At 36.0% G+C, this 288,358-nt stretch overlaps 1 pseudogene; it reads left to right on the plus strand.

Moving 5' to 3' along the window:
• The first annotated feature begins 36,332 nt into the window (after positions 1–36,332).
• LOC114116746 (U6 spliceosomal RNA) lies at positions 36,333–36,433 on the plus strand (annotated as a pseudogene).
• Positions 36,434–288,358: the final 251,925 nt, after the last annotated feature.

Genomic DNA, 288,358 nt, shown 5'->3' on the forward strand with positions numbered 1-288,358 from the left:
TGCTGACCATGTTCTCAGTTTTCTGCCTACAAACAGAATCACATCATTGTGTTAACAGATATCAGGCATGTCACTTACTTTATAGACTTGGTCAAATAGCATTAATGCTTCAGGTATAATATTTTTATAGCCAATTTCCTTGTAATCCCTGGGACGTACCCCATCTGGCCTTCCATATTTTTAGCCATACAATATTGTAGTATCAAATCCCTCTTCCTTTTACATGTTAGTGTCTGTAACAAACATATGCTACTATGCCTTTTGTTTTATATCAGTTGTTTGAGTATATTTAATAAAGCTTTACATGTGAATTTTTTGATAGAACTAAAATAGTGCTATATATTATATTACATATTAGAAATAATAATTTCTATATGAGCTATTTTAAATTTCATTTGAAAATTACCATTTTGTATTTAATCTGGGTTTTTTTCTTCCCTAATGTTCTTATCTATTTCATGTTTCCTAGCAAGAGTAAGTCTAAGACATTCTTACAATATGCTAGAATTAAATGCATACATAAGATGAGAAATTTTGTGTAAGTTTAATTTGTCAGTTTTTCTCATATGATTACTATAACATACTATTTGAATAAAATGAAAAACCTGGACATCTCCCAAAGCTGAAGTAATGCGCAACTGAAAAAAAACTCAACCCTATCAATGTTGTTGTATTAGTGGAATGTTCAATTTTATCCCTAAATATCATGATATAATCTTGGATTGGATTTACATAAAGACTGTGCATTGCCAAATAAAACATTTTAAACAATTCAGTTCATATTTTTAATAGAAAGGGACTGAACAATAGTAGTAAGTGCAGGTCTAGAATTCTGAGTCTTATAATACTGCTAATTTGGGCATACTTTTAAATCTTAGGGTATATAGTTATAAAAAAATGTTTTCTAATAAAACAAATAAATCACTACTACAGAAATTTGACCCCAGTGCTAGGAAATCTGTATCATTCAGTATTGACCAAAGATACAGTATGAAATGAAATAACATAGTAAAAAAAAATGCTAGGGAACACAAATAGTTAAGATGTGGCTGAAATGTAATGAATAAGTGGTATAATTACATCAACTTGGAAATATGTTCTTAAAACTAATGTTGGAATATAGCTAGCTTAAAATATTTTAAATAATTTTAAATATGTTCTTCTTTTTTTAAAGACGAGTAACATACATTAGTACTACGTTTGCGTCTTAGAGCTCACAGCCAGGAGAAGGATTCCTCTTCTGATGGCTGACTGTGAAAAAATTAATTGGAACATATCTGTAAGGGCTCAGCAGGAGAAAGATTGTGCATTCAAACTGGATTTTGATGAAAGTTTAATAAAGAGACTAATTTAAAAATGTGGGCAGAAGTTAGGGAATCCAGAAAGTTTAAGTGCAGCTGGAAACTGTCCAAACATGAAGGAGCTGCTGCTGCTGCTACTGCTAAGTCACTTCAGTCATGTCCAACTCTGTGAGACCCCATAGATGGCAGCCCACCAGGCTCCCCCGTCCCTGGGATTCTCCAGGCAAGAACACTGGAGTGGGTTGCTGTTTCCTTCTCCAATGCATGACAGTGAAAAGTCAAAGTGAAGTAGCTCAGTTGAGTAAGACTCTTCGAGACCACATGGACGACAGCCCACCAGTCTCCCCCATCCATGGGATTTTCCAGGCAAGAGTACTGGAATAGGGTGCCATTGCCTTCTCCAAACATGAAGGAGAGGGAATGTTAACTCAGAGAAGTAGTTGTATCAAGAAGGTCCCCAGGAGGCTATGACCTTTGGTAGAGGATGCAGTCACTCACAGGTGCTTTGCATTAAACAAGCTAGGTAATACTAATGAGCATCCTAAAGTTCCTTTTCTCCATCCTGGTTTCTCACACAATCACCTCCTATGGGTCAAAGTCAGTTGGAAGCTCTGGTGGAGAAAGCCTATTGACATAGTCTGTAAGGTCAGTCCATCAGAACACAGAACAGAGTGGACATGCAGAGATAAGACACATCAAAGATTTTAAAACAATAATGAAGATAAACCATCCATTATACCACTTATATGAAAGGTAAAACCAGAATATCCTTTAAATGATAATAAGATACAGCTGGAAATATAGTTTACACCTATGAATATTATATAGAAATCAAAATGTTGAGCTTGTATTTAAATCACATAACATAATTCTTTTGTAGTTGAGATCATATGTTGTGGACGACGGGAAGAGCCCTCTAACCCATATCAAAATTTTGTTCAAATGTTGCGTCTGTTGACAAACCAAGGGGATAGGCATGTAGGAAGAAATGTATTACTTATGTAATAAGGCTTTTGGGGTACAAGTAGGATCTCAAACAGGTTCAAAAATAGCTTTCTCTGAGAACATATCGTTAGTTTGGAGTTTTATAGAAGTTAGCTGGGGCAAAAAGCATCCATGCATATAGGCAGAATTTTCATGATTTGAACATTCTGCAGGAACCAAAGGAGAGAACATTGAAGCTTATAATCTTGCTCAAATATGGTGCAAAAGAGAAAGGTACAGTGGTGATGCTTAAGAGCTATCAGCAGTCAAACAACAAAAATGGAATCAAACTCTTTATTACCTTAAGGAAAATGAAAAGAAATTTATAGGAAAAACAATTAAAGTACAGGTTAACAGTTAAAAGACCCTACTGTGTGTCTGCTACTATATAGATGCTAATAATAAAGAATGCTAGTGAAAAAATAAAGAACATTTCCTAAAGGAACTTATTTTCCAGTTGTAATTCAAGATTACAATTTGAATTACAAAATATGTGAAGTTATTAGGACGCACAGTCTATTCTTTTGCCCTGATTTGTCTTTGTCTCACCAGCTAATTTATTGTTTTGCTTAGTTACATTACCTAAATCTTGAATTACAACTGGAAAATAAGTTCCTTTAGGAAATGTTCTTTATATTTTCACTAGCATTTTTTATTATTTGCGTCTATATAGTAGCAGACACAGTAAAACTTTTAAATAATTGATGGCTGAAAAAGTGACCATCTAGTTATCTCTCAAATTCTTGCACAGTTATCTAGATATGTGTGTAAGTTATTTTAAAGATAGCTTTCCTAAGGGATGGATAGTTGTTAATAGTGAAAGAAGAAATTTATCCTATATTTTAGTGTTGATTGATTTCAACTAAAATATTTAGTCATGTTTATCTTTGTAGTTAAACAGTTGGCTATTTTTAATTTGAGGGGTTGGTAAATTAATTGTTTGATAGAGCTGACCCTACAAGTTAATACAAGATCTCAGTACCATCCAAGTCAAACTCAGTCTCTATGGTCTCATATCCTGGTAATCTTAATAGAAGCTGTATGAGCCAGTCCATTCATATGCTGAAGTCAAAGTGATATGTCAGTAAAAATGGCAAGCAAGGCAGCAGTCTCTTGAAAATGTGTGCTCTTTGATTAAGGGAGCGTGTTGGATTCTCTTCAAATTCTCCTTCTTCCCTATACCCTGACTCCTGGATCTATCAGTTTAGAAAAGTCTAAGGGAAATATGGCATATGCCATTTCTAAGTACTTAACAGCAAGTCGAGCTTACACTTTTGTGCTTTCCATTGGAGAAGAAGCCGTGTTTGGTGGATTTGTTTCTTACTTTATGGAATGACTTCCTATGAATGTATGAATACATAAACAAGAGGTTTATTGTTAAATTGCTAAATCTGTTTTCATAAGACAGTACTTTATATGATGCATGCTTATAGTCCAATATTACATAGCTCATGACCTAATCATGTAGTACACAATTAGTTATGGTCTATGAGTCTGAGTAAAGCATATTTTTGTCAAACTCAGGGTAGTGTCCGTTATGGCTTGGAACTACACCTAAGTTCAAGTCCAGTGCTTAAAGCTTTCAGTGCTATAGGCTAGCAGTAGTTTATCAGCATTATGGCAGATAGCTTGTCATTACTTTGAATTTCCCAGACTTTCTTTTAATGGGACCAAGTCTTATAGATAAAGGCAATGCTTTACCAGTAGTTAGGAGAAAATAGTAGGTAAATAACTGTGTGTAATATATGACCATAAAAAATGGCTAATTTTATTAGATAATATATTTTTTGTAATTGACAGTGTAATTTCTCTATCATAGTAGAACTCCTGAGAGATTGTCTCACCTTGAATTTGGTTCAAACAAGCCCACTTGCAAAATAATTATGTAAGGTTTAAGGGACATACATTTTTCCCTTAGAATAAAGGTAAAATAATCTGTTTCCATTTGGCCCCACAAATGGGTTACATATTCATATTATATAAACAGTTGGCAGGAAGTTATTTAATACCAGAGCTCAGGGTGCCTCTGGGTATCAGTTAGAGTTTCCAATTCCAATAGGATCTTCTCACCAAAGATTCAATTTAGATGTGAAATTGGTCAGTTACTTTTAATTCCATGGGGTCCTGAGAGAGTAGAATTGTTCATGTCAAGGCTTGCTTTATTGCTACCTTGACTGTTTTTATGCTTTCCTTCTATAAAGGTTCCCATTCAGTTTTGGCTGTTTGTCTAATGACTTGGACAGTGACCAGAGTAAAATCTTCAGATGTAAAATATTCAATATCTATAAAAGCCATTCAGCATTGAGGGTTCTTTATTGTAGTTGGTAAATGCAGATCAACGTTTGTTGTTAATAAACTGTGAAATATTTCTATATGTTGCAAGATGCATTGATCTCAAGATAGGCCTGTAGAGGAAAAGACATTGATTATGTCCCCATTCTAGTTATATTGGGTTAGTAACAAAGTAATATGCAGCACAGGCAAGTTTTCTTTTTTCAGTGCAAACTCTTAGCAAACTATGATTATTGTAAATACAATACTTCATGTTATCCACCAGTTCACATTGAGTTGCAGCTCTTTCAATCCACAGGTGGGTATCTCTCATATATTCAGGAGAGTAAACACATACTGAGTGCTTTGCCTGAGTGGTATAGTAATGGTGTCATTTGCTAGCAGCAGACTTATATCTGTACTTCTTACTGCCTTATTATCATTATATCTTATTTAAATAAAAATGCACTTCTCTTTCACATTCTTCATTTGTTTGGAGATTTGGTGGCTAACAGACTTTTATTCTGCTCCTCATGCCTATAGGCCTGGAGCAGACATTTCTGAGGCTTCACTGGATCCTGTCCCAGCTAACTTCCCAAACCTCTGGAGGACTCAGCTCCTGGATTCCTCCGGCTGGAGGAGGAATCCTTCATACTTACTCATGGTTGGTATATCCCTGTTGGTGTGCCATGGGAGTTTGCAACTGGTGGTATGACCCAGTGTAGCTCTGCCTACACAGAGCATTAGATCTGAATGTGCTCACCACAAGGGGGGGGATATATATATATATATATATATATATATACACACATATATATATGATAGAGGTATTAGCAGCTAAAGCTATGATGGTAATCACATTGAAATACATAAATGAATGGAACCAATACCTTGTACACCTTCAGCTTGTACAACTTTATCAATTATACCTCCATTAAAACATAGAAAGTATCATGTAAAGCCATGTCTGCCTGTTTGTGACCCTGTGGACTGTATGTAGCCCAACAGGCTTCTCTGTCCATGGGATTTTCCAAGCAAGAATACTGGAGTTGGTTGCCATTTCCTTCTCCAGGGGATCTTTCTGACCCCGGGATCGAACCTGGGTGTCCAGCATTGCAGGCAGATTCTTTACTGTCTGAGCCATCAGGGAAGCTCCAAAACCATACAAACCATTGTTCATTATTCAATGAAGATATAGAGAACTAGAAAGAGTGATTTTTCTATCCTTATTTTGAAAAGGCAGAAAAAAGTACAAATTCAGAAACTGTCTTGGAATCAACCAGCTGAAGTCACAGGGTAGCAAAGCAGCCATGTCTAAGAAAGATGCACATTTGCAGGAAGTGATAGATGATATATTTGCTTACCTAAAGCAAACAGTTAATGATATAGCTTACATTTTGTATGTTAAACTTTATTTACATTATTCTACTATCTAGTTTGATTGTTTCCTTTGACTATGAACTATTTAGAAGTGCTTATTGTTTAGTGAATGAAATTTCTTTAATTAAATGTGTGACTTAATTGCACTGTGATCAGAAAATGGGTTTGTATAATGGTAATTCCTTAAAATTTGATTGTGATTGTTTTATAACCATTGTTGTCTGACATTTACTGTTAACAATCCTTTTATCTTTTGCTTTTTCTTTGGTACTTATTTTCTATTTGTTTCTCCCCCTCCTTCCTTATCTTTTCTTCTTTTGAGTTGATTGATTTTCTTGTTTTATAACAAATCATGTGTACTCAATGTTCATAAATGTTCTGGGCATATTTTAAAAGTTTTATGTCATCTTACTTCTGTAGCATATCATTCTGTAGGCTTCCATTAGATCAAACTTACTAACTGAATATGCCAAATATTAGCTGAATATACCAAATATGACTAACTGAATATGTCCTTACTGTTATTTTACATTTCACCCATTAAATAATAAAATAAAGCTATTCAATATGAGGCCTTCCCTTGTAGCTCAGTCGGTAAGGAATCTGCCTGCAATGCAGCAGACTCAGGTCTGATTCCTGGGTCAGGAAGATCCCCTGGAGAAGGAAACGGCAGCCTACTCCAGTATTCTTGCCTGGAGAATCCCATGGACAGAGGAGCCTGGCAGACATACGACTGAATGACTTTCACTTCACATGATCCAAGACATATAGCAATAACTGTTTGTGATGATAATTTTCACACATTTTCCCATTCTTATTTGATGTTAGTGTGTGCATGTGCACGTGTGTTAGTTGTTCAGCCGCGTCTGACTCTTCAAGATCGCATGGACTGTAGTCCTCCATGTTCCTCTGTTCATGAGATTTCCTTGGCAAGAACACTGGAGGACATTGCCATACCTTTCTCCATGGAAGGCATAATATAATAATATAAAATCCATTTATATTATTTTATTGGTTAACCCAGATTTTATATATACATATATGACAATATATACTCACATATGCTCTGAATTATGTGTATTTGAAGTTATGCTAAAATTATGCATATATTAGGAGGCTAAAATTTTATATTTGTAGCATATACCTGCTGAATTATACAGTATTTTTTTACTTTGTAATGACCATGTTTCCTCAAAAACTTTAATACTGTAATAGTTTCTTCATTTTATATGCTTAGTGCTATAAGTCTTCCAAGCTATTTGAATTTTACTTATTTATTTTTTGGTGTCTCTTTAAAATAGCTAGATTTTATAAAGTTTTTTTAAGTTCTAAATTATTTTCATCCTGTATTAATGTCCATTTATTTAAATTACTGACATTTATGGTTAACAACTATTTTATCTTTTGCTTCTGGTTTGGTACTTATTTTCCATTTGTTTATTCCCATCCTTCCTTATCTTTTCTTCTTTTGAGTTGCTTGATTTTCTTTCAAATATATTCTGTGTAATTTCTTTTAACTACATGAAAATCTATTTATGTTATTTATTGGTTAACCCAGAAATTTCAGTATGTGTACTTAAATGATCAAAATATGTAATGCAATTACTAACGTTACTGTCTTCTCATACAATATAAAAACCTTAGCACAATTTTTACAATCACTTCTTCTCAATTTTGGTATTGTTAGTTATTTTTACACTATTTTGGTCACACACTAGTTTATTGTTATAATATAAGCAGTTAATGATTTTCTATGTATTGAGAAAAGTGTGAAGCTAAAGAAAGCCAAACATTGGTCTTTTATTAATATATTAATGTTAAAAATATTCCAAGGATCACAAACAAATTGCAAATCCCATTTATCATTTTCACCACAAGAAGGGTTAATTGAAAATGAAGAGTGTAGAAAATGACATTGCTGTTGTTATAAGAGCAACAGTTTCAGTTATTGCATATCCTGGTGCTTCTGAAATTTTAATGTGCTTTGGAGTCACTGAACATCTTGTTAAAATGTAGATTCTGAATCGATTGGTCTGAGATGAGGCATGGCATTTTGCATATCACAGAAATGAGTATGTGATGCTGATAGTCACAGTCCATGAGTTACACTTTAATGCAAAGTGCATGACCCATTTAAACACTGTAATAAGAATATATTTCATACAGAGGATGAAATGGAATCTACTACTACTTTCTCCACTTAGAAAAATATTGATAAGTCTTTATCCCTTTTTGTTTCAATGTGAGCAAAATATAGTCTCATGATTGTTAAATCTAAAATATATGAGTTTACTCATTGACTGACAAACAATACACTCCAAAAACGATATGAAATGAAAAATAGGCTATTTATCTTTTCCTCACGACTGAGCGACTTCACTTTCACTTTTCACTTTCATGCATTGGAGAAGGAAATGGCAACCCACTCCAGTGTTCTTGCCTGGAGAATCCCAGGGACAGGGGAGCCTGGTGGGCTGCTGTCTCTGGGGTCGCACAGAGTCGGACACGACTGAAGTGACTTAGCAGCAGCAACTACTCATTTGACATATGGATGTCATTAATAAATAGATTAAAATAATCTATTCTGATGTATATTTGTTGCAGTGAATAATCAACAGTCTGATTAACTTATTGCTTATCATAAAAATAAACATCAAAAACATGTAAACATTTGCACACTTTGTTATACTAAATATTTTTAAATTTACAATTTATATTCTCTATTGGTAATTTTAAAGGAAATGTCACAACACATGTTGCTAAAATAATAATAAATTAAATCAGTGATGAACTGATGCCATTAGTAACTTCTGAAATGAAAACACTACGCAAATAACAAATATATATTTATGTATTAGCTATATATGATTATATTTTTATGTCCAATGTCTTTAAACCGTAAATCAATCTGTTGTTTTTTGTTGTTTTGCTGTTTTTCAAAATATAATTGACTATATCAATTTAGGTACATATCAGTCATGAGATATATACTAGTCATTTTCCAAATTAAAACACACAGTAAATACCTTTCAATTAACCTTTCCCATTTGGTTGCAAGCACGTATGCTCAGTTGCTGAGTCATGTCCAATTCTTTGGAATCCTACAGGCTGTAGCCTACCAGGCGCCTCTGTCCATGGGATTCTCCAGGCAAGAATACTGGAGTGGATTGCCATTTTCTCCTCCAGGGTATCTTCCCAAACCAGGAACTGAATCCATGCCTCCTGTGTCTCCTTCATTGGCAGGCAGATTCTTTACCATTGAGCCACCTAGGAAGCCTTCCCATTTGGTTATCCTGTTATATCCTAGAAATCATTTAATTCAGAGGAAAGTTAAATTTTTGTGTAGCCTAATTATCTAAAATTCTGCTTTCATTTTGTTTTGATTTAATATCTTTATTATTTATACTGCTTTACTGGTTTCTGTGCTCACAAATCTCCAATATATACCTTCTTAATTTATTGATTCTCAATATTTACCCAAAGCAAAAAGACATATTTTTTAAAATTATGTCCTAAATATGTCATGTATATTTAACTGTTAACTTTGTTTTCTGAAGAAAATATATCTTATATATGAGCTATGCTTATGGACAACATTGTCAATGTATAAGACAGAGCATAAGAAAATAGTACTTAAATGCATATGCAATATTTCATTTCAGAGAGAGATCAAGTTGAATTTTAAAAGATATGTTTATGCATAAGTAATCTTAACTCATTATTATCTATGTTTACTTTTTTCTTGGCATGACTTAATATTCCTCTTTATTTCTGCATTATTATAAGAAACAAAAAGGAAGTAACTGCACTTAACCAGAATGTACAAGAGAATAACACAATTCATGTGTAGCAACAGCATACCAGCAATGTACACTCAATGTATGGTTTGTTTTCCTTCAAAAATATGGTTTAACTTATATGTACACAGCTAAGGAATTCTGTTTTGAAATATTTAAAATAATCTTTATCATTATAATTATTAATAATTCCCACCCCTACTGTCTGGCCTGAAGTAGAAATGAATTAAGCCTCACCAGTGAAGATTATGTCAGCACATAGGACTAGATTAGGAATTCATAATTTTTATTTTATTTTTATTAAAATAAAACTAAAGACAGTTTTATCATGATTACAGTACAAATTAGAAAGATTTTCTTCATTATTTACTGATTTATAAGTTTAATTATAAGCTTCTCTGTTTGCATTGAACTGTCTTTATATGTAAACTGCCATAATTGGCATTAGGCACATCCATATCTAGAGCACAAAGTCATGTTACCTGGAGTCCATATTAATTAAAGGAAATATATGGAATTTTAATAACTTAGTTTCTGTGAATAGATTTGTATTTCAGACTCTACTTTCCTGTTTAGATAAAACACTTATTTGATAAAATTACCTAATCTTTGCATTGTTATATCAACAAAGAGAATAATAACTAGAACAAATAATTCTAAAATTTGTGTGGAAATACAAAAGCTCCTGAACAGCTAATACAATCTTGAGAAAGAAGAGTAAAGGTGGAGCTATCATGGTCTGTGATTTCAAATTATACTACAAAAGAACAGTAATCAAAACAATATGCTGCTAGCATAAAATAGACACATAGATGAGAGAACAGAATAGAGAGCCCAGAAATGAACCCCCACTTACATGGGCATCATTCTACACCAAAGGAGGCAAGAACATGCAATGGAGAAATGATAGTCTTTTCAATTTGTTTTGGAAACTGTACAGTTACATGGATAAGAATCCAACTGAACCATTTTCTCATGCCATATACAAAAGTAAACTCAAAATTTATTAAAGACTTATTTGTAGTTCTTAAAAACGTAAAAGCACGAGAATAAAACATAGACAGTGAGCTCTTTGATATTGGTCTTAGCAATACTTTTTGGATACATTCCCTCAGGAAAGGGAAATAAAAGAAAAAGGAAACAAATGAGACTACATCAAACTAAAAGGTTTTACACAGTTAAAATTGTCAACCAAACAAAAACGCTCCCTACCAAATGGGTGAAGATATTTGCTACAGTTATGTGAGATAAGGAGTTAATCCTGAAGATAAAAAAATAATTTATACACTCAACATCAAAAACAAACAGCAACAAAAACCCAGGTAAGAAAAATGAGCAGAGAACCTGAACAGACTTTTTTTTTTTTTTCAAAAAGACATGCAAATAGCCAACAGGCACCTGAAAAGACACTCAACATCTTTAATCCTCAGGGAAATGCAAGTCAAAATCATGATAAGTTATCACCTTACACCTGTCAAAATGGCTGCTATTCAAAAGACAACAATTAACAAGTGTTGATAAGGATGTGGAGAAAAAGGAATCCTCGGGCCCTGTTACTAGGACAGTAAATTGGTTCATCCTTTATGGAAAACTGTACTGAATTTCCTCAAAAAATTAAAAATAGAACTATGATACAATCCAGAAATTTTACTCCTGGATAGGTATTTTTAAAAAAGCAAATAAACAAATGAATATATACACTTCTATGTTCATTAGAACACTATAATATATAAATGGATAAGGATGTGGTATATACATGCAATGGAATATTAGTCATAAAAAAATGAAATTGTGCCATTTGCAACAACATGGATGGACTTAGAGGGTAATATGTGAAGTGAAATAAGTCAGAAAGATAAAGACAGATGCTTTATGATCCCATTTATATATAGAATCTAAAAAGCAAAATGAATGAGCAAACATAACAAAACAGAAACAGAATCATTAATACAGAGTACAAAATGGTGGTTGCCAGAGGGGAGAGGCGTGCGGGATGAGAATAATTGATGGAGATTAAGAAATGTGACTTCCAGTTATAAAATAAATGAGTCAAGAGTATAAAATGTACAATGTGAGGAACATAGACAATATTAAAGTCATGTATTTCTATGGTGATGGACAAAAAAAGATGAAAAACCCTTGGAATATGAACAGACGCTGTATTGGACAAGAATAATAACACTCAATATTTTAGTATGTCTTTAGTATGTGTTTAGTTAGTCTAAGTACTTTCTATATATTAAAAATATATATACGTTCTATATATCTGTAACAACTCTGATATGCATATAAGGAAATAGAGGCACTGAGAGATTGTATAACTTTGCTTACGTTCACACAAATGTTAAGTGGAGGAAGTGAAATCCAACTTGGACAACATTATAGGTGAATTATGTCCCTTCAAAAACATGTCTTGAAGTTTTAATTGCCGTTCCTCAAAATGTGAACTTATTTGGAATTAGATTTTTTGTTTGTGCATTTAACCAGGTTAAGATGAGGTCATTAGAGTGAGCGCTAAATCCAATATGAATAGTGTACTTATAAAATGGAGATATTTGGACATGGTCACATCCAGAGGAAAGATGATACGAAGACACAGAAGGAGAAGTGGAAGATTGGAGTAATGTATCTACAAAACCATGAATGACTGAAGCCACCAGAAATATGGAAAAATTTCTTTCCTGATTCCTTTAGAGGGAGTGTGGTCCTGCTGGCATATTTCAGACAATAAATTTTAATTATCACTCATCTGGTGCTGCTGCTAAGTCGCTTCATTTGTGTCCAACTCTATGCGACCCCATAGACGGCAGCCCACCAGGCTCCCCCGTCCCTGGGATTCTCCAGGCAAGAACACTGGAGTGGGTTGCCATTTCCTTCTCCAATGCATGAAAATGAAGTCGTTCAGTCGTGTACAACTCAGTGACCCCATGGAATGCAGCCCACCAGGCTCCTCCATCTATGGGATTTTCCAGGCAAGAGTACGGGAGTGGGCTGCCATTGCCTTCTCCATCTAGTGTGTGTTATTTTGTTATAGCAACTTAAAAACCAATGTTATCTCGAGAAAGTCATATAATAACACTGTCTACTTATGAGACACATAGCTTTGATTGAGGTTGATAAAAGAAAATTACAGTAAATATTTTGGATTCAGTTCAGTTCAGTCACTCAGTTGTGTCCAACTCTTTGAGACCCCATGAATCCCAGCACGCCAGGCTTCCCGGTCCATCACCAACTCCCGGAGTTCACTCAGATTCATGTCCATCGAGTCAGTGATGCCATCCAGCCATTTCATCCTCAGTCGTCCCCTTTTCCTCCTGCTCCTAATCCCTCCCAGCATAAAAGTTTTTTCCAATGAGTCAACTCTTCACTCAGAATGGACTGGTTGGATCTCCTTGCAGTCCAAGGGACTCTCAGGAGTCTTCTCCAACACCACAGTTCAAAAGCATCAAGTCTTTGGCGCTCAGCCTTCTTTACAGTCCAACTCTCACATCCATACATGACTACTGGAAAAACCATAGCCTTGACTAGACGGACCTTAGTCTGCAAAGTAATGTCTCTGCTTTTGAATATGCTGTCTAGGTTGGTCATAACTTTTCTTCCAAGGAGTAAGCGTCTTTTAATTTCATGGCTGCAATCACCATCTGCAGTGATTTTGGAGCCCCCAAAAATAAAGTCTGACACTGTTTCCACTGTTTATCCATCTATTTCCTATGGAGTGATGGGACCAGATGCCATGAGGAATTGATGCTTTTGAACTGTGGTGTTGGAGAAGACTCCTGAGAGTCCCTTGGACTGCAAGGAGATCCAGCCAGTCCATTCTGAAGGAGATCAACCCTGGGATTTCTTTGGAAGGAATGATACTAAAGCCACCTCATATTTTGGATTAGATTAATATATGTTAAAATATAAAAACACAGGCAACCAAGAAATAGCATAGTAGCAATCTTTTGGCTCCACTGTTTTTAAAATTGATGTCATTTATATTACTTTGTAAGATATTTAAATATACTATTACTGAAAATAGAGAGCTGAATCTGATAATATAAGTTTACAAGGGAAAGACTGTACTATCTTTCAAGCACAAAAGAAAATGGCTTCTACTATAGTCAATCAAAAAACTATCACATTAATCATTGAACCAAATACTTTGTAACTTGCTGTCTGCTGCCATGTCTTATATTTAACTGTTACCTTTTCATATTAAAAATAAATTTTTTGTAGCTTATCAGTAATTAGTTCTTACTTTGAAGAAAAATCTATTACTTTATCATCCAAATGTCTCTTTTCTAATGCATGTGTATTGAGATAGACCTTTTGTATTACGGCTTTCAAGACAAATGACTCAAGATTGTCATTACATTAGAGTTTGTATAATGTATTTTGGATTCTAGCAAGAGCCTTCTTTGTACTGATTATACAATCTATGGCTCTGCTCATTTTCTGTTTTATTGTACTGTCAAAAACATTTTATTTTCAAAAATTTCATTGACAATGAGAAACATACAGTTCATTCACACTACTGGAATGTCTATCAGCCTTGCAAAGTGTGAGCATACAAACATTTCTGACATTAATCATAGCAGTACACAATGGATGGCACATTGCATTTCAAGAAAATAATGTATAAAGATTAATACACTAAGTTTGTGCTTTACTGTATGGCATTTATTTTATCAAGTGGGGCCATCTCAATTAGTCCCTATAGTCTAAGAATTTTACTGTTGTGTTAAATTCTTCCACTAGTTTTCAAACTGCAATGCATCAGAAACACACATGAACGACCATAAGGCCCTACTACTTTAAAATGCTTACATTTTACATGTAAATAATACAAATTAAGAAAAGCTTTATTAAGGTATCCATATCTAACTTAACTTTTTAAAACATTTAGGCCCCAAATCAAAGCAATATTTTCAACCAAGCTGAGTAGACTAAAAATAGAAGAGAAAATAGAATTAATTTGAAGCAGCAGAGAAAACTTGGCTGAATAAAAATCTGCAGATTAGACTTAATGATGGCTACACCAAACAGAGAATAAAATTGTATGCAGTGGAGTTTTAAAGATAACGGAAGTTTGTAGATTAAAGATAACAAAATTGCATTGGATGAATATGTTGAACGGAGTGATGGCTATGAAAGTTTAGAGCCAATATTGTCAAATTGCATTACAGATATCCATGAATTTGAAGAAAATTCAAAATAAGGATATTTCTTATTGAAAGGAGTTAGACTAATGGTTCAGTTCAGTTCAGTTCATTCGCTCAGTCGTGTCCAACTCTTTGCAACTCCGTGAATCACAGCACGCCAGGCCTCCCTGTCCATCACCATCTCCCAGAGTTCACTCAAGACTCACATCCATCAAGTCCGTGATGCCATCCAGTCATCTCATCCTCTGTCGTCCCCTTCTCCTCCTGCCTCCAATCCCTCCCAGCATCAGAGTCTTTTCCAATGACTAATGGTTACTGAATGCCTATGTGCCACACGCTATTCAAAATGCTGGAGTTACAGTGATGAACAAAACAGACCTGTTGCCATACTATATTTTAGCAAAGGGAAGCAATGATACTAGACGTTGAACAGAGATAACAAGCGATAAAAGCAAAGTAACCTGTTCTGAAGCTGATAGTATAATACAGGTAAGAGATGACAGTGACTTGACAACTGAATGTAATGTGGTCTCCTAGGTAGAATCATGGAACAGAAAAAGAACACTAAATAAAAACTTAGAAGAACTGAATAAAGCAAGGGTTTTAGTTCATAACAGTGTATCGATATCAATAAAGGTTCAAAAATTGCACAAATGTACCTTACTAATGTAAGATGTTAGTAATAGGAGAAAGGGTTGAGATATACAGGAGCTCTGATCAATTTTTCTGTAACTCAAAAACTGTTCAAAACTTTAGGTTACTATTCATAAAAATAATAAAATACAATGACAATATCATAATAATAGAAATAAAAAGCTTAATGTTATCTTTGCTGTCATCTGTATGCTTCTTCCTTACTACTCTATTTTGCTAAGAGGTCTGTTGGCCTCTGGTTATCCTTCTTGGGGGTCATTTTTTTAACCCCATACTAAAAACTATTTTACTCATACCTTCTGAAATTTCACAAGACTTGTTATTATGCTTCCTTTTTTTAAGTCAGTACATCTCTGTGGGCTCTTATAACGTAACAACATCTGTCTATATTTTATTAAAGGACTTTTTTCCTATTATTTATTCAATTATTTCTCTCTCACCCCCCTATTGAGTTTTCTTATTTTGGCACTCTGATATGAGGGCAATTTTCCTTTTGTTATTTATTTTCCAGTGCTTTTTGTTTTAATTATGTCCCGCTTCTATCTTTATCATTTCCTTTCATGCTAAAAGATTTCATTTCATTTACTTCATACTGAATGTGAAAAAGACAAACTTATTTCGTGTTGTTTATTTTCAGTCTTCTCATTACAAATTTTTATGGCAGTAATTGTACTTTAATTTTCACAAACAATTTATTATTTTCTGCTTTTACCTGTGTGTGCTGTTTGCTTAGTTGCTCAGTCATGTCCAACTCTTTCCAGCCCCATGGACTGTAGCCCGCTAGGTCCTTCTATCCATGGGGATCCTCCAGGCAAGAATGGTGAAGTGGGTAGTCATTCCCTTCTCCAGGGGTTCTTCCTGAACCAGGGATTGAACCTGCATCTCCTCAGCTCTTGCATTGGCAGGAGGATTCTTTAGCATTAGGCCACCTGGGAGGCCCCTCAACTTAAATGTTTGATCACAAAATTCAAGTGGGTCCTTGGCCCTTCCTGGAAATCTACTACATATCTCTAATTATTTATTTCTTTGCCTCTTAAGCAAATTTTTCAAACATTCTTCAAAAAAGGTTCACCAACCCCTTACTTTTAACTAACGAGCTTAATTCTGATTTAATAAAATAAAAAATATATCAGTATAGAATTTTCTAATCCTACTACAACAAATCTGCCTCCACCTCTGTCCCTTTTTAATATAATAGCACTCTCTCCAACCTAACATCAGCCACTCCATCTTTGTGTAGATTACATCATGTCTTACTTCCTTAGGGTAGGTAAGTTGCTCAAATGTCTGGAGTTACTGCCTGTGCCCCTGGTTAAAGAATAGTCTCTTTATGGAAGAAAATTAAACTTTTGTAGAAGCATCTGCTGGGGGCCAGAGTGAGGAACTCCGCCCATGGCAAAGGTCATGAGGAAGGAGGCTTGGCATATGCAAAGGCGTGATCAAGCCTCAGGAAATCCCCTGTTCCCAAGCATCTACCCTAAAACCAGAGTCTGTTTTATGCTCTCACCTACACCTCTGACTTTACGGGGAGCTCTCCCCCATAACCATTTCTCTTAGAGAAGGAGTAAACGTGCAGCTCCAAGGCAATAAAAATTCCTGGGCGTGACAAAGTGTTTCAGCTTATGGACTCCTCTGAAGGTTATCTAGCCCACCTGTATAGGTTCGTCCGGCCACATGTGATTGTTTACAGCCTCCCAACCTGAGAGGCACGAGATGTTTTAGACTTACTAAAGGCAAATTCTTTTGGGGAGTTAGAAATTATTAGTATAGTGGGTTGGTTAGGAATTATATTGGTGAAGGGTTTTTCATTTGTTGCAGTCAATAATTGCTGCTAATTCCCTCCCCTGGGTGGGACAAGGATGTCTCAGGTCAAACCTCTCTGCTGACAGACTAGCTTGTGTGACAGGACTATCCATACTCCTGCCACTACCCACATGATTGTTTACTACCTCTTAACCTAAACAGCAGAGAGTTTTCAAGTATTTTGAGAGTCTTAATTAGCATAGGGCTTTTTCTTCTTGTTGAGTCAATGATTGCCGCCAGGCTTCCATATCCTTAGGCACCTGGGAATATATTAATCAATGTATTTGGAATATAGAAAAGGAAATATAGTAGTTTTTGATGTTAGCATTACTAGACTTTTTGAGTTAATGGATTTTCTCTTTTGTAATAGATCACTGTACTTTGTTAAAAATCACTGTGTCCTTGCTATGTAAAAATGTAACTTTATCACTATCTTAAGACTAAATAGATCTTAAGAGGAGCATTGGTAAAAGGATTTTTATTTGTTGGGCTGATGTTTGCTGCTAAGTCTCCATATTCCCTGCCCTTATAATGAATATAACCAGCATTTAGGAGAAATAAGTATTAACCTTTAAGATTAATCATGTTAACCTTGGGTTAAATAAATTCCTTTCTTGATTGTAACTCACTACACCCTCACCCTATAAGAATGCAACTTTATTTGGAGGGCGGTGCATGGTTTAAGAAAACACACCCTTGGAAGAAATAAGTTTTTGGTTATCAGAAACAAAGGATCATAAAATGTCAGCAGGTCTCACTCATGGCCAGAAGATGATGTAATATCCCTAAGACCTTTTTTTTATACATTTATGTGAAGCACCTGATTTTGATAAAAGGTCAGGACTGCTGACCCCCGTGTGACCCTGTATTCATCCCTATGTGTAACAAAAGGTATATAAGCAAACCTAGAAATAAAGAAAATGGGATCAGTTTCTGGAAAGACTGATTCCCCCATGTCGTTCTTTCTTGCTCCTTGTTTTTCTGGCTGAATTCCCATCTGAAGCATGGATGCTATTCCACATAATCCAAGTTATTCAGCCTCTTTTCTCCACTAATCTTCCTACTACACTATGCGTTTCTAATCTCTCTATATATCTGTAATTAAATATGTATTTTTCCAAAGACGCCGACGCCATCCCCCCACCTTCGAATCATCCTGGATCCACCGGGGCTGGACCCCAGCAAGCATCCACAAAAAAAGAAGACATCTGGCTTCCCAGCTGGTGCTAGTGGTAAGGAATCTGCTTGCAAAGAAGGAGCCACAGTTAAACGTGGGTTCTTGGGTCAGGAAGATCCCCTGAAGAAGGGAATGGCTACCCACCCCAGTTTTCTTGCCTAGAGAATCCCATAGATAGAGGAGCCTGGCAGGTTACACAGTCCATAGGGCTGCAAAGAGTCAGACAGGACTGAAACAATTTAGCACGCAAACAAAACAAAACAAAACAAAAAGATAGTCTTCTTTCATCTCATACCACCCTCTAAGGGCCATTTCTTTGTTACCCATTTTTGCCAGTGTCATCAAAGTAGTATTCCCAGCTTACAGATCCACTTCATTGTTGTTAGTAATCCAGTTAGTTAAACTAGGTTATTATTCCCAGCATTCATTTTAATATTTCAGTGCTCAGTTTAGTGGACACTCACTTTCATTGTGGTTAGCTGACTATTTATTCTTGAAGAATGAGTTTTACTATGCTTCCACTATTTTCTTGCTTTTCCTTCTACTTTACAGGCTCCTTGTTTAAGATAAAGTGAAAAGTGAAGTGAAAGTGAAGTCGCTCAGTCATGTCTGACTCTTTGCGACCCCATGGACTGTAGCCCACGAAGCTCCTCCATCCATGGGGTTCTCCAGGCAAGAATACTGGAGTGGGTTGCCATTTCCTTCTCCAGGGGATCTTCCCGATTCAGGAATCAAACCCATGTCTCCCGCATTGCAGGCAGATGCTTCAACCTCTGAGCCACCAGGGAAGCCCTTGTTTAAGGTAACCTACTGTTAAATCTTTATCTTCTAAATCACTGGATGATGGAAATGTTGGGGAAAGTTCTAAGGCTTTTTTGTAAGAGTGATTTGTAACTATGTAAGTAAAGAGAAGGGCTTTTGTGTTGTAGAAGGATTGACGAAAGAAAAAGAGGCGGCATGAAAGTGTGAAGGCCCTTACTTTGCAAATAATTTGATTCTAAATAATAGATTTAAAGGGACGAAAGTTAAAAAAATAAATTGCCAAGCAACCTCTCTCATTTTCATTCACTTTGACTTATGTTGTTATCCAGTGAACAGGTAATACCTCCTCTGAACTCCCATACCATTTCACATATGTCAAGATTAATTTTTCTTTCTTGAGGTTCTTAATGTTCTTATTTTCTCCCCTTAGTCCCTGCAATATATTAAAACTAATTTTCAAGATTAAGTTAATCTATTTCCCCTAAATTCTTCCTGGGAATATAAGAAGTTTGAATGTGTGACTTGCATCTTTTGAGGGCCTGATCTTGAATATAAAGCAGGCAAAGCTTCACAAGACATATTCATTCTCACAATCTGTCTGATGGGAACATAGGAATGAAATTGCAGTTTTACTTCTTGCACATTCTCCTTTCTTTACTAGTTAACAATGGGATTATTTAAGGATAAACTCTATCACTCCTCTATTTCATTCTCTTGAACTTGTGATTGAACATAATTTATATGCTCTTATCATAGAGCTGAGCTGATAATTTTATGCCTGTTTATATGATTTTTATTTTATGTGATTTTTATTTTATAATGTTGGTTTATGTGACTTTTCTTCTCATTTAAAAGCATTTTGAGAGAAGGGTAAGGGCTTCCTAGAATAGATTCTTTTATTCGTTTTAATAACAATGAAATAGAATGGTAGAAACTGAAGAGAAACAAAGTGTTCCATTGTTTTTATTAAAATATTATTAATGTTGTTTCCAGTCATCTGTCCATAGGTTAGAGTATACATCACTTTGATATTACAGACAGAAGTAGTGCTGACAGTTCATCATTTGGTATATGACAAGAAAGTCTATTGGCTCCCACAAAGCAGTCTCCATAGATAATTCATGTCTGGTGTTCTGAAAGAGAAGAGGTCCACTCAGCGTTTTGCTAGTCTTTTGGGGAAGATATTTGGGTCCATTTTGAATTCTGTCACAAGTGCTTTTTGTTTTATGTTAGCTAAAGAGATAAAATTATTTTTTAACTGTATGACAGAAATTATGAACCTTATTTGGAGATTGCTGATAGTTTTTCCTATAGCCAGCTAGAATTGGAATCAATAATCTTTTTTATATCCATTGCTAAATATGGCATGCACACATAAGCATTAATAAAGATTTTGTTGATTGAATAAATAAATGACTAAAAAATTAACAATTACAAACTGAACAATGGCTATGGTTACATAACTTTCTCTTGCAAGGTATTTCATATTTTACATATATTTATGTATGAATATTTAAACTTATGATCATGCTTAATAAAACAAGAGATAAATGATAATAGATGACGGATTTTAAATGAATAAACTCTTTACCAATCACAGTGAAAAGCTATGAAATTTTATTAAGCATTTGAAATTCAGTGCTATTTCAGCCACAATTAAGATATTAACTCAAACTTTTAAATCATAATTTTTCTATTGAATAGTTCAAATTATGAATCATTCTAATTTATAGTTCATTTTATATTTACATTTTTGAAATTTCAGAGAGTGAAACTTCACAAAATTGTTACAAATGCATAGCTTCAAAATGGACCTTATGAAAATATTCAGTAAAATGGAATTCTACTATGATTTATCACAAACTTCAATATATTTAAATATTTAATATATATGTATATATTTATGTGATATCTATCTTCTTTGACTGCTGTACTGGCTACTTGAGGCACAAGGAAATAAAACTGAATGGGAAGTTAGACTTATACAACTGTTGCTAGGGGTGCTTAGTCATTCAGTTGGGTTCGACTCTGTGACCCCATGAACTGTAGCCCACCAAGCTCCTCTGTCCACGGAATTTTTCAGGCAAGATTCTGGTGTGCGTTGCCTTTTCCTTCTCCAAGGGATCTTCCCAACATAGGATCAAACCCAGGTCCCCTGCATTGCAGATGGATTCTTTGCCTGCTGAGCCATTGGGGAAACCCTAAGATACAAATATTTAGGCATATATTTTCTTTCTTTGTAACTCTGTGAAAGAAATTTGACCTCTCTGGGATTATATGTAAAATCATATATTACCGAAAGATATGTAAATATTAAGGCTTTTAGTAAGTTCTATCTTATATAACTGAAGTACTTCCATGTCTCATATAGCCAAAGTAATGCAAACATAGGAAGATACTTTATGCAAAATTGGTCTCTAAGTTTTAAAAATTTCACTCATGTATTAAATAAAACATTGGGACTAGCTAACTCTTCTTTAAAAGTTGTTTTTTAACCAACTAAAATTTATGAATTGCATTCAAATTAAGCAAAATATACTTTTTCATTTTATAAAATATTTTTATCATTTATTTAACTTATACTGAACTTTATCTCGTTGTTGTTATTGTTCAGTCATTAAGTCATGTCCAACTCTTTGCAACCCTGTGGACTGCAGCACTCCAGGATTCCCTGCCCTTCACTATCTCCCAGAGTTTGCTCAAATTCATGTCCATTGATGAGTCAGTGATTTTATCTAACCATCTCATCCTCTGCCACTCTCTTTTCCTTTGCCTTCAATCTTTCCCAGCATCAGAGTCTTTTCCAATAAGTGGCTCTTTGCATCAGGTGGAAGTCACTCAGTCCTGTCCGACTCTTTGTGACCCCATGGACTGTAGCCTACCAGGCTCCTCTGTCCATGGGATTTTCCAGGCAATAGTACTGGAGTGGATTTGCATTTCCTTCTCCAGCGGATCTTCCTGACCCAGGTATTAAACCCAGGTCTCCTGCATTGTAGACAGACGCTTTTACCGCCTGAGCCACAGGGGAGGAGATCCTACCAGTCCATTCTGAAGGAGATCAGCCCTGGGATTTCTTTGGAAGGAATGATGCTAAAGCTGAAACTCCAGTACTTTGGCCACCTCATGCGAAAAGTTGACTCATTGGAATAGACTTTGATGCTGGGAGGGATTGGGGGCAGGAGGAGAAGGGGATGACCAAGGATGAGATGGCTGGATGGCATCACTGACTCGATGGACGTGAATCTGAGTGAACTCCGAGAGTTGGTGATGGACAGGTAGGCCTGGCCTGCTGTGATTCATGGGGTTGCAAAAAGTCGGACACGACTGAGCGACTGAACTGAACTGAACTGCATCAGGTGGCCAAAGTATTGTGGTTTCAGCATCAGCATCAGTCCTTCCAATGAATATTTAAAGTTGATTTCTGTTATGATTGATGGGTTTGATCTCCTTGCTGTCCAAAGGACTCTCAAGGTCTTCTCCAACACCACAAGTTGAAAGCATCATAAATTTGAAAGTATTTTACCTTATGCATTATCATTTGTTGTTGAACTTTCTTTTACTTTTTTTCATATAAAGCCACATTTGCTTCAGGAATGATTATCTTTCATGTATACAGAAGTCATATGACTATCTGATTTATTCTTTTGAGGGCCAGGATTAGCCTGTTAAGCTTATCGACTGGAATTCTAATGATTTTAGAATCACACAATATCAAAAGAGGAACCATTAACTTGAATAAATTGTGAAAATTCACATTTCAATATAAGTACTGTAATTTTTGCTCAATTGATTTACTTTTTGATTATTCAAACTAAACTATTTTCCACTTTTTGCAAATTCTATGAAAAATAGCAACATAATCCTAGGATGGATTTGCAATAATGTAATTTCTATTTTCTTTCTAAGTGAGAAAGTATTTTTCATGCTTTTTTCTTACTAATAAGCTATTGGCTACATTGATAATTGATTGGTGTTGCCTAATGATTCATCTCTAAGAAAGTAATACATTTCTTATTTATAGATATATTTTTCAATATTTTTAGCATAATACTACTTTTCAAAACATTTCTATATGTAATATTTAGCTGTTATTGATTTGGTTAAACTTTTCCACAGGGTACATTATGTATAGTTTATAACTAATAGTAACTTTATTAACAACATGTGTTTAAGGTAAATATTTTTAATACACTTAATGAATAATAATAATAAAAAAAAACTACATCTTTCTTTGTGTGGTGCACATTTACTTGGGCCAGATATGTGAATTGTACTTAACTCTTAGAAATGTTTCAAAATGAAGATTTTTCAAGGTACCTTTTCCCTTGTTCTTAAAACCCATTTAGAATTTCTTTGAGAAAATGTATTACAGCCTTAAGTAACCTTAGTGACTGCATCATAAACAATTTAAGTAAGGTGTGCTATTTCTCAGAAGTAAATCTTTCTTTGTAGTTGACACAATAATAGCTAACACTTTTATAGCTCTTACCATGTGCCAAATATTTCTAAGTACTTTGAGTATATTAACACACTTAATCTTCTTAATGACTGTATGAGTTAGTGGCCATTTTGAAGCTGAAAAAAAACGAAGGACAAAGTGGTGAAGTAACTCACTCAATATGTATTACAGAGTTAGTAAAGAGAAAAACCAGGATTCTAACCCAAGTACTTTGACGCATTCTTAAAGCTTGCTCTTAGTTGGTAGCTCTGTTAATATTTTTACTCCTTCTGTCTCATCAATATTTAAATCCATTATCTCCTTAGGATATAGAAAAGCAAAGAAACCTACCAGATATATTTTTTCAGATTTTTAATATTAAATAAGGAAAATGATATTTCTCTGCTACTAATGAAGGAATTGAGACATTTAGATTATGAGGTTAACACTAAAGATCTATCTACTCAAGGACAAATGCTTACCAAGAATTTTAAATTCTGGAGGGAAAACGGGTTTAAAATCATGAAAGTGCCAAAATAAGAAAACAATGTACTGATAGTGATGAATTTCAGAGATATTATGGGTTTATATGTTTTAAAGAATGGTAAAACAATTTCATTGAACAGCTGAACCATAAAACATATGTGCTTCAACATTTTGAAGGAAATCAATCTTTATTGAAATAGTTATCACTATATTTGAGTATATAAATTATATATACTTACCTATGCCCATATATGTATCATAAATATAGCAAATATTCTTTTTTCAACAATATAATAAAAATTTTATGTGATCACAGTGAATGTATTCATTTGGATAAATTTTTATCAAAACTCTTTCAGGTAGTTAAGTAAATTAATTGCTATGAAATGTCCTAAAACTTCTATATTTTACCTCCTAGTATTCTATATCAAATTTTAATATATAATTCCTTTGAAGATCAAGGTACTGAGCACAGCAAAAACAAGTGAGTAGTTAGCCCTTGATAAAATGATATAATTAATATAAAATAATTTTCCTTTGAAGTAGCAATATATCCAGATATGATTAAACTCTTCAAAAATAGTTCAAAATATTTAATTAGTTTTTTTCTTCTAATTATTGGTCAGCTTCCATTTGTCTCAAATTATTCATTTTCTGTGTGAATTTGTATGTCAAAGTGCAGGCAAAAACCACAGTGGTTATTTTAACTTAGAAAATTTAGTATTAACAATTCTAAATTTGATACAAGAGTTTATTTAGGTAACTGTAAAAGCAAATTAAAAATACTAAAGTGTTCCTTAGAAAACGGAGAACAAAAGGGAAGAAGTTGGGATTCTTAAAAGTTTGAAGTTTGAAAGGGAGGCCTTAAAGAACTGAAGCTCAGATCTGTCAGAAGTTGTATCTCTGCTTTGAGAAGCAGCTCCATGGCCCTGGTTCCAGACTTTTCAGATGGTTCTCCAACAGAGAGGTGAGAGTTATGTCCCCTTCCTTTAATTCACTATCATAATTCTAGCCAAGAAAATGCATCACAAGTGATGCTGTGTAATTTGAGTCCATGTCTGAAAATCTTCCTTTGTTTCTCATGGAACCCTTGTGGGGCAATCACTCGCTATGTAAAAAGTCTATCTGCCCTGACACTGCTGTGGTATAGAACCCATTTGTATGTATTGTATTAATAGTAAGTAGCCTAACTGAGCTACCAGTTGACAGCCAGCATCAACTGCTAGCAATGAAATGAATCATCCTGTATGAAGGACCAATTATGCCAGATGATGACTGCATGACTTCAATTTTAGTCAATAGCTAACTTCAGTGGCACAGGACACCCCAAGTCAAGCCCATACTGAGTCCTTGAACTACTAGTCTCTTATATCTTTAAAAATGGGAGTTCTATACCTACAGAATGTTACATTTTGGAGGTTGTTTGTTTTGTGGCAGTAAAAATTGGAGCAGAAGTAACAGTAAGCAACTAAAATGTATTATAAAATAACTGTATGCATTAAGAAAAAGTAAAAAGTAAAATTTCTTTATTCCTTCTCCAACCTTGCAGATTCAAGTGCTCACTATTGGCAATGCCTCGTTGGGTGGTAGCTGGCAAAACAGGAAAGCATTTTGCAGAATTTTAGTTTCTGCATCACAAAGAGGAATATAAAATAGCAGATTTAGAGCTGAGAGACAATAGTTTAATAGATGGTGCTGGATATTTATATAAAGGATGAAGATGATTTCAGGTTAAAACTGAAATTTTGATTACACATATTAATATCTACAGTATTACTTTTTTAGGTATTAAAAATAATCCCAAAGTAGAAAACTAGGATATGAGTTTGAAAAATGGTTAATGTGGGTTAATATTAAGTGAAACTAATCTACTTAATAGAGTCAGCATACATTAAATTCGATCTCAGTTACCACTGCCAAGAATAAAAAATAGCTGGTTATTAATACAGCTTTCAGATAAACTCATATTATCAGTAAAAAGACTAACACACATTTAACCTGCCTCTTGTCACTGTTGATACTCTGGCCACATTACCAGTGTAACTTCATGAGTTAAAAAGAAAAAAAATCCAAAAAATAAGAATCAAGAGACATTACTTATTTCCTTTTTGTTATTCCCTACTCAGACTGGTCTTATTATGGTGTATTTGCTCCTATTAATAGTATTTCTATCAAATACCAATAGCATTTTTCACAGAACTAGAACAGAAAAAAAATTAGATTTATATAGCAACACAAAAGGCTCCAAATAGCCAAGCAATCTTGAGAAAGAAAAATGAAACTGAGGAAGCGGACTTCCTGACTTCACTTCTGTAATATAAGTTTACAGTGATCAAAACAGTATGGTATTGGCAGAAAAACAGAAATATAGATCAATGAAACAGGATAGAAAGTCCAGAAATAAATTCATACATCTATGATGAACTAATCTACAACATAGGAGTCAAGAAAATATAATGAAGAAAAGAGAGTCTTTTAAATAAATGCTGCTGGGAGAACTAGACAGCTGCATGTAAAAAAATGAAACTAGAGCACTCTAACACCATTTACAAAAATAAACTCTAAATGGACCAAATCCCTAAATGTAATGATGGACAGTATAAAATTCTTAGAGGAAAACATAGGTAGAACTCTTTGACATTAATCACAATATGTTTTTGATCCACCCCCTTGAGTAATGAAAATAAAAACAAAGATAAACAAATGGGACCTAATTAAACTTAAAAGTTTCTGCACAGTAAAAGAAATCGTAAACAAAATCAAAAGACAACCCACAGAATGGGAGACGATATTTGCAAATGAAGAGACTGACAAGAAATTAATCTCCAAAACAGCTCATGCAGATCAATGGTAAAGGTTTTTTTTTTCTTTTTTTTTTTAATGGACAGGAGATCTAAATAGACATTTCTCCACACAAGATATGCAGATGGCTAAAAAGCACATGAAAAGATGCTCAGCATCAGTAAATATCAGAGTAATGTAACTCAAGCTGCTGTGAGGTAATTGGCCATCATTGAAAAGTCTACACACAATAAATTCTGCAGTGTGTGGAGAAAATGGAACCCTCCTACACTATAGGTGGGTATATAAATTGGTACAACCATTATGCAGAACACTACAAAATTTCCTTTAAAAAAATATAGAACTACCATATGATCCAACAATCCCACTCCTGGGCATATATATGAAGAATTCAATAATCCAAAAGGATACTTGCACTCCAGTGTTCATTATAGCACTGTTTACAATAGCCAAGATACGGAAGAAGCCTAAGTGCCCACTGACAGAGGAATGGATAAAGAAGATGTAGTGCATATATACAATGGATTATTACTGAGCCATAAAAAAGAATGAAACAATGTCATTTGCATTACATGGGTGGACTTAGAGATGATCATATTGAGTAAAGTCTGACAGAGAAAGACAAAACCATATGATATTGATACTATGTAGAATCTAAAAAAAAGAAAAGGTGCAAGTGAAAATATAAAATAAGAATAGAGTAACAGATGTACAGAACAAACTTATGGTTACCAAAGGGGAAAAAGGGAGAGAGACAAATTACGTGACTGGGATTGACATATACATATCACTATGTATAAAATAAATAACTAAAAAGACCTACGACTGTATAGCATGTGTTTCCCTGTGGCTCAGATGGTAAAAGAATCTGCCTGTGATGAAAGAGACTTGGATTCAAGCCTTGGGTCTGGAGGATCCTCTGGAAAAGGGAATGGCTACCCAGATTCTCTTTCCTAGAGAATCCCATGGACAGAGGAGCCTTGTGGATTATAGTCTATGGGTTTGCAAAGAGTCAGACATGACTGAGTGTGCACACACACACATACACACACAATGTATAACACAGTAAACTCTACTCAATGCTCTGTAATAATCTATATTGGGGAAAAATCTTTAAAAACTGTGGATATATGTATATGCATAACAGATTCAGTTTGCTGTATAGCAGAAACTAACACAAGATACTATAAATCAACCATACTTCATTAAAAATTTTTTAAATTAAATAAAACATACCAAGAAACCCATTCTTCTGAACAATATTAAAGAAAGTCTATAATTTACAACTTCTTAATGTTCTTTAGACCTTCCAAGTATTAATCTGTCAAGAACTCCTTTTAAATATGGATTTTTTATTACCTTAATAATACATTATCAGTTCAGTTCAGTCTATTAGTCATGTCCAACTCTTTGTGACCCCATGGACTGCAGCATACCAGGCTTCCCTGTCCATCACCAACTCCCGGAGTTTACCCAAACTCATGTCCATTGAGTCGGTGATGCAACCCAACTATCTTATCTTCTGTCATCACCTTCTCCTCCCACCTTCAATCTTTTCCCAACATCAGGGTCTTTTCCAATGAGTCAGTTCTTCACATCAGGTGGCCAAAGTATAGAAGTTTCAGCTTCAGCATCAATCCTTCCAATAAATATTCGGAACTGATTTCCTTTAGGATGGACTGGTGGGATCTTCTTGCTGTCCAAGGGACTCTCAAGAGTTTTCTCCAACACCGCAGTTCAAAAAATAAAATATTATTATTCCTGTTTTATACTGAGAAAATTGAATTATCGTTAAGATTACAAAGTTCCCTAATGTAACTCATCAGCAGAGGTGTGGATTGTCCCTGACCTGCTGCAGGGTCAGGGGCACTGAGTGAGGCAGTTGATGCATGGGACCTTTTGAAGTAGGTAATTATCTTCATTACTCCACCATAGTTTGGCCTCAGGTCAAGGGACAGGGAGCGGACACAGTCCCACCCATCAACAGAAAATTGGATTAAAGGTGTACTGAGCAAGGAGATCAACCCTGGGATTTCTTTGGAAGGAATGATGCTAAAGCTGAAACTCCAGTACTTTGGCCACCTCATGCGAAGAGTTGACTCATTGGAAAAGACTCTGATGCTGGGAGGGATTGAGGGCAGGAGGAGAAGGGGACGACCCAGGATGAGATGGCTGGATGGCATCACGGACTCGATGGACGTGAGTCTGAGTGAACTCCGGGAGATGGTGATGAACAGGGAGGCCTGGCATGCTATAATTCATGGGGTTGCAAAGAGTCAGACACAACTGAGTAAATGAACTGAACTGAACTGAGCGTGGCCCCACCCATCAGAACAAGACTCAGTTTCCCTGCAGTCAGTCTCTCTCATCAGGAAGCTTGCATAAGCCTCTTATTCTTATCCTCCAGACAGAATGAAAACCACAATCACAGAAAGCTAATAAAACTAATCATATGAACCACAGCCTTGTCTAACTCAATAAAACTATGAGCCATGTCCTATAGGGTCACCTAAGAAGGACAGGTCATGGTGGAGAGTTCTGACACACTTGGTCCACTGAAGAAGATAATGGAAAACCACTTCAGTATTCTTGCCTGAGAACCCCAAGAATAGTATGAAAAGACAAAGATATGACACTGAAAGATAAACTCCCCAGGTCCGTAGATGCCCAATATGTTACTGAACAAGAGTAAAGAAATAATTCCAGAAAGAATGAAGAAAAAACAACACCCAGTTGTGGATGTGACTGGTGATGGAAATAAGAGTCCAATTCTGTAAAGAGCAATAGGAACCTGGGATGTTAGGTCCATGAATCAAGGTAAATTAGAAGTGGGCAAGCAGGAGATAACAAGAGTGAACATTTACATTTTAGGAATCAGTGAACTAAAATGGATTGGAATGGGTGAATTTAATTCAAATGACCATTATATCTACTACTGTTGGCAAGAATCCCTTAGAAGAAATGGAGTAGCTCTCATAGTCAACAAAAAAAAGCTCTCAAAAACAACAAATGATCTCTGTTCGTTTCCATGGGAAACCATTCAGTATCACAGTAATTCAAGTCTATGCCCCAACCAGCAATGTTGAGGAAGCTGAAGTTGAAAGGTTCTATGAAGACCTAGACCTTCTAGAACTAACACCCATAAAAGATGTCCTTTTCATCATATGAGACTGGAATGCAAAAGTTGGAAGTCAAGAGATACCTGAAGTAACAAGCAAACTTGGCCTTAGAGAACAAAATGAAGCAGGGCAAAGGCTAACAGAGTTTTACCAAGAAAATACACTGGTCATAGGAAACACCTTCATCCAACAACACAAGAGAAAACTCTACACATGGACATCACCAGATGGTCAATACCTAAATCCGATTGATTAAATTCTTTGCAGTCAAAGATGGAGAAGCTCTATAGAGTCAGCAAAAACGAGATGGAGAGCTGACTGTGGCTCAGATCATGAACTCCTTATTGCCAAATTCAGACTTAAATTGAAGAAAGTAGGAAAAACCACTAGACCTTTCAGGTATGACCTAAATCAAAACCCTTATGATTATACAGTAGAAGTGACAAATATATTCAAGGGATTAGATCTAATAGACAGAGTGCCTGAAGAACTATGGACGGAGGTTCATGACATTGTACAGGAGGCAGTAATCAAGACCATCCCCAAGAAAAAGAAATGCAAAAACTCAAAATGATTTTCTGAGGAGGCCTTACAAATAACTGAGGAAAGAAGAGAAAGTAAAGGCAAAGGATAAAAAGAAAAGTATATCCATTTGAATGTAGCGTTCCCAAAAAAAAAAAAAAAACAAAGGAAAAATAGGAAAGTGTTCCTCAGTGATCAATGCAAAGAAATTGAGGAAAACAAAGGAATGGGAAAGACTAGATGTCTCTTCAAGAAAATTAGAGATACCAAGGGAACATTTCATGCAAAGGTCACAAAGGATAGAAATGGCATGGACGTAACAGAAGCAGAAGATACTAGAAGAGATGACAAGAATACACAGAAGAACTATATAAAAAGATCTTAATGACCTAGATAACCACAATGGTGTAATCACCCACCTAAAGTCAGATATCCTGGAATGCAAAGTCCAGGGGGCCTTAGGAAGAATCACCTGGAACAAAGCTAATGGAGGTGATGGAATTCCAGCTGAGCTATTTCAAGTCCTAAATGATGATGTTGTGAAAGTGCTGCATTCACTATACTATATACCAGCAAATTTGGCAAATTCAGCAGTGGCCACAGGATAGGAAATAATCAGTTTTCATTCTAACCCCAAAGAAGAGCAATGTCAAAGAATGTTCAAGCTACCACACAATTGCACTCATCTCACATGCTAGCAAAATAATGCTCAAAATTCTCCAAGCCAGGCTTCAATAGTACATAAACCATGAACTTCCACATGTTCAAGCTGGATTTAGAAAAGGCAGAAGAACCAGATTTTCAAATTGCCAGCATCTGTTGGAACATTGAAAAAGCAAGAGAATTCCAGAAAAACATATACTTCTGCTTTATTGATTACCCCAAAGCCTTATACTGTGTGCATACCAACAAACTGAAAAATTCTGAGAGATGGGAGTACCACCACCTGACCTGCCTCCTGAGATATCTGTACGCAGATCAAGAAACAACAGTTAGAACTGAACATGAAAAAATAGACTGGTTGCAAACTGGGAAAGGAGTCCCTCAAGGTTTTATATTGTCACCCTGCTTATTTAACTTATATGCCAAGTACGTCATGCAAACTGCAGGCTGGATGAAGCATAATCAAGATTTTGCCAGAAATATCAATAACCTCAGATATGCAGATAACACTACTCTTATGGCAGAAAGTGAAGAAGAACAAAAGAGCCTCTTGATGAAAATGAAAGAGGAGGGTGACATAGTTGGGTTAAAACTCAACATTCAGAAAACTAAGTTCATGGCATCCAGTCACATCACTGAATGGCAACTAGATGGGGAAACAGTGGAAACTATGAGAGACTTTATTTTCCCGGGCTTCAAAATCACTGCAGATAGTGACTGCAGCCATGAAATAAAAGACACTTGCTCTTTGAAAGAAATGCTATGACAAACCTAGACAGCATATTGAAAAGCAGAGACATTACTTTGCTGACAAAGGTCAGTCTAGTCAAAGCTATGATTTTTCCAGTAGTCACGTACAGATGTGAGATTTGTGCTCTAAAGAAAGCTGAGTGCTGAAAAATTCATACTTTTGAACCACGATGTTTCAGAAGACTCTTGAGAGTCCCTCGGACAGCAAGGAGATCCAACCAGTCCATCCTAAAGGAAATCAGTCCTGAATATTCATTGGAAAGACTGATGCTGAAGGTGAAGCTCCAATACTTTGTCCACCTAATGCAGAGAATGAACTCATTATAAAAGACCCTGATGCTTGGAAAGATGATTGCAGGCAGGAAGAGAAGGGGATGACAGAGGATGATATGGTTGGATGGCATCGCTGACTTGATGGACATGAATTTGAGCAAGCTCTAGGTGTTGGTGATGGACAGGGAATTCTGGCTTGCTGTAGTCCATGGGGTCACAGAGTCAGACACGACTGAGCAACTGAACTGAACTGAATGTAAGTCATCTAGCACGAAAGATTGATAGCAACTGAGATTTGATAAATGGAGAAGTAACCAAATTATATTTCCCAAAGTAAATATATACATACATATGTATATATATGTGTGCATATATATATATATATATATATATCCATTATGTTGCCTATCATAATCTGAGCTTGTTTGAAATATTTATCAATACATATATGTTTTATATATATCAAATGATTTTGTTACTTTTTTGGGGGGGGGTTCTATTTGAGACCAAAAATGATAGCATTTGACTAACAAATAATGTATAGCAGAATAAAATATTTTCTGCTTTCTAAACAAAAATAAAATATTAGGACATACAAAGAAAAAGGGACATCTATTATTTCGTGTGTTTGACTATAAAGAGAATGCTAAGTCCTGTCAGAAAGTGAAGGGCTGAAAAAATGATATTTCTTTTTAAAAATCGGTGTTAGTTTTAACTGTAGGAAAAAATACATATACAATGAATGAAGTTCAGTTCAGTTCAGTTGCTCAGTCATGCCCGACTCTTTGTGACCCCATGGACTTCACCAGCCAGGCTTTCCTGTCCATCACCAACTCCTGGAGCTTGCTAACCATGATTCCAGACATCACGCTGCAAAGGGTCCTTGGAGGGTCAGTGGCGCTGATATCATTTGAAATATGTTTAGAAGCAAAATGTCTCAAGTCTCACTAAAGATTTATGGAGTCAGAATCTTCAGAAGTACACCAGGGAAATTTTGTTAAAATGTTGACTGATTCAAATTCTAGGGATGAACTTTGGAACTAATAATTCAACTGTGAAGCTGCCAGGTGACACTAATGCTTCCTTTCCACTTTTAGAGTTGATTAACATTCTAAAGGAGATCAGCCCTGGGTGTTCTTTGTAAGGAATGATGCTAAAGCTGAAACTCCAATACTCTGGCCACCTCATCCAAAGAGTTGACTCATTGGAAAAGACTCTGATGCTGAGAGGGATTAGGGGCAGGAGGAGAATGGGACGACAGAGGATGAGATGGCTGGATGGCATCACCGACTCAATGGACGTGAGTTTGAGTGAACTCCAGGAGTTGGTGATGGACAGGGAGGCCTGGCATGCTGCAATTCATGGGGTTGCAAAGAGTCGGACACGACTGAGCAACTGAACTGAACATTTCTCAGCTATTAACCATATGTCCGTAGATAGAAACAAAACATGAAGCAACTAAATTCTGTGGCAAACCATATTGGTAGGGTAAATGGAAGAAAGATGCATGCTTGGATATGACGTAAGGAAGCTAACAGCTTTTTTTTGCACAGGTAACCGGGAGTTGGTGATAGACAGGGAGGCCTGGCGTGCTGCGATTCATGGGGTCGCAAAGAATCGGACACAACTCAGCGACTGAACTGAACTGAACTGAATAATCCATAATATTGATTATTAACTTAATATGTTTTTTCTAAAATATAGATATTGTATTATTAAGAATAAATATTACATGAAACACAGCCACCTTAAAGAGTTTATCTGAATTTCAATATAAATTTCAAAAATGTAATATATAAGTTATATTTTATATATTTTAAAAAATATTTATATTTAAATATTTTAAATATTTTATATTTATATAAACGATTTAAAAGTTCAAAAATCTGCCTCCATCACATTTTTGTCACAATTATTGGTTAAACAGAAAATTTATGTCATTAATACCTATAAAAGAGAAAGAATTGCTGGTCCATATAAATACATTTTAATTGCATATTCTAGATTGAAATGTCTCTAATAATGTGCATGCATGCATGCTAAGGCATTTCAGTCGTGTCTGACTCTGCAACTCTATGGACTCCTCTTTCAACTGGATCCTCTTTTAACTGGATTCTCCATGCAAGAATACTGGAGTGGGTTGCCATGCCCTCCTCCAGGGGATCTTTCCATCCCATGGATCAAACCTGAGTCTCTTTTGTGTCCTGCATTGTCAGGCGGTTCTTTACCACTCATGCCACCTGGGAAGTCCTGTCACTAATATAAACTAGTATAAATAACATTCTGTATTTTAGATTTACCTGGAATAAAAGGAGCCAGTAAAAAGGCAATTTTATTCTGTAAGTCCATATATCAAGAAAACAACTATTGGGCAGTTAAATCTGACTAAAACAAAATATGAATCCTGGGATATTAATATCATTAGTAGCCTTGGTTAAAAAGTATTAGCTATTAAATATTAGTAAAAATAGTTAATATTATGTAGTCATGTTTATCATCAAATATTTTCTTTTTTTTTCCTATTGTAAAGGGGAAAAAATTGCAATAGCTGAAGCAGAAAATATTTTTCTACTTATTGTTAGTCCTTTGGATTTCTACAGAGATATCCAAACATGTGTGACTTCTTTTCCTTGGCAAGAGAATAAGCAAAGTTTTAGTATGTTTTAAGACAAAGTTTTGTGTTGGTACAAATCCAAATTTTGGTGAGGTTCCAGATCTTTCAAATTAAGCATCCTTTAAACAACAACAAAAACAATATCCAATAAAGTAAAAACAAAAGCCACAAAAATCCATATGGTCCAGGATGGAGCAATAAAACTTTTCCTTCCAGCTTTGTTTGCTTTATATATCCATTAGCTAAATTCCTACCACACAAGAAGCACAATGCCTTTTTCATCTCTTTGTGCTGAGCAATGAGAGTAAAACTGAAAGATACACAGTATTCACCCTACATACTTTCTTTGACATTTCTGCATTAAGCCGAGATGAATATAAACAAAGACAGATGTCCATAATCATAATGTCAAGTTATGTTTTCATTAATTCTTCTCAAAGGCAAATAATGTTGCACATTATAGTGTGGGGATGATGAAAATTATACATTCCTTAAACATGTCATATAAAGGCCCATGGGCTCCAGTATGTTTTGAAATGAAGCATTATCTTAACAACATGACTTCCTATAAATAGTGTGACATAGAAACTTTTAAAATAAGTGATGAGATTTTTTTTTAAATAAAGTTTTAATCTAATCATTGACCTTGCTTAAAATTTAAGGATCTAAATATCTCTAGGTAAAGATCATGTAACAATCCATGGATACTAAGTCTCTTCAGGAATGTCCGATTCCTTGTGACCCCATGGACTGCAGCCCACCAGGCTCCTCTGTCCATGGGATTCTTGGAGTGGGTAGTCATTCCCTTCTCCAGGGGGGGTCTTCTCAACCCAGGGGTCAAACCAGTGTCTCTTAAGTCTCCTGCATTGGCAGGTGGGTTGTTTACCACTAGCGCCACCTGGGAAGCACCATGTACAAATACAAATTCTTTTCAATAGACATTTGTGGCATATAGTCATTTTGCATTCCCAATTGTAAAGGCTTTCAGATCTGTGAGTCGGCCTTGTATCTCTGACTGCTTCACAAGCTTCTATGAATAAGCTTCTAGTGACAAACATGATACTTTGTAATTTTGTAGTTGTTGATGCTATTGAAGGCTATTATTTTTCACTAAAAAATGGGAAACTGGGAGACCTAGTGTTTAACGAGTGTCAATTATCTACTATAATTTACACCTTGCTTGCAATATTTTCCAAATTCTTTTAATTAATTGTTTAATTAGTTACAGAGTATTAACAAGAGTGACTCAGCTGTCACTGTTATTCATAGTCATATTCATATTCATATCAATGATTAATTATGAACCACTTGTCTTTTATTTAACCTCAGTGAGCTTAGTTATTTTGGAGTCCATGGTAAAGCACTCTTTTAATTCCGATTCTCCTGCTCACTTCAACAGTACATATATGGTAAAATTGGAGTGATACAGAGAAGATTAGCATGGTCCCTGCACAAAGATGTCAAAAATTCATGAAATATTCCATATTTGAGGGCATATATTGAGATAAAACTAAAGAAGAAACATGTACCTCTATGTTCATAGCAGCACTATTCAAAACAGCCAAGACATGGAAACAAACTAAATGTCCATTGACAGATGACTGGATAAAGAAAATATGCTACATATATACATGGGTTACTATTTAGCCATTAAAAAAAATGACATAATGCTGTATGCAGTAATTCATGGACCTGGGGATTATCATCCTAAACGAAGTAAGTCAGAAAGATAAATGCAGTATGGTGTAACTTATAAAATATGACACAAGTGAACCGATCTCACTGACGCAGAGAACACCACTTGTGGTTGCCAAGTGGGAGGTAGGGGAAGGGGTGGATGAGAGTTTGGGGTTAGTAGATGCATGCTATTATATGTAGGATGAGTAAACAACAAGGTCCTGCTGTATAGCACACTGAACTGTATTCACTATCCTGTGATAAACCATAATAGAAAATAGCTTAAAAATAATCTAAATAGATGTAGAAGTGAGTTACTTTGCTATAACGCGGAAGTTAACACACCATTGTAAGTTAACTACAATTGAAAAATAATTCTGATCTCTGTCTTCATCTCATTGGTACACCATGTCCTCTGTTGCCAGGACTCTCTATGTCAATAGAGCACCATCAGATGTTATATTTCACTGCTATCACCAAAGCTCCACACCTCTGTCAGTAGAGAAAGGTTTTCTGCAGAACCCTGTCATACATGGCCACCTATGACCTAAATAGCAATGTTTATTCCAGGACCAGTACATGAAACCTATCAGCAAAGAAGATGAGACATTGGAAAGGGCATGGGAGGATAAAAATGGAGAGGCAATACAGATACAGATTATTAGATTTTACTGTTTACCTATTTACATCCATTTACTATACAAGGAAATAATGAATTAAAACTATAGAATAAAGATGCAGTGTTTAATTATGAGAATAACACTTGTGCAGGTTAACTCTGAGGCAATAAATTATTGTTAACTATCAATTTGCTCATTTAAGTGGGATTATCTTAACGAAATTGTCTTTCCAAATGATGCTTTCCCATTATGTTTAGGCATTATAATGAAGAAAATAAAGGATTTTTCTGTCTTTTCTATTATTTTTCCTTCATCTTGTTTCTCCTAGTCTCCAAGAGAAATGAATATAATTTTCTAAGATATTTCTCAGAATCAAATGGTAATGAAGACAAAAGTCAAACTTATCTTTTGAAATTTGAAAATAATACTTTTTTCTCTCCCTGAAACATTATCTTTTTTCTCCTTCCTCACAAAACAAGTAGGCAACAAATTTTATTAAGAGCATAGCTCTGTAAATCATCAATTTAGAAATTCAAGATTTATTGTCAAAGAATGTGGATAATAAAGTAACCATGAACTTCATTTAAAAAAATTTTATTTTATATTAGTAGCATAGTTGATTAACAATATGATGGGGGCAGTGGTGATGATAGCTATGATGGGTCTGGTGTTGGTGACATTGTTCGTGCTGTGGTGATGTGACACTGATGCAGTCCATGAGATGGAGAAATCTCTTCTCACAAAGGACTTCTTCCTTCAGTTCATGTCAGATTGTTAAATAGCTATTGAAGATTACATGATCTTTAAAAAAAAAGATTGAAAATAATACAAACAAGCAATTACCTCCAGATTTGCTCTATACAAATTAATATGCAGCAAATAAAATGTTTTAGAAAATTCTTATGATTATGAGGTGTCCAGAAATACGGAAATGTGTGTAGTATGGTACTTAGGAATTTGTACTAAAAGTAGAGTCTCTAATTAAAATTAAAATTTAAAATTAAAGTAGAACTAATTAAAATTAAATTCTAAAATTAAAAAAGAAAGAAAAAGTTGCATCACTTACATGCTTTGTGACTCCTAACAACAATGCTTAATCCAGACAAACTTAAGTTTTACCACCTCTGTAAAGTGTGTTATAACATTGACTTAATGATACAGTTATATAAAGGGGCTATGTAACAGGGTCTAACCCAGTTCCAAAATACATTAAATATTCAATACATATTATTGTAACTCTTCATAGTATTAATGCTGTATTGTTGTTATTTTATTGTTATTATTATTTTTTAAAGAATGAATTATAATGTTCAAAGACCAAAAGAATATATAAGTATTAGCCTCTTACTGGGAAGAATTTCTAATAGATGTAAAATGTTTGAAAGATATTCATTATCTCCCAAAACATGAGCAGAGACACCTGAAAATATGCAAACTGCAAAATATTTATTGTAGTTCAGATAGAGCATAGACTGTGGAAGTGGCATGGCTGTATGAAAACAGTGAAATAATGATAGAATGGGGGCATTGGAATGTGTTTGTGGTTGCCCTTTGTTTACAAAAGACTTGAGGGGAAAAATGTGGATGAAAACAAGAAAAATAGTAAGTAATATATTCATGACATGTTTAGTAGAAAAACACAGCATAATTCTGTAATCAAAACTTTGATTTTGAAAATTTGGTTAACAACTTATGAGTTAAATATTAAGCAATTTATTTGATTTTTCTGGTTAGATTGGCTAATATATCCGTATATATAAAATAAAATTTTCGTAGCTATCTGGCAGGATAACAATCAAGATTAAATAGGTTATATAATATTAAACTGATTTTACTGTCTCCTAGGAAAATAATTATGATTCATAATAATCCAAATAATATAATCACAGAAGTTTAAGAAAAATATGAATACACATCACTTTTCTAGATGGAAAATAACAAACTCAGAAATTCTAATGAAAGTAGTTAGAAGAAAGTGCTGATCCATTTCCACTCATGGATACACATGCCTATGCCTCCAAGAAGTTGGGCCATCTGTGTGCACTGCAACTTCATTGCTCTGTGAAAGCTTGCTACTAAGTGCAACACAGCTAAATCTAGAGCAAATTAAATAAGTATGTATTTATTTTCAAGTGCGTTAATCATTTATTTTACCGTCAGGAAATGCTTTTATTTGTTGTCTTTGAGTTTCATATCCCTTGTAATTTTACTGCATGTTTAAGCAAGAAATCAATAGCCACTCTTCTATATGGCTGAGTGACTTGGCAAACTCGAGCTTAAATATCATGTCATATTCTCTGAGTTATATATTCTGAACAATTCCTAACTGAAGGTATTCAAAAGAGGATTCATCATGTACAAAATTTGTTTAATAAATGGTTTATCTTTTAACCTAAGTAATGTGAAAGTTCTAGTTCTCTTTTTTTTTCTTTTTACTTCATAAATAAGTAATCAATATAGTAAGAAATCTCAAAACAGATGAAGATTTGTGTGGAATTTACTTCACAATTTAAAGATACAAATTTGTAAACTTAAGAGAAAGTTAAGCTTGTATTAAAAGACCTGTCTATCTTTTCTTTTTTTTTTCCCGTGGCTCTTCCCTGAAATTGCTCCATACTTCTCCTGATTTTTACCGGCTCTCACATCTGCCTTTTACCTCAGGTTCTTTCAAAGTGTATCCTAGCATCAAATTGAAACCTTTAAGGTGGGAGGAATATCAACAGCTTACTTAAGTTCACTTATAACATATCTCCTTGTGCTTAAAGTGGTGCTGCTGCTCACTGTCCTGCACAGAAACAAGACTCTCATACACACAAAATGTTCATGGTTGATATCCATCCAGTTTGATTTTCCTGTTATCTAAGTCGCTGTTGCTGCCATGAGTGTTTGCAACATTTTATTTTCCTCTGCTTATAAAAATGAATTCTTGTTACATTTTTTATACCTCTTCTTATATAATTTCTGTATTCAAGTAGTATGATGATGCTTTTATATAGGCTAAAGGATGCCCCAGATAACCTGTAAAACATTATTTCTGGGTGTGTCTGTGTGGGAGACTAGCATTTGAATTAGTAGAGTGAGTAAATAGATCCACCCTCACCAATCCTTTCAGGACCCTAATGGAATGTAAAGGTAGAGGAAGGGCCAGTTATCTCTCTTCTTGAGCTGGGACAGGGCATGTTCTCCTATCCACTGACTTGTGAGCTCCTGGTTCTTGGATCTTCAGATTTCTTTGTCCTTTGGATTTACCCTTTCCCAAATTCTCAGCCCTTTGCACTTGGACTGAAATATACCACCTGATTGTCTGATTCCTCATCTTATAGAGGACAAATAGTGGGATTTGTCCTCCACAATCACATGAGTAAGTTTCCATGATCTCCTCTTGCATGTCTTTTAGTCGCTCAGTCCATGAAACACCACAGACTGCAGCCAGCCAGGCTCCTCAGTCCATGGGATTCGCCAGGCAAGGATACTGGAGTGGGCTTCCAATCCCTTCTCCAGGGGATCTTCCTGATCCAGAGATCAAGCCTGGGTCTCCTGCACCGCAGGCAGATTCCTTACCATCTGAGCCACCAGGAAAGCCTATATTTCCTTTTATTCAACTCTTTATATCCTATTGATTCTTGTCTCTGGAGAACCCTGACTAATGCAGGGTTGTTCTCAGGCACCATGTACCCTTGCTTATGTCCCCTAGCTTCAAATACTTCTTGTACAGATTTCCTGTTACAACCACTTTCCTAAACATAATCATTTTATTACATGAATCCCCCCTTTGAGGGTTGTGACCTTTTGGGTTCTAGTCCACTCTAATCCACTCTAGCTAGTTTAAGTACAGTGAGATTTCCCAACTGTTGAAAAGATAAAAGACTTCATCTCTCAATATCAGTTAATAAAACTTTACTGATTTATTTTTAAATGTTTTTCATAGATTTTTACTCATATAAGCAGCCTTCATCCTGACCTTTAAAATCCATTTGCAGGTGTTAAAACACTTGTCAAATTGAACACTAGTTTTACCTATCTCCAAAGCATACTTCAAAATTTATAACTGACTATTATACTCGTGCTAGAAACACACACTGACACAGAATAATCTATTTTATATTCATTCCCTATTGAAATAAAGGTAATTCATTCAGTATCCAAAAAACTAGTCTCAAGACAAACATTCACATGAGCTCAAATCTGTACACAGAATTGCTTAAGATGTCCATCGGCAGATGAATAGATAGGAAGTTATGGTACATATACACAATGGATTACTCAGCTACAAATAGGAACACATTTGAGTCACTTCTAATGAGGTGGATGAACCTGGAGCCTATTATACAATGTGAAGTAAGTCAGAAAGAGAAAGACAAATACTGTGTAATAATGAATATATAGAGAGAATTTAGAAAGCTGGTACCAATGATCCTACATGCAGGGCAGCAAAGAAGACACAGATGTAAAGAACAGACTTTTGGACTATATGGGAAAAGGCAAAGGTGGGATCATTTGAGAGAATGGTATTGAAACATGTACATTACCATATGTAAAACAGATGACCAGTGCAAAGTCAGTGCATAAAGCAGGGCACCCAAAGCCAGTGCTCTAGGACAATCCAGAGGTATAGGTAGGGGAGGGAACTGGGACGGAGGTTCAAGATTATGGGGGGCACATGTATACCTGTGGCTGATTCACGTTGATGTATGGCAAAAACCACCACAATACTGTAATCATCCTCCAATTAAAATAAATTAATTAATCTTAATAATAAATTTAATTTTCATAATTTATCCAAAAATTGAAAATTTGATATCCTTATTTTGTAGTGACCCTAATACCTGCTTTTTCTGGTCATAGTAAATGGCACTGCCCCTTGTAAAAAGTGAGTCAACCTAGAATTATAAGAATTATTCCTGATACCTTCCTCTTCCAGACCCCTATCGATTCTACCTGAAAACTCAGGTACATGAGCAATCAATGTATAATCTATTTTTCATTGAACAATCTATCATAAAATGAAATACGGCAAAAGACATAACTGACAAGAAGGAACAGATCTGAAGGGTTTTATCTAATAAAGTATTGGGTACGATTTTTAAGTATGTGTGTGCATGTGTGTGTATACTTTACATATAGTGATAAAATATAAATTACAAACTTTTAAAAATGAGCAAAGAATCAGACCAGTAAAAGATCCCAGGAGAACTCATAGAAATGAAAATATCATTTTTGGAATTTAAATAATGCTGAGGAGGATTTCAACAGAAAATTAGATAAAGCTGAATACTTAAAAAGATAGATCATTGAAAATTATCCAGAATGCTTGAAGTGCAATGAAGTTAGGTGATGAAATATGTAAATATTTTCCTTAAGTGCCCACATTATTTGTTAAAGTCTATCAATCATTAATTATGCATGTGATAGTTACCTGATATAGCCTAGTTCTCAACTTTGTTCAGAATGCCACAGTTGATATGTTATAGGAAAAAAAAATACATAATAAAATGTTCAGGAACATACCAGCCCACAAAAACACTCTAAGAACAAAAAGCAGTTACATATGCTGTCTACATTGACAGAACTGATCATCTTAAATTTTTAACTTAAATATTTATAGATTTTAATTAAAAATTTAAATTTCTAGGCTTTAGGTTTTTTATGTTGATGAAAATGAAAACCATTTTAAAAATTAATTATGCATGAAAACATAACATATCTCAAAATAAAAGATATTGAAAACTCAAATTACAAATATTATTTGTTAATATCTTTTAAAAACTTGTGATGATTAAAAAAAAATCCAATATTATCTTGCTACCTATTTTCCTTAAATTGTCTAGAAACTAAGTAGTACTATTGGTATCTGTTAGTGTAGTATACATTTAACCATTTATTAAAATTGAGAATTAAGTTAATTATATATATATATATATTTAATTTATTTATATATATATTTTTCTTCATCAGTTGAGTTCAGTTCAGTCACTCAGTCTGTGCGACCCCATGGACTGCAGCATGCCAGGCTTCCCTGTCCATCACCAACTCCTGGAGCTTATTCAAATGCATGTCCACCGAGTCAGTGATGCCATCCAACCATCTCATCCTCTATAGTCCCCTTCTCCTCCTGCCTTCAATCTTTCACAGCATCAGGGTCTTTTCAAATGAGTCAGTTTTTCACATCAGATGAGGAAAATACTCTATTTTCAGCTTCAGCATCAGTCCTTCCATTGAATATTCAGGACTGATATCCTTTAGGGTGGACTGGTTGGATCTTCTTGCTGTCCAAGGGACTCTCAAGAGTCTTCTCCAATACCACAGTTCAAAAGCATCAATTCTTTGGTGCTCAGCTTTCTTGATACTCCAACTCTCACATCCCTACATGACTACTAGAAAAACCGTAGCTTTGACCAAATGGACCTTTGTTGACAAAGTAATGTCTCTGCTTTTTAAAATGCTATGTAGGTTGGTCATAGGTTTTTTCCAAGGAGCAAGTGTCTTTTAATTTCATGGCTGCAGTCACCATCTGTAGTGATTTGGGAGCCACAAAAATAGTCTCTAACTGTTTCCATTGTTTCCTATCTATTTGCCATGAAGTGATGGGAGTGGATGCCATGATCTTAGTTTTCTGAAAATATTGAGTTTTATACGTCAAGACTGTGTATTTTCACCCTGTTTATCTAAATTATATACAGAGTACATGATCCAAAATACTGAGCTGGATGAAGCACAAGCTGGAATCAAGATTTCCAGGAAAAATATCAATAACCTCAGATATGCAGATGACACCACCCTTTGGCAGAAAGCAAAGAAGACCCTCTTGATGCAAGTGAAAGAGGAGAGTGAAAAAAGCTGGTTTAAAACTCAACATTCAGAAAACAAAGATAAACACTGTAATAAAACACTATTTAAGGCAGTAAGAAATCCATTAAAGCAGGACATATTCACATCTCCAATTTTTGTTCTAGATTAAATTTATAAGCCATTGTCAGTTGGATACTCATGATAAAAACGTGTGTTCCTTTGCTGCTTTGCATCACTGTTATAACGTGGCTTTTGATTAGCTTTTCTGATTAGCAATCTGTGTCTTTTTGTAGCTTGGAATATTGCCTTAAACTCATGTTCACTTGGTTGTCTTTGACATGAGGATTTATTTAGTAAGTTCCTTCCTTGGAAACTTATTTTGCCATTTTTTCCCTTTCCCCTTCTCATACAGACAGCTGACTGAGCCTCTGCTGGAATTTTTTCCTGAACCACATCAACATAGCCTCACTAGCTATGTATTCACAAAACTGAAACAAATTTTCATGTCCAACTTTTTAAACTAGATCTCTCTGGATAGTTTTCTGACTGCGAATTGAAAGTTTAGTTTGCCATAAAATTGTGGGGAAAAATTTGCTAGACTACTGATATTTCCTTCAGCCCAAATCTATAAAAAGTTTGTTCCTTTAGTCTTGGACAGAGTTAGTAGCCATATGTGATATTTGTACTGGGTGCAATGAATGTTTCCAGTAAGTGAAGAAAATGGACACAATTTAGAGAAAGATGTCTAAAACAGGAGGAGATGGGAATGCTAGAATTCATATATTATGTAAGACCAGATAACCTACTCTCCAATTATGTTCTCTTTCAGTTCAGTTCAGTTCAGTTCAGTTACTCAGTTGTGTCTGACTCTACACGACCCCATGAATTACAGCAAGCCAGGCCTCCCTGTCCATCACCAACTCCTGGAATTCACTCAGACTCATGTCCATCGAGTCAGTGATGCCATCCAGCTGTCTCATCCTCTGTTGTTCCCTTCTCCACCTGCCCCCAATCCCTCCCAGCATCAGAGTCTTTTCCAACGAGTCAACTCTTCACATCAGGTGGCCAAAGTATTGGAGTTTCAGCTTTAGCATCAGTCCTTCCAAAGAACACCCAGAAATGATCTCCTTTAGAATGGACTAGTTGGATCTCCTTGTAGTCCAAGGGATTCTCAAGAGTCTTCTCCAACACCACAGTTCAAAAGCATCAATTCTTCAGTGCTCAGCTTTCTTCACAGTCCAATTCTCACATCCATACATGACTACTGGAAAAACCATAGCCTTGACTAGATGGACCTTTGTTGGCAAAGTAATGTCTCTGCTTTTGAATATGCTATCTAGGTTGGTCATAACTTTCCTTCCAAGGAGTAAGTGTCTTTTAATTTCATGGCAGCAGTCACCATGTGCAGTGATTTTGGAGCCCCCCAAAATAAAGTCTGACACTGTTTCCACTGTTTCCCTATCTATTTCCAATAAAGTGATGGGACCAGTTGCCATGATCTTCGTTTTCTGAATGTTGAGGTTTAAGCCAACTTTTTCACTCTCCTCTTTCACTTTCATCAAGAGGCTTTTAGTTCCTCTTCACTTTCTGCCATAAGGGTGGTGTCATCTGCATATCTGAGGTTATTCATATATCTCCCAGCAGTCTTGATTCCAGCTTGTGTTTCTTCCAGTCCAGCATTTCTCATGATGTACTCTGCATTTAAGTTAAATAAGCAGGGTGACAATATGCATCCTTGTACTCCTTTTCTTATTTGGAACCAGTCTATTGTTCCATATCCAGTTCTAACTGTTACTCCTGACCTGCATATAGGTTTCTCAAGAGGCAGGTCAGGTGGTCAGGTATTCCCATCTCGTTCAGAATTTTCCACAGTTTATTGTGATCCACACAGTCAAAGGCTTTGGCATACTCAATAAAGCAGAAATAGATGTTTTTCTGGAACTCTCTTGCTTTTTTGATGATCCAGCAGATGTTGGCAATTTGATCTCTGGTTCCTCTGCCTTTTCTAAAACCAGCTTGAACATCTGGAATTTCACCGTTCACATTGCTGAAGCCTGGCTTGGAGAATTTCGAGCATTACTTTACTAGTGTGTGAGATGAATGCAATTGTATGGTAGTTTGAGCATTCTTTGGCATTGCCTTTCTTTAAGTGTGTACAAAACACTATTTAAGGCAGTAAGAAATCAATTGATAAAGGACATACCCACATCTCTGAGAATCTTGATGGTGGATGTTCTCTGCATGTTGTGGTTGTCAATAGGGGTATAATGTACCACTTATTGATTAATGGTAAGGCGAGATTGTGAAATAAAAGGGACTAGGTGGCAGAAAGGAGAAGGCAACGGCAGTCCTCTCTAGTACTGTTGCCTGGAAAATCCCATGGATGGAGGAGCCTGGTAGGCTGCATTCCATGGGGTCTCCAAGTCGGACATGACTGAGCAACTTCACTTTTACTTTTCACTTTCATGCATTGGAGAAGGAAATGGCAACCCACTCCAGTGTTCTTGCCTGGAGAATCCCAGGGAACGGGGACCCTGTTGGGCTGCTGTCTATGGGGTCGCACAGAGTAGGACACAACTGAAGCGACTTAGCAGCAGCAGCAGCAGGTGGCAGAAAAACTAATATGTATATTGGTCAGCATGACCTGAGTGTCTGTCAGAATAACTTGATCTTCTGGACTCTGATGACTAAATAGAGCACAGTTTTCCTAGAAGAGAGATAGAGTCAACTATGGTGCATCTTGATTTGTATAAACAGCTCAAGGGCTGGTGAGCAGTTATGGCTTTGGAAAATAGTGATTGTTACCCCAGTCTCCAGATCTTATTATTGTCTTTCATTTGCTATACTGTGTCTGACTTTTTGTGACCCCACAGGCTACAGAACACCAGGGTCCTCTGTCCTATACTGCCTTGTAGAGTTTGCTGAAATTCATGTCCATTGAGTCAATGATGCTATTGCAACATCTCATCCTCTGCCACCTCCTTCCTCTTTGTCTTCAATCTTTCCTAGCATCAGGGTCTTTTCCAATGAGTTGACTCTTCACATCAGGTGGCCAAAGTATTGGAGCTTCAGTGTCAACATCAGTCCTTCCAAAGAATATTCAAGGTTTATTTCCTTTAGAATTGATTGGTTTGATCTTGCAATCCAAGGGATTTCTCCAGCACCACAATTTGAAAGCATCAGTTCTTCAGCACTCAGCCTTCTATATGGTTCAACTCACACATTCATACATGACTATTGAAAAAAGCATAGTTTTGTCTATGCTGACCTTTGTTGGCAACTTGATGTCTCTGCTTTTTAATATGCTGTCTAGGTTTATCAAAGCTTTCCTTCCAAGGATCAATAGTTCTTAAAACTAGGTCTGTTCAAAAATCCATAGCCTATTGTTTGAAGTTGATGCCAGGCCCCCACGAGGAAGAGTCGTCTTATACCAGGGAACATGCAGGCATTTACAGCATATCACTACAGAGAAAGAAAAATGCCAAGGCTTTCAATGATGTGTTTGATAGCTTTTGCTCACGCTAGTACAAAAGAAACGAGAAACACAATCACAATTCTCCAGTTAGAGTGGAAGCTCAAGAATAATATTTGAAAAAAAAAAGAATAATATTTGATAAAGATTTTGCCCTATTTATTTTTACAACTGGGCCAAAGAGGCCACCAATACAACTTTTGCTATTTCCCCTGGGCTGAAATTTAATTACTTGGAATTTATATTTTTGCAACTTCTAAAACCCTGTGCATGTGTGTGCTGAGTCATGTCCAACTCTTTGCAACCCTATCAACTATAACCCCAGGCTCCTGTGTCCATGGGAGAATACTGGAGCAGGCTACCATTTCTCCAGGCTACCATTTTCTTCTCTCAAGGCCCTTCCCCACCCAAGGATTGAACCCATGTCTCTTGTGACTACTGTATTGGCAGGCAGATTTTTGACCACTAGCACCATCTGGAACCCTCTTGGCCCCCTATTCCGAAGAGTAAGATGTATTAGGGTAAAAAGGGCTATATAAGAGCCTAATAAAATTCTCTTTGCTTCACCAACATAGTAAATCAGTAGCAATAACAACCCATGAGATCTTACAGTGATTAGTAACACTAACAAACACTTGACAGTTACTAGTATAACTGCCTGCCATACCTCCTGTTCAATTGCCAGTATGTTCTCTGCACAAGCCAGAAGGATTTTTCTAAACCTAATCAAATGTTAGCTGCAATGGCAGCTGCTATTTGAGGTATGGCAACTTTTACTGGAGTGTAACAGTAAAACTCCTGTTACTAACAAACTCTGGTATGTTAGTAGTGAATTATTGAATAACTACTTGGTATGCATCAGGAGGAAGAACCAAAAACAATTAATGGTCATCTCGAATGGGCTGTAGTACACATTCATTGTCTTGCCTCAAGGTTGTTAGTTCCTTTATTCTCTATCACAGCTTGGCTTGCAGGGGGTTTGATCATCTTGGCATTTCACAGGATTTTTCATTAGTCTAATATATTGATCACATCATGTTAATTGAATGCAGTAAATGGGAAGTGTCAAATCTTCTAAGTTGTCTAGATGAACGTTTGTCAGAAGGTGGCAGATAAACTTGGCAGAGATTTAATGGCCATTTGCAATGATGAAGTCTTTAGGAGTCCAGGGGTTGTGCTGTGCTAGAATATGCTCTCTATGATAAATGACAGTTTTTTTGCACCTTTCAGTTCCAGTGTCTCAGAACAAGGCACAATACTTGGTGAAGCTCTTTGGAGTTTGGAGACAAAGCATACCCCATTTGTGACTGAAACGAAGACTCAGTTAATGGATAACTCTGAAAGTAGTTGATTTGAGTGAGAATCAGAATCTCTAGTATATCAAAGCTGTCGGGGAAGTAGATCTGTCACTTGGTTCATATAACCCAGTGTATTTGATGATGCTTGAAGCATGTATAATGGACAAGATGCAATGTAGAGCCGTTGGAAATGCCTGAAAAGAGAATCACAGTATGAAATCTTAGAGTTCTGGAGTCCTAATGACTTTTATAGCCAAGAACTCTTCTCTTCAATAAACTTCCCATTATGCTGCTAGATGGTCATAAAGACAGTAAGTGACTGAAACTTAAGCTGTACATCTACCAATTCTTAACATTCGGCAGGGCCAACTACAACCTACTGTATGATGTAAGTGTCCATAAGGGCCCAGGCTCAAAAATATTTGGAAGCCTTAGTAAATTATATATGAATATACAGATTGGACTCCCATGTCACTTGCCTATGTTCCTCTTCTTCAGCTCAAATCCTGGGTCTCGTTGAGGATTTCCTATGACCAACAGGCATAGTCTAAAAAGTCCTTGGTGTTGGTTAAGTAGTAGGTTAGTGTAATAAGTGGGCATTAGCTGAAAAGAACAGCTGCCATTTTATAGCTTCTTTCATGGTTGGCACTAAAGGGCAGTGGTAAAGAGAAGTCGTTCCATGGAGAGAACTAGGAGTAGTATACTTACTCATCAAATTAGTATAAAGGAAGAGACAGGACAGATTGCAGATGTAGTTCAGTGGTAGAGTGAATGCTTTGCATATATGAGGCCACGGGTTCGATCCTTGGCATCTCCGTGACTAGTGGGTATATTGACTGTCAGGCAGTGACAAGTAGCCTGACCAGCTTACTTAGAAGACAGCAGAGAAAAATACTGGGAGATCTGATCAAAGAAGCTCTGGGTAAGGACTAGGTGGATGGACATATGGAAATAGTAATAAAATGTACATATCATTTTGTCTAACATTAATGATGGACCAAGAACATTCACTCTTACTAGAAAATCTTTAAAGCCAAGTAGGCAGGAACAGCACCAGCTTCGTTATATGTGATACCCATATAGCCACACCAGTCCTTCATTCGGAAGGTTCTACACTTGGTTTCAAGTTCTTTTGAGACTATCTTGAAATTCATAGGAATTTTTGAATAGAAGCCCTAAATACTCATTTTTTTTAGTAGGTCCCATGAATTATGTCACCAGTCTCAAACAGAATGACCTGCCCATGGATGACAACTACTGTCTACCATATGTAATTCTGGTATTTATCCCATGGATCTCATTAATATAATGTCCATTTTGACACTGGTAGGTGCTGTTAATGGTCTCTGAAGCCAGTACCCTATCACCAATGCTGATTTTACTACAGGAACTTTAGAATATCCAATCGTATAGCAATTAGAGTTGTCAGATAAATATAAGATGGTGATTTAAATTTGAGTTTTAAATAAACAACATTTTTAGCATAAATATACTCCAGATATTGCACTGGACATATTTATACTAAAAAAATATGTGGTGCGTGTCTGCAATTCAAATTGGACTGGGTATTCTACATTCTGATGTGTTAAATCTGTCAACCCCATCAGTATCAAGACAAACACAAAGTACTCACTTTCACACAATCCTTTGGTGATACCATCCAGCTTCCTAGTGTCTGGTCTATTAAATTAACCACTTTCCACACTGGAAGTGAAAACAATATATTCTTATAGAAATTAATGCATGTTCCTGCTATAGAATTTTTTCTTCCTTGTTTGAAATGTTTCTATTTGTAAGTATCATTATTATTCACAAAATGCCTGCTATTTTATTCAACAGATATGCTCAGTCTAAGTCACTGATTGTATTTCAAATTTAGTAAGACAATGAGCTCTTGATCACAGAAATCACTGATCTCCCTTTGTTCCCCAAAACAAAAAGGCAAACGTCCTGATTGATAGAAGTAATGGTGTAATAGCTCACTGAAGGCTCAGCTAAGATGGCAACTAGAGAGGTCTATACTTTGAGACTTGAATGCTGTCTTCTAGGATATGGCATAGGAATCAAACTATGCCAGGGTAGTCATGAAACACTATTTACTTAGTAGCTAGAATATACTGTCTAAAAGGAGGATAGAATTAATCTCTCTAATCATCACTTACATGAGTCACCTGTATTATCTGTGCTTTCTGCCCCCACAAACTTATGCTTTTTTTGATTTGGAGATCTTCATTTCCAGAAACTTAACTCACTTTCCAAGGGACACAGTAAAGGTTCCATTGAGCTGGAGATTTATCCTACTGTCTGGTCACTTTTTGAATTTGTTCTGTTAGCTGATATAATTAATTCTGACTATTAAGAAGAAAGATTGTTTCTATGCCATAAGTTTCTTGGAGAATTATGCCTATAAATAATAGAATTCATTCAGGCATTTATTTTTGTTTCTGTATTCAAACGACAAACATGATTTCAGCAAAAATTTCAATATCAGAGTCTGATTTTAAAAGAACAAAGACCTTGGAATATTCCTTGTGCAGGCCTGAAAGTATGGAGGATGGATTTTAACAAATTAGAGACAGACTTACAAGTTGCCAAAAAATACATGTCTGACTCTTTGCAACGCCATGGACTGTAGCCTGCCAGGCTCCTCTGTCCATGGAACTCTCCAAGCAAGAATACTGGAGGGGGTTGCCAATTCCTACTCCAAGGTATCTTCCTAACCCAAGGATCAAACCCATGTCTCTTGCATTTCCTGCAATGGCAAATGGATTCTTTACCACTGTACCACCTGGAGAACAAGTCTCACAAAATAGAGAGGGGAAAAATGACCTTGACACAAAGGATGTTGTAGTAGCTTAATCCTGAATCCCAAGTCCATTCTTCCTTTCAATAAAGACTTTAAATGATTTTATCATGATCAATTTACTTGCAAGAATATTATTCTCTTTAAGAACGATTTTTCTTTCTCATCACTGGGTCCAGGTAGTTTAATAAGATTTAAGCCCCACCATGATCCAGAGTGAGAATTTTAAATTTGACTTCCAAAGAAGACATGTCTACACTAAAAGATCTGATAGATCTTTCTAACTTGTAGTATCAGGTAATCTTAGAAGTAATAGTAGAAATGGATTCTAAAAGAATTATACAAAGAAAGACAAGTTAAGGTTGGAGAAAGTCGAATCTATTAAGTTGTGCATTTGGAATTTAATATGTAAGCATGAGTTTTTGGAGTCACTGCCTGGCTTCATTGTTTAATTGAAGTCGAGATTCAACACTGGCCTATGCTCAGTGAGGTTGAGGGGTAATATCAGTACAGAAGGAGTCTGAAGGTTTGGGGAAACAGTGTATTGAAATGGTTTTATTATTGGATGGCCAAAACGTTCATTCAGGTTTTTCCATAAAATCTTATAGAAAAACCTGAATGAACATTCTCACCAACTCCATATATGCAACATTCTCAGAAACTCCAAACACTCCTTTGGATGGTGTAGATAAATTCCAATTTAAAATATGTAAATAACTGAACATAGAAAATTGTAAATTCAATTAAGTGAAATGAAAGGAGTATAGTTTCTTCATTTATACCTGAGTTTCTATGTTTCGTTTGTTGTATATCTGCCCATATAGCAACAGCTATGCGTATCATATACAGCATAATAAATAGCTTATATTTATTATTTCACTAATTCATTCCCCATTCCCACCAGTTCTCTCTTGCTTGGTATGAAGCATTCTGGAGGTGGCTAATCTTACATTTTATATTTTAGAGGTGGCCTTATGACTTAATTTACATTATCTCATGGTGTGTAATAACATTAAAATTGTTTGCCTTCTGTTAAATATTCTTAATTTGAGAAAACAAAAGCAATAAAAACCTAAATGGTAAAAGGCACAGTTGAGTCTTTTACTTTTGCCCTCCTTTACATTTGTTTTCTACCTTTCTTTATGCCTAAGAGGTTGACCTCTGTGACTGCATCACTCATGCAGGTATGGGCTATATTCCAGTTAGCTGGGGTAAACAAGAGGCCTTAGGAGAGATGAGAGGGAAGGAGGAGGGACACCTCTCATCCACTCTCCTTGCTGTGGGGAGTGTTCTTGGGTTATGGCAGCGTCCACTCACCTTATAGCATTGCTTGGTTGACTCTTCTCTGATTCTCTCACTGGGCTTCAGTAGCATGATTTACTTCTGCAGAGTTTTTTTCTCTTGCCTTTTTTTTTTTCTTTTCTTTATTTGCTGTTGTTTTGTTTTGTTTTGGTAAGGCCAGTAAGGGCTTCCCTTGTGGCTCAGCTGGTAAAGAATCCGTCTGCAATGCAGGTGACCTGGGTTCAATTCCTGGGTTGGGAAGATCCCCTGGAGAAGGAAAGGCTACCCACTCCAGTATTCTGGCCTGGAGAATTCCATGTATAGTCTATAGGGCCACAAAGAGTCAGGACTGAGTGACTTTCACTTTCACTTTCATTAGGTCAAGGCAGTATTTAAAGAAGACATGGTTTTCATGTTGGGCTTCCCTGGTAGCTCAGACGGTAAAGCATCTGCCTATAACGCGGGAGACCTGGGTTTGATCCCTGGATTGGGAAGATTCCCTGGAGAAGGAAATGGCAACCCACTCCAGTATTCATGCCTGGAAAATCCCATGGACCAAGGAGCCTGATGGGCTACAGTCCATGGGGTCGCAAAGAGTTGGACATGACTGAGTGACTTCACTCACTCAAGGCCAATAAAGGCATATCAGTATCTGAGGAACTCAGTGCCCCTTGTTATTATTTCCCTTAACTCTACCTTTATTTCTGTAAATATTTTTTTTTGTTATAGACTCTTGAAAGAAAAAAATCTATGTGGAAATCTGTTTCCTTTCTGTTGGAACTGTGGCTGATAATTGCATCTACCATTTTCAGTAAGGTGTTTTTGGAATTGTACAGAAAAATGAGAGGCTGACGAGAATATAGAGATTGCATGTTTTATACTTTGTAACCTTAACCCTGACCATGGGAGAGGTTTCTTGTACATTGAGCTCTTCAAAAGAATCTATATAAATCCAAGGCTTCTCCTTATAATGCTTGTTTTCTTTGAACTTTCCAAAGTTTAAATCCCTGCAGCAGTGCCAGGCAGGGGGGCTCCAAACAGACCTCTGCTGTCTTAATAAAAGAAATTGAAAAAGGAGAAAAAAATAATGAAGTAAAAGGCCATGAAATGTGACTCAATTGTGAAATTCTGGGATGATTCAGGGAAAAAAATATCAGTAATAAAGAGAAGTAGTTACTGAAAACTTAGATTTTATTTAAAAAGTACAATCAGTGATGTTATTTGTTTGCAGCATTTATAGAAAATTAGATTTATAGATACATTGTTATTTATTTTTAAGAATTTATTTCTCAAATTTCATAATAGGGTAACACTGTGCTTTAAACTTGCACAATGCCAACTGTGAAATACAAGTGTTCTAATCTCTGTAGGAAATCACAAGAGCTGTAGGAGAATCATGTCATTATATAAAGTAATAGAAACCCTGGTCTTATTATTTCTAAAGCTTTGATCTATCTGGCCAAATAGGTTAATAAAATAAGGGACTCAGGGTGGCTATCTCTTCTAGTGAAAAGTCTGAAAACAGAGTAAAGATGTACAATTCTGAACCATTATAGATTAAAGAGCTAGCTGCAGCTTAAAGGCAAGTTTTATCCACATAAAGACCCACGAGGGTGGTGATGGATGCCTGACTTGTCATATTACTGCCATTTCTTGAAATAAAGGATTATGATTACAATATCTTGGTTGGATAGTTTTGGGAAGGGGAAGTTTCTGATAGTTTCACTTTTAAGAGCAAAGCTAATGATGGCTCGTTGAAATTAACCAGTGTAATGAGCTATCCACAGTACTCACCTGCAAATGAATGCCAGCCCCCTTTCTGTAATGATCTATCTACAATGAGTCTGCCCAGGTAGCTCAGTGGTAATGAACCTGCCTCCTAATGCAGGAGATGCAAGAGACCTAGGTTTAATCCTTGGGTCAGGAAGATCCTCTGGAGTAGGAAATGGCAACCCACTCCAGTATTGCCTGGAAAATTCCACAGACAAAGGAGCCTGGTGTGTTCCTTTGGGGTCACATGGGGTTACAAACAGACACATGCAACTGAGTTACTGAGTACAGCCCATCTATACATTAGATACTATTCAAACATAATGCTGGAAAAGCCTACCCAAAATTGGATTGAAGAACTTGAATTATGCATATGATATCCTACCATAAAACTTTAATCTAAACTTCTGGCTCTTCTATGTTGTCCTTTATAATGAAACCCATGACTTTAGGAAATATTTTTTCTTTTTTTCTACACATCCATTGTTTCAAAAGGATGAGGAAGAAATACCACGTGACATCAGGTTAATAACAGAGTACTGATCAACTAATAACATAAACTAAGGTAAAATATATCTTTAATATATTTTAAAGATATATAATATTTTGTTCTATACCTGATGTATTCTACTTCTAATCTTTTTTATAAATATTTACTTAATTTGTGCTAAAATACATCAACATACATAAAATTAGAATAATAAAGCGATAACTAGGATGTGGAACAATTCATCCTCATGTTCATCAAATGTAAAATACAGAAAATAATAGTGTTAAAGTTGTAGAGAGTAGGATAAAGTATATAATATATGAAAGTGAAAGACTTCATGTATGAGTAGGTCTGACTCTGTGACCCCATGGACTGCCTGCCAGGCTCCTCTGTTCATGGAATTCTCCAGGCAAGAATATTGGAGTGGGTTCCAGTCCTTTCTCCTGGGATTCTTCCCAACCTGGGGATCGAACACAGGTCTCCTGCATTGCAGGCAGATTCTTTACCATATGAGCCCTCAGGGAACCCAGTATGTATAATGCATATATACTGCTTAACCTATTGGTTGAAACACTCTGCTACAATTCAAAATTAGGGACAAAACTTAAGAAAAGTCCTGTGTTTCCTAGAGCAAGTGAAATCCCAAGAATTTCCTAAATTCTCAAAGTAAAATATCACTGCTTATCTTCTAATAGGATCTTCCAGCTATTTGAATTCTTTCATAGTTTTACTCCTAATGTCCTTGACCTCAGCCCCTCCACCTTATGCACTTTCCATGCTGGAATGCAAGTCCCTGATGATGAGAGATGGCAGTGACATGAACACCTTTATAGTCTATACTCATGGCAGAGTATGTCTTCCATATCTACCTCATTCAGGCAGGAAGAAATGTAGATTATTAATCTGAGATCGGCAACTAACTTGTAATACGAAAAGGCATGTTGACATTTCTTTTCCTGTGACACCCTAAACTTGAATGGTGAGGAAAACTTATCAAGTTTTAAAGTAATTATTTTATGACATAGCATCAAGTATTTTTTTTTTAAAGGACTAATCTCACATGCTAGTAAAGCAATGCTCAAAATTCTCCAAGCCAGGCTTCAGCAATACGTGAATTGTGAACTTCCTGATGTTCAAGCTGGTTTTAGAAAAGGCAGAGGAACCAGAAATCAAATTGCCAACATCCACTGGATCATGGAAAAGGCAAGAGAGTTCCAGAAAAACATCTGTTTCTGCTTTATTGACTATGCCAAAGCCTTTGACTGTGTGGATCACAAGAAAATGTGGAAAATTCTGAAAGAGATGGGCATACCAGACCACCTGACCTGCCTCTTGAGAAATCTGTATGCAGGTCAGGAAGCAACAGTTAGAACTGGACATGGAACAACAGACTGGTTCCAAATAGGAAAAGGAGTATGTCAAGGCTGTATATTGTCACCCTGCTTATTTAACTTATATGCAGAGTACATCATGAGAAACGCTGGACTGGAAGAAATACAAGCTGGAATCAAGATTGCCGGGAGAAATATCAATAACCTCAGATATGCAGATGACACCACCTGATGCCGGGGGCCAGCGTGAGGAATCCCACCCGTGACAAGGTCATGTGGAAGGAAGCCTGACAAAATGTGAGGACATGATCAGGCTTCAGGGGTTCCCCCTGGAATTTCCTGAGCATCCACCCCCTAGGACCAGAGTCTGCCTGCTTTACTGTGTTATGCTTTTCACCTACTCTTCTGTCTTTAACAGGGGGCTGTCCAACCACCTTTTTCTGGAAAAAATTAGAGCTTTTAGATAATAAACCTCCTGGGCATAATACAAGTGTTTCAATCCAAAAACCCCTCTGATGGCTTTCTAGCCTGCCTGCAGGACTCCTACAGCTGCACATGTGATTGTTTGAGGCTTCCTGACCACAGGAGGCACAGGAAGCTTAAAACATCCTAGGAATGTAGGGGCTTCCGAGGAGTCAAAATCATTAGAATAGGACTGATTAAAGGTTTCATTTGTTGAGCCAATACTTGCTGCCAAATTTTCATATCTTTTATTTGTAGAGATAGTTGGTATATAGAAAAACAGGTAGTAGACCTGGTATTAGCAACATTAGATCTTTGAGTTAAGTACTTTCTTTGTTATAACCCACTGCACCTTTGTTCTACAGGAATATAACTTTATTTAATACTTTGAGGGTGATGCAGAGTAAAGAAAAACTCAAAGGAGTTTTCTGGTTGATAGACAATTATGCAGGAAGAGAGCCATAAAAATGTTAACAGGCCTCTTGGCCAGAAGATAATGTAAACCACCTGAGACCTTTTGTATACTGGAGTGTATGCACAAAGAAAGCCTGGTTTGTGTCAGTGAGGGTCAGGACTGCTGCCCCTGCATAACTCTGCATATTCCACTATTTCTTTATGTACAACTTGGGGTATATAAGCTGATTTTGAAAAATAAAGTTTTTGGAGTCTTGCACCGACGCTGGGCTTCCCCATGTTGTTCTTTTCTCCCCTTTTTCGGCTGAATTCCCATCTGGAGCGGGGAGGCTCACCATGTCTACTTGCTTGGCTTGGCTGCTAAGATCCACGCGAAAGGGAGCCTAAGGCAGGACACCCTTCGATATTCAAGTGGATGCCAGTGGCCTAACGTAGATGGTACAAACCTCTTGTCTCGAGGTTTTATTGGTTTTCCCTGTAAACCAAGTTATTCAGCCTCATTTTCTCCATCTAAATTTCCTACTATACTATTTCTTCCTAATCTAATCTTATATCTGTAAATAAATAAGTTATCTTTGCCTATCCGTCTCCCCTTCAAATCACCCTGGATCCACGGGGGGTGGACCCCGGCAACCCTTATGGCAGAAAGTGAAGAGGAACTAAAAAGCCTTGATGAAAGTGAAAGTGGAGACCAAAAAGTTGGCCTGAAGCTCAACATTCAGAAAACAAAGATCATGGCATCCGGTCCCATCACTTCATGGGAAATGGATGGGGAAACAGTGGAAACAGTGTCAGACTTATTTTTAGGGCTCCAAAATCACTGCAGATGGTGACTGCAGCCATGAAATTAAAAGACGCTTACTCCTTGGAAGACCAACCTAGGTAGTATATTCAAAAGCAGAGACATTACTTTGCCGACTAAGGTCCATCTAGTCAAGGCTATGGTTTTCCCTGTGGTCATGTATGGATGTGAGAGTTGGACTGTGAAGAAGGCTGAGCAACGAAGAATTGATGCGTTTGAACTGCGGTGTTGGAGAAGACTCTTGAGAGTCCCTTGGACTGCAAGGAGATCCAACCAGTCCATTCTGAAGATCAACCCTGGGATTTCTTTGGAAGGAATGATGCTAAAGCTGAAACTCCAGTACTTTGGCCACCTCATGTGAAGAGTTGACTCATTGGAAAAGACTGTGATGCTGGGAGGGACTGGGGGCAGGAGGAGAAGGGGACGACCGAGGATGAGATGGCTGGATGGCATCACTGACTTGATGGACGTGAGTCTGAGTGAACTCCGGGAGTTGGTGATGGACAGGGAGGCCTGGTGTGCTGTGATTCATGGGGTCGCAAAGAGTCGGACACGACTGAGCGACTGAACTGAACTGAAGACATATTTTCAAATCACAGAATCTATTTTTCTCCCCAGTGTCTGGATGAGTTAAAGCTTAGAGAAAAAAGGGGAATAGAAGTAGAAAGATAGAGGTGAGAAGTTTCTTTATCTTTCTTTTTCTTTCTTTCTTTCTTTTTTTTTTTAACATAAAGAAAGACTACAAGTAAAGCACAGTGCAGGTTCTCCTTCCTCTGAATTTCAGTTCTCTGGTGCCACATGCACGTGCATGAGGACAAATATTTCCTGCAGGGATCCAATACCACTTTATCAAAATACTCTTGAAAAGAAAGCCTAGAGTTGGTGGAGCCAAGGCAGAAGGCAGAGACAGAGTTACACCTATGCAAAGCCACAGCAGTGTCTCTATAAAAGGTGGGCCATGCAGAAAAATGGGAGAGGTATACAAGAATTGTGTGATGCACTTGTAATGTTTCAGCTTCCCTGGACATTTTGGTTTCTCAGCGGTGCTGAGACGCTTCAACAAGTTTGTTCTCTGTGATCACTGGTCCTTGTGCTTAGAATGTTTTCCTTAAATGCCAGATAAGTAGATTTTCACTTATATTCAAGTTTCTGTTAAGAAAATACCCTCTTGTCTTTTCATATATGTATTCCCCTTATCTGTATGAGGGCTTCCCCAATGGCTCAGCAGCAAAGAATCTGCCTGCCAATCAGGAGATGCCAGTTCAATCTCTGGGTTGGAAATATCCCCTGGAGAAGGAAATGGCAATCCACTCCAGTATTCATGCCTGGGAAATCCCATGGACAGAGGAGCCTCAGGAGATACAGTCCATGGAGCTGCAAAGAGTCAGACATGACTGAAGCACATTATCTGTATGAAATTAGTGCTTTTATTACTCAGCATAGCACTCATCAATTTTTTACTTGTACATTGGTATAGTTTTTCTTATATTTTCTCTCTGTTTATTGAAAATTACCATAGCTCCCTGACTATCTTGTGTTCTCTACTATATCCCTGTCCTAAAACAATATGACATGACATATTCTTTCAATAATTATATTGCAAAGTAAATGCATAGGTGCATATTTTTCTAAATAGCAAGCTGTACATGTCTCCCTGCCAATATATTATTTGGAAAGAGAGTAATGATCTCAGGTGATGAGCAGCATGCTTAAAATATGAGGAGAGTCAGCAATGCCATGAAGGTTTGCAGAGTCTCAACCAGTCCTCATATTCAAGTCTTTCCCATGCTGGAAGTTTTGAAGAGTTGCCATGTCAACATCAGGAACCAACAGGGAAGCAGGGAGGAGACACTGGACCAGTGTGTAATCTCTTCTTCTAAAACTAATAATATGTGGCTACTCACTAACACATATGTGGCCATTCATGAAGAGGCTGTCAACTCCCTCCTGGTGCACTGATGTGCAGAAATTGTGTTTTCTAGTTTACAAACTGGAGAAGCTTAAAGAAAGCCTAAGGCACAATGTTTGAACTGTACTGGGACTGATTTATTTATCCAGAGTAAATAACTTTGAAATCATTCTGAAAATGAATGAATTGGTTAAATTTACGTTTTAAGAAGTCAGATTATTATAGCCAGTAGGAAAGATTGGGGAAAATGTTCAGACTCAGAAATTAATGCTAATTAAAAAAATTATTTATTTGACTGAACCAGGTCTTGATTGTGGCATGTGGGATCTAGTTCCCTCACCAGGGATCGAACCCAGGCCCCCCTCACTTGGAGTGTAGTCTTGGCCACTGGACCAACAGGGAAGTCCCAATGCTAATTGTTCTAAAGCAGTTCCTTTTAAAAATCTGAGGTTTATGGATTCTTGCAGATATTATGTATCACATATGTGAACTGATTTTCCCCACCTACATTCGTGTTAGTTTCTAGGCTAGAAAGTTAGACAGTTTTCTTTAATATTTTTCTAATGGGTGTAATTTATATCAGGAATAGGCCGTTCCTTGAGAAATTAGGAGTAAGTGGGCTATTAAGTGGAAACATTCAAACCTTATTAGTCATTGCCAGACATTTTTCTAGGTGCTGTTTAATAAAATCTTCAAAGAATCCATATATTAATTTAAAATATGGGCACCATTTAAGATCTAATTTTATATAATCCATTGATTTGTTATTTATAGTTACATATACAGTTTATCCCAGAAAAGGCAATGGCAACCCAATCCAGTACTCTTGCTGGAAAAGTCCCATGGACAGAGGAGCCTGGTGGGCTGCAGTCCATGGGTCACGAAGAGTCAGACACGACTGAGTGACTTCACTTTCACTTTTCACTTTCATGCATGGGAGAAGGAAATGGCAACCCACTCCAGTGTTCTTGCCTGGAGAAACCCAGAGACGGGGGAGCCTGGTGGGCTGCCATCTATGGGGTCGCACAGAGTCGGACACAACTGAAGTGACTTAGCAGCAGCAGCAGCAGCATATAGTTTATCCAACTAGGATATTATTACTGTTTTCTCTTCTTTCATGAAAAAAAGAAAAGAAAAAAAAAAAAAAACAGAAACAACTTCTAAGATCCTCTTACCACAGATCTTAACTCTATTTGTGGGGCAAAAAGAAACAACTTTATTCTTTGCAACAGATGTTTTGCTTTAATGCTAGGGCTGTGAGTCTATTTTTAGTGTCTGACATAATGGTGCAGGAAACACTTATCCAAAAATTGTTAAGACTACAGGAAAACAAGGTAAAGTGGGGACAGGTTGGCTGGAGTCAAATGTTCAAACAGAACTGAATGACTGAGGACACTGATCCTTCTGGATTTAGTAAAATCACTCTACCTGATAGACTACAGCTTCTCTCCACTACCTAAACAGCACTGGGTTTCTGATCTTGGCTTCCGCTTACCTACTTCAGTTTGTGCAGGCCCTCCCCTGATGCCCCTGCAGTCCCCATTCATCCTCTTCAGCTGGATAGCATCTCAGTTTAGATTTCAAAAGATTGTGAGAGTGTTCTCCTGTTTGGGATACAGAATGGCAGTATAGACTGGGCAAAATACTAACATGTCTGGTTTAAACTTTGTTAGTTTTAACTTTGACAAGTTTTCACACCTCACTATAACTCACCTACCTATTTTCTTTAAAGGATGCAATGAACATGATGATAGGTTTTCTTTTTACCTGAATAAATTAAAATTTTTTAAACATCCAAGAAAATTTGCAAATCAGTACATTCCAATATACAGATCTAATCAGTATATTCCAATCTATAGAATATTTTTTTCTGATTATTTGTTGATATTATACATAAAATACTGGAGTTTAATATTTGATTTAAAGTTTGAACTTAGTTGATATTGAATGATCTGAATGCCAAGACTAGCAAGGAAACAAGCATTCAGCTTTCTCAATAGAATAATCAAGAAAATGGGAAATGAGTTTCTGTAATGAAAGAACTTAGCCAGAGCAATTACTGAAGTAGATTTTCATAAATCGATAGCTGTAAGTTATGGTTACAAGGCTGTGTTTGAATCACTTTTGTTATCCCCAGAAATGTTATTATGTATAAATGCTTTTTGTACAGTTACTTCTTGTTCCTCTCCCTTATTAGGTATAAGGCTTAATAAAAAATGTAAAATTTTAAAAATTACTTATACTAGATAACAGTTTTTTCATTTATATTGTTATTTTCCTTGTTCATTTACTTAGTAACATTGATATTTTCTAAAATCAACATATTTCCAGAAGTCATTTGGACATTTTTCTACCACTCTCAATATGAGTAATAGCTTGATCATGTACATAGATTTTTAACAAATGGTGGGCTTCCCTGGTGGCTCAGCTGGTAAAAAATCCACCTGCAATGTGGGACCTGGATTCAGTCCCTGGGTTGGGAAGATCCCCTGGAGAAGGGAAAGACTACCCACTCCAGTATTCTGACCTGGAGCATTCCATGAACTGTATAGTCCGTGGGATCGCAAAGAGTCAGACACAACTGAGTGACTTTCACGTTAATAAATGGCAGTAATACTTTTAGTGATGTAACAGCACATCCTTTTCTTTGATTTAAATGTTATCACACAGCTAAGTATAAATAAATCTAGACATTTTTGATGCAGAAATCCTTATACAATTTGATTTAAGAAAAACATCCGTTATTCAGTTCAGTTCAGTCGCACAGTCGTGTCCGACTCTTTGCGACCCCATGAATCGCAGCACCCCAGGTCTCCCTGTCCGTCACCATCTCTTGGAGTTCACTCAGACTCACGTCCATCGAGTCCGTGATGCCATCCAGCCATCTCATCCTCAGTCGTCCCTTCCTCCTCCTTCCCCCAATCTCTCCCAGCATCAGAGTCTTTTCCAATGAGTCAACACTTCGCATGAGGTGGCCAAAGTACTGGAGCTTCAGCTTTAGCATCATTCCTTCCAAAGAAATCCCAGGGCTGATCTCCTTCAGAATGGACTGGTTGGATCTCCTTGCAGTCCAGGGGACTCTCAAGAGTCTTCTCCAACACCACAGTTCAAACGCATCAATTCTTCGTTGCTCAGCCTTCTTCACAGTCCAACTCTCACATCCATACATGACCACTGGAAAAACCATAGCCTTGACTAGATGGACCTTAGTCGGCAAAGTAATGTCTCTGCTTTTGAATATGCTATCTAGGTTGGTCATAACTTTTCTTCCAAGGAGTAAGCATCTTTTAATTTCATGGCTGCAGTCACCATCTGCAGTGATTTCGGAGCCCCCCAAAATAAAGTCTGACACTGTTTCTACTGTTTCCCTATCTATTTCCCATGAAGTGATGGGACCAGATGCCATGATCTTTGTTTTCTGAATGTTGAGCTTTAAGCCAACTTTTTCACTCTCCTCTTTCACTTTCATCAAGAGGCTTTTTAGTTCCTCTTCACTTTCTGCCATAAGGGTGGTGTCATCTGCATATCTGAGGTTATTGATATTTCTCCTGGCAATCTTGATTCCAGCTTGTTTCTTCCAGTCCAGTGTTTCTTATGATGTACTCTGCATATAAGTTAAATAAGCAGGGCGACAATATACAGCCTTGACATACTCCTTTCTTATTTGGAACCAGTCTGTTGTTCCATGTCCAGTTCTAACTGTTGCTTCCTGACCTGCATACAGATTTCTCAAGAGGCAGGTCAGGTGGTCCGGTATTCCATCTCTCTCAGAATTTTCCACAATTTGATTGTGATCCACACAGTCAAAGGCTTTGGCATAGTCAATAAAGCAGAAATAGATGTTTTTCTGGAACTCTCTTGCTTTTTCCATGATCCAGCAGATGTTGGCAATTTGATCTCTGGTTCCTCTGCCTTTTCAAAAACCAGCTTGAACATCAGAGAGTTCACGGTTCATGTATTGCTGAAGTCTGGCTTGGTCAATTTTGAGCATTACTTTACTAGCATGTGAGATGAGTGCAATTGTGTGGTAGTTTGAGCATTCTTTGGCATTGCCTTTCTTTAGGATTGGAATGAAAACACCTTTTCCAGTCCTGTGGCCACTGCTGAGTTTTCCAAACTTGCTGGCATATTGAGTGCAGCACTTTCACAGCATCATCTTTCAGGATTTGAAACAGCTCAACTGGAATTCCATCACCTCCACTAGCTTTGTTTGTAGTGATGCTTTCTAAGGCCCACTTGACTTCACATTCCAAGATGTCTGGCTCTAGATTAGTGATCACATCATCATGATTATCTGGGTTGTGAAGATCTTTTTTGTACAGTTCTTCCGTGTATTCTTGCCACCTCTTCTTAATATCTTCTGCTTCTTTTAGGTCCAGACCATTTCTGTCTTTTATTGAGCCCATCTTTGCATGAAATGTTCCCTTGGTATCTCTAATTTTCTCGAAGAGATCTCTAGTCTTTTTCCCATTCTGTTGTTTTCCTCTATTTATTTTTCTATTTCTTTCCCTTATTAAGGAATATAAATTACATCCTATAGTATAACATGGAGAAAGCAATGGCACCCCACTCCAGGACTCTTGCCTGGAAAATCCCATGGGTGGAGGAGCCTGGTGGGCTGCAGTCCATGGGGTTGCGAAGAGTCGGACACTACTGAGCGACTTCCCTTTCACTTTTCACTTTCATGCATTGGAGAAGGAAAGGGCAACCCACTCCAGTGTTCTTGCCTGGAGAATCCCAGGGACGGGGGAGCCTGGTGGGCTGCCATCTCTGGGGTCGCACAGAGTCGGACACGACTGAAGCAACTTAGCAGCAGCAGCAGCAGCAGTATAACATGGATTATAAAGAGCATATAGGACTTCCTGGGTGGCTCAGACGGTAAAGCGTCTGTCTACAATGCGGGAGACCTGGGTTTGATCCCTGGGTCGGGAAGATCCGCTGGAGAAGGAAATGGCAATCCACTCCAGTACTATTGCCTGGAAAATCCCATGGACAGAGGAGCCTGGTAGGCTACAGTCCATGGGGTCATAAAGAGTTGGACATGACTGAGCGAATTCACTCACTAAAGAGCATATACAAAAATCATGTGTATAACTTTAGCTGCTGCTGCTGCTGCTGTCACTTCAGTCGTGTCTGACTCTGTGCGACCCGAGAGACGTCAGCCCACCAGGCTCCCCAGTCCCTGGGATTATCCAGGCAAGAACACTGGAGTGGGTTGCCATTTCTTTCTCCAAGGCGTGAAAGTGAAGTCACTCATTCGTGTCCGACTCTTAGCGACCCCATGGACTGCAGCCTACCAGGCTCCTCAGTCCGTGGGATTTTCCAGGCAAGAGTACTGGAGTGGGTTGCCATGGCCTCCTCCCTAACTTTAGCTACTCATGCTATTATCTGAAGCTTTGGATTCTCTAATTACATATTTCCAGTCTCAGGAATGACCCTGTATTCTTCATGTGATTTTTAATTTATTCATTAAAAAATTTTTAAACATTGTGATTTATAAAGCATTTTGAGATAGTAAAAACTTAAAGAATCAAATTTGCATTCCAAGATTTTTTAACCCATTAATTACTGAAGATATGCTGAATGCATACAAGCCATATTTTTAAAATGAAATATTTAGAGAAATATTAAAAGTAAATCCCAAGCTATATACTTTTTTAAAAGAATTTTCAAACTATTCTAACACAATTTTATAAATTAACTATACTTCAATTTTTTAAAGGTTGGAAAAATAAAGAAAAAAATCAGTAAATCCCAAGTATCTTAATTAAGCATTTCCTTAATGTATTTCTTTTTCACTCTTCCTAAACAAACTTGGTAGACCCTTAGGATACTATTTCTAGTCCTAACTTAGTAAGGACTTAGGGTATAGTTATTTCATTTACCTTCTGTCTATATTCTTAAAGGTTTTTCAATACTGTTGCATTCTTGTTTTCATTCTTGAACATATTTTACCTTATACTAATATCAAGCATTAACTTCTTCTATTGCAATCGTGGAAGGGAAGCAATAAGACAAAGTGAAATGGCAATCATTTTCAGAATGAAAAATGTTTTAAAATGAAGGTAAGACTGGCATTTTCAAATGAAAATGTCATATAATTTAAGCCCATAAAGGATGAAGAAGTTCAATTAAGGCATTTAAGTTTACACTAAGGCATAAAACTTTACAAAATTTTATCATGATTACATGTTGAAGAATTCTAAAATAGTAACAAATAAAACAATAAAAAATTATCATTCTTGAACAAAAATATAACTAACTGGTAGGGAAAAACAAAATAAAACTGTGTTTAATGAGAAACTGTCCATTTCTACACGGACAGAAGCAAAAACTAGATCAACCAACATTTCAAAATTTTATTAAGAATAATAGAAGGAAATTCCCTGGTCGACCAGTGGTTAGGACTCTGCATTTCCACTGAAGGGAGACAACGTTCAATTCCTGGTCTGGGAATTAAGATCCCTTAAGTAATGTGGCATGGTAAAAAAAAAAAAAAGAAAAGAATAGAAAAAAATAAATAAAAACTAGAATAGGAAAAAAAATACTTCTCAAATAAGTACTTTACAAAAACCTATTTCATATGTATTGAAAAATAACAAGAAGAGAAGAATTAATTGACAGGCATTTTAAACTTTTTTTCTTAAAGGATACATTCCAGAAGCAGGTAGAGTGCTTGTTGCTGCAATTGCTATCATTGCCATTGTCAATGTGTTTGCCTGGGTGCATGCTAAGGCCCCTCAGTTATGCCTGACTCTTTGTGACCCTTTGGACTATAGTCAGACAGGTTCCTCTGTTCATGAGGTTCTCCAGGCAAGAATGCTGGAGTGGGTTGCCATGCCCTCCTTCAGGGAATCTTCCCCACCCAGGGATTGAGCTTATGTCTCCCAAATTACAGGCCTGTTCTTTATAATTTGAGCCACTAGGGAGTCTGAAACTTTCGTTAACACAATCTATGACAAACCTAGACAGCATAATTAAAAAGCAGAGACAGAATCCAGCACAGGTATACACGTGTTATGGCAAAACCATTACAATATTGTAAAGTAATTAACCTCCAATTAAAATAAATAAATTTATATTTTAAAAAAAGAAATTAAAAAAAAAAAGCAGAGACAGTAATTTTCCAACAAAGGTCCATAGAGTCAAAGTTATGGTTTTTACAGTAGTCATGTATGGATGTGAGAGTTGTACCATAAAGAAGGCTGAGCACTGAAGAACTGATTCTTTTGAACTGTGGTATTGGAGAAGACTATTGAGAGTCCCTTGATTTGCAAGGAGATCAAACCAGTCAATCTTAAAAGAAATCAGTCCTGAATAATCATTGGAAGGACTGATATAGAGGCTGAAGCTCCAATACTTTGGCCATCTGATGCAAAGACAAGACTCATTTGAGACGGGGATGACAGAGGACAGGATGACTGGATGGCATCCCTGACTCAGTGGACATGACTTTGAGCAAGCTCCGGGAGATGGTGAAGGACAGGGAAGTCTGGCGTGCTGTAGTCCACGGGGTCACAAACAGTTGGACACAACTGAGTGACTGAACAACCACAACAACTCCAATAGCCAATGGAATTTGCTGTATGCTCAGGGATTTCAAATGGGGCTCTGTAACAACCTAGAGGGCTGGGATGGGGAGGAAGGTGAAGGGAGGTTCAACTAGTGGGGGGCAGGGGCGCATATGTGTACCTATGGCTGATTCATGTTGATGGTTGGCAGAAACCAACACAATTCTGTAAGGCTGAAAAATTAGATAATAAAAAAAGAAGTTCAGAAAAAAAATTGCCATAGAAACCTATTCACACCTTTGGGAAGAAAGAAAAGGATAAAAACTAAAATCTATAGAATTTTGTGTGTCCATCGGTCAAGTTTTGGGTGGTTTACATATAGTCCCTCCATGTTGCCTCATTACTACTGCCAAAAATAATAAGATAATAAAATAGAAATTTGGAATAACCCAGATTGAAAAGTTATTCTAGGTTATGTTACTGATACTTTTAATTTCCCCTTTATTTTCAAAGAATATTAATTGTACTGTTACCTCACAGGGTTTAACTTATCAATATTGCTACAACCGGTAAAATGTTCCTATTTTTCTCCAACAATCAAATCTTTATTTGATCTTTCTAATTTTCTTCCTTTTATTTCTTCCATCATCATCACTTCATCTATGCTGCCAGGTTTCCATTACTTAAAGGCTGAAAATATACAGATGTTGTCAGCCAGGAGAAAGTCCTGTTTTTCAGCAGAAATAGCTGAGGAGCATTCCTTTTTGTTCTCTCCTCTCTATCCACAACTTACAATAAAAGTAAACAATCATTACTTATGGTTCTTTTTTGTTTTCTAGACTTCTCTGATTCCAATAAACAGTTGATCTTTAAACCTCATTTGCTATCTCCAAACTCTTTTTGTTAACTTCATTTCCTATGTACTTTTGGTTCTCATATACACAACGCTGTCCTTAGTGAACATTTTGTAATAATAGCACACACTGAGACCCACTCTGCTCAGAATTTATTATGTTTGAGCATAATATCTAACATAGCTGCTAGTTCTTTCTGTCCCTATGTCCCTCTCTTCTCTCTTTTCTCTACCATTCTTTCATTGCTTCCCTCTTTCCTCCTTCCCTTCCTCTTTCCTTTCCTCTCTTTCTCACTTCCTCCTCTCTGGTCTTATTTCCTTTCTCTTTGATATAAATATCTTTTAAAATATGCTGGAATAATATTTAGCTTTTATTCAGGAAACATCTCCTTTCACTCCTGTTTTACATTAAAGGAATATATAAAGGAGAATAAAAATAAATGATTTGATGACTCAATCAATTTCCATATCTGAAGAATCAGGGCTGTAGGGTTTAAATGGAATTCGTTTTTGCCTCTTGCCCCATTAAAACACCGATAAACACCCTAATGTGAAACAGATTAAAATATTTATAGAATTTTCTTTAGTTTGTTACAAAAGAAGGGATTTGCATGTCCTTCCAAGCAATGTTTTAGAAGGAAAAGAATATCAAAGCAAGAAAGAAAGCACTTGTGTACTAAGAAGCACATATTTTATAAAAATTTATATTTTATAAAATTCTGCCACTGCTTCCCAATCCTATAGTAAACATGGATTTATATCCTGAGATTTTTTTATGGCTAAGGTACACGTTGAAAGCCATATCATTCTGTAAACATCTGGACATATTTGCACTGGTGGCAATAAATTTGTGTTTGTGCCTATGAAATGAATATTAAAGAAAGCAATCTTTTTTTTAAATTTCTTTTTTGTAGTAGATTACTGTAAACAGAAGTATCAATCTTAATCTTCACTTTTACATGCTATATGCAGTTATTAAAATATATATCAAAGAATTGAAAAGTTTCTTTTGAGCTTTTGAAGGAAATAAATTGTATTGTCTGTGATCGAAAAAGCCTCTTTAAAAACATTTAATGGGTGTTTTCCATTTTTGCTGTTGATGGACCACAGGTTTATGAACCTTCATTAAAAACTTGTAGAAAATGTTGTGTTCTGTTTTCTTAGACTGTAAATCAAAGTAATTTGGCCCATTTCAATTCATTTATATTGCAACTGTCTTTAAATAATCTTTACCGTTATGAAATAAAGCTTTCCCCTACCTCACAAATAAGACCAACTCAATTATTTTTACTGTTAATAATTACACAGTTAAAGACTTAACTGTATAATGTAAGTTTCCCTGACCTGGATTTTGCCTGTAGGTATCTCTCATCTTGTCCTTCATAATAATTTAAACGTTCCTCTTGATAAATTATTTCTAGTTCCTGAAGCACTACTTTTACCCTATATACTTTTGAGATTTGAAAATGTCTGTCCTCTATGTGGGTTAGTCAGTGTCCCAGTGTTTGTGTGGAACTTTAGTAGTTCTTATTCTTATACACCCTTTGATTTCACACTCTGCCTGAGTCTTTACAATCTATTTGGATAGCATCATTGTCATTTTACTTTGTAGTTCTTTTATACTATATAGTCTACCGTACGATTTATAAGCATGCATTTAAAAATTATTATGTATAAATAATATAGTATTTTCTTTTGCCCTATTTGATAACAGGAGAGTATCATATTTTTTTTCTAAATTCACAATTTCTAGAATAAGGTCATTCAAATACTAGATGCTCAATATACATGTGTAAAAATGTACTTAACGTGTTAACAATGCAGAAAATTCTACTTTGAAACAAGAGGTATGTAAAAGTGAACAATATTTTAGGGCATTTCTGGATTCTCATTGAACTAACCATCATGGTAGGATTTTCACATATTTTTGAATCACTATTTTTGAGTCTTCTCTGGTGGCTCAGATGGTAAAGCATCTGCCCGCAATTCGGGAGACCTGGGTTCGATCCCTGGGTTGGGAAGATCTCCTGGAGAAGGCAATGGCAACCCACTCCAATACTCTTTCCTGGAGAATCCCATGGATGGAGGAGGGATGGCTACCATGGACTGGTAGGCTACAGTCCATGCGGTCGCAGAGTTGGACACGACTGAGCGACTTCAATTTCACTTTCACTTTCACTTTGAATCACTAAGGAAATTTTTTCCATATACTCATACATAATAATTTTTATGTCCTTCTATTTGTGGGAGTTTCCCACTCATTTTATAGTTCTGTATGTCTCTTTCTTGGGTTCCCTTTAATATGCCATGGCCAAAAACATTTTCCTGACATTTCCAATGCAGACAGAGTCCTTCTTTCTTTCTGCTTCTCCTGTCAATTATCTTTGCAGAAAAAAAGAATAAAGATTCGCTTTGAGTTGGCTGCATATTAAATTGCCTTACATTAAGAACTGTAAATTTCTACATAACTTAAAAATTCTATCAAATGTCTAACAGAAGCCAAGTATATAAAGATCCTGGTTAGCTAAGTATATACAGAGAGAATAGAACATGGGCATTCTTTGTTTTTTCTCAAGAGGAGAGGCTTTTTATCTTTTCCATTTCCTTTCTTGTAGATAACTTTACAGCTCAGGAGATTAATAATTTGTCATGTGCTTTCTTTTTCTACACAACCATAGGTGAAGCCGTTTCTTTAGCAGAGTTCTCTGAGAAAATTACATTTGCTAAAATTGTGAGACAACTGTTTTCAAGTTTGCAGGTCTCAAGGTGCGTGATTCCAAGTAAGGACAAAGTGGTAAACTTCACATGTTGTGAAGGGTTTAAAAAAAAACCTCTTCCCAATCCAATGCCCTCCATCCCCTGAGTGCTAGAATATCAAAAAAGAAATAGTCAAAATCAATGTCAATTTATACATAAAACAAATTAAAGACAGGAAAACTGAATTTCATATCTTCTCTTTTGTTTTCTTGTAATATATCCCTGCTGGTATAGATGTTTCACTATTAATTCCATTAATAATTCTGATACTTAAAAGAGCAATTCCATGGCATGTCATGTTATGGTGATATTATTTATTCCTTTCCTTACTCATCAATCTCCTTCAGTGTTTCAAGGTAACTGAATAATGAAATAGCCTTTCTCCTGCCTTCAAATACATTGAAATTCTTGAATTAAAGCATACATTTATCTCAAGCTTTTTGAATAAATTCAATGAAGAGAAAAATCATTTCTTATGCTTATATTGATATAGTAGTAATTGTACTATTATGAAATGGTATGGTATTGCTTCTTAGAGTCTATTCCATCACACAGGTCATAAATCTAGTGTCTGGCTACTTCTATTACCTAAAGCAAGATCACTATTTATATACACAATATGTCAGTGAAGAATTTTCAATTTCATCATCATGCTTATTAGATAACATAATTAGGATAGTTACTTGAATTCATTTTGCTTTACAAAAATGACAGTACATAAATTTATTTGGGTACTTAATAGGTGTCCATACAAATTTGTTTAACAATATGACTTTCTGAATTATATTTGGGTAATTTCTTTTTTTTCCTATTTTAAACTAAATATATAGTAATGCTGATCACTGATTCTACAACATTCAACATCAAAAGAACATATTTCTGTGACATAATGGAAAGGTATAAACATCAACACTTGGATGATAGATATTCAATATAGTTTCCACTTTATATTTTAACTTTTATAAAAAAGAAATAGGAAAGGTATATGTTGATGAAACTTCTAAAAAAATCATAAAAATAGTTAAGTTTTGATAGTTTAGTTTGATACTTTGATAATTAGGTCTAAATATCACCCATCAGTCCTGCCATTTTACATAGAGCACAAGTCATCCCCTTGGATAAAGATGATCTTGGGACTTTCATGGTGTTCCAGTTGTTAAGAATCCACCTGCCAATTCAGGGGACATGGGTTTGATCCCTGGTCTGGGAAGATCCCATATGCTGTAGAGCAACTAAGCTCATTAACCGCAACTACTGAGTCCATGCTCCAGAGCCTATGATCTGCAGCTACTGAACCCTGCACACAATTACTGAAGTCCATTTACTCTAGGGCCTGTGCTCCAAAACAAGAGAAGCACCCCAATGAGAAGCCCACACACACAAACTAGAGAAAGCCAATATGCAGCATCAAAGACCCAGCACAAAACAAACAAAAAAAAAACCCATTGATCTTGATCTTGTACTTCTTTGGATAAAAATGTATCAATGGCTGCCATTCATATTTTGAGTAGAGTGTAAATTATTCTCTGTGGCCTAAAATTTCTGCGTGATCGACAGCCTGCCCGGCTGGCAGCCTCCCCCCTTGACCGATTTCAGTCTTGCTCTTCCAAAGTGTCTTATGTACTAGGCCTGGACTCTGAATGCCTTCTCTCCCTACATCTTGTCTTCCATCCACCTAGCTTAACTTTAGCAATAACTCTGCTAAGTGACTTTAGTGAAATGTCCTTTACCTTTATCTGATCAAGTTCCTCATCCTAGATCTTTCTGGTGTTTTATATCAATACTCTCATTAGGTGAGCTTAGCAAGAATTCTCCTACCCCTGATTTGTTCTCTTAATGATTTTCCAATCCACTGACTCCCTCACTCTGCTCCTTGGCTATAAATTCTCAGTTGCCATTAACATATTGAGAGTTGAATGCAATCTCTCTTAGAGGTTTTGCAATATCTCTATTGTAGAAGTCTTTAAAAAGAGTCATTCTTACCATTTTTACAAAATGAGAGAATTATTTCTTTCGTAACACCTCCATCCAGTCAATGCTTGTCCCACTCTTTGTTCTCCTGTTCATTCTATTCTATCTAGACTGCTATCTGTATGCTTCTATAGCATACAGCAGTGTTTCCATTTGAAATACTACATGTGATAATTCCTCTTGTGTTGCTCTCAATCCACTCTTCAGATGACTAGGTTCTTTTAAAAATTCATCTTTTTACCTTCCAAGTCTGATTCTTAGAGAGTCATCCCTGACAATCTTTCATAAGCTCTCACCCCCAGATATACCCTGATTTTCTGTCTCAGAATTTTTCTTGCTTCATTCATAACATTAATAACAATGTATTGTTCAGTTCAGTTCAGTCGCTCAGTCGTGTCCAACTCTTGCAACCCCATGGACCGCAGCACGCCAGGCCTCCCTGTCCATCACCAACTCCCAGAGTTTACCCAAGCTCATGTCCATTGAGTCAGTGATGCTATCCAACCACCTCATCCTTTCTTCCCCTTCTCCTCCTGCCCTCAATCTTTCCCAGCATCAGGGTCTTTTCCAATGAGTCAGCTCTTCACAGCAGGTGGCCAAAGTATTGGAGTTTCAGCTTTAGCATCAGTCCTTCCAATGAACACTCAGGATTGATCTTTAGGATGGACTGGTTGGATCTCTTTGCAGTCCAGATGCATGATACTGGATGCTTGGGGCTGGTGCACTGAGACGACCCAGAGGGATGGTATGGGGAGGGAGAAAGGAGGGGGGGTTCAGGATGGGGAACACATGTATACCTGTGGCGGATTCATGTTGATGTATGGCAAAACCAATACAATATTGTAAAGTAAATAAATTTATATTTTAAAAAGTACAAAAACAAAAGAGTCTTTTCCAACACCACAGTTCAAAAAGCATCAATTTTTTGGCGCTCAGCTTTCTTTTTAGTCCAACTCTCACATCCACACACAACTACTGGAAAAATCATAACCTCGACTAGATGGACATTTGTTGGCAAATTAATGTCTCTGCTTGTTAATATGCTGTCTAGGTTAGTCATAACTTTCCTTCCAAGGAGTAAGCATCTTTTAATTCCATGGCTGCAGTCACCATCTGTAGTGATTTTGGAGCCCCCAAAATAAAAGTCTGTCACTGTTTCCACTGTTTCCCAATCTATTTGCCATGATGTAATGGGACCATATGCCATGATCTTAGTTTTCTTAATGTTGAATTTTAAACCAACTTTTTCACTCTACTCTTCACTTTCATCAGGAGGCTCTTTAGTTAATGAGTTTCTCTCTCTCTTTTTTTTCTTACTCAACATACTGTACTGTGATAGTCGTAATATATTCATAACACATTTTTCCAGTATATAACATATTTCACATTAAACAGCAAGTGCTTACTTACTATATATTGTTCAAAACTGTAACAGGTGAGGTATATATATATATGTATATATATATATATTTTTTTTTCCTGCCTAAAACCAAAACAAATTAACTTGCCACAGTTTCATGGATGCCAGCAGAAGACAGAAACTCCTGAGGTAGAAACGAAGGATTATTATAGTCCAGCCAGGAAGCATGAATATCATATTCACATCAGTTTCCCTTGTCCCCCATGTCTGATGAGAGAAACATAGATAGGCCTGAATTTCATATACAGTAGATTGCACTCCAAGAAAGATAGACTGATCTATGAGAACTCAAATCTGTGATGCATATTTTCCCAATGCACTTGGATAGAATATTTTATTTTGAGGATAGAGTTAGTCCTTTTTTTTGTTCCATGTATGAAGGTTTAGCTATAAAATGATATTTAATTAGGAAAATTGTCAGCATCTCTGCAAATTTATTTATGTGAACAAGTAAACTGGATTTTTCTCAGTTTTTTTTGTCTTAGAAGCCTATATACAGAATATCAGAAACTAAGGCCAAGATTTCACATAAATATGGAGATCAAAAACAAAAAATTAGAGTTATGAAACTATTTACAATCTATATTTTAAAATCCTAAAATTAATTACTGTAAGCATCTGTTTTAATAATTAAACTTTTTCTTGAAGCATAAAGGATCCACGTCTCTAAAATTTTTCTATATCTAATATGTAGTTACATCATGACATGTCTATGTTTGCATTCAATTACTGAACTTCCATTTCTTCAAAAAGAGCACACATTTTGAATCATAAATAATTTAAAAGTTAATGAGCTCATGTCTCTAATAACAGCAAAGTATTACAAAACATGACTACAGTTTTGAAAGATTGCAGTGTGCAATTTATTTTTTTTTTAAGTATCTGCTCTATGGAGGCGAAACTCATGATAAATAACACATATTTTTGATATGTGCTATTTTAATTTTTGTTTATTTTTAATAAGATAATACCTAACAGAAATGTTATTATTTTTGAAAAAGCAACATTTTTTTCATCATATTTTGGGCAGAGTAAAAGCAAGACATGATATAGTAAAGTTTTATGTTTTAAGCATTTTTCAGATTAGTTAAATGCATAAAACTCTACTTCAGTGAAAATGTTATCTAATTAAATAAGCACATATCTCTTAGAAATAATGTATATATATATATATCAATTTTTGCATTATTTAAAGAATAAAAATAGCAACAGAAATAAAATCTATACCAAAAACAGCAACTGTAGCAAAAGAGCAACTTCCCCCATCACTGTGAAGTCAGCCTGATAAACATCATCTGTAGTTTTTGAGTGGAAAGACAAGAACTGGGATTGTATAAAGTTCACCGAAAATTTATCTTAGAGGATATTTTCAGTGTCAGTACAGTGTAGATATAGCATACGCCGTAGCATTGTCTTGCTATTAAAATCAAACTCTGTTGGTAATTTGACTGTCTAGAAGTCAAACTCAGCAACTTTTAAAGAACAATATAATTGTTTATTTGTTTGTTTGTTTTACAATGTATCATTCTTGTTATTGTTATTTAGTCTCTAAGTCATGTCCTACTCTTTCACGACCTGGTGAACTTTAGCCCTCCAGACTCCTCTGACCCTGGGATTATCCCAGCAAAAATAGTGAAGTGGGTTGCCATTTCCTATTCCAGGGGATCTTCCTGACCCAGGGATAGAACCTGAGTCTCCTGCATTAGCAGGTGGATTATTTACCACTGAGCCACCTGGGAGGCTCATTACCTCTATTACACAGCATAAATTAAAGAATTAGTAGACAGCCCAGGAGAAAAATGTGACGTGTATTTTTTTTAAAGTGGAAAAGACCTCACTATGAGCCAAATTTAGGAAACAGCAGACAAGATCATCAAAATATCTTTTTTCAATTTACTCTTGAATTTAAAGCAAAAGGTTGGTCTAAATTGAAACTAAGGAAATTCATCATAGAAAAATAGAAACCAAGTATAAACTATAGAACTCAACATACAATATCTGATATGAAAATTGCACAAAGTAAAAATTAACAGAAACTAGAGACTGCATAAGAAATAATCAATGTCTTTAAACAGATAGAAAAATGAGTAATCCAACTGAAGAAAAGAGAGCAGGAACAAAGATAGCCAGATTTTTAAACACAAATTAAAAAAAGAATAGATTAATGAACTATAGGGAAATTATCAAGAGGGGTAAGAAATATGTAACTGGAGTCCCCCAAAGATAAAATGATATGTGTGTGTAATTTGAATAAATATATATGTATATGAATGACTAATGAGTGGGATGTCAGAAATTTAATGAAAAATATAAACTGTAAACATAAATTCAAGCAGAGTTTGTATAGATAATAGCAATCTAGAAACATTATTGACAAACTTAAATGTATATGTATAAATATATTTTTATAAAGGTAAAATCCTAGATACAATCAGGGAGAATAAGGTAAATTACTTGGAAGGTGACTTTATCATCTCATAATATATGGGATGATTGACTTCTGATTAGAAACAACAGAGGTCAAAAAGGATAATGGATGGAAAAAGGCACTTTGATATGATGAGTCTATTGAATTTTAGACTGGTATGATAATGACCCTAACTTGATAATTAAAGCATGTGTACTGTAATACACAGAACAACTACTATTAAAAACAAAGCAAAACAAACAAACAAAAATGAATTCTAGAGAAAAATAAACAGAAAAGCAAGCAATTGCATATGAGGATCTTAATATTGTAAGTGTAATATAGATAATATATATTACCCAGAAATAATCCTTTAAAAGAAACTTCTTTCCCTTTTTAGTTAATGTATATTTTCTCTAATTAGTTCCTTTTGAATAAGTGTATAACTATTCAGAAAAATACTCTATCTACGCAAAGGTGAGGAGGCTATAAGAGGTATGTTTGGTAAATCCTGCTAATTTTATGCCATCACTGAATCCTGCCATTCAGAGAACTATTGATTTTGTTAAGTAATAAAACAATCAAAGACTTGAGGGATTAGAATGAATTGATCTTGGAATTTGAGTAGCAAAAGGTAAAAAAAAAAAAAAAAAAAAAGGCAAAGTGTATCTTTTACTGTTTGAGAAATGAATATGACAAAAAACAAACAATTCCCAATCTCATTTATCCCAGTTACTTTGTGTTTATGTTTTTCTCTGGCAAGTGGAAACCAGTGTACTTTGAGTTCTTATTTGATTACCTGAAACTGCAGGGTAAATATCCGGCTATACATTTGTTTATGAAATGTTCTGAATTGCTTATCTAAACTTGAGTTAATTAAAATTCAATGATGAATTGGACAAGTCACTTGGTAAAACAATTTGGAAGAAATAATGAATGGAAAAAGGTGTCCCCAAATGCATGTTATATTTACAATTTCCTAAGGCACATGCTTTAGGCTTCCCAGTTGGCATGGTGGTAAAGAATCTGCTTACCTATGCAGCAGACACAAGAGATACAGGTACAATTCCTGGGACAGGAAGATCCCCTGGAGAAGGAAATTGTAAACCACTCCAGTATTCTTGCCTGGAGAACTGCATGGACAGAGGAGCCTGGTAGGCTACAGTCCATGGGGTCACACAGAGTCAAACATGACTGACCTACTAAGCACATGCACACATAGGCACGTGCTTTAGTTTTCTAGAGTTTTCATTTATCACAAGACCAATGAACATGGATTTAAAAGTTTACATTCATTTCTTATTTTCAAAAATATAAATTATGCTATAAAAATAGAAGACTGTTTACACACAACTTGAATAGAATCTAGATGAAATTTGGGTTAAATATAAAATAAACATGCACAAAAAAAGGAATGAATTTACTGTATAATTCAGATTAAAAAAAAAAAACTGAGCCTTAAACTTAAACTTTGTAAACAACTTCTTCAACTCTCTACTTCACTGCTGCTGCTAAGTCACTTCAGTCATGTCCAACTCTGTACGACCCCATAGACGGCAGCCCACCAGGCTCCCCTGTCCCTGGGATTCTCCAGGCAAGAACACTGGAGCGGGTTGCCATTTCCTTCTCCAATGCAGGAAAGTGAAAAGTGAAAGGGAAGTTGCTCAGTCCTGTCCCACTCTTCGCGACCCCATGGACTGCAGCCTACCAGGCTCCTCCGTCCATGGGATTTTCCAGGCAAGAATACTGGAATGGGGTGCAATCGCCTTCTCCGTCTAGGAATATGTAAACAAATTCACAGACAAAAGAAAGTAAATATATTTACAAAGTCATTCTGCTATATATATGTGTGTGTGTGTGAGATACATTCAGAAATTTATGAGATTTTTCAAATATGAACCATTTGATATTTCATTTCACATGCTAGCAAAATATAACTTCCTGGTTTAAATAAAATGGCTTATAAAGATGTTCAGAAATTCTGTGGACATCAAATACCTCCTAAAACACAGTACTTTTATGAGCTGAGTGTAAATGAATCAAAAACATATGGCAATCATTGCTTCTAAATGAAATGCACATGGCAAAAAAGACAAAAGAAGAAAGTCCTGGGCAGAATTCATGCAAACGTAGCCTTCGGATTTTTAAAGTTATTTTCCTGGTACTAAAAAAATATGCATAAAACAAATACTGCCACTCTTCCTATTTTTAAGATCTATTTGCTTAAGACTAGCAGAACATTGTATGTACATTTTCAGTATTTCCATTTTATCCAAGCACTTTGCTTTATAGGCTCTGCCTCTATAAAACAAGAGTTTCCAGTCATTTTCTTCCTCTAGAGTATAGCTTCAATTAGGACATAAAAAAAGATGTGCATGGTGTGAGCACTATTTGGTCTAAGAAGGACACAGACTAGGAAATGCCTTCAGTATTACAAGATACAAAATTTGGAACAATGTGCCATTATAAAATTCTTCCTGGGTTAAAAAAAAAAAAGAAAAAAGACTTGCATTTTGTGAAGCAGTTATCTCTATACATACACTCTCATTTATTCTTTCCTAAAATAAATGTTTTTGAGCTTTAGTAAAATCAAAATATGCATAAGTTCTTGAGACTCAGCACATGAAATTCCTTCCGATATATGTTGTAATCTCTGATGGACTAGTCATTAATTATTTTTGTTTTGTAAGACCTAAGGTACAAAACTAATTAGTGATTAATATTTCACAACTTTCCACCAATATATTTTTTCTTGAAGGAAGATTATAAATTAATCGTTATCTCAAGCCAGCCCTAAAAATTAAAGCTGTGCCAAATATAGTATTTTATTTTTGAGCTACAAAATTAAGAAGCAGGGAAGCATATATAATTCAAGTGGGACATTACAGGATAAAAATGTAGACCTTGGTAAAAAGTTGTTAAGATTTCAAGATGGTAGCAGCAGTATACTATATCAAGTATAGTATATTAATCATAAATTAATACCATAATTTATACCATAATGGCTTGACATGTTAATATTCCCCTAACTGATCCCCTAGCTTCAGAAGCTACACATATCCTGGATCATATAGATTGAGGAAACTTTGTTTGTTGAACAGTCTTCAGAATCCTAGCTGTATACTCATCAGTCTACCCTCATTTGAGAGTCACTCTTTTAGGCCAACAGTGGAATAGATCAGTGAATTTAGACATTTTAGATCTTAAATAAAGAAATCTGCTTAATATTCTTATATAAGCCAATAGAAGTGTTCCTGTATTATCCTGATATTTTCCAGACAAATTTCCCATATTGGTAATTGTTCCATTGATGTTTATTGATTGATATTGTTTTTGTTTAGTCAAGTCCAGTTTGATACTTTTTGTAACCCCATAGACTGTAGTCCCTCAGCTTCCTCTGTCCATGGGATTTCCCAGGTAAGAATACTGGAGGGGGTGGTCATTACTTTCTTCAGGGGATCTTCCTGACCCAGGGAGCAAACCTGTGTGTCCTACATTGACAGGTGGATTTTTTACCACTGAGCTACAAGGGAAACCGCATGTCTGTTGATTAGGTCACATATTAAATTAGATTCCTTTACTCTGGGTAAAAGCAAGCTTAATGTAACTATGCACAGTGTAGTTGATTGGAACCAAGAGAAAAATCTAGGTCAATGTATGCCCGAATTCTCATTATTTATTAATCTAATAGAATTTGAAGAAGTTAGTGGAAGATATTGTAAGATATATGTACTAGAATCTAATTATTGGAATTTGTGCCATTATAGATTTGTGGATAGAGGAAATTCAGGACCAATGTAGTTCAATTTTAACATACATTTTGATTACTTTGTGTATAAACTTCCTTGAAGGAATGATTTTGAGTCTTGGAAATATGGTGCTCAATGTCTCATAATTTATAATTCTTCTGGAAAAAATACATAGTGTGTTTTAGGGTGTAATATGTGCATTAGAAATACATATGGATATCTTTATATATATATTATTTCTTTAGATATAGAGATATATTTTTATTTCTAATGTATAGGAAAAGGAGTACATCAAGGCTGTATATTGTTACCCTGCTTATTTAACTTATATGCAGAGTACATCATGAGAAACCCTGGACTGGAAAAAGCACAAGCCGGAATCAAGATTGCCGGGAGAAATATCAATAACCTCAGATATGCAGATGACACCACCCTTATGGCAGAAAGTGAAGAGGAGCTAAAAAGCCTCTTGATGAAAGTGAAAGAGGAGAGTGAAAAAGTTGGCTTAAAGCTCAACATTCGGAAAACGAACACATTGGCATCCGGTCCCATCACTTCATGGGAAATAAATGGGGAAACAATGGAAACAGTGTCAGACTTTATTTTTTTGGGCTCCAAAATCACTGCAGATGGTGACTGCAGCCATGAAATTAAAAGATGCTTACTCCTTGGAAGAAAAGTTATGACCAACCTAGACAGTATTTTCAAAAGCAGAGACATTACTTTGCCGACTAAGGTCCGTCTAGTCAAGGCTATGGTTTTTCCTGTAGTCATGTATGGATGTGAGAGTTGGACTGTGAAGAAGGCTGAGCGCCGAAGAATTGATGCTTTTGAACTGTAGTGTTGGAAAAGACTCTTGAGAGTCCCTTGGACTGCAAGGAGATCCAACCAGTCCATTGTGAAGGAGATCAACCCTGGGATTTCTTTGGAAGGAATGATGCTAAAGCTGAAGTTCCAGTACTTTGGCCACCTCATGTGAAGAGTTGACTCATTGGAAAAGACTCTGATGCTGGGAGGGATTGGGGGCAGGAGGAGAAGGGGACGACCAAGGATGAGATGGCTGGATGGCATCACGTACTCGATGGATGAGAGTCTGAGTGAACTCCGGAAGTTGGTGATGAACAGGGAGGCCTGGCGTGCTGCGATTCATGGGGTCGCAAAGAGTTGGACACGACTGAGCGACTGAACTGAACTGAACTGATGCATATAAATATGCATGCTCAGTTACATCAGTCATGTCTGAGCCCTATGCTCTACTCCATCAGACTCCTCAGTCCAAGGGATTCTCCAGGCAAGGATACTGGAATGGGTTGCCATTTCCTTCCTCCAGGGGATCTTCCAGACCCAGGGATTGAACCCCGGTTCCCTGCATTTCCTGCATTACAGGCAGATTCTTTACCTCTGAACTAGGTGGCAACCCACTCCAATATTCTCCTCTAGGAAGTCCCATGGACATAGGATCTTGACAGGCTACAGTCCATGGGATTACAAAAGAGCTGGAGACAACCTAGTGACTAAACAACAACAACATATCGTGTATATATATATATATTTATGATAGTTGCATTTACCACGTGCAACCTTTGTAAAAAAAACGCTTTATTAGGTTTTGACACCTTTTATTTATTTCAATAAAGTAATTTCCATATTAATCATGTAAAGTTAAGAAGAATTGTCCCCTGTCATGCCATCTGACCTAGAAAAATAAGCTTATATGTTTTAAATATTGCACAGCTAGTTTTGGTAGATACTGTATTTAAGCACTGATCTTTTTTACAACAGGTGATTATTATCTGACAAACCATTTATTAACATGTTAATAAAAATGTGTCATGACAAGTCCATCATGCCATCATGGTGATTTGCCATCATTTATTTTAAAAATAGTAACTCTTCGTTATTCCATGGATTTACTCTATCAGAGGATCAATATCTCATTTTCAATTATAACTAATTTTTTGGATGATAAAGTTAGAATGCATAGAAGAATAAACTAAATGTACAGTGAAGTATCTTTCTTAATTAAATCCTTTGCTTTTTAAAATTCAGATTCAATTGGTATATGTTGATAAGTATTTTTTCAGGTATTCTGTTTTTGGAGAAGGAAATGGCAACCCACTCCAATATTCTTGCCTAGAGAATCCTGTGGAGAAGGCAATGGCACCCCACTCCAGTACTCTTGCCTGGAAAATCCCATGGATGGAGGAGCCTGGTGGGCTGCAGTCCATGGGGTCGCTAACAGTCGGACATGACTGAGCGACTTCATTTTCACTTTTCACTTTTATGTATTGGAGAAGGAAATGGCAACCCACTCCAGTGTTCTTGCCAGGAGAATCCCAGGGATGGGGAAGCCTGGTGGGCTGCCATCTTAAGGTGTCGCACAGAGGCGAACACGACTGAAGCGACTTAGCAGCAGGAGCAGAGAATCCCATGGACAGAGGTGCCTGGTGGGCTGCCATCTATGGGGTTGCACAGAGTCAGACACAACTGAAGCAACTTAGCAGCAGCAGCAGCAACTATGTTTTTACATTCATGATCTCTGCTATTTCTACCCATAACCCCAAAATGTCAATAAACAAATTTTCAGTGTAGTTTACAAAACTGAGCTTCAGATAGGTTACATGATATATCAAAGTTCGCATAAAATGAGTGAAGAGCAAGAATTCAAACTCTGGTGCTCTAATTGAAATATCCATGTTCATTTAAGATTCGTATTTTATAACACATGCAAGACAATCTGTAGAAAGAACATTGCCTTTCTAGTAGTTAGATTTTATTAAAGTGGAATTTTCTTTATCAAATATTTTGCTTTGTTAAAAATGTTTATTTAAATATTCTGAAAGTATAGTCTGTAAAATAGTACTAGTTTCACCCACAGAATAACCAAACTGTTTGAGTTTAAAAAAAAAAGAAAAACTAAAAAAGAAATTAAAATAAATGTTAATATAAAAAAAACCCTATTCAACACTGTTTTAAGTCACCTTAGAAAAAGAAAAATCATTGGCTTTTTTTTCCCCCCTGAGATCATGCTTTGTGAGGCATCTTCTCTTTATATTTTCTTATTTCAGTTGATTCACTTACCACACTTGAAATGTATATTTATGGTTTATCAATTGTGGATCAGAACTTGGGAACAGCAAAATTTTCTTGCAAGATAATCACATTTTAAAATCAGCATTTTAATGTCACTTTCAATAAATTTATATATCTAGTTATATATTTGTTTGAAATATTATTTGAAATGCATTAATTAGATATAATTTCAAGCATTGTTAGTGAGTATGTTTGCTCCTGTTGCTAAGTCGCTTCAGTCGCTTCTGACTCTGTGTGACCCCATAGACAGCAGCCCACCAGGCCCTGCCGTCCCTGGGGTTTTCCAGGCAAGAACACTGGAGTGGGTTGCCATTTCCTTCTCCAATGCATGAAAGTGAAAAGTGAAAGTGAAGTTGCTCAGTCGTGTCCAACTCAGCGACCCCATGGACTGCAGCCTACCAGGCTCCTCCATCCATGAGATTTTCCCGGCAAGAGTACTGGGGTGGGTTGCCATTGCCTTCTCCAGAGTGTGTTTATAGTTATTTATATTTTCCAACTGGATTTTCTGAAATACTCTGTTTGTATCAGTGATTTCCTATTTGAGAAACTACTATTTTAAAAGCTCTTTGCTAGACAATGGAGCTACAAATACATCATTTTATATGTATTATAAAATTAAAAAAATACAGTGTACTGCTTGTGGTAGGACAAAAATGGCAGGGGGTGGGGTGAGAGCAAAACAGTATTCCACGATGACTAGTAAATAACTAGACGGAATGACCCAAGACTTCAGAAAGAAGATGACTGTGTACCATCATTTCAGGTTTTACAATGGTCCAAGGGCATGGTTTAGAAATTAAGTCAGTGACGGGGGAGAATAGAACCTAGTTTTCCAGAGAGAGGAAACTGTATGAGTAAAAGTGAATGGTAGAATAGACTTGAAATTTCTGGACAGGGTGGGTGAATAAGACACATAGATATAAAGGTGTGTGCTGTTCTGTGCTGTGCTGCACTCAATTGTGTCCAACTCTTCGTGATCCCATGGAGTGTAGCCCTCCAGCATTCTCTGACCATGGCATTTTCCAGGCAAGAATACTGGAGTGGGTTGACATTTCCTACTCCAGGGGTTGAAACTCTGTCACTTGTGTCTCCTGCACTGACAGGCAGATTCTTTACCACTGTGCCACCCAGGATGTCCCTTCAAGCAAGATATTGGTCAGTAATAATGCAGAACTAATTCAGCACATAGGGAGGAGTCTTTTCAGACTAATGCTATCAGGATTGATTTTTAGGAAATTTGAAACTTGAAATATTATAAAAAGAGTGATATATTTGTATTATTCAAGACTGCTATTTTCGTAAACGAGTAATTGGTTAAAGGTGATATCTAAACTTATTATGGTAGTCGTTTTGAAATGCATAGAAATATATCAAATCACAATATTGTGTAATCAGTTCAGTTCAGTTGCTCGGTCGTGTCCGACTCTTTGCAACCCCATTGACTGCAGCACGCCAGGCCTCCCTGTCCATCACCAACTCCATAGGAAATAATATAGTGTTCTAGGTCAACTACACTTCAAAAACAAACTGATAGAAAAGAGATTTCATAGGCAGGGGATAGAGGGAGGGAAAATATGATGAAGGTGGGCAAAAGGTACACATTTCCAATTTAAAGATAAACAAATTTAAAAAGATAAAGTAATTCTTTACTGAGGTGGGTGTAGAAGAGAAAGTGCAGTGACGATGCTGCATCAGTTTTCCTTTAGGAAAAAGTCTAATGGAACAAAAAACTTAGAATGACCTGAGTACAGCTATAGACAAGAAGAGAGGATACAAAATAGGAAAGAAAATGGATAGTGAGTGATTAACAGAATATTATTAGCTAGAGATTTGGGGAACACGTTAGCCTGAGTGATGGGAAAAGTGTGATAGAGTTTCCTGACAAGAATATCCAGAATGGTGATTTATATCCCATTCTCTGCATCCCATCTTTAGCTTCTCCAGCTCATTTGGAATTCAAAGTGATAACGTTGTAAGGCAAGTTGGTAGGAAATGCTGAGGGTAGAATCATTCATGAATAAATTCCCCCGGAAGTGAAGTTATGCAACATGGGATACGCTTATCATTGATAATTGGAAACAGAAATCTGTATTATGCATCCAGAGCAATGAAACATGGCAAGCAAAGTAAAAGGAGAATAGGAAAGATATGTAGACATTATGAGGCAGCCTCTGGTGTCTGATTGACTGATTTCCAATTGGGACTCCATAATGTCTTTAGAATATGGCCATGTACAAATCATTCAACATTTGTGCATCAATATCATCTTTAAATTGAAGATACTCTTAGTAACTATCTCATGGGGTTTAAATTCACTAAAATACTTTGAATATATAAATGTTGTATATATATATATATATATATATATATATACACACACACTCAGAACAGAGCCATTGCTCATAAAACAAACAAACAAACAAAGGCTCAAGAAAGCTCCATTACCTGGAAATATAAGAGTTTCAAAATTGAAGGTGGACGTAATAAATACGGTAGTAAGGGAAAAATATATTCTTTCAAAATCATTATGTCACACTTCAGTCTTTTTTCATTGACCCTCAAAAAGATAGTAAGGAACAACTTTTACAAAGATCTTTTTCTATATGTTTCCATAGCACTATATTCTCAGCGCTATTGTATTGAACACAGGGTTGTTTTTTTTTTTTTTTTAGTTTTTATTTTTTAAATTTTAAAATCTTTAATTCTTACATGCATTCCCAAACATGAACCCCCCTCCCACCTCCCTCCCCATAACATCTTTCTGGGTCATCCCCATGCACCAGCCCCAAGCATGCTGCATCCTGCGTCAGACTGTGCATTTATTACTTCGGTGCTTCTCTGAATATTGTACTGTTAAATTTCCTGGTTTCAGCTTAGTAAACTGGTTGATCAAACTAAAAATATATTGATCTGATAAATACACTTGACATTCTTTATGTAAAGAATGATCCATCCATCTCCTACGGCAATTGATTCATGTTTTAAAATTCATCACTCAAGTCCCTCACAAAAATATCAAACCAGTAACCATTTATGCATACACACCATGGATAATTCATTAAATGAGTGTTCTAAAACAGAGAATTTTGCATTCCATCATGGCCAAAATATGTATTCCTATGGAAAGGCTAAATCATATCATATGAAATAAACATAAGAATTTGACATAAAGCTTGAAAACAATGATATATCTTCAAACATATACACAATGTATAAACAAATGGTTAAATAATGGAAAAAAAGAAGGAAATAGTTGATGTTCACAAGTGTGTTTAATTTATTTATTTTCTTATGGCTGTGTTGGGTCTTCCCTGATACACATGGCCTTTCTCTAGGTTCCGTGAGTGGGGTTTGGCTATTCTCTAGCTGTGGTGGGTGGGCTTCTCATTGTGGTGTCCTCTCTTCTTATGGAGCATGGGTTCTAGGGCACCTGGACTTCAGTAGTTGTAGTATGTGAGCTCAGTAGTCACAGCTGGTGGCCTCGAGAGTGCAGGCTCAATAGCTGTTGCACATAGGCTTATTTGCTCCATGGCCCGTGGGATCTTCCCCCATCAGGGATCAAACCATGTGCTCTGCATTGGCAGGCGGATTCTCAATCACTGGACCTCCAGGGAAGTCCCGAATATACTTTTGACAGAACAGTTGTATCTAGTTTGGCCTCTGAGGTAGGACTGGGTGTGATTGGACAGTGAGATGAAAAGGAGATGGCACAGCTGATAATCTAACACAAGATGATAGTCATGCATTTTTCAGAAGCATATTTTGCCAAGAATTGCCTTATCTCATTACAGAAATATCCACATATGCTTTAAAATTAGCACTACACCCCTTCTTCATCAAAGATCAAAATGATGGCATTTCATGATGCCTTTCATTTGTCTACAATTATTATTAAGTAAAAATAAAATACCTGTAAATACAGCATTAGCCATTTGTCTGAAAATGCCAAAAAGATAAAATAAAAATAAATTGTAAGGTATTGACTATTTAAACCTAGACACAGCCAAATTTCCACTTCACATGATCCTGAGAAAACCTAGCTTTTGTCACTTTGCAGTAACAGTAATAATGGCATATTCTCATCATTCACAAGTGAGATGAGTTGCTGCTGAACTCACTTGAATTTTAAAACTTTTTTAAACTAGCACTGGAAAAAATGTTTCTATTGTAATTTAAATCTAATGGAACGTAAACTCATTTAGTGCTGCCAAGGTCTCATTATTTGTCTTGTCAGACAAAAAGCTGGTGATTACCACTGAACATATTTGTATATTTTAATTGCTATTTATCTCAAAAGTTTCAACTGTGTATAGTAACAAAAGAAAGTAATTAAAGTATCAGGGGAGGTTGTTGGAGCAGAGTAGATAGCTATTGTCAGCAATAAACTATCAAACACAGTCAGTAATAAGAAAATGTGTCATGGTCCAGTAATCATTCCAGAGGACGGAATGAGTAATAACTTTGCTTAGGAGCTAAGATTGCAGAGAAATTTAATATTGTTTTCAATTTGCATAGTGTAAAATGTGCAGAGTCATATATACACAGGTGTGTACTTGCATACATAAAATATGTGTATGTATTTAAATATAGTGGTCTTTTAAATATTTTTAAGCAACTCATTTGGGATACTGTTTTATAATAGAAAATTTGCACAAATCCCAGAAAAAAACTCCTAAAGTCCTTCACTTAAAGAGGCTGAATATGTAGCACAGCATGATAGGATTTGGAAGGTTAAGAATATCTTCTGATTTCTGGTTCACACGTGTTTTGTTTATTGACATAAATTACCAGGGTTAAGATTTCTGAGTACCCTAGGGAACTGAAACCGTGTTGACAATTTCATTTACTCTTCTAAATATACATTTATATGCTCCTTTTTTTAAAAGTATGGTTGCTTTACACTGTTAATTTCTTCAGTATCCAGACTGGCAACTCAGTGATTTGTGAAAAGTTATGCTAACTAGTTGCTCATGATTATTGCAAAGTTTCTTGGAAAACACTAGTGACGCCAAAAGCACTTGATTTTTTTTCCCAGGGAAAGCAACATTGTGGTTCCCTTCCTTCCAGCTACAAAGTTTAGAGTGGTTAGTGGTAAAACTAAACCAAATGTCTTGTGTGGTTCCAGGTTTGGTGCACAGTAGGTACAAAATATTTGAATATTTGTGATAATAAGATTAAACTCAAGTGTGCTATAAAAATGATACCATAGGATAAATAGACTGACCTTATTTTATTGTGCTCAGCTTTATTGTACCTCACAGAAATTGTCGACTTGAGTTTTTTACAAATTGAGGGTTTGCGTTAACCTTGTATTGAGTGAATCTATAGGCACCATTTTTTCCAACAGTGTTTGCTCTATTTGTGTCTCTGGGTCACATTTTGGTAATTCTTGCAACATTTCAAACTTTTTCATTATTATTGTATGTGTTTTGGTGATCTGTGGTTGGTGATCTTTGACATTACTATTAAGACTTCCTATAGGCTCAGATGATGGTTAGAATTTCTTAGCAGTAAAGTATTTCTTAATTAAAGGATATATGTTTTTTAGACATAATGTTATTGCACATTGAATAGACCACAGTATGGTACAAATATAACTTGTATGTGTACTGGGAAATTAAAAAAGTAATGTGACTCACTTTACTGAAATGTTTGCTTTATTGTGGTGTTCTGAAACTAAACCCATAATATCTCTGAGGTGTGTCTGTAACTCTAATCTGTTATCCCAGTGAAATTGTATGTCCTGCATCTATTCATTTTTGTGGCTTTTGGAGCACTGCCATAGTTTCTATCTATGAGTTTCAGTGAATGATTAAAAAAAAAAAAAAACTAGTGCGGTTTAAATTTCAAGGAGTAGATCAATATATCAGAACTAGGGAAATTCTTAAGGCTGATCTCCCCTATGCCTCTGCCCTCCTCATTATCCATTGTAATTAGATAGTATTTTCAGTTATTACTGAAATGGAGTTAGGTCCTGTGGGATTACAGAAAAAATTAAACTGTTTACTGAAATCAGATATTAAGATGAGGACAGAGAAAGAGAATCATTATTTCCATTGAACAAATAAGGCAAATATGTGAATTCAGAATTGCCTGCAACACAGTGTCCAAGGAATTAAGAAATCCTTCATTACAGCATCATAGTAATTTTCATTAGTTTAATCCAGAAAAAAGTAAAAACATTTTATAAGTATTATGTGCAATTTCTGATAAAGTAAAAATTGAATGATTAAGAAAAACAAGAGGAAGAAAGATAAAATAAATAAGTCTAAAGACCAAGTGCAAGCCATAATAAAACTGAGACTTATTTTTGACTATTATTTACATTTGAGAAGATTACAGTGAGTTGTTTTTTGTGTTTTTTTTTTTTTGGCTTGGATTTGAATGATGCTGAGAACAGATTTATTCATTCATTTTATTCACTAATTCATTTATTCATTCATTTTATTCACTAATTCATTTATTCATTCATTTTATTCACTAATTCATTTATTCATTCATTTTATTCACTAATTCTTTTGTTAAACAAAGATAAGTTGAAAACCAAAGATATTTCTCTCATCTGTCTAAAGAAGGAATAGTACAAGACATAATGTAACATAATATTGTGAACAAAGCCCGGGAAATTATTCTTAGTTTCAAATTAATAACTAGCCCCATATAGCTCTTCCTTATAAATTTCATTCCTATGGAAAATGTCAATGCAGATATTATTCAATAAAAATAAATTATTACAGTGAGCTCTTTGATTCCAGGCTTCAGTTCAGTTCAGTCGCTCAGTCATGTCCAACTCTCTGTGGCCCTATGGACTCCAGTACCCCAGGCTTCCCTGTCCATCACCAGTTCCAGAAGTTTGCTCAAACTCACATCCGTTGAGTTGGTGATGCTATTCAACCATCTCATCCTCTGTTGTTCCCTTTTCCTTCTGTCTTCAATCTTTCCCAGTATCAGGGTTTTTGCCGATGAGTCAGTTCTTCACATCAGGTAGCCAAAGTATTGGAGCTTCAGCATCAATCTTTCCAATGAATATTCACGACTGATTTCCTTTAGGATTGACTGGTTTGATCTCCTTGCTGTCCAAGGGACTTTTCAAAGTCTTCTATAGGCTTTAAATTGCTATAATAATAGATGCCAGGATTTTTTTTTATCTCATGGAACTAATAACATCATATATAATAATGTAAGGATGCTATAGAGTGCCTTGAGTGGGGACACAAAAATATATCAAAACAAATTTTAGACCTAAGAGTCATCATCATTGCTTTAAAAATATGGAGATACCTTTATTATATTAATTATATTATTATTTCTACTTATTGACTTATTTGCTTTTATTTATTTTTTTTCTCAAAGTCAAATGAATTTATTCAGAAAAGGCCTCTGTACCAGAGTAAGAAAATGAGTGCCCCCTCCCACGACTTATTTGCTTTTAAATGATATGCTCCCCTCCATTACACGTCTTGATTTTTGCTTAATTTGTATTTTTATTTTTGTTTTATTTATAAAATCTAAAATTTTTTCTTTTCTATAAGATGATATTTTTGATAACTACTGATTGTTTTTTCCCAAACTTTAAACCTTTAATATTGTATTGGGGTATAGCCTATTAACAATATTGTGGTACTTTCAGATGAACAGCAAAGGGACTCAGCCAAACATGTACATGTATCCATTCTTCCTGAAAACCCCCTCCCACCCAGGGTGCCATATGATATTGAGTTGAATTCTATGTGCTGTACAATAGGTCCTTGTTGATTATCCATTTTAAATATAGCAGTGTGTTCCTTCCCAAAGTCCCTAATTTTCCCTTCCCCCACAACCATAAACTCATTTTTCTAAGTCTGTGAAAGTCTTTCTGTTTCATAATAAGTTCATTTGCACCGTTTTTTATAATTCCAAGTATAAGGGATATTTCTTCTTCTCTGTCTGACTTACCTCACTCAGTGTGGTTGACACTCTCTAGGTCCATCCATGTTGCTACAAATGGCATTATTTCAATTCTTAATGGTTGAGTAACATTCCATTGTATATGTGTACCACATCTTCTTTATCCATTCCTCTGTTGATGGGCATTTAGGTTGCTTCCATGTCTCGGCTAATATATAGCCAATAAATATTTTTCTTTCACATCTAGTATTATTTTATGACACTCCATTTTTTTCACATTTTCACTATGTTAAGATATTCTGTATTTTTTACTATTGACTAAGAAAAAAATAAAAAGCTTGTTAAAACTTTTCTTTAATATGAACATATTTATATTAAAATTTTCTATGTTTCTTATTTTTATTATACCTTGAATGCATAAATGTTCTTTCATGGATTGGGTCTGTTCCATGATTGCTTCAAAAACAGTAGATAGTGGAATGAATTACTGCACATCATTAACTTAATCCTCCATAAATATATTTATGTTAGCTGAGTTTTGATAACTATTGACCAGATATTAGTTCAAGATTTAATGCCATTTTTACAATTAACTGGTGGCCAGACAATCATCTTGCTTTATATGGAGATCAAACCAGTCAATCCTAAAGTAAATCAACTCTGAATATTCATTGAAAGGAATGATGCTGAAGTTGAGGCTCTAATACTTTGGTACCTGATGAGAAGAGCCAACTCATTGGAAAAGAGTCTGATGCAGGGAAATATTTAGGGCAGGAGGAGAAGAGGGTGCAGAGAATGAGATGGTTGGATGGCATGATTGACTCAATAGACATGAGTTTGAGCCAACTCCAAGAGATAGTAAAGGTCAGGGAAGGCTGGCATGCTGCAGTCCATGAGGTCACAGAGTCGGATGCAACTGAGTGACTGAACAACATTAATCAGTTCAGTTCAGTTCAGTCACACAGTCGTGTCCAACTCTTTGTGACCCTATGGATTGCAGCACACCAAGTCTCCCTGTCCATTACCAACTCCCGGAGTTTACTCAAACTCATGTCCATTGAGTTGGTGATGCCATCCAACCATCTTATCCTCTGTCTTCCTCTTCTCCTCCTGCCTTCAATCTTTCCCATCATCAGGGTCTTTTCAAATGAGTCAGTTCTTTGCATCAGGTGGCCAAAGTATTGGCATTTCAGATTCAACATCAGTCCTTCCAATGAGTATTCAGGACTGATTTCCATTAGGATGGACTGGTTGAATCTCCTTGCAGTCCAAGGGACTCTCAAGAGTCTTCTCCAACAGCACAGTTCAAAAGCATCAATCCTTCAGATCCCAGCTTTCTTTATAGTCCAACTCTCATATCCATATATGACTACTGGAAAAACCGTAATAGTAAACTCATATTAAAAAAATACCGGTCACTATCAGGATCATTTCTGAAAGTTTGAGGAAACTGTAAAGAATATGTGACTAACAAGAAGTAGTCATTGCACAAAGGTAGATTGTAGTAATAACACAAACAGAACTGAGGCCATCTTTGTCAAGTTACCTTGGATCCACTTTAAAACATACACAAAAAGACGACCAAGGTCCAAGAGGAAAACATGCTTCAATAAGCATTTACTATGCAATATTTTTCAAGCAGATGTAACCAAACTCTTCTCATTCATTAAACACAATCTCAAATAAAAACGACTCTGTAAGGAACCAGTAAAACATTCAATTTTGACTAATGTAACTTCCTGGTGTGTAAATTCAGATATAAGTGGGTTGGAAAATGTATAGTTATGTAACTGAACTCTGTGATTAACTCTATGATTTAAACGCTGGAGAAATCTTTACAAAGGGAGTTACCTAAAGATGTATGCAGTGAGGATATTTCTTTTTGATCTGGAATTGGTCTGATGCTAGAATGCTAGGTAAGTGCTTCTCTCACGAATATCTCACTGCCAAATCTTTAGAGGGCTGGTGTTTATTTTAAGTTTTTCCTCCAGGCTTAAAATCTGCAAAACACATGTTAACCAGGCATATTATGTTATTTGACCCAGACATCTATTTCCTCAGCAATTTAATTAGTCTTGAAGAAAACTGCAAGCACTCAAATTGAGCCTTGCTAAAAGGAAACCAAATCTGAATTGAAACAGAAAATGCAATCAGTCCATTTAAAAAGACCTCCAGAAAAAGAAAGAAAGAAAAGGGAATAGATGGACATTACATTTTTCCAACTCTAGCCACAATGACCAAAAGTACAGCTATTGCCTGAATCATATTTTATATTCTGACATCTGTCTAGATAACTGTCCACTTAACAGAACAGGCTCTCCATGCAGAGTGTGTCTCTCAATTCAGAGCTATTTAATTCTTTTACCTTTAATCAGTGATGGGAGAAGTGCTTAGACATTCAGGTCAGTTCCAACAAGTGCTTAGACATTCAGGTCTTGGTGACTCCATGACCTGCAGCATGCCAGACTTCCCTGTCCATCCTCAAATCCCGGAGCTTGCTCAAACTCCTGTCCACTGAGTCCATGATGCCATTCAACCATCTCATCCACTTTCAACCCCTTCTCCTCCTGCCTTCAATCTTTTCCAGCATCAGGTTCTTTTCCAATGAGTCAGGTGGGAAAGAATTGGAGCTTTAGCTTCAGCATCAGAACTGATGTCCTTTAGGATGGACTGGTTGGATCTCCTTGCAGTCCAAGGACTCTCAAGAGTCTTCTCCAACACCTTAGTTCAAAAGCATCAAGTCTTCAGCACTCAGCTTTCTTTATGGTTCAACTCTCACATCCATACATGACTAATGGAAAAACCATAGCTTTGACTAGATGGACCTTTGCCAGCAAAGTAACATCTCTGCTTTCAATATGCAATATCTAGGTTGGTCATAACTTTTCTTCCAAGGAGCAAGCGTCTTTTAATTCCATGGCTGCAGTGGAATCACCATCTGCGGTGACTTTGGAGCCCAAGCAAACAAAATCTGTAACTTTTTCCACTGTTTCCCCATCTAGTTGCCATGAATTAATGGGACTAGATGCCATGATCTTCTTTTTTTAAATGTTGAGTTAAGCCAGCATTTTCACTCTCCTCTTTCACTTTCAAGAGGCTCTTTAGTTCTTCTTTGCTTTCTGCCATAAAGGTGGTGTCATCTGCATATCTGAGGTTATTGATATTTCTACCAGCAATCTTAATTCTAGCTTGTGCTTCATCCAGCTGGCATTTTTCATGACATTCTCTGCATATAAGTTAAATAAGCAAGGTGACAATATACAGCCTTGAAGTACGCCTTTCCCAATTTGGAACCAGTCCATTGTTCCACGTATGGTTCTAACTGTTGCTTCTTGACCTGCATAAAGATTTCTCAGGAGGCGGGTAAAAGGTGGTCTGGTATTCCTATCTCTTGAAGAATTTTCCAGTTTGTTGTGATCCACACAGTCAAAAGCTTTAAGATAATCAATAAAACAGAAGTAGATGTTTTTTCTGGAATTCTCTTGCTTTTCCATGATCCAATGGATGTTGGCAATTTCATCTCTGGTTCCTCTACCTTTTTAAAATCCAGCATGACTATCTGGAAGTTCTCAGTTCACATACTGTTTAAACATAGCTTGAGTATTACTTTGATAGCTTGTGAGATAAGTGCAATCTTGCAGTAGTTTGAACATTCTTTGGCATTGCTTTTCTTTGGGATTGGAATGAAACTGACCTTTTCCAGTCCTGTGGCCACTGCTGAGTTTTCCAAATTTGCTGGCATATTGAATGCAGCATTTGAACAGCATCATCTTTTAGGATTTAAACTAGCTCAGCTGGAATTCCAGCACCTCCAGTAGCTTTATTTGTAGTGATGTTTCCTAAGACCCACTTGACTTCACACTCCAGGTATTTGTGCTAGATTATTGACAGATGTTTTTGAGACCAAGGATGCTACTATATCTGCCAAAATGCACTGTGGTTTAAACCTGGTACTGCATCTAGGTGAGTAATTTCTGGTATCTGAATCTTTATTCTTAAATATCTCTATCCTGATGAATTTTAAATTAGATTATTCACTTGCCTTCTTCATCTTGTCTCTCCTTTGAAAAGCACATAATTTGAGAAGCTTATATTCCTTCACATGTATTTGGGTTTTATATTTACATATTAATTACCCCTCAAAAACCTCCTATTTCCTTAAACAACATTTTTAAAAGATTGCAGTTTTCTCTGATAAAAGATGAATTTACTGTCTTAGCAAAAAGCTGGATTATACTTTTACTCTGTCACAGAGAAAACCTGTGCAAAAATAGAAAGATTGAGATTCAACAGCCCACTGGGGATTTGGTCTTCTGTGAATTTCTTATAACAAGTTATCCTTCCTTTTAATTCATTAGGAATGTGAATGAATATACATACACAGGCCTATGCCCATTAGTGCCAAGGATATGTTTATTAGAGATCATTCTATGTTTTTATTTTTATGCCATATTCATAAATACAGAAATCTATTATTTGGGATAATATAACATACTGATCTATTGTTAAGTATCTCAAACTAATTTTTATTCTGCTACATACCCTTCCAATTGCTCCCTGCAACTTAGGTAGGATTAAAGAGGATAATTTATTTCAATTTTTGGCTGGCAGAACAGGTTATAAATAAATGCATTGAGAAGTGGTAATCACATAGATTCCTAATGCTGCATGCATTTATATTTTATGAATTCCAAGAAAAACTTAATATATTGAAATAAGAGATTTTAAGTACTATATTTTTCATGGCAAATCTGAAAATTCATAAAATATATAGCTAGTGTACTTGCTCAAAACCTTAAAGTTTCTGCAGAAGCACATAACATTCTACAAAATAATTCCCAATTATGTTAGGCAAGCAATGAAATCACAGAATAAGCTTTAACTACACAGAGTACTTTTGCCCCAAAATAAGAATAAGCTCATGAAAATAAACTTGAATTGCTGACTAATTATCCCCTATAACTAGTTTCTCTCTAAAGAAATATGATTCTCTTATAAATGTTTCATATACAGTTTCTCTTTTCTTATATATCTGTATACAAATAGCATAAGCTACTATTTGATTCCTTCGGCTCTCACCTATGAAGAAATGTAAACATTACTGACAAAAAATTCAGTTAAAAATTTTAACTGGATGCCAACTCATGACCAAGTACTCTTATTCTACATGATATTATACCAAAACTAGCATGAGAAGTTTATTTAATGAAATCAGATATGGTTGATTTAGCCATATGATGAGGTGGTGAACTGGTACTAATAATTTTGGAGTCCTGGGTGCTTCCCTGGTGGTTCAGTGGTGAAGAGTCTGAGTGTTCACCGTGGCATGGGTTCAGTTCCTGTTTGCGGAATTTCCATGTCTGTGAGGTGCAATCAAAGAAGGAAAAAAAAAGAATAATTCTGAATCCTGACAATGGCCACAGTTTTTATGAAATGCGTAAGTTTACCAATGCATGAGTTTTCTCCATCTTCTGTTAATTGGTGTCAATGTAATAGAAGGGAAGATACTGATGAATATAATAAATGGCTTTCCGTTTATACTAATGTAAACATTACAGAAAACATAGATTCCCCGCCCCTCCCCCAGGCCCCTGCCACTCAGAACAAGCTTAACTTTGTGGGAGAAATGTATCAGAGCATATTTTGGCTAGATGGTTCTACAGAACCAGAACAAATATAGGAAAAAAAAACCCTGAGGTAAGCCAAAACAAACTTAAAATGTGTGTCTATTGATTCTGACTTAATATTTGCCTTTATGTATAACATAGAGAGCTCAGCTCGGTGCTCTGTGAAGACCTACAGAGGAGGGTTGAGAGTTGGAAGGGAGGCTCAAGAAGGAGGGAATATATGTATACTTATAGTTGATTCACATTGCTCTTGGCACAAACCAACACCACATTATAAAGCAATTATCCTCCAATTAAAAATATTTTAAATATTTGCATTTATTTTAGATGTAAAAGTCATATATACTTTCCCTCCTTGTTGACAACTTTTAGAAATCCAAGACACTGATAAAAGTTATATTATTGCTAAAGAATTCCAAATAATACCAAAAGCTTTTGCTATTAAAGTTTTACTCTGTTTAAAATTTTATTGCTTATAGGAAGTAACTTTGTAATAGGTAGGAATTTTTATGATAGTTCATAGTTCAGTCACTCAGTCGTGTCCGACTCTTTGCGACCCCTTGAATTGGCAGCACGCCAGGCCTCCCTGTCCATCACCAACTCCCGAAGTTCACTCAGACTCACGTCCATCCAGTCAGTGATGCCATCCAGCCATCTCATCCTCTGTCCTGCCCCCAATCCCTCCCAGCATCATGATAGATTAGCCTTTTATATTTTGCCCATATTTGTCCTATTAGCTTTTATTACCAACTTTGTAGAGGAAAGTGTCTTTAAGATTTAAACTTTATTGCCTCAATTTATATTTTATTTTCTCTCCTTATATTTAATAATAAACATAGAAAATTATATCATCCAAATTATTAAACTTCACCTATAGAATTAGTAGATCACAATTTCCTTAAAATAAGAAAGGAAAATGCCAAAACATTTTCTGAATATTTCATCTCTTCATCTTTATAAGCATAATAAATTTTTGAAAGCTTCCTTTGGCCTTATGTGTTTTATGGTTGAAACTTTCACATTTAAAATAAAATCTTCCAGATTTCATCTTCCTGAAACCACTTTTGATCTTAGTTATAGGGTAACTAATAATTGTGTGTAAAACATCACAAAAAGTTACCTATATATTTCTATGCAAAACTTTATCCTATTTGTGGCATATTATAAATAATTAGATGTTTGGTTACAGAAACATGACTAGGAAGCTAAGTAGGAAGAGAGAGAATGCCATGTCAAGACTCCATTAACTCAATGCTACCAAGTTCCATCCTTCAGGATGAAATCATTCCTAAATATATTTCTATAAGTTAAGAGCTATTAGATATAGTTTAAGGAGTAAATGATTCTCCCTAAAAAATATACAACTCAGTTTTTAAAATTTGGGGTGCAAATCCAGCATAATTTAATTTGTATTTTATGCAAATTATCAAGAAAGTTGTTGAGTTTTCACCTTACATTGTAACTATTAGACAAACTCTGTAAAAAGCATGTAGATTTCCAGTATAAATAGCAATTTCTGGTGTTTCCCTCCATTCTGTCACTAAAATGTACATAAAGAGAGGATAAGTTAAGACATTGTGGCAATATGGAATATTTACATTGACAGAAAGTTTATTTCTACTTTCTAAAAAGAGTTTCTCTAGCTCCATTCTTTGTTACACTAAATGAAAAATAAAATCACTGATCAAAGTAACCTTTGACAACTTCAAAAGAATAACTGCACAAAATTATTTTGATAACTAAAATTAAAAGAAAGAAAAAGTCCTGCAATAAAATGTAATAAAATTAGGAAATAAGATAGACAAAGTAATATTTAAGAATAAATAAAGCATTTATTTATTTAAGAATAAATAAATAAGTAAAGAATAATAAAACATTTTAAATATTAAAAATTAATAGGAACCATTGTTTTTGCTCAAAATCTTTTTTTTTATTTTATTTTATTTATTTTTTCTTTTTTTAGTTTTTTATTTTTTAAATTTTAAAATCTTTAATTCTTACATGCATTCCCAAACATGAACCCCCCTCCCACCTCCCTCCCCATAACATCTCTCTGGGTCATCCCCATGCACCAGCCCCAAGCATGCTGCATCCTGCGTCAGACATAGACTGGCGATTCAATTCACATGATAAAATCTAAGGCAAATTTTATTTTATTTAAATAAAAACACTGGAGAGAAAAATATGCTATTATCAAATGATTTGAGGATCCATCTAATGAAAGTAAAAGTGTTAGTCACTCAGTAGAGTCCAACTCTTTACAACCTCATGGACTGTAGCCCGCCAGGCTCCTCTATCCATGGAATTCTCCAGGCAAGAACACTGGAATGGGTTGTCATCCTTAAATTATACAATAAAAAATTCAGTTGGACAAAAAAAGAATTCATAAATCATATCACATATAATTAAGCTTTTTTCATTTTGTCTCTCATTGAGTTTTTAGAATGCTTTCCAAATATTATAGTAACAAAAATTTCAATAGAATTAACAAAGTGAAAAGGCTAAATATGAAAAACATAAAGATTGTAAAATATATTAAAACAGGAAATTTAGACAACATAATGCATAAAAATAAAAATAGAGAATTTTAGTTTATTAAATAACAGAACTTTAAAAGTTAATTAAGAATAAAAGCAGACAATACTTGCTTGCAGCTTTGTTAGTGACCAGTTTGCAAATAAAGTATAAACATGATGATAAACAAGAATAATAAGACAAAAAATAAAATGTCATTTATAGTCTATCTTCTAATGGACATTATAAAATTATAACACTCTACCTAGAGTCAGCTTGAAAATATATGTTATTACCCTTTAAATTAAAAGCTTCTGCACAACAAAGGAAAATATAAGCAAGGTGAAAAGACAGCCTTCTGAATGGGAGAAAATAATAGCAAATGAAGCAACTGACAAACAACTAATCTCAAAAATATACAAGCAACTTCTGCAGCTCAATTCCAGAAAAATAAACGACCCAATCAAAAAATGGGCCAAAGAACTAAATAGACATTTCTCCAAAGAGGACATACGGATGGCTAACAAACACATGAAAAGATGCTCAACATCACTCATTATTAGAGAAATGCAAATCAAAACCACAATGAGGTACCACTTCACACCAGTCAGAATGGCTGCGATCCAAAAATCTGCAAGCAATAAATGCTGGAGAGGGTGTGGAGAAAAGGGAACCCTCCTACACTGTTGGTGGGAATGCAAACTAGTACAGCCACTGTGGAGAACAGTGTGGAGATTCCTTAAAAAATTGTAAATAGAACTACCTTATGACCCAGCAATCCCACTGCTGGGCATACACACCGAGGAAACCAGAATTGAAAGAGACACATGTACCCCAATGTCCATCGCAGCACTGTTTATAATAGCCAGGACATGGAAACAACCTAGATGTCCATCAGCAGATGAATGGTTAAGAAAGCTGTGGTACATATACACAATGGAGTATTACTCAGCCGTTAAAAAGAATTCATTTGAATCAGTTCTGATGAGATGGATGAAACTGGAGCCGATTATACAGAGTGAAGTAAGCCAGAAAGAAAAACACCAATACAGTATACTAACACATATATATGGAATTTAGGAAGATGGCAATGACGACCCTGTATGCAAGACAGGGAAAGAGACACAGATGTGTATAACGGACTTTTGGACTCAGAGGGAGAGGGAGAGGGTGGGATGATTTGGGAGAATGACATTCTAACATGTATACTATCAAGTGAATTGAATCGCCAGTCTATGTCTGACGAAGGATGCAGCATGCTTGGGGCTGGTGCATGGGGATGACCAGAAAGATGTTATGGGGAGGGAGGTGGGAGGGGGGTTCATGTTTGGGAATGCATGTAAGAATTAAAGATTTTAAAATTTAAAAAATAAAAAACTAAAATTAAAAAAAAAAGAATCTTTTAAGGTGCTTATGTATTTTGAGTATGCCAGAAGGAAAAAAATCAAGGTTGCAGCCATTTTTTAAAATGTGTACCAGCAAAAATTGACACAATGCATCTAATTAAAGGAACAATTTCATTATAATGCATACTGTACAATATCATTTCAAACAATTTTCAGTAATACTGGATCATGTAAAATTATAAAATATGACTATGTGGAAAAAAATCAACCACTAAACTCATTCATCTTGGTTAAATATACAAATACAGGGAGAAAAAGAAATTATACCTTTGCGGATAGGCTCTGGTTGTGTGAATCTATAGCCAGGTAGAACGATGAGACTTCTAGTTGGAAGTAGACTTAGTTAGGCTAATATTAGATATACTTCTTAATAATTTGTGACAACTTTGTTAGGTCCAATACAGATTGCAATGAGTAGAAATTACCACTATGAGTTAAATTTCTTAAGATTTCTCGGAGTCCAGGAAGAACAGGGCAACTAAAGAGCATCTCAATTTCTAGATACTGCACTGGTGGCAGAGTTCAAAAGTCCTGCTGTAAGAATTAGGTACTTTCTTATCCTGGCTGCCCATTAGAATCACTTGAGCGCTTTTAAGAACTATTATGTTCTGACCCCATCTGAAACCAATTAATGTGGAACACTGGAGAGTGGGGCCAGGGCAAAAGGAGTTTCAAAATCTCCCAGGTGATTCTAATTTTCAATTAGGGTTAAAAAAATCTAACAGGGAGTTATATAACCTTCAGCTTTAACCTATGAACTTTTGGTCAGACCCAGAAGAGACAACATTAGTATAAAGATTTTTAAAACTTATATTTCAAGTCAAATCTCAGACATCATTTAAAGCCAAAGAATCCCTAAAGCTCCTGAGGGAAGAAGCAAAGACGGAAAGAGCAAACCTATATCCATTAATAGCTGCAGGGATGCAATTCCCAACACAGACGGCTCAAGGTTCAAGGCACCCACAGAAGAAGCCGAAGGCAACTTGAGCCAGAGGAAGCTTACAGTTAGGTGAGTCTTGTTTAGTTTTCCCTGTCCTCCTTCACTCAGGGACCCTTCACTACCCTAGTACTGATTTACGACCTAGCACAGCCAAGATAGCATTGCATCTACAATCCTACATGTTTCTCCTGAATTCCTCCGAATTCCTCACTGACCAGCACCAGTCAAGGTTGAAATGTAACCTAAATTCTTATCCCTCAAAAATTAACTTGAGTGCCAATGAAAGGTAACTGATACACTCATAGTTTAGCAATTTTGTGATCTAACAAAAAGTATCTAAAGTATACATATATTTTAAGAGGGAATAATGGGTCCTATAGGACTTTGAATCAATGAGACAGGTCTCGTATAAAGTTGACAAAATTAATAAGATATTAGAATTTTGTATCCTATTTTTTCCCATTCTAGAAAAAAAAACCTTTTAAAACAGCAGACTGCTTAGAGTATACTTAATTTTATTTGTCAGGGATCTCATTTTGCCTCAACTTTTACTTCCTTTATAGAAAAGCACTGTAACTTATCAGTGTGTGTGTGTGTGTGTGTAAGCTCTTTTAAAACTTCAGTAAAATTGATTAAAATAATGTTAAACATGTAACTTAAGAAACTTTCCTTCACATCAGGCCTGTATTTGCAAGGGTTATCACATTGTTTTTTCCTCAGTAATTAGTTAATTGCCCCATCAAAGATAAGCTGAAGGGTTGCTTTGTTGGTTGGTTTTTAGCAGCTATTGAGAACTTTGCTTTTTGTCCTCATGGGGTATGAATGCTAAAGCATTGTCTGTTGCTGACAACTATCTAGTGACAATAAGGGAAGACATCCTGAGCAAGATGCTGAAATGTGAAGGGGAGAGTAGCTAAGGGAATCTCAGAATGAAGCCAAAGAATGCAGTGGGTCCTGCCTGAAGCTAGTCCTACTTCTGACCCCTCAGATGAGTAAGTCAAAAAATTTATTTTAATGCTTAATCTGTTTATGTGTAATTTATTATTTATAAAAGTAAGCATTCTAAATTATAAATCCAGTGTAATCAGACATTCTCTTAGCCTTGTCCTCAGTTAAATTACAGAGTATGCGTTAGCTGGGAACCTTGGGGAAGCAAGGACAATTTTTAAGTGGGAAGAAATTATTAAAAATAATTATCATTATGCATCAATTCATGGTACTAAATCTTACACTAACTCTAACTTTGTTTCTTTGTTGGTAAAATGAAGGCAAAATTGTATTTATTTGGTGAAGTTGATTAGATGCATGTGTTTTCCAAGGCTAGTAATAGGTTTTAAGAGTAAGAAAACCTGGTTGATTCATTCTCATGGAGTGAGGTTCAAAATCATTTTCTAAGTAAACTGTCATTCATATGATTGAATTTGTATGCCAATAAATAGATATGCCTATTGTAGAAAAAGACTGTGGTTTAGGAACAGCTTGTTAACATGAATTTAAAATTTTTTAATTTAATAAGTATACACTTAAACTGGAAATAAAAAAGAGATAAACTGAAGCAATCTTGGGTTATCAAAAACTATTTATTTGGGAAAAGAAGAGGAACTGCAGTTCAGGACATACAAACTGTGGAAAACTACAGGTAAGTCCATTGATGGGGTGTGCTGTTTTATGAGTAAAGAGTATAAAGTAAGGGGAGACTACCCAGAGCACAAGCAGCAAGTCCATTGGCTTGAGGATGGGGAGAGGTTCTTGATGGATGTTCATTGATTGAGAAAGAAGTTTGGTCTTCTGTAAATTAGGCATTTGTGGAAAATCAGTCTCTCAGTTCTTGAGTTTAAATGGCTTTTGTGTTTCTTAATCCACCAATCAATGAGCAGCACTTCTCAAGGTGCAAGCAATGAAAGGGAAAAGAGCCATTATTGAAGATCTGCTTTAGCAAAATAAAGCAGCATTTTCAGAGATACAATTGAAATGAAGGCATAAATTATTTAGCGCGAAAGTCAGTGAAGGGGCAACTGTGCTATGAGGTACTAGTAGCTGGAAGAAGTCCATTTTGATAAATAACTTTGATGCCAGTGTTTTTAGAAGGTAATTCTGGAAACTGAGTCAATATAAACTATTGGTAAATATAATGAATGTTGCTGTTAGGAAGTTCACCCGTCCACAAACGTATTGTGTTCTTGAGATTTTTCAACTTGAATTAGCGATAGAAGATTAATTACTTGATAAGAATCGGTGAATTTTACCTAGGCAAGGAATAAAACACTGGTCACAATATTTGACATATATTAAAAACTCAATAGATTTTACCTACTCCTAGTTGCTACCATTATTTATTTAAGTTTACGTTTGTTCATTTCTCCTGCTAATAACCAGTCCAAACCAGCAAGCAAACTATTTGATCAAACTATTCTAAAAGCCTACTGAGACTGCTCCCCACTGTCCACAATTACATAGCTATTTTTGGCCTTTACTTTAGAGGCAGAACATTGATTTTTAAATTTCAATCCTTATTATTCCAATCCTCTTTTAAAAATCAATATATCTTTCTATCTTTAGTTCCAAATGTCACCTATTGGACACTCAATAGCCTCGATTTCCAATCTGTCTTTTGCCATCAGCTAAGTCTCTACTCTTATCTTGTCAATATTCTGTCTAGCATTTGTGGTTTTGTTTAATGTTATGCTGTTTCTGTTATTGGCCTTCTCAGTAGCAATTCCATCACCTAAAACTTATAATCTGTTTCTTTATCCCATCTCCATACAACTAACCCTTTATCCTTCAAGTCTGATCTTCACTTAGTCAAATCAGTCAGTTCAGTTCAGTCTCTCAGTTGTGTCTGACTCTTTGTGGCTCCATGAATCACAGCACGCCAGGCCTTCCTGTCCATCACCAACTCCCAGAGTTCACCAAACTCATGTGCATCCAGTCGGTAATGCCATCCAGCCATCTCATCCCCTGTTGTCCCCTTCTCCTCTTGCCCCCAATCCCTCCCAGCATCAGGGTCTTTTCCAATGAGTCAACTCTTTGCTTGAGGTGGCCAAAGTACTGGAGTTTCAGCTTCAGCATCAGTCCTTCCAATGAACACCCAGAATTGGTCTCCTTTAGGATGGATTGCTTGGATCTCTTTGCAGTCCAAGGGACTCGCAAGAGTCTCCTCCAACACCACAGTTCAAAAGCATCAATTCTTCTGCACTCAGCCTTCTTTACAGTCCAACTCTCACATCCATACATGATCACTGGAAAACCATAGCCTTGACTAGACGGACCTTTGTTGGCAAAGTAGTATCTCTGCTTTTTAATATGCTATCTAGGTTGGTTATAACTTTCATCCCTAAATACACAGTCCTAGTCCTTGAACAGTACTTGCACCTAAATTATCTATCCCTTTCTGACTCTATATATTTTGTAACACTCATCATACTTGTGTTTACTTATATACCATATATATCATCTTTATGAGACATGTGGTCTATTTTGGCCGATGGAATCAGTAACAAAGAAGTAAAGGCTTGATTATTGAATATATTACTGAGCATGTCCTCTTGAATTTGTGCCTTTTGCCTTGAAAATATCTTGCCTCGATTAGCCAAATGTTGAAAGATATGCATGACACTTGGAGCAAGATTGAGTTCAATGCAGAACTTGGAACCAATCTCTAACAAGGCCAGAAAATATGAGCTGAGTCTGAGGGGACTATGAGAAGGAGATTTAACAGGGAATGTTTACTGTAGTATGCCAATAAATTCTGAGTGGTTGGGTGTGCAAAATTATATATACACATATGTACACACACATATGTATATCAAAGGATGACCAGAATTTGGCTATTACAAATATATTTATTTTGATAAGAAATTATTTTCAGGAATTCATATATCCTAAGAAGATTTACTTTAGAAAATGTATATGAACTGAAACTCATTCTAGTCCTAATATGTTTATTTTCCCAGTCCAACCTCATAACCTTGAATTAAAGATAAAATAACCAATGCCGGTAGTGTAGTAACTAGTTTCTAAACTAGCCCTGTTAGAGCTATGATGCTGTATGGATCTTCTTAAATCATAGCAAACCTAATACTGTATTGAGTTCTTTCATCCTGAAGATTGCAGATTTAATCATTACATGAAAATTTACGTCATGCAACAAAACCAGGCATAGAATTTTCCACCTTCATTGAATTATGACTGGCATATATTCCAAGGAAGAGATCTAGAGGTTACAGAGCACCTACTTCCATATAAAGAATTAGAGTTCGTATTGACGTGATTTGTCATTCAGTTGCTAAGTCGTGTCGAACTCCTTGCAACCCCATGGACTACAACATGCCAGGCTTCCCTGCCTTCACCATCTTCTGAAATTTGCTCAAACTTATATCCATTAAGTCAGTGATGCCATCTAACCATCTCAAACTCTGTCATCCCCTTCTCTCCCTGCCTTCAATCTTTCACAGCATCAGGGTCTTTTCCAATGAGTCAGCTCTTTGAATCAGGTGGCCAAAATATTGGAGCTTCAACATCAGTCCTTCCAGTGAATATTCAGAGTTGATTTCTCTTACGATTGATTGGTTGATCTCTTTGTTGTACAAGGGACTCTCAAGAGTCTTCACCACCACCACAGTTCGAAAGCATCAATTCTTCAGTGCTCAGCCTTCTTTACAGTCTAACTCTAACATCCCTATGTGACTACTGGAAAAAACTATAGTTTTAACTATACAGACCTTGGTCGGCAAAGTGATGTCTCTGCTTTTTAATACCCTGTCTAGGTTTGTCACAGTTTTTCTTCCAAGGAGCAGGTGTCTTTTCATTTTACAGCTGAAGTCACCATCTGCAGTGATTTTGGAGCCCAAGTAAATAAAATCTGTCACTGTTTCCATTTTTTTCCCCTTCTATTTGCCATGAGGTGATGGGACCAGAAGCCGTGATCTTAGTTTCTTGAATGTTGAGTTTTAAGCCATATTTTTCACTCTCCTCTTTCACCTTTATCAAAAGCTGTTTAGTTCCTCTTCACTTTCTGCCATAAGGGTGGTGTCATCTGCATATCTGAGGTTATTGATATTTCTCCTGGCAGTCTTGGTTGTAGCCTATGATTCATCCAGCCCAGCATTTCAAAGACATACTCTGCATATAAGTTAACAAAGCAGGGTGGCAATATACAGCTTTGATTACTCCTATCCCAATTTTGAACCAGTCATTTTTCTATGTCTGATTCGAACTGTTGCTTCTTGATTTGCATACAGCTTTCTCAGGAGGTAGGTAAAATGGACTGGTATTCCCATCTCTTCATCAATTTTCTGCAGTTTGTTGAGATTCATATAGTCAAAGGCTTTAGCATAGTCAATAGAAGCAGATGTTTTTCAGTTTTTTGTTTTTTGTTTTTGTTTTTTTTTTTTGCTTTTTCTATGATCCAATGGACGTTGGCTATTTGATCTCTAGTTCCTTCTCCTGCCTTTTCTAGATCCAGATTGTACAGGTGAAATTTCTTGGTTCACATACTGTTCAAGCTTAGGTTGAAGGATTTTTGAGCATTACCTTGCTAACATGAATACAATCATACCGTAGTTTGAACATTCCTTGGCAGTGTACTTTTTGGGATTGGAATGAAAAGTGAACTGTTCCAGTCCTGTGGTCACTGCTAAGTTTCCAAATTTCTTGGCATATTGAGTGCAGCACTTTGACAGCATCATCTTTTAGGATTTGAAATAGCTCAGCTGGAATTCCATCACCTCCACTATAGTCACATACCAGACTCAAGTCTTCATAGGTTATAAGATAGTTTGTTAAACCTTATCTCTCACACACTATACACAAATGGGTTTTGTTTTTTGAGCTAATGGGTTTTTTTTTTTTTAAGCTAAGTGTATATGTTTATTCTAGTAATCTTTGCCGTTGTTTATTTAGCCTATTGTTTTAGGCAGTTTTGCTTTTTGTGTTGTGTGTTTGTGTGGATACAAACTCAGTATTTCTACTTTTCAATTTTATGATAATTCAATTAAATGTTTGATCAGCATGACATCAATGGCCCTCTTTAGAGTATCTCATAAAACTCTAATTTGGATAAATCTAAGCCTGAATTCCTTTACTACATAATAGCTGAAAATTATTAGATATTACTGATTTTAATTTTTCAAATAACTATTTTAATATTTTCCTCTACTTTGTTGCAAGAAACTATAGGCTGATCTTGATTGTTTAAAGATTTTTGCCAGCATTAACACTTAGAGGATATCCACATATTCTAAAAAATAAAATTTTCCTACTATACCCTTGAATGTTTCAAAACTAAAGTTAGGGGTTTTTATTATGAATTTAAGAGATAATGCTATATTATTTCTGTATGTCTTCACGTTGTCATTCTGCATTCAATAAAGAAAATGAGAATGTAGTTCTTATAATACAAAGTGGAATGGGTTGTTTCTCAGAATAGTAGAGTTCATAGTACTACTTTAAAATAGTACACAGTAGATATTTTAATTCCCTGTATTGATGCACACTAACTACACTTTATGAAAAATGAAATAACTATAACTCATTAAAGTGTTTTTGAGTGGACTAATGACTTTTCCTTTGTTTTCCACTGTTGTGACAGTTAGGAATGGTGAGGGAAATTGTTAGAATCACTCTGATTATTTTGATGGATTGAAAATGATGCCCAAATATTCCAACAAGTTATTTCGTGAACAATGATATATTCATAATTATAAATTCAGTTTAAACAGATATGTATTTTTAAACAATAAAACATTGTTCTATATTTTAGAATAAGGCTCAGCAAAGGTGTATACTTGATTCAACTAGAAACAATACTGATTTGAGGAACATTGATATACTCTTTGTCATAAAATAAGTATCAATTCTCTATTTAATATTGTGAATTAATTCAGTGATTAATATATGAAGTTACATATGAACAAACAGCTATTATTTATAAACCACTGTTTGAAAGATTTGCTAGCTTTTTGCTCTATTAAAATGTTTTTTAAAAGTTTGAAATCTCATTTATTGTCAAAGTAAACATCCATCATCAGAAGTAGAACTACAAACTCAGGAATATATTCTGATTTCTCAGTCTAACCTGCTGTGACATACTTCATAAAACTACTCTGTTCAAATACATATATTATCCTTGTGAAAATAGTAAAAAAACAATTCTTTCCACACTAAACATGAGTACTTGAGGAAGAGGTAAAATAACACATTATGGGTTAGCAGCTGCCAATAAAAGTGAAGTTAATCACAAATGAAATGCATTGTGCACTCTGCAAATGTGACAGACTAGAGGATATGGCAGCTTATGTTCTTAGTTTGTAATTGATATTCACTAATCTGTTTTAAGTAAAGCAGTTATTAACATCAAGGAACTGGCTTAAATGTTGATTGAACTCACAAAATATCTGAAATTCTTTAATTTTCATGAAGCAAAAAAAAAAAAAAAAATTAAGGGATACCAAGAGACAGCATGTTTACCCTGGAAAGAAAGAAAGCACTCTGGGAACTTAGATCTCCGAAAAAATATGATCTTGGGTTAGCTAGACCCAATAAAAATTAAACCTTTGAATACAAGTTTATCCAGCCTCAAAAGAACAGCATGCTTTAAGTAAGTGTAGTTAAAAAATAGATGAAAAATAAGAAAATACGTAGAAAACTAGGATATGTATAGAAATAAGTATTAATTTGAATAGTTTAAAATATATTTAATATATTAAAATTGCTATTGTGATTATTCTTCAAGTTCCTAAAGTATTCATAAATTGTTTGAATTTTTGATGTATTAAAAATGCATATGCATTAGAGAATGTGGGGCAATGACAGATGGTTAAAATGCGCTTATACTGCAGAAATCCCCATATAAGCAATTTCCTAAGTAATATTCCTTCTCCCATAAAAAGTCAGGGAAATGTTGCTCTTTCATTGGAGAGAAAATTAATGCCCCAGAGAGGTTATAGCATGATAAGAAAAAGGAATTTCCAAGAAAACCTATATCTCAAGGGAGTCAAATTAATTTAATAATATCCAGAGTGTTGGTACCAACTTTTTATTTGTAGCCCACTCTAGTGTATTACCGGAGAAGGCAATGACAACCCACTCCAGTACTCTTGCCTGGAAAACCCCATGGACGGAGGAGCCTGGTGGGCTGCCATCTATGGGGTGGCACAGAGTCAGACATGACTGAAGTGACTTAGCAGCAACAGCAGCAGCAGCTGGTGTATTACAGTCAATATGTGTACCATTAAATTATTTCATGGAGTATATGAAATGTCTTTTAGTAAACTAATCTTCACTAAATGACAACTGACAAAAATATACTGCCAAGGAATTACATACAAAATTTATTTATGCAATTTTTAACAAGGAAATGATAGATATTAGGATTTTCTATTTTTAGTACAAGTCCTTTGTCAACTGTATTCCAAATGCAGTCAACCATTTACATGATATTATCAAATAGAAATTTTAGAAATAAATGTAAAGTATATATTAACAGCAAGCATTTATGTACTGAATATTGTACCTTAAGATACTGAATATGCACAAAATTAAGCAATCATGATCATGTGACATAACAGCAATAATCTAAAAACCAAGAAATTCCTGTATATTTTCCAATAATTACAAAAGTTCTTTGTTGACAAATTGCGCTAAACTTATGATAAATTGTTATAAAATACCATTGAGTTTTCATAAAGGAGAAAGAAAAAATTCCATCAATTATCAGAGATAAAATTGTTGCTTTGAGTATGAATAAAATAAGGGATACAATACACAGGGAGCATTGAGCTGTACTTCTGTGCCAGCAAATGTAATTGAGTTAGGCATATAAAGTATGCTCAAATTATGAAAAAATTATTAGAATTGTAAATTGCCAAATTAATCCTAAAATAAGGGAAAAACATGTATAATACTAATTATACTCTCTGAATACCATAAAGTTGATTGTGATAGAATTTTCTTTAGCTTTTGTTTATTTTTTGATTTTTGTTGTTGTTTTTAGTTCTATTACCAGAATAACTTTATAAAATGTAAATATTCAAAAGATAACATATTTTTAATACTGTGAGAGAGACAATATTCTCTTTTGTTCTATCACTTCCTGAATAAATCAGAAATCTAAAGTAGTTGAAGTAGACTAAGATACTCTTTAGTTTGATGGACAATTTTTTTGTTGTTCTACATTCAGTTCTATTTATTTTAAGAATGTTTTATATTTGGGTTTATTTTAATGGTATTTCCATTTATTTTATGGTGTTATTGTTAAAATTTTAGGTGTATGGGTTTATTTCTAGACCTTCAATTCTGTTCCATTGATACATATTTCATTTTTGTGCCAGCACCATACCATAATGTTTTCATGACTATTGTTTTATAATATATTCTGAAATAAAAAATTTTAAATTATATTCAGTAAATTCACAGTTTGAATATGCAGCTTTAAGAATTTTGGCAAATGTGTATACTCATGTAACCACCATTATGATCAAATATAGAACTGTTTTATTCAGTTCAATTCAGTCATTCAGTTGTGTCTGACTCATTGTGATCCCATGAACTGTATCATCCCAGGCTTCTCTGTCCAGACCCTGCTCAAACTCATATCCATTGAGTCAGTGATACCATCCAACCATCTCATCCTCTGTCATCCCCATCTCCTCCCACCTTCAATCTTTCCCAGCATCTGGATCTTTTCCAAGGAGTCAGTTCTTTGCGTCAGGTGGCCAGTGTGTTGGAGTTTCAGCTTCAGCATCAGTCCTTCCAATGTACAGTCAGGACTGATCTCCTTTAGGATGGACAGGTTGGATCTCCTTGCAGTCCAAAGGACTCTCAAGAGACTTCTCCAACACCACAGTTCAAAAGCATCAATTCTTTGATACTCAGGTTTCTCTATGGTCCAACTCTCACATCCATATATGATTACTGGAAAAACCATAGCTTTGACTAGATGGACCTTTGTTCGCAAAGCAATGTCTCTGCTTTTTAGTATGCTGTCCAGCTTGGTCAAAACTTTTCTTCCAAGGAGTAAGTATCCTTTAATTTCATGGCTCCAGTCACCATCTGCAGTGATTTTGGATCCCCAAAATATAAGTCTCTCATCATTTCCAGTGTTTCCCCATCTATTTGCCATGGAGTGATGGGACTGGATGCCATGATCTTAGTTTTCTGAATGTTGAGTTTTAAGCCAACTTTTTCACTCTCCTCTTTCACTTTCATCAAGAGGCTGTTTAGTTCTTTGCTTTCTGCCATAAGGGTAGTGTCATCTGCATATCTGAGGTTATTAATATTTCTCCCAGCAATCTTGATTCCAGCTTGTGCTTCATCTGGCCCAGCATTTCGTATGTTCTACTCTGCATATAAGTTCAGTAAGTGGGGTGACATTCTACAGCCTTGACATACTCCTTTCCTGATTTGGAACTAGTCTGTCATTCCATGTCCAGTTCTAACTGTTACTTCTTGACCTGTGTACAGATTCCTCAGGAAGCAGGTAAGGGGGTCTGGTATTCCCATCTCTTTAAGAATTTTCCACAGTTTATTGAGATTTATACAATAAAAAGCATTGGCATAGTCAATAAAGCACAGTAGACTGTTTTCTGGAATTCTCTTGCTTTCTCAATGATCCAACCAATGTTGGCAATTTGATCCCTGGTTCCTCTGCCTTTTCTAAATCCAGCCTGAACATGGGAAGTTCAAAGTTTACATACTGTTGAAGCCTCACTTGGAAAATTTTTAGCATTACTTTGATAGTGTGTGAGATGAGTGCAATTGTGCAGCAGTTTGAACATTCCTTGGCAATAACTTTCTTTGGGATTGGAATGAAAACTGACCTTTTCCAGTCCTATGGCCACCTGAGTTTTCCAAATTTGCTGGCATACTGAGTGCAGCACATTCATAGCATCATCATTTAGGATTTGAAATAGCTCAACTGGAATTCCATCACCTCCACTAGCTTTATTCCTAGTGATGCTCCCTAAGGCCCACTTGACTTTGCATTCCAGGATGTCTGGCTCTAGGTGAGAGATCACACAATTATGGTTATCTGGGTCTTGAAGATTTTTTGGATAATGCTTATGTGTATTCTTGCCATCTCTTCTTAATATCTTCTGCTTCTGTTAGGTCCATACCATTTTTGTCCTTTATTGTGCCCATCTTTGCATGAAATTTTCCCTTGGTATATTTAATGTTTTATTACCCTTTCCTTTATTTGTCAAATTCCCCCTTTAGGGCAGTTGTAGCCACTGAACTATTTCATGTCCCTATAGTTCTGTCTTCTCAAGATTATGATATATAGAGAATCTCATATAGTATATATCCTTGGAAGCTCACCTTTCCTGCAGCTTAAGACATTTTAGATCCATCCATACTGTTAGAAGTAATGACGTCTTTTTCTTTGTATTGTTGAATGTTATCCATTAAATGAATTTGTCAAGGTTTGTATATCCATTCTCCACTTGAGGAACATTTGAGTAATTTCCAGACTGCAGCAGTTACAAACTGTTATTCATAATCAGTTCAATTTAGTTTTTCAGTCATGTCCAACTCTTTGCAACCCCATTGACCACAGCACACCAGGCCTCCCTGTCCATCACCAACTCCCAGAGTTTGCCTAAGCTCATGTCCATTAATTTGGTGGTGTCATCCAATCATCTCATCCTCTGTGCTCCCCTTCTCCTCCTGCCTTCAATCTTTCCCAGGGTCAGGGTCTTTTCAAATGAGTCTGCTCTTCACATTAGGTGGCCAAATATTGGAGTTTCAGTTTCAACATCAGTCTTTCCAATGAAAACTCTAACTGATCTCTTTTAGGATGAACTGGTTGGGACTCCTTGCAGTCCAAGGATCTCTGAAGAGTCCTCTCCAACACCACAGTTCAAAAGCATCAATTCTTCAGCGCTCAGCTTTCTTTATAGTCCAAGTCTCACATCCATACATGACTACAGGAAAAACCATAGCCTTGACTAGCCTTTGTTTGCAATGTAATGTTTCTGCTGTTTAATATTCAGTCTAGGTTGGTCATAACACTCCTTCCAAGGAGCAAGTGTCTTTTAATTTCGTGGCTGCAATCACCATCTGCAGTGATTTTGGATTTCCAAAAATAAAGCCTGATGCTGTTTCCACTCTTTTCCCATCTATTTGCCATGAAGTGATGGGATGCCATGATCTTTGTTGTCTGAATGTTGAGCTTTAAGCCAACTTTTACACTCTCCTCTTTCACTTTCCTCAAGACGCTCTTTAGTTCTTTTCACTGTCTGCCATGTGTGTTGTCATCTGCATATCTGAGGTTATAAATATTTTTTCCCAGCAATCTTGATTCCAGCATTCTGTCTATCAGATATAGTCCCTTAAATCTATTTCTCGTTTCTGCTGTATAATTGTTAGGGATTTGATTTAGGTCATACTTGAATGTCCTAGTGGTTTTCCCTACTTTCTTAAATTTAAGTCTGAACTTGGCAATAAGGAATTCGTGATCTGAGCCACTGTCAATTGCCAGTCTTATTTTTGCTGACTGTATAGGGCTTCTCCATGTTTGGCTGCAAAGAATATAATCAATCTGATTTCAGTGTTGGCCATCTCATGACGTCCATGTGTAGTCTTCTCTTGTGTTGTTGGAAGAGTGTGTTTGCCATGACCAGTGCGTTCTCTTGGCCAAACTCTATTAGCCTTTACCCTGCTTCATTCTGTACTCCAAGGCCAAATTTCCCTGTTACTCCAGGTGTTTCTTGACTTCCTGCTGTTGTGTTCCAGTGCTTTATAATGAAAAGGACATATTTTGGGGGTGTTAGTTCTAAAAGGTGTTGTAAGTCTTCATAGAACTGTTGAACTTCAGCTTTTTCAGCATTACTGGTCAGGGCATAGACTTGGATTGAGTGGCAAGTGGCAGTTGCCCCGTGCTGGAGTGCTGAACACCTGAGAGGAGATACCCCACATCCAAGGTCAGGAGTAGCAGCTGTGCTTTGCAGCCAAGAAGAGATACCCCATGTCCAAGGTAAGAGAAACCCCACTACGATGGTAGGCACTGAGAGAGGGCATCAGAAGGCAGACAGACTATAACCACAATCACAGAAGACTAACCAATCTAATCACATGGACCACAGCCTTGTCTAACTCAGTTAAACTAAGCCATGCCATGTAGGGCCACCCAGGGCAGACGGGTCATGGTGGAGAGTTCTGACAAAATGTGGTCCATTGGAGAAGGGAATGGCAAACCACTTCAGTGCTCTTGCCTTGAGAACCCCATGAACCCTATGAAAATCAAAAAGATAGGACACTGAAAGATGAACTCACCAGGATGGTAGGTACCCAATATGTTCCTGGAGATCAGTGGAGATAAAACACCAAAAAGAATGAAGAGACAGAGCCAAAGCAAAAACAACACACAGTTGTGGATGTGACTGGTGATAGAGGCAAGGTCCGATGCTGTAAAGAACACTATTGCATAGGAACCTGGAATGTGATGTCCATGAATCAAGGCAAACTGGAAGTGGTCAAACAGGAGATGGCAAAACTGAACATCAACGTTTTAGGAATCAGCGAACTAAAATGTACTAGAATGGGTTATTTAACTCAGATTACCGTTATTCATATTAATAGGTTTTTTGTGTGTAAATATAGATTTTCATTTTATTTGACTAAATACCAGAGTGGGTTTGCTTGTTGTTTTCTAAAGTATATGTTATTTTTATAAGAAATTGCCAATCTATTGTCCAAATTTATTGTAATGTTTTACATTTCTATCATCAGTGAATGACAGTCCCAGTTTTCGGACAGCCTCTGTAATATTTGGTAGTTTATCCTTATTTTAGACATTATAGTAGGTGCATATCCCATTTAACAGGTATAAAATCTAATTGTGTTTTTAGTTTGCATCAGTGACTAAAAATGTGGACTATATTTTCCTGTGCTTATTTGCATTCTCTGATTCTTCATTGGTGAAGTGTCCCTTTCTAATTATTTATCCAGTTTTGTAATTGTGCTATTTGGTTTTTGCTTGTTGAGAGTTTGTCTATATCTATATATCCTGGATACAAGTCTTCTTTCAGACATAACTTGCAAATATTTTCCAAAGTCTGTGGATTAATTTGTAATTTTCTTAATAATGTATTCACAGAACAGAATTTCCTTATATTGATAAAATCGAAAATGCTTTGTCTGACCCAAGATCCCAAATTTCTCCAGTGTTTTATTTGGTAAGACTTACTTTGCTGACTAAGGTCCGTCTAGTCAAGGCTATGGTTTTTCCAGTGGTCATGTGTGGATGTGAGAGTTGGACTGTGAAGAAGGCTGAGCGCCAAAGAATTGATGCTTTTGAACTGTGGTGATGGAGAAGACTCTTGAGAGTTCCTTGGACTGCAAGGAGATCCAACCAGTCCATTCTGAAGGAGATCAGCCCTGGGATTTCTTTGGAAGGAATGATGCTAAAGCTGAAGCTCCAGTACTTTGGCCACCTCATGCGAAGAGTTGACTCATTGGAAAAGACTCTGATGCTGGGAGGGACTGGGGGCAGGAAGAGAAGGGGACGATAGAATTGATGGCTGGATGGCATCACGGACTCTATGGACGTGAGTCTGAGTGAACTCCGGGAGTTGGTGATGGACAGGGAGGCCTGGCGTGCTGTGATTCATGGGGTCACAAAGAGTTGGACATGACTGAGCAACTGAACTGAACTGATGGTTATAATTTTTAGTTTGGCTCATGATCTATTTGTGTTAATTTTTATATGTGATGCAAATTTTAGATTTTTTTGTTTTGTTTTGTGAAGGGGCATCTGATTATTATAGCAACATTTCTTAAAAACATTTAACCTCTTAAAAAGTAGCTTTTGCAAAAATCAGTTGGCTGCATTGGGTTTAGTTCTAGACTCTTGTGTTTCATTCATTGGTAGTGTATGATTTCTTTACTATAACAATGTCATGATTACAGTAGCTTTGTATGTATGTTACAAATGTATATCATACAGCATGCAAATATGTTACATACATAAACATACATTTAATATACTAACTATATACATGTAACATACAAATCCGGAGAAGGCAATGGCAAACCCACTCCAGTACTCTTGCCTGGAAAATCCCATGGATGGAGGAGTCTGGTAGGCTGCAGTCCATGGGGTCGCTAAGAGTCGGGCACGACTGAGCAACTTCCCTTTCACTTTTCGCTTTCATGCATTGGAGAAGGAAATGGCAACCCACTCCAGTGTTCTTGCCTGGAGAATCCCGGGGATGGCGGAGCCTGGTGGGCTGCCATCTCTGGGGTCGCACAGAGTCGGACACGACTGGAGTGACTTAGCAGCAGGGGCAGCAGCAACAGCAGCAGCAGCAACATACAAATCATATGTTACATGATTATAGTAGCTAAGTATATATGTTAAGTAGTGAGACTTCCATTTTATTCCTCCTTTTAAAGTAATTGTGTACAGTTGAAATAAGCTGTCATGTTATATTTTAAAATCCTTACTAAGATTTTGACTTAAAATACATGGAGCCTATAGATCATTTTAGTGATAATTGATGTCTTGACAATATTAAGTCTTCTAATACATGCAAATACTATATTTTTCCATTTAATTAGATAGCCTTTGATTTCTTCTATAAGCACTTTTCTGTTTTTAGCACACAAATCTCGCATATGTTTTGTATTTTTGTGCTTAATAATTACATGAATGTACTTTTATAAATGGCACTTTTATGCCTCAATATCAAAATGTTAAATGCACTATAACATATGAGGGCTTCCCAGGTGGCATGAGTGGTAAAGAACATACCTGAAGAGACACAAATTCAATCCTTGGGTTGGGAAGATCCCCTGGAGGAGGGCATAAGAACCCACTCCAGTATTCTTGCCTGGAGAATCCCCATGGACAGAGGAGCCTGGGGTGCTACAATCCACAGGCTTGCTCAGAGTTGGACACGACTAAAGCGACAGCATGCATAAATGGACATATGATTGAATTTTCATATTGATCTTACCCTGAAATCTTGACAAATTATTTTGTTAAAGAATGCTTTTAAAATACTGATAAATGTCTGCCAATAATTAGACATAAAGAATAATTTCAGGAAAGTTGGAAATTTAATGATTAAAATTGTCAATTGATTAGTGGAATCAGTAAATTGGAAAACCTGTGAGCTAATAACATAAAGTTATGAATACACAATGCTATAGAGATTACTTGTAAATTTTGTATAAAATATCCAGTCAGGTGCTTGAAGATGATAAAAAAATATAAAAAAAATTTTTTTGTCCACCTTATGCCGCTTCATGTATACTACACAGATTCTTCAGTGGCTTATTTTGAGAGAGAATTATTTTGTACTAAATTCTGAGTGAGAGAATTAATTTTTCACTAACTGGGAGTTTAGGTATGAAGGAAATTTCCTCAGCAAGCTTACCTTCAGTATGGGTCTGAGTTAAAAATTCATTTTTGCCAGGGATTAAATAATTTTATAAAAATAAAGTCTCAAGCTTTTAAATATATCAGCAAGTATGTTTTCTATCTGAATTAATGGATCTTCAGATAGTCATAATCAGAGGCAGAGAAAATATCTCTCTCCAAAAAAAGTGTTTCTCTTCCAAAAATAAATTTAGGTAAGATTAATATTTTAATATTTTCAGTGAATATTTTTTGTCCTTGTAAGTAGCAATTGAGAATGTGTTGACCTAGCTGATTGGGTCAAGTAACTAGAATTGCACTGAATTTTGACTATTATGTAAATTCACTATGGTTAGAACACTAGTATAAAAGTTTGTCAAAATTACTTTTCAAAAAATTACAAGTCAAGGTAAAAGCTCTATCATCTCAGTGGCATCTGAGCCAAATCTGTCTGCAAAAGGACTTTTTTGTTGGAATAAGTTGTCACATGGCAATTATTGTCTGCAAGCATGAAGTTGTTCCCTATAGTTGGTAAATCTGTGTGTGTATTTACTTGTGAATCTTGGATTGAGGGCAGACCAGGAAGGGACTATATTGTGTCCTGGTTTGCTTTCCAATTTGGAAATTTAGACTTCTATTTTGGCATTTGTCATCTATAATTTGACTTATGCATAAATATGTGTGTATGACATGCTGTGCTTAGTCACTCAGTTGTGCCGCACTCTTTGCAACTCCATGACTGTACCTTCCCAGTATCCTCTGTTCATAGGCAAGAATACTGGAGTGGGTTTCCATGCCTACTTTCAGGGGATCTTCCAAACCCCTGGGTCACACCCAGGTCTTCTGCAATGCAGATGGATTCCTTACCATCTGAGCCACCAGGGAAGCCCCAAAATACTGGAGTGGGTAGCTTAACCCTTCTCCAGAGGAACTTCCTGACCCAGGAGTCAAACTGCAGTCTCCTGAATTGCAGGCAGATTCTTTACAAGCTGAGCTAAAAGGGAAGCCCATATATGTGTGTGTATGATAAATGCACAATTTATAACAGAAATCTTATATTAAGAAGCAATCTTTCTCCAAAAGAATAATTTGTATTATCTGTAGATTGGACATTAGTAATCTATATTGTGTACTAGTAGTCCCACAATTTGACTTGCCTAATTCTTGCCTGGAGAATCCCTAGATAGTGGAGCCTGGTGGGCTATAGTCCAACTCTCAAAGAGCTGGAGATGGGTGACTGACTAAGCAATTAATCACAAACACTAAATTAGGAGAATATTGTTGTTAAACATCTGCCTTCTCTAAATTCTAGCCTAATATGTAATTTGCCCTATGTCAACTTATAAAAAGTTTGGAAAACAAAATAACACGAATCAATATAATACTATTTAATTTCTTCTGTTAGAAAAACAAAATAAAATACCCTTTGTGTCACTGGGACAGCAATTAGATGAACTAATTTATATTCTTATCAGGATATAACACAAGTCTTATCTTAAAATATATTCTCAGACAGAAGTGTTATAAAATAATACTTGTACCAGTATTTAATATTCACCTCTTTTTATGTATAAATATTTTTATTTATTATCAGTTCAGTTCACATGCTCAGTCATGTCCAACTCTTTGTGACCCCTTGTACTACATACAGCACGCCTGGTGTCCCTGTTCATTACCAACTCCCAGAGTTTACTCAAACTCATGTCCATTGAGTCAGTGATGTCATCCAACAATCTCATCCTCTGTTATCCCCTTCTCCTCTTGCCTTCAATCTTTCCTAGCATCAGAGTCTTTTCAAATGAGTCAGCTCTTCACATCAGGTGGCCAAAGTATTGGAGTTTCAGCTTCAGCATCAGTCCTTCCAGTGAAGTCAGGACTGATCTCCTTTAGGATGGATAGGTTGGATCTCCTTGCAGGTCAAGGATCTCTCAAGAATCTTCTCCAACACTGCAGTTGAAAAACATCAATTCTTTGTCGCTCAGTTTTCTTTATAGTCCAAATCTCACATGCATACATGACTACTGGAAAAAAACATAGCTTTGACTAGACAGACTTTGTTGGCAAAGTAATGTCTCTGTTTTTTAATATGTGGTCTAGGTTAGTCATAACTTTTCTTCCAAGGAGCAAGTGTCTTTTAATTTCATGGCTTCAGTCACCATCTGCAGTGATTTTGGAGCCCAAAAAATAAAGTTTGTCACTTTCCACTGTTTCCACTCTTTCCCTGTCTATTTGCCATAAACTGATGGGACCAGACACCATGTTATTAGTTTCCTGAATGTTGAGTTTTAAGCCAGATTTTTCACTCTCCTCTTTCACTTTCATTAAGAGGCTCTTTAGTTCTTTTTGCTTTCTGCCATGTGTAGTGGCATCTGCATATCTGAGGTTATAAATATTTCTCCCAGCAATATTGATTCCAGCTTGCACTTCTTCCAGCCCAGCATTTCTCATGATGTACTGTGCATATAAGTTAAATAAGCAGGGTGACAATATACAGCCTTGATGTACTCCTTTTCCTATTTGGAACCAGTCTGTTGTTCCATGTCCAGTTCTAACTGTTACATCTTGACCTGCATACAGATTTCTCAGGAGGAAGATCAGGTGGTCTGGCATTCCCATCTCTTCAAGAATTTTCCACAGATTTTTGTGATCCACACAGTCAAAGGCTTTGGCTAGTCAATAAAGAAGAAATAGACATTTTTCTGCAACTCTTTTGCTTTTTGATGATCCAACAGATGTTGGCAATTTGATCTCTGATTCCTCTGCCTTTTCTAAAACCAGCTTGAACATCTGGAAGTTCACGGTTCACCTACTGTTGAAGCCTGGCTTGGAGAATTTTGAGCATTAGTTTGCTAGTGTGTGAGATGAGTGCAACTGTGCAATATTTTGAACATTCTTTGGCATTGCCTTTCTTTGGGATTGGAATGAAAACTGACCTTTTCCAGTCCTGTGGCCACTGCTGAGTTTTCCAAATTTGCTGGCATATTGAGTGCAGCACTTTCACAGCATCATCTTTCAGGATTTGAAATAGCTCAACTGGAATTCTATCACCTCCACTAGCTTTGTTTCTAGTGATGCTTCCTAAGGCTCACTTGACTTTACATTCCAGGATGTTTGGCTCTAGGTGCGTGATCACACCATGATTATCTGGCTCGTGAAGATCTTTTTTTGTATAGTTCTTCTGTGTATTCTTGCCACCTCTTCTTAATATCTTCTGCTTCTGTTAGGTCCATACCATTTATGTCCTTTATTGTGTCCATCTTTGCCTGAAATATTCCCTTGGTAGCTCTAATTTTCTCTAAGAGATCTCTAGTCTTTCCCATTCTATTGTTTCCTCTATTTCTTTGCACTGATCACTGAGGAAGGCTTTCTTTTCTCTTCTTGCTATTCTTTGGAACTCTGCATTCAAAAGGGTATATCTTTCCTTTTCTCCTTTGCCTTTCCCCTCTCTTCTTTTCATAGCTATTTAAGGCCTCCTCATACATTCATTTTGCCTTTTTTGCATTTCTTTTTCTTGGGGATGGTCTTGATCACTGCCTCCTGTAAAATATCAGGAACTTCCATCCATAGTTCTTCAGGCCTGCTTTCTATCTGATCTAGTCCCTTGAATCTATTTGTTACTTCCTCTGTATAATCATAAGGGGTTTGATTTAGGTCATACCTGAATGGTCTAGTGGTTTTCCCTACTTCAATTTAAATCTGAATTTGGCAATAAGGAGTTCATGATCTGAGCTACAGTCAGCTCCTGATCTTGTTTTTTCTGACTTTACAAAGCTTCTCTATCTTTGGCTGCTAAGAATATAATCAATCTGATTTTGGTATTGATCATCTGGTGATTTCCATGTGTAGAGTCTTCTCTTTTGTTATTGGAAGAGGGTGTTTGCTATTTATTTTAGGAGACCTCAAGTAATTGAGGGCTGTGTAAAAATGTGTGTCTTCTACCAGTTCAGTATGTATACATCTCATTTCACCTCATTTTGATGTGAGACTTTAAATTTTAAAACACAGAATCAGCGTTACATGTTTAATTTGGTTTAAAAAATACTTATATAAACTCTCAGGATTTCTTTTTCCTTGTGGGATGTTAGAGGTCCAATACTCTCTTACTCCTGCTCTATTTATAGCTACCCAGGTGGTCCTAGTTGTAAAGAACTGGCTTACCAATGCAGGAGACTAAGAGATGCAAGTTTGATCCCTGGGTTGGGAAGATTCCCTGGAGGAAGAAATGGCAACTCACTCCAGTGTTCTTGCTGGGAAAATTCATGGACACCAGAGCCTGGCAGGCTATATAGTCCATGGGGTCACAGAGAGTTGGACACAATAAGCGACTTATCATGCACCCAGTCTCTATATCCTCTCTTGTTAACAATGTGAGATTATTTTTTTCTTAATGTGTCAGATGATAACTTTAGGGAGAGCTAATATTTTAAAATTCTTTAACTTGAGTAAATGTGTTATGATTATTAGTAAAATTGCATTTGGAGGACAGGTCTTAAAAAATAATTTTTCAGCTTGAAAAAAACAAGCTTCACTGTTGAAAATGTGAAGACACAAATGAATTATTAAGATGACACTGGTGGTAAAAAAAAATCTGCCTGCCAATGCAGGAGACTGAAGAGACATCCCTGGTTGGGGAAGATGCTCTGGAGGGAGGCAGGGCAACCCACTCCAGTATTCTTGCCTGGAGAAGTCCATGGAGAATGGAGGCTACACTCCATAGAGTCACAAAGAGTTGGACATGACTGAAGTGACTTAGCATTCAAAAAGTGTGTATATGGTGGTGTTTTTAGTGACTGATGCTCTTCTGAGGTCTTTTATACCACAATTTAATTTATTTGTCTCATCACCTCATAGAATGGTTGTCTCCTTTTGAATCACTTGCCAAGATCTTGAGGTTAAAGTTAATGAAGAAAGGAATGGTCATGTGATACCACTCCAGATAACACCCTCTCTACAGCCAGTTCTATGTATTGATACAGAAAGCTAACAATTTTTACTTTTTAAAACGCAAGGTAACTCCTATTTAGTGAAACTAAAGTTATAAGCGGCATTTTAAACTAATTATCCTATTTTCCTACAGAATAACTTTTCTCTCTTTTGCATACAAATATAAAAGAAAAATGTAATTTTCATTTGAATAATTTTCATGTACCTCCTGAGTTTTGATCTTAACCAGAAGTGAATAAACAACAGGCTTTCTTTTCTTTCCTATTCTTTTTTTTTTGTTTCTCCTTTTAAGCATTCTCCTTTCTTTTTTCCTGAATTTTCAGTCTAGAGATAAGGGTCACACAATTTTTTAAACAAAAAGTAACTTCAAGATTTTACAGTTGGATATTGTGAACACTTTTCTATTAAGAGGAAGTTTTATTCAAAAGCTTTAAATTAAGAATTAGAGAATTCTAATCTTACATAAGACTGTATAATATCAAGATAATTGGATTTTAATCCAAAATTCACTTAATGCTTCTAGGTAAATTAAATTCCTCAGCAAATTGAATCCTTAATGGGCTTTAATTTAAGCATGACTGTATATTTTATTCCTATTGCAATAGTGCAGTTATTAGAACAAAATGGGTAATAACATGACAATTTATTCAGACACTAGGATTTCGCACATGTTCTAAAATGAGTAAAGCTTTTTAAAAGAGCATATATTTGCTTTGTAGACCACATGAGTTGATGTCTAAGCTCATATTTGGGAGAAAGATAAATGCATTTTTATAATTGTTACAATTTAGATAATCCATATCTTCTAAATAAGATCTAGCAAGACAGATAGTACAGAACATTATGTACATTTCTATAATCGTTATATATAAACAATTAAATATTCTGGATCTCCTTCATATATAAATGTATAATTTCTCATATGATATATTATAATAAAATGTTTTACAATTCATTCTAATAGTGATCTGAATATATTTTCTGGAAACCTAATTGTGTTTAAGAAATCTGGAAAAATACAATACCAAGATAACTCATGCTGACTGAGAAGAACAGTCTTGAAAAGATAAAATGTGTAGTTTTCCAACTCACTGTAAAAAAGTTATGCAGATAAGAGTAATAGATGTGTATGTGTGTGCATATGTGGATATGAAAATTAAAATATTAAGATATTTATAGATATTAAATATCAAATATCAAATAAACTGTAAAGGAAACTTGCTCTTAATGTCAGCTAGAGAATGACCTGTTTATTAATCAAGTCACCTAATGTTCTGAGTTATAATTTTCAATAAGAGATATTTATTAAATTCAAATGGAAAGATTTAATTTATAAACAGGTCTTTGAATCACTAGGCTAAAATGTACTGTCAGCAGTTATAAAACTGGTGCATACAGTTCTATCACTCTCACTATAATAAGAGCATCATAACTATAGATATATCAGTCAATGTAAGTAATAAATAAAATACATATTTAAAAATTATATTTATCTCATTTTCTTAAATTTTTATTTTTGTATGCTTCATCTTATATATTTATTTCGAGGAACACACTTTAAATAAATGTACACTATTTGCTCATTGGGCTTCCTTGGTGGCTCAGAAAATAAACAGTTCAGTTCAGTTCAGTCACTCAGTCATGTCCGACTCATTGAGACCCCATGAATCGCAGCATGCCAGGCCTCCCTGTCCATCACCATTTCCCGGAGTTCACTCAGACTCACGTCCATCGAGTCCATGATGCCATCCAGCCATCTCATCCTCGGTCGTCCCCTTCTCCTCCTGACCCTGATTCCTCCCAGCATCAGAGTCTTTTCCAATGAGTCAACTCTTTGCATGAGGTGGCCAAAGTACTGGAGCTTCAGCTTTAGCATCATTCCTTCCACAGAAATCCCAGGGTTAATCTCCTTCAGAATCCACCTGCAATGTGGGAGACCTGGATTGGACCCCTGTGTTGGAAAGATCCCGTTGAAGAAGGCTTGGCAACTGACTCCGTATTCTTGCCCGGAGAATCCCATGGACAGGGGAGGCTGGTAAGCTACAATCGCTAGGGTCACAAAGAGTCAAATGTGACTGAGCGACTAAGCACAGCACATTTGCATAATTATATGTACACTACTGAAAGAATTTAAAAATAATTAAACTTTGCATTCCTAAGCAACATTTTCTTATTCCTCTGGAGCTACATTTTGGTCTACAGCTCAAGAAAAGCAGCAGTTGTTCATGGTTTGTTCTCTGTGTGCTATGCGAAGTTGCTTCAGTCATGTCTCACTCTTTGTAGCACCATGGACTGTAGCCCACCAGGCTCCTCTGTCCATGGAATTCCCTGGCAAGAATACTGGGGTGAGTTGCCATTCCCTTCTCCAGGGAATCTTCCCAACCCAGGGATGGAACCCATATCTCTTATGTCTCCTGCATTGGCAAGTGGTTTCTTTACCACTATGCCACCTGGGGAACCCTTGGTTGGTTCTCTGGTATATCCTGAATATCTAGAAGATTGCTTGGCATATAATAATAGTAACTCAAAGTTTTTGTTGAAAAAGTAAATAAAATTATGCTTAGCACTTAGGAGATTCACAATAGTTTATGCTAGTCCATTTCCTTGATCAACTATAGTATTACATAATTAAAATTTATCTATTTTCATATTTGTCAGCATTTGAGTCATTCCATTTTTGCTATTACAATTAATGCTACTTTGAACATCTTTGTTCATGTATCCTTGAACAATCAGATGAATTTAAGAAAGCATAAGCATATATGTGTATGTATGTTTGTATGTGTGTATGCATTGCTTTATGGTAGTTACCTTATCAAATCAAAATACATGTATATTCCCATAAAAGTATACTCCTGCAATTCAAGCTACAACTGGCAAGATTTTTCTGATATGGGCAAATGAGCTTCAGACATATTCTCTCACTTTATAAGTAGTTATTTTGTCTTACAGACAATTTTGTTTGATGCCTCTTTCAATTGTCAGAAAATTTCTGGCCATAAAATAAGGACTTGTTCACTTCAGTTCAAGCGCTCAATTGTGTCCAACTCTTTGTGACCCCATGGACTGCAGCACGCAGGCCTCCCTGTCCATCACCAACTCCTGGAATTTACTCAAACTCGTGTCCATTGAGCTGGTGATGCCAGCCAACCATCTCATCCTCTGATGTCCTCTTCTCCTCCTGCCCTCAGTCTTTCCCAGCACCAGGGTCTTTTCAAATGAGTCAGCTCTTCACATTAGGTGGCCAAAGTATTGGAGTGTCAGCTTCCATATCAGTCCTTCCAATGAACACCCAGGACTGATCTCCTTTAGGATGGATGGGTTGGATCTCCTTGGAGTCCAAGGGACTCTCAAGAGTCTTCAACAATATGGTTCAAAAGCATCAATTATTTGCACTCAGCTTTCTTTATAGTCCAAATCTCACATCCATACATGACTACTGGAGAAACCATAGCATTGACTAGACAGACATTTGTTGGCAAAGTATCATCTCTGCTTTTTAATACGCTGTCTAGGTTGGCTGACTCACTTGAAAAAAAAAATTTTTCCTGATGCTGGGAAAAATTGAGGGCAAGAGGAGAAGGGGATGACAGAGGATGAGATGGTTGGATGGCATCACCAACTCGATGGACATGGGTTTGGGTGGACTCTGGGACTTGGAGATGGACAGGGAGGCCTGGCATGCTGTGGTTCATGGGATGCAGATTTGGACATGACTGAGCGACTGAACTGACTGACTGACTAGGTTGTCATAACTTTTCTTCCAAGGAGTAAATGTTTTTTAATTTCATGGCTGTAGTCACCATCTGCAATGATTTTGAAGCCCCAAATAATAAAGTCTCTCACTGTTTCCACTGTTTCCCCAACTATTTGCTGTGAACTGATGGGACCAGATGCCATGATCGTTGTTTTCTGAATGTTCAGCTCTAAGCCAACATTTTCACTCTGCTCTTTCACTTTCATCAAGAGGCTACTTAGTTCTTCTTCACTTTCTGCCTTAAGGGTGGTGTCATCTGTATATCTGAGGTTGTTGATATTTCTCCCAGCAATCTTGATTCCAGCTTGCGCTTCTTCCAGTCCAGCATTTCTCATGATGTACTATGCATATAAGTTAAATAAGCAGGGTGACAGTATACAGCCTTCACATACTCCTTTTCCTATTTGGAACCAGTCTTGTTCCATGTCTGGTTCTAACTGTTGCTTCCTGACCTGCGTACAGATTTCTCAGGAGGAAGGTCAGATGGACTGCTATTCCCATCTCTTGAAGAATTTTCTAGTTTGTTGTGATCCACACAGTCAAAGCTTTGGCATAATCAATAAAGCAGATACAGATGTTTTTCTGGAACTCTCTTGCTTTTTCCATGATCCAGTGGATGTTGGCAATTTGATCTCTGGTTCCTCTGCCTTTTCTAATTCCAGCTAGAACATCTGGAAGTTCATGGTTCATGTACTGTTGAAGCCTAATTTGGAGAATTTTGAGCATTACTTTACTAGCGTGTGAGATGAGTGCAATTGTGTGGTAGTTAGAACATTCTTTAGCATTGCCTTTCTTTGGGATTGGAATGAAACTGACCTTTCCCAGTCCTGTGGCCTTTTTCTCCCAATTTATTATTTCTGTGATCCTAGCATCTGATATATTTAATATGTGCTTCTATGTTCAGTCATTTCCAAATGGCTGAAATCATTCTAAAATCCCTGAAATCAAATCTGCCTTCAGTTGGAGTGAGATGTAAACTATTTCATACTATCATTTATGACATATATATAGGCTGTATATTTCCAATGAAGAAAGGGTAAATTATAGAAAAACAAAACTAGAAATTAAGAACATACGTATTAATGGGGCATTCAAAAATAATAGGCAAAACAGGTAAACAGCTTGAGAGATTTGCCTATTAAAATCAAAATCGGTCATGTATTTACACACATATATATATATATATAATTATTTGAGGAAAAGTGAATAGAACTATATGGAGGTTATAGACAGAGGTTTGTTTTCTTTAGATATTTTAAAATTTCATTAAACACTGGTTAATGTTGTTGTTGCTGCTTCTGAGGCAGCAGACTTCCATACCGCAAAGCATAAAAGAGCAAAATTTTCTCTGTGAGACATTTTAAAAGCAGATGTCACTAACACCTAACCATAAAAATATGGGTCCTCCAATCATTTCACATGGATTCATATTTTGTTACTGAATTGCACTTTGCATTTTATAATTCCAGTAGTAGACATACTTTTGGTTTATAATGTATAAAAATAATAGTATCATATATGAGTCCAACCATATACTGAAATATATAGTAAAAGTCTAAATATATAGGTATAGTTTTATATTTTTGTATCCCTTTGTATAAGATTTATATTAAATATTATCTCAATATGCCCTGGATTGTGGTTTGTCCTTTCTAGGAATCTATTGAGATAAACAAATTAGTTTAAAAAATAGAATGGTAGGCATTGATTGCTATAATTATAAGGTCAGCAGAAGTATTTCTTTGCTGGCATACCATCTGACAGAAAAGATAAATCACTCTCACCCCACATGGCAGCTCAAGCCGAGCTCAAGAGATTATTTCTATTTTACAAGGTTAATCATGACATTAGAGAAACCTTTGCTCTTTAACATATTTCTTCTCAAATTCTGGTTTAGTTTTATGAGTCCAGAAATCCATGCATATAAATCAGGATCAGAATAATATGAATGTAAAAGTAATTAAAAAACAACAATGTATATTTAGATAGATAAAGATGTATGATTAGCTATTCAATTTTTGTGAATCACTATTTGAAAATCAAAAAGTAAATTTCCTAGTATACATTCTATTTCTAATTAGAATTTTTAGATTTTTAAACATATATTTCCATTATAGCCATATTGATACTATAAAGTTATGAGACAGTCAGTTGTATTCTAGATATTTGAAGGAAAAGCAAATAGGCTGGATATTTGCATTAACACTTATCCATTCAGAACTTACCAATAATTTACCACTGATAGAGTAGAGGGTTTTACAAGTAATATTTCTTCTAATTCTACTTCCCAAATGTTAATGACTATAATGATTTTGCTTAATACAGATCATTACTGTTGTTCAGGCACTAAATCATGTTTAACTCTTTGTGATCCCGTGGACTGTAGTCCACCAGGCTCCTCTGTCCATTGGATTTCAAGATCACTAGAGGGGGTTGCTATTTCCTTTTCCAAGGGATCCTCCCAGATCAGGGATGGAATCCAAGCCTCCTGCATTGGCAGGCGGATTCTTTACCATTGAGCTACCTGGGAAATCCTTAACACAGATTAAATATATCTAATATTTATAAATTAAGATATGAAATATAGGAATGCAGTACAAATAAATTAACTATTAAAAATACTCTGAGGGCAAAGGTTCACTAGGGAGCAAAATTATTGGTCTAAACTTTGAGTCAGAGTGGAACTTCATTGTTATTGCTGATGAGGGACATTATTAGGATGTTTCACAGAAAATTTCTTGGGTGATTGTTCCACCGCCTAACGTTCTGATTTTAAGAAAGATATCTCAGTAATAGAAACTATGAAACATAAAGCAAGAGGCAAACTTTGGTCAATTATTGCAAGAGAACTGGCAGATCCACAAACCAAACCAGCATGTAGAAATTAATGAGAAAGTGATAAGAATTTTTAACATATATAAAAAATGGGGATAATCACAATGGAAATTAAAAAGATATGTATTATTAATTGCAAAGAAATAAGTATCTCTCCCCTATTCTGTATTTGAGCTACAGCCTTTCATTTTTAAAATTGATATATATTTTGAGTATATGTTATGGGATAAACATTAGACAGCAATAGAGTGTTATAAAGAATAAAAGAATCATATGAGTCAAGAGCAAGTATAATGATGCTCTAATTTGTTTCCTTTTGACAGTTATTCTGTAACTTCAAATTGAGTTATATTTATATTCCAGTTATCAGAATAAAAACTGGTCCTATTTTATACATTTCAGTGGCTATAAAAATTTAGGATTAATATATCTGTACCTACATTTATACTTTTACATCTTCATCTAAATATGAATATGTATCTCCAAAGTATTTATGAAATAGCTATAGAAATTGCAGTTAAAAAATACACTTTTCCAGAGATAAGAATTTTATTAACAACTATGTGTGTAATAGGCTGTTAACCAAAATAATACACAGATTATCATATAATCATTCATAATTTTTAATATGAAAAATCATAATGCATTATTTTGCTGAAGGTATATATTCTTTGCCCTAACATTCCCTATGAAAGTTTAATCCATCTGGCTTTCATGAATTCAGAAAATCAAATATATTTAATGTGAAAACAGACTTCTAAACTTTTTCACATTTAATTATGGCTACTTCTAAGAGAAGATTAAGTTCCACAGTAAAGCATGCACTTCTGGAAATTTAGTATTTTTGGCTACATCACTGGGTTTAGCTCCCTGACCAGGGATCAAACTGGAGTCCTTGGCAGTGAAAGCACAAAGTCCTAACCACTGGTCTGACAGGAAATTCCCAGCAATTTGCTTTTTCAATAAATGGATCAAAATAATTGCATATAATGTCATTTGTCAGACAAAATGGAAGGTGCCCCCCTCTTACCCCACCTCTGGTTATTCACACTTTTTGTGTGATCCTTCTCCTTAAGTATTCAGGACCTGCAATTTTCTTCTAGCCAATAGAATATGGCATAGGTAACACGATGTAATTTGCATAATTACATCACACAACACTCCATCTTGTTTGTGGACTCACAGTACTGACTTTCCTTGTTCACTTTGTCAGGGGAGTGTGTAATTTCCTCAGTTCTGTCTTGCTGCAGCAAAAATTTGAAATGGCAGACCAGTGTTACAGTTCAGATACAGCTCAGTTTTATTTGGCAAGCAAAGGAAGATACATCCCCAAGGTGTAAGGGGCAACGCAAAAGAAGAGAGAGGCTCAATTTTGGCTCCTCTTTTTATATATTTTGTCTCCTCCTCCTGAGCCTGCCCTGTGTAAACTTAGCTAGCCAGGAGGGCTGTTTGTTTTACCTGAGGTCCTCACTCCAGTCCTCAGATCTTCCTTTGTTCTGTTTTTATGGGCTTTTCCCTTCTTTTTCTTTTAGCCACCACCATTTTGGACTCCCTTTTCCTATTCTGACTACCTAACACTGTCATTCAGCCAATCATAATTCTAATACATTCATCTAGTGTGGATTGTCCCCAAACCTCACATGCCACACCCATCATCTCTTTTAGGGGAAAAAAAAAATCTTTCCACTTTTCAACATTGTGTCATTTTGTAATATTTTACTATATTCTATATTTTTTTGTTTAGCATTTTGAGATTCTTACAGGGATTTTATTCCTTCTTGGTAACTAACATACAAAATGTCTAGGATAATCATTAAAGATAATTTTTGTTTAATATTTTTGTGAAGGCATTTATTGAAAAGTATCAATATATCTGCTTAAAATATATACTTTAATGAAATTTGGCAATTCTGTCTTCTGACTGTATCACCATAATAACTAGTAGCATTTCAAATATCAAGGAATTATTTTATATTCTGCAACTTTACCAAATTTAATGATGAACTCTAGTAGTTTGCTGGTAGCATCTTTAGGATTTTCTATGTATAGAATTGTATCCAAATGGCTATTATCAAAAAATTAAGAAGGAGCAAGTGTTGGAGAGGACATAGAGAAGAAGGAATCCTCCTGCATTGTTGAAGAAAATGTAAATTGGTGCAGCAATTATGGAAAACAATATGCAGGTTTCTTAAAAAAAAAATCTAAAAACATTGCTACCATATGATTCAGTAATTTTACTTCTGAGTATTTATCCAAAGAAAACAAAATGACTACTTGAAAAGATAAGTGTAACCTTATGTTCTTTGCAATGCTATTTACAATAGGCAAGATATGGAAGCAATCTAAATGTCCACCAATAGATAAATGGATAAAGAATCTGTCTGTAATGCAGAAGAGCTGGATTCAGTCCCTGGGTTGGGAAGATCCCCTGGAAAAGGGAGAGAAGGGAATATTCAGTTCAGTATTCTTGCCTGGTGAATCCCAGGGACAGAGGAGCCTGGTGAGCTATAGTCCATAGGGTTGCAAAGAGTTGGACATGACTGAGTGACTAACACACACACACACGCGTACACACACACACATATATATATATATAAGAAAACATGAAATCTTGCCATTTGCAAACACTTGGATGGACCTGGAAGGTATCATGCTAAGTGAAATAAGTCAGACAGGGAAAAACAAATACCACATGATTTCACTTACATGTGGAATCTAAAACAAACAAACAAAAAGAATGAAACGGAAACAAACTCGTAGATATAAGGAACAAACTGGTGGTTTGCTGAGGGAAGTGGAGTTGGTGGACATATTGAATAAGTGAAGAGGATTAAGAGGTACTAACTTCCAGTTATGAATAAACCTTGAGGACATAATGTACAGCATAGGGAATATGGTGAATAATATTGTAATAACTTTATATGTTAGTGGATTATAACTGGACTTATGCTAGTGATCATTTCATAATGTGTAAAAATATTGAATCACTACATTGTATACCTGAAACTAATATAATACTCTATAACTCAATTAAAATCTTTTTAAATAAAATTCTTATTATTTTGAATAACTTTTGTATTCTTTACTTTCTCTATCATATTCCTTTTCTCCTTGAGTTTTACCAGGTATTTCTTTGATTTTCCAGATCATTTTTAATCCGTGTGTATGTGTTAGCCAGTTGTGTCATACTCTTTGCGACCCGATGGACATGTAGCCTGCCCGGTTCCTCTGTCCATGGAATTCTCCACGCAAGGATGTTGGAGTAGGTTGCCATTTCCTTCCCTATCTTCACCCCTAGAGACCACCTAAAATGAAGTCACCACAGATTCCAAACCAAAAGCACCTAACACATATATTGTAAAAATTTCAGATAAAATAAATCTTATCCTCCTCAAGTCTGGAGGGTTTCTACTTATTGTCCCTGAGAATGTTTTATAAGCAGCAACAGACTTGAAAGCTTATTAGCTGCTATGGTTGGTTTTCCTTCTAAAGTCCTGAGTCAACCAAAAGCCAAAACAAAATAAGTATACAAAAAAATTGGAGAGTATAGCTTTCCTATATCCCCCTAGCTGACCAATGGTAAATATAGGACACAAATTAGATTCCTGAATGAGCTTCAGTGCTTGCTCAGATAGTTCCTGGTATCAAACTCCCGTGATATTTCTTTGCCTGGTTCTTGAATTTTCCTTTAGAAAATGTGGAGGTTAAAATACATCAAAGTCCAGAAAGGGGATAGAATCTTTGTGATTTCTTCATTTAGAAATCTGATTGATGGGGGCTTGGTTGGATCATCTAGGATCTCAAAGACATTGAGTTTCAACTTTGAAACCCAACAGTCCACATTCAGAAGCAACATGATTCATCAAATCAACACCAACCAAAAGCAACATGAAATGAAGGTCACAGCTTTGGAACATGAAAAGAACACACACAGACCTCATCCACTAATCCCTGTGCTGCAAAAGCAAACATTTGCTTTGAAACTTTTCCAAAAGTTTGAATTACCAATTTTTAATCCATAAATGATGTTATTTAGTTTTGCATGCTTTTAAAGACTGCATGAAAAAATAAATGGTACACATATCTTTTGCTCTTTTTGCCTCTGATAGATGTTATTATGATTACTGCTTATTACATAGATATTTGTATTTTAAATATGCAGCTGAAACTTACTCCTATTCCATATGCCTATACTATATGGTTATAGCATAATGAATCCATTATGGGAAATATCTTAGAATTAACTTTCCTCCCATATTAGTTGCAATGGAAACAGAGCTCCTCATTGCCTTGGAAGAAGTGAGATGGGATGGCATGTTCTTCTACTGAATTTGAAGATTGAAAAATTACATCTGATCATGAATATCTAAAGTTCTTTCTTCTCCTCCCTGATGTTAGACAGTAGACAAAATTAATAGCATTCTGATATGCATGCCTAGTGTAAGGTTCAAAAAGTTATATACATCTAAGTTTTTCATTTAACATTCATGTATAACCAAAAATGCTGAGGCATCTTACTATACTCTCTGCTACAGCCTTTCTGTGAAAGGCACAGCTACCTCTGTTCTCAATGAAATATACTCACTTGCTTGCCAATTCAATACCATCATGGAGTGGACACTCAAAGGGGCAATTCATTTATTATAAAATTAATAATTAAATTGTTACCAAAGAATTCCAGATAACCAGAATCTTTTTGATGTACTAGAAAGGCTTTGAAAATGAAGAATCAAAAAACAGCTGGTCTTAGAAGAAAGCATAGGCAGGACACTCTTTGACATAAATCAGAGCAAGATCCTCTTTGACTCACCTCCTAGAATAATGGAAATAAAAACAAAAATAAATGGGACCTAATTAAACTTAAAAGTTTTGCGTAACAAAGGAAACCAGAAACAAGATTAAAAGACAGCCCTCATAATGGGGGGAAATAATTGCAAACAAGACAACTGACAAAAGATTAATTTCCAAAATATATAAGCAGCTCATACAGCTGAATATTAGAAAAACAAAGCACCCAATCAAAACATGGACAGAAGACCTAAACAGACGTTTCTCCAAAGAAGACATACAGATGGCTAAAAAACACATGAAAAGACATTCAACATCACTAATTATTAAAAAAAATTCAAATCAAAACTACACTGAGGTGTCACCTCACTCCAGTCAGAATGACCATCAAAAAATGTACAAACAATAAATGCTGGCGAGGATGTGGAGTAAAAGGAACCCTCCTACCCTGTTGGTGGGACTGTAAATTGATACCACCATTATGGAGAAAAATATGGAGATTCCTTAAAGAGGAAAAAATCTACCATATGACCCAGCAATCCCACTACTGGGCACCATGAAACAGTCAAAATTCTAAAAGAAACATGTACTCCAATGTTCACTGAAGCTCTATTTACATCAGTTCAGTTCAGTTCAGTCGCTCAGTGGTGTCCAACTCTTTGCGACCCCATGAATAGCAGCACGCCAGGCCTCCCTGTCCATCACCATCTCCTGAGTTCACTCAGACTCACGCCCATCGAGTCCATGATGCCATCCAGCCATCTCATCCTCAGTCGTCCCCTTCTTCTCCTGCCCCCAATCCCTCCCAGCATCAGAGTCTTCTCCAATGAGTCAACTCTTTTCTTGAGGTGGCCAAAGTACTGGAGTTTCAGCTTTAGCATCATTCCTTCCAAAGAACACCCAGGGCTGATCTCCTTCAGAATGGACTGGTTGGATCTCCTTGCAGTCCAAGGGACTCTCAAGAGTCTTCTCCAATACCACAGTTCAAAAGCATCAATTCTTTGGCGCTCAGCTTTCTTCACAGTCCAACTCTCACATCCATACATGACTACTGGAAAAACCATAGCCTTGACTAGACGGACCTTAGTTGGCAAAGTAATGTCTCTGCTTTTGAACATGCTATCTAGGTTGCTCATAACTTTTCTTCCAAGGAGTAAGCGTCTTTTAATTTCATGGCTGCAGTCACCATCTGCAGTGATTTTGGAGCCCCCAAAAATAAAGTCTGACACTGTTTCTACTGTTTCTCCATCTATTTCCCATGAAGTGTTGGGACTGGATGACATGATCTTCATTTTCTGAATGTTGAACTTTAAGCCAACTTTTTCACTCTCCTCTTTCACTTTCATCAAGAGGCTTTTTAGTTCCTCTTCACTTTTTGCCATAAGGGTGGTGTCATCTGCTTATCTGAGGTTACTGATATTTCTCCTGGCAATCTTGATTCCAGCTTGTGTTTCATCCAGTCCAATGTTTCTCATGATGTACTCTGCATAGAAGTTAAATAAGCAGGGTGACAATATACAGCCTTGACATACTCCTTTTCTTATTTGGAACCAGTCTGTTCCATGTCCAGTTCTAACTGTTGCTTCTTCGCCTACATACAAATTTCTCAAGAGGCAGGTCAGGTGGTCTGGTATTCCCATCTCTTTCAGAATTTTCCTCAGTTTATTGTGATCCACACAGTCAGAGGCTTTGGCATAGTCAATAAAGCAGAAATAGATGTTTTTCTGGAGCTCTCTAGCTTTTTCCATGATCCAGCGGATGTTGGCAATTTGATCTCTGGTTCCTCTGCCTTTTCTAAAACCAGCTTGAATATCAGGAAGTTCACAGTTCATGTATTGCTGAAGCCTAGCTTGGAGAATTTTGAGCATTACTAGCATGTGAGATGAGTGCAATTGTGTGGTAGTTTGAGCATTCTTTGGCAATGCCTTTCTTTGGAATTGGAATGAAAACTGACCTTTTCCAGTCCTGTGGCCACTGCTGAGTTTTCCAAACTTGCTGGCATATTGAGGGCAGCACTTTCACAGCATCATCTTTCAGGATTTGAAACAGCTCAACTGGAATTCCATCACCTCCATTAGCTTTGTTCATAGTGATGCTTTCTAAGGCCCACTTGACTTCACATGCCAAGATGTCTGGCTCTAGATGAGTGATCACTCCATCGTGATTATCCAGGTCGTGAAGATCCTTTTTGTACAGTTCTGTGTATTCTTGCCGTCTCTGTTTAATATCTTCTGCTTCTGTTAGGTCCATACCATTTCTATCCTTTATTGAGCCCATCTTTGCATGAAATGTTCCCTTGACATCTCTAATTTTCTTGAAGAGATCTCTAGTCTTTCCCATTCTGTTGTTTTCCTCTATTTCTTTGCATTGATCGCTGAAGAAGGCTTTCATATCTCTTCTTGCTATTCTTTGGAACTCTGCATTCAGATGCTTATATCTTTCCTTTTCTCCTTGGCTTTTCACTTCTCTTCTCTTCACAGATATTTGTAAGGCCTCCCCAGGCAGCCATTTTGCTCTTCTGCATTTCTTTTCCTTGGGATGGTCTTGATCTCTGTCTCCTGTACAATGTCATGAACCTCATTTCATAGTTCATCAGGCACTCTATTTTTCAGATCTAGTCCCATAAATCTATTTCTCACTTCCACTGTATAATCATAAGGGATTTGATTTAGGTCATACCTGAATGGTCTAGCGGTTTTCCCTGCTTTCTTCAATATAAGTCTGAATTTGGTAATAAGGAGTTCATGATCTGAGCCACAGTCAGCTCCTGGTCTTGTTTTTGTTGACTGTATAGAGCTTCTCCATCCTTGGCTGCAAAGAATATAATCAATCTGATTTCGATGTTGACCGTCTGGTGATGTCCATGTATAGAGTCTTCTCTTGTGTTGTTGGAAGAGGGTGTTTGCTATGACCAGTGCATTTTCTTGGCAAAACTCTATTAGCCTTTGCCCCTCTTCATTCTGTATTCCAAGGCCAAATTTGCCTGTTACTCCAGGTGTTTCTTGACTTCCTACTTTTGCATTCCAGTCCCCTATAATGAAAAGGACATCTTTTTTGGGTGTTAGTTCTAATAGGTCTTGTAGGTCTTCATAGAACCATTCATTTTCAGCTTCTTTAGCATTACTGGTTGGGGCATAGACTTGGATTACCGTGATATTGAATGGTTTGCCTTGGAAATGAACAGAGATCATTCTGTCGTTGTTGAGATTGCATCCAAGTACTGCATTTCGGACTCTTCTCTTAACCATGATGGCTACTCCATTTCTTCTGAGGGATTCCTGCCTGCAGTAATAGATATAATGGTCATCTGAGTTAAATTCACCCATTCCAGTCCATTTTAGTTCGCTGATTCCTATATATATATATATATATATATATATATATATATATATATATATACACACACACACACATACACACAAAAACACAATGGAATATTAGCCATAAAAAATAATGAAATTGAGTCAGCTCTGGTGAAGTGGATGAATCTAGAGCCTGTAATACAGGGTGAACTAAATCCGAAGAGAAAAACAAATATTGTATAGTAATACATATATATGGAATCCAGAAAAATGTTATTGATGAACCTATTGCAGGGAAGGAATGGAGATACAGATGTATAGAATGGACCTATGGACACAGTGAGGGAAGGAGAGAGTGGGATAAATGAAGAAAGTAGCATTGACCTATATATACTATCATGTGTAAAGTAGATAGCTGGTGAGAAGTTGCTTTATAACACATGGAGCCCAGCCTGGCACTCTCTGATGACCTAGAGGAATGAGATGGGGGGAGGCAAGGGAGACTCAAGAGGGAGTGGATATATGTACATTGTTGTTCAGTTTCTCATTCGTGTCTGACTCTTTGTGACCCCATGGATGGCAGCACACCAGGCATCTCTGTCCTTCACTATCTCCTGGAGTTTGCTCTGTCATGTTCATGGGGTTGATGACGCCATCCAACCATCTCATCCTCCGTTTTCCGCTTCTCCTGCCCATAATATATGTATAATTATGGCTGATTCTTGGATAAGGAAATGGCAACCCACTCAGTACTCTTGCCTGGAAAATCCCATGGACGGAGGAGCCTGGTAGGTTGCAGTCCATGGGGTTGCTAAGAGTCCGACACAACTGAGCGACTTCACTTTCACTTTTCACTTCCATGCATTGGAGAAGGAAATGGCAACCCACTCCAGTATTCTTACCTGGAGAATCCCAGGGACGGGGGAGCCTGGTGCGCTGCCGTCTATGCGGTCACACAGAGTTGGACACACTGAAGTAACTTAGCAGCATGGCTGATTCTTGTTGTTGTACAGCAGATACCAACACAACATTGTAAAGCAATTTTACTCAATTAAAAAATAAATTTAAAAATTTAAAAAGTCAGCTGGTCTAATATTTTGTCTTTGTAATGTTTATATTCTAATGACAGCAAAGTTACCTCCAAGTAACAACAAAAAAGGGGGCAAAATTTCATCACTGGTCCAATCCTTTAATCCAGAGGTATTCATTACTACAAATACCTGAGTCAAGTTCTCATACTTCTAACCAAAGGGTAGGGCACTGAATCTAAAATCCCACGTTGCTACATCATCACTAAAGTATGGAAACATTTCCTAAAAAGAAAGGGAAATTCTATTGGATTGCTGGACAGGAGCTAGGCTGTCATTTACCTTATGATTACAGTGTTATCCTGATCTCATAGCCTACTTCAAAGATGGAAAATATTTTGTCCAATTGAGTAAAGGATGTGAGACCATTGTAGCAGAATGTTCTCAGTTTACATTGTTTTGGTTTGTAAATTCTATTTTTCCAGTTTCTAGCAATAACCTTCTTTTGACTCATTTCCCAGTTGCAGGTGCTCTGGTCACATCTGTGAAGATGAAGACAGTATGGGATTTTCTTTTTAAATGTTTTCACTGTCTCTTCCTGTTACTGTTTATCCTGGAATACTGACCCTTGGATTCTGTATGATAAAGGTATCATTCATAGAAGCCCATTTTTAGACGTCATGTAGAGATGACGATTAACATAAAGAAGTGAAAGTGAAGGTTGCTCAGTCTTTGTGACCCCATGGACTATACAGTCCATGGAATTCTCCAGGCCAGAATACTTGTGTGGGTAGTCTTTCCTTCAATTTTAAAAGGACATTTTCAATCCTTTAAGCCAATATGACTGGCAACTCTTCATTCAGAGGTCCCTGGGTGATGGCACTGCAGATAAACACACCAGGGAAAGGATTGGGAGCTATTTTCTCTCCTGAGATTGGAGAAAATATGACTTTTTTCATGCCTATAAAATATTGTCTTAAAGATAAATAGAAACAAGCATAGCCATACCAATGTATCCTTATAAAATGAGGAACAGTCTCATAGACAAATGATATAATGCTGTCTGCTTATAGTAATTAGCTTGGGGAATAGGATCTGTTGACATAGTTTTTTCTTTTTCTTTTTTTTTTTTCCTCAATTCTTTTTATGTATTTATTTATTTATTTTTCTTTACAATATTGTATTGGTTTTGCCATACATCAACATGAATCTGCCGTGGGTGTACACGTGTTCCCATCCTGAACCCCCCTCCCACCTCCCTTCCCTTACCATCCCTCAGGGTCATCCCTATGCACCAGCCCCAAGCAACCTATATCCTGCATCGAACCTAGACTGGCAATTTGTTTCTTATATGATATTATACATATTTCAATGCCATTCTCCCAAATCATCCCACCCTCTCCCTCTCCCACAGAGTCCAAAAGACTCTTCTATACATCTGTGTCCTTTTGCTCTCTCACATACAGGGTTATCATTACCATCTTTCTAAATTCCATATATATGCGATAGTATACTGTATTGGTGTTTTTCTTTCTGGCTTACTTCACTCGGTATAATTGGCTCCAGTTTCATCCACCTCATTAGAACTGATTCAAATGTATTCTTTTTAGTGGCTGAGTAATACTCCATTGTGTATATATTTCTCTGCTGATGAACATCTAGGTTGCATCCATGTCCTGGCTATTATAAACAGTGCTGCGATGAACATTGGGCTACACGTGTCTCTTTCAATTCTGGTTTCCTCAGTGTGTATGCCCAGCAGTGGGATTACTGGGTCATAAGGCAGTTCTATTTCCAGTTTTTAAGGAATCTCCACACTGTTCTCCATAGTGGCTGTACTAGTTTGCATTCCCACCAACAGTGTAAGAGTGTTCCCTTTTCTCCACACCCTCTCCAGCATTTATTGCTTGCAGATTTTTGGATCGCAGCCATTCTGACTGGTGTGAAGTGGTACCTCATTGTGGTTTTGATTTGCATTTCTCTGGTAATGAGTATGTTGAGCATTTTTTCATGTGTTTGTTAGCCATCTGTATGTCTTCTTTGGAGAAATATCTATTTAGTTCTTTGGCCCATTTTTTGATTGAGTCATTTATTTTTCTGGAGTTGAGCTGCAGGAGTTGCTTATATATTTTTGAGATTAGTTGTTTGTCAGTTGCTTCATTTGCTATTATTTTCCCCCATTCCAAAGTCTGTCTTTTCATCTTGCTTATAGTTTCCTTTGTTGTGCAGAAGCTTTTAATTTTTATTAGGTCCCATATGTTTATTTTTGCTTTTATTTCCAATATTCTGGGAGGTGGATCATAGAGGATCCTGCTGTGATTTATGTCAGAGAGTGTTTTTCCTATGTTCTCCTCTAGGAGTTGTATAGTTTCTGGTCTTACATTTAGATCTTTAATCCATTTTGAGTTTATTTTTGTGTATGGTGTAGAAAGTGATCTAGTTTCATTCTTTTACAAGTGGTTGACCAGTTTTCCCAGCATCACTTATTAAAGAGACATAGTTTTTGATGACTTTTAAAATAGTCTTTCAGCCACCAGTCTGTTTAAATAAAAGTCTCTTCACTGACAGTGTCTGATCTTCCCACAGACTATTAATACCTATGTAGTGTGTATGACTTAGCGGGGAAGGCAATGGCACCCCACTCCAGTACTCTTGCCTGGAAAATCCCATGGGCGGAGGAGCCTGGTAGGTTGCAGTCCACGGGGTCGCTAAGAGTCGGACACGACTGAGCAATTTCTCTTTCACTTTTCACTTTCATGCATTGGAGAAGGAAATGGCAACCCCCTCAGTGTTCTTGCTTGGAGAATCCCAGTGATGGGGGAGCCTGGAGGGCTGCCGTCTCTGGGGTCGCACAGAGTCGGACACGACTGAAGCGACTTGGTGGCTGTGGTGTATGACTTATATCTAATATCCTGCCACAATTTAACTAACTGATGTCCAACAATTAATGTCCTCTTTTAGTATTATCCTTAAATTTTGCTTGCTGATTTCATTATATTCTTTAATAGAAGTATTGCAACATTCTCTGCATTCTATAATAAAATACTAGAGATAAATATTTCTGGACAAAATCATGTTGATTTCCCTCTCCATAAATATTCATGTGCAAATGCACACATACACACTCCACACACAAACTAGGATTTCAAAACGTATGTTTCATTCATTAAGGAAACTTTTAACAACTCAGGATTTTCTATATAAAGAATATGGTCTTAACTATAAAAGGCTTTCTTCTTCCAGTAATTAGTGGCTTTAGGCTTATTTTCTACCTCCCTGAATGCATTTTTGTTGCTTTGTTCTTAAAGTAATGAACTAGTCAAGTTTATTCCCTTATTGTTCTTTAATCTAAAATACTCTGAAAGATTTGCCATTTCATCCTTTTAATGTGAAGCTTAAATTGGGTGGAGAAAATGCTCCTGTTTTCATATATTATATAACCTAGCTCCTGATCCTCTTTAAAAAAAATGCCCTCACAGGCATGCTTTTAATTACCTGTTACCCTATGTTGTTTTTCTTGAAGGGATAAGCTCCCTTTATTCATTATTGAGAAATGTGCAAATGCACAAGTCACATTTTGTCCATTGTCTATTCCAGTAAAAAATGATGATTTGTGAAAACGCTGCTGTTTAACTCACAATTCAAACCATCATACAAGTTCTCTTGTTGTCAGTGAAAAGGTTTACCCAGACTTCTCCTTTTGACACAAAAAAATATGAAAACATTGTTTACCCAGGGATCAGGAATTAATGAAACTAAATAAAAGAATAATAGTTAACATATTTTCACTTAATAGATTTTTCACTAAGACCTCTCTCTTCAGTGAAACAAGAATTTTCCTCCTGGACAGCTGAAGAGAAAATAATACAATGGCTAGTATAAGAGTTTAGTTTCATGGGCTTAATACCTGCTAAGCTGCCTGCCAGCAGTTTTACCTTCCACTATTCATGCATAGTCAGTATAAATGTCAACAGTGGAAACAAAAATATTTTCTGACTATTGGAAGGAAAATAGTTTTGACCTCATACCCCTATGAGTGCCCAGTTGACAATTGGGGATTTGCAGATCGCATGCTAGGGATATCTGGTCTAGGGAACTTAACTCTATCTCTTGTTCTGCAGACTTATAATATTTGAATAGTGAGTGGTTTTTGTCCCTGAAGTGTTCTTTTCTTAGAACTATCTTGGCATAATAAAGCAGAATTTTTTTTCTTGCTGAATCCCTGTGTCTTATGAGATGTGTGAAACTTCAGGATCATCGTCCTCTATTTAGCAGCCGTTTTGGCTCCTTTGTTCATGTAATATATTCTCTCCACACATACAGGGGCAAAGAGAAACACCACAGGCAATGGCAATTGAAAGCCTTGCCCCAAATTGACCCTCAACATTTCTACTAATTCATTGGCTAGAGTCCATCACAGGACACACCTAACTTTGGAGGCATTGGGAATGTAAAGTTTGCAATGCCCAATCAGCAGGGAGAATCAATAACATTAAGAGGTTCTATTATACTTCATGTCACCATACGTTCTTTTGTTAAATGTTTTTGGTGTTCCAGTGTGTTCCAAGTGTGCACCAGGAATTTTTCTGGGTATTTTTGATAAGAGATTAAAAGAGGTAATACTTGGGCTTGCTCCAGGGAAATAGATATGAATAGATAATATAATAAAATGTGATATAGGTTCTAATATGGTAAAATATATGCAGCGTTTCACATGCTTATGAGATATGTATATAGACCACAAATATACCCCTTGGCTTTGACTACCTAGAGTGATGTCAACCTTCACATGAGCAATTTCTGTGGAACCATGGTGGTTAAATCTAATTCTAACAAATGAAGAATTTGAAAAAGTTATAAGAACTACCTATAGAGTAACTTTAAATGAGTTGAAGGGATAACTTGAAGAAAAGTTATCCTCAAAGAAATATCCTCAGAGATAATGAAGAAGCTGTATGTTTGATAAAGTCATGAGAAAGCAGGAATGGCAGAAAATAATTACAGGGGAGGTCAAAATAAAGCCTGCTTTTTTGCATTGTTGGACATTGACAACATAGTTTTTGGCGAAATACCAATTTCCAGATACTAATCAAATTATTTCTTCAGAATTAAAGTTTTTTTTTTCCTTTTCAATATCAGCTATGTATGCTGAACATGAACTTGAATGTCATGCCCTTGCTTTTCTTTGATCATGGATGAGGCATTGTTTGGCAAAGAGACTTGAAGTTTAAACTCTCAACAGAGTCTTTCTGCTGAAAGAGGAGATGTATGCTTCTCTGTCAGGCAAACAACAGAAGGGGTTTTGTGTAAGGCCACATAAGCATAAAAATGGCAGATGCCTTTACTTTCAGCAGCTTAAAATGTTCATTCTGAGCAAACCATTCATCACTGGGCATACAATGAAGACTTCTAGATGTCAAAGGAAGAGATGGTTGGATGATTAGGGTGTCATTTCATCAAACAATAGCATAGTTTGATTTCCTTTCAGTATAATTGTCCCTTTTTTCTTAAATTTCCTGAAACTATCTCTTCACTTTTAACAAAACAAAGAAGAAAGCCTTTGCTTGTAAGCACTATTATAATCATTGTCCAAATAGGAAAAAAATAAATTAATAATTAGTTAAGTAAAATGATACCAATAAATAAAGTTTGCCTTACTATGCTAGTGAATTTTAAGAAGGAATGTTATTATCTTTATAAAAGATATATATTAGCAAAATTTCCTGATGTTACCAAAGTTTATGTCTGCAATTTTGGAAAATATTTAAGATAAACAGAATAAAACTGCAATGGTTATAATGTTATAATACCTGAATTCTGTGAGAATGAAACATTTATTTTCATGTGTGTCTGTATGGTTGTGTGTGTTTATATGTTTTTGCTTATTATACAGAATAACAATTTCCTTATTTTGTGATAGCTTGATGAATACCTTGTTAAATATGATGGAAGACTAAAGTTTCCTATTTCAGGAAAATAGTAACTAATAATCTGTCATCACTCCAGTGATTTCTTTAGTTAACATTTATAACAAATATTCGATTCACTATTTATTTCAAATCTTCAGTCTTAAGCTTTTACATATTTAACAGAAAACTTTTCTTTCGCCAACAAGTGATGCTCTTTTTCAACTCCTGATATAGACTTTGTGCATTTTAAGTAAAAGTGGCAATACAGTTCACCAAGTTGTTCTTACAGAAAATATTCCTCTGTTACTACATCACTTACCATTAGTGTTGTTTTCAATAGCTCTGACATATTGCAAAGATTGAAAGTCTTGGAATTGTACAGACTTGTGTGCAATGGCACCCCACTCCAGTACTCTTGCTTTGGAAATCCCATGGACGGAGGAGCCTGGTGGGCTGCAGTCCATGGGCCCGCTAAAAGACACGACTGAGCAACTTCACTTTCACGCATTGGAGAAGGAAATGGCAACCCACTCCAGTGTTCTTGCCTGGAGAATCCCAGGGATGGGGGAGCCTGGTGGGCTGCCGTCTATGGGGTTGGACAGAGTCGGACACGACTGAAGAGACTTAGCAGCAGTGTTTATCTTATACTTACTAATTCTTTAATCTTGCATAAATTACTTAACTCTGATACTTAAAGTGGCAGAAATTCTACCTGACTGACAATAATTACTTGATGAATTGCATATAAGATATTTTTGAAAGTAGATACATAAGCCTTCAATGAATCATAGTTATCATTTTTTTTGTATTAGTATTGTCTTTTAACCTCAAAAATAGGCTTATCCAGAATATGACAATGAAAATGTAGATATAGAAAGGGACTGCTTCAGAAATTTAGAGCAATATTTGTGTGAATGTGCGCACTTATTATTTTCCCTTTTTAAGTATTACTAACATAATGGCTAACAACATGGCTTCTCTTGTGAAAGTGAAAGCTGTTCAGTCGTGTCCTGCTCTTTGCAACCCCATGGACTACACAGTCCATGGAATTCTCCAGGCCAGAATTCTGGAGTGGGTAGCTGTTCCCTTCTCCAAGGGATCTTCCCAACCCAGGGATTGAACCCAGGTGAGATAAACAATATAAAATTCAAATCACTCAAGAGATTGGATAACACTGTTGTAGATAAACAGAAAAGACTAATGTGGCTTAAGCAAGTGAAAATGTATATATTTATTATTATTATTTAATATTGCTGTGGTGCTGATAGTAGTAGTAATATAGCATTGGTTGAAAACTCAGTCTGGGTATGGATGACTCTCAAGGCCATAGAATGCCCATGTTGATTGAGGTTCTGTCATTCTATAACTGCACTACCTGTACACACATGATTTTTCATCACCTAGGTAGGAAATGACAGTGCTGAGAAGTTCTTTATCAATAACTAAGTGCTCGTAAACAAAGACAAAACACAGCAGCACTCACCAATACCCACTAGAAAGATCTAATCACATGGTGTTACACATCTTCAAAGGAAATGCGAATCTTCCCAGTGACTTGAAAAGTAAGGACAACTGAATATGGTTAAGCATTTGAAGTTTCTAATATAGAATTTTTAAATATGATATGAGCAGCTAAGATATATCAAGACACAAAGAAACATGATATAGTGCTTGTATTTTGTCATCATGACAGAAGGAAACAAATTCAGTGGTGAGAATGGAAAGTAAAAATGTGGAAAACTCCCAGATCGTCAAAAAATGCTTAATAGATTGCTATAATAAAAGATATATAGGAAATTAGGAATTTCAGAAAGAACAATACAAAAAGTAATCAAAGAAATAATACATAGAAATATCATTTCTAGAATGAAGAGGCTCATAATAATGAATGATGACTAGAATGACATACTCCAATATATGTAATTATAAAATGGTCAAAGAGTTTCCTTGGAAAAAATCTTTTTCATAATAATTGGAATGAAAATAAAATGTCATTAATATTCTCAAATACAGAATTAGATTATAGAAGATTCTCAAGTAGTTTATCAAATTTCTGAGTAAAAGACATTTTGAAATAATTAAACTATTATTAATTGTCTTTGAAAGTGTAACAAAAGCATTTATAGAATGAAGGAAAAGAAGTAAAATTGTCCACCTATATCTTTTTCTAGGAAGCAACTAGAATTTGAACCTCAACATTGTAGGGAGTTAATTTTTGTGAAAGAAGAAATATATAATCAAGAAAGAAAAGAAAACTTGTAGAGTAAAAAAGGAATTTTTACAGTGAAATTCAGTGCACAGATTAAAATAAAGCCAATCTGTTCGGCAGCAGAAGACTAGTTGCTGGAGAAGGAAAAGCATCAGCATGAAAACAATCATAGCAGAAAAGGGCAGAAACAAAACGCTGGTAGGAAAATACAGAGGAATTGATTCAGAATATTTAGAACTGTATATGATCATTCAGGAACAAAAACACATGTTGAAAATATACGAATGGACTGTATATAATATATACAAAATATATATACAATATATATAATATCAAATTATCTATAAAATACCATGCATAATGTCTCTAATATAATCAGAATTTTTATAAACATATAGGGTAAGATATCGAAAGGATAAGCCATGTGAAGAATTTAAAGTAGCTAAATCACCACAAAGCAAGCAAATAGGTAAGATCATAAACTTATTAATCATGTTGGTATAAACAAATTATTTAGAAATGTAGAAACAAAATAACAGAGAAATAGCTATTAATAAAAGAGTCGAACATAAATGGATCAAAGTTGTAGAACTGTGAAACAGGAAACTGATATACTGTATTACAGATTTTAAAACATTTAGGTGGAGAACTTGGTATGAGTTTGAGAAAAACGAGTTTATTGGAAAGTCAAAAAATGCATAGAGTTTAAAAGAAATTTTTGAGAATTTTTTTTACACGACTCTCCAAACATAAGCTGCTCTCTTTTTATGTTTATATGGTGAATCATAAATAAAATGCTGTGTGTGTATGTTAATTGTTCACTTGTGTCCAAGTGTTTGCAACCCCACATACTGTAGCCCACCAGGCTCCTCTGTCCATGGAATTATCCAGGCAAGAATACAGGATAGGGTTGCCATTTCCTTCTCCAGGGGTTCTTCCTGACCCAGGGATTGAATCCATGTCTCCTGCATTCCAGGCAGATTCTTCACTGTCCAATTATTTGATAAATTAAATGGTGTTTGGAGGGATAATATTCTTCAAAAGATAAGGAATTTGGTAACTGCTTATGCTGAATCGCTTAGCTAGGTAGACTGTAGAATCAGGAGCATAAGTAATTGAGTTTGGTTAAAAGGTGGACTACTCTTGACTTTCTGCAGTTAAAAAAAAAGAAGAAATTGGTAGGAAAAGAGTATAATTATCAACTGAAACAAACTCAATTTAGTAACTTAAATCCCTGAGGTACTATTTATTTCTGATTAATAGATATGTACAAGATTTGGGAAAATACGGTCACAGGACAAATGTATCAATTTTTTTTCTAATAAGTTTTGTTGGAACAAAGCCAAGGCCATTTATAATGGATTGTCTATGACTGTTTTCATGCAAGTAGCTTACACTGTACGGAGACTGGCCCGCAGAACCTAAAGTATCATACTATCCTGTGCTTTACAGAAAAAGTTTACCCATCTCTGAACTGGCTGACACATCAATAATTACTTTTGCTCTGTTTGTTTAGGTTGTTGCATTTTCAGATCTATATGAAATAGTTATCTGAAAAATTGCTGTAATGATCCTTATCACTTCAAAGAGCAAGTTTATTTTAGTTTGAATGTTAGTGACTAGAATGAATATTGTTTACTAAATATATCAAAAACAGCATTTAAAAAGCAATAGTTTTTTTGAGAAGGAGCTGTTAGATTTATTTATTTACTTTTATTTTGTCTTTGTCTTGAGCTTATTTCTTCAGGAGCTGAATTAAAAAAAATTCTGTTAAACTTGAACCATGAAAATTAGTATTATTGTTTCAAAATCAATCCTATAAAATTCTTCCAAAGATTTAAAAAGATGGATAATAAAAAGAGAAGAAAGAAAATATTTTTCTGAGTATCTATATATCAAAAAAGATGAATTCTAACTATATTTAAAGTCTCCCCAATGGATTTTTCTTGCAACTATTCTGATTCTATATACAGGGCCAGTGAACTTGCCAAATTGCAAATTCTAAATATAGCAATAGCCTTTATATACTTTAAGTTGCAAAGCTTTTGCAAATCTAAACTTTCTCACTTATAAGTGACTGTACTGTTCAGTTTATCTTTTTATACCATTAAGTTTATAGTTCCCTGTTGTGCACAGTGAAATATAAATGTCCAGAAAATAATGTATAATTGATTTAAACTGATTGACTACATACTTGACTAGTCACTATCGAACTTTTCAATGACAGAGAAAACTGATCCAGCTGATTACAGTTGTGGTGAAGCAAAGTCTAAAATAAACTTTTCTTATTAAAAATGATAAGCAGTAATTAGCAGAGAAAGCAATGGCAACCCACTCCAGTACTCTTGCCTGGAGAATCCCAGGGAGGGCGGAGCCTGGTGGGCTGTCGTCTATGGGGTCACACAGAGTCAGACACAACTGAAGCGACTTAGGAGCAGCAGCAGTAATTAGAAAAATCAGTCCTCAAACTACATCATCATTCCAAATATTTCAGTCTATTGGATTTCTTTCTTTTGTGTGAAAATACAATGTAATTGAATAGGATTTTAGGAAAGATGACATAATGATGTTTCCTTGGTAGAGATCCCCTAAGCCTAATTCCAGAGGTACTACTGTTAGCCAAGACCTTGCTGAAATACACTTATCCTGAACACCATAGAGTTTATTGCTTTTAGGTTCATTGTCATTTTCAATCAGCATGATATTGTCTACCACTCTGTGTTCATCAGTTCATTTTTCAAAACCACTTTAATCATACTAGACATATCTGCCTTTTTTATAGAAGCCAGAAAGCTATTATATATGCCTGAAAATCTGTTGATGTAAACTACTATTGCTGAATTTGTCCAAATCTTTAATATAATATGATTTTATTACATTAAGTAAGTAACACTGATGGCAAAGCAAACAAACACTAATAGTAAAAAAAAAAAACCCTATATCTTTTTATCATTGATAAAACCATGCAAAGTGCATAGAAACATAATACTTGGTAAGCAAAACTTGTGTTCAACTTTTATTCCAAAAGAACGTATTTTGGGAAATGAAACAGTTTTTTAAAAAGTTAAATATTTTGACTTTGAAGTTCCGCTTTAATAAGGTAGAAGTAATCTAACCTAAGAAAGTAGAGATTGAGTGCTATACAAAAAAAACATTATAGTATACTATCAAGATTTGCATCATGTTCAAAAAGTATTAGATGATTGCTTCATTGGACCTTAAAATATACTCCAAGCATTTTTCTTACATTCTCCAAATTAATTATTAATAATTATTTGAAAAACATGCATTGAGAAGTCTGTCCTATATATGTTATTTTCATAAAAACAATTAAACCTGGCTTCTGAAAAACAAAAAGATAAATGTTTTTAGAACTTAGATGTCCTTAGTTTGATTTTTAAAAAGTGAAATGAAAGTAAGTAAAGTCGCTCAGTCGTGTCCGACTCTTTGCGACCCCATGGACTATAGCCTACCAGGCTCCTCCCTCCATGGGATTCTCCAGGCAAGAGTACTGGAGTGGGTTGCCATTAAGAGATATGTGTATTCTGGGAAGAAAATGGAAAGAAATGCCTTGGAAATGTTTTTGTACTTTCAAAGTACTCTGCTTAAATATATTACATGTGTTATATTAGAAATTGCAATTATTTACAAAATCAATGTAAGTGTTGAATTTTCAAATAAAACAAATTATTACTTACATAAAATTTCTAACAATTTTCTATAACAAACTTTCTAAGTCTTTGAATAATCTGATCTTAAATTTCTACTCATTTGGGAGTGGATTGCTAGAAGGGATATTTTTGACTTGTAATTTTCCTGCTTCAATTTCACATGGCATTATCTTACGGAAATAAATTACAGCGTTTTTTTCAGGAAGTTATAATATCCATATCAAAGGCTGCTTCCTTAATTTTCTTTTCCTGATACAACTCAGACTTATTTTTGATAAAAAGTGATGATCAAATGTTGAGGCTATAATAGTATCTTATTATCTCAATCATCAGGAAGAAAAAGTCCTTTGAAAAATGTAATGGCACAGTATTTTTTATGCCCTGGCTAGATGCATTTTTGAAGAAAATCACCCAACTCTATTTTTATAACTTAAACCTTGAGATGTAAGATTTCTTGCTAAACTCTACTGATCTGTAAAATATCCTTTATTGTAAGGTTCCAGCATCTCTGCTGCTGCTGCTGCTAAGTCAGTTGTGTCTGACTCTATGCGACCCCATAGACGGAAGCCCACTAGGCTCCCCTGTCCCTGGGATTCTCCAGGCAAGAACACTGGAGTGGGTTGCCATTTCCTTCTCCAATGCATGACAGTGAAAAGTGAAAGTGAAGTCGCTCAGTCGTGTCCTACTTTTCGCGACCCCATGGACTGCAGCCTACCAGGCTCCTCTGTCCATGGGATTTCCCAGGCAAGAGTACTGGAGTGGGGTGCCATTGCCTTCTCCGTCCAGCATCTCTAGAAGAATGAATAGTTAAGATTTAAGACTACTGATTTTGCAAAAAAATCACAGGATTGCACCATTTTAACCTAACAATGACAAGCAAATATAAACAGGAAAAATATAGCTACTGTAAATAAATATAAATATTTGTAAAAATATTCTAAGTAAATGTTATCCATCAGCTATTCTCAAACATACAGTGTACCTATGTCCTCCAAAAAAAATAGCTGTTAATTGAATGTAGGATATTGTAAGCAGTCTTAGTATAAATGGTTTTAGAACTGCAACTCCATTAGTAGCTTTCACTGGGTTCTTGCAACACACTTCCATGAGTTTTAGGGCCCTGTTGAAAACATGCAATAGAAGACAGTATGCTCTGCCTGGCCCTTTATTTGTGTATCATAGTAAACCCATTATAATAGCCATCTGTTGCACTTTATTTAGAACGTTTTTTTTTTTTTTCTCCAGTCAAACAGAGGACAATAAGTAAGTTTTAATCATAATTTTATAATTAAAAAAGGAAAATAGGTTGCGATCATAATTTTATTTTGAAAACGATCTGTGTGCTTAGTCCCTCAGTTGTGTCAGACTCTTTGCGACCCCATGGACTGTAGCCTTCCAGGCTCCTCTCTCCATCGAGATTCTCCAGGGAAGAATGCTGAAGTGGGTTGCCATGCCCTCCTCCAGGGCAATAAGTAGGTTATAATTGTAATTTTATATTTAAACAAATGTGTCAGAGGTTGCTGCTAGAACTGATGCTTTTCAATATAAAAGTATCAATTTTAAAGAACAAAAACTTGGAATAAATGACTTTTCTTGGCCATAGGAAAGCCTTAAATGAAATTGTTTTGTGTTGACATTTTCTACTATACATTTATCTGAAGCTTACAGATGGTAAAAGCAAATTTCAAATATTTGACCAGGTGGATTTATGAAATGTATGATAATTTTCTTGGTTTATACATGGGAGAGCCTCCCATGACTCCATTTCCCAGTTTATGGTAAACTCACATTTCTGTCTTTCAAAGTGCAGCCACTGCTTTTCCTTATTTGTTTCTGTTTGTACTTAATTTTTAAAGGGATTATGGTTTATGATTAGGGATCATAATCACATTATGGGAGAACTGGAACTTCTCAAGTCAACATTATAAATTGCAGTCATAATTCTTTGTTATTAGGTACTTTCAGCAATGGTTTGAACTCACACGTGGTTAATTATTTTCTTTTCATTTCTAAACCTGAAGATATAAGCCTAAATCAGTGCAGCTCTAAAATAGCCAGATTTTACTACCATCTCCAAGACCAAGTTTCCACCAAAGCAATTTGGGTGTTTCCAGAACAATAATGAAAAAAAGAGTAGTAATTAATTGCTAATGGGATATTAATTTAAAAGTTTATTGAGCCTAAGCATATTTGAATAGCTTTCAAAAAATTACCACTTGAAATGTATATATATATAATATATGAATATACGGTTGCAATATCACCATTTTTTCAGAGGATATGAAATTATTTCATATTTTGTTCTTTCACTTTTTAAACTTCTACTTTTGCAACAAGATGTGTTTATTCATTTATTTGTATGAAAATTTAGTTTGCATATAAGTTCAAAGATATGTTTTAATTTTTAAAAGCAGGTTGCAGAAAATAGATATAAAGCATTCTATTTCTGTAAAACACACCTTACAAAACATCTTTTATATTTCTAAATATGTGTTTATATGGCTATTATCATTCATGAAATGGCTTGTTAGCAGTAATTGGCCATAAAATTCAGATTACTCCTGGAACAAAAAAATGTTTAAAAAACGTTGTTAAGAGGACAATTTGTTTGTCTCTGTTGATTAAAAATTATAAGAATATATCCATATACAGTCAATGGAAACATTTTTAGAAAACAGGTAGTAAATAAATATCTCACCCTAATACTTTATTATTGAAAAGTCAATTTAAAAATCATAACTATATAATCAGAATCAATAGTTTTCTAAAATTTAATTCATTCATGTTACAAGTAAACATATAGAACTGCTAGAATAATCAGCTTTACAACTTTTCTTAACCATCTTTCAACCCAATTTGATCTAATGGGGTTCATTCCCTGAAGTCAGTTTTATTTCAAGTTATACACAAGAATGTTTTTTATTAAATTCCAAGAAATTATTGTGCTAAAATTAGATAAATTGCATGTTACATTCATCCTGCAGTCTCACTGCATGTCAAATGAGATCACATAATCCTTTGGGATAACTGAATTGGCTATAAAATACTAAATCTGAAAGTTCACATCAGTTCAGAGTCAATTATCCATTCTTTCCCATGACGAGAACTCTTTTTGAATAATATATAGTTCATTGTTAATTGTGATAAATTGCTTTCTGAAATATTTTTATTATTCTTTGACTTATTATTGAATAGGGTTTAAAATTAAAAATATAATACATTTGTCATTTGATGATAATATAGTTTCTTAAAAAAGAAAGTATAATATTTTATCAAAACAGATTATTTTATTCTAAGTTTAAATATTTGTAGGAACAGAAAGAAGAAATATATGTTTTGTAATATAGGTTTGTCTTTGTGCTCTATAGTCTAGTCATGTATGTACATATTTTCTTTTTTAACTACTGTGAGCTTTAAATCAAATCTTCTAGGTATTGTTAGTATACTGACTATATTAAAAAGAATCTGATACAGTCATGATTGAATATCTGATAAATCATATGATTATGCACAAGGAAGAAAATATGCTAAAGAATATTTTTTAATTGAACAAGTCAACCTTCAAAATAATATGTTTCCCTTTAATAATGAAAAGGCTAAACAAAAGCAGTGAAATTCCAGGGGGGTTGGGAATCTAAATTAGATGACTTTGGTAATTTTCTGCTGAGTCAGCCTTCTCACTTTGTTACATTTTAAGCACATGCAGAAGGGTTTGTTGATTAATACAGATGCAAAAAAGAATGGTGAAAAATGTAAAACTGAAAATTTATTTAAATTACAGAACTTCCAAAGAATATAAACTGTCACACAATGTCATGAGATTCTCTGTTATTAGTAACTGAACCTCTTGTTATTGGAAGTACACACTCTGAAGCTCTTTGAAAAGGATGAGTAAAGTTGAGGAGAGATTTCTTAGATCAAGCAGACATTTGTCATAGTTGACCTCAAACAACCCTCTAACATGAAGGACATTGTGTCTGGGTACAGTTGGGGGATTTCTACCATCAAGAAGATGGTATATGGTTATATGGACAATTAATTTTGGGGGGACAATTAATTTACGGCAAGGGAACCAAGAACATATAATGGAGAAAGGACTGTCTCTTCAGTTAATGGTGTTGGGAAAACTGGACAGCCATCATGCAAAATAATAAAATTGGACCACTGTCTTATATTGTATCCAAAAATCAACTCAAAATGGATTAAAGAATGTAGGACTTAAAGCTGTAAAATTCATAGAAGGAAAAATAAGGAAGTAAGCTCCCTGACATTTGAAAGCTGAACTTGAATCTTGGATAGGAGAACAGGAGGTAGCCTAATAAAAAAGTTTTGGTGATATCAGTTTGAATATAGAGGGACAGTGAAAAGATCAGCTTGGCTGAGATCTTTATAAGAGAAAATGGAAGATAGATTAAAATTAATTTTTGTTTAATTCTATTGTGGAAAATATTAAATGCTCAAGTTAAGGAGTGTTATCTGAAGTCGCTGAAAATTTCAGAACAGTACTTTGGCATTCTCTACCTGAGGTAAAGCTATCTGGTAAACCAAATCATATCTAGAAGGTCCTTTGGAAGGCTGTCAATGTGTCTTTAATTTGGGATTGGGACATCTAGCCTAAGTTATCTTGTCAAGACCTCTTCAATCCTTGGCTGGAGTCATGTAGAAAGAAACACACTGTACACGTGGTATTCCACTTAAGGAATTACTACATATCACATGTGCTGAAAATCCACCTTAATTGTTTTTCCATTTGTACCCTCCTTCAAAGTACCTAGTAAATCACCTTTTACAATCCAAGAAAAACAATGTCCATATATCTCTTCAAGCGCTGCACCCTTGCAAAGACAGACTGTAGATGATACTCTCTCTTCCTTAGCTGAGGACACTAAGACACTGATCAGTGGCCTGATAGCATGAAGGAAAAAATTCTGAGCACCTGTATTTGAATGGAGCTGAACAAAACCAGCTCATATTGCAGTCACTCACCGCAGGATGTCACACAACATGACCCTTATTCTAATTACTGAATGCTCAACACTTGTTCTTATGGTTGAATGTGTATAAAAACCACCAAGAGAGTTTCTTTAAACATTTATGTTCTCATCCCACACTCAAGAGTTTTGATTCAGGAGGTTGGCCTCAGGCCCAAGATTACTGCAATCCATTTTGCCTATGCAATGGATTTGGGGCAGAAAAACAATATTTAGTATATCCTAAACAAAGTACTAATTACCTTAAATTTTCTACTATTTGTTCTGGAAACCACTATATCTTCAAAATGTCTGAGTCTGGATTATGTTCAGTAATTCAGCAAATAAATGACCAGATTAAGAAAAGATTACTGCATATATATATATATATATATATATATATATATATGTGTGTGTGTGTGTGTGTGTGTGTGTGTGTGTGTGTATATATATGGCAAGGTTAAGGGGAAAAAAACCAAATCCTTTGAAATAATTCAAGTTACATTTTGTAAAATATGTCTTATTTTAAATTTACATCATCCTACCTTCCTGGTATTTCCATGGTAAATTTTAGCTTCAAAATTTGACTTCAAGAAACTGACAGAAAAACCAAGAGCCCAAAGCCAAGAGCAGATTCATGAATGCTGAAATAATAGATGTAAGTACATTTAATCAAAAAATCTTTCAAAAACATTATTATAAAAGTCACTCTTACCTTTGCTCAGAGATTTGGAATATCATCTGCTGCAGGGCCCAATTGCAATGTGTGCATGGTATCAGGGAAATATATTTTTTAAAATTCTCTATCCTTCACCATTATTTATTAGGCATCATCTCATGAAAAAATATGCATCCCCAGTTTAATATTAGCAAATCTATTGCAATCATGCAAGAACAGAGTAAAGCTTATTCAAAGGAAGTTGCATTATCTGTATTTAAAGATAACTTCACAGTAATGTAAATCTAAAATAATTGTTCCCAAAAATATTTATTAATTGCATCTCTCCATGTTTATCTCTTACTTTTGCATGTAGTTTAATGAACTAGAAGGGAAAACTAATCATATAAAAGAGTTTGGGTATGCTTTTAAAAAATGATTCACTTATAAAAGTCTGATCTTTCAAGAAGATTTTTTAGAAGTCTTAAGAGGCTCAGACAGGCCAAAATCACACCACTGTAGTAAGTAGGAAAGCTCAGAAAAGCAGGCATAAGAATGTGGGCAAACAAAGCCTAGAGATGGGTAAAAACTACTAAAAGAAAATATCGTTGTTGTTTAGTTACGAAGTTGTGTCAGACTCTTGTGATCTCATGGACTGTAGCCTGCTAGGCTCCTCTGTCTGTGGGATCTCCTGGCAAGAATACTGGAGTGGGTTGCCAATTCCTTTTCCAAAACAAGTTTTACATATTTGTATTTTCTTTATAGCTATATCTACCTGTATATATCAAGTTAGACTTGCATATATCTATCAATCTATTTTTTTGTGTGTACAGATAGACATCAATATGTGTCATTTATACACGTATGAGTTTTATGTGATAAGTCATATTTTTGGATTTGACAATAAACTTGAATTTATGCAAAACCAGCCCTTATTTTTGTAGAAATCTTTACAAATGCTTGATAAGAATTTGAAAAAAAAAAAGAAGCTATTTTTAGATGGATCAGTTGAAATTGAATTTGGGACAATAATTCATGAATTAATTCAAGAAGAGATGCTTATTATAAAGTCTAGAGATGCATTTTTGGTACATAATTTAAAAAGAGTATGTGAACTATTCCATAGTAATAAAACACTTTTAAAATAAATTTTAGCCACAAATTATTAAGGAGAATTTCTTACCAGTTCTATAATTTTGTGCACTGATGTTCATGTGCAAATGTATTGTACTTAATTATCAGCATGTGTGTTAAATTTACGTATCATTGTATGTTTCCTAGTTGTTAATTTGCCATGGGACTCTTCAAATTAGTTAAGCAGCATAAAGCAATCTCTAAAAAATAACCAAAAAGATGAACTTTATTATAGCTGATCTAAGGAAAATTTGTTTGAGCTAGTCATAAAGATTTTGGGAGCATTCAAGTGTAACTGCATCAATTCTAAATATTTTTTAGATATTGCTACTGTCCCTGGGGATATATTTAAATGTGGTTAAATGTTTAAAAGGCTGATGAATAATTTTCTTGATTGACCCTCTGCTTCTATGAACACATCCATTTTAATTATTTCTTAAAAGGAACATAGAGGTCCAAATTTCTAATATACTATATAATATATAGTTTTATTTGCCAATCATGGAATTTTTGCTAGAGCACTACCAAGCCTATTTGAATTTCATTAGTATCTTTAAATGAATCAGATACTGATGAAATCAGTTTAAACTATTCTTGCTTAACACTCTTAAATATTTATTTCTTGTCTATATTTATCCAGTTATTCCTATAGTTAGACTTTTCATTTGAAGATAGTTGTGCATCTTATATTTAGTGCCAGGTGGCACTAGAGGAAAAGAACCTGCCTGCCGATGCAGGAGATATAAGAGGTGGGAGTTCAATTCCTGGATCAGGAAGATCCCCCAGAGGAGGGGATGGCAACCCACTGCAGTATTCTTGCCTGAAGAATCCCATAGACAGAGCAGTCTGGCCAATTCCATCCATAGGGTTGCAAGTTGTCGGACACGGCTGAAGTGACTTAGCACACATATTTGCACACTGAATAATGCAGCAGTTCACAAGACCACTCTCACTTCTGACATAAAGTTCAAGTTCAGAGGTTCCCAGACTATCCTCAGGTTTGATAGCTTTCTAAAAATTGTCACTGAATTCTTCAAAGCTCTTGTGGTGATGATTTATTACAGTGAAAGGATACTGATTAAGGGCAGGGTCCAGGAAATTTCTAAGTATGAGCTTCTAGTTCATGGAAGCTCCCAGTGCATCCATACAAACTCTCCTTGCTTCTCCCCGCAATGATATGTGGTAATAAGTATGAAGCACTGCCAGCCAGGGAAGATGACCTGAGTCTTGAGTCCAAAGCTTTTATTAATAGTCACAAAAATGTGCTAGACAACCTGCATGACAAACTTTAGTCTCCAGTTCCTCCAGAACCAAGGGGACACTACAAGGTCCAAAGCCCTGCCTTAATCACATGAGTAGCATAGCGCATTCAGTTTGCCCCAAAACTCTATGGTAAACAAGGACAATCATCAGATTAAACAGTCTGCTCTCTTAGAGGCCACATCCTAGGAGCTGCGGGGGAAAGCTAAATCTCTCCTTGGCAAAATTAATGCTTGACTGCACAGAATCTTAAACTTACAGAATCACGTATTTCTATGGCTATATAACATGGACAACAATATAAAAACATTACATTTTTATTAAAACCAAGAGCATCATTATTTTTCCTTAGTAGTGCTAAATAAGAAAATTGGTAGATAATATCACCACCATCATTAACTCTCCTTCAGTTTATACATAAAGTAGATAATGATAAGGAAAATAAATGAACTAGTATACATTAAATTTTTATGTCTCATCACATGAAATTTGACCCTGATCCCCTGGCATATAGAGAAAATGACATAAAGAAGAGCCAAATAAGAAAATACAACTTTATTTTAAAATTCTGCTGTAAGAATTAAGAGATTGGAAGTCTTATCCTGGCTTTGTGACTAATTTGTTATATGATTTGGGCAAATAGCTTAACCTTTCTAGAACTCAATTTGCTCCTCTGTAATTAGTAAGTAGATTGAAATAGATTGATTTTAAATCCCTTCATTACCTTCAAAATTCCACATATTTATACTTCTTATAAAAGAGTAAGAGGTCTATATAAGATGTAACCTAACACAAAGATAAAGTCATTAAAAGCAGCCCTCTTTATGTAAAAAGGACCCGCAGAAATACCAGTTATTTGAGTCATTTTAATATGCTCATCAAGATTGTTGAACTAGTTTTAACTAAAAATTCTCCCTGTTATGCCCTAGAGAAATACATTAAAACGTGCATATTTGAGACAAATTCTAAGAAAATCCAATCAAATAATAAAGAAATAGATTTAAACATTCAGAATTAAAATATAGCCCTTTACTTGTTATGCTTGATGGTTGTTGATTTTGCCTTATTTTTATGATTTTCAACTTCTTTTACAGCTAAAGTCAACAAACTAAACACAATAGAAGCATACCAATTCTTTTCTTATTCAAATGAACTTTTCCCAATTTAAATATACTCCTAAAATATCAATAATAACATTAACAACATTGAAAGGTAAATGAAATGAATAACACATACTAGTTCTCCATTTTTTATGTGTTTTATGTTCTGTCCACAATAACTTTTTTTTTCTTGAAATGGCATATTTACACTGGTAGAATTTCTCAAGTAAAATATTTATTTCTGCTAAGAAAATGTTTTATGTGAGTATTTCCTAATAGCCATAATGTTAAGTTTCAGTAGCAAACATTTGTTCTTCCAAAAACATGTTTCCAAAATGGACTATTACTTTTAAGGATTTTGGCAACTGTGTAGGATGGGCAATAGGCTTAGCCAACTGTTTTTCCATCTGCTACTCCAGCTTCCCTGCAATTTTTTCCCAATTAGCCAGGAACACTTTAGTGGCTTCCTGGAAAACAGGCGTATTTAAACATTTGTTCCACTAAAGTAAATCAAATATTTATAACAATCCACGCTTAGTACAACCTTACAAAGAATATTACCCATTACTTGAATGATTTTGAAGTTAGTGAACTTTCCATAACAATTTCCTTTTCAAGTGAATATATAGCCTTAAAAATAATCTATTATAGTAATAATTAAAGAGATTCATTCTATGTATAGCTAATATTAAAATAGAAATATAGAATTTCAAAGTTAAAAACCTGGTGACTGAATTTTCTAATAAAAATCCAAAGTGGTTTGTATTTACTAGCAAGATTAATTTATATATTCCCAAATAGAAATATTTACCCAGATTTTCAAAATTAAAAGATAGAACATAAAGGCAGCAAGTTATTTCTAAGATTGCTTCATTTTCAACCATTTATGAAATAGGGTAAAAAATTATAAATTATTCCTGAAAAATATTATTTTATGTCCATTATTTTTACTATTTTCCATAGTTTTATTTGAATGTCTGATTTGACTAGGTTTATGTGCTTTTTTTTTTTTGCTTCCCTGGTGGCTCAGGTGGTAAAATATCTGCCTTCAGTGCAGGAGACCCGGGCTCGATCCCTGGCTTGTGAAGATCCCCTGGAGAAGAAAATGGCAACCCACTCCAGTATTCCTGCCTGGAAAATCTCATGGACAGAGATTGGTGGGTTATAGTCCATGAGGTTACAAAGAGTTGGACACAACTGAACACTAAGTACAAATTAATAGAAAAGTATTTCAACAAATTTATTCAATTAATAAAGATAATAATTATATAAATAAGAGTTGAGACAAGGATGCTTAAAGTACATTAATTTGTATGATCATCATAGAAAGTGGATGGCAAGTGGTGAGTGGAATCAGATTTGGTGCCCACTTATTTTCCTGCTCTTTTAAAATATACCTAGTAAAACAATTTTGGCTATTGATCTTTTCTGAATCATGTTGACAGTTCTAGTCTCCTTCTAATCCTCTATCACATTGCCCACTTTCACTGGCTTCATACTCGCATATCACAAATCCACTTTGACCTTCTTTTTTATCTAATCTCTCCTCTCTGACTTAACTGAAATCAAAGCTCACTATAGAAACTCCAAACCTTAACTTGGTATGATCTCTTGATGTTAAATTGCTTGAAGTTACCTGAGAATTAAAGAAAGAGACATTTTTTCTTTTTTGTTCCTTTTATCTATCTGTCTGTCTGTCTATCCACTTACCATGCTGGTATATAATCACTATATGGAAGGATTGGTAGTATGTTTTGCAGATATTTATTTTAGATGGCTTATATTAATATATTGACATGAAGGAAATGCCATATCCTTGCTCAAAATTATGAAATAAATATTCTCTCATTGGGATTTTAAGGATTCAGTTAATTGCAATCCCATGGATTGTAGCTCACCATTCTCCTCTGTCCATGGAGTTTTCCAGGCAGGAGTTGGTAGCCATTCCCTTCTCCAACGTATCTTCCCTAACCAAGGAACTGAACCCTAGTTTCCTGCATTTCAGGCAAATTATTTACCATCTGAGACTCTTATTCATTTGGATTCAGAATCTATTGAGAAATAAAAGAACAAAACACTAGTGAATGGAACACAAAACATCATCACAATTACTAATACGTCTAGGTTAGACCAGAACATGATTAGCATAGACTAACTCCTAGCGTAACTCCTACCCACACCCTACGTTAAGTTGAGACCTGGAATAGAAAACTGAGGACAAGTTCCCAGGCAAGAATACTAGAGTGGGTTGCCATTTCCTTCTCCAAGGGGTCTTCCTGACCCAAGAGTTGAATCTGTGTCTTCTGCATTTGTAGGCAGGTTCTTTACCACTGAGCCACAAGGCAAATCCTTTTAAAGATAAGCTCCATCCAACTGATAAAAGAAACAAAATATATTACTTTACTAATCAGAGGATTTGAAGAGGAGTAACAAGGTAGAAAAGATGCCAGAATTTAAAGTAAATTCCTCTTTCTCTGTAAATGAGCTCTGGGGAAAACACATTCCTAGACTTTGTTCCTTTATTTCCCTACACTGTACCTTTAAATCTATAATCAGTCATGAATGTGGCTATCTGCCTCACAGTTGAAGAATGGTCATTCATGAGTCTAGCCCTGCTCTCACATTCATAAATATCTCCTTTGAGCTTTGACCTGGAACTGCTAATAAAGAAATACTAGTGAATACTTTTCCTCAAAGCTCCGAAATGGATCAGAAGAGTACATAAATAAAGTTGATAAATAAAATTTATTCAAAAACATCTTTTTCAAGCCATAATAATTTTAGTATCTTTTGTGTAAATAAAGTGTCCTAAGTTTGCAACCCAACACCCTGGACATTTGCAAATCCCAGATATAGGAAGAATTTGTTTACTTGTGTTTGGTCCTTGATACTGATGTCCCAGAACCTCTTTTCTAAATGACTGCAGATTTCATTTCTGCTATTTTAATGGTTATTAGCTTAGGAAAGATAAACCAAGTGCTAAAATTGTCCAGGATACTGATAACATCTTGCTTATGTCCACTTCACTGGAGAAGGATACATTAGTCAAAACATAAAGCATTAAAGTAGGCTGCACACATTGGGAACTTTGCCTATGAATTTATTTCTGTAATCAAACACTCTTGAAGACATACTGGCCCAAACTCATTTGCTTCATCTAGTGCAAAATTTCCTCCCAAAAATGCCATTGAAGTAAATTCTGAGCAGATGTACTGAGTGAGATCCCCTTCTACCAGGCTTCCCTGGTAACTGAGTCAGTAAAGAATCTGCCTGCAGGAGACCTGCATTCAATCCCTGGTTGCGAAGATCCTCTGGAGAAGGAAATGGCTACCCACTCCAGTATTCTTGCCAAGAAAAACGAACAGAGGAGCCTGGTGGGCTACAGTCCATAGGGTCTCAATAGTCAGACATAACTTAGCAACTAAACCAGCACTACCATGTAGATGATTGATATTATCGCAATGAAGAGATTATAAACTGCCACTTCTTATTCTCATTTTTCCTAATCAGTTGTAAAGCCTCTAATCTCTTTATTTGGGCTTCCCTGGTGGCTCAGAGGTTAAAGCATCTGCCTGGAATACAGGAGACCCGGGTTCAGTCCCTGGGTCAGGAAGATCCCCTGGAGAAGGAAATGGCAACCAACTCCAGTACTCTTGCCTGGAGAATCCCATGGAGGGAGTAGCCTGGTAGGCTACAGTCCATGGGGTTGCAAAAAGTTGGACACGGCTGAGTGACTTCACACACAATCTCTTTATTAGAGTCATTTACATCACATTAAAAGCCAAAAATAAACTGAAAAGGCTCATAACTTTATAAGCTGGACAATGCCAAAAATATGTTCTTCAAACAAGCCCTTGATATCATTAAGATATAGTCAATTCAATTTCCTGAGGCCCCTAAAATTTTAGTAACTTAATTTTCTCTGTAAATGTATACAAGGTTTTTTCTCCTTCTCCTGCCGCACCTCCTCCTTCTTCTCCTGCTACTCCTTCCCCTGCTTATCCTCCCCATTCCCTCCTCTTGCTTCTTCTCCTCCCCCTCCCCCTACTTCTCCTTTTTCTTTGTCCCTCTGTTCTATATCTTTGTTTTTCCAAATCTTGGGCATTAAACTGTTCTCTTTTTGTCTCTGCATAGGGATTAATACATTTGTCTATCAAGTCCTCGAAATAAATGTGTAGTTTACATGATAGTAAGAAATATAATTTATACTTGAGTCTTTCGGGAGTAACCCCTCCTTAGAATTCCCAACTAATTTCCCACTCTGCATAATCTAATTTCATGGAATTTTTCTTTCTTCACTCCATTGTCTATCATCTAGGCTTATACCATTGTGACCCTCCCAGTTCTCCTTGCTTGAGTCATTTTGCTTGCATCTTCCTTTGGTTTTCTAATTTCCCAAATATTAGAAACACATTTCTTCAATGCCCGCATCCTTGTCTACAATAACTAAGTTACCTTGGAGATTATTCAATGAAGTAAATAAAGAAATAAGAAATTCACAAATTCTTGAATATATGACTGTTTAGATTGCTTTCTCTTTCATATCTGTCCACATCTTATGTAACAATTTGCTATAGTTTTCCCAGTCTATAAGATGGTTTGCCTAATGACTCTTTGGAATCCATATAATTTTGAGAGGAACATTCTCTGTGGTTTCTAGGACCCCAGTTCCCACTGAAACTGAGTTCTTGAGTTCTGCTTCCTTAGATATCTCTATTTCTTTCTCCAGTGTTCCCATTGGCTACTGGTTCTTTTCTAGAGTTAATAACCTCTAACACCTCTTTTTTTCAAATGACTTATCTTTAACAACAATCAATTTGAATACATTTTAATTCCCTTCCCCACCCCCATTTCTAAAATTATCTAGTTTGGCTCATAAAGCTTCATATTTTTTTGATGTAGTGCCTGCTTCTTCTGCTTCATAGGATACTTCCCCAAATCATCATTTATCTATCATTCATCACCTGTCAATTAGAGCTAAGACTATTATTTATATTTCTCTCTTATGCTCAACAGAATAATAGTATCTAGTGCCTAAAGTGGTCACATTCCTTCTGAAAGATTAAAACATTCTAAGCATAAGTTTTTCTTAAACATTTTATATTGCCATATTTTATCACCATATACATTATATACATATCTATAAATGTATATTCATATATATGCAATATAGTATATCATAGTTCTTTCCATTATTTTCTCTTAAGTGTTAGTCATATTTCCTTGGTATGGATGTCCACTTTTAATATATTTTGTAAAATTTATAAAATTTGTTACATATCTGTGAAAGTAATTGTTTTCTGCTTTGACAAGATTAGTAAACATATTAGCCCATGCTGGGCAAGTATATACTCAGAGAAAATGGGGGAAAAAAAAAAAGGCCACACTGATTTTATTGTAAGACCTACTTGGACTTCCTATGCCCTATGTGCTTTAGACCCAAAACCAACATATCCTCTAATGATTTGGACATTAGTTTGACAAATAAAGCATAAAGCATAAGATTAATAAATCCACCAACTTATCTTTAAATGCACTCAGAAGCTATTCTACAAGAGACATTAATAAAATCAAAGAAACTCCTCAATACCAAAGAATCCATGTTCTCTGACTTCACTAAAAACAATCCACATGTTCTTTCCCAGTGCACCTACTAAAAGTAGTGGGTTTACAAAGCTGATTTAAAGCACTGCTCTTTCTTGCCTTTGTTTTGAAGCGATTGGGAAATTAAGCTCCCAAAACAGATTTGTAACACCTTTCATTATAAATAAAGTTAGATTAGAGAGCAACTTTTGTGTATGTGTTATTTGCTTCTAACTGCCTATACCTTCTCTGGAGGAGGGTATGGCAACCCACTCTAGTATTCTTGCCTGGAGAATCCCATGGACAGAGGAGCCTGGCAGACTCTAGCCCACAGGGTTGCACAGAGCAGAACAGGACTGAAGCGACTTAGCGTGGCAGGCACACCTATACCTTGCATCTTGTCCTTAGACTAGAACACCTAAGGAAGAATTAAAACTGCAGAACAGATGTACTTGAGGGCTTCTCAGGTGGCACAGTGATAAAGAATCTGCCTGTAAATCTCTCTGCAGGAGACACAAGAGATGCAAGTTTGATCCTTGGGTAGGGAAGATTCCTTGGTGTTGGAAATGGCAACCAACTCCAGTATTCTTGCCTGGAAAATTTCATGGACAGAGGAGCCTGACAGGCTAATGTCCACGGAGGTCACAAAGAGGCAAACATGACTTAACAACTGAGCATGCACAGCAGGTATACCACCCAACTGGAACAGTGGTAGAAGATAGAGAAGAGACGCTCAATCTCCTATGCCCAAGACTTTTGATAGATTAGTCTCACTCAGTTGAGCTTATGAAATAAAACCTCAACAAGGAAATCCACTGCATGTCTGCAGAGAAGAGTAAGTGGCAGAGTGGTGGAAGTACTGAAGAATGTGCGGGAGAAATCCATCCTTATGGATTCATGTGGATTATGGCTCTGCCTGTGTCTTTCAGAGCCAGCATGGAGCCCAGAAGAGAAAAAGAAAAAAAATCTAGTCCCATTATGAGGTTTTATTCTCTGAAGTATCAAGCATCAGGTTCTCCATTATGTAGGGGAAAGCTATGTATTCTCTCCAACAGCAGGATAGTGGTAGGAGTAGGTAAATTAGAATATGCTTGCTATCTGAGATGCCTTCAAGGAACAGAAGTGAATCCAGTAAGCTTGTGTTTCAGAAATTCTAGAAACAAACTAAAAGAACAAACCAAAGACAAACATGTAGAGATAGAGAACAGAGAAGTGATTCTGAGTGGAAGGATTAGGGGCAGGTTGAAATGGGTAAAGAGGTTCAACTATATGGTGATGGATGGAAACTGAGTTTTTGGTGGTCAGCATGTTGTGTATACAGAAGTAAAAATATAATGTATGCATGAAATATATAGTTATAAGCCAATGTTACCTCAAAAAATGAAAATTTTGCTAGTAGGAAATTAAATAAAAAATAGTTTATTTTATTTATTTTTCTCTTCCTTGGGATTTTATTGCTGGACAGATTTAGCACAACATTATTTTTGAAAACTGTGTATTAATGAGGAAAGAAAGGAAGTATGTGTAGTTTTAAGAGATGTAAGCCAGGAACCTTTGTAGGCACTTATTTTCTATTCTTTAAAAAACTAAATCTCAGTTCCCCAATTTCAAAAATGGCAAGACACTTCTTAACATTAATTATAATGCAATAAAATGATTATTAGAGATGAAAATAGATTTTATTTGAGAAGATTTTGTTCACTAAAAATTAAGGTTCATAGAGGGAAAAGATTTCTCAGTAAATATATTTATTAATATATATATTTAACTGTTATAACCCAGTATCTAAAGTAATTCCTTATTCATAGTAGAACATTTTTGCTAAATAAAGAGAACTTAAAATTTACTTAATGTGATACTGTGATTTTTAATTATCACATTGACCTAATAATAATTTATCTTCATATCTTCTACTGTGGGAACTTTGCTATGTAATATTGTGAAGGTGGATATTTTGGAAGTGTGTGTATGTGTGATCACATATGACTATTTTATGTGAGTATATACACATGCAAGTATATATTACATATTACATATAATTACCTGGTAAATTAAATGGGATGAATAGACCATAATTATTATTATTTTTTTTAATTTTGCCAAACGTATTAGTCAAGGTTCTCTGGAGTAGAAGATCAGCAGGATAGGAAGATAAAAAGATATTTTTTTTGATTTGGTTCACATAATAATGGAGCCTAAGAAGTTCCATGATATGCTGTCTGCAATCTAGAGAACCAGGAAAGCCAGTGATAGAATTCCGTCTGAGTTAAAGCCCAAGAAAAAGAATCTTTGATTGTGGAGGTCAGGAGAAGATGGATGTCCCAACTAAAGGACAAAGAGAGATAGAGGGGAAGAGAGAATCTGCCCTTCTCCTTTTGTTCTATTAGGGACCTCAATGGCTTGAATGGTCCCCACTCACACTAGTGAGAGTTCACCTCTTAACTCAGCCTATTGATTCAAATGCTTATTTTGTTTAGAAATGCCCTCAGAGAAACACTCAGAAATACTTTCACCAGCTATCTGGGAATTTCTTAGCCTAGTCAAGTTAGCGTGTAAAACTAACTATCAAACCAGGAGCTTTTTTCAGTCAAGAGAAACTTTAGAAGAATCAGCAGACCAAATATTCATGGTTTTCATAAGCAATTTTCTCTGAATGAAAGGGGAGAAAAAGCTACTCATTTATCTGGGTTTCAGATCTCCACCTTCTGTATTCTCAACAAACTTAACCCGTTTTGTACTTCCTCCTGGAGTTCGTAAGATTCTCTTAACATCAAAATTCTTTTGAACAATCTTCTGTTTTAGGACTCTCCCCCACCGCAAATTTACAATGAATGTGAAGCATCATTTTGTAAAAAAGTTGGAAATAAATTTTCATACTAGTTTAGTACGGTTATCATGTTATAAAATTCTTGATATCATTTGTTAATAAAGTGGCTGTTAAAATGCTACTTAAATTTCCATTTTAAATCTTGAATATTTTACATCTTCTAAGAATAATTGTTTCATTTGTATGCTAACTTTATTATATGACCAAAGGTACAAAGTATAACTGAAGAACTGTGGACTATCTTTGACATCTGTTAGAAGTAATGTTTAAATTCTTTATCTCTGGGATTACTGATATACAAATTGTCATCTTCACTCAGTTTTTATCTTGATATAAAATGTTGAGCTAGTTTGGACCTTGTATGGAATCTCATTGGAATAAGAAACTTACTTCAGCTGATTTGGGCCATTATTCTCTATATGTTAGAAAATTAAAAAAAATACTGATTATTTTGCCTATTTATTTGCCTACTTAGACATAAAAGAATGAGAAAACTAGAAGATAGAAGGTGGCTTCTCTGTTTTCTGACCAATTATCTTTTCATATCTTTTTTTACTATGTGATGGATAATGCAATTCCTATGACTGTTTAAGAGAAAGTAAATGAGCGTTTTATTATACATTGCTCATAGGATAGCTTCTTATATACTTGAATCTACATATATATGACATTCCTTTTTTTAAGTTAGGTATAATTGGCATAGAACATTATATTACTTTCAGTTGTATAGTATAATGATTTAATATTTGCATATATTGCAAAATGATCACCACAATAATTCTAGTTAACATTCATTATCACACGTAGTTACAAGTTTTTCTTTTGATGAGAATTTTAATAACTAGTCTTCTGCTGCTGCTGCTAAGTCGCTTCAGTCGTGTCCGACTCTGTGCGACCCCATAGAGGGCAGCCCACCAGGCTCCGCCGTCCCTGGGATTCTCCAGGCAAGAACACTGGAGCGGGTTGCCATTTCCTTCTCCAATGCAACTTTGAAATATGCAACAGTATAATTAACCATAGACAGTATGTTTCACATTACATCCTCTTGACTTATTTATTTTGTACCTGGAAGTTTATATTTTTTTACCCCTTCCACCACCTCCCACCTCCCTTTCTTGATTAAGTATAGGAAGGTATGGAGCTCTGAAGGCCTGTTTAATAATATGATTTCAGTGGTATTATGTCTGTGTGATGTGAAGAGTCATGTATTCCTCTTGAAATTCTAGGCTTGGGATAGAGAGGTTGAAATCATAGCAAGGCAACACAGATCTCTGGGATGACAGAGCTCTGTGTGATCACAAAGAGATTATTTCAATTCTTCCGCAGTAATGGTACAGCAGGGAAATGTGGAGTCAAATTAGGCCATCATGAAGCTCTGTACAACTCTTTGAATCTTGACTTAACAAGTAGCATTTCTTTTATGCCTCTGAAACTAGCAAATGTGTGTTTCATGTTCTCATTTTTCTAGTTCATGTTACTTAATTTTATATACATATATGATATCTGTTAATTTTAGATAATCTCTGAGATATACCTTCTAGTTTTCTGATTCAGTTCAGTTCAGTTCAGTCTCTAGTAGTGTCTGACTCTTTGCGACCCCATGGACTACAGCAGGCCAGGCCTCCTCGTCCATCGCCAACTCCTGGAGTTTACTCAAACTCATGTCCATTAAATCGGTGATACCATCCAACCATCTCATCCTCTGTTGTGCCCTTCTCTTCCCACCTTCAATCTTTGCCAGCATCAGTGTCTTTTCCAATGAGTCAGTTGTTCCCATCAGGTGGCTAAAGTATTGGAGATTCAGCTTCAACATTAGTCCTTCCAATGAATATTCAGGACTGGTTACATTAAGGATGGACTGGTTGGATTTTCTTGCAGTCCAAGGGACTCTCAAGAATCTTCTCCAACACCACAATTCAAACGCATCAATTCTTCGGCGCTCAGCTTTCTTTATACTGCAACTCTCACATCCATACATGACCACTGGAAAAACCATAGCCTTGGCTAGATGGACCTTTGTTGGCAAAGTAATGTCTCTGTTTTTCAATATGCTGTCTAGGTTGGTCATAGCTTTGCTTACAAGGAGTAAGTGTCTTTTCCTTTCATGGCTATAGCCACCATCTGAAGTGATTTTGGAGCCCCCCAAAATAAAGTCTGACACTGTTTCCACTGTTCCTCTATCTATTTCCCATGAAGTTATGGGACCAGATACCATGATGTTTGTTTTCTGAATGTTTAGTTTAAGCCAATTTTTCCACTCTCCTCTTTCACTTTCATCAAGAGGCTCTTTAGTTCTTCTTCACTTTCTGCCATAAGGGTGATGTCATCTGCATATCTGAGGTTATTAATACGTCTCCCGGCAATCTTGATTCCAGTTTGTGTTTCTTCCAGCCCAGCGTTTCTCATGATGTACTCTGCATAGAAGTTAAATAAGCAGGGTGACAATATACAGCCTTGATGTACTCCTTTTTTCTTATTTGGAACCAGTCTTTTCCATGTCCAGTTCCAACTATTGCTTTCTGACCTGCATAAAGATTTCTCAAGAGGCAGGTCAGGTATTCTGGTATTCCCATCTCTCTCAGAATTTTCCGCCGTTTATTGTGATCCACACAGTCAAGGCTTTGGCATAGTCAATACAGGAGAAGTATATATTTTTCTGGAACTCTCTTCCTTTTCCATGATCCAGCAGATGTTGGCAATTTGATCTCTGCTTCCTTTGCCTTTTGTAAAGACAGCTTGAACATCTGGAACATCTGAAAGATGATACTGTGAAAGTGCTGCACTCAGTATGCCAGCAAATTTGGAAGACTGAACAGTGGCCACAGGACTGGAAAAGGTCAGTTTTCATTCCAGTTCCAAAGAAAGGCAGTACCAAAGACTGTTCAAACTACTGCACAATTGTACTCATTTCACACGCTAGTAAAGTAATACTCAAAATTCTCCAAGCCAGCCTTCAGCAGTATGTGAACCATGAACTTCCAGATGTTCAAGCTGGTTTTAGAAAAGGCAGAGTTTTCTGATTAAATTTCCTCAGTTGTATGTGATTTTTAATACTAGGTCATCCTTGGAAAACATTTTCCTAGTTAAAAAGATTTGCTCAGGAGTTGGTATTAAAGTGAGAAAGCAAAGAAAATAGGTAGTTGGCCCAGAGGTATCACGAATTTCCATTGAAAAAGATTCCATGAGAGCTACATTATGTCTTATGGATAATATATGTTATATTTCACCTCTCCAGAGCTTAGTCAAAGACCAGCTACCAATCAGTGTCTAGACAAAACCTCCTGATTATGGGGAGGGAATGAAACTAAAGTAGTTTTCATGGACACAAAAATAAGATGCAGGAAGAAGTCCTGAGAAAGTTTTTAAAATTGGGATTCTGGACATAATTTGTCTAAAAAAAAAAAAAAAATTCGAGAAGAAAACTCTTGAACTAACCTAGGTAGCATATTGAAAAGCAGAGACATTACTTTGCCAACAAAGGTCCATCTAGTCAAGGCTATGGTTTTTCCTGTGGTCATGTATGGATGTGAGAGTTGGACTGTGAAGAAGGCTGAGTGCCGAAGAATTGATGCTTTTGAGCTGTGGTGTTGGAGAAGACTCTTGAGAGTCCCTTGGACTGCAAGGAGATCAGCCTTGGGATTTCTTTGGAAGGAATGATGCTGAAGCTGAAACTCTAGTACTTTGGCCACCTCATGCAAAGAGTTGACTCATTGGAAAAGACTCATGCTGGGAGGGATTGGGGGCAGGAGGAGAAGAGGATGACCGAGGATGAGATGGCTGGATGGCATCTCTGATTTGATGGACATGAGTCTGAGTGAACTCCGGGAGTTGGTGATGGACAGAGAGGCCTGGCGTGCTGCGATTCATGGGGTCGCAAAGAGTTGGACACCACTGAGCGACTGAACTGAACTGCTGACCTGTCCTTGGGGCCAGATCAATGACTGACTTATCAGTCCCTTCACTGTCAATTTTTCTCTTATAGTCAAGAATATACTATGTTACTAGACAAGCAGACAATACAGTAGGTGAAGAGGTTTGGTGCTAGAAAACAATTTCTCCAAATACAGTGTAAAGCAGGTTAAACAAAAAAAATCATCAAATGAATTGTATTCTTAGGAAAACAAAACAGACACAATGCTTAAGAGAGTTAATTAATTACCCTAGCTCCATTCAGTGATTGAACATTAGGACTCCTCAGTGAGTAAAAGCACCAAGGGTCTCAGATGTGCACCACTGCTGTGAATTGAGGTTGTAGTCAAAGGCGGTGAGGTTCTCAGCTCATTTTTAACTGGATGAATCTTCATTTTTGCCAATTTCAAAAGTGGCAAAACTTAAAAAAAAAGTCTGTCAGCCAACCCTTCAGAGGATTGAACTAGAGAAGTAATTTTTAATATAAATCATAGAGATTTGGGAGTTTCTTTTTATACAACATTATTACAATAATAGCTGATTGATACAACTAATAAGAATAGAATTATATTTTATTATGTCAACGAAGGCCAAAATCTCTTGAGTATATGTAGTTTATGACTCAAACTAGGAATAAAATACTTTTGAAGTACAGATATTAAGTATAGACACTATTTAATATATATGCAAAATATATATTATCTGTATCCACATGATATTTTTCTTATACTAGGTCTCCCAAACTGAGTTCTATAGAACACATTCCATTCAGTGTTTATAATTTTAAAAGAAATTCTGTTTCTAAATCATTTTTGGAAATGTTGTATAAAGGAGGGGGAAAAAAAAGCGTTATAAGTCCAGGATCTTCTTGGAGTCCTTATTTATTTGTGTGATTTTGTTCATATTTTTATAATCTTACTGACTTTTTCTTAGGCTATTATTTTTCCTCTGCATTCAACATTGATATGAATCTGGTGAACAAAATGATCAAATTACCATAGTGTTTTGGAAATTTTTAGGATTTTTGTTTTATTTTTTTCGTTTGGTTCCTTCACTGTATGGACTGAATTCTGCCCCTGCAAATCCATAGGTTGAAGTCCTAAACTTCAGTGTGAGTCTGTTTGGAGAACAGACTATAAGGAGTCAATGAAGGGTAAATGAGGTAATGAAGGTGGGGCCATAACCTGATGACACCGATATCCATCAGACTATTACCACCCCTTATTCCCTATCACAGAAAATTAAAATAGCATCCTTTTGGTGGCTAAAAAAAAATTCATTACATTATTTTTAAATAATTTTCTGTTATGCTCCTCCACATATTCAATTTATGGAAGTTCTGCTTAACTTAATGCAAGTACCTTCTCATTTCCACTATATCCCAAATCCATCCATGTCTATTCTTCTTGATATCAATCTACTCCAAATCACCTTTACTTCTCATCAAGACTACTACAATAGCTTCCTCACTTATTTCTCTCATTCTGCTCATTTTATGCCACAAGTCTGACTTTCATAATCAGTGTAGTACCTGGAAAATATAAATCACACCAAGTCACAATGGAGCTAAAACCCCTGTGATGACTTCCTATTACTAAAGGGCTCTCCCAACCTCATTTTCTACTTTTGTTTGCCTTGTTCGCCACACCCAATCACTACAGTCTTGATTTGATGAATATTCAATTCCTCAAAAAACTCATCAGGTCTCTTCTGAAAACAGAGCTTTTGTGTCAGCTCTGTTCTTCTCCGGCATTGTTCTTCCTGTTCTTTATGTCCCAGTTCCAATGAAACCTCCTCAGAGAGGACTTATTTTCCTTCCTATCTAAAAATTTCCCTCATCCTCAATGACTATGTAACTTTCTATCAGGTTTCTGAGAGAGTTCTTTTTACCACTTAGCATTATCTGAAATTCTTCTTTCTTTGCTCACATTTGTCATTGTTTATTGCTGATTGTTTGAATGGTTCAGTGGTAAAGAATCTGCCTGCAATCCAGGAGATGTGTGTTTGATCCCTGGGTAAGGAAGAAGGAATGTAATTTCCAGAGAAGGAAATTACAACCCAAACCAGTATTTTTGCCGGGACAAAATGGACAAAACTCCTCCATGGACAGAGGAGTTTGGGTGGGCTATCGTTCATGGGTTCACAAAAGATTTGGACACAACTTAGTGACTGAACAACAGCAATGAAAGACTATCCTGCCAGTGATGACAAAGTGGCAGGACTGGAAGAATATGTGGGTTATGGACATAAAACAAATAATACACAAAGAGACACACAAGGAAAGACAGACACCACAAACACAAATATACACATGTATCCATGTCATCTTTGAAGCTACAAGAGAAAGCCTGCCCAGATTGGATTATTTTGGTTGCAACTTGAACAAAACCATAGAGAAATTTATTGAAAGAATATTGAGATATTGAATATACTGAAGTGCAAACAATCTTGCTGCTGCTGCTACTAAGTTGCTTCAGTCGTGTCCAACTGTTCGACCCCATAGACGGCAGCCCTTAAAGAACCACCAAAGAAGTTGGGCTTCAGGGTCAATTGTAAGTAAAGATTGGATATAGCTAGTGCCCAGTTTCTGTTCTGTAATTTCTCTTTTACTTTGCCTCTCACTTATTTTAGCATGTTGCTTTTGTTTTCTATCTAAGAACGGAGCAGTCCAAACTATTGTCATCTTAAACATTTCATATCTAGGGACTTTTCTTCAATTGTAGTTTGAGGGTCTGTTCTAAGGGACTGTGTTAGTGTTCGTCTCTTATCCATACACGAACACTGAAGTCAGAAAAAAGGGGTCATGTGAGGAAGTGTGATCTACATTATAGCCATGTGGACATGAAGATATGTGGGAGGATGGGAGAAGACCACCATTTCTAGAAAGAAGTGACACTAAGAATGCTATCCCATTAAAATTCTCTCCAACAAGATTACAAAAATGATTACTTGCCAAGATGGTCTCCAATAGAAGGGTAAATTGTGTATTTTTTCTAAACTATGACACTTCATCTTCATTCTTTTTATTTGGTACAAACCAGGAAACTTCAGTTAGCCAAATATTTGATCTTTAAGTGCCTTTCTGATACTTATTCTAATATAATTCATAAAAATGTATCACCTCAGTCCATTCAGGCCATAGGAACAGAATAGCATAGACTGGGTGGCTTATAAACAGCCACAATGTAACTCTTACAGTCCTGGAAACTGAGAAGTCCAGTGTCAAGGCACTGGCAGATTTGGTGAGGGCCTGCTTCTTGGTTCATGGATAGCTGACTGTTTTCTCACTGCATCCTCACACATCAGACGGTGTGAAGAAGCTCTCTGAGATCTCTTGTGAAGGTGCTGATCTGGACATCAGTCCTCTGCTTTATGACCTAATCAACATTTCAAAGCCTCCACCTCCTAGTCTCACCACATTGGGCATAAGAATTTCAACATACGGATCTTGAGGATATACATTCAGTTTATGGCATATGTGTTTTTCTATTTTACTTCTGTAAATAATAACCACATTAAAATGACAGTGTGTTGTTACAACATGATACCTATTTTAGCTGTAATAACCAAAAGTTTCAAAATATGGGTAACCTATCAATACAATTTGATTATACACACACACACACACACACACACACATTTTCAATAAAAGATGACAATCCTCACTCTTTTTCCTACAAGAAATAACTTAGCTAGATTTAATTCTATAGTGTGATTCTGGAAAGAGCCTAAGGTGACTTAACATGTTTTATAACTAATTTATCTTTGTTTTTTACTTTGTGATTTGAAGAACAGTACATCTCCTTTATTCCATTGTTTTCATGTAAAAATGGATCATAAAATGATTGTGTGATAGAAAATAGCTTATACTGTTACTTTCCTGCCCATCTGGAACTTTGCTTTAATATAGTTTTATCTCTTGATTAATGTTCTGTCAAGGTAGAAGTCACAGTGTTTGTGATTTCTGTGCTTGATAACATAAATCATGTTCTTAGGAAACATAAACTTTCAAAACAACGTCTATTTGTTATGCTCAACTAGGTAAGGGACACTAAAGTATTTAAATATGACATAAAAGTTTTCTCTATTTAGTACAAAACTACTTTGAACTAAAGCTATGATAATAATCATAGTTGATGGAAGAATATAAATAGTATGATTCGCCTGCCCAGTGATTTAGATGTCTTTGTTTCAAGAACAGTATTTATTCAAATATATAAACTGTCTAAAAGCCTGCATGTTTCCAATAATTTTTTACTCAGAGTTTTTTATAAGCTAACCTAAAACATTCTGTATTAACTTGGATTTTAGATTGTATTTCTTTTTATTTTTTCCTACATGTAAAAGACAATTATAACTTCTAATAGGATTGTGTTATACATTGTTTCTAAGGAAGAAATAGGAAAAAGAGGAAAAACTATCAGATTATCACACTCATGACTAAGAAGCAGTTTATTCTACTCTATTCCTCACAAAAACACATTTTTTAAAATATATTTATGCATGGACATTTTTATGAATTTGGAAAATGTCTTAAAATTTTGACATGAACTGGGAAACTAACATGATCAGAGAAGTTGACTTTTTAATATTCTGACTTCAATGTCTATTGCTTTAGAATAAATGTTAACCAAAGTCTGGAATGTTCTACTCTCACCATCCTAGCTCTAGGAAATTCCATCTTTTATACTTTGGACATATTGCCTAATTTCTGCCTAACTGCATTTTTTTTACACTTTCCCACTACCGTGTGTTCATATTTCCCATTCATTTTGTTTAAGCAGCATCCTTGCCTATCCACCTAAATCCAGCTTATCCTTAACATTAATTTATAGTCCTTCATCAATTTTCTATACTTCAGAAAATTCTATGACTTTAAATAATTTTACCTATCCATGTAACATCAAGTCTGCCATCTGAAGTCTCAACACTCTGTACTTCTTTAACCTATGCCTTATAGTTCATTTCAGTTCAGTAGCTCAGTCATGTCCAACTGTTTGTGACCCCATGAATTGTAGCACTCCAGGCCTCCCTACTCATCACCAACTCACAGAGTTCACTCAAACTCATGTCCATCGAGTCGGTGGTGCTATCCAGCCATCTCATCCTCTGTCATCCCCTTCTCATCAGACCTCCAATCCCTCTCAGCATCAGAGTCGTTTCCAATGAGCCAGCTCTTTGCATGAGGTGGCCAAACTACTGAAGTTTCAGCTTTAGAATCATTCCCTCCAAAGAACACCCAGGGCTGATATCTGTCAGAATGGACTGGTTGAATCTCCTTGCAGTCCAAGGGAATCTCAAGAGTCTTCTCCAACACCACATTTCAAAAGCATCAATTCATGGCTCAGCTTTCTTCACAGTCCCACTCTCACATCCATACATGACTACTGGAAAAACCATAGCTTTGACTAGATGGACCTTTGTTGGCAAAGTAATGTCTCTGCTTTTGAACATGCTATCTAGGTTGGTCATAACTTTCCTTCCAAGGAGTAAGCATCTTGTAATTTCATGGCTGTAGTCACCATTTGCAGTGATTTTGGAGCCCCCCAAAATAAAGTCTGACATTGTTTCCACTGTTTCCCCATCTATTTCCCATGAAGTGATGGGACCGGATGCCATGATCTTTGTTTTCTGAATGTTGAGCTTTAAGCCAACATTTTCACTCTCCTCTTTCACTTTCATCAAGAGGCTTTTTAGTTCCTCTTCACTCCTCTGCCATAAGGGTGGTGTCATCTGCATATCTGAGGTTATTGATATTTCTCCTGGCAATCTTGATTCCAGTTTGTGCTTCTTCCAGCCCAGCATTTCTCATGATGTACTCTGCATATAAGTTAAATAAGCAGGGTGACAATATACAGCCTTCTTGTACTCTTTTCCCTATTTGGAACCAGTCTGTTGTTCCATGTCTAGTTCTAACTGTTGCTTCCTGACCTGCATATAGGTTTCTCAAGAGGCAGGTCAGATGGTCTGGTATTCCCATCTCTTTCAGAATTTTCCACAGTTTATTGTGATGCACACAGTCAAAGGCTTTGGCATAGTCAATTAAGCAGAAATCAATGTTTTCCTGGAACTCTCTTGCTTTTTTTATGATCCAGCAGATGTTTGCAATTTGATCTCTGGTTCCTCTGCCTTTTCTAAAACCAGGTTGAACATCACGGAGTTCACGGTTCACATATTGCTGAAGCCTGGCTTGGAGAATTTTGAGCATTACTTTACTAGCGTGTGAGATGAGTGCAATTTTGTGGTAGTTTGAGCATTCTTTGGCATTGTTTTTCCTTGGGATTGAAATGAAAACTGATCTTTTCCAGTCCTGTGGCCACTGCTCAGGGGCGGCGGCTGAGAGGAGCTACCCCATGTCTGAGGTCAGGGGCGGTGGCCAAGAATGTCTTATAGAAAACACCCTGAATAGCTAAAAATGATTTGTTTTCTAATGTCAACATTTCACACCTCAGTAGGAAGATTTCTACCTTTCTAGGATTCTAAAATGGTCCACAATTTCCCACCCTATTTATTAATTAGGTTACATGATATGATTCAGTTGAATTTTACATCAGTAGATTGCATGTGTGTGAGTGCTAAGTCACTTCAGTCATGTCCAACTCTTTGTGACCCCATGGGCTATAGCCCGCCAGACTCCTCTGTCCATGGGACTCTCCAGGCAAGAATACTAGAGTGGTTTGCCATTTCTTCTCCAGGAGATCTTCCCAACCCAGGGATGGAACTCTTGTCTCCTGCATTGGCAGGCAGATTCTTTACCACTGAGCTACCTATGGGAAGCTCATAGGTGAATCAAACCTAATTGTAGGAGTCGTTTTAAAGTAGAGTGTTTTCTCCAACTGGTGGCAGAAAGCCACCAAATCAGAGATCAAATGTGAGAGAGAATTAAAGTGAGAGAGGCTTTTTCCTGAAGAATTTGAGATGGGCGTGTGGAAAGGACCTTAGAGCCTCATCTAGAAGGCCAGAGAAACCGACAGGTACAAGAGGATAGGATCCCAGTTCTACATTTGCAAAGAACATCCTATGCCTCTTTCATCTTGTCTTTTCTTCCATCTTTTCCCAACTTTGAGGGTGCAAGAAGAAAGAAGGAGGGCCAGACTCCTTTTTTGATACATTAAAGCAGCTTGGTCTAACCTCTCAGCCATGTATGACTGCTTCCTCATGGACTGTAGCCCACCAGGCTACTCCATCATGGGATTCTCCAGGCAAGGATACTGGAGTGGGTAGCCATTCTCTTCTCCAAGGAATCTTCCTGACCCAGGGATTGAATATGAAGCAGATTCTTTACTGTCTGAGTTACCAGGGAAACTCTGGGATAGCATAATGCCCAAGTTTACATGAAACAAAAACAGAACAACAAAAACTCAGAAATTTTTGATGAGATAAGAAGATAATTAGTTGGCTATAAATCTTTGTGGAGTAATACATCTATCTGCTGACTTAACATGTACTTAAACAGAGCCTCTCATAGATTATATTAATAAACTGCAGGAGTCCATGAATGGTAACCCCTGGATTTGTGAAATGCACAGCTTGTACAAATGCACATAAATACAGAGACCTTGTATTGTTTCATCATCAAAAAATTTATTATTTTACTCATTGCATTTCTTCTCACAGTGCAGAGTCCTGGATATCCTTCCCTTGACAAGAATGTACACATTGTTGTGAATGTTTGATTCATAACAATACACTTGAGCTAGGACTACTTTTGAAAAAGTGTCAAAGAAGGTCACATACTCAAGTAATCCTTTGAGTGTGTGGTTACTCTGAACCTGATATACACTTGTAGGCAAACACCATAATTTGTATACCCTCACACTTTCTGTTCTTTGCCATTTTTCTTCTCTATTCACTTATTTTTCTTGGATATCAGTATTCAAAGACCCCACTATTTATTAAACTGTTTATTAAAAACTGTTCTTCAGTATGAATCTGAAAGACTTCTTTGTATTAAGGGATAAAGTGAGGTGTAATTTAATGTGCTAATTACCTTGCATTTATCATTTCCTTTAGAGTATTATTTATATCTCAATCATTATAGCATCAAAATATATAAAGGTCTTTTAAGGGAATCTTATTTCAGTCACAACTAAATTCTAATCTATATTTCTGGAGGATTTTGTTTCCACATCCATAGTATTTTAGTAAAGTTAAAATGAACATGAGGATCTAGATCTCGAAACATTTTATTTCTCTAAGTCTCTTAATAAATTATAAAGAATACATGGATTTTAGTACTGCCTGTGCTGTAGAAGTCAGTGATATTGTCAAGAGGTTTCCAAACTTCTCTTCAGTCCTTCAAGATAACATCAGTTTTTACTGAAGTATTTTGAAATGATCAAGACCCAATATACCATAATATGATATATAAAATAAAAATTTATATTTAAAAACTATCACTTTAAATGTTTTATTATTTCTGTTCATATTAGAAAACATTTATTGCTTAAGCATGAATTCATTGAGCAGGAAATGTTCATAACAGCTTAATTAAGTGATAAATATACAATATTTACATAGAGATGTTTACAGAATTTAACTGTATGAGATGTTTGTAAGCTCTCTTCTTCCTAAATATGGACTGTGAATTACAGAAAACTTTGATTTTTTTTCCTGCAAATTTTAACTACAGAAAAGGTGAAAACTTTATGTCAAATATTTTATGCCAGGCCTGGGGAAAAAAATGGATTTAATTAACATCATCAGAAGCATTTCTGTTTTATAATCCAAGAAATAGGAGACATAACAGACTGAACATGTCAGCTCTACCCCCTTTAAGAACATGCTTATATTTTACTGAATAATTGTATGATTTATTGAGTGTTAGCAAAAGAAAACTTAATGTTCAATGTTGTTGGGATATGTGCTAACCTGAAAGGTCCATCTAGTCAAGGCTATGGTTTTTCCAGCAGTCATGTATGGATGTGAGAGTTGGACTATAAAGAAAGCTGAGTGTTGAAGAATTGATGCTTTTGAACTGCAGTGTTGGAGAAGACTCTTGAGAGTCACTTGGACTACAAGGAGATCCAACCAGTTCATCCTAAAGGAAATCAGTCCTGACTATTCATTGGAAGGACTGATGTTGAAACTGAAACTCCGATACTTTGGCCACCTGATGTGAAGAGCAGACTTATTTGAAAAGACCCTGATGTTGGGAAAGATTGAAGGCAGGAGGAGAAGGGGATGACAGAAGATGAGATGGTTGGATGGCATCACCAACTCAATGGACATGAATTTAAGTAAACTCCGGGAGTTGGTGATGGACAGGGAGGCCTGGAGTGCTGAGGTTCATAGAATTGCAAAGAGTCGAATAAAACTGAACTGAACTGAACTGAACTGAACTGAACTGAACTTATTAAAAATCTAAGAATAATAAAACCCAAATTTGAAGTTAAATTTCCCTCCAGACTACTATCAGTTTTTAAGAAAAACATCCATAACAAAGGTAAAGAAATATTCTCTGAAGATTTAATTTAAAGAAAATAGGTGATGTATCATATTGTAATAATTTCAAGAAGCTGATAGGAAGGCTAAAGTTTGTACATAGAAATAGTATACAAAGCTCTTCTTGGTTTCCTTTTTATTTTCCAAAAATTTTTTGCATAGCTTAGTTCAGTTCAGTTCAGTTCAGTTGCTCAGTCATGTCCCACTCTTTGCGACCCCATGAACCACAACATGCCAGGACTCCCTGTTCATCACCGACTCCTGAAGTCCACCCAAATCCATGTCCATCGAGTCGATGATGCCATCCAACCATCTCCTCCTCTGTCGTCCCCTTCTCCTCCTGCCCTCAAACTTTCCCAGCATCAAGGTCTTTTCAAATGAGTCAGCTCTCGCATCAGGTGACCAAAGTATTGGAGTTTCAGCTTCAACATCAGTCCTTCCAAAGAAATCCCAGGGCTGATTTCCTTTAGGATGGACTGGTTGGATATCCTTGCAGTCCAAGTGACTCTCAAGAGTCTTTTCAAACACCACAGTTCAAAAGCATCAATTCTTTGGCGCTCAGCCTTCTTTATAGTCCAACACTCACATCCATACATGACCACTGGAAAAACCATAACCTTGACTAGATGGACCTTTGTTGGCAAAGTAATGTCTCTGCTTTTTAATATGCTCTCTAGGTTGGTCATAGCTTTCCTTCCAATGAGTAAGTATAACTCTGAACTCATGCATCTAGTTTGGGACATTGGAGAGTAAGGTAATTGTTATTGTTCAGTCACTCAGTGATGTCCGACTCTTTGTGACCCCATGGACTGCAGCACACCAGGTTTGCCTGTCCATTACCACTTCCTGGAGCTTGCTCACACTCATGTCCATTGAAGGTAATAATATTTGTCATATTTTAAAGAAATCACTGTTGTTTCGAACATATTTAAAATTGGGTTTTTCTTGATCATATGAAACAGAAAATGCAGACGAGGCTATTTGGATGAACATTCAGAATCTTATAGATGACGATGTACATCCTAATGTAGGTGTGTATCCTCACATGGGTATACATCCTCACATGATGTTATCTTCACATAGGTATTTATCAGCCAACATTTTCTATACCTTCTTTTCAGTGTTGTATTCACATCTACCCTGAGGGAAACAATTATTAGGCAGTAACTTTTGCACTTGAATCACCAGGTTTAATAGAATGCACTTTGTTTGCAGAGTTAGTCTATATGGGTTGTAGTACTGCCTATGCCATGTTCTAGCTATGTGACCTTGAGGGCATGAATACAATTGAGGAAGAAGATGCTGATTTAAAATCTGTAGTAATACACACAACTACTAAGAAATTATATTATTGCAACCATCAGATTTCAATGGAATATATGATGTATAAGGGCAAGTTGCTTTTTACATTTATTTTTTATTTAACTTAATGATAGCCCCAAAGCATAGTTTTTAAAAACAGCTTTACTGAGGTATAATCGACATACAATAACTGTACATATTGCAAGTGTACAACTGATAGCTTTCACCCACATACATATGCATATATCCATGATATTATTACCACAATCAAGATCATGGACATACCCACCATTCCAAACTTTTTTCTTGTGCTTCTGTATACTCTCTCCCTCTCATTCCTAAACACCAGCCTCATCTCAAGCAACCCTTGATTTTCTCTGTCACTGTAGATTAGTTTGCACTTTCTAGAATTTAATAAAAATGAAAACATATAGTACCCACTCTTTTGGTAGGGCTTATTCCATATAACATACTTATTTTCAGACGCAGCCATGTTTTTACAAGTATTTTGTTGCTGAAGAATATTTCATTGTATGGCTATAAAACAACATATTTATCCATTCACCTGTTGATGGACATTTCCATAGTGTTGTTATAAAAGATAAAGATACTATGAACTTAGCCATTTTAGTAAAGACGTAGTAATATCTCAGTGTGGTTTTCATTTACATTTCCCTAATTACCAAAGATGTTGAGACTATCTACATGTGCCCATCTCCTATCTGCATATCTTCATGGTAAAGGCTGCTTTTTATTATCATTGTGCACCCTGAAGATCCATCATAGAGGCTTAAACATAGTAAACATAGGACAATATTTGTAAACATAAATTATGGTAGTTTCTGGACAATAACGTATTTTTCATAAGATCATGGCATCCGACATGATTTCTTCATGGCAAATAGAAGGGGAAAGTGGAAACAGTGACATATTTGATATTTTTGGACTCCAAATTTTCTTCAGACTGTGACTGCAGCCATGAAATTAAGACATTTGCTCCTTGGAAAGAAAGCTGTGACGAACCTAGACAGCATATTAAAAAGCAGAAACATCACTTTGCCAACAAAGGTCTATATAATCAAAGCAATGATTTTTCCAATAGTCATGTATAATATCAGAGCTGGACCATAAAGAAGGCTGAATGCTGAAGAATTGATGGTTTTGAACTGTGGTGTTGTAGCAGACTCTTGAGAGTCCTTTGGAGTGCAAGGAGATGAAGCCAGTCAATCCTTAAGGAAATCAACCCTGGATATTCATTGGAGACACGGATGATGAACGTGGAGCTCTAATACTTGTCACCTGATGTGAAGAATCAACTCAATGGAAAAGACCCTGATGCTCAGAAAGATTGAGGGCAGGAGCAGAAGGGGACAACAGAGGATGAGATGGTTGGATGGCATCACCAAATCAATGGACATGATTTTGACCAAATTCTGAGCCATAATGAAGGATAGAGAAGCCTGAAATGCTGCAGTACATGGGGTCACAAAGAATCAGATATGATTTAGTGACTGAACAACAATAACTCTGTGATGATATATACTGTAAATCATGTGATAAATATTTATAGTCTATATCTATGACATATACCATGGGAATATACATATAGTACTATTTATATGCATATAGATATGAATAGATCATCATAATTTTAGAAAATATATAGATCTTCCCTTTTTCAAAACTTTTTATTTCCTGTAAATATATTTCACTGTGAAATATCAAGTAAATCTTTCTAAATCTATAAGAATTATTTGATCATGCCTTTCAATATTAAAGAAAATTTTGTCTTTATATTTAAATTGTATAAAAATGTATTTGCCAGCATATATATACAAAAAATAAAATGATAAACATCAATCCTCACTATTTTCTGTAACTGAAATCAAAATCTTAAGATGATTATTTATGCTACTTCTAAAAGGCTTATTCTTTCCCTTTCAAATATTTTAAATTATATATTTTTAAAAATAGTCACTTTATAACCTTCCTTCCTTGTGACTTAAAGTTTATCACATTGTATGGTCTTACACAAACTCTATGAAAATAAACACACATATAAGTATGTACATATATTTTTCTGAAATATCATGTTTTTAATTAATTAATTTTAATTGGAGGCTAATTACTTTACAATATTGTAGTGGTTTTCCCCATACATTGACATGAATCAGCCATGGGTGTACATGTGTCCCCCATCCTGAACCCCCCTACCACGACCCTCCCAGCCCCTCCCTCAGGGTGGTCCCAGTGCACCGGCTTTGAGTGCCCTATTCATATATTTTTAAGAGTTGTAGTCTTAAGCCAGAATTTTTAATAATATATTTGTTATACTTATTATTGGCCTTCCCAGGTGGTGCTAGTGGTAAAGAACCTGCCTGCTAAGACAGGAAACATAAGCGACTTGGGTTCTATCTCTGGGTCAGGAAGATCCCCTGGAGGAGGGCATGGCAACCCTCTCCAGTATTCTTGCCTGCAAAATCCCATGGACAGAGGGGCCTGGCGGGCTACAATCCATAGGGTTGCAAAGAGTCAGACATGACTGAACCAGCTGAGCATACACAGCTATTGTTATCTTCCTTTCTCTTTTATGCTTTCTTTTACTGAAAATTTTTTATCATTCTGATATTTTTCTTCCATAAAATAATCTGGATTATATAAAAGTTTTTTTTAACATCCCAAATTCAGCTAGGTTTAAGGATTAAGAATCTTAATTGCTCAAGGATATTAGTCAAAATCTGATTAATCAAAAGATTTAACAAATGTGCCTCATTTTCTTGATTAAAAGCAATCAAACACTTGAAGTTTGCCAAATGACCTAAGGGAAAAAGAGGATGTTCTAAATAAAACCACATGTTTTGGAAATAGAGTAGAGCATGTAACAACTTCATTAAAATCTTGTTACAAACCACTTTTTAGTAACAACGAAAATCAACATGACCAACAAGTCTGAATTGTGAGAAAAATGCTACTAGGTAGTTTTATTTTTCTTTCCTTCCTCTGACTAAGTAAATAACACCACTCAAATTCCTTATTTTATAGTTAAATACTTTCATGTAATCAACCATATTTTTAAAATGTTTAAAAATGTCTTTTAAGTAAGTAATGTTAGTTTGTTAAAAAAAAACATATTGGAATACAGTTGCTTTATGATATGGTGTTAGTTTCTGCTGTACAGCAAAGTGAGTTAGCCATATGTATACATATAACTTTATTTTTAGACTTCCTCCCTATTTAGGTCACCACAGAGCATTAAGTACAGTTCCCTGTGCTAAATTGTAATGTAAGTTTTGAAATAATACTGCTACTTTATTAAAGAGAAAGGACATGTTAAACTTGTTTATGAAATCACTGTGATTAGGATGATAATCGGTCATATATTTTCTGCTATGCAAGTTTCAAATCAAAATTATATATCAGACAGTGGTGACATAACTGTAAAAAAATCCAAAATTTCCTTTTGAATCATCTACTGATAATGTTTCAGAAATGTTGATGTAGGAGTTTAGCAATGTAAAACCATTTTAAATTCTTCCATTTCTTTTTTATAACTGAATTATTTTAATTGTTTTGTATTGTTTTTCCCAGTAAATAAATATAAAAAGGGAACACTAAATATATCATTTTATCAAATATTTATTTGTATTTATACATTATTTAACTTGTAAATGGAACTAAAATATTTTAGAGAAAACTTTCCAGAGAAAATTTAGCATATATTTGCATGAATTGAATCTATATTTTTTTTATTAAATTGGTATTACAGAGTGGAAAATCCACTCAATAGAAATAATGAGGTTATTTAGAATAGAGAAAAAGAACAAAAGGCGAAGTCAATGTTGGAAGTAAAACAAAAAAAGAATTCAGAACATGATGGCTGAGGATGACCTAACCCTTACCCTGTTTCCCTCTGTTGTTTCTGTTGCATGCCAGAAAGCTCATATTTAAGCTTGAAATAAACAAAGAAGAAATGAGAATTTCCAACAGGCTAAATTTATTTTCTAAGCATGCATGCCCTTCACAAAATTATAGCATTCCATGATTATTTCCAGTTTATTTTATAAACATTTATAATGTATTCATTGAAATGTACATGTCATATTTTGCAGTATCTACCATATTTAAACAGAAGTTTTCACAATTCAATTTGATCTTTTTATCATTCTTATTTAATTATGAAAGAGCTACTTAAGCTTTTTATTGTATATGATTCATATATAAGGTAAGGAATATATAAATATATATATGTGAATAAAATATACATGTACATATACACAACTGAATATTATGCACTCCATTTATGAATTGAATTTTAAAATAATAGACTGCATGGTTTGTAGTAAACTGATGAAGCATTTCTCTCTTTATGCAAACATCCATGTTGAATTCTTCCAAACACGATATTCTCAAGATACTCTTTTCTTACACAGTGACCTGCTTTCCCCAAAGCAAAGATTTCAAGAGATTCAGGCAGAAGTAACAAGGTTTCTTATAATCTTATAATCAGAAAGATCAAAACCAGTATTGCTGGTTTTGTATACACAGGGCCACTGTATACTATATTGTATACACAGGACCAGTCAAGATTGAGGGACCTATAAAAGCACATGCATATTGGGAAGTGTGGGTCATTGGATTTGGAGGTTCATCTTTTAGATTAACTATCATGATGGCAAATAAATCAAAACCATTTAATGATATTATCTTTTTAAAATTATTTGATATTAGAAGGAATAACAGTGCAACAAAATTTAAATGATACTCTTAGGACAGCATTTACCACTGCTCCAGTATGTATTAAAGTACAAGCTCATCTGAAAAGCTCATTCATTGATCTACTCATTTTACCAATAACTCATTCTGCTGGATCCATAAGGTTGCCATTAAAAGAAGATATTTCTTAGTTGTCACAATAAATCTGTCTTACAGTTAAGACAGCTAGGTGATGATTCCCAGCTCTTTATCCACTGTATGACAGAGAACACTAAGTCATCAGTCAACCACTCACCAAGATGATTTCAAATGTGCAAAGCCATGTTCTCTGAAGAAATGATGCCTCTGTCCATGAAAATCCCTATGCACTCCTTATAAGATGCAGGAAAATCCTCTATTTGGATAAACTTCTTTTGGGACCTAATTAAACTTAAAGCCTTTTGCATAGTAAATGAGACCATAAACAAGATGAAATGAAAACCCTAAGAATGGGAGAAAATATTTGCAAATGACAAAGGAACAGTCTCTAAAATATATAAATAGCTCATGTAGCTCAATAGAAAAAAAAAAAAAGTAAAAGATGGGCAGAAGACCTAAAGAAACATTTCTCTAAAGAAGACACACAGATGGCTAACAAACACATGAAAAGATGCTCAGTATCACTAATTATAAGAGAAACACAAGTCAAAACTACATTGAAATATCACTTCACAACTGTCAGAATAGCCATCATCAAAAAATATATATAAACAATAAGTGCTAGAGAGGATGTAGAGAAAAGGGAACCCTCTTGCACTGTTGTTGGGAATGTAAACTGTATGGAGAACAGTATGGAAGTTCCATAAAAAGCTAAAAATAGAACTACCATATGACCCAACGGTCTCATTGTTGGGTATAAACCCTGAGAAAACCATAGTTCAAAAAGACACATGCACCTCAGTGTTCAATGCAGCATGATTTACCATAGCTAGGACATAGAAGCAACATAAATGTCCATCAACAGAGGACTGGGTAAAGAAAATGTGATACATACATATAATGAAATATTGCTCACAGCCATAAAAAGAAACAAAATTGGGTTTTTGCAGTGATGCGAAAGGACCACTGACAGATTGAAGTCAGTCAGAAACAGATAAACAAATATTGCATATTAATGTATATATATGGAATCTAGAAAAATGGTACGGTTGAACCTATTTGCAGAATAGGAATAGAGATGCAATCATGGAGAATGGACATGTGGACGAAGCGGGGAAGGGGAACGTGGGGTGAACTGAGAGAGTAGCTTTGACATATATACACCATCATGTGTAACACAGATAGCTACCATATAGCACAGGGAGCCCAACTCGGTGCTTTCTGGTGACCTAGAGGGGTGGGATGGAGGAGTGGGAGGAGGCTCAAGAGCGGGGAGTATACGCATATATATGGCTGATCTGGGCTTTCCTCAAAGATCAGTTGGTAAAGAATCTACCTGCAATGCAGAAGACCCAGGTTCTATCCCTGGGTTGGGAAGATCCCCTGGAGAAGGGAATGGCAACCCACTGTACTATTCTTGTCTGAGATCCTGAGGACAGAGGAGCCCGGCAGGCTACTGTTCATGCAGTCACAAAAGTTGGACATGACTTAGCGACTAATCTACCACCATGATGGATTTACTTTGTTGTACATCAGAAACTAACATTGCATTGTAAAGCAATTATACTCCAATAATAAAATTTTTAAAAATTAACTTTATTAAAAAAAAAAGATATTGTGATAGCAATGCTAGAGACAGACCTAGAAACTGACCTACACATGTAGTAGACCTAGAAACTGACCTACACATGTAGTAAAATTTGATATATTATAAAGGGATATCATTGGGGAACAAATTTCTTGGCTAGAAACTTGAGTTCTGACAAATTGTCTATATGAAAACAATTATTTATCATCTTTACATAATATTTAAAAGGCTCTTATAAGAAAAAAGTATTAACCTTTTGGGAAGGAAATATGAAGCATACATTTATTACCTTAGCAAGTCAATGCTTTTAAAAGACAAAAAAAAAATAAAATATGCCTTAATGGAAGACATAATGAATCTATGTTAAAATTAAGTTTTGTTTAATCAAAGAAAACAACACTTGAATGAATATATGTGAAATTAATAAACAGATTATTATATTCTATAAACCAATCAGGAGAATGAGTATTAGGCAGTAAAATTAGATGAACATTCAGAAAATACATTGGAAAAAATATCTTACTACAAGCAGAGTGGTCTTGGCTTTGGTTTAAGTTAGCAATGTGTGTGTGTGTTTAGGGGGAGGGGGCATGCACTATGAGCTAAAGAACCTCTGATGAAAATGAAGGAGGACAGTGAAAGAGCCAGTTTAATACTAAATATTTTAAAAAAAGAAAGAAAAATATCTAACATAATGGCATCCAAGATTACAACTCCCTGCTAAATGACCAGTGACAGGAGAATGTTGGATCCCACCAAAAAAATATATCCCATATCCAAGGGCAGGGGAGAAGCCCCAGTGAGATGGTACGAGGGGGTGAACTTGCATTTGAAATCAAACCTGATACCCACCAGATGCTGGGAGGGCTGAAACAAAACCTTGTGTGCACCAGGAGACCCCACAGAGACTGAGCCAGACTTGCCTTTTAGTGTTGGAGAGTCTCCTGTGAAGGTGAGGGTCAGCGGTGGCCTGCTGCAGGGGCTCTGGGTGCAGTAGACCTGGGTATGGCATAAGCGCTCTTGGAGGAGGTCATCATTAACCCCACCATAGAGCTTCCAGAACTTACACAGGACTGGGAAACAGACTCATGGAGGGCACAAACAGAACTTTGTACACACCAGGACCCAGGAGAAAGGAGCAGTGACACTACAAGTGACTGACCAAGACTTGCCTGTGAGTGTCCAGGAGCCTCTGGCAAAAGCATGGGTCAGTGGTGGTCTGCTGCAGGTTTGGGGGCACTGAATGTGGCAGTGCCTGTACTGGATATTTTGAAGGAGTTAGCCATTAACTTCATTACCTCCACCATAGTTTTGTTTCAGGTCAAATAACAGGGAGGGAACACAGGCCCACCCATCAGCAAAAAATTGTATTAAAGATTTACTGAGCATTGCCCTGCCCATCATAACAAGACCCAGTTTCCCCCACAGTCTCTCCCATCAATTAGATTCCATAAGCCTCTTATCCTTATCCCTCAAGAGCAGACAGAATGAAACCACAATTACAGAAAACTAATCAAACAGATCACATGGACCACAGCCTTGTCTAACTCAATGAAACTATGAGCCATGCCACGTAGGGCTACCCAGTATGGACGGGTCTTGGTGGTAAGTTCTGACAAAACATGGTCCAATGGAGAAGGGAATGGCAAACCACTTCAGTATTCTTGCCTTGAGAACCACATTAACAGGCAAAAAGATATGACACTGAAAGATGAGTTCCTCAGGTCAGTAGGTGACCAATATGTTACTGGAGAAAAGTGGAGAAATAACTCAGAAAGAATGGAGAGACAGAGCCAAAGCAAAAATGTCATCCAATTGTGAATGTCACTGACAGTGGAAGTAAAGTTTGATGCTGTAAAGAGCAATATTGCATAGGAACCTGGAATGTTAGGTCCATGAATCAAGGAAAATTGGAAGAGGTCAAGCAGGAGATGGTACGAGTGAACATGGGCATTTTAGGAATCAGTGAACTAAAATGTATTAGAATGGGATAATTTAACTCAGATAAGTTAAGAAAGCCTTCCTCAGTGAACAATGCAAAGAAATAGATGAAAACAATATAAAGGGAAAACTACAGTTCTCTTCAAGAAAATTAGAGATACTACGGGAACATTTCATGCAAAGATGGGCACAATGAAGGACAAAAATGGTATGGACCTAACAGAAGCAGAAGATATTTAAGAAGACGTGGCAAAAATACACAGAACTAAACAAAAAAGATCTTCATGACCCAGATAATCATGATGGTATGATCACTCACCTAGAGCCAGACATTCTGGAATAAGAAGTCAAGCGGGCTTTAGGAAGCATCACTATGAACAAAACTACTAGAGGTGATTGGATTCCAGTTGAGCTATTTCAAATCCTAAAAGATACTGCTGTGAAAGTATTGCACTCAATATGCCAGCAAATTTGGAAAACTCAGCAGTGGCCACGGGACTGGAAAATGTCAGTTTTCCTTCCAATCCCAAAGAAGTGAAATGAAGTTTCTCAGTCGTGTCCAGCTCTTTGCGACCCCATGGACTGTAGCCTACCAGGCTCCTCTGTCCATGGGATTCTCCAGGCAAGGGTTCTGGAGTGGGTTGCCAAAGAAAGGCAATGCCAAAGAATGCTCAAACTACCGCAGAATTGCACTCATCTCACACACTAGCAAAGTAATGCTCAAAATTCTCCAAGCCAGGCTTCAACAATACATGAACCGTGAACTTCCAGATGTTCAAGCTGGATTTACAAAAGGCAGAGGAACCAGAGATCAAATTGCCAACATACGTTGAAAAAGCAAGAGAGTTCCAGTAAAACATTTACTTCTGTTTTATTGACAATGCCAAAGCATTTGACTGTGTGGACCACAATAAACTGGAAAATTCTTAAAGAGATGGAAATAATAGATCAGCTGACCTGCCTTTTGAGAAATCTGTATGCAGATCAGGAAGCAACATTTCAAACTGGGCACGGAACAACAGTCTGGTTCCAAATAAGGAAAGGAGTATGTCAAAGTTGTATATTGTCACCCTACTTATTTAACTTATATGTAGAGTACATAATGAGAAACGCAGGACTGGATGAAGCACAAGCTGGAATCAAGATTGCTGGGAGAAATATCAATTACCTCAGATATGCAGAAGACATCACCCTTATGGCACAAAGCAAAGAACTAAAGAGCCTCTTGATGAAAGTGAAAGAGGAGAGTGAAAAAGTTGGTTTAAAACTCAACACTCAGAAAACTAAGATCATGGCATCTGATCCCATCACTTCCTTGCAAATAGAGGGGGAGACAATGGAAACAGTGAGAGACTTTATTTTGGGGGCTCCAAAATCATTGCAGATGATGACTGTTGCCATGAAATTAAAAAGCACATGCTTCTTGGAAGAAAAGCTATGACCAATCTAGACAGTATGTCAAGAAGCAGAGACATTACTTTGCCAACAAAGGTCTATCTAGTTAAAGCTATGGTTTTTCCAGTAGTCATGTTTGGATGTGAGAGTTGGACTATAAAGAAAGCTGAGCGCTAAAGAATTGATGCTTTTGAACTTTTGTGTTGGAGAAGACTCTTGAGAGTCCCTTGGACTGCAAGGTGATTCAGTCAGTCCATCCTAAAGGAGATCAGTCCTGAATATTCATTAGAAGGACTGATGCTAAAGCTGAAACTCCAATACTTTGGCTACTTGATGTGAGGAACCAACTCATTGGAAAAGACCCTGATATGGGAAAGATGGAAGGCAGGAAGAGAAGGGGAGCACAGAGGATGAGCTGATTGGATGGCATCACTGACTAGATGGACATGAGTTTGAGAAAGCTCCAGGAGTTGATGATGGACAGGGAAGCCTGGTTTGATGTAGTCCATGGGGTTGCAAAGAGTCAGACATGACATAGTAACTGAACTCTACTGAACTAAATGACATCTGGCCCCATTACTGTTTGCAAATAGAAGGGAAAAAGGTATAAGTAGCAACAGCTTTCCTCCTCCTGGGCTCCAAAATCATGAGGACAGTGACTGCAGTCATGAAATCAGAAGACAATTGTTCCTTGAAAGGAAAGTGGTGACAGACCAAGGCAGTGTGTTGAAAAGCAGACATTACTATGCCAAAAAGGTCCATATAGTTGAGGCTGTGGTCTTCCCAATGGTCATATGTGGTTGTGAAAGCTGGTACATAAAGAAGGAACAAAGCCAAAGAATCGATGCCTCCAGATTGTGGTGCTGGAGAACACTCCTGAAAGTCCCTTGAACAGCATGGAGATAAAACCATTTAGTCTTAAGGGAGATCAACCCTGAGTACTCAATGGAAGGAATGATGCTGAAGCTGAAGCTCTAGTATTTTGGTCATCTGATATGAAGAGATGACTCATTGGAAAAGTCTCTGATTCTGTGATAGATCATGGGCATAAGGAGAAGAGGGCATAAAAAGATGAGATGGCTGGAAGGCATCACCAATGCACTGAACATGAACTTGTGCAAATTCTGGTAGATGGTGAGGGGCAGGGAGGCCTGGTGTACATGAGTCCATGGGGTTGCAAAGAGTCTGACATGACAGGGTGACTAAACAACAACAGCAACAACAGGCACTGTTGAGGGAAGACAAGGATAGGTGCATGGATCGAAGAAATTTGTTTCACAGAATTATTCAGGACAGAATCTTCAGTGCTCCAAGGTTGTGTTCAGGTCCCTGCCACAAATTTCAGATGTGGAAAGCACTCCCAGTGAGTGTACATCAAAAGGTGGTAGCTATCTGTCCTGTGTGATGCATGTCATTTCCATTCACATTCCAATGACTAGAACTCAGCAGTATGATATATTGATACTTGGTTGCAAGAGAGCCTAAGAATTGATCCAGGAGGAAAAAAGAAATATGTTTTGGTAAACATAGTAAGTGATCCTATAATAAATAAATTATTCTTATAATCAATAAGAAAGAAAAATACTTCATAGGAAAAATAGTTGAAAAATACATATACAGATTTCTAAGAAATGCAATGTTAGTATAAATAAACCAATGAAAAGACGTGCAACATAATCTGTACTTAAGGATACACAAAATCAAACCAAAGTAAGATCTTTTTCTACATTCTGGTCAGAAATTAAAGGAATAATAACCAATTTAGAATATGATGCTGGATAGATTGTAAATTGTGTTGTACATTGGTTCACAGAGACCTTGGTGATACTTGATAAAACAACAACAAATGATTGATATACCCTATGGCTCAGGAGTTCCTATATATTATATATATTGAGAGAGGAGTGAACTGCTGAGTTCTGCTACATATCATAAATTTCTTCACATGCATAACAGAAGACATGTACAAAATTATCTATATAACAGCATATACAGAGGGGAACATTTAAAAATAATCCAAATGTACAGAAACAGAAGAATGGATAAATATATTATGATAAATTCACACAATAAATTTTTATCCAACAATTGAATTTTAAAAAATGCCCCCAGAGAAATAAACATGAATGAATTCAGAAACATAAAATTTCAATGGAAAATGAGTTATAGAAGATTATTCATGATAAGAACTCAAATGAAAAATTATATTATTTATACAAGAGAACACATATGAGATATAATACAAACAATTCCATATTGACATAGATTTATAACACAGAATATATATGTAATTTTATAATTCAAATGAGAAACAATGAATGTTAAACACAAAAGTCAGAATAGTGCTTATCCACACTGATGAGATTGATTTGATCCAGAAGGGAACTGTATGGACCTTGATTACATTTTTTTTGTTTATTTTTTTCCTTCTTAAGCTGGATGGTGGATATAGAGGCATTCACTTCATTTAAAGTGTGTATATGTGTGTGTGTATGCAATATAACATTTCCTTTTCCATAAATTATATATATTAAAATAATCTTTAAAATTAGTTATTTAAGATTACCTATGTGCAGGCAAGACAATATGTGCTCAATTTACTCTTCCCAATCCTCAAAAATAGATCTCTAAGTAAAACTGGATCAACTGAGTGCAAAGCAACCATATTCAGGCCTGATGTTTGGCATTACATTTCTTTTACTCTTTTGTCACTTTTTGTATATTTTTATGGAAATGCTAAGTGCTATATTTACACATTTACTCACATAGATATATCAACTCCATCTTCTATTGCTGTGTTCTCTTTTATTTCATATTTTGTGACAAACCCTTGTTCATATGTGTGTATAATTTGTTTCTGTATGTATTTCTTCTATATATATAAATCATAAAAAACACTGTATATATTTTGTAAATGCAACTAGTGTAAAAGTACAACCATGATAATGCATTTTAATTTTGTCAAAACTTTAAGCACTGTGCTTTATATTTCAGAGTAGTTTATAGCAAGCATGAATTGAATTAATTAAGCAATACTGTTAAACTGATGAACCTAATTTTTCAATATGTAAAAATTTAATAGAACCATTCATAACTAATGAAGTTGTTGCTAAAAGCACCTCCTTGTTTATTTCATTCTTTGACAGTTGAAGTGATTGAGTTAGTATGGAACAGGGTAATCAAAAGGAAGGAAGAAAGCAGGAATCAAGAAAGCAATTAGTAGAATCTGATAGAGTGTTATTTAGCTTAATACAATTTAATGACTGTTCCTCTGATTCTAAAAGAAAAGATTTAATGTAATTCACAACTGAAAATTACACTTGAAAATACAGCATTCTGTCATTCTTTACTGATCAATAATCTATCCTTTGTAATAATTTTAAATGAGAGGTATAATCAAAATGTCTAGTATTGCCAATTATTATATTAAGAGTAGACAGAGACTACCATAAATGATTTTAACTTCAACAGTATTTTCACAATCAAGCAGTTATTGTGGACAATGAAACTTTAAATCAATGTGCATGCGTGTATGTATGTATATGTGTGTATGACAGAGAGGGAGAGAATTATTTCATTAATTTAGAAAATTAGACCCAATAAATATGCAAATGCATTATGTATGTGTTGTATTAATCGATTACAATTAAACTTTGGAATGTTTCCTAAATTAATCACAGTAAAACATGTTGGCTAAGCATGTAGGCAAATCACTTGGCTACCTATTTTCTATGAGAGGCTATGACATCTCTGCCCAGGCTTTTTGTTCTTGCTGACTGTAAAATTGCTATCTCTAAAGCCATCCTTATAAAAATAATATAGAAAACAGTTAACATACATGTGTTTTCTGAAATCACTGACTTTGAACACAGTGGAATCAAAAATAGAACAGGAAATTTCCATTAGATGAGAATAAGAGAAGAGTGATCTTAATGTTTGAAATCAGTGGGCAACGACTGAGCAAAAGAGAAAGCAATAAGTAGTCAAAACAGAGTCCTAACTATTTCACAATGAATCTATGACTAGTTTTGTGTGAGGCAGATTAATGATTTACAAACACAAGCTTAAAAATTAGTTCTTGAAAAGTAAACTAATGGACCCACAGAAGGAAATGGACCCCCATCGGCTCAGTACTTCTAAACAGTTCCTATGTCCAAACAGAATCACTTGGAACAAAATTCTGATCAGACTCCAGCCCCACACAATAAACTTCACCTGTTACTAGCTGTGTATGGAAAAATTACCAAATTCCTGTCTGGCACTAAGGAAATTTTAGAGCCTGTTTTCTTTTTCCATTTATACCATATTATATTCTACTTCACAGTCACTTCCCTTCAGCCGGTTAAATTCTTTTCTCATACAGGTCCAATCCTTTGCTTCTCTCTGAGTCTGGCCTGAAATTGTTTATTTTTCCTGGAATAACCTAAGTCCCTCAGCTGCTTGCCAAATTCTCTTCATATTCAATGCTTCAGAAATGAAGGCCGGTTCAGTGCTCACTGCCTTTGACATTTTTTCTAATCTCTCTTTCCAGGACACCCATAACACTATATCTGCCCTCCGCCTCAGGGACAGATCCATTTTTGTTCTTTCCTTTAGTTGCTGATGGCTTTTTTTTTCTCCTTTTAAGATGAAAAGTTGCATGGGATTACTATGTTTAATTTTTTTTTTTTCAACCTGGAATATAAACAAGAAGCACTGAGGGTAGACAAAGTCAAAGCTGGGGGAAGCTGCAAAGCCCTAGGAGATGTTCTACATTTAGATCTGTGCTGCAGTCTGCATCTGGCCCAGCAGATATTTCATAGCACTGACTGACAAATCATCTGAGGCTATGCTCCGGAGTTCCATGGTCAAGGCATATAATAGTGGGATCCAGAAATTTACGCAAACCACGGCAATGAGACAAATGACTCCTAAAAATTTGGCTGACCTAGAAAGGAATAGTGTAAAACAAGAGTAAAATAATTCAGTAACTTTATGAAGAGAAGAAAATACTGGGATCCACAGACCCAACCAGCACAATAGATTCAAAGGCTCTTTTGAAGCAGCTGCACCCCTATGCTAATGCTCAGATCAGACCTTGTCACCTTACAGAGGATGTTATGGATAGCATAAAAAACTGTATATGAGTATTTAAAGTGAGTCTCACCCATTTCCACCAAGTGTTATTAGGCAGTCTTCAAACATGCACCAGGTATATTGCTGTGGTTAGGACTGCAGGAGAGAAAATCTGAAAAACAGCATGGATCCAAGAGAAATCGGGTCATTCAACACTAAGTCCCTAATCAAAATAATCTGAAAATGGTGTTAATTCACAATGATATGCACTTCTAAACCTGATAAATTAGATCAGTGATAGAATTTGAAGATAAATTTTTGTTACATATTTGAGTTGTTCCATAACTAAATCAATTTGTTGCCCTACTATAATAGTAAAGATAACAATATCATTATTGAACAAAATATGTTAATAAGATTAAGAAGTTAGCAAAAATATGATTTGAATGGCAAATATAAATTATTTTGTGATTTACCATTAAATCTGGGGAAAATGAAAATAACAGTCCTCTCTATTACAGATTTTTTTGATGTGAAAGTTAAAAATCCATATTCTGTCTGGTAACTCAAAAGCATTAAATAAAGAATCAAGGTAGTGCCTATAAGTGTCTCATATCTTAACGACATGTTGAATTGTTTGTACCTTCAGAATAATTAACCAGGGACTTTGTATTTTGTTGATGAAGGAATGGAAAAGGAAATGGGAACCTACTCCAGTATTCTTGTCTGAAAAATCCCAAGGACAGAGGAGCCTGGCAGGCTACAGTCCATAGGGTTGTAAGAGTTAGACACAACATAATGACTAAACCACCACCACCAATGAAGGAATAGGACATTAGTAATAATTTTAATACCTACTCCCATGAAAATATTAAAAAATATGCTTAAGAGAAAAAAACTATCAAAAACACACAGTCTTCCTAATTCCTCTGTGGCTTAGAACTGTATTGGTCAATCTCTCCTCCCACTGCTCTTGAGAAAACACACTCTACTCTTTGAACTCAGCACTTTAAAATATACATTTTTGCTAGTTTTCTGTTATTATTCCCCTTCTCAAGTTCATCTTTGTCAATGAACTTCTATGATTTAATTTTGCATCTGTATGTGAAATCTCCAGAATAAGTGTAACTGATGGTTGGACATTTTCACTTAGTTGTCTCACACAGATATCTCAAACTTAGTGCTTGCTCTGTGATCATTATTTATTAGGCAAACTGTCTCTTCTTTATAATCTACTTTGGTATGCATGTGTGTGTCTACAGAGCTCACTCTTATATTAGACTCTTGATCAATCCTTTAAAAAGCAATGAATGACTCTAACTTGTGACTTTACCATATGCAAAGCTACACATAGTGGCTCCTAAATAACTATATTATACCCTCATTTATCCATCTCCCCTATCTTCTCATTAACCTGGTACCTGATATTCCTGATCATGATAATTGATGGTGTCGATAATGATTATAGCCATAATCTTGTTCCTTTCATTGAACATTCAGTTTGCCTGCTTCTCCTTTTCCTACCTTACATTCAAAACCAAGTTAAATGTGACATTTTAAAAAATATTAGGGAAGATTAATGTATTTGAAATTAGTTCATTTGTTCAACAGAGTAAATTTATTGAGCCGTGATTCTGTGTCTGAAACTGTAATAGAGAATTGGGAATACAAGTATGAGAAATCCTTATCCTCCCAGAGTTTACAATCTGATAGTTTCATGCTATTTTTCAGTGCTTATATGAGAGATATTATAATATGTTCTTTAAACACATCATTTAACCTTTCAGACAAGCCTATGAAACAGGGAGAATTATTAACAGTTATTATCCATTTTTTACATATTAAAAACTGAGACTCCCATACAGTAAGTGACAAATTACACAACTACTGAATACTAATAAATACTCCTCTTTTAATCACTAAGCTGCAATTGTTCAATAAAAGCACTGCAAATATAATTTATCACCATAAGTATGTCAAACTTTAAGATGCCTATATTTAGAGGTGGCATTTATAAATAATGGAATTTTTTTAGAATCAATTTTAAAATAACTTTGTATGTGAGAAGTCATGAACAAATTCCTGATTTTATATTATTCAACAAATTAAATCTCAATGAGTATCAAATATGTGGACCATTTTCTCTCAAAGAAGTCCATAGCCTAGTAAGGGAGAAATATATATATGGAAAAAGATGGAAACAAATAAATTGCAGTGTAATAGTGGCTACATTATTCTCCTAATAATGTGTCATGGAAACAAATAAAAAGTTAAATTTTCACTCTTAGATCAGGAGACGGTTTACAGAACAAGCATCTTTACATGTTGTTCTTGAAAGTAAATGAGGACTGCATGGAAGAGTTAAAAAAACACTTCTTAGAGGTAAACATGGAAATGTAAAAATGAAAGCTGCAGGCTTAAAAATAACAAGTAGTTACTTAAGTGTTTCAGATAAAAGGAGGATAGTGTAAAAAAAATGGATTAGAACTCATCAGGTTAAGGTCCTTGTGAGCTAGGATGCAAAATTTGAATTTTATTCTAAAACCACTGGGTGGTTTCTTGACATTATGTCAGAAAATGGCAAGTTTTCCAAATGTACTTAAATATATCCCTGACCAATCTGGAGCTCCCAAAGAGAGACACCATGCACTGGTTGCAGCTCTTAGCAGATAACTGATAAAACCCTGACTACTGCCTGTACTTGAGGCAGCAAACACAGTTCATTAAATTCTGCCTCAAGGGTTGTTGAAACTGTGTCTAAAGATGTTAAAGCAAGCCAAAGCAAATGATGAACTCAGTTTTATTTAATGCAGTTAACATTTTTAAAATGTCAAAATGCTATTGAATTCAATGAGTAAAGTACAATTATACAAGAAAAAATAATGATGATAAGCACATACTAGTTACATATGCAGGTATGGATATTTAATTTCATTTTCTTTTCCTTGTGTAAATGTGGGCAAATTCTCTTAACTTCCAGAAGCCGTCAATAAAATGGGTGGAATATTTTTGTACTTATTTTAAAGTGTTGTTTTTAATATTAAGTGGCTTATAGTACATAAAGGACTTACTACAGTGTTAGGTGCAAAATATTATTGTGTTAATTATAGTAAGAGTAAGCATAATTAGAATTTCAATACTTATAAATTTACCCTGTGAAATAGATTTAATCAATTATTTTTAATTGATATATATAATCATTTTTCTATTTGAGTAAGGATGGAAGGTGGGGTGACTGGAGATGGGAAATTAGGGACTGAGTCAAAAAAGTGTTATTTAAGGTTTGGGTGGACAAAACTAAAAGAAATTAATACCTGTAATCAACACAAAATCATGTTACTTAGAGTCTGAAAAGTCTGCATATATAGGGTGGAAGTTCCTTATGAACAAGTTTCTTTCAAAAGTTATGTATTTCTTGATATTTTAGCTTCATGTATACTGTTACTAAGGTGGTCTGTAAACTCTAACTTCTGAACCATTGAAAGAGCAATGAATAAAAAGAGACTACCTTAATTATTTTCATGCCTAAACTCAGAGTACATTTTTTCTGCATTATAATCTAAAATTATGTTTTCTAGCTCAAACTACAACTAAAACTAAAATTTGATTTGATTGAACAAAATCCAAATACCTTTCTTCTTCAGCAAGTATTACATAAATAAGGACACAAATTCTGCCATGAGCATTACACGGAAAAGTATGGGTGTTGTTAAAACTCTGAGGTTCCCTTCATTCTTCACATCAGAAGCACTTTACTATCTCTTAATGGATATTAAACCAACAGTTTAGGAAGTTTTTTGGGGGACTCACCTTTGTATTATACACTAATCTCAAGTACAATCCATTCATCTACGATCCATTTTCTCCATAAAAGCTTGCTTCATGTTTTATGGCACTTTAAGAGATTGTGAGTTACTGAGTAAACTTTGCAGTTCCTGAGAAAGAGCTCAATAACCAATGCTATGTCTTAGAAACAACACAAAATGTTTCCCACTTATGTACAGCTAAATTAAATGTGTTGTTGGGAATGGAACTTGTAATTTCAGACAGATAGGTGAGGTGTTTCTGTAGATTTCACTCCTTTGCAAGGATTTTTTTGCCCTACTGACCAGTTAGAAAACACTTGCCTCTCTGAAGAAAGCATGTCACAAGCACAGTTAGCACCACATTTTCCAAGATGCCCATATTATACCTGCACAGGGGCCCTCCTGCTCCCTCCTTTGTAGCCGGCTACAGCCGCTGCACTATACCTGAGCTGTCTAACTGGCGGGAGTACTCACTCTGTGCTCACTCACATCCATAGTTCTCAATGCTTCCTCTGCCTGCACACTCTTTACACACAGTCCACTTCTGTCAGTAACATTTCTCTTAACACTACCATCAGAAAATGAAGGGAGAAAAGGAAGAATGTATACGTGTAATTTGAAAGAAGTCCCTGGAGATTCTGCTACACTGGATGGCAAGTCAGCTCCTCATGAGAATTATTGTTATTATTTCTAACATAACAGTTATCAATATTTCAGCACAAGAAAACCTTCAAAATATTTACCATGAATAGAAAATGTCCAAGAGGAATAAAAACAGTAAATGGTGTGAAATATTTAGAAAGTATAAGAATAACGATATAAAAGATTGTGAAATAAGTGAACATAAAAAGAAAATTGGGCTTCCCAGGTGACTCTAGTGGTAAAAAACAAACAAACAAACAAACAAAAAAAAAACACCCAACAATGCAGAAGATGAAAAAGACCTATGTTTTGATTCCTGGGTTAGGAAGATCCCCTGGAGGAGGGCATGGAAACCCATTCCAGTATTCTTGCCTGGAGAATTCCATGGATAGAAGAGCCTGGTGGGCTACAATCCATAGGGTCACAGTTGGACACCACTCTTAGCATGCACACGAAAAGAAGAAAGTGCTCAGTTGCTGTCCGACTCTTTGTGACCCCATGGACTGTAGCCCACCAGGGTCCTCTGTCCATGGGATTTTCTAGGAAAGAATACAGGAGTGGGTTGCCATTTCATTCTCCAGGGGAAAAGAATACTGGGAAAATAATGTTCTTTGACTTTTTTCTTCCTTTGTTTTACTTTTAAATTATAGAGTCTACCATTTCTAAAATCATACACTCCCAAGAAGGAGGGATTAATAGAGCTTGACAGCAGTTTAGGAAATGGTCCGTGCCTCACTCCACCCTTGGGGCAGCACATGTCTAAACCATGTAGGATGGCTCATTTTCCATGCTTCTCTGCAATGTCTCGAGATGCAGACACCAGAACGAACAGTGGGATTTTCACACCCTGACCACTCTGAAGTGTTTCAGTCATCCAACAGAAGTCTGTTAGGTATTAACAGTATTCACAAAATTTTAACCTACTGTTTCTCTGAGTTTTTAAACCTGCAAAAGAACGAATACACACACAGACACAGTTGTTCAGTGTGATTTAACAGGAAATATTGCACACTTCCAAAAGAGAATTAATTATTCAGGTAATTAGGATACATTTAAACAATTGGATAGAAGAATCTGAGATCTTGCTCTTAATGCTTGGTGTCTTCATATCATAAACTATCTCTTTAAATATCCTAGAATTAACCTGTTTAAATTATTTATAGTCTTTGAACAGCACAGTCTTTGTATATATCCCTAAGGCTATTGGATGGACCTTTTTTCAAGTATCTGATGGAGATAAAGCATTTCATTGAACGTTGTTAGAAAATATAACTGCAATGGGTTGTCGAATAAATTTTTGCATATATATTGTTATTTCATAAAATGCCATGAAATTACTTGGAATCCTTTGGTTTTTATTAACTTATTGATTGATAACAATAGCTTCTGTTTCTGAACTAAAAAATATACATTCTTGGTAAGGTCACTTCTTTGGCAAAAATGCAACAAGCAAACAAGATTTATTGTTCAGCCATACCTTTGATTTGGCAAACTATGTTCTTTTTCTAATCTTGAAAGGGCCTTGAAATGTCCATCTAGCAGCAAGTCTACATTGCTAAAATTATATAGTAGTAACCCAAACTATATCTTTTATTTTCCACTCTGCTGCTTATTTCCCACTTTTAGAGGTCAGCTATGGCTATGAAAATCATGTATAATTGGAATTAAAAGCAGCTTTTATAACAGCAGCTGTCATTTAAACAAATTGTCTCAGAGAATGGCAATAGCATTGAATTAGCCTTGCAAATAACAACCAAAAATCTGCCAGTCCCCAAAAGGTTACAGTCCTTTTCCTTCTAGAGAGAAAGAAGCCATAAAATTAAAAGCATCTGCATTGGCAAGCAAAAAGACTAGTATAAATTACTTTATAGATAGACTTCCAAGACAATGTCAAAATAAATTTTATTATAGAATTTATAAAAATAATTTTGGAGATTAATAATCTGAGTAACAGTGTAATAAAAATCCATTTCTAAAGTGAGAGATTAGTATATACCCATAGTGAACAGCAGATTTCTGTCTTCTCTGGTTATAAAATCATAGAAATTAAAAAAAAAGTTCAGCTTTAGTATGATAAGTTTAGGTTAAAAATGAGTTTAAATTTCCTGACACTTGTTAAAATAATATGGTTCCCTGGGAAACTGTTAAATTGTCTTTGAAGGTATTTTAATGAAGATTTCTGGTACATGTGATTTCACACATGTGTTCCTCTATTCTTTAAAATGCTTCCTTTTTAAAAAAAAAAATTTAATTGGTGCTTAAAGGTTCTTTCAGTTCAGTTCAGTTCAGTCACTCAGTCGTGTCCGACTCTTTGCAACCCCATGAATTGCAGCATGCCAGGCCTCCCTGTCCTTCACCAACTCCCAGAGTTCACCCAGACTCACGTCCATCGAGTCGGTGATGCCATCCAGCCATCTCATCCTCTATCATCCCCTTCTCCTCCTGCCCCCAAGCCCTCCCAGCATCAGGGTCTTTTCCAGTGGGTCAGCTCTTCTCATGAGGTGGCCAAAGTGTTGGAGTTTCAGCTTCAGCATCAGTCCTTCCAATGAATACTCAGGACTGGTCTCCTTTAGGATGGACTGGTTGGATCTACTTGCAGTCCATGGGACTCGCAAGAGTCTTCTCCAACACCACAGTACAAAAGCATCAATTCTTTGGCGTTCAGCTTTCTTCACAGTCCAACTCTCACATCCATACCTGACCACAGGAAAAACCATAGCCTTCTCTAGATGGACCTTAGTTGGCAAAGTAATGTCTCTCCTTTTAAATATGCTATCTAAGTTGGTCATAATATTAGGGTTTTATTGCTGTTGTTGCTTAGTTGCTAAGTTGTGTCTGACTCTTGTGACCCTAGGCTCCTTTATCCATGGGATTTCCCGAGCAAACATACTGTTTATGAGTTGCCATTTCCTTCTCTGGAGAATCTTCCTCATCCAGGGATTAAACCTGCATCTCCTACATTAGCAGACAGATTCTTTACCACTGAGCCACCTGGGAAACCCAAGTATAGACTTCCATATATTTGATTCAGCAACATTTAGCCCATGGCTACCAATGCTATATGCTTATCTAACAGACATTTTCTTGATAAGCATGACATAGTCTTCTTTGGCTTGGCAGCATTTCAGTACTACACTTTGTGACCATTTTGATTAGCAAAACTGCACACCCACACATACCATAAGACACAAAAATATGTGGCACTAAATAGATCTTGTAGGCACTTGTAAGATCTGAAATAAGAAGGGGTAATCTTGGCTTGTTTGAGCTCATCTGGGGATGCACATGTCCATGCATGGCCAAAAAAGATTTGGGGTTACAAATAAAGCTTAGCAAATAGAATTCACAATTGCATAATCGATGAATTTTGATGATTCACCACACAATGCAAAACTCTTGGGTGATATAAAGTAAACACCTTGAGCTAAAGTTATGATCTCTTCTGAACTGAAATTAAGTAATGATAATTTCAAAATCTACTGTTGTTTGAGTCTTATATTCCTGCATAGGTTAATAAAAGAGGTAAAATAGAAATTAGTCATTGAAAATAATTGAAAATCATGGAAAAAATAATTTATTTGATGATCTTAATTTTATATATATATATATAAGCTCTTAGACTAAACTGAATCTGCTAAATACAAATTGAAATGAAAAATAATTTATTTAGCACTATTTCACTTATAAAAAATTAAAAATTAGTTTTTAATACATTATTAACATAGTGAATTAAAAGGACTAATTTCATCATACAGTAATACAAATCTTATTCTGAGGATATGTCGTGTGTAATATATTATATATTATATATATGCAGAAGTTACAATATGAGTAGTCTTTAGGAGTTTTTATTATTTAGGTTTTTAAAAATATATTTTATTAGAATTTTGCTTCTTTATATCAGTAAAAATAACACTCTAATTCTATATAGTAAAAGAAATAGGATTACATGTATTAATAAATATATATTATTTTTTCTCCTTTATGCTTTCTTTGTTATAGAAATAGATTAGTGACATTTTAAATTCCTTTTTACAATTTCAGTTACCAGGTTGAAATATTATACCTTTAAATGACCAATATAGCAAAAATGAGCACAATATGATAGTGACCTTTTTCTATTTTAAATTTGCTTTTATCAGCATTACTTACATGTAAGAAGGAAGACCAAACATTAAAAAGTCAATCTCAAAGGAAAAGGTTAAATAATAACTATTATACAGTACTGCTTTAGTGTCAAAAGTGTGACTACTGACATTTTTATGTATCATTCCTTAGATTATGCATAACAAATGGAATTACATTTTTGATGTTTTCCACAGAAAAATATATGCTGTTCCTTTCACTGATAATTACGTTAGTAAATTCTGAATTTTTAAAAAACAAGAAATCATAGCTTTTCTCCTCTTGGGTGTCATTTTTCGCTAGTCAGCCTAGAGTAAAATTTGTCTGAAAAAATCACTGAAATTTCCCATTTAGGTAATTCAGATAGTGTCTCTATGAGGAATAAATAAATACAAGCACAAAATATCTAGAGGGTTTGCTTAAGTCTCCCATTTTATATTCTTCCCTCCTCCTGAGAAGAGCTTCCCAAGCGATAAAGAATCTGCCTGCCAAATGCAGGAGATGTGGATTTGATCCCTGGGCCCAAAAGATCCCCTGGAAAAGGAAATGGCGACCCACTCTAGTATCCTTGCCTGAGAAATCCTATGGACAGAGGAGTCTGGTGGGCCACAGTCCATAGGGTTGCAAAGAGTCAGACATAAGAGAGACTAAACAGAAGCCCATGGCCTGAGAGCATAACTGCTTTAACTGAATATGAAGGTTGCTTTTGTAGAGCTACTGCTATACTGAGATTAAAGTGTATCAGATATGCTCTAATGCAGATGATACCACCCTTATGGCAGAAAGCGAAGAGGAGCTGAAGACCCTGTTGATGAAATTGAAACATGAGAGTGAGAAAGCTGGTTTAAAACTCAACATTCAAAATGCGAAGATCGGTAGTTCTATTTGCAATTTTTTAAGGAATCTCCACACTGTTCTCCATAGTGGCTGTACTAGTTTGCATTCCCACCAACAGTGTAGGAGGGTTCCCTTTTCTCCACACCCTCTCCAGCATTTATTGCTTGCAGATTTTTGGATCGCAGCCATTCTGACTGGTGTGAAGTGATACCTCATTGTGGTTTTGATTTGCATTTCTCTAATAATGAGTGATGTTGAGCATCTTTTCATGTGTTTGTTAGCCATCCGTATGTCTTCTTTGGAGAAATGTCTATTTAGTTCTTTGGCCCATTTTGATTGGGTCGTTTATTTTTCTGGAATTGAGCTGCAGAAGTTGCTTGTATATTTTTGAGATGAGTTGTTTGTCAGTTACTTCATTTGCTATTATTTTCTCCCATTCAGAAGGCTGTCTTTTCACCTTGCTTATATTTTCCTTTGTTGTGCAGAAGCTTTTAATTTTAATTAGATCCCATTTGTTTATTTTTGCTTTTATTTCCAGCATTCTGGGAGGTGGATCATAGAGGATCCTGCTGTGATTTATGTCTGAGAGTGTTTTGCCTATGTTCTCCTCTAGGAGTTTTATAGTTTCTGGTCTTACATTTAGATCTTTAATCCATTTTGAGTTTATTTTGTGTGCGGTGTTAGAAAGTGATCTAGTTTCATTCTTTTACAAGTGGTTGACCAGTTTCCCAGCACCACTTGTTAAAGAGATTATCTTTACTCCATTGTATATTCTTGCCTCCTTTGTCAAAGATAAGGTGTCCATATGTGTGGATTTATCTCTGGGCTTTCTATTTTGTTCCATTGATCTATATGTCTGTCTTTGTGCCAGTACCATACTGTCTTGATGACTGTGGCTTTGTAGTAGAGCCTGAAGTCAGGCAAGTTGATTCCTCCAGTTCCATTCTTCTTTCTCAAGATTGCTTTGGCTATTCGAGGTTTTTGTATTTCCATACAAATCTTGAAATTATTTGTTCTAGTTCTGTGAAAATGTGGCTGGTAGCTTGATAGGGATTGCATTGAATTTGTAAATTGCTTTGGGTAGTATACTCATTTTCACTATATTGATTCTTCCAATCCATGAACATGGTATATTTCTCCATCTATTAGTGTCCTCTTTGATTTCTTTCATCAGTGTTTTATAGTTTTCTATATATAGGTCTTTAGTTTCTTTAGGTAGATATATTCCTAAGTATTTTATTCTTTTCGTTGCAATGGTGAATGGAATTGTTTCCTTAATTTCTTTTCTACTTTCTCATTATTCGTGTATAGGAATGCAAGGGATTTCTGTGTGTTGATTTTATATCCTGCAACTTTACTATATTCATTGATTAGTTCTAATTTTCTGGTGGAGTCTTTAGGGTTTTCCATGTAGAGGATCATGTCATCTGCTTTCCAATTTGGATTCCTTTTATTTCTTTTCTGCTCTGATTGCTGTGGCCAAAACTTCCAGAACTATGTTGAATTTTTCAATTTTCACCATTGAGGATAATGTTTGCTGTGGGTTTGTCATAGATAGCTTTTATTATGTTGCCTGAATGCTGAAGAGAAATGTTCATCGCAGCACTGTTTATAATAGCCAGGACATGGAAACAACCTAGATGTCCATCAGCAGATGAATGATAAGAAAGCTGTGGTACATATACACAATGGAGTATTACTCAACAGTTAAAAGAATTCATTTGAATCAGTTCTGATGAGATGGATGAAACTGGAGCCGATTATACAGAGTGAAGTAAGCCAGAAAGAAAAACACCAATACAGTATGGAATTTAGGAAGATGGCAATGACGACCCTGTATGCAAGACAGGAAAGAGACACAGATGTGTATAACGGACTTTTGGACTCAGAGGGAGAGGAGAGGGTGGGATGATTTGGGAGAATGACACGCTGGTGCATGGGGATGACCAGAAAGATGTTATGGGGAGGGAGGTGGGAGGGGGTTCATGTTTGGGAATGTTAAAAAAACAAAATGCGAAGATCGTGGTATCTGGTTCCCTCACTTCATGACAAATAGATGGGGAAACAATGGAAACAGTGACAGACTCTATTTTCTTGGGCTCCAAAACCACTGCAGATCATGACTGCAGCCACAAAATTAAAAGACCTGTGCTCCTTGGAAGAAAAGCTATGACAAACCTAGAAAGCATATTAAAAAGCAGAGGCATCATTTTGCTGACAAAGGTCCATATAGTCAAAGCTATGGATTTTCCAGTGGTCATGTATGGATGTGAGAATTGGACCATAAAGAAGGCTGAGTGCCAAAGAGTTGATGCTTTTGAACTGTGGTGTTGGAGAAGATTCTTGAGAGTCCCTTGGTCTGCAAGGAGATCAAACCAGTCAATCCTGAAGGAAATCAGTCCTGAAATATTCATTGGAAGAACTGATTCTGAAGCTGAAACTGCAATACTTAGGCCACCTGATGTGAAGGACTGGCTCATTAGAAAGGACCCTGATGATGGGAAAGAGTGAAGGAGAGAAGAGAGGGTTCAACAGAGGATGTGATGTTTGCATGATATCACAGATTAGATGGACGTGAGTTTGGGCACGATCCCAGAGCTGGTGATGGACAGGGAGGCCTGGTGTTCCATTATCCATGTGTTCACAGAGTCAGGCATGACCGAGCAACTGAACTGAACCAAATCCCAGTTCTTATACCTTCTTTATTTGCTCTATTGTCAGAATCATTTAGCTAAAAATAATACTAAGCTGTTAGCAAGTAAAATTTAAAGTAAGTTTCTTTAACAAGAATGTGTATATGCTTAAATACAGAGTTCCTAGTTCTAGAATTAGTCAGTTATTAGTCCACAGTAGTTATTAGGAATGTCCTTTGGCCTTCACAGTTTAGAAAATGGTGTGTTAAATATTACAAACTTGCCTTATCAATTGATTTTTGTTTCTTACTGCTACCTATTTGTTTACACTGTTGTTTCAGTCATGAGAAAAGTTTAGGATAATCTCAAAATTCTGTTTGATGGCTGTATTTGAGTTCTTAAGATGTGATAAATGTTCTGTTCTTTTTTACTTGCAATTAATTATATTTAAAATTATTCTGATGACTGCTCAACCTTTTAAAAATTGTTTGCTCTTTTTTTTTCCTAATGATGTCAGCTTGTGCTTGTGTAAAATTGAACTTGATATAAAGCAGACTTTTGAATCCCAACTATTTTTTTGAGTTTAGTTCATTTTGATTTTGTTAGTGTCTTTATTTTGCCACAAATTATATACAGATGAAGTTCTACTATTATAACATTTTCAATTTAACCACATCCTAAGTTATTAGCACACATTTTGTTTTTCATAATAAAACCATGCCATCATTTAACCTTTATTTTTTTTCTTAAGGAGAACTAAAGGACTTAGAATTGAATTATTATTTTTTTTAGTTCAAAAGAATATCTGCTCCTCTTACTGTTAAGAGAGGCCATAGCTTTTCTTTTTTTTTTAACAGAACTAAATTTAAAAAAATCTTAAAATTTGTATGGAGACGCAAAAGACAAAAAGATAGCGAAAGCAATATTGAGATAGAAGATCTCCTTGAGAATTAAAGGTCAGATACATTTACAGATTCTAAAGAAAAAAGAATGCTGGAGAGAGAGAAGCCCAGCCCAGTCCCAGTCCCAGTCCTAACAGACATCCGAGTTAAAACATTCATAATGATAACTATTACTATCTTGGACACTTCATCCCACTCAGGTTGCCAGCTGGCTACAAATGCAGGAGTGAGTAAGTGTCCAGAAGACATCTCATGAACAGAGAGGAACTTCTTGGCTGAGCAGAGTCCAGGGTGCAGAAACATTTAACTCCATTAGAACAAAGACTTGGCCTTCATCACAACTGTATCCCATGATTCAGAATAGTGAAGTTTTTGAAAAAATGAATTAATAAATTAATAATTTGATATATGAAAGGAGTTCAGGGCTTCATGAACTCATAGAATGTGATCAAGCAAACAAAAGCCACTGGGAAATGGAATCATCTTATATGAAATACAACCAAGGAAGGAAACTGCCAGAAAATATCAATGGACTGAAGTGAAAGGATGTAGCCATCTACTTATAGCTTTCCAGAGAGGGAGAAAAGTTTCCCCATAATATAATCTATAATCCAAGTATGCTATCTTAATCATCTCATTGATGCTCACTGGTAAAAATAAACAAAATATTAATGATAGCACCTCTGAGTTCTTTCAGGACACAGGTCAAATGTCACCCACCCCATTACACCTGTCTTTTCTTCCAGTCAGAATTAGGTCCTCCCTCTTCATGGCTCCCACAGAACTTTACTCTGTGTTTTCCATTTGTTAGCTCATCACCAGGCACTGCCTGGAAACATAAGAAACATGGGTTTGATCCCTGGGTCCAGAAGATCCCCTGGAGGAGGGCATGACAACCCACTCCAGTACTCATGCCTGGAGAATCCCACAGAGGAGTCTGGTGGACTACAGCCCATAGGGTTGCAAAGAGTTAGATAACGACCGAAGCAGATTGGCATGTATGTGCTCACGCACCATATATCCCACGTTCATTTACACACCAGTCTGCGACACCATCCTAGGAACTCGGTGAAGACTCACTTCTATCTGCTACAATGTATAATAGGAACTCAATAATTTTTACGAAGAAGGAAATATTTATGTTTAAAAAAATAAAAGATGAGGAGAGAATTATGCAGCCAAAAGACCTGGGTTGCAATCCATTTAATTTCTGAGTATTGAGTGAATCAATTATATCACAGAATGTTAAAAGCAAACAAAACAAATAAAGCAAACAAACCAGCAAACCCTTCCCATATAAGGTGAACATTCTCTGAAACTTATCAGTTCAGTTCAGTTCAGTTCAGTCGCTCAGTCATGTCTGACTCTTTGCGACCCCATGAATCACAGCATGCCAGGCCTCCCTGTCCATCACCAACTCCCAGAGTTCACTCAGACTAATGTCCATTGAGTCAGTGATGCCATCCAGCCATCTAATCCTCTGTCGTCCCCTTCTTCCTCCCAATCCCAATCCCTGCCCAGCATCAGAGTCTTTTCCAGTGAGTTAACTCTTTGCATGAGGTGGCCAAAGTACTGGAGTTTGAGCTTTAGCAACATTCCTTCCAAAAAATCCCAAGGCTGATCTTCAGAATGGACTGGTTGGATCTCTTTGTGGTCCAAGGGACTCTCACGAGTCTTCTCCAACACCACAGTTCAAAACGCATCAATTCTTCGGCGCTCAGCCTTCTTCAGAGTCCAACTCTCACATCCATACATGACCACAAGAGAAACCATAGCCTTGACTAGACGGACCTTAGTTGGCAAAGTAATGTCTCTGCTTTTGAATATGCTATCTAGGCTATCAGTGTTGTATAAAAGTTATGTACTGTTACATAGCAATAATGAGGCTTGCCCTCATCTTCATCTCTTCTCCAAAATCTTTTTGTTTAAATTTCTATTCAACATTATTTAAGCAGGAAACCTCTAGCTTTTCTCTGTAAATCTATAGATTAAAATTATCTATGGTAGTGTTCAGTTTTGCATTAGCAGGTACAATTGAAGTTACTTTAACTTTTCTAGGGTACAAGTTACTTCATTATAATGGAATGGAATTATGTGCTCCACAAGATTAAGCTGTTTGGTAAGCAGAAAACTGTTTCAAGCCTCTTAAATAACTTCTGTACTTTTTAAAAAATAAGTAAATATATTTTGGATTAAAAAAAGAAACTGACTTCAGGCAAAAACATGCATAGTACAGTTTCTCTCTTGTAAATGTAGTGTATTCCTTCCATTTCTGTCCATAGCTGTCCCACAGCCTGTAGTCCTGTTTTTCATTCAACACATTAAGTATCCAAAATATACCAGATGCTTTTCTCATCCCTGAGCATAAATCAGTGCAAATACAAGACAGATCTCTTTAGTAAGGAAGGTTAAAAATGCACATAAACTATATCATGACTTCACAGAATTATTTGTATAATAAAGAAAACTAAAAATGTCAAGGGTTTAGGAAGTGATGGTCTTGTAAGCAGGGCATTTTTTATATAGCAGTCAAGGAAGATTTCTCTGAGGTTGTGACACTTGCAGAGAGAACCTAATGAAGTAAGAAACATTTATAGGTTTAAGTAAGATAATTTCTGACCCTCCCTCCAAAAAAAAAAGACCAATTTGCCAATGCCATAATATAGAAAAATCATGGTATGGTATCAGAGTCCTTAAAAGAAGAAAGTATATGGAATAAACCTATGGCATCTATTAAGACATATTTAAAGGTAATGTAGTATACTACTAAATTACTGGTGATATTTTTACTTTGTTACTACTGATGTGAAGAACTGACTCATTTGAAAAGACCCTGAAGCTGGGAAAGATTGAAAGCAGGAGGAGAAAGAGACAACAGAGGATGAGATGGTTGGATGGCATCACCAGCTTGATGGACATGAGTTTGAGTAAGCTCCAGGAGTTGGTGATAGACAGGGAAGCCTGGTGTGCTGCAGTCCTTGGGATCACAAAGAATCAGACATGACAGAGCAACTGAGCTGAACTGATACATATACATATATAGTGGGGGCATATATTTACTCCCACACATATTATGCATTGTGTGTAATGATGTTCTTTCAGACAGTGCTGATATTGTTCAAAGTCAATTTACAAGCAATTAGATTATACCAGAGCAAGAGTAAATATCATCACTCCTCTCTCTCAGTCTCTGTATACTCCACACTGGGATTTGAAAATAGCTGATAAAAAAAAAAATAGAGATAAAACTGTCAACTTAATTATTCACAACAATTTGAGCTAGAGATTATAACATATATCACTGTGAACAAGTGAGTTAATATGACACCCCTAAATTAGGCAGATTTATCTTTCTCATCATTGGCAAAGGAGAAAAATTTCCAGTAGTTTCTACCATGGGCAGAGGGTGGGCAGGGTATATATATATGAGGTGAGCATATATATATGCTCATTACAGATTTGCCAGTGACCAAATAAGGCCTGGAAGAGTTTCACATCTAGAAGAATCTCACTCACTTCTGACTTCTGTCTATAGAAGACCAAGATTGATACTTTAGGAAAATTCTCCAAAGAGAAAACATGAAGACTAGAATAAAATGAAGATGACTTTATATCTTAGCTAGGGACAGACCCAATTAGCACTGGTTATTTCAGCAAAACTGTCAGTAGTGTCCTTGTTCATTACCTAAACCGCTTCAGTTTTGGGGATCACATTTTCTCCTAGTATATAAAAAATTTTTCTCTTTGTCTTTGAAAAGATTTTTTAATTCTACTTTTCCACTTAAAAAAATATTGAAATAGAGTTGAGTTAGTTTTAGGTGTACAGCAAGTGATTCCGATATATATATATATATCTCCATGTATATATGGAGAAGGCAATGGAACCCCACTCCAGTACTCTTGCCTGGAAAATCCTGTGGACAGAGGAGCCTGGTAGGCTACAGTCCACGGGGTCGCTAAGAGTCGGATACGACTGAGCAACTTCACTTTCACTTTTCACTTTTATGCATTGGAGAAGGAAATGGCAACCCACTCCAGTGTTCTTGCCTAGAGAATCCCAGGAATGGGGGAGCCTGGTGGGCTGCCGTCTATGGGGTCGCACAGAGTCAGACACGACTGAAGCAATTTAGCAGCAGCATATGTATGTATTAATAAATAGGAAATTTTATATATTAAACACACACTTGATTCATGCAGGGAACTAATTTCAGTGTCACTTTAAAATATGCATGCTGCAAACTTATTTAAATGTTTTCAATTATTATAAAAATAGAAAGCAATTAAAATTCTGGAATAAGAATTCCTAATGCATAAAAGAATTTATGAAAAACTAGTGTGTATTGACAGTCTCATCATTCATTGTTATTTTAATTAGGTGGCTTTTCCTTTTGTTTGTATTTTTTCACTGCCTGTTCAGCCCTACTCTGTAAACTTTCTTTTCTGTCTTTATTTATATCATGAGATATATCCCCAATATATCTTTTTCTGAATTCTATAAAATTGCAAATTCCACAGATCAGCATTATATTTCACACTTTTCTCTATTGGTGTATAGTAAAGAAATTTGGTGTGTTAAAAATTAATTGACTGCATTAAATTCAGAATCGTTATTTGATCACTTTAGTAGAATTTGTTATTGTTTTGTTTGAGTTGAGTTGACTCATTATTTAAATTTACTAGACTCAACTGTTAAATTGCCTACATAGAAATATTTCTTTTTAGTTGTAAAACAGACTTTTTTTAATGACAGGAAAGTATGTTTTATGCATATGCACAATTATAAGATCCTACAAAAATAATGTTTTTCTAAATTGCAGAGAAGTTCTGATGAGCAGACCTTAATTTCCTTTCAGACAAACTGCTTTATATATATATATATATATATAAATATAAATATATACATATATATACATATATATACATATATATACATGTATATATACTCAATTCTTTTTTAATATGAAGTGTAGTTGATTTACAATGTTCTGTTAGTTTCAGGTATATAGCAAAGTGATTCTTTTTCGAATTATATCTGTTTTTTCAGATGCTCTTCCATAAAAGGTTATTATAAGATATTGAATATCATTCCCTTGCTATACAGTTGGTCCTTATTTTTTACCTGTTTTATATGTAATAGTGTGGATCAGTTAATCCCAAACTATTAGTTCATCCCTCTTACTGTGTCTCTTAATTCTTGACTAATCCATTTTACATTTACTATTCTCCTTTTATCATTTATATTGTATGGAATTGAGTCAAGTACCTTTAAATAATTAATTTTATCACAGATTTCTCTGATGAAAAAATAGGATAGTTTAAGGTTTTTAGCATTTGGAAGATATTTATCATCTCAAAGACACTCACATTTCCAAGAATATAAATTTTATGAGAACGTAATACAATGAATCAAGAAGACTTAATGATTTTTTAGTGTTTAGAATAATATAATGATTTCCTAGAAAAAATACTATATCTCTGAATTATATATAAAAATAAAACAGAAAATAGCTACTTATTAATAAATTATGTTACTTATTTAAATATTTTATGATTAAGTAGAAATGACATTGTTTCATCAAACACTTTTGAAATAACCATGCCCAGTTCCTTTAGTGACCACTCCATAAGAAAGATAGGATTAATATTTGTTTTATAGATGAATTTTTAAAAGAAAAGTTACTGTGGTGTAGAATATTATTTCCTATTGTTTTTTTTTCTCTGTTAGTATTAGAACTTTCACATTTTAGCTAATCTCCGGAATAAATAAAATTTCATGCTCTACCGGAAGAATAGTCATGGGATTAAGTCCTGACTGATGACTACAACTGAAAAGATATTGAGATTCCAGCATCTTTGAATGGAAGAGATATTCTCTCTACTTTCCCTTAGTTAGAACACAAATGTAATGAGGGAGCTAAAGAGCCATCTAAATCAAAAGGTAGAAGCTGGTTTTGAAGGTATTCGTATTTGCTGCCTATTGTGTGTCAATCATTGTTCTAGGTAGAGGTGATAGAGTTATGAATAAAATAGACAGAAATTTCAGGACCCATGTTGCATTCATTCAAACATTTATATTAAAACAACAAACAAATAAACAAAATAAACCAAAAAACCTTCTATAAGAAACACATGGAATACCAATCCTCATATTCTCAATCTCTATCTTAAAAATGAGAGGTAGTCCTAACCATGGACGTTTTCAGCTTCATAAATAGCATCTCAGTTTCTTACTTTCTCTCCTCCTTCTCTGAAGCCAATTTTTTTCTTCTTCCTAGTTTGTGGATTAAGCTAGGAAAAACAGTGTGCAGTTTGATGACAAACTTCTACTATGAAGTTCAAATCATATAACATTTTCTTTTTTCATCTTCCCAATAAACAAACTTATCCCCTAAAACTCTCAGACCTCAATCAATCACCTCATAATGCAACCTGAGAATTGGTGTATAGTATGTAGAGCCTTGGAAATAAGAATTATGCTCTGACATCAGTCCTGTAACAGAAGTGCAGTGAACACTCAGCATTGAGATACAGAAATAACCTTTTTTAATTAAATATTTTGGCCTATAATATAGCATGCAAATAACAAAGTACTGTATTAAGAGTTTGCAAGCTTGTGACTATCTGTGAAAATATGCTTTGACTTATATCTATAAAATTTATTTATAAATGCGTTTACCCTTATATTCCAATGTTACAGGATAGTGATAATTTCACATTTGAAGTTTCTCTATCTAAAAAAATAGCAATTAAATTATTATAAATGCACACAGTTTGAGGTAAATTTCAGGGTGCCAACATAATTTTCTATGAATGTGTCCATTCATTATAAATGAAACTTTCATTATGGTGAATAGATAACATGAATTATAACTAACTAGTATTGTGAATGTTATACTGTGTTTATCCAAACTGGAATATATAAGTATTTACCAAAGTAACTAAAATTGTTGAGTTTGTTTGGATACACTATGGCAACATACTCAGCATTCATTCTTACATGAAGAATCCCATGGACAGAGGAGCCTGAGGGGCAAAGAGTTGGAGATGACTCAGGTCCTTGAATCAAGGCAAATTGGAAGTGGTCAACAAGAGATGGCAAGAGTGAACGCTGACATTCTAGGAATCAGTGAACTAAAATGGACTGGAATGGGTGAATTTAACTCAGATGACCATTATATCTACTACTGTGGGCAGGAATCCCTCAGAAGAAATGGAGTAGCCATCATGGTCAACAAAAGAGTCTGAAATGCAGTACTTGGATGCAATCTCAAAAATGACAGAATGATCTCTGTTCGTCTCCAAGGCAAACCATGCAATATCATGGTAATCCAACTCTATGCCCCAACCAGTAACGCTGAAGAAGCTGAAGTTGAACAGTTCTATGAAGACCTACAAGGCCTTTTAGGACTGACACCTAAAAAGGATGTCCTTTTCATTATAGGGGACTGGAATGCAAAAGTAGGAAGTCAGGAAACACCTGGAGTAACAGGCAAATTTGGCCTTGGAATACGGAATGAAGCAGGACAAAGACAAATAGAGTTCTGTCAAGAAAATGCACTGGTCATAGCAAACACCCTCTTCCAACAACGCAAGAGAAGACTCTACACATGGACATCACCAGATGGTCAACACTGAAATCAGACTGATTATATTCTTTGCAGCCAAGGATGGAGAAGCTCTATACAGTCAAGAAAAACAAGACCAGGAGCTGACTGTGGCTCAGATCATGAACTCCTTATTACCAAATTCAGACTTACATTGAAGAAAGTAGGGAAAACTGCTAGACCATTCAGGTATGACCTAAATCAAATCCCTTATGATTATACAGTGGAAGTGAGAAATAGATTTAAGGGCCTAGATCTGATGGATAGAGTGCCTGATGAACTATGGAATGAGGTTCGTGACATTGTACAGGAGACAAGGATCAAGACCATCCCCACGGAACAGAAATGCCCAAAAGCAAATTGGCTGTCTGGGGAGGCCTTACAAAGAGCTGTGAAAAGAAGAGAGGTTAAAAGCAAAGGAGAAAAGGAAAAATATAAGCATCTGAATGCAGAGTTCCAACGAATAGCAAGGAGAGATAAGAAAGCCTTCTTCAGTGATCAATGCAAAGAAATAGAGGAAAACAACAGAATGGGAAAGACTAGAGATCTCTTCAAGAAAATTAGAGATACTAAGGGAATATTTCATGCAAAGATGGGCTCGATAAAGCACAGAAATGGTCTGGACCTAACAGAAGCAGATATTAAGAAAAGGTGGCAAGAATACACAGAAGAACTGCACAAAAAAAGATCTTCATGACCCAGATAATCACGATGGTGTGATCACTCATCTAGAGCCAGACATCCTGGAATGTGAAGTCAAGTGGGCCTTAGAAAGCATCACTATGAACAAAGCTAGTGGAGGTGATGGAATTCCAGTTGAGCTATTTCAAATCCTGAAAGATAATGCTGTGAAATTGTTGCACTCAATATGCCAGCAAATTTGGAAAACTCAGCAGTGGCCATAGGACTGGAAAAGGTCAGTTTTCATTCCAATCCCAAAGAAAGGCAATGCCAAAGAATGCTAAAACTACCACACGATTGCACTCATCTCACATGCTAGTAAAGTAATGCTCAATATTCTCCAAGCCAGGATTCAGCAATACGTGAACCGTGAACTCCCTGATGTTCAACCTGGTTTTAGAAAAGGCAGAGGAACCAGAGATCAAATTGCCAACATCCGCTGGATCATGGGAAAAACAAGAGAGTTCCAGAAAAACATCTATTTCTGCTTTATTGACTATGCCAAAGCCTTTGATTGTGTGGATCACAATAAACTGTGGAAAATTCTGAAAGAGATGGGAATATCAGACCACCTGACCTGCCTCTTGAGAAATCTTTATGCAGGTCAGGAAGCAACAGTTAGAACTGGACATGGAACAACAGACTGGTTTCAAATAGGAAAAGGAGTACGTCAGGGCTGTATATTGTCACCCTGCTTATTTAACTTATATGCAGAGTACATCATGAGAAACGCTGCACTGGAAGAAGCACAAGCTGGAATCAAGATTGCTGGGAGAAATATCAGTAACCTCAGATATGCAGATGACACCACCCTTATGGCAGAAAGTGAAGAGGAACTAAAAGCCTCTTGAAAGTGAAAGTGGAAGGGAAAAAGTTGGCTTAAAGCTCAACATTCAGAAAACAAAGATCATGGCATCTGGTCCCATCACTTCATGGGAAATAGATGGGGAAACAGTGGAAACAGTGTCAGACTTTATTTTGGGGGGCTCAAAAGTCACTGCAGATGGTGACTGCAGCCATGAAATTAAAAGACACTTACTCCTTGGAAGAAAAGTTATGACCAACCTAGGTAGCATATTCAAAAGCAGAGACATTGCTTTGCTGACTAAGATCCATCTAGTCAAGGCTATGGTTTTTCCTGTAGTCAAATATGGATGTCAGAGTTGGACTGTGAAGAGGGCTGAGCACCGAAGAATTGATGCGTTTGAACTGTGGTGTTGGACATGACTCTTGGGAGTCCCTTGGACTGCAAGGAGATCCAACCAGTCCATTCTGAAGGAAATCAGCCCTGGGATTTCTTTGGAAGGAATGATGCTAAAGCTGAAACTCCAGGACTTTGGCCACCTCATGCGAAGAGTTGACTCATTGGAAAAGACTCTGATGCTGGGCAGGGATTGGGATTGGGAGGGAGAAGGGGACGACAGAGGATGAAATGGCTGGATGGCATCACTGATTTGATGGACATTAATCTGAGTGAACTCTGGGAGTTGGTGATGGCTAGGGAGGCCTGGCATGCTGCGATTCATGGGGTTGCAATGAGTTGGACACGACTGAGTGACTGAACTGAGCTGAACTGGGCAACTAACACTTCACTTATCAGTCTAGTTTTTGTTGAGTGTGTATTTTGTATATGTGCCTACATTTTTAAAGAGGAGGAAATAACTTTGAAAATCATGTCTTAAGTTGCATAATGTCCAAGTCTGAATGACAGAATTGTATTTATCTTTTATTTATTTGTTTTTCTTACTACTTTAAATTATTCTGTATTTTACATCTTATGTAAATCGCAGAGAATAAAGACATGGCCAGAGCTCGGAGAATGGGGTGAACAGGTTGGAAGAAAAAATACACCATATCTGTTTTCAGGCACCACTTTCTTCCCTTAGTTTTTCTCTGAATCTCATGCTGGATAAAATATGCAGCCCTGAGGCTTATAAAACTCCACATACTCTCTGCAGAAGAAGCAGGTTTTTAACTCTCAAAACATTGTTGAAACAAAGTGATAAACAGGAAAATATTTACTTGAATTCTATTTTGAAGTACAACACATTTATACTTCAATTAAATAATAAAACCAATTTATTATCTAAATGCTTTTCTTGGAACAAGTCATTTAATTCAGCCAATGAGATTATGGATGAAGAATTGTTATTATGCCCTTGTTTACAAACAGGAAACCTGGCACAAACATATACACAGTTTACCCAAAGCCAATCATGACTTCAAATCTCAAGCAGTTAGACCCTATGACCATCACTGTTTGATAAAAATTTTATTAACATCTAAAATATTAGCATTTGGTTTTTCAAGATAAATTAGTTAAGGAGTCATTATTCATGTTGTAATTACTTTGTTTTTAAAGCCATTGGCATCAAATTCCAATTAAATAGAGTTATCTTTGAACTAATGAGATGTTAAAATGCTTTTCAAAATGCCTCTACCACCAGCCTTCAAACAATTCCATATATTACCACTGAATTATGTCAAAAGCATATGCCTCATTGATATATTATAATTATCCCATCATCAGTTTCCTAGTGCTCAAATTTTGTCATATTGCCCACCAGATTTTTTCTTGTAGATGCTAAAAATACAATATAAAATCGCATTAAAAACACAGCTCTTTGAAAAAAATAACTGTATGCCTCATCTTGCTGTTATTCTCTTCACCTGTTCTGTGTTAAGTAGCTTCAGTCCTGTCTGCCTCTCTGCAACCCCATGGATTGTAGCCCACCAGACTTCTCTGTCTGTGGGGATTCTCCAGGCAAGAATACTGAAGTGAGCTGCCATGCCCTCCTCCAGGGGATCTTCCATACCCAGGGATTGAACCTGCATTTCTTGTCTCCTACATTGACAGGCAGGTTCTTTGCCACTAGCACCACCTGGGAAGCCCTATTCTCTTCATATTAAGTATTATTTAGTCTTTAACCTGACTGGTTCTAAGTGATCTGGACCGAATCCCCTTCCTGTCCTATGGACTCAATGCACCCATCCAAAGCGCACATAGCAGCAGTATGCAGCACATGTGACGTTTACACTGCATTCCAATTTGCTTCTCTAAATATATTATGCAATAAGAGTAACAAAGTCTTCTCTCTGAAAGAGCATATAGTGGATATTTGGGACTTTGCAGGTCAATGGCATAGTGGTGGCTCAGTTGGTTTAAAAAAAAAAAGTGTGAAAATGTATAAGTCACGCAGTTGTGTCTGACTCTTTGGACCTCATGGACTGTAGCCCACCAGGCTCCTCTGTCCATGGAATTCTCTAGGCAAGAATACTGGAGGGTTAGCCATTCCCTTCTCCAGCAGATCTTGCCAACCCAGAGATGGAGCCCTGCATCTCCTGCATTGTAGGCAGAGTCTTTACTGACTGAACCACCAAGAATTCTCCTGCAACGCAGGAGACCAGGATTCAATCCCTGAGGCAAGAAGATCCCCTGGAGAAGGAAATGGCAGCCTACTCCAGTATCCTTGCCTGGAAAATCTCATGGACAGAAGAGCCTGGTGGGCTGCAGTCCATGGGGTCGCAGAATCGTGCACGACTGGGTGACTAACACTTACACTTTAGGACACTAATATGTGCATGTATGTGATTATTTTGTTTTCAGCTGTGGTTATTCAGCACTATATCTGCTATAATACTGAACATAATGCATTATTCATGGTTCAAGCTAATGTGGTTCAATGTAATATATGTGTGTGTGTTATTTTTCTAATGTATCTACCATTGTGCCTATCTGGGAATTTTGTACAGGAAGTTACATGCTGAGATTGTATCTACACAATACCAAAACCTCTAGATTAAAAGTAAAACATCCAGTCAACCGTGACGTTGTTTCCAAGTATCTACAGGCTTGGCAATAGGAAAGGGAAATGTTTAGATGATGGATGTTGCTTTTCACTTTCCATCTGGCTATTTTGGCTTCATGTAGACAGAGCCTCTGACACTCAGCATTGATGATAAAATGATTTCAGGTTTTAGATTTGGTTTTAAGCCCACCCACAGGGAGGTAAACAGATTAGTATGAAGAAGAAAAACTGTTGAATGTCTGATTACATCTATGCTTTCAGCCAAGAGAAATCTCTGAAGGTTGATGATCTGCATTTACATCTCCTCAGACTGTAATACTATCCTGTTTCATAGAAGAGCATTTGCTTGGAAAGATCCCCAGTTCAATTACCCAGATATATCAGGGATTTCCAATAAGACTCATGCCAGTCTGGTGCCCCACATACACTGTAGTCAAAACCAAGAATTAACTGGCTGGATTTCTCTGCTTTTTTTTTTTTTTTTTTTAAATAAAAGCTTTAGGATTTAATTGGAAGGAACATGGTGATGATGGGATTTAACTTGATGTGTTTGGGTTCATTTAAAAGAGTTTTGAATTTTGCTTTCTGGAGGAGCCAGTGAAGATAAGAGAGAGAATATCAAGGGTACTACATTTCAATCATAAAACAAATCCCCTTAAAATTTTTATAAAACTATGAAAAACAGTTTTTATTAGTTTCAGAGTGACTATACAGCAAAGAATCATCAAAGTTAAAATCTCTGTGAACTGTCAGTCAATTATAGGGTGTTTTGGATGACACACACCCCCTTACTCACATATGCCTTCAACATACACACACACACACACACACACACACACACACACACACACACACACACATACAAGAGGGTGAGAGTCATTCTTACTGAAATATTTTTGTGTTCTAATTGTTTTGTAGCTAAGTTGTATCCAACTCTTTGAGAACCCATGGACTGTAACCAAGCAGGCTCCTCTGTTCATGGGATTTCCCAGGCAAGAATACTGGAGTGGGTAGCCATTTCCTTCTTCAGGGGATCTTCCCAACTCAGGGATAGAATCCAGGTCTCCTACATTGGTAGATTAGATTCTTTCTTACTGAGCCACTTGGGAGGCCCCAAAATATTTGTATATGCACGAACAAAAATGCATAAACTCACATAAATCTAAATATCACACTTGAGCTAATTTAAGTGGGTAAAAATATCATCCTCTCTGTTAATATTTATTTGTTTATAGTATTTATCATATACAGAATATTTTTTGGCAAGATACTGATCTTAAAATCACAGTTACTTTTAAACAGTAATTTAACAGTAAAATACTCTGAAATTAGTGATTTGATCATTTGTTTTGGATATTGAAAACATGCAACTTTCATCCTTACTGATAGAAATATGTGAGTCGGCTATTTTTAGCCTTCCTAATAGTCCTAATCTTTTGTCTCATATCTCCAGAGAGTCATGAAAAAGAAGCTCTTATCTTGATTTATGTAGCCAAGATACATTATTGCATAATGGATATGGTTGAAAATACACTGTAACAGTGCTAATAATATCTTACAAGTAAAATATGTGTAATTGGCACTAATAAATAATAATAAATTATTCATTTTAATGTAAGTGATTGTGGAATTTGGACTCTGCAAAGACAAGTGAATATAATTTAAGAGTTCTCAAAGTTCATTTATTTGCTATCTTATTTGCCAGTATATTATTTCAGATAGGTAGATATAAATAGATGGAGAGGTAGATGTAGAAATAGAGAATGAAACTCTACTTCCTATTTGTATATCAGAAATAATATGGTTACTCAACAATAATAAGATCAACATGAATACTTAGAACTATTTTAAAATTCAGGATGGACTCTAAACTTTATCATCAATTAAAGATATACCTCCATGGCTATGAGCAACATTAAACCACTTTGTTTTTATGGTAACTTATAAGGCTAAACATTTATTATTCTTAATATATTCAATAGTGTAACTGTACTCAGTTACCAGTTTTGCATGGGATAGTGTTGAATGTCATATTTTCCTCATATGGCTCATGTGATAGCAAATAACATAGAAATCAACTGTGAGTGATTTAACTCTAATCAGGATTTAGTATCTCATATAGCAAGATTTGAAATAGGTTAACATCGAGGTCAAACCATTATTTGGGGCTTCCCTGGTAGCTCAGCTGGTGAAGAATCTGCCTGGAATGTGGGAGACCAGGGTTTGATCTGTGGGCTGGGAAGATTTCCCTGGAGGAGAGGATGGCTATCCACTCCAGTATTTTTACCTGGAGAATTCCATGGACAGCAGAGCCTGGAGGGCTAGAGTCCATGGAGTCACAAAGAGTCAGGCATGATTGAGTGACTAATACACAGGAATTACATAAGAACAGATTAAACCAGCAACTTGAAAATACATTCAAGGACTAAGGTTTCTATAGGCTCTTCATCTTTCTTTTAAGGGACATCTGGGACAACATCAAGTGTTCCCTTCTCCAGGCATCCTCTCAGCCCGGTGGTTGAACCCAGGACTCCCACATTGCAGGTGGATTCTTTACCATCTGAGCCTAAACAGCATATTAAAAAGCAGAGACATTACTTTGCCAACAGAGGTCCCTATAGTCAAAGCTATGGTTTTTCCGATAGTCATGTATGGATGTGAGAGATGAACCATAAAGAAGGTTGAGAGCTGAAGAACTGATGCTTGTGAGGTATGGTTTGGGAGAAGACTCTTCAGGGTCCCTCAGACTTCAAGTAGCCCAAACCAGTGAATCCTAAAGGAAATCAGTCCTGAATATTCATTGGGAGGACTGATGTTGAAGTTAAAACTCCAATGCTTTGGCCACTTGATGTGAATAGCTGACTCATTAGAAAGGAACCTGATGATGGGAAAGATTGAAGGCAGGAAGAGAAGGGGATGACAGAGGACTAGATGGTTGGATGGCATCACTGACCCAATGGACATGAGTTTGAGCAAGCTCCGGGAGATGATGAAGGACAGGGAAGCCTGGCGTGCTGCAGTCCAAGGGGTCTCAATGAGTCAGGCATGAAAGAGAAACTTAACAACATATTTTGGTTATCAATTTTCCTAGTTGGCTAGCTCCTCTTATAAGCTACAGATTCTAGATATCACTTCTCACATATCAATAACCAGCGGTTATGAAGGTTATGCTAGACTAGACAGCAATAAGCCCCGCTGTGTTTGACTTTGATTTGGAAAGTATAGTTACCTCATCCACACTCTTATCCATGTCTTTGGTGGCAGTGTACTATGAAAGATGATCTCAGAATCATGGAGTCTGTGAAGCTTCTAGTAGCTGACTTGAAAAATTGGGTTTTTCGATACTTCAATCCCTTTGTCATTAAAAATAAATAATTACATACTTCACAGAGATCTGAATATAAAGTCAATAATTATGTAAGACAGCATGGCACAATGTAGAAGAAACTTAAATAAGCAGTGTTATCTTTAATAAAACAAACAAAACTAATAAATATTAGATGCTTTTCCTTATTTGTTCATTTATTTAATCAATTAATATTTTAACAAGAGTCATTCTAGATAAGCCCAGACTCCAAATTTCCTGGGATTTTACTGACTTCCATAATGTCCAGAGTTTCTATAAAAGCATCCTCATTAGGGTTAGTTTTTCATTCTTCCAAAAACTTAACCTCATTTTTAGTACATATCAGATAAACAAACTCAGTAGAAATTCTATCCAGTCTTCCTCTTTCAGTGCTATATTGTGGGAATACCCAGGCCATATTGACTACTTTTCCCTTCAATTACTCTATGGTTTCATGTTGTTGAAATATTGTTTTTTCCACTGTCCCAAAGATAACACTAAGATGAGTGACAAATATTTCATTTATGGAAATTTCCATACTTACTTCGAAGTCCACATTTTTCTGTTTTCACTCCTATGTCAGATAATCACTACATACTTTTTTCATTTTTTAATTCTTTCTAAGGATTTTTTTCTACAGTAGATTCTTGCCAACATCTTTTGATATTCACCAGATTTGACTTAATACTATTTTATATATCAGTTCAATCAGTCAGTTCAGGTGTTCTCTTGTCCGACTCTTTGTGACCCCATGGACTGCAGCATGCCAGGCCTCCCTGTCCATCACCTACTCCCGGAGTTTACTTAAACTCACGTCCATTGAGTCAGTGATGCCATCCAATTAACTCATCCTCTGTCGATCCCTTCTCCTCCCCACTTCAATCTTTCCCAGGATCAGGGTCTTTTCAAATGAATTAGTTCTTTGTATCAGGTGGCCAGAATATTGGAGTTTCAACTTCAGCATCAGTCATTCTGATGAATATTCAGGACTGACTTCCTTTAGGATGGACTGGTTCAGTCTTCTCACAGTCCAAGAGACTCTTAAGAGTCTTCCCCAACACCACAGTTCAAAAGCATCAATTCTTCAGAGCTCAGCTGAAGCTGACTCTGGAAACATCAGACATGACTGGTGGAAACACCATAGCTCTGACTACTGGAAACATTGGAAACACCATACCTTTGACTAGATGGACCTTTGTTGGCAAAGTAATGTCTCTGCTTTTTAATATGCTGTCTAGGTTTGTCATAACTTTTCTTTTAAGGAGCAAGTGTCTTTTAATTTCATGGCTGTAGTCTCCATTTGCAGTGATTTTTGAGCCCCCCAAAATAAAGTCTGTCACTTTGTTTCCCCACTGTCACTGTTTCCACTGTCATGAAGTGATGGGACCAGATGCCATGATGTTTGCTTTCTGAATGTTGAGTTTTAAGCCAACATTTTCACTCTCCTCTTTCATCAAGAGGCTCTTTAGTTCTTCTTCACTTTCTGCCATAAGGGTGGTGTCATCTGCATATCTGAGGTTATTGATATGTCTACTGGAAATCCTGATTCCAGCTTGTGCTTCATCCAGCCCTGCATTTCTCATGATGTACTCTGCATGTAAATTAAATAAGCAGGGTGACAGTATATGCCTTGACGTACTCCTTTCCCTGTTTGGAACCAGTGTGTTGTTCCGTGTCCAGTTCTAACTGTTGCTTCCTGACCTGCATACAGATTTCTCAAGAGGCAGGTCAGGTGGTCTGTATTCCCATCTCTTTCAGAATTTTTCACAGTTTGTTGTGATCTATACAGTCAAAGGCTTTGGAGTATTAAATAAAACAGAAGTAGATGTTTTTCTGGAACTCTTGCTTCCTCAATGATCCAGCGGATGTTGGCAATTTGACATCTGGTTCCTCTGCCATTTCTAAATCCAGCTTGAACATCTGGAAGTTCACGGTTTATGTACTTTTGAAGCCTGGCTTGGAGAATTTTGAGCACTACTTTGCTAGGGTGTAAGATGAGTGCAGTCTGTGGTAGTTTGAGCATTCTTTGGGATTGCCTTTCTTTGGGATTGAAATGAAAACTGACCTTTTCCAGTCCTGTGGCCACTGCTGAGTTTTCCAAATGTGCTGGCATATTGAGTACAGCCCTTTCACAGCATTATCTTTTAGAATTTGAAATAGCTCCACTGGAATTCCATCACCTCCATTAGCTTTGTTCATAGCTTAGGAAGTTTCCTAAGGCCCACTTGACTTCACATTCCAGGATAACTGGCTCTAGGTGAGTGATCACACCATCGTGATTATCTGGGTTGTGAAGATCGTTTTTGTATAGTTCTTCTATTTATTCTTGCCACCTCTTGTTAATATTGTCTGCTTCTACTGGGTCCATACCATGTCTGTCCTTTATTGTGCCCATCTTTGCATGAAATGTTCCCTTGGTGTCTCTAATTTTCTTCCTATTTTATTGTTTTCCTCTATTTTTTTTGCATTGACCACTGAGGAAGACTTTCTTATCGCTCCTTGCTATTCTTTGTAACTCTGCATTCAAATGAATATATCTTTCCTTTTCTCCTTTGCCTTTCACTTTTCTTTTCTCAGCTATCTGTAAGGCCTCCTCAGACAACCATTTTGCCTTTTTTCATTTCTTTTTCTTGGGGATGGTCTGGATCCCTCTCTCCTATACAATGTTATGAACATCTGTCCATATTTTATCAGGCACTCTGTCTATCAGATCCAATCCCTTGAGTTTATTTGTCTCTTCTACTGTATAGTCATAAGGGATTTGATTTAGGTCATACCTGAATGTTCTCGTGGTTTTCCCCACTTTCCTCAATTTAAGTCTGAATTTGGCAGTAAACACAGCAAAAAAGACACAGATGTGTATAACGGACTTTTGGACTCAGAGGGAGAGGGAGAAGGTGGGATGATTTGGGAGAATGGCATTGTAACATGTATACTATCATGTAAGAATCGAATTGCCAGTCTGTGTCCGATGCTGGATACAGCATGCTTGGGGCTGGTGCACGGTGATGACCCAGAGAGACGTTATGGGGAGGGAGGTGGGTGGGGGGGTTCATGTTTGGGAACACATGTACACCCGTGGTGGATTCATGTCAATGTATGGCAAAACCAATACAGTATTGTAAAGTAAAATAAAGTAAAAAAAAAAAAAAAAAAGAATTCATGATCTAAGCCACAATCTGTTCCCAGTCTTGTTTTTGCTGACTGTATAGAACTTCTCCATCTTTGGGTGCATAGAATATAATCAGTCTGATTTTGGTATTGACCATCCAGTGATGGCCATATGTAGAGTATTCTCTTGTGTTGTTGGAAGAGGGTGTTTGCTATGACCAGTGCTTCTCCTGGCAAAACTCTATTAGCCTTTGACCTCCTTCATTCTGTACTCCAAGGCCAAATTTGCCTGTTACTCCAGGTGTTTCTTGACTTCTTACTTTTGCATTCCAGTTCCCTATAATGAAAAGGACATCTTTTTGGGTGTTAGTTCTGGCAGGTCTTGTAGGTCTTCATAGAACTGTTCAACTTCAGCTTCTCCCACATTACTGGTCGGGGCATAGACTTGGATTGTCATGATATTGAACGGTTTGCCTTGGAAATAAGCAGAGATCATTCTGCCGTTTTTGAGGTTGCATTTAAGTACTTCATTTTGGACTCTTTTTTGACTGTGATGGCTACTCCATTTCTTCTAGGGCATTGTTGCCCACAGTGGTAGATGTAATGGTCATCTGAGTTAAATTCACCCATTCCAGTCCATTTTAGTTTGCAGATTCTTAGAATGTTGACGTTCACTCTTGCCATCTCCTGCCATCTCCTGTTTGACCACTTTCAATTTGCCTTGATTCATGGACCTAACATTCTATGCAATATTGTTCTCTACAGCATCAGACTTTGCTTCCATCACCAGTCATATCAAAAACTGGGTGTTGTTTTTGCTTTGGCTCTGTCTGTTCATTCTTTCTGGAGTTATTTCTTCACTGATCTCCAGTAGCACATTTTGTACCTGCTGACCTGGGGATTTCATCTTTCAGTGTCCTGTCTTTTTACCTTTTCATAGGGTTCATGGGGCAAGAATACTGAAGTGGTTTGACATTCCCTTCTCCAGTGGATCACGTTTTGTCAGAACTCTCCACCATGACTCATCCATCTTGGGTGGCCCTACATGACATGGTTCACAGTTTATAAATATAAATATATATTTTATAAATATAGCATTTATATATTTTTTTGGCTATATTGGGTCTTTGTTGTGGCACACAGGCTCAGTAGTTGCAATAAGTAGTCTCAGTAGTTGTGGCGCTCAGGCTTAGTTGCCCCAAGGTATGTGACCCCCCTGACCAGGGGTCAAACCCATATTCCCTACTTTGAAAGGCAGATTCCTAACCACCAAGAATGTTCCTTAATACTATCTTAAGTGATGATCTTTAGTTTCATTGGTCACTGTCTCTCATTTTTATGGATGTAATGTTTTCAAACTCTTTGTATAGTACTACTCTTAACATCAAAGGAGAGAACTGTACATATCTTCAATGGATCAGAATTAGGGATGACCCATGAGAAGGTACTCCTGGAGCTATTGATTTTGCTCATAGAACACACTCCTGGTCTGCATTTCCGGCCCAGTCACCCCAAGCCAACCTCAGGACATACAGGTGTCTCTCTTTCCTACCTCCATCTTTCTAGTATCAGATAATATCTCTGACATATAAAATTCTAGTACTAAGTGTTAGTGAAGGGAGAACTCTTTGCAGGTAATGAATGGAGCTATTATGTATAAGGTAGGATGATCACCTATGCTTAAAAGATGCTTGCTGTTCTGTTATAAAGATCCATGAGTTAGAGTTATGAAGAAGGTTTGAGTCTTAGGTCTTAGGCAGTTTTGGGGTGGCCCTTCCCAGGCCACACAATGGAGGCATGAGACTTTAATTCTGGGAACCTGGCCTTCCATGTTATTGAAATATATATTTGTTAAGATTATAAGTGAAACCAGTAGTATTTTGTGATCTTGATTAATAACAACTGAATACTGAAATGGTAGTATATCAGTCTGCGTTTGTATTACTTCCTGGGCTCCACAAATGTGAAGTGCAGGCCTGCTTATGTGTGCTGATTCCTTTGCCTATAAGGATCAGATTTCAATGAGTATGTTCTCCGCTGGCCTATATTTAACGTATTTTCCTTCCCATGAGGTACCACTGTGTCATCCTGAACAGCAAAGTCACTTGAACCAGACTGCATGCATTCAAGTCCAGTTGTGTGAATTACGTAAATTCCCTCAACACTCTGTGTCTCATTTTTCCATCTATAAAAGATGATGATAATTGTACCTGTTATATAGAACCCCTTCAAAGTGTAAATGAGATTATTACTCACTTAGAATAGTACTTCAGACATGGTAAGTTCTATGTAAATTTTAGTTTTTCTCATTGACTAATTTATTCCTTAACTTTAAGCTCTGGTGTGTGTGTGTGTGTGTTTAATTGTTTATTTTTATTTGGCTATTCAAGGCCTTGGGGCACACAGGATCTTTAGTTGAGGCATATGGAGTCTAGTTCCCTGACCAGAGATTGAACCCAGGCCTCTTTTATTGGGAGCTTGGCATCTTAGCCACTGGACCATGAGGTAAACCCCTCAACTCTGGTGTTTTTAAGTGAATTTTGGAAGGGCATGGTTAACTTTTTCACATTTGTAGCTCTTGTTGCTTGAAGTTTTATTTAACTGTATTCTTTTATTGAGAAAATTAACATATAATTTTAAAGGGAATAAGCATAAAGTCAAGATCTCTGTCTTGGAAGATTAAAATATCAAACAGAATTTATGGGACCACAATAGCTACAAAAGGAAAGTAAATGAAAGGTGAAAGATTGTCTAGTGTAAGCTCTAAGAGAAGAGTTAAGAGAAAAGCAAGGGTTTAGAGGATACATCTGTGTAAGGCACGTGGGTAGAGAAAAGGCAAAGAACAGCAAGAGATAAAGAAGGAAAGGGAGAAAGAAAACAATTTCCTTTGTTCAGGCTTTTGAGTCACTACATGCAGTTTCAGTCGGTGGAACCTCATTATTTCACGTTCTATTTAGTAATGTCCAATTTACTCTTCTTAAATCCAGCTGTCCTTTATCTTTTCATTGCTGTACTTTACTCATCTGTGCCTGCAAAGAAAATATAAACTTTCCAACTCTAGCCCATTTTTTCGCCCACTGAAATGTAGTATAAAACACGGAGTTTAGGTAGTTGACAAAATTTGTGAAACGTTTCATCAGGCTCACTAAATTTTTAATAGTTGAAAAAGATTACCATAACTGCTCTTTCAAGTATGGTTCCACATAAATAGGAAACTTTAAATGGCAGCAATATCTTAACCTTGAATAAAGTGGAAGGGTCGTATCCGACTCTTTGTGACCCCATGGACTGTAGCCTAGGCTACTAGGCTACTTTGTCCATGGGATTTTCCAGGCAAGAGGACGGGAGTGGGTTGCCACTGCCTTCTCCAGAGGATTTTCCCAACCCAGGGATTGAACCTTGGTCTCCTACATTGTAGGCAGATGCTTTACCATCTGAACCACCAGGGAAGTCACTGGCTTGAATAAAGAAATGTCTAGTGTTGGTCTATTAATTTAATACTGGAAACCATCATGAATAGCATAAGACAAATTAAACCACATAAACAACTTCCTACTGTGTTTCTACTTAATATCAAACCATGGATATAGATTTGTTCTACAGATTTAATTCTATTTCTGAAGATGTGCTGAAGAGGACCCCAATTCGGGAGGAAATATTGTATTAATAGGGACAGATATGTATTGCCTCTGAACTTATGCTGAACAATTTAGATTATTCCCCCCCCCCATACACACAAAAAATACCGCAGCATTGACCTTTATCAAATAGAGGCTATAGCTTAGGCTATATCTTAGGGAAGAGTCTGCCTACAGATATTTTTCTGAGGTTTGGGGGCCATATTAACAGAATACGTACTAACATTTTCTCAAACATTGCTTTTATATAAAAATAGTGTTATTAAATATTAAACTAAATAGGCATGAAGAAGTAAAAGAAATTCCCAATAAGACTAGAGAGCAGAACTTAAAATATCACAAAAGTGGGGACACTCTGAGACCATCAAGTCAAATATAAAAAAATATATGTTTTTATGCATTGACATTTTGAATTTATTTATTATTTATAAAATTCATTACTTCATATTTTTGAGGTTTGTGTTTCATGGCCTTGGATCCCAAAGATTCATCACCTCATTTTACCTTTAAAATATATATAATATATACAATATGCTTAAAATATCTTCAAAGTTAATCTTTTTATTAGTTTCATTGAAAAACATGACCCATCTAAAGGACATAGCAATTTCCATATTTATGTAAGTTTAATGCAGAGTTTGTTTAACCTGCCCTGGGAAAGTCTTGGTTCAGTTTTGTTTTATTTTAGTCTTTATCAAGTTACTCTGGAATATGTATAGTAGGAAAATGTAATACCAAGTGTGCATACATTACAGTGATTAAATTATGCTTATATATAACCAATTTAAATTGATAAATAGGTGCTTTCTGGAAATGGGTTATATAGTTGGTAACCTTTAAATCTTTCCACCTATTAGCAGGCAATTTGCATGTTTCCTAAAGGAACCCCTCTTGAATTCTCTCTTCTCTTCCTGATGACTGAAATGTGTATACAATGAGTAGAAAGAAAGTGTCTAAAATTAAATACATACCAGGACATTTAGGTAACCCAAATAAGTTGTGTATGCCAAGTGAGGATTACTTGAATCAAATAAAACATGCCTCCACTTCAGCAGGATGCAATATTCAGCTCCAGGTAAGTTTTGCCTTTTGAAAATGCAATCTAGAAAGTATCAAATATTTCAGACTTTTGAGGGAAACCAGAAATCTAGAGTGACCTTCATGCTTGATTATGGTGCTTAATACTGCCAAAGGAATGCACTACTTTAAGTAAGACAGATGACACCACCCTTATGGCAGAAAGTGAAGAGGAAATAAAGAGCCTCTTGATGAAAGTGAAAGTGGACAGTGAAAAAGTTGGCTTAAAGCTCAACATTCAGAAAATGAAGATCATGGCATCTGGTCCAATCACTACCTGGGAAATAGATGGGGAACCAGTGGAAACAGTGTCAGACTTTATTTTGGGGGGCTCCAAAATCACTGCAGTTGGTGACTGCAGCCATGAAATTAAAAAATGCTTGCTCCTTGGAAGAAAAATTATGACCATTCTAGATAGCATACTCAAAAGCAGGGACATTATTTTGCCAACAAAGGTCCGTCTAGTCAAGGCTATGGTTTTTCCCAGTGGTCGTGTATGAATGTGAAAGCTGGACTGTGAAGAAAGCTGAGTGCTGAAGAATTGATGCTTTGAACTGTGGCGTTGAAGACTCTTGAGAGTCCCTTGGATTGCAAGAAGATCAAACCAGTCCATTCTAAAGGAGATCAGTCCTGGGTGTTCTTTGGAAGGAATGATGCTAAAGCTGAAACTCCAGTGCATTGGCCACCTCATGCAAAGAGTTGACTCATTGGAAAAGACTCTGATGCTGGGAGGGATTGGGGGCAGGAGGAGAATGGGATGACAGAGGATGAGATGGCTGGATGGCATCACTGACTCAATGGACATTAGTCTGAGTGAACTCTGGGAGTTGGTGATGGCCAGGGAGGCCTGGCATGCTGAGATTCATGGGGTTACAAACAGTTGAACACGACTGAGTGACTGAACTGAACTGATGGTGTTTGTGGAACTCCTTTCTCTCTGTAATGGCCTTTTTAATGAGTTTAAATGCTTTGTAGTCCACCCAAATGAATTAAGACCCAAAAATATGCATGTCCTGAGATAGTACAGAACTCTCTTACCTATTCTGCTTAGTCCCTTTGGAGCCTTTCTAACTGGCAATTTCACACACAGCATCTTCATGTTGCATAACATCTTCATATTGCTTAAGTCCTTTGCCAACCCTAAGGCCAACATTAAGACACATGCTATATTCAGTGTGCATATTTTATCCTGATGTTCTCCAAATATGTCCAATCATGAGAGTCACCTGTGTAGCTTATTAAAAGAATCTTTATTCAAAGGGCTGCTTAGACTGAGTTGATCTAGAATAAGGTTGACAAACTATAGCTTTCAAACTAAATCCAGACCACACCCTGTTTTTGCAGATAGTTTTACTGAAACACAGCCACATCCATCTTCCCTGTTGTCTATGGTTGCTTTCTGTTACAGTGGCAACATGAAGAATTTGCAAAAGAAATCATGTGGCCCACAGTGTAGAAGACTTTCATTATCTGGCACTTTACAGAAAATGTTTGCTGACCTGTGGTCAGCAAGATCTAGGAACCTGAATATCATTAGAAGGCTTCCTTTAAATGACTAATGAAACTAGTTTGGTTCTTTCCATTATTTTGTATACCAACTCATTTATCACAGTGCTTTGCCAACAGTAGGCTGATGTTGAATAATATGAAATAGATCAAATTTCTAACATTCATCTAATCAGAGACCCTTTCATACATCTACTTATATCATTCCCATAAAATATAAACTTTGTTATTTAGTTATATAGCTTTTATTTATTTTCTATTTGCACCAAATTTTTATTGAATGAAAAACAATGGTAGAACATGGACAATTGCCCTATATAAATAAGTACATGAAGGCACAATAGCAAAGTTTTATACATAGCTCCAAGTGTCATAGACTTTAATGTAACATCTTTTTATTGTTGTTGTAATGTAAGAAAACAAGTGATTGTAGGGAAAAGATAGATAAATAAACATATTCAAATTCCAAAAGAAGATATTTCTAATACTTATAAAAACATGTATGAGGGAAAGACAATCCTTGTTCTCAAGTTATCGTCCTCTTTTCCTAAGGATCATAATTTGTTAAATTGTCTTTATGTTCTGGTTCTTTGAATATCAATTTACTTCAAAATATTCCAGAATGTATGATGTTTAATTATGCATGTGCTTTTCAAGTTAAACTATAACCCAGATGCTGATGACAGTCTAAGCATGGATGCAAAATCAGTGGGGGGCTGCTGGCATTATATTTAAAAGTGCACATTCCACGGATAGTCACTATAAGAGGCTCTGTAACTGGTAACTCTATCAACATTTATTTACTAGTCAAAACATGTCAAAAATGTTTTTATAGAAGGAAATAGCAGCCTTTATTATGATGACTATTATAAATATTATTGGAACATTCTGTGCATGCTATGTCTCTTCAGACAAGTCAGACTCTTTGTGATCCTATGGACCATAGCCTGCCAGGCCCCTCTGTCCATGGGATTTTTCAGGCAAGAATACTGGAGTGGGTTGCCAAGCCCTCCTCCAGGGGATCTTCCCAACCCAGTGATCAAACTGATGTCTCTTAAGTCTCCTGCATTGGCAGCAGTTTCTTTAACACTAGCATCACCTGGAAAGTCCATTGGAACATTAAAATTATTTAAAGATATTGGTTGGCTAATCTATTTTAAATATTCTCCACGCAGGTCACCGCTAGGGATAAGTCCTCAAGCTAAACTTCTGACAGTTCCATAACCACTAAGACCTTGGAGGTTTTGGTTGCCTGATACTGGCTATAGTGGTTACACAATCCAGTGTCTGGTCTATTGTCTACTGTGGCCTTCATTAAAATTTCCAGGAAAGGTATACATGAAAAGAGACATGGAAGTGACTCAAGCCTATAGACTATGTAGTGTAATGTTTTTATCTGCATGCTAATAAATGTTCAGTGAATATCCCAATCATGACAAAATTTGTTCTGAGCCTAGCATTTATTACAAATTTATAGAAAAGCTATGGACCTAGCAGTAAACTCTAATCAAACAAACACTGTTTTCAGTGTTTACAATTACCTACCCCCAAAACTCAGTTCCACACAACATAATTGGTTTACATTAGTTCCAAATTATATATACCCTCAATGCAATATATATTTCATATGATACTCCAAATCCTAAGCAATTTGTGCTTATTTCTGAGGTCTTAGAAATTAAGAGAAATAGGAAATTTAGCCCAAATTATGTCACTTTATCCACTTATTGCTTTTCTTATCTTTAAAGTTTGATGATTTTTCACATTATTAAAACCATTTCAGAAAAGGTCATCTATAAATAGGAGTAATAATAATAATGTGAAAATCTAATTCTTATCAGCATCTTCATTAGGGTAATATACTATTACTGAATTTTCTGGATTCTTGAAAATTACTCTGTTGATACCCACAAGTTTTGCACTACATACTTGCAAAGAAAAAGTTAATTGAAACCAAAAATTCACTTTCTTGTAACAACATAGTATTCCAAACTATAAAATTTAACAAATTTAAAATAAATATGCTGCTGCTGCTGCTGTTGCTAAGTTGCTTCAGTTGTGTCCAACTCAGTGCGACCCCATAGAGGGCAGCCCACCAGGCTCCTCCATCCATGGGATTTTCCAGGCAAGAGTACTAAAGTGGGTTGTCATTTCCTTCTCCAATGGATGAAAGTGAAAAGTGAAAGTGAAGTCGTTCAGTCGTGTCGGACTCTTAGCGACCCCATGGACTGCAGCCCACCAGGCTCCTCCATCCATGGGATTTTCCGGGCAAGAGTACTGGAGTGGGGTGCCAGTGCCTTCTCCTAAAATAAATATAATTCTATGTAATTTATTTATGTATTTATATAATTGTAGTTGGGGCTGCCCTGGTGGCTCAGTGGTAAACAACCTACCTACCAATGCAGGATACATGGGTTCAGTCCCTGGGTCAGGAAGATACCCGGGAGAAAGAAATGACAATCCTCTCTAATATTCTTGCCTGGGAGATCCCATGGACAAAAGAGTCTGGTATGCTGCAGTCCATGAGTTTGCAAAAGAGTTCAACAACACTTAGCAACTAAACAACATAGCTGAAGTGGATGTACATTATTATATTAGTTAAAGTATACTGATAAATCTGTATGCAGGTTAAGAAGCAACTGTTAGAACTGGACATGGAACAACAGACTGGTTCCAAATAAGGAAAGGAGCGTGTAAAGGCTGTATATTGTCATGCTGCTTATTTAACTTACATGCAGAGTACATCATGTGAAATGCTGGGCTGGATGAAGCACAAGCTGGAATCAAAATTGCTAGGAGAAATATCAATAACCTCAGATATGCAGATGACACCATCCTTATGGCATAAAGTGAAGAGGAACTAAAGAGCCTCTTGATGAAAGTGAGAGGAGAGTGGAAAAGTTGGCTTAAAGCTCAACATTCAGAAAATGAAGATCATGGCATCTGGTCCCATCACTTCATGGGAAATAGATGGGGAAACAGTGGAAACAGTGTCAGACTTTATTTTTTAGGGCTCCAAAATCACTGCAGATGGTGACTGCAGCCATGAAATTAAAAAATGCTTGCTCTTTGGAAGAAAAGTTATGACCAACCTAGACAGCTTATTAAAAAGCAGAGACATTACTTTGCCAACAAAGGTCCATCTAGTCAAAGCTATGGTTTTTCCAGTAGTCATGTACGGATGTGAGAGTTGGACTATAAAGAAAGCTGAGCTCAGAAGAATTGATGCTTTTGAACTGCAGTGTTGGAAAAGACTCTTAGGGGTCCCTTGGACTGCAAGGAGATCCAACCAGTCCATTCTAAAGGAAATCAGTCCTGAATATTCATTGAAAGGACTGATGCTGTAGCTGAAACTCCAATACTTCGGTCACCTGATGCGAAGAGCTGACTCACTCAAAAAGACCCTGATGCTGGGAAAGATTAAGGGCAGGAGAAGAAGGGGATGGCAGAGAATGAGATGGCTGGATGGCATCACCGACTCAGTGAATATGAGTTTGAGTAAACTCCGGGAGTAGGTGATGGACAGGGAGGCCTGGCGTGCTGCAATCCTTGGGGTCACAAAGAGTCAGACATGACTGAGTGACTGAACTGAACTGATACTGTATATTGTTTCACAGTTTTTAAAGATTATGTTTTATTTTAATTACTTGGTTACTCAAAATTAAAATTTTACATTTGTGTTAATTAAACTACTTGTAATTTATCTTTGAAAGATAGGTGGAAATGACAGGCATTTGAAACTATACAAGCAATAAGACTAGTATATTTTTTCTACATTTTCTACAAGGCCCTTCTCAAGCTTGTTTTTTACTCTTTAACCAAAGAAAGTTAATAAATAAAAAAGATAAAGACAGAACTTAAATATAGTCTTAATATATGTCAATTTCATTTTCTGATAAATTGTTATTGTTTCCTAAATACAAAAATTTATGAGATAGATTTGATAACAGATTAGAGTTTTACTCTTTTCTTCAAATGATAAATTAATCTTTTCTTATCTAATGAAATTTATTACAAATTCTTATATGATTGTATTTGCACATATACATGACTACTTAGAGTTTCTTGATTTTATTTTTTACAAATTCCAAAATGTCAGGATTTCCTGATCATGTGATAAGAATAAGGTATCTAAAATTATTTTGTAAATTATAAAATGTAAGGGGGGAAATATTTATATACTAAAGAAAAAATTACAAAGCTCTTTCATTTTCTGAGTCCCTAAATAAACTGTCAGGAAAAACAATCAAGAATATGAGAATCTTGAAAAACTACATTTCTTCTCCCAAGTACCAAAATAAACAGCATATTAGGGTACCATCTATGCTGTATGCTTAGTTGCTTCAGCCACGTCTGACTCTTTGTGACTCAGGGACCACAGTCCATAAGGCTCCTCTGTCCCTGAAATTTCCCAGGCAAGAATACTGGAGTGGGTTACTATTTCCTTCTGCAGGGAATCTTCCCGACCTGGGGATCCAACCTGCATCTCTTGCATTGGAGGCCAATTCTTTAAGGCTGAGCCACTGGGGAAGACCATTAGGGTGCCATACTATGCAGGAGACATAAAAGATGTCGGTTCAGCCCTGGGTTGGGAAGATCCTCTTTAGGATGGTATGGCAGTCCAACCTGGTATTCTTGCCTGGAGCATCCCATGGACAGAGAAGCCTGGTAGGCTATACAGTCCATAAGGTCTCACAGAGTCAGACACAACATAGCACAGATGCATTGTGATTCTTACTGTATAGATAAGCCCAAGATAAAGAGAAATCCATAAGAAGGGTCTTGTAGTCTACATTTTGATTAGAATAAAAAAAAATAATTAAAAGGGAAAAGCAAACTAAGGAAACCTCGTACACTCACACACCCTCAAGGGCTTCTCCTGTGGCTCAGTGATAAAGAATCCACTTGCAGTGCAGGAGACAAAGGAGACGTGGGTTCAATCCCTGGATCAGGAAGATCCTACTAGAGTAGGAAATGGCAACTCACCCCAATATTCTTTCCAGGAAAATCCCATTGACAGAGGAGTCTGATTGTCTACGGTCCATGGGATTGCAAACAGTCAGACATGACTAAATCAACTTAACACACATACATGCACATATAGGTAACCCAACTTGCAAAGAACGTTTTTATCATTTTGAATTTATAGCAAAGTTATCTTCTTGACTCCTCTGTATAACTTTTTAAAAGCGAAAAAAGATAGTGTGAGCAGCAACACATTAAAAGTTTATTTCTGTCTTTTTTCAACTTAACTGTTCGTCAAAGGTTATTACTTAGGACATCCAGAAATATTACCCAAGGAAATCAATTTCTCAAATGTGTTTGCTTAGACTCTTAGGGTATTCCAGTTAATAAAAGTTGTGATTGCAAGAGCTCCATGTTTTATTATATAAAAGCTTCTTTTTCCATTCCTTTGGGTCAGCTTTTTAATGATGAACCGAGCTTTTTCTTAGAAGCTCTATTGTCAAGTGGAGTTGGGTTAATTTAGATTATGTGAAAAGAAGCAGGTACTGGTAAATGGGATATAAAATTCTTAATGGATTCTAGAGATGAAGTCAGGCTATAGAAAGAAAAGAAGTGAGATTGAGAAGAACAAGAATTAAAATAGACTGCAGGTGATTTATCCAGCCTTTGGGAGCAAGGTGGCCTGCATTCAGGTAAATTACTTTAGTGCATAGCACAAGATGTACCTTTGATATGTGCTTCTTCTTAACATGCTTGCATCTTACAGATTATTTTAAAGTTTAATTTCAAGATGACCCAAAGCAAACTAGAAACATAAATTATTGTTATATCTAAGGCTGAGATGAAGATCCTAAGAAATAAAGTTAATCATCAAAGCAACATTACCTATGTATTTCAAGATATGCTGGGGGCATTTGTGATCAGGTAGTTAGGCTTTCTTCCTTCTTTTAGTTTTCTAAAAAAATAATGAGTTCAAAGCCAACACTGCAAATTAGAATACTTTTGATAGAATTAGAGTATGGTTAATTTGAGCCTAATCTTAAAAGGTTTGCCTGCTTAGATATTAGAGTCAAGTGACAGCAGTTTAAATTATGCAAATGACTACAAAAGCATCCTGGCAGCTGACAGTAAAAAAAAAGGAGATAATGAAGTGTCTGGACACAACCTTGCATCTGAGAATAAACCTCCTCAGCTGAGGTTAATGGACTCTGAGACCTGCATCCACTTGTTGCTTTGCCAGGTTTAGAAGCTCTTCAGCACCCCTGCAGCGTGGATGTAAGAAGGAAGAATCATAAAGTAAACGATATGCATAGAAGAGCATTGTGACAGTGGTAAGGAATAGACTATCAAAATATTTTCAACTTGAAGCTGCCCCAGGGACCACGCGGTCCTATCCTTCTAGAGAGAAATTCAGCAAGGTTAGATACCTTAACCAAGGTCACACACCATGTTTTTGGCTCCAGATTCTTTCACCTTTATCATGATGCTAATAGATATGGGAACCATACATGATGTGCGTGTGTGCATGCTCAGGCACTTCAGTCGTGTCCAACTCTTTGATATTTGTTTGCAGCTTGAAGATGTAGCCATGATGATGATATAGGAACTGTGGGGGGAGAGAGGTATTATTTAGTTTTATGTTTTCTTTTTTTTCTGCAGAGACATAGAAAAACTGAAATAATGCTGATTCTGTGTATATATTAATTTGTGTACAGATTCCACATGTCTTTATAGCATATTCTCTGCTCTAAATATTTCTTTCCCCCTTCACAGCCACATTCTAAAGCATGTATCATAGGTACTGGGAACATTTACAATCATAAAACATGATTACATTTACTTACAAAAATCATCGCAAATTAGATTATGAAAATGTGTTTTAAAAATGTAAACTGAGAAAGAAACAAAATTAGGTCATTTTTAATGATGTGGATGGACACAGAGTCTGTCATATAGAGTGGTTAAGTCAGAAAGAGAAAGGTCAATGCATATACATGGAATCTAGAAAATTTTTACCAATGAACCCATTTGCAGGGCAAGAATAGAGAAACAGATGTAGAAAATGGACTTGCGAACACAGCGGGAAAAAGAGAGGATGGATGAACTGCGAGCATAGCACTGACATTTATACATGACCTTATGTAAAATAGCTAGCTAGCGGAAAGCTGCTGTATAGCACAAAGTGCTCAGCTCTGTGTTCCGTGAAGACCTAATGGGGTGGGATGGGAAAGGTGGAAGGGAGGCTTAAGGGGGGGACATATTTATACATATAACTGATTCAAATTGTTGTACGGCAGAAACTAACACAACATTGTAACACAATCATACCCCAATTAAGTAATTAAAATTTTTAAAAATGAATAACAAATCTGCGGAATTGATGGCATTACTCAGTAAAGGTATATAAAGAGGACACAGGATCAGAATCAATCTTAAAATATATGAAAAATAAGAAAAAAAGAAGATTAAGTTATGCATGTGAATAGAAAAACAATCATAAAGAGTACAAGATAGTGGAAGCTAAAGGAGAATATGTCAAGAAGAGAAAGTAGTCAACATTTTCAGGTGAGAAATAAAAAAGTGACAATCATAAAGTATTCAGTGCAATTAACAGCAAAATAATTTTGGTGTGTTATTTTTTTCTATATGGTTATTGGAGAAGTTAAGGTGATCGAAACCAGATTTGATGTGTTGGTTTCACTTATGAGGTGGAGGGGCAGTAAGAGATATAGCTCAAGGATAGTATGGATCTTAAGGAATTCATGCTTCCAGAAAGGTTTTTCCTAAGTTCATTCCTTGATAGGTAAACTTGAACATATGTAAATGCTTGCTTGGAGAATCCCAGGGACGGGAGAGCCTGGTGGGCTGCCGTCTATGGAGTTGCGCAGAGTTGGACATGACTGAAGAGACTTAGCAGCAGCAGCAGCAGCAGCAGCAGCAGCATGAAAGTGGTAGCTAGAAAGAGGTAAGAGATGGTGTAGAGTAGAAATAATTGAAAAATCATTGATTCTGTTTGAGATAGTATCTTTTTGTGTGTGTGAAAATGATAGCAATCATAGGTCAGAAAAATTGGTTTTGACAAAGATGAACTCATTCCCGTTGTGGAGTGCGTACAAATCAGTAAATTACTTGTGTAGTATACTATCATGTAAGAATTGAATCGCCAGTCCATGTCTGACGTAGGGTGCAGCATGCTTGGGGCTGGTGCATGGGGATGACCCAGAGAGATATTGTGGGGAGGGAGGTGGGAGGGGGGGTCATGTTTGGGAACGCATGTAAGAATTAAAGATTTTAAAATTTAAAAAAAAAAAAAAACAAAAACCCACTGGGGGGGAAAAAATAAATAGATTCAAAAAAAATAAATAAAAAGATATGGTGGTTTAAAGGTGGAAATGTCAGGCCATTAATGTCTAATAATTTTTATTTCCTCAGTGAAATTGAAAAGGAGGTTAAAACTGGAAGTAGTGGGATGCTTCCTGCTGCTGCTGCTGCTAAGTCACTGGTCGTGTCCGACTCTGTGCGACTCCATAGACGGCAGCCCACCATCCTCCCTCGTTTCTAGGATTCCCCAGGCAAGAACACTGGAGTGGGTTGCCATTTCCTTCTCCAATGCATGAAAGTGAAAAGTGAAAGGGAAGTTGCTCAGTCATGTCCAACTCTTAGCGACCCCATGGACTGCAGCCTACCAGGCTCCTCCGTCCATGGGATTTTCCAGGCAAGAGTACTGGAGTGGGTTGCCATTGCCTTCTCCAGGAATGCTTCCTAGAAAGTCTGAAAATAAAGTGGAAGGGCTTTAAAAATCCACTCCACAGGAAGCAGAATGAGTTGACTATTGATATATTGAAGGAAAGACAAAAGGCTGAAGAATAAGCATTCATAATGTCACTGAGGAGCAGAACTACAGTGTTTACTGTTGTTCTTAGCAATTAGAGGGATGAATGAAAAAAAGCGAATATTTGAACTGATCCCAGGTGGATTTTTCTGTGTGACTACAATAGAAAAATTATGGTATGAGGAAGTTAAAGTATTAACAAGAAACTGGGTAAAAAAAAAAAAAACAAAAACCATGAACTGAGCAGGAAGGGACCAGGATGCCTAAATGCTCTAGTAAAAAAAAAAAAAAAAAAAAAAAAACTCCAACCCATAACACAAATGGTAGTTCCTCAAAGAAATTGGTTTGCTCTGTATGGGACATGTGGCTCAGTTTCAGCTAAATCCTCTCCCATTTCTAACATTTTGATTTGTAGCTCTGTTGTTCTGAAGACTCTTACTACCTACTTCTGTATTAACCTAGCTAAATTTTACTCATCCTTACAAATCCCATCTTTTAATATTTCTCTGGGATACATTTCACCATCAAATGGATTACCTAGTATCCTCATACTTTGTTCAACCATCTATGCTTTTAAATTCAATAATAATATTTAAATTCCTAATCAACCCTTTGACATTTTTCCTTTTTGATATTTTTTACTAAAATATTGTAAGTAATTAGCCCCCAGTTAAAATAAATAAATTTTAAAAAATAAAATAAAAAGGAACTAAAAAAAAATTCCTTTTTGCTGAATCAGTAAGAGACTTTCTTTGCTGAGCTATCCTTCCTATAGTCTTCCAGGTTAAAGTAAGGTTCATAAATTGTAGTAGTTCATTTCAACTTGAAAAGTTCTTCAATTGATAACAGACAGCTTTATGCAGTTAAAGAAAATAACTTACTAACTGCATATTTTCTAATGTTTACTTAAGTCGCTTTAACATAATTTATTAATCTTCAGTATATTTATAATGTTTTTCAACATGTATTTTTAATATAAATTGTAAGTTCTGTCAAGGCAAGTATCTCATCTATCTTTTATACCAGTTTAGAAAATTAAACTTTTTTACACTGATCTGGAGTTCCATCTCACCCAGGCCTCTGTTGATAGTTTTAAGATTTCAACTTACTATAGACTTTTTATTTGAGTCAGAGGTAAGTTTTGAAAGGGCTTTCCTGGTGGCTCAAATGGTAAAGCATCTGTCTGCAATGTAGGAGACCTGGGTTTGATCCCTGGGTCGGAAAGATCCCCTGGAGAAGAAAAGGGCAGCCCACTCCAGTACTCTTGCCTGGAAAATCCCATGCATGGATGTTATCTTCCCTAAATAACCAAGTTAAAGCACAGATAACATTCCATCAAAAATTTATTTTTTTTAACTTTGACAAAAGAATGTGGCAAGTAAAAGGGATATGGAGGTAAGCAGATGGCTAAGGACATTATGCTCAGATTCATTATAGAGTGGGCATGAGAGATGAGAACTTGTATGGTTCAAGAAATTTATGACACAGTCAAGCAACTCGAAAAATAATTTAAAAAGCAAAATAAATATGTACTGAATCATAGCCTATTGTTCACTAAGTTGAGAATAGCCACTAATCCTAATTCTGTATCAGAAATGAGGAACATCAAATATAAGTTGTTCAATCACTAAGTCGTGTCTGACTCTTTATGACTCCCTTTGGACTGAAGCACTCCAGGCTCCTCTGTCCTTCACTATCTTCCAGAGTTTGCTCAGATTCATGTCCATTGAGTGGGTGATAACAAATATATTAAAATAGAATTAATGTTCACTCCTAAGTTTCCATAGTAGTAAACATTTCGTCGGATGATCAATTAAACCACATATTATAAAAGATTATTTTATATGACCAGAGGATATTGTAGTACTATTTTCATACTATGACATTCAAAGCAGACACTTCTATGGGAGAATATTTTTTAAAAGAGAGTTTAAAAGTTTTATTATAGTTTGACCGATTGCTACTCTGTCTTCAAAATGAAAACCATTGAGACTTTTTTAGGCCATTTCTGATATTAAAAAATGGAAATTATGAGTTTTGCCATTTCTAGTCCAATTTCTGCAAGAAAATAAGTTACAACTCTAAATAAGAATTTGAGCACTTAGAAATGTAATGGAAGAGAACCACATTATTTTTCTTTTTTTGGCTTTGGAATCAATATACTTTTAAATTCAACCTTTAGAGCCACAGAAAGAGCTTTTTGTCAACCAGCTATGTACTTATGAAAAATAAAATTTAAATTTGTCTATTCAAGATTTGGTGTTACTTTCTTGGCAATTTTTGTAAATATGCAAACTCTCTTATTAACCCTTCATAAATACAGGTTTTAATTGAAGCACATTTAGTCTGGATATTTTTTTTAATTTTGGCCCTGGATATTTTTTTTTCTTTTTAACAAACCAACAACTATCAGTCTTCCCTGAGTTACTTTCACTACCAACTTCAGTATCAGAGTAGAATTTGTATTTTGTTATAGGTCATCTTAACCTGAGAAAGATTTTTAATTTACAGTAGAAAGCTAAAATCAATTTTAAAAAATCAATTATGAACATCATATCATATACTCTCAAAGTATTTTAAGAAGCAAGTTTAGTGCTGTAATAAAACATTAAGTAAAACATAAAACCTTATGACTAGAGTGAATAGTGGAAAAGAAGAAACTTCAATAATAACAATTGGATGCACTTTTAGATAGAGAACTGATTGAACATTTGGGGGACCAGCATGGGATTAAACTCAATCATTCTGAGTAGCTTCTCCTGAGCTTTTGGTGTTATTTACTTACTATTTTTTCAAAAGTACTGCTATGATAGACACACAGCTCTTTTCTTGGGAAGACAGGACTTCTTGGAAAATAATTTTTCTATTTAACTTTTAAGGAGACATTTGTAAGCTTTTCGCACTCATTTATACTCAGTTGTTATATCCCATTATAAGAACTAAAGATTAGTGATTCTTACTTGCAAAAAAAGGCAATGTTTTGCATTTACATTGAAATTCAGACCGACAGTCTATTTGCTTCTCATGCTCTGGCTTTAGCTCTCTGAATTTTCTTTCCCCTCCAAGTTATCAAGGCCTTAAAAGCTCCTGTCGGTTCATTCCTAACTTCTGCCTTGTCTGAGATCCACTTCACTTCCACCTTTCATTCTGAATTAAAGCAGCTTCAAAACATATGCTGTGGGTTTTAACTCCATCTGTGTATTATTTCCCACTCATTGATCTTGTCAGGCTTGACCAGGCCCATCACTCATGTTATCTACTCTCAGCAGGATGACAGCAGGATCTGTGGACCTCCCTCTTCGTCCTCATGTCAGTCTCTTAGAAGCATCTCTAAGACTCATCCAAAACATATTTCCTTTAATAGATCCTCATTAGATGATGATGATGATGGTGATAATAATACGACATACAAAACACACATACTAGATTACTGAGCTTTCATTTTAAAGTGATATGCTTTCCTGGAAAAAATAACATAAATAAAATTAGATAAATATGTTTGTTTTCAACTGCTTAGTTCTTGGTTTCCCAGGAATGTGCTGATTCTTGGTAGTAATAAAATGTGACCAATTTCCCAGTTAAGGGTCTGATCGTTTTGCTTCTGAGAACTAAATAAATATAGTTACTAATAAAGTCTCTCTTTCTCAGGATCTCTCTTTTTCTCTTACTCATCATCTCATCCATGGTTTATCTATCCATCTCTATGCATGAATAATTAATCATATATACATTCACACATGTCTAGCACTATATCTGTTACTAAACACACACATACACATATATATATATATTATGTAATTTTAGGATAAAGTGAGAGCTTGTTCTATGAAAAAATATTTAAAATCTAATTCAAAGTCATTTTCTATTTCCAGAAAATCAATAATTGAATGTATGCCATTACATTAAAGAAAAAATATATTTTCTTATTATCGATTCACTGCCATGTTATAATAAAATATATCGGAATCTCTAAGACTTTTTTTTAAAGATAGCTTATAATACTATTTTCTCTGGAACTGAATATAATTTCCTCTTGGCTTAGTTTTTTAAAGTTAGCTAAATTGCAACTCAGCGCCAAAAAATCTACATGCATTCTATGCCTACTGTGGGCTCAGCACCTTGTTATACACTGTTATTGATACTACCCTTGAACAGCTTTAGAGTTTCCTTGGAAAAAAGATTGACATATATAAAATAAGGGAAGCAGAATGCATGGGAAGAAACTAAATTTGACTCTTTTGTTGTGGTTTATAACATCAGCTGTGCTGACAACTGGCCATGGGATTCTGTGCAAGATAATTCACATTGCTGAGACTCGAATTCCCTAATCACAACACTAAGGATATCAGTTATCTGAAGTATTTATCAATGCTTAAATTCTGACCCTATAGCTATACAACACAGTGTATTACCAACAGCTGGGTGAAATGGGCACAGCTTATTAAAATTTGGGGAACAAAATGTTTGAATGGTAGAGATGGATTTAGTCACAAAAATGAAAATAGAAAAGGAATAATTTAGTTAGCAGTTCTAATACTTTTTAAAAGGCAAATATTGAATATGATAGTCACACATTTCATTATAAAATGTGTTCTCAGCCAGAGTAAACTAAAATTTTCTTATTCTTCTTTTAGAGTCTAATAAGATATAAGTCAGGAAGCAACAGTTAGAACTGGACATGGAACAACAGACTGGTTCCAAATAGCAAAAGGAGTACGTCAAGGCTATATATTGTCCCCCTGCTTATTGAAGTTATATTCAGAGTACATCATGAGAAATGCTGGGTTGGAAGAAGCACAAGCTGGAATCAAGATTACTGGGAGAAATATCAGTAACTTCAGATATGCAGATGACACCATCCTTATGGCAGAAAGTGAAGAGGAACTAAAGAGCCTCTGGATGAAAGTGAAAGAGGAGAGTGAAAAAGTTGGCTTAAAGCTCAACATTCAGAAAACGAGGATCATGGCATCCGGTCCCATCACTTCATGGGAAATAGATGGGGAAACAGTGGAAACAGTATCAGACTTTATATTTTGGGGCTCCAAAATCACTGCAGATGGTGATTGCAGCCATGAAATTAAAAGACACTTACTCCTTGGTAGCAGAGAAGGCAATGGCACCCCACTCCAGTACTCTTGCCTGGAATATCCCATGGATGGAGGCGCCTGGAAGGCTGCAGTCCATGGGGCTGCTGAGGGTCAGACACGACTGAGTGACTTCACTTTCACTTTTACCTTTCATGCATTGGAGAAGGAAATGGCAACCCACTCCAGTGTTCTTGCCTAGAGAATTCCAGGGACAGGGGAGCCTGGTAGGCTGCCGTCTACGGGGTCGCACAGAGTCCGACACGACTGATGCGACTTAGCTGCAGCAGCAGCACTCTTTGGAAGGAAAGTTATGACCAACCTAGATAGCATATTCAAAAGCAGAAACATTACTTTGCCAACAAAGGTCCATCTAGTCAAGGCTGTGGTTTTTCCAATGGTCATGTATGGATGTGAGAGTTGGATTGTGAAGAAAGCTGAGCACAGAAGAATTGATGCTTTAAACCGTGGTGTTGGAGAAGACTCTTGAGAGTCCCTTGGACTTCTAGGAGATCCAACCAGTCCATTCTGAAGGAGATCAGTCATGAGTGTTCACTGGAAGGACTGATGCTAAAGCTAAAACTCCAATACTTTGGCCACCTCATGTGAAGAGTTGATTCATTGGAAAAACCCTGCTGCTGGGAGGGATTGGGGGCAGGAGGAGAAGGGGCGACAGAGGATGAAATGGCTGGATGGCATCACTGACTCGATGGACATGAGTTTGAGTGAACTCCAGGAGTTGGTGATGGACAGGGAGGCCTGGCGTGCTGCACTTCATGGGGTCGCAGAGTCAGACACGACTGAGCAACTGAACTGAGCTGAACTGAAGAAGTAAGTAAAACAGACTGGCATAGAGATAGGCTTCTAGTGTTACTTCTACTAGTGATATATTTAAATCATTCTAAATAAGATACTCTTATGAGATATGTACGTTTTTTATCTAGATTCATAACCTTTAGAATTGTGTGCTGACTTCTTCCTCTTTAGATGTTATTGCTGCTGTTTTTCAGTCCCTCAGTTGTGTCCAACTCTTTGTGACCCCCTGGATGCAGCATGCCAGGCTTCCCTGTCCTTCACTATCTCCTGAAATTTACTCAAATTTATGTCCATTGAGTTAATGATGCCATCCAATCAACTCATCCCCTGTTGCTCTCCTCCTCCATTGCCCTCCTCCTCCTTTTGCTTTAGATATTCATGTGTGGATTTATAGATAGAGAATAATCTATTGACACAGCAAAACCAGAATACAAAAGCATTTTAATGATTATTTCTTTTGATTAGGGAAAATTTACATAGTTCATTACACTTTTGTAATATAATTGACAAAGTAGTTTTTAATTGATACCACTCTACTTTTTCTCATCAGTTCCTTTGTCAATTTGTCTATTGTCTATTTGTCTTTTGTCTATTGTGGCTTTCTTGCATTCATTATTCAGTCAAATACTTCTGAATATTTTCTAATTAACTACCAATCCTCTTGTACAGAATGCTAAGAATTAACCACACTATTAGTTTTCAAAATGTTGCATTCTGATATGAAGAAAAATTATATTCAGCTCATAAAATATTCCCTCCCACTTGGATTTATAATGACATTGACATTTTGTCAATCCAAAAGAGTACATATTATTATAGGAACTATTGAACAAGCTATATTCCCATTAACCAATTTTTGTTTGATTGGATTTTTTTATTACTATATCTTTCTACTGATTTGTTTTTTAATTTTATTTTTATTGTTTTTAATTATTTTAATTGGAGGCTAATTCTTTACAATATTTTAGTGGTTTTTGCTATACAATGACCTGAATCAGCCATTGCTGGATTTTTAATTAGACTTTAGAAACATTATTTTACACTCATTATATTGTAGAATACTATTGCTTTCATTTAAGATATCTATTCAGGCCTATTGAGATTATTTTGAAATAAACTTTAAAAATCTCTCTTCTTTGTTCTGCTGTATTTATGCCTTCTTTGAAATATGTTGGTCCTTATATAATCCTTTAAAACAATATAACTGGTAACAGAGAAAGACTAAGGAAAAATTTCTGATTGATGCAAAACTATCAAAATTATTTGTATTTATTTGCTAGCTGACTCTGTTTTCTTTGAAATCCTGTCATTGAGTTTATAATTTTAAATTGTATAGTATTTTATCAAATGCTTTGTAGAAATCAAATTCAATTATGTCAGTAGCATGGCCCTTATCTTGGAACTTAGTAACTCAAGGGGGAAAAAAAACAATAATTCAAATGGGGAAGAAAAAGAAAGAATTTGGCCAAATCTGGCTTGACTTAAATTATTTTTGCTTTGAAACATTACTTCAATTGCCTATAAATAGACATTTTGAATATTGTTGAAAATTATTATTATTAATCTATAGAGTCTGAAATCAACCTTTTTCAAAATTTGAAAATATCTGCTACTAGTTTTGATCACTTTCTAGTCCCCTAATTTCCATCATTAAAAATAAGACTCTGAGATCATTTGGGGACATATTTCATTGGGACCTCAGTACCAAACTTCTTTTAGATGCCTGAAAAATCTTGAATTTCATTACTAATTCTGCTCCTACTGGCATCTACTTTTGTTTGCTCACTCTTCCAATCTGACTAAAATGACATTTCCTATTAGAAGTTTTATTTGACTCTGTACCTCCTTTGAAAGTGATCACCTTTTCCTCTGCATATTTTAACTGAAATAATTGTATAGATTCCAATTTCTCTATGAAATTTTGTCTGTATTTATCCTATTAACATTTTTATACTGAACATTGAAATAACAATTTAAATAATTTAAATTTATTTAAAGTTCTTTTCAACAATTCCAGTTCCATTTATCAGTCAGTTTTTATTATCTATCTTTCTCTTGATTATTGGTCTTTTGGTCTTTTTCTCAGTATACCTAATGACTTTCTTATGGTATTCCTAAAAAAATATATGTCAATCAGCAATTGTGCTGAGTCAAAGCCGGGTTGCAAATCTGGTAAGGTTAGGTCAATCTCCCTTTCATTTCTGTCACTTTGAGATTTAGAACAAAAAAGAGAAATCCTGAAATATTCATTGAACTGGCACATCTTGAATTTCTAACATCTGCCCTTTCTTAAGACTGTCAAATAGTCCTTAGATTCTTTCTTCCAGATTTTTTAAATGGATTTTGGCGTGGTATAAGTTAAACTACCCTACCCAAATCAAAAGCAAACGTTCATGGACTAAAGGATTTTTTTAATGTATTTCTTCCTGAACTGTTTACATTGTCTGTGTGTGAGTATGTGCCTCTCCCTCTCATCCCTATCTCAGTGTAGCTCTATAGATCTAGATCCGCATACACACCATACAGCACTCCATGGAATACGATTTTGAGATGCATCTAATTTAAGGGTGAACAATAGTCTTATTGATTTTTCTGTTAATACTGTTTTCTACTCATTTGAATCTCAGAAATCAACTAATTAAGGCCACAGAATGACAATACTTTGATGGGCTATCTGAAATTACTTTTCATAAATTAGCTCCAGTCATGCTAAAATTGTATGATGCCTTGTCATCTCTCACCATGCTCTTTCACTTATTTGATTTTAGAGCATTATGCTTTTATTTTTTTACTCATAATATTGAATTACTTCTTTCAAATCCTTATCAGGATCAGTTTTTATAAATTCTTCCTGGTAACTGTTTAATGATATATTTATTTTGGTTTGGCTTGAAGATCTGGGCAACAAACTGCTGCTGCCGCTGCTGCTAAGTCGCTTCAGTCGTGTCCGACTCTGTGCGACCCCATAGACGGCAGCCCACCAGGCTCCCCCATCACTGGGATTCTCCAGGCAAGAACACTGGAGTGGGTTGCCATTTCCTTCATGCTATTCATTAATGATAGTACTTAGGAAGTAGCTGATACTAATTCCACTCACAGTATCAATAAAACCTAACTGGATTCTTGTTAAGAATATTTTTGCAAAGAATTTCCTAGATGAGTGAGAAATGAAAATGAAGTATTTTTAATATTTTACAGTTGATATTGAACAACTTTCACTTTTAATAAGAACAATGCTCTTATTTTTATTATAGAGTTCAAAAAAGTACCTCAAATTATGTAGATCAGACCAGGTAGGGAGGAAGGACCCTCCATGGAAGGCTATTGAAATATTTTGAAACAGGATGAGCTTTGCAATGTCCTTTCCATCAGATTCACTTTTATAGGTGAAGTGTTGTTGATTTACAAGATTGTAGTTTTTTCTGTTTTACAGCAAAGTGACTCAGTTGTGTATACACTTATATCCACTCTTTAAAGATTCGATTCTCATATAAATCATTCCAGACTACTGGATGGAAGTTCTTGTGCTATTCAGTAGGTTCCTGTTAGTTACCTATTCTATAGAATAGTGAGTATGTGTCAATCCAAATTCTCCAATTTATCCCTCCCCACAGTCCCCTCTAGAAGCCATAAGTTTGTTTTCTATATCTTTGATTCAACTTCTGTTTTGTAAATAGATTCATTTGTAACATTTCTTTAGATTCCACAAAGAAGCAATATTCACAAAGTGGCCAATAGGGATTAATATCCAAGATATACAAACAAAACTTAAATTGTATTTCAATTAAAAACAAACAAACAAATAGCCCAATAAAAAAAAGTTGGACAGAAGACCTAAATAGACATTTATCCAAAGAATACATACAGATAGCTAAGAAGCACAAGAAAAGATGCTCAATATCACTAATTATCGGAGAAATACAAAACAAAACTACAGTGAAACATTACCTCACACCAGTCAGGATGGTCATCATCAAAAAATATACAAACAATAAATTTTGGAAAGGATGTGGATAAAAAGAACTCTTATACACTTGGTGGGAATATAAATTGGTACAGCTACTATGGAGAAACATGCACCTCAGTGTTCATATCAATATTGATACATTAGCCAGGACAAGGAAGCAATCTAGATGTCCATCAACGCAGAGTCGATAAAGATATGATACATGCATACACTGGAATGAAAGTGAAAGTGAAGTCGCTCAGTCATGTCCGACTCTTTGCGACCCCATGGGCTGTAGCCTACCAGGCTCCTCTGTCCATGGGATTTTCCAGGCAATAGTCCTGGAGTGGATTGCCATTTCTTTCTCCAGGGGATCTTCCCAACCCAGGGATCGAACCCGGGTCTCCTGCATTGTAGACAGATGCTTTACCATCTGAGCCACCAGGGAAATCCACACTGGAATATTACTCAGTTATTTAAAAAAAAAAAAAAGTCAATGCCATTTGCAGTGACATGGATGGACTTAGGGATTGTTATACTGAGTGAAGTAAGGGACAGGGAAAGACAAATATTATATGGTATCATTTATATGTAGAATCTAAGAAAAATTGTTATAAATCAGCAACTTTTAAACAGATTTTAATTGTGAAGCTCCTACTATACACAGAGTTTTTCATATATATTACACATATTGGAAAATATTTGGAGACTTACTAACTCCATAGCCTAAAAATATTTAAAAGAAATTAAGAAAAGTTAGTTATGTCAAGTTGAAGTTCAGTCAATGAGTCGTGTCGGTTTCTTTGCAATCCCATGGACTGCAGCACTCCAGGCTTTCCTGTCCATCATCAACTCCCGAAACTTGCTCAAACTCATGTCCATCAAGTCGGTGATGCCATCCAACCATCTCATCCTCTGTTGTCCTCTTCTCCTCCTGCCTTCGATCTTGCCAGCATCAGAACTTTTCCAATGAGTCAGTTATTTGCATCAGGTGGCCAAAGTATTGGAGTTTCAGCTTCAGCATCAGTCCTATGTATGTTGCTGTTGTCATCTAGTCACTAAGTTGTGTCAGATTCTTCTGTAACCCCATGGACTGTAGCTTTCCAGGCTCTTCTGTCCATGGAATATCCCTGGCAAGAATACTGGAATGGTTTGTCATTTCCTTGTCCAGGGGATCTTTCTAACCCAGAGACCGAACCCTTGTCTTCTGCACTGGCAGGTGGATTATATACTACTGAGCCACCAGGGAACTTACAATTTACAAAATATGTGTTAACTGACTATTATCTGGAAGGCTTTCAGTCAACAGTAGGCTATTACTGTTAACTTTGAAAAGTGAAAGTGAAGTCATTCAGTCATGTCCAACTTTTTACAACCCCATGGACTATACAGCCCATGGAATTCTCCAGGACAGAGTAATGGAGTGGGTAGCCTTTCCCTTCTCCAGGGAAGTTCCTAATTCATGAACTGAACTCAGATCTCCCACATTGCAGGGAGATTCTTTATGAGCTGAGCCACAACGGAAGCCCAAGAATATTGGAGTGGGTAGGCTATCCATTCTTCAGCGGATCTTCCAAACTCAGGAATTGAACTAGGGTCTCCTGCATTGCAGGCAGATTCCTTACCAACTGAGCTATCAGGCAAGTCGGTTAGGGAAGGTCAAATTATACAAGGCCTAACTGGACATGGAAGAGCAGACTGTTTCCAAATAGCAGGAGTACTTCAAGGCTGTATATTGTCACCCTGCTTATTTAACTTATATGCAGAGTACCTCATGAGAAATGCTGGGCTGGAAGAAGCACAAGCTGGAATCAAGATTACTGGGAGAAATATCAATAACCTCAGATATGCAGATGACACCACCCTTATGACAGAAAGTGAAGAGGAACTAAAGAGCCTCTTGATGAAAGTGAAAGAGGAGAATGAAAAGTCGGCTTAAAGCTCAACATTCAGAAAACGAAGATCATGGCATCTGGTCCCATCACTTCATGGAAAATAGATGGGGAAACAGTGGAAACAGTGTCAGACTTTATTTTGGGGGCTCCAAAATCACGGCAGATGGTAATTGCAGCCATGAAATTAAAAGAAGCTTACTCCTTGGAAGAAAAGTTATGACCAACCTAGGTAGCGTATTCAAAAGCAGAGACATTACTTTGCCAACAAAGGTCCGTCTAGTCAAGGCTATAGTTTTCCAGTAGTCATGTATGGATGTGAGAGTTGGACTGTGAAGACAGCTGAGCACCGAAAAATTGATGCTTTTGAATTGTGGTGTTGGAGAAGACTCTTGAGAGTCCCTTGGATTGAAAGGAGATCCAACCAGTTCATTCTAGAGGAGATCAGCCCTGGGTGTTCTTTTGGAAGGAATGATGCTAAAGCTGAAACTCCAGTACTTTGGCACCTCATGCGAAGAGTTGACTCATTGGAAAAGACTTTGATGCTGGGAGGGATTGGGGGCAGGAGTAGAAGGGGATGACAGAGGATGAGATGGCTGGATGGCATCACTGACTCGATGGACGTGAATCTGAGTGAACTCTGGGAGTTGGTGATGGACAGGGAGGCCTGGCATGCTGCGATTCATGGGGTCGCAAAGAGTTGGACATGACTGAGCGACTGAACTGAACTGAACTGAAAGATCAATTGTACCCATCTCTTTCTAACTTTGTTTTTGTTTCATAGGCACAAAATAACCAGTATCCTCGATCTTTTTTTCCCAAAATCCATAACTCATGATTTTCCTTCATTATTTAAAATGTCTGCTTAAATCCCAGCCATCATAACTACAATACAATACACAGACCTTTTTGTTTTATTTTAAAGGGGAAAGAAAAGATACTTTTAAAGGACATTTCCATTAAGTAGGGCACATTCATGGCTGAAATTAAAAATTTTGTGAAATTAAATTAAGCCATGAAATTAAGACACTTGCTCCTTGGAAGAAAAGCTATGACCAACCTGGACAGCATATGAAAAAGCAGAGAAATTACTTTGCCAACAGAGGTCCATCTAGACAAAGCTATGGTTTTTTCAGTAGTTATGTATGGATGTAAGAGTTGGACTATAAAGAAAGCTGAGTGCCAAAGAATTGATGCTTTTGAACTGTGGTTTTGGAGAAGACTCATGAGAGTTTTGTGTACTGCAAGAAGATCCAACCAATCCATCCCAAAGGAAATCAGTCCTGAATATTCATTGAAAGGACTGATGCTGGAGTTGAAACTCCAATACTTTGCCACCTGATGCAAAGAACTAACTCATTTGAAAAGACCCTGATGCTGGGAAAGATTGAATGTGGGAGGAGAAGGGGACAACAGAGGATGAGATGGCTGGATGGCATCACTGACTCGATGGACATGAATTTGAGTAACCACCAGGAGTTGGTGATGGACAGGGAGGCCTGGTGTGCTGCAGTCCATGGGGTCACAAGGAGTCGGACATGACTGAGCAACAGAATTGAACTGAACTGAGGGCACATTAGTTTTATTTTGCATATTCTAGAATTTGCATTTTTAAATTACTGAGAATTGTATGTTAGTTTAGTCAATCAAGTGTCAGCTGGAAATCACTGATACTGTTTCAAAGAAGAGCATATGGCAGAGTAAGCAATAGGGGCTATCTGCCATAATTATACATTTGAAGAGAGTCTCAATTTTCTTGAATTATTCATTTCAATGCTAATTTTAGTTTTATTGTTTATGATAGCCAGTCTTTATATAATGACTTTTAAAAATACATTGCATTTTGTAGCTTCTTAAATAGAGAAAATTGATGGTTTCAGTGGTTAAATGCTATGTATTCTACTTTATGATAATATTTTGTAGTAAATTGCAACATTAGTTCATTTTATTATTGAATTCTACTATCCTTAAAACAGCCTTACCTCACTTCATATGACATAATTTGAATTAAGAATCACCTCTTCCCATGTTGCCCAGCTTTTTGACCATTAGGAAACTGTATGATGAATGAACATATCAATTTGTCAAATGTGCTCTTAAAAAGAAGATGAATAGAACTGATTCAAATGTATTCTTTTTAATGGCTGAGTAATAGTCCACAGTATTGTAAAGTAAAAAAAAAAAAAAAAAAAAAGATGAATAAGTTTTAGTGACTAACCGTTATAAGTTGTTGTCAGTTTAGCTACAATGAAATATGTTAGCAAGCTCTAGTAGAAAATTTTATCTAAAAGTTTCTTTAGCATTACTTCAGAAATTTGTTTAGTTGCTAAGTCATGTCCAACGTTTTTGTGACCCATGAACTGCAGCCCACCAGTCTCCTCTGTCTATGGATTTACCAGGCAAGAATATTGGAGGGGTTAACCATTTCCTTCTCCAGGGATCTTCTCAACACAGGATCTAACCCAAGTCTGGTGCATTGGCAGATGGATTCTTTACGGCTGAGCCACCAGGGAAGCCCTACTTCAGATACTATCACTTATTAAAATATGTTTTAGTAAAATAGCTCTGCCAAAGATAACATGAATAGCAAAGGAGCTATTTACCTGTTTTTAATGTTTAGAATTATTTATTTTTAAAATGCCCTTTTGTTCTTTTTTAAAATATTTGTTTACTTGGCTGACTCAGGTCTTAGTTGCAGCATGGGGGATTCTTTGTTGCATCATGCAGGATCTTTCATGGCAACAAAAGGACTTTCTAGTTGTGGCACATGACTCAGTAGTTGAGTGCACAGGCTTAGAGGTTCCATGGCATATGGGATCTTAGCTCTGCAACCAGGGGTTAAACCCATGTCCTCTGCATTGCACGGCAGATTCTTAACCACTTGACCACCAAGGAAGTCCCTAGAATTATTTATTGTTTGTTAGTAAGTACCTTATTCTAAAAAATTCCAGCAATTACCTTGAACGATTAACCAGGTGACTAGTTGAGGAAAACTATGAGATGTATATGTCCCAATTCTTCAGAATTTTACTCAGTGGTAGCCCTAGAAAGGACTTTTATGATATTTAGAGTCTCTGCTTTATATATTGCCAGAAAAAGGGATACCTTTAGTTCAGGAAAAGCTGCTGCTAAGTCACTTCAGTCATGTCTGACTCTGTGTGACCCCATAGACAGCAGCCCACCAGGCTCCCCCATCCCTGGGATTCTCCAGGCGAGAACACTGGAATGGGTTGTCATTTCCTTCTCCAGTGCATGAAAGTGAAAAGTGAAAGTGAAGGCATGTTGCATTAAATGCACTCTAGACAAGATCAAAAGTGGGTTGCTATGTTGCCATGTTAGAAAATATTGATATAATGTTAAAGATTTTTTATTCTTATGATTGTTATATAGTGGCATAATGGTTTAAAAGACATTCTTAAGAAACAACATATCAGTGCAAGTGAAATTTCAAGTATTGACAATTCAATCGCATACAAGTACATCTGTTTCCTCATCACTTAATAGCCACAATACTAGTAAAATGAGTTGATAGTCTGACATTCCAGAGATAGCAGGGAATACAAGCGGTTAAAATGAAAGTATGTTTCTTACATACAGTGTGTAGACTTGATGTATGTATGTGTGACTTTTAATAGTCCTGTTGCTTCTAAATACTTGTTTTCAAACAAAAAAAAGCAAAAATACTGTGAGAAAAAGGTAGATAATATTTTTCTATGATTATAATAATTAATGATCACGTAGTAAAAGTTTTCAGTGCAGTATCTTTTTTTCTTTCTCTGGTTTTGTAATAGAAAGCTCAAATAAAACTTGGGAATGCCAGTCTGAATTTATACATGTAAGAATTTATAGCTCTATTTTTCAGTTTTTTGACAGTGCTCTACTTAAGCAGACTTTCTAAGGAGTCTGAAGTAACAAATCACTTTACCTTTAGGTTTTGGATGCATTCAGTATGAAATTGGTCTGTAAAAATGTCAAAATCGGTCCCTGTGATTAATGAAAATAAAGCATTTGAACCAGACATAATATGTTTAAATGAAATTTATTTCAGAATATTTAAATACATCAATTACTTTTTCTGCATTTTTTCATGTTACTTTTCTTTCTTTATCTATCAACATATGTGTACATTCTTAGAATTGAATATACATATTTATAAGCATTTAAATATATGTAGCAGTCACAGTGGCAGCAAGAAATAGGTACCATACAAAAGGGGTAATTTAAAATATTTCAATAAGAGAATATTTACAAATGTGTTGCAGGAGACCTGGGTTCAATCCATGGGTTGGGATGATACCCTGGAGAAGGGAAAGGCTACCCACTCCAGTATTCTGGCCTGGAGAATTCCATTCACCGTATAATCTGTGGGGTTGCAAAGAGCTGGACATGACTGACCAACTTTCACTTTCACTTCTAGGCAAGATGTAACTGAAAAGAGTCAGGCACCCTGATGTAGCAAAAAGATGTACCCATCATCACCTCTAGGTCTGAAGAAGTAAGATAAGTGATTATCAGACTCTTTTTAATCTGTCTCTCATTATTGGCAATGGATTTGTTATTCTGTTTGTTCTGTAATACAGATCATATTAATTGACAACTACTAAAACATGGAAAAAGCAAGAGAGTTCCAGAAAAACATCTATTTCTGCTTTATTGACTATACCAAAGCTTTGACTGTGTGGATCACAATAAACTGTGGAAAATTCTGAAAGAGATGGGAATACCAGACCACCTGACCTGCCTCGAGAAATCTGTATACAGGTCACGAAGCAACAGTTAGAACTGGACATGGAACAACAGACTGGTTCCAAATAGGAAAAGGAGTATGTCAAGGATGTATATTGTCACCCTGCTTATTTAACTTATATTCAGAGTACATCATGAGAAACGCTGGACTGGTAGAAACACAAGCTGGAATCAAGATTGCTGGGAGAAATATCAATAACCTCAGATATGGAGATGATACTACCCTTATGGCAGAAAGTGAAGAGGAGCTAAAAAGCCTCTTGATGAAATTGAAAGAGGAGAGCGAAAAAGTTGGCTTAAAGCTCAACATTCAGAAAATGAAGATCATGGCATCCAGTCCCATCACTTCATGGGAAATAGATGGGAAACCGTGGAAACAGTGTCAGACTTTATTTTTGGGTGCTCAAAAATCACTGCAGATGGTGACTGCAGCCATGAAATTAAAAGATGCTTACTCCTTGGAAGAAAAGTTATGACCAACCTAGACAGTATTTTCAAAAGCAGAGACATTACTTTGCCGACTAAGGCTAGTCAAGGCTATGGTTTTTCCTGTGGTCATGTATGGATGTGAGAGTTGGGCTGTGAAGAAGGATGAGCGCCAAAGCATTGATGCTTTTGAACTGTGGTGTTGGAGAAGACTCTTGAGAGTCCCTTGGACTGCAAGGAGATCCAACCAGTCCATTCTGAAAGAGATCAACCCTGGGATTTCTTTGGAAGGAATGATGCTAAAGCTGAAGCTCCAGTCCTTTGGCCACCTCATGCGAAGAGTTGACTCATTGGAAAAGACTCTGATGCTGGGAGAGATTGGGGGCAGGAGGACAAGGGGACAACAGAGGATGAGATGGCTGGATGGCATCACTGACTCGATGGACATGAGTCTGGGTGAACTCCGGGAGATGGTGATGGGCAGGGTGGCCTGATGTGCTGCGATTCACAGGGTCACAAAGAGTCATACACGACTGAGCAACTGAACTGAACTGAACACAAAATATATGTAAAATAAACCTACTGAAATTCAACATTTTTTATAGCTCTTTTAGTATGCAATCTGATGATATGGAGTCAACATATTTTGTTTGACTATTTACCACTAAATATGGTATTAATTTGAATTATAGTTATGTCCAGTTGTTTTTGTTTATATTCCAATTTTGGTATTTTTACATCCTTCTTAGTGTGTGTGTGTGTGTGGGGGGGGGCGTTCAGTAGTGAAACATACTATGGTTTTCAAAGTCAAAACTATTGCGAAGATTGTCTCAGAAAATTCTCATCGCCCATATCTTCTGTCTCTTCCCATCGTGCATATATCCATGATTCTTCACTCACCTTGTATCCAGGCAAACTCCTCGATTTCCTATTTATCATCCCTGAATTACCTTTTTCATAGAAATACGTGCTTACATGTATGCTTCTTGCTACTCATTTTCTCTTAGACGAAAGGTGTTGTACTACACTATTTTGCACTTTTTTAAAACTTTTTTTTTTTTTAAATATTGGAGTTCAGTTGATTAACAATGGTATGTTAGTGTCAGGTGTACAGCAAAGTGACCCAGTTATACACGCATCTATTCTTTTGTGGTCCTTTTTAAAAAACTTAACACTGTATTTTAAAAATCACTCCAGTTTATATTATTGTGTTATCATTACTCATGTTTGTTCATTTGCTTAAAGCTGCATAATATTTAAACTTCTCCCTTTTATTTTTAATAACTTTTCTATAGATTCTTCTTTTCCATGGAGTAAATAATTATCTTTTGTGAATAGTAAACATTTTTCTCCCTATCAAATTATTTCCCTGCCCTTGAGTATTATTTATAGCTTACAGTAAAACAGTATATAAATTTGGTGAGTGAGGGCACTCTGGTCATGTTCAGAAGAATTGGTCACCATTTCATTAGTATTAAGTTTGAGACATGATGTTTTTGACCAGAGGGAGGGATGCCTATGTGCCTACTGAAGGTCATTTTTATTGTTCAGTCACTCAGTTGTGTCCTCATGGACTGCAGTATGCCAGGTTTCCCTGTCCTCCACAGTCTTCTGGAGTTTGCTCAAAGTCTTGTCCATTGAGTCAGTGATGCCATCCGACTATCTCATCCCTTGTCATCCCTTTCTCCTCCGGCCTTCTATCTTTCCCAGCACCAGGGTTTTTTCCAATGAGTCAGCTCTTCACATCAGGTGGCCACAGTATTGGAGCTTCAACTTCAGCATCAACCCTTCCAATGAGTATTCAAGGTTGATTTCCTTTAGGATAGAAGGTCATAATGGCAGAGAAAAATCATTCCAAGTTCTGGCATCTGATGGCCCTTTTCCTTTCTTTGTAACACTCTATTCTGGTTTTCACCTCCGTGTTAAAACAAAGCTGCTTCTGCTGAGGTGTCAGATGAGTGTGTTTCATTCACACTGGTCTACCTCTAAGAAGCGTTTAGTGCTTCCATGACCCTCCTCTCCTATGCCCTTCCTCTCTGTTCAATGGCCTTTATTGTCTATTTTGTAGTCTTTTCTGTTAAGCCTGACTTCTAACTCTGACTACTCCTCATCAGTCAATCATGAGCACTCTTTTATTCTTGCTTTTTACCATCTTCTAGTGATATCATTAGCTCCAATGGTTTTATATATATTTTAATTTTGTATTTCTACCCAAATGCAAAAATCAAGTCTAAGGTTCATCTCCAACCTTTAAATTTCTATACTTGGTTTTCTATTTTAGAACTCAACTGAGATATTTCACCAACATAAACATCATTTATAAATTAAATTAATATTAGTTATAAATCTAACTGATTCGCTAACCTACTCCTACTCTACCCTATTTTTCATACCTGAATTTCCTCCACTATTTCTGTGTTAATAAATGATAAGTATATCTACCTCATTAACCATATATCTGGCTATATCTTTTCTCATCCTATATCCAAGATCTGCTAATTCTAATATGAAATTTAATTGAATCTGTCAACCTTTTATGCTTCCCACTTCTCCCATCTAAGCTGCTGTCATCTCTTGCCAACTCTATAAAATCTCCTGACTTCTTTCCACAGCCCCATTTTTATCACCCTCCAATTATTCTCCACCTAAATGATCTTTAAAAAAAAATAATTAAACCATCAGTCTTCTCAAAACTATTAAACTTTTTCCTGTTCAAAATGAAAAAGTACCAAAAACAAACCTAAGGTCAAAAAGGCCTTAGGAACTTAGGACTTTGTGATGTGTGTATTTGCTCTTGAGCTATACCTCTAAATTTATCCACTAAGGCATTCCTCATTAAACCTTCAGTCTTTTCAAAAGGTTTCCATCTTCTTCCCCCAATGAAGGGATGATTTATTATTTTTCTTCCTTCCTGAAATAATCTTCCTAGTTATTCTCCATATGCTAAATTCCTACTCAAGCATCAGTAACATTCTGAGAGAGTTTTCCTTTTCTGATATATTGATTTGATCTGAGCTTATTACCTTTCACAGAGCATAGTAATTTTTAAGAAAAATAGAACCTAATATATATATATGTTTTTATGAACATGAAAATCTGTAGATATATTCATATACATACATTTATTTTATTCTATTTAATAAATACAGAGCAAGATTATTTTAAGCATAAATTCTATGTTGAGAATATCTGCTAATTTATTTAGCTTTTGAATATAAACATTCTTAGAAATAATAAATGACATTTTCTTTCTCTTTACTGCCATCTTCAAAATCTGTGGCTTTGAAAGAAACTATCAAGAGACAGTGGCAACTGCCTTGAAACCTCTCTTAAGATTCTCTCACTATTTTCATGCCTACACTATTCTACATACAGGGAATAAGAAGAGCAGTACCAGCCACCTCTCCGTGGTCTATATTGTTAAATTCCTGTTTGTCACCTTTGTCACCATTGGAACAAGATACCTTAGTAAATATCTAGGTTGCCTCACATGCACATGATAAGCATGTGTTTGATTAAACTTATGTTAAAACTTTTAGATAATTGCACATATATATGCACTTGTAAGCTAAAGCAGAGTTTGAATGTACATCATGTAAAACTTTTGGTGCAATATTGCAATCAGTATATTAATAGTGATTTGGGCTTCCCCACTGACTTAATGGTAAAAATATGCCTGCCAAGCAGGAGATGTGGGTTCAGTCCCTGGGTCAGCAAGATCCCCTGGAGAAGGAAATGGCAACCCATTCCAGTATTCTTGCCTAGGAAATCCCATGGACAGGGGATCCTCTTGGGCCACAGTCCATGGATTCACAAAAGAGTCAGAGGTGACTCAGTGACTAAACAACAACAAATATTAATAGTGATACAATCCCAATACAGAATAATCCCATCGCAGCAAGAAACCCCACCCCCCACCCCTTATTCTTTATTTTCATTCACATCCACCTCTTCCTCCAGCTTCCCAATGTTCTTAAGACAACTTACTGATACATACTTTGACAAAAATAATTGTCTTCGTGGAGTCAATCCATTTGTATTGAGACTCTTGTGAAATGGAAGATTTTCTTACCTGATATGTTACATTTTTCAGTTTAATTTGTGAATGATTGCTTTAAATCAGCATTTTCTCTGTCACTCTTATTTTATATTCATGATCTCTCTCAACCCTTTTATAATATTCAGAAGATAAATATTATTATCTCCATTTTACAGATAAAAATCCTGACGATGCAGATTAATCTGTACCAGGCCCTGTAGCTGGAAACAGTATTAGGTCTATACAGCTCCAGACCCCATGCTTTCCACATAAAGTGGTTATCTACTTTATATAGCATCACAGGAAAAAGAAAATGATCAGGAACAACTACTTGAAATTTTAAAGTTTTAGAATGTATCTGTATTCTCTCTGAAGGAAGTATCTGCGATAAGTGGGTACAGACTGGCTTATTGCATTTTTACAATAGGTGGTTTAAAATATACCTTTGCTGTCTCTCAAATTCAAATCAGATCAACAGTAAAATTAGCCGTGCCTATGCTGTGAATGTGGGGATTTCAGTCAGAAGATCACAAAGTATGTTGAATACATGCCAATACTCTTTGTAGCTATAATGGTTTGCCTGAAGATTACTTTATTAGTATATTCCTAAATCTAGGATGAATCACTTTAAGCAATGATGTTTCTACTTCACTTTCAAACTCTGCATAAAATCATGACAGGTATTTAGAAGTATATGTGAATCAAAGACAAAATTGCTCTATGATGGACAGTGTAGCATAATGGAATGTTCATGGGTTTTAGATGAGAGAGTTAATCACTCACCTACTCCTTTTTGCAGTGAGCAGATTAGTTAACCACTCCAATAATCAGTCAATTCATCTGTAAAATAATGATCATATGTACATAGATATTCAGTAAATAATCTTGGAAATAGCAATTAAATCTTAAAAATATGTAGGATCAGGATTGACATCAGTAGGTAATCCATGAAATATAATGCATAAATATGAAAGATAAGTAACACTTAACTTTTTTTTTTTCATGATTCAAACATTTTCAAGGAGACATTACTTACTGAAAAACTACTGTGGTTTGCCTGACCTGACTTGCTGAGATAAGAAACTTTCCTGTCAAACCAATTTTGTTTCTTATGACTGCATTTATGTTCCAAGACAATTAGGATTTGAAAATGCTTTTAAATCCTGGAAGTTAGTCCATCTTCTTTCAGACATTTTTCTAGCCAAGAGTTATTGGCTTATTTAGGAAAAAAGGCTTCCAAGTAATCAAAATGAATTTTTTATTATTTTTAAAGCATTGTTTGAATCCTGATGCTTTCCACATATTTTTCTGTAAATTATCTTTGTTTTTAAAAGGGAAATTGATACCTCAAGGAAAAAAAAACCTTCCAAAATGTATAAGTTTTCTGGAGTATTATAAGAGCTTTAAGATTAATTGACAATGTATGCATAAGGTAAAATTCCTTTGATACCATATTATACTGAAGAATATTTACAAAGGGGGAAGATCATATTTTATAATCAACTATTAAAATATGAAGCCTTTTTCTGCACATTGGGACAGGATTTCAGATGCTAACACATAATATTCTACAGAATAAGTATACAGTTAAAAAAGAGAAAACCTTGTGATTAACTTTAAAAAGTGTTTCATTTGGGATAACTGATTGAAATTTAACTTTTATAAGAGTGAACTAGAGAAAGTCCTTGGCTTAACAAAATTAGATGGTAAATTCATTCAAATTAAGTTATAACCAAACTTTAAATATTATCAGATAACCGGAGAACTTCATTTAGATTTCTTTGCTAGCTTCAAACATTGTCATTTTAGCAGACACATTGGAAACATAAGCAATACAATAAAATATTCATTTGGGAAAATGGCCCATCACTTTTTGAAAACACAAATGAAAGCACAAATTTAAAACAAGACATACCCAGCCAAAAATGAAATTTAAGAACTATAAAAACAGAAAGACACAAATAATTTTTCAGAACCTCTCTATTTTTATCTTCTTTCATAAACACTATTTCTCTTATGATATTAATCAATCCAAATAAAAAGAAATGTATAAATATTTTTAAATTGTCCATTTCAATTTAACTCTCAAGGACTAAATAAGGATTTAATAATTCTTCAGAAAATAGAACCCGTCACAATGCATGTGCTTCAGTAACGTCTCCCCAGAGGAAGAAAAACAAAGTAGTGGTGGAGGTTTCCTCTTTTATTTTGCTGACAATACCATAGCTGATGCCCTGACAGTTGCTGTGTTTTTTAACAGCTTAGCATTGCCATATTTAGCAATTAAGAAAGCATAATGCCCAGTTAAATCTGGATTTAAGGTAAGAGTGAGTTAATATTTAGGATAAGTATATACCATGCAATATGGAGACATACTAAAAAAGAAAAAAGAAAAATGTTACTGAAATTCTAAATTTTTTCAACACAATTAAGATTTATACAAGTTTAACAAAATCTATGTTAGTTTTTACCAGCTAAGATACCAGGGAAGATGAGCACAATAAAGGATAGAAATGATATGGATCTAACAGAAGCAGAAGATATTAAGAAGAGGTGGCAAGAATACAGAAGAACTGTACAAAAAAGATCTTCATGACCCAGATAACCATGATGGTGTGATCAGTCAACCAAAAGCCAGACATCCTGGAATGTGAAGTCAAGTGGGCCTTAGAAAGCATCACTATGAACAAAGCTAGTGGAGGTAATGGAATTCCAGTTGAGCTATTTCAAATCCTAAACAATGATGCTGTGAAAGTGCTGCACTCAATATGCCAGCTAACTTGGAAAACTCAACAGTGACCATGGGATTGGAAAAGGTCAGTTTTCCTTCCAATCTCAAAGAAAGGCAATGCCAAAGAATGCTCAAACTACCACACAATTGCACTCATCTCACACGCTGGCAAAGTAATGCTCAAAATTTTCCAAGCCAGGCTTTAACAGTACGTGGACTGTGATCTTCCAGGTGTTCAAGCTGGATTTACAAAGGCAGAGAAACCAGGGATCAAATTCCTAACATCTGCTGGATCATTGAAAAAGCAAGAGAGTTCCAGTAAAAGATCTACTTCTGCTTTATTGATTATGCCAAAATCTTTGACTGTGTGGATCATAACAAACTGTGGAAAATTCTTCAAGAGATAGAAATACCAGGCCACTTCACCTGCCTCCTGAGGAATCTGTGTGCAGGTTAGGAAGCAACAGTTAGAACTGGACATGGAACAACAGACTGGTTCCAAATAAGAAAAGGAGTATGTCAAGGCTGTATATTGTCTCCATGCTTATTTAACTTATATGCAGAGTACATCATGTGAAATGCTGGGCTGGATGAAGCATAAACTGGAATCAAGATCGCCAGGAGAAATATCAATAACCTCAGATATGCAGATGACATTACCCTTATGGCAGAAAGTGAGGAAGAACTAAAGAGCCTCTTGAGGAAAATGAAAGAGGAGAGTGAAATTGTTGGCTTAAAACTCAACATTCAGAAAATGAAGATCATGGCATCTGGTCCCATCACTTCATGGGAAATAGATGGGGAAACAGCGAAACAGTGTCAGACTTTATTTTGGGGGCCTCTAAAATCACTGCATCTGGTTACTGAAGCCTTGAAATTAAAAGATGCTTATTCCTTGAAAGAAAAGTTATGACCAACCTAGACAGCTTATTAAAAAGTAGAGACATTACTTTGGCAACAAAGGTCTGTCTAGTCAAAGCTATGATTTTTTCCAGTAATCATGTATGGATGTGAGAGTTGGACTGTGAAGAAAGCTGAGTAAAATTGATGCTTTTGAACTATGGTGTTGGAGAAGACTCCTGAGAGTCCCTTGGACTGCAAGGAGATCCAACCAGTCCATTCTAAAGGAAATCAGTCCTGAATATTCACTGGAAGGACTGATGCTAAAGCTGAAACTCCAGCAGTTTGGCCATCTGATGTGAAGAATTGACTCATTTAAAAAGACCCTGATGCTGGGAAAAATTGAAGGCAGGAGGAGAAGTGGATGACAGAGGATGAGATGTTTGGATGGCATCACCGACTCAATGGACATGAGTTTGAGTAAAGCCCAGGAGTTGGTGATAGACAGAGAGGTCTGGTGTGCTGCAGTCCATGGGGTCACAATTAGTCAGATATGACTGAGTGACTGAACTGAACTGACACTTTAAATATGGACCACCTAATTCATTTCATGCATTTATTAAAAATAATATAATGCATTTAAACTTTTTGACATAAAACTGCTGTCTCCCTGTAGTATGCACTATGTAGGAGCACAAAACATTTCATCAGTTCAGTTCATTCGTTCAGTCATATCTGACTCTTTGTGACCCCATTGCTGCTGCTACTGCTAAGTCGCTTCAGCCGTGTCCGACTCTGTGCGACCCCATAGATGGCAGTCCACCAGGCTCCCCTATCCCTGGGATTCTCCAGGCAAGAACACTGGAGTGAGTTGCCATTTCCTTCTCCAATGCATGAAAGTGAAAAGTGAAAGTGAAGTCGCTCAGTCGTGTCCGACTTCGCGAGCCCATGGACTGCAGCCTACCAGGCTCCTCCATCCATGAGATTTTCCAGGCAAGAGTACTGGAGTAGGTTGCCGTTGCCTTCTCCTGTGACTCCATAGCCTGTAGCATACCAGGCTTCCCTTTTGTAATTATTATCTCACCTGTATCAGAGTATTCAAAATGTACAGGTATTTGCACTGGTATTTAATACTGAAATTGTATTCTTTATCCCTATTTTATAGTTGAAGACCATTACCCAGGGAACTTTAAAAAAAAAAAAATTCAAAGATTGACCATACCTGGCTACTATTCATTGGCTAAACCATCATCGCTGGATGGTATCAATGTGTCTGATCCTAAATTTAATGCTTTTCATTTAATTTTCTACCATGGAATAATGTGATGAACACTTAAGAAAATCCTATTTTGAAGTTTTGTATAGGAGAAAGAGCTTCAAAGTCAAGCTGACCTAGGAAACCTGAATGATGTGAATCTTTTAGTGCTATTATAATAAAAAATAATAAAAAGTTGGACATCAAATAAGTATTCAAAAAAATTCTGGTCTCCATTACCCCTGTCTCAACTCCAAGCAAATACTAAGAAAAATGGCCATTATATTTATATAAATGCATTGTGTCTGTAGTGGTCTTTCTCTGATTTTCAAGAAAATTATGAAAATTCTTTATATTTCAAAAATCTTGGCAAAAGATCTTTGCTCTTTAAAGCTTCTTAATATAATAATGTATCCTAGAATACTGAGTTTATCTAATTATCTATCTCACAAGACACTCATTTTTTATGTTTCTTTCATTTTACAAAGTAAATTAACTTGTATGTATTGATTCTTGCATGGAAAATCCCATGGACAGAGGAGCCTGGCGGGCTACAGTCAGTGGGGTCACAAAGACTCAGACATGACTGCGTGCACACATTGACTTCCATAGTCATGCATCTGTATCGAAACTATTAGATTAGCTTTTCTAGCAGGGAGCACACATTGAATTGTCTTTCTCTTCCTAACCGGATAGCTGTTAGAAATAGCAATTCCAAACATTACTTTTATTATTTCTTCTCATATTGGAATATTTATCTTTTCTTTTCACCAAGTATTAAACACAAACATTAAGAATTCAGATAACAATGTAACATATAAAATTGTGTTGTCTGCAGACTTAACGAGGAAAATGTTATTTTATGGATTTATTTTCTTCATTTATTGTGAAAACTTAGTTCCAGATTCAACTGAATCCCAAGAAATGAGCAACTATATCTGAGAATACAAAAATAGAAGTTTTAAGATGCACAAACAAATAAGTAAATATCATAAATTATCTCTGTACCTCAGAACTTCTGATCTCAATATCATTTTTTAAATTAGTATAAATATCAATTTTCATTTCAGATCAGTTATTCCAACATTTTTTCTTCATTATCAAGATCTATGAACAACAAATTTATCAAAATAAATACTCCATTGTAAACAGCATATCAAAAAGTAGAATCCAAATTAATGTGCAGAAAGCTGAGATAAGCCACACTTATAAATATAGTTGATGTGGCAGTACCATAAATTAGAAATTATTTTAAAGGTGATTACTAAAGTTATGAATGGTATTTTCCTTCTCTTGGGATTTCAGAATTGCTTTAAGCCTGTATCTTTCATCAGTTTTTTTTTTTTTCCTCCTCCTAATAAAAGGAGAAGTTTTGTCCCTATTTTACCGTTATGTGTTTGGTATACAAATTTGAAGGAGAGGACAGGGAAAGAAAGTTTAGTCTATAGTTCGATATACCAGAGGAAGCAAGAAGACCTCATGAGTAAGATAAATTTTAGCCAGATGAAGTGACTGGATGAGACTCTTTGTGTACCTGAGCAAAGTTTAAATGTGTTGTACATTTGGGAAGGAAGATAAAATTACTTTAGGTAAGGGGAAGCCAGTCTGGGACAAAAGGAACAAGGAGTTTTAAAAAGTTCATATGTTATGCAACAATTTATGAGAGTGTCTTTCTCTCAAATCCCTACCAAGAATTCAAGCTCTGAGTTAACTGACAGCACAAGTATAATCAAGGAATGGTGCTGCTGGTGGTGGTTTCATTACCAAGTCGTGTCTAACTCTTGCAACCCCACAGTCTGTAGCCATCCAGGCCCCTCTGTCTATGGAATTTCTTAGCCTAGAATACTGGAGGGGATTGCCATTTCTTTCTCTAGGGCGTTTTCCAGACTCAGAGATTGAACCTGGGTCTCCTGCGTTGCAGGCAATCTCCTGCGTTGCAAGAGAGTTCTTTACTGACTGAGACACTGGGGAAGCCCAATCAAGCAGTCAATTGTTTAGGTCAAGTGTAAACCAAAAGACAGAGTTCAGTACAAGACATCTGACAAAGTATTGATTCGGATGAAGAATAGTTTACTAATTCCTCAGTTAAAAGGAGAGATTAATGAGTGCAATCCTTTTGCTGTCTTATAATTAGTTATATATGGAAGTGAACTATCAAACAATGGGAGATAAATGATATGGTATTGCATGATTACATCATGAGAGACAAGTACTTAATATTATAAATTCAAAGGAAGGAGACATCTTTATAGGTTTCTAAGCTGCAAAGAGAACTCAATTGAAAAAAAAAAAAAAGAATTGTGTGACTACATGGCACCTGAACAAAAAGTAGGGTATTATAGGTATAAAATGCTTTTAGGAAACAATGATTAGGACTTTCTTAGTAGCTATCTAGATTTAATATAATGAATCAACACAGATCTTTCTTTGACTTGTCTCTAGCATACAAAGGGTTTAGTATGGGACTTTTTGATTCTTAGACTCAAAAACACTGGACACAGATTGTTGTGAATCTTAATAGAATGACACAGGATAGTTGGGTCTAAATAAGGGATCCTATTTCCAGAAGGATAGAATAGGGTTGGGTTGGTGTTTGTGTCAGCTCTTTAGTAGTCTGACAGGCTAACCTACAGAAGTAATGTTCTTTATAAAAAGACCTTTCATTTTAGCTGTTAATATCCAGGGGGTAAAACACTTTCTTGCTTTATAAGTCCTTTGTAGACTCTGTCCAGAAGAGTAAAACTAGTCATTCAGCCTCAAGCATTTAATTTCTACCTCAAGAGCAGCATATGCTGCTGGGAATGTCCATTCAGCTAGAAACTATGGACCTAAAATTAGACTGGTAAATAAAATTTAGTGTATAAGTAAGTCACTATTAAGGGACTGTGGAAAAACTGAATTCAGCCTTATTATATTCACAATATTTTCCCTAAACTAATCCCACTCAAAGATAGAAATAATCTATTGATTTTCTGTGTGTGTATTTTTTTTTCCCAGAGGCGATTGAAATACTGTGAGATTTAGCATAAAACAAATCTGGATTTAATTCAGACTTTCTCTGTTCAGCTATTGTATGATATTTATTTATTCAGCGTTCATTGAAATAATATATTCCTGCTAGAAAAACTTAACAATCCCCTCCCCACCTGAGCATCAATCATTGTGAAGTGGGTAAGGAGGCAATGATTTCATGATCTGTTCTAGCAGTATTTATTAAGTACCTACTCTAAGCTGAGAACTGTACAAGACCTGGTGATAATGCTGTTTTTTGACAAGACAGCCTTTCTGTGTGTAGTTTGCTTTCTCTGTTCATTAAGAAATCAGTGACGTGCTAAGGAAAAGTCATTGATAAAAATTAAAACCCCTCACTAGAACTGACTCAAATGTGTTCCTCCTTATGGCTGGGTACTATTCATAATATATATATACCACAACTTTTTATCCATTTATCTGTTGATGGATATCTAGGTTGCTTCCATGTCCTGGCTATCATACATAGTGCTGCTGTGAACACTGGGGTACATGTATTTTTTTCACTTTTGGTTTTCTCAGGGTATGTGCCCAGTTGTGGGATTTCTGTGTCATATAGTAGTTTTATTCCTAGTTTTTAAAGAATCTAATGTTCTAACAAATATCCTCCAATTAAAAATAAATTTTGAAATGTAATACAAAGCAAAAGAGCCATTAAAAGTATTGCATATGTCCAAAAATAATATATGATACTATAAAACAATTTTCTATTTTCTACATAAGAAAAGGCAACAAAAATAATTTTTGTATTCTGAATAAAAAATCAGATACTGCATACTTCTAATACAGGATCAATCCATTTATGACATGAGCACATTAAATAGCACTATGTAAAATAATATTTTAACATAAAGTTATAGCTTTTTCTACTCATATTTTATGAAGCAATTTTCTCAAACTTTTCATGTGAATCCTAGATATCACTGTCTAGTCATCATGGCAGCTGCTTTATGAAGCAACTAACTCAGTTTTCTAAAGCACATCATCCTCACTTCTGCCTATTTTCCAAAATATAGTACTTAAAAAGTCTTATACAATCCTGTCGCTGGAAATTTTATCCTAAGACATCACATTAAAATGACTGTTTTCTCCCTCATGCTTCCTTCATGTATTTTTGAGCTCTATGTTTTATCTTTATAATACATTTATATATGACTTTTCAAAAGTGATATTTAAATGGGTGATTTTTGTTAGTATCCAACACTAATAATACTGAGGGCCTCAATTCATGAATAACTACTGATATATCATAAAGTGACTTTTTATTCTTTTTTTTAAAACAAATGCTATTATGTGACCCATAAAAAAGCTTCCAGAGTCAGAAATGATGAAAGCTGTTTCCAACAAATGCTTCTTCCTCAAAGCTCTTTTTTTTTTTTTTCAAAATAGTAATTAAATGAACAGTAAACTGGAGAAGTACCTTGTAGTATAATAAATTCAAATATAAGATGATTCTTTTTTCTCCAAGGCATATTTTCCAGAATAGTTTCCCCATAGGTTTGCAGTCTATATGGTACATGGTGATCAACCATCTCAGAGATAACTCTCTCCATCTGGCATACTTTACAGAGAAGGCAATGTTGACTTGGGTTGTGGAAAATAAATATGAAAACCCACACTGAGGACAAATGGGCTCAGAATCATGATTGTGCACAATTAGACCACAAACTACAAATACCTTTCTGAAGAGGGAGCATCAGGTTTCAGGGCAGGGGTTGCAGGGGAGAAGTGGAGTGGAACAGGAGGAGGCAACTCAGAAAGTTGCTCTTACTCTTATACTTCTTGTGTCATAAATTTAGCTTTCTCTTCATCCTCACACAATAGGGAATCCCTGAAGGATTTCATACGAAGAACTAACATGACCTGACTGATGTGTGGGAAGGTGAAAGGAGATATTTAAAACTGGAGGCAGTGAATTAACAGGAATAGCCCAAACAAAAGACTACAAAGGCTGAAATAAGCATTTGACAGTAGATATAGGGAAGGGCAATGAGAGACTATGGATATTTGAAGGTATTCTATGAATATTAAGCAATCTGTATTGGGATATTGAAGAGGATATTGAAGCAGGGGATATTGAAATAGAACTCAAAAGAGTATCTTAAACTTTACTAACTTTAGAGTGTTTTGTTTTGTTCTTTGTCGTCTATAAAATGGTAATTCTAATGTTGGCTTCACAATGTTTCAGTTCAGTTCAGTTGCTCAGTCATGTCTGACTTTGCGACCCCATGAATCACAGCAAGCCAGGCCCCTCTGTCCATCACCAACTACCAGAGTTCACTCAAATTCACGTCCATCGAGTTGGTGATGCCATCCAGCCATCACATCCTCTGTCGTCCCCTTTTCCTCATGCCCCCAATCCCTCCCAGCATCAGGGTCTTTTCCAGTGAGTCAACTCTTCGCATGAGGTGGCCAAAGTATTGGAGTTTCAGCTTCAGCATCATTCCTTCCAATGAACACCCAGGACTGATTTCCTTTAGGATGGACTGGTTGGATCTCCTTGCAGTCCAAGGGACTCTCAAGAGTCTTTTCCAACACCATGGTTCAAAAGCATCAATTCTTCAGCACTCAGCTTTCTTTATACTCCAACTTTCGCATCCATCCATGACCACTGGAAAAACCATAGCTTTAACTAGATGGACCTTTGTTGGCAAAGTAATGTCTCTGCTTTTGAATATGCTCTCTAGGTTGGTCATAACTTTCCTTCCAAGGAGTAAGCATCTTTTAATTTCATGGCTGCAGTCACCATCTGCAGTGATTTTGGAGCCCCAAAAAAAGAAACTCTGACACTGTTTCCCCAACTATTTCCCATGAAGTGATGGTACCAGATGCCATGATCTTAGTTTTCTGAATGTTGAGCTTTAAGCCAACTTTTTGGCTCTCCTCTTTCACTTTCATCGAGGCTTTTTAGTTCCACTTCACTTTCTGCCATAAGGGTGGTGTCATCTGCATATCTGAGGTCATTGATAATTCTCCTGGCAGTCTTGATTCCAGCTTGTGCTTTTTGCAGCCCAGCATTTCTCATGATGTACTCTGCATATAAGTTAAATAAGCAGGGTGACAATATACAGCCTTGATGTACTCCTTTTCCTATTTGGAACCAGCCTGTTCCATGTCCAGTTCTAACTGCTGCTTCCTGACCTGCATATAGGTTTTCAAGAGGCACGTCAAGTGGTCTGGTATGCCCATCTCTTTTAGAATTTTCCACAGTTTATTGTGATCCACAATGTTTAAGGGAAATCAAATAAAACTAAGCCTGTGTATTTTAAAAACTGAGGAAAAGATCTGACACAAGGTAGTTAGCTATGTGAAAAAATGTTAATTTCCTGAAACATTTGACCCCTATTAAGGCCCCTTTTGTATTCTACTTTGTATCATTATCATTTGACAAAGTATCATTTCCCACTGTTCTGTTGTACATGTTTAGAGGTTCATGCTGGTTAACTCTGCTTTGCAGGGTAAATGTGTTAATATTGAATTGATGATGCATTATGGATTAATGTGCAATAAGATTTATTGGAACAAGAATAATGTATGTAAAGGAAGTTACAACTGATGAGGTACAATAGTCATTTCCGAATTCACTCTGATAAAGCTTCAGGGTGAGGGTGTGTGTCATAAAGAAGAATGTACAACTGGGCATACCTTACTATCTGCTATATGTACATGGAGGATGAAAACTGTATTAAGTATTTTTCCAAAATAGAAAAAAGAATAGTGTAAAAATATCTGAATAGCATAGAAAAATACTGTGATATAGTTTCTCATATATATATATATATATATATATATATATGTATATGTTGGTGTGTGTATAGTTTAATATATATATAGTTTAAAATATAGGTGCATGCGATTATAATTCTGGGTCAGTCCACAATACTAAAGTTATACTTTAGTTATCAGACAATATCATTATACTTTCCCCTTCTAAAGTTTTTATTGTAAGTCTGATTATTATATTTTGTCATACTTTATTTGTAAACATGTTTGAATTACCACAGTATTGCCACTTTAGAAACTTTAAAGATAACAAGAATTTGGATTCATTTTCTTACTGACAGTGTCTCCCCCTTTATTTCTGAAAAATAGTACATTTGTTTTTCTTCAGTTTACATTTATTTGGCACCAACTTTATTCCAGGTAGGTTTTTTCTTTTTTTTTTTTTTTTTTTCCAATATAATTATGCAATAAGTACTTTATAAAATTTTTTTCGCTGATTCTACAACAACATTGTAGGATTCATGGCGTTTTTACTAACACATGGAGAAGCCAAGAGAGAGTGATTAAAACTAAATAAATAAATAAAAGTTACAAAACTGCTAGGAGGAGAAGCCCCACTAAGGCTGCATGTTGTACAGGGACCTGCATGAGTCGGATCCACTACCTGTATCAAAAATCTGCATTCTTAAAGAACAATAGATATATTAACCCAGACACTCAAAAATGTGTTGTTGTTCAATCACTAAGTCCTGTCTGATTTTCTCCTATCCCATGGACTGCAGCATGCCAGGCTTCCCTGTCCATCACTGTTTCCCAGAGTTTGCTCAAACTCATGTCCATTGAGTCAATGATGCCATCCAACCATCTCATCCTCTGTCATCCCCTTCCCCTCGTTTCCTCAATCTTTCCCAGCATCAGGGTCTTTTCCAATGAGTCGGCTCTTCCCACCACATGGACAAAGTATTGGAGCTTCAGCTTCAGTCCTCCCAGTTAACATTCAGAGTTGATTTCCTTTAGGATAGACTAGTTTGATCTCCTTGCTGTCCAACAGACTCTCGAGAGTCTTTTCTAGCACCACAGTTCAAAATCACCAGTTCTTTGGCACCCAGCCTTCTTTATGATCCAGCTCTCAGATCTGTACATAACTACTGGAAAAGCCATTGTTTGGTTATTCAGTCCTGTCTGACTCTTTGTGAGCTCATGGACTGCAGCATGCCAGGCTTCCCTGTCCTTCACCATCTTCTGGAGTTTGCTCAAACTCATGTCCATTGAGTTGGTAATGCCATTCAATCTCTCATCCTCTGTTGTCCCCTTTTCCTCCTGTCTTCAATCTTTCCCAGCATCAGGGTCTTTTTCAATGAGTAGGCTCTTTGTATCAGGTAGCCAAAGTAAAGGAGACTTCAGCTTCAGCATCAGTCTGTCCACAAATATTCAGGGTTGGTTTCCTTTAGGATTGACTGGTTTGATCTCCTTGCAATCTGAAGGACTCTCAAGAGTGATCCCTGACACCACAGTTCAAAAGCATCAGTTTTTCAGTGCTCAGCCTTCTTTGTGGTCCAACTCTCACATTTGTACATGATTACTGGTGAAACCATAGCTTTGAATATAGGGACATTTGTTGGCAAACTAATGTCTCTACCTTTTAATATACTTACTGTCAAGGTTTGTCATAGCTTTTCTGCCAAACAGCAAGCCACTTTTAATATCATGGCTGCAGTCACTGTCCACAGTAATTTTGGAACCCAAGAAAATAAAGTCTGTCCCTGTTTCCTCTTTTTCCACATCTATTTGCCATGAAATGAGGGGACTGGATGCCATGATCTTCACTCTTTGAATGTTGAGTTTAAGCCAGCTTTTTCACTCTCCTCTTTCACCTTCATCAAGAGGCTCTTTAGTCCCTCTTTGCTTTCCACCATTAGAGCCATGAGAGTGGTAACCTCTTCATATCTGAAGTTGTTGATACTTCTCTAGGCAATCTTGATTCCAGCTTGTGACTCATCCATCCATGCATTTTGCATGATGTACTCTGCATATAAGTTGAATAAACAGGGTGACAATATACAGCCTTGATGAACTCTTTTCTCAATTTTGAACCAGTCCATTTTTCCATGTCCAGTTCTGTTGCTTTTTTATAGGCATATAGGTTTCTCAGGAGGCAGCTATGGTGATCTGGTACTCCCATCTCTTTAAGAGTTTTCCAACATTATTTTGTGAACTGTAGTAGTAATTGTTTTTATCTATTTAATAATGATTAATATAGAATTAGCTTTTATAATCTCCCTTGTTTTAAGGAACGTTGAAAGTAAAGTACCACAGTTATATCAGGATAAGGAAATTTTTTCACTTCCTTTCCTTTCTTTGTTTCTTTGGGCTGATTGAATAATTTAAATGGCATTAAGCGCTGATTGCCAAAGAATTGATGCATTTGAAGTGTGGTGTTGGAGAAGACTCTTGAGGGTCCCTGGGACTGCAAGGAGTTCCAACCAGTCTATTCTGAAGGAGATCAGCCCTGGGATTTCTTTGGAAGGAATGATGCTAAAGCTGAAGCTCCAGTACTTTGGCCACCTCATGTGAAGAGTTGACTCATTGGAAAAGACTCTGATGCTGGGAGAGATTGGGGGCAGGAGGAGAAGGCGACGACCCAGGATAGATGGCTGGATGGCATCACGGACTTGTTGGACATGAGTCTGAGTGAACTCCGGGAGATGGTGTTGGACAGGGAGGCCTGGCATGCTGTGATTTATGGGGTCACAGAGTCGGACACAACTGAGAGACTGAACTGAACTGATCTAGGTTGGTCATAACTTTCCTTCCAAGGAGTAACCATCTTTTAATTTCATGGCTGCAGTCACCATCTGCAGTGATTTTTGAGCCCCAAATAGTAAAGTCTGACACTGTTTCCACTGTTTCCCCATCTATTTCCCATGAAGTGATTAACTGGAGATAATCAAATTTTAACTTGTATATACAAGAACCCTACATCTATGAGAGTGCCAAGGACTCCACATACAAGAGAGGTTCAGAGACAGAAAGATAAAATGAGGTTTATATGCAGTCCTTATCTTAGGAGTGGCATAGGGGCCTGGGGCTTCAAGGACAGGAAGGTCATCATAAGACTATAGTAACCAAGGTTTAGCAGATGTTTTTGTAATTAGATATTTGCCCTGCCACACAGATGGTTCTATTAGAGTAATTTTTTTGGTGTTAATAATTCTTTTTGGAGGGGGGGATGAGGTGTATGTAAGTTCTAAGAAGTTAAAGGTGGGGCAGTTGTTTCTCTGTTGCTCTCAGCTCAAAATAATCCACATTTCAAACAAGCACTTTTGGGGAACATGTATTCTAAATCCCTATAGTTATTTGCATTACAACTGATAAATTCCCCTTTCCCCATTTTTTAAATTAAACCACACTTTTTTTTCATTTAAAACCAAGTGGAATTATAACTCTAAATAATTCATCATTATTTAACAATTTATAAACTTTTCATGTCTTCTCATTTGAAATTTCAAAAGTTTATGTGACTGCACCAAGGATTTTTTGTCCTGTGTTATCAATTTGTTTTTTAAAAGATTCATTTATTGTATATGATCATTTGCTGATTAAAACAAAAATCCTTGTTTCAAAACTGCAGGAACACTGATTGTCACAATTAATATTTGTTCTACACTTTATTTTTGTATCTGTCCCACTTTCTATACCACAGGAAGCAGATGTCAAAAACAAAGAAAATTGGTGGCAATCAAAGTTCTACCAATGTTCTATGCATGACATCAAACGCCTGACATCTCTGAATATGACCTTGTCGTCTATTCAAGCACTTCAGTTTTACCTCACCCAGAATCATAAAAGTTGTAGTAGAAGCAATTTAATGAACCAAGATTACTTTATCTTCTGTTATCTGGGTCAGATTCATTGCTAAACATAACTAAATTATGTTAGAATAATATTTAGCCATCCTTACCTCTCTAACTTCACAATGAGGTTCCTTATGAAACCCTTTATTCTAAGATAATTTTAAAGACATCTTCTAAAATGTATTACATGAGTTGATTTTATATTTTATAGTGTTCTCCAAAATGTAATGGCATTGCTGAAGAAGTGAAGTTTGTAAATTGGAGAACAGTATTAGACATAATCTATGCATTCAAAAACATTTCTTAATTGCCTAATGTGTACCAAACTCTAGTAAATGATAAGATACAGTATCAATCTTAGTGTTAATTTTACATATATATATATATCTTCTGTTTCTTATCTGTATCCTCTATTATAGACTACTTGAAGTCAGGGTCATTTTCTTATTATATTATCAAAGTCAAGAACTTACGATGTCTAGGGCATAGTAGGTATTCAGTATGGTTACATGTTTGATTTTTTTTAAAAAAATAGGATTCAAAATGCCTCTGTCATCATGGCTTATATCCTTCTTTACCACTATATTAGAAATAAAGCTTTGTATAACTTGATATTTTGTATCATAATAATCTGTCTTCATTGAGTAATATAGTGTTCATTAATAGAAAATGGATAATTGTCAGCCTTCAGGCCTTAAAAGTACTACATTTCCTATGTAAATAGTTACCATTTCAAATAGCTAAATGTGAACATCAGTGTAAGGTAGAAAATTGAAAGTGCTGGAAAAAAATTAAAGGAATTCTTAAAATACTGACCCTAATTCAGACTGAATGAGGCTCTGAAAGTATGTAGCAGACTATGAAAACTGCATTCAAAATTGAACCAATAACTTTTGGTGTTTAACAAAGACTGATGTTTGCTTTGAAGCATTATAACAGCAACATAATATAGCGAATATAAATAGAAATGAGGTGTCTGACGTTTAGAAAACAGTTACTCTATTTGTTAGGTAATAATTACATTCCTGTGTATCACTGAGTCTAAAAAGTTATTGGTTTAATACTGAAATCAGCATATTTACACAGATTTCCAACTCTAGTCAAAGACCTACAAAGACTGTAAATTTATAGAACTCAGTAAGTGAAACTACTGTCAGAGAAGTATTGGGGGTGGCTTTATTTTATTTTTTTGTTTGTTTTTGGAGACTTTTGTTCCCAAATTGAGAATTTTCCTAAATCTGATAGCTACTTTCTAAATGTATATTTCTTGAATTTTTAAAAATTAGAAATATGATTTATGAATAAGTAAATTTGATCATTATTTGCCTGATTACAGTTCTCAAAGTTTCACCACGTTCTACCAAACTATCAAGCAGCAATTCCACTACATGATTACTCATGTTTTAACATAAACTCCAAGAAAGTTAAACTTGCTATTTTCATACCATACTGCTACACTGATTCTCCCCATCTCCTTTTTTGGGGAAGGGAATTTAATTAACTACTTGTTTGGATCTTAAATGCTTATGAAAAATTTCACTCCAGTGCTGTCCAGTAGAAGATTGCCTGAAACTGCTCATTGATGGAACTATTGCAGGAAGGGGTACCCCTTCCCGGGCTTGAAACTGGTCTGTTGTCTAACAGTTGGAAATGAATTGTCCAAGGAGACACATGTACTGACAAAGCAAGAGATTTTATTGGGAAAGGGCACCGGGTGGAGAGCAGTAGGCTAAGGGAACCCAGGAGAACAGCTCTGCCACATGGCTTGCAGTCTTGGGTTTTATGGTGATGGGATTAGTTTCTGGGTTGTCTTTAGGCAATCATTCTGACTCAGAGTCCTTCCTGGTGATACATGCCTTGTTTAGCCAAGATGGATGCCAGAGAGAAGGATTCTGGGAGGTGGTCGAACATGTGGTGTCTCCTTTTGACCTTTCCTGAACTCTTCCCATTGGTGGAGGCTTATCAATTCCATGTTCCTTACCAGGACCTCCTGTCATAAAACAACTCATGCAGATAGTTACTATGGTGCTTGGTGAGGGTGGGCGGTTTCAGTCAGTGTGCTTCCCCTAACAGAGCCACACATCTTTCTCCTGTGTTCATACTGCTCTTTGCAAACTCTATTCTATGAGTTCTTGGGGCAAATGTGTGCTACAATGCCCTCAATTGCCTCTTCCTGACAGCCCCTTCTCAGAGATTGTCCACAAACAAGCCTTTTGAGGATTATTACTGTACTAAGTATGGGCTTCTCTGGTGGCTCAGATGGTAAAGAATCTGCCTGCAATGCTGGAGACCATGGTTCGATCCCTGGGTCAGGAAGATCCCCTATAGAAGGGAACCCACTCCAGTATTCTTGCCTGGGGAATTCCAAGAACAGAGGAGCCTACAGTCCTACTGTGGGCTCAGTCCTACAGTCCTACAGTAGCCTACAGTGGGCTACAGTCCATGGGGTCACAAAGAGTCAGACAGGACCGAGTAACTAACACACATTGTTCTAGGTAATTCCTCTTGGTGGATCAATGGGCTCAAAGAAATGCTGACATACAATCTTACCTCTATCAGGAATATGAGTTTCAGTTACTTTATTATTGAGAAGAATGTGAACATCATGTGATAATGAGGTTAGATATAACCAGCTGCAGTTTAAGTAATAAGACAGCAAAAAAAAAAAAAAAAAAAAGGAGAGGAGACAATCTACAAAGATTTGAAGGAAAAGAACATAATTTTAGAGAACAAAGTTAAATGTGTTTGTACCAGTCTAGCTAAACTGGTAAATCCATGACTATGGTATCTTCGTATATCTGCACTTATAAGACTAAGCATTGAGCCTGGATAAAGACTAAATTCCCAATATATTTTAAAATAGATCTGGACTAAAAATCAGGGATGAAGCTTTAATAAAACAAGGACTGATATCCCTATTTTCATATTGTGATCAATTAATGATGTGGATCCTATTAATTTAATCTGTATCAGATAATTTGATTACACTGAAAAGATTCCTTTAAAGAAATTTCAAGAAAAGCAATGTGAGTTTACAATAGTTTAAATAGTAGTGTCACTGAAAGAGAAAACACTTGAAGTCTGAGTGTCACTGGAAATTTCCTTTTAAGATATTCAAACTAATCATCTTTGTTAGTGTGAATTTTTGTGTGCTTTGCTTTCTAATGCAAAAAAGGAAAGCTGCCAGCACATTTTTTTTCCGTCAGAATTCTAAAGCATCAGTGATTCACTGAAATGTTAGGAAGTAAGCCCAAAGCTACTTAGCTTTACAAATTTTTCATATTTTTACATTTTGGCTTCAGGATAATTGTCAGAAGGCATATTACAAATACAAAACAAACAAAAACATAAAAAGAAAAAAAAAACCCTGCATTCAAACAAGACAGAAATCACAGTAGTAGAATAATTAAAGTTAGAAAACCATGAAGGAAAAAGAACATCAGTATGTAAGCAACGTACTGAAGATGGAAAGGCATTCATTGAATCATAACTGACATAGCAGGTTAAACACATCTAACAGTTAGGGATTGGATGCCAATTAAAATGAGGCAATTTCAATGACAGAAGTCCAGAAAGACTCAGCAATTTTTGCACCTATTACCCTGAAGTTCAAGGTATGGGACAGACTGAAAATATATGTATTTTTTGATGGTCTACGTAAGGAGGCAAAAAAAAAATTGGTCTCAGAATTTAGAATCAAATGTTTACTTCCCTTGCATTAAAAGAAGTACTGAACAGCAATCCATATCAAGGCCGCAAAGAACAAAGAGATGAATTAATTTAGGGTTTTAGGCTGTGCAATTTGGGAGACACAGATTCAGTAAAAACTGAAAGAATGCTCTGGGGAAGAGGAGTCAGGGGCTGATAAGGACAAAAACTAAAGGTTGTTAAACTTATCTGGCAGAAATTGTGATTATCTCTGATGCAAGTCAGGAAATACTTGTTCTTAAAGAATCTTAAGTTATTTTAGAGTAAGGATTGAGTAAAGTATTTGAGTTTCTGGAGCAATGGACAGATGTGCTGGATGCCTATATTAAGATAATCAGTGGTCAAAAGGCAGATTCCATCCAAGATGAGGTATGCATAAGTCCCACTTCCTCAATGGCTTCTTGGGTCCATTTCAGAGAGCCATTTGTTTCGCAGAAGAAAAGCAAAACAAAAGAGGCTCTGCATGCAATAGAACCAGGAAGAGATGATGATTTGGGGTTGGCATTTAACTTCCCCTTGAAATAAAAATCAAACTATTTAATCGTAATATTCAAAGCTTTTTTTTCCTGCACGTCATGGATAATTATCACAATTACTTGATCTTAAAATAATAATGAAAAAAAAATTCTCTAAATAAAAATAGCTGCCCAAGAAGTGAGAACCTGTGAGCTCATGAAAACAGGTAACCTTACATAAAAGACATTGCTATTTACTAGTTGATGCTGGCTTTAATTTGCAATTGCAAAATAACTTGAGCTCAAAAGGGTTCTGTACTCGGTCACTATATCACCTTGAAATTCTTGATAGTTTTATTTTTTAATTTGTGTCTTGGAAGTGAAATCCAATGGACCAGAGCACCAGTGTATAGACAGAAAAGATAGGCCCCATATTCATATCTGGTGTTCTTTCAACCTATTTATGTATAGCATTTTTGATGCCCCAAGAACACCAAATTACAGAGAACACCACAATGCACAATAGTTCAGTGAGATAACCAGTGAGTACAAAATGAGTATGCTATGTTTATAACTGAAAAAAATAGACATGGGTAGCTCTTAACAGGTATATGTTCTGTTAGAACCAACATTTTCTTAAAATACAGAAAGAAAGCAATTGCATTCTAAGACATATAAATCCACCATGTTAAATCCACCATATAAATCTTACTCATGTAACTTCCCACAGCAAGTATTGAAATTGAAAATACTTGTTACAGAAAGTTAAAGAAAGATAGGGTAACTCATATTCTTTTTCCTTACAATTCTTCTTTACTAATCAGTTAGCCAAAATTACGGGAAATAGAATGCTCACATGTGAATAAATTAAATAAGATAATTGAGTTAGTTTTTGCACAGTGCTTTCACTGTTTGGGCAAGAAAGAAATATATATGCATGCGGTCCCATCACTTCATGGGAAATAGATGGAGAAACAGTGGAAACAGTGTCAGACTTTATTTTTGGGGGCTCCAAAATCACCGCAGATGGTGACTGCAGTCATGAAATTAAAAGACGCTTACTCCTTGGAAGAAAAGTTATGACCAACCTAGACAGCATATTCAAAAGCAGAGACATTACTTTGCCGACTAAGGTCCCTCTAGTCAAGGCTATGATTTTTCCTGTGGTCATGTATGGATGTGAGAGTTGGACTGTGAAGAAGGCTGATTGCCAAAGAATTGATGCGTTTGAAGTGTGGTGTTGGAGAAGACTCTTGAGAGTCTCAACCAGTCCATTCTGAAGGAGATCAACCCTGGGATTTCTTTGGAGGGAATGATGCTGAAGCTGAAACTCCAGTACTTTGGCCACCTCATGTGAAGAGTTAACTCATTGGAAAAGACTCTGATGCTGGGAGGGATTGGGGGCAGTAGGATGAGGGGACGACCGAGGATGGGATGGCTGGATGGCATCACGGGCTCGATGGACATGAGTCTGAGTGGACTCCGGGAAATGGTGATGGACAGGGAGGCCTGGCGTGCTGCGATTCATGGGGTTGCAAAGAGTCGGACACGACTGAGCGACTGAACTGAACTGATGAGCTATGAAATGCAAATTGTGTAATTTCAGTGATTCTACAGATCAGATAAATAATCTTATATTTCCTTTTAAAACTGGCATAATACGCAGATGAACAGTAAGCAAATTATTACATTTAAAATTTAACTTTTTTCTTTATTTAAAAAATATTAAATAGCAAAAGAATTGACAATCAAGAGAGAAAATCCAGAAGAATAGAAAAGCTTTATCTTGTATTGCTCTTAAAGAATTTTGAATGCTATATGATCAAGAGCTCCAACATTTTTGTTTTTCACTGAGAGCTGCAAATTATGTAGCTGATACTTGTGGGAAAGTATTGCTGAGCAGGAAGAAACAGTTCTACACTTCTAGGTTCTTCTGGCTGGTCTAAGAGTTAAATTGACCTGAAATAGATTAGCAGGAAAAAATCAAATTAATTCTGTACACACAGGAATGATGTATATTATAAATGAAAATTCAGAGACAGAAAAGTAAAATGAGGCATATAACCCATCCTGAGCTAAGGAAGGGGCTTCCCTGGTAGGTCAGTGCTAAAGAATCTGCCTGCCAGTGCAGGAAATGCAGAGGAAACAAGTTCAATCCCTGGGTCAGAATCCCCTGAAGGAGGAAATGGCACCCCATCACAGTATTCTTGCTGGGAAGTCCCATGGTTACAGGAGCCTGGTGGGCTGTGTCCATGGGGTGAGAAAGAGTGGGACATGACTGAGTGACGAGCATGCATGAATGAGCTAAGGAATGGAATAGAAGCTTGGGGCTCCCAAGGGCAAAGAACCCTAAGAAGAAAATCAGATGTTTGCCCTGTCGCACAGATAGGGCCAATAGATAAAAATCTATCTTTGATAATGGCTCTCTTCTAAAAAGCATTCTCCAATTTATATTTTTCTAAGTATCTCAGGGATGGGCAATATTTTCTCTTGAACCCACAGAGTCTTGATTGCCTTTAGCTCAAAATAATCTTCAACAAAAGTGACACCCTTTGTCCTGAACCTCTGCAGTACAATTGGATAAAGCAGTGTTTCCATTATATTCTTTGTGGCAGTGGGCCCTTCCTTAACTAACTAGTCTATAATTGGAAACATATGCATTAACTTGAAATACTAAGAAATAATAAATGAATTTTCTGTGAAAAAGAGATATTCAGTACATCCTTTCTAAAAGTCGCATCATTTTGCCAGTATTTTATATTATTTTACTTTTGACTTCATGGATATAGGTATCTTCCTACAAATTACAAAATGTCAACTAAAGGCAAATGTATAATTCTGCTATGCAAGCATTATGAAGATCCACAGAAAGAGGTGAAATTAACTAAAGAAATAGGAATGCCATTGAATTCATGAAGAACTCCTGAACCTGTGTAACCAGTAGCATTCAGAAACACATGAGTAGTAAAAAAAAAAAAAAAAAAAGAGAGAGAGAGAGAGAGAGGGGGCTTGTATGTATAAGAAATCACATATACTTGGACACCCTTTCATTATATATGAAAAGTTACTCAGGATTTTGCATAACTCTTTAAAAAAATGAGTGTCTACTCATGAGCAAGTTGTGTCTAGCATTAAATTCCTTTAGAAATGAATTAAATAAATTGGAAAAAATGGCAGCAGGAAAGAATGGGAACACATTGCAAAAATAAAATAGGAGAGTCTCCATGAAGAATAACAAGAATAAGGGGTATATTTTTATGTGTCTTTATGATCCAAGTCAAAG

The sequence above is a fragment of the Ovis aries genome, chromosome 10, assembly GCF_016772045.2.
Source record: "Ovis aries strain OAR_USU_Benz2616 breed Rambouillet chromosome 10, ARS-UI_Ramb_v3.0, whole genome shotgun sequence".
NCBI lineage: Eukaryota > Metazoa > Chordata > Mammalia > Artiodactyla > Bovidae > Ovis > Ovis aries.